General features: G+C 36.6%; 2 protein-coding genes across 2 annotated transcripts; both read right to left on the bottom strand.

Moving 5' to 3' along the window:
• Positions 1-74,591: 74,591 nt before the first annotated feature.
• LOC145672561 (sodium channel protein Nach-like) lies at positions 74,592-182,524 on the bottom strand. Its single transcript, XM_081741720.1, has 11 exons — positions 182,418-182,524; positions 156,060-156,242; positions 129,951-130,154; positions 118,491-118,662; positions 116,967-117,112; positions 105,777-105,894; positions 103,393-103,672; positions 92,531-92,581; positions 85,057-85,186; positions 81,419-81,528; positions 74,592-74,851 (listed from the first exon to the last, which is right to left on the bottom strand). Exons 2-11 carry the CDS (start codon positions 156,227-156,229, stop codon positions 74,592-74,594), a joined length of 1,641 nt encoding a protein of 546 aa, XP_081597846.1. The 5' UTR covers positions 156,230-156,242; positions 182,418-182,524.
• A 16,497-nt stretch (positions 182,525-199,021) lies between these two features.
• On the bottom strand, positions 199,022-226,983 carry LOC145672560 (uncharacterized). The gene is made up of 5 exons (XM_081741719.1): positions 226,962-226,983; positions 224,391-224,441; positions 216,996-217,125; positions 200,980-201,089; positions 199,022-200,007 (listed from the first exon to the last, which is right to left on the bottom strand). Exons 1-5 carry the CDS (start codon positions 226,981-226,983, stop codon positions 199,751-199,753), a joined length of 570 nt encoding a protein of 189 aa, XP_081597845.1. The 3' UTR covers positions 199,022-199,750.
• Positions 226,984-288,358: the final 61,375 nt, after the last annotated feature.

The following is a 288,358-nucleotide window of genomic DNA, read 5'->3' as shown; positions in this document are numbered from 1 at the left end:
CACTGATTACGGTTGAGAAGATATTCTTGGATATAAGGAATAACCAAGGGAAACAAGTTCACGGGGATTTTCTTTTCTGTTCCTGAGTTGGCATTTTTGTGGGACATATGCTAAACTATTAGAATGCGGTTCCTTTGTCCGTACCAGAAAGTACATAATTTTCTTTACAAATATCGATAATTCAAAGTAAGTACTGATACTGGTACCATCATTATAATATCAATATTTGTAGACTGCATGAAGTTTTGTGTAGAAAGTAAAATGTATAAATAGTGAAGGGAAAACATTACACAGAAACCATATGTTCGTATGTTGAACACACTTTTTTATGTGTTGTGCAAAGTATGGAGCTATGGAGCTACTTTGCACCAAAGTTTATATTTCAATAAATATGATCATACTGAATGTTTACTAATGAACTTATACTAATGTTTTCCTTATATATCTAGCTATTATATGTTTAAAATACAGCGTTCTAAGTCATTACGTTTGTAAGTTTCATGCGATTTTCTTTAAAATTGCATTATCCTGTGCAAAGTAACTCCGTCTTACGGTACTGTAGTTTGGGTCAAATAATGTGGGAGATAGTAACGCTGATTATGTGTATACACCACCTACCCTTGTTACTGGCGTATTAGGCGATAACTTATTGTAGTTAGGCAGGCTAGAACGAAGACATGTGTTGAACCCAGCAGGTGGTAGTGATGGGAAATATACCCAGTGTATTAGGTTTCTTGCGAAGAACAGTATCCAAAGTCATGACCACATACAAATTCATGGCCAAACAACACTAGCTAAGAGTAATAGTGCATAGAAGAGAAACCTCTTTGACATGGGCCATCATGAGTTGAAGAACATTATCATGAAGGACTGTAAAATCGAATTTTGTAGAAACAGCTCAACAACTCAACAAAGACATAGGTTGCAATTTCCAAACAGCTAAACACAATCAACGATGATTTTTAACTCGATGCAAATTGTTCCGAGAACACGCGAAGTGCACTACGTACCAAAATATGTATTATTCTAGATGAGTCCTCTTTCACCTTTCTTCCAATATCAGGCCTTGTTTATTATGTATCTCGGCCCCCAAAGAAGTATATGCTCCAAATTTTTTCTCTTCTATCGTGAATCATGGTGCCCGCTCTGTGATACTGTGGACAATAATTCCATGGCATTCCGTGGCCCTTTTGAATTACACTCAAAAGATCTAACTCTTTTAATGTCAGTAATTATGCAAGTGATGTGGGAATTTTAGCTGACCACGTGCACCCTGTGGACATAGTTTTCAACTAATGTCAAAGGCAATATTTCACAATGACAATGCGACACGTTACACTACTGAACATAGGTGTATCCATAACTTTTCATAAGGGTGTGCAGAAAGGTAATTAAATACCACAAACCTTTCACGAAAATATGCTTGCTAGCTCATTTATTGGGTTTTAAATGCATGAAAAATTATAAAATTATATAAAATGTTATTTCAACGAATTGAAGATTTACAGATAACATTTTAGAATGCAGGATATGAATCAAACTAGGAATCGCGGTGACTCAGTGGTAGAACGTTCACCACTAGATCCTTGGTTCAACCTTGGATGAGATCCTTGGTTCAACCCCAGCTCGCGCCACATGAATTTTGTGGAGAAGAAGAAACTCCGTGTGCATGAGTTTTCTCTGGCCCTCCCGTTTCCTCTTACTTTCTTCATTCCACCATTCCATTCATTTCTCATCATCACCGTCTCCTTTTAGCCTAGCCATGATAAACGTGGAAGGTAAAATTTAAAGATTTTATTTCATTTTCATGAATCAAACTACTTTTTTTCAGGGAATGCACATACATATCTCCTAGCTACGTCTATTAGCTGAAGCTGTTTAGGTATGGTTTCATGAAGATCCGGATGTATTATATCTCTTCCTCTGGCCTGCCCAAGTCCAAGATCTTCACATTATTGAATTTTTGTGATCAATTCTAGAACTCAGACTCCGGATAATATATCGCTGAAGGAATTAAGTGCTGCAATAGTGTATGACATAAGGTAGAATAGTCCTCTGGAAATCACCATGTGTTATAGGTCTCCTTCCACGATGAATGAGAGCTTCTATAGGCTTACAATGATCCGTCGCGATACGAATGAGCTAAGTAGTGTTTTCTTCAGGTGTTTCCATCATTTTGATCAAGATCTGTATCTGGAGCGTTGAGAGCACAATGGAATGAAGTCCAATTAGGAAAGTTGAGAGAAAGAAGCAAAGATTTTTACGGTACGCTGAAGTATATGGAAAGATTAATGTTGTTCTTTTTACATACTATAAGAATTACTTACAACATATGGAGATAAACCTTTTAACTCTCCTAAACCTGATTTTCTTTTGATTGTTAAAAGCAAATATTTTTGTATTTCAAAGAATCAAAAGGAACTCTTTAGATGGCAATTTATCCTATTAATCGTACGCTTTGGTACTCATCCGAGGCACAAAGGTTCTCAACTAAAAGAATTCAATTATAAGAATAACAAGTAACACGATCACCTACATGTCCAATTTGGAATGGACATAGAGACTGAAAGAACCTTCAGATAGAAAGATTAAAAATGAAATTTGTCCAAAACGACTAACTGTGGACTTGATCCCATTGTGCTCTGAACGCGCCATATGTTGTGACATGAGAAACTTTCGTTAGGAACGAGATAATCGTACATTGGTTAAAATGACTTTGTTTTGATCCAATGTAATTAACAATATTCTAAATTCTTACACGTACTGGGAAAAAGAAGTGACAAACTTAAGTAAAATTGCACCTATTCTCAAAACAAATCATTTAACACTTGAACTTGTCACAGGAAATTAACTGTTCATAAAATAACGAATTAGAAGAGATTTTGTGTCCATAAACTACCAGGAATACAACAATAGAAAACAGCTAAGAGGAAATACTATCCGAATAAGGAGCCGTAAGCTCAGCGGAATCGTGCTAGAAGGATATATATAATGGCGGATCCAGAATATCATTAAGGGAGGGGATAAACCATAGTTTGCCGCTTTATCCAGTGTAAAATAGGATTGAAGTCCAGTGTCCTACTGAGGGTCAAGGGGGGCTATAGCCCCTATAGCCCCCCTTGGATCCGCCCTTATGTATATATATAATATGTCTCAATTTCCAATTAAAAAAGGGCCGCGGTGGCTCAGTGATGAAACGGTGGCAATAGCCGAGTGCTCTCGGATATTCGACTTCGGATCATAAGATGTAATCCACTGGGGGTTTGAATCCCGCTGAAGAGCATGGTTGGATTTTTAACTGTCCTGGATTTTTCTGTGTTCGTGTCCCTGTTGTGTTTGGATTACGGATAAATTGCGCGAACTGCCCATAGCGAACAGTATCCTGGTTGGGACGAACTTTTAAAATATAAAAAAAACAGTAAAAAAAAGATGTAGAGTATTCACCTCTGGTACATGAGGTCCTTGGTTCGATCCCAGTTCGCGTCAAGTAAGCTTTGCGGTGGACAAACACCGTGTGCGTGGGTTTTCTTGGGGTTCTCCCATTTCCTCCCACTGTTTTCATTCCATCATTTCATTCATCTCATCATCACCATTTCCTTTAGCCTAACCGGCATAATCGTGTGACGTAACACTTAAAGATTTCATTTTTCATTTTCACTTTTCCAATTAAGAAAAATAAACAACGTAAAAGTCATTATGTTTTGAAACAACATTTTCCAGGTTTAGTGTGCACATTATAAATCACTATCCTCTCATCTTTTCCTTCATGGGATACGATGGCATAAAAAATGCTGCTTACATGTACACAATAATATTTTAAAAATTAAAAGTTAAATTAAGAGTATTGCTTTAAAAAAAAAGCGGTAAAAGCAAGAATATAATGATAAGATGACCGGAAATGTTTTAAGAGAACAAATTGTGCTGCAGAAATAATATAAGTATTCTTTCCAGTGGTTTTAATGAGTAAATACAAAAAATGAAACTTACTGTTAACATAAGTTTAGTTATGTTGACGTCAGGAACTCCATCGATATCTTTGTTTATCCTTGTACGATTCATTAAGATATATGGTATGTAAAAATATGGATAGACCATGTTGTTAAAATAATTCATTGTTTGCAGATAAACATCTATGTTTACTTTATCCCTAAGGTTTCTGGAAGAAAGTTTTATTTGGTTACATACAAATATAGCTAATAAGTTTTTAAAATTTGATCATAGTATATATAGAATTTCTGAAAAAGAAAGTCTATTTGGATTATGTAATGCAGAATTAAAATATTTTAAAGGTTACTGCAAACTTTTGTCCAAATTGTTGTATTGTATATAAAGTACTATGGTATTATCAACATAAGATTGAATGCAAATACAATCAGACTTGTTTTTGGATTGTGGATGACGTAAATCCTGAAAAATATCTGGAAAAAAGAATTTTGAGATTGAAATTGTAAAATTGTAAAATTATATTATGCACCTCACCGGTAGGATAAGTAAAAAGATAAGTAAAAAACAATCTGCTCCAGTATACTATTATTAATATCATCATTATTGTTATATTAATAATAATATTAATACTTGTAATAATGATGATACAAGGTAACTAAAATGTTTTTGACGTGTCATTAATGATGGGCTCACAGAGAGGAAACGAAATAACGCACGTACCTGTCAAGCGATCGAAAGTTAGTTTGACCATCGACTTTCAGTAATACACGCACGTTTTCATAAGTTGTCTAGTGTCGAAGAGAAGTGGAGGTATGGAAGCAGCTTTGATCGTTTTGTCACTGCTGATGAAAAGAGGACTCGGTAGACACTCCCAAGCGTACCAGACATTGATTGTCGCCACGTGACCCTATTCTCTGAGGTCTCAAGGCTACCTTTGGACCCTCGAAGGGTTATGATCTCTGTATGATGGAATTGTGTTGCATTACGAGCTCCTTCCATCTGGCCAGACCTCACTGGCAACCTTTTCTATCAGCAGTTGCAGAGGGTGCACTGTGCATTGCGACAGAACAAACCGGCATTGGGGAATCCCAAGAGTGTGCTGTTCCTGCACGACAATGCCAAGCCACATGTAGAAAAGAGGACTCGGTAAACCTTCAACAGCTTGGCCGGGAGATCTGTGCCTTGCACCATATTCAATTGATCTTGTGCCAACAGATTACCACCTGTTTCCTTCCCTCGACGTCCACTTTCGTGAGAAATTCTTTACAAATAAGTGAGACCTGCGGAATGCACTCATGGAGTTTTTTGCATCCACGACCGCCTAGTTTTAACACCAGGATATTGTGCAGTTTTCAGAAACGTTGGCGAAAGCTGTTGGATGCTGATTACTTCAAAAGCTAAAGGTATGTTCAGTCCACTGTATTGCTCTTTGTTTATCACCTCTGTAGAACGTCGAGAACTTTTTTGGTTACCTTGTAATAATAATAATAACTATTATTAGCTAAGGGCGAAGTTGTTTCAGCACCATAAAATTGCTTTTCTTCGAAAAGTACGCTTGAATTTACCTCAGGTATGTAATGTTTTAAAGTTCGATGTCATGTATTGGTTCACGTATGTCCTATCTTTCTACAATATTACAGTTGAACAAAGATCAATGATAAAGAGTTAATTATAATTTTCGATTATACCGCATTGACTATGCTGTGTATTGTCTTCTTGGTAATACCACAACAAAAAGACTTGATTAGTATATACTTTAGTATCAGTTACATACATATGTATTAGTGTGTGGCGTCGTTATCACTTTTAAATTTACGTAAATAAACTCATTTTTCAATCTTCTAGAAAACTATACATGAAAATAACATCCTGTAATGTAATTTTATTAAGCTCAATGAGAACTGTCAATTGGTTTATATCTCATCTTTGCAATTTATTCGTTATTAGCTAATGATATGATAGAACTTGAGAACTACCGGATTATTTATATTTCTATTGGTCTTTGTACATACTTTGCACAGAAACATCACGAATCACTCTCCACTGCGATTTTCTCCCAAATATACAGCTGATATGGTATTCGTAATCAGCATGTTCGAAAACCCCTATATACCGAGTTTTATACATATCGGTTGAAATTGTTATAAAAGGGCGTACCCCACATAAACTATAAAATAATATCTGCACTGTATCTTATCGTCATATAAGGCTGCAAAAACACCACCGCCAATGTCATACTCGTGCTGCTCCTGTATGTTATCGAAATCGGAACTGTAATGTTTCTGCGCATGCTTGTTATTTCTACTAAATTGGAACTAATTTTATTGGGCATGCTCTACCAAGTGCTCTGTGAACTATGTGGTTGTGTTTGTATGTATGTTTTAATCTCTGCTTCACTGTTTTCGTCGTAGAAGAGTGAACGAGTAAAACGGATGGACTTTGTATGTTATTTAGGCGCCGCTTCTGCATTTCTGCATGTGCTCAAAACCTTTCTACACTGTGAGTTAGATATGTGTTGCGTAGTCTGTTGCTGCTGTGCCGTAGCCTTTCTTGCGTAATGTAAAAAAGTCTGCTATGTTCGTAGTCGGGTGCAGCTTCTTTGGTGTTATGTATTGGGACCGGAACTTGTAATCCAACTTGTGTCGGAACAATTTGCTCATGCGTCACATAATGCTCCGTAAACCAGGTGTGTGTGTGTGTGTGTGTGTGTGAATAACCAGACTTATGCTATATTGTTAAATACTGTTGTTGCTTTTTAATCTCAACTCTACTCTGTTGCTATTGATAAAATTGTGCTCGTAAAAGAGAACAAATACATCTCTGATGTTATATAATGGTTGAAAAATCACTACCGGCAGTGTCATGGTCGTTCTGCTATGTTTATAGTGGTGCTGTTGTTTGTAATTCGAACTGTAATGTTTCTGCGCATGCATGGTCCGGTGGTGTTCATAGACGTAAAGGGCTACTCGTTGCACGTAGTTTGCTCCAGGGAACCGGAACAGGTACTACTGGAACATGAGTCGAAACAGGGGTCGGAACATGAATCGAAACCGGAACCTGAACTGGAACTGGAACAGAAACCGGAGCAGTTTGCGCATGCGCAATAGGTCATAAATGCTGCCAAGTGTCATCACTCTACTTTGAAAGGCACGTCTAGTGGCGTATCTACTGATAACAGGGCCTAGGGCAAGAGCTAAAATCTACCCTGTATCTCCTTCTATAGAGGTCCAAGGCACTATGTTCATAATATCAAATTTATATTTTTCTTTCTACTTCTTTGTTAAGCGTGATTCTAACTTAGCTGTGGGAAAAATAATTATTCAAGATATTATTCACTTTACCGCAATTGTTTCAGACGTTTTTAAAAGAAGTAAAGAAAATGATTGACGAAATTTTAACATAATTTCAATTTTTAGTATGATTCTCGTATATTTTTTCTCACAAATTACAATGCTATTTTTCTTACCTTAACTACTGTAAACTTGTCTAAAATGTTCCCACAAAGTTTACCTTTCCTACTTCTCAATATTTACTAAAGCGACAGAGTGTAATCTGCTTGGTTACTAGATGCTTTTAAGTCCAAAATAGTTGGTTTCAATTGCCTAATGATCTTTCACAATTGTGCATTATGAACATATCGCATTTAGTCCGATAGTAGTCTCAACTTATAGTTGCAAGCCAATCGTGCGCCAATAATGGCCCGACATTGTACACGGAAGAATAAAAAAAAAAAAAAGAAAGCTCGAGTTTGGCGATTTGCAGACTAGGGATCACACCTTCATCTACATAATTTATACAATGAATTCAAGACGCAGCACGTCTTAAAATTTTCACAGCGCGAACTATAGGTTACACTCTACAGTTTTCTATCATGTGATTGCTATGCATTAATATCACCACGGTAAGGTTCATCGACGTTCGTTTTCTTTTTCGTTAATGTTAGCACCATAACATAGTATGTTGATGTCCAGAAGGAAATCAGGATCTTGCAACGAAATGACCCTTCATCACTGTCCATGATAATATACAAAGTCATGCTTGGTTACAATTCCATCTACTGTTTGGTGAATAGTTTCTCTTTTCTCGACATCTTATTGGGTATAATTTTGTTTTTCTTTGATGTCTCTCAATTTCATCTTCTTACTTTTGACAGAAGTCAAATTCTTCAACCAGGGACTTATATACTTTTTTGTTTTGGACCTAAAATTATTATTGATATTTTAAATCCTGTATAATATCATTGAATTGTATCTTAGAGTCTAGGATCTTCTTTTGAATCTGACTGATCGACATTTCTAAAGTTCAACGAAACTAGAAGGAACACTGACTGGGATTCTATGGCGCCAGGAAGAATCCATGGCGTCAGGTCCGTAAATGCTCGATGTATTTCCCTTGGTTATTAACAATAACCAGACAGGGTAATTTCTACTGTAATAGTCTTCTCTGAAGAACTGGGAGGGGAGCTTTCCAAAGTCCTTCCACAGTTGTCACACGCCGTTTTCCCAAAGCCCGCTTCAGCAATCCAAGTCCACAATAGTCCATAGGACTTGCATCTGGAGATTTAACAGGTGCCTCATTGAAAGATATCACCTGTATACCACTTGCCTCCTCCTTCTCCCTGTAAAATGCGAGGGACGATTGTGAGGTATGTGATGAGACCTTGTCCATGTGAATGCGCACCAGATTGGCGTCATTTCCGTACTTGTTGGAATCTTATGCTCGTAGATCGGCCGCATGATCTGCTCCTGAAAATACTGCGAATTTATTTTTTCAGTTCTTCGCCACCCTACGAATCTTCAGTTTACCTCGGTAACAGTAGCCAGTAACGACCATGAACCCTTTTGGGAAGGATTCTTTACAGACACGGACCCACCTTCTGAAGTTCTTGGCGCCTTTCTCTTGGTACATGATGCCCCTCGGTTTGCCGCAGTCGGAAACGTAAATCCATGCTTCATCGAGTGTTACGACGTACATACACCTTTGTTTTGCCAGATGCCGTTAGTACAGCTTCCGGGCGTTACTTTCGTTCCTTCTGGTGGGCATCCGTGAGAAGGTGGCCGCGAGCTTTCATGACTTTTTCCAGCTTGAGTTGATGTTGTAACATCCGGCTCACAGTCCCCAAAGACACGTCAAGACGATTAGCCATACACCTTTGTATTGGCGGATTTTCTTGCATTGCCATTTTGCGAAGTTTCCTCTGCATGGTAGAGGTAGCCTTGGTGCATTCCTGCTTCCTAGGCAACTTCGTTGGTGATCCAAATGGTGGAGCTTCGTTGCCCTTGTACTTTTTAATAACATTTTTATTCCACTTAAACTGATGTTACGACCATTCTTCTTGCACTGTTTTCTAATGACAGAAACACTAACGTTGGTGTCATAAACTGCCGCAACATAGCTTTCCCGAAACCGGCTTAGTTTGGGCGGCATTTTGGTCACAGAGTGGAAACCCACCGGGAGACCCGGGTTCCATTCCCGGCGGGAGCTCAAGTGGTTCGGATTCCTTGTTAATCAGTAGGTCCACGTCTCATATAGCCTCGCTGCTGAACGGGACGTTAAACTCAAAATCAACAATCAAGTGGAAACCCACACACTTGGAAACAAATTTAACACAATACTCACAACAATGATCCAGTTTTGTGCGTTATTGTCGTCCGCGCGGAAAAACAACCCCGTTCCCAGGAAGCTACTGCACAACACTGCAGGACGCCACGAGCCAGGTCGGGTGAATCCATTCTGCCCGGGACGGGGAAAGAACGAAATTGACCAAACGTAGGCTGAACAACCTCTGTACTGCAACCGTTTCAATAGTTGCCATATTTTTGTCAAAAAGTAGAAAGAAACAGAGAATAAATAAAGACGTTCAAGAGAAATTAGAGAAGGGCAAATAATGACAAAGGAATAAATTATAACTTTTCAGGACTCTCTCAATGCAGTAAATAATATGTTGTAAAATGACCACAACATGTAGATTGATATTTCTGTGTATTCTTGGAGCGCAGTTATGTGCGATAGATAGTAATATTCCAGTTTACAGTAATGAACGCCGAAAAGTTTACATATAATACAAGACAAAATGGGATCAAACAAATGCGATCAGGTAAAGTATGTAGGAGAGCGTGATAGTTGTTGAATGTGCGACACCGAGCACATTGACAATCATAAAGCTATTGATGTGGAGCCTAGCTACTATTTCTTCCCGCGCGGCATGATATTGTTGCGCCCTTCTGGCAGCTGTGGCTCTGGATATATCTATTGCAACAAAAGTTGTAAACACATTTCTTTCTGTGATGTAAATTCATTCACCACTGCCTCTGGGTTACGTATAAATAATTACTTTCCTCTCTTTCAATAGCTATTACACCCAAATTATGTAATCTTTCTAAACTCATTGTATCACGAAAGAACGGTTTTAGTCTTTTCATTATTGAAAAACTTCTTACTGCTGAAACTGTGCTCACTGGCATAACCGAAAGAAAATGTTGTTAAAACATGGATTCACCTAGATTACAAAGATTACAATTACATTTAGAAACACACACTTTAGCTTTACCATCAAGTTTAGCAAAGGAAGACGTAACTTCGGATTTTTAGAAAAATAAGTTTCAGAATTTGGATCACTTCCTGATAAACTGGTTATACTTTGGTATGATTTGTTGAAAATTACATTTAGTATTGTCTATGATGCAGAAAAATGAAGTTTTGAACGTTATATTTGAACATCCGTTTTCAGTTTCTGCTGTTCTTCCGTCTCCTGGGGTCTCGACTACAAAATAATCTTTCAAGACGAAACGGTGGCCTCTGGTTTCTGCGCGAGCTGTCGTTAGTTTGAATGCCAAGGTAACGTCATCCTTATTAATAGTGGAAGTATGTTTTTAGTAATTCACCAAAATTGTCATCCGTTTTCATTTCGACTCGATTTCCTATAGTTGCTTTTATTAGCTTGCGATATTTGTCAGCCCTAATGGAAGGCGACTGCAACTCTTTTGATAGTTTGTTAAAATGATTCAAAATCTCATCCAGACTAACAAGAAGGAAAATGACTTAAAAAATCAAAGTCGAAAAAAAAAGGCCCTTCGCTTCAACTGCTTCTTTTCGTTTCCTACTTTCAGAATACATGTGAAACTGATTTAGTACAACTTCAAACTTTTTTCTCTTAATCTGCATATTCAAAATGTTTTCCTCTTGTTTGTCACCATTAACGTGCCAAGCAAATACTTTAACTTTTCTTGTTCATCTCTGGTACATGGGATACGTGGTTCGATCCCAGCTCGCGCCAAGTGAACTTTGTAGTGGACAAATATCGTGTGCATGTTTCATCGGGGTTCTCCTGTTTTCTCTCACTTTCTTCATTTCAGCATTTCATTCAATCTAATCATCACCGTCTTCTTTAGCCTACTCGGAATAACCGTAGGACATAAAACTGAAAGATTTCATTTCATTTCATTTTTTTAACTTTTCATTTCTTATGATTTTAATCGCAAATACCATTATCAGCTGTACACATGCATAAAGTTTGCAAAATAAATATCAAATAATATTCTTAATTGATAATCTAATTTCTTTCTCCCTATAGTGTCTCCCCGCAGAAGATTCTAGCCATCTAAGAATTTATCAAACTTTGAGCATACTTGAAAACAAAATCTGTATCTAGAAAATATTAGTATAAGAAAATTTAGATAACTGAATTTCCAAACACAAAAATGAAGAGAAAAAAGGAAGAAAGAATAAAAATACGAAGATAGAGAAAAAAGGAAGAAATATCTAGAGAAAAGATAGAAAGAAATAAGGATATATAGATTACATTTATTGGTTATACTGTCTCCTTCAAAGTAGTAGAGAAAATTGAATAGAAGATACCTGAAAGAAATAAATGATGGCATTTTCATAGCCCATGACATGTGTAAGTGACATGTCATTAGTCATGCTTCATATCACCTTTTATTTAGTGTCACCTGTATGATATATCTACCAAATGCTGTACTTGAATTCTGTAGTTTACCAGTATAATTGATTGTTCGAGTCTTCTATGATATTCTCTAACTCAATATTTACGTCTGAACATAGTAAGACATAAACCATTAAAATCATAGTTTTCTTTAAACATAAACTATTACAGCCGTAATTATCTCTGATTATACTCTCAAAAAGACGAGTACAGCTAATATGATTATCTTGTAATCAAAGCGATTGAACTATGTAATAATTATACTAATGTTTTAAAGCTAAGACTGCGCTCTTAACAGAGCGTGGAAGAGGAGCGAAGGTTATTTACACATTAGATCGTACAGGCTGAAGTAAATATGAGAAATAAGTATCCAATATATCATGACCTGAAATCGAACGCCAGATTGTATGCGCAAAGGCACACTAGGTACTACACTATAAGGGGGGCAGTATATCTCTTAATAGTCTCGTTTTGATGCAGCACAAGATCTGAGCGCTTTTGCTACTTTTGAAAGCCCGTAGTGATCCGTTATAAACATCTGCAATTTTTCTTTAAGGAATCTACAATGCTTCAGCTTAAGTATTATCCTTGGGAAGCGAAGGAAGTCCCATGTGATAATTTCAGCAACTGCGATAGGTAACAAAGAGATCATGTTGAGTAACGAAAATGATGACAAAGTTTCACACGGTAATCATTCTATTCAGCTAATAGAAAACTGGACACAAACTTGCATAATTGGTGTGAATGTTTATAACAAACTTCAGTAGTTTTTACACTATACGTTTATGCCACATAATATCTTAGCAAAATTTTGAACGGTTCACCGCTGATCCTTATGCACAAGTACACTACCTTAGTATGTCGAATGAATTTGTTCTATGAATATTGAGAGTTCCTTTACATTAGCTTCCGTGACAATGTACTGAATACATTTTGAATCTCTCCTGCAAGTTATAAAACATCATCCTATGTGTCCAGTTCGGCAAATCCGAAATATAAACCTCTCGAAAGATTTGGCAAGTTGTGGCATTAAATTAATTAGTAACTGGATAAAATACAGATAGAGATAATCCTCTGCACGAACTGAAATTAGGGTGACTTTACACGACCATAAACTCAGAAAATGTTACTATCTCAAAGAAGATATTGGTCGTTGAAGCTACAAGTGCATGCTAGTGTTTCTTACGTTTCTTGTTTATATCAAACTTGCAACGTTTTTTTATCGCTTTGTATAATGAAGCGGAACTATTGAAAACAAAATATCAAAATAAAATCTTTATACTACTAAAATTACATAGGTTCTCTTTCTTGTTAAGTTAAAAATATTTCTTCTCGTTTCTTAGAAATATTGGTTTTCAAATAAAATAATGGATTGGTACGATTAAAACATTCGATTCTATGTCCAGTAGGAAACCAAACTCTGCATTGCAACCAATCTGTGGACCAGATCATACATAACACGTGGGAAACTGAAAAGATGCTTAGAAAACAGGCTAGGGTGCTTAGCTAGTCAAGAGGCAATAAATTATTGAACAGGGACATTGCAAATTAGGCACCATAGCCTACAACTGACAGCGTGTTTTGATGCGATCCTTAGGATCACCGTTGAAGCAAACCATCAGAAAAGTTTTTGTGCAACTGAAGACGAGTTAGGAATATATCATTCTACTGTCGTAAGTCGGCTCCATGAAATTGGTTAGTGTGATAAAGTTAGACTCATGGGTCCACATGAATTGACACCGGTTAACAAATATCACCTGAAAATGTGCAATTCTCTGAGTTCAATGAATTAACGGGTAGGTTATCTGTGTTTGATTGACACTCCTGATGAAAATGGATTAGTTGTGACTATCACAAACGATAAATACAGTGCTGCTTTGGATAGTGATAACTGTAGAGGACGGTCTCCAAAACTAGCCCCTCTTTCACTAAAGTTATTTTGCTGGTATGATGGACTATGATGGAGATGAACACCTCTATGGAGGTGAAACAATCAGTACAGATACAGTATCTTTCTCTATGGAGGTGAAACAATGAGTACAGATACTAACCAGAGTGATATGCAACGCAAACTTATTCTCAAGCAACTAGCAATGTTCAGTAGGCATGACGTCTTCATATATCACGCTAATGCATGCCCAGATGCCTCTCAAAAGACGATACAAATTATTACCCACTGAAGCCTCCTGATGTATCTACCTTGGAATACCACCACTTTCGGCACCTTGGCCACTTACTGGCAGTGAAGATCCTCTGTAATGTCTGGGACACGCATCTGGGACTGGTTAAGTATTTTTTACATCGCAATCTTCAAATGTATTTCATCATGGAGTTCAATCGGTGGCTGTACGTTAGCAAAACAGTATGATCGCAACCGGAGACTACGTTGACTACTCATGTATTGTAGTTTTGATATTTTGGACTTAAAGAGTGACACACTTTAGCCATGCCTTTTTAAATTAACAGCCTAGTAAATTACAGATTTAACACGTTAGCGGCCAAGCCATATTTTGGGGGTATTTTGCACCCCACTATTTGTGCATCAGAATTATGCACATGGCGGCCAACAATTGTTGAGTGATATATTTAGGAACCTGCACAAAGTGTGGCAGATGGTATATTTCAGTTTGACCATCCATTTACTATATGAAAGGAGACATTAAGTTAGGAAGATTCTCAGATGATTGAGTAAAGTAAAATTGAGAACTTTAGATTATTTAATGAAAACATGAGAAGATTTAGCACTTCAAATTAAACAAAAAAAAAAAAAAAAAAAAAAAAAGGAATGAAATGTAGGAACTATACAAAAGATCCCAACGCACACAGCCTGTAACACAGTAAAATTAAATTTAGAATTAATTGATTCTAATTAATTTTATCAATTGTATTCAATTTTTAACTGCGAACGGGTAATGTATAGGTTGTCTACGACAATTCATTTTGACTATGTATTTCCTGTTCTATTTCAACTGTGTAACATTTGTCTGACTTTCATCTTGATGAGAAAAGGATCGTAAGTTTGGTCCCTCAAGTAGGAAGAAATGCAGGTAATAATAGATAAGCAAAAGATAATTACAGACTCATTCTCAAGTGAAATGCCCTGAAAAGTTAGAACCTGCTCCGATTAAACCTAAACCTGTAAAAATGCAAAAGTATACAAATTTCATTTGCCGTACAAAGCGAAAAGCATACAAAGATGATTAAACATGAGCAAAATATTAACTGTATAAACTCTATAACATGGTACTTCGAGGATTTAATCCGGCCAACTAGCGATGTAAAATTAACAAATATGTGTTCAGTACATCTCTGGTCCAAATCATCCTTTGATGGTTTGCTTGATCGTAGACATCTTGCATTCAAGTAATTGCCCAAATTTTCTTAAGATGATGGCCTTTTATTATAATTTTTTAACCCACTACTGATCTAAGGAGGGATTAGACAGTTCTAGTTGACTTAAGTGATTCCATTTGAACAGCGCACTTCGATTGTCTGCTTCCAAACAAAAGAATTCAAATATACTAACGAGGAAGGTCCATAAACCGTGAGAGTTGAATTTTGATTAAAATTAGTGACAAGATTCAGTTCGAGGTCCTAAGTAACGTAGTAATAGTCACTCGATGCACAAATGTTCGTTGAGCTGCTACTTCGACGCCATCTTGAAATCCAGTAGGCAGTGTAGAAGAATACCCTTCTAGCACAAAAATGAAAAAGCTTTTGGTAGATCTGACTTCACCACTGTAAACCGCTATACGACATCTATATGCGGGAATACTTCCAGTGCATGATCGCCATCTTGAAATGCTCCATATTGAATCGCATTCAATTAGGAAAAATTGTAAGGGGGTCTGTATCAAATAGCACTAGAATTTACTCCTGAATTCATTTTCGTAACCAAAGTTTACATATCTGTTTTGACTTCAGAGTCAAGAGCTCTCTCACCCACAGAAACATATAAAAACTGCGGAAGTTAAATTTGTGTTATGAAATGCAGTCGTGCGAGCAGTTGCAGGGTTTTAACTAATGCAGTAGTAGTCACTTGATCTGCAATAGCCAGTATACCAATCAGATCTTGAGCCTAGTGAGAGAAATCTTAATTAAATTGAAACGCCTGTAGTGCAAAATGGAATAGGAGCACTGTAACAAATTATACATATTTCGAAGCGCGCTATATATACTGTACAGGGTGTTTGAAAACGAACTTCCTAGTTTTAAGTATAAATTTAATTTGGAAAAGAATGAAACTTACATCAATGAGTACATATCATGAAGGAAAATTCCTTCAAATTTTGTTTAATGTTGATAGACTTCAACGGGGGATCCATTTGTGGCCCTGCACACGTCAAGACGGTATTCCACTTCTCGCCACGTGTTCATCAAAATTTCTCCGGGGCGATTCTTTACCAAAATGATTGATATCTCTTTCTTTTGGGGCCACATAAAAATGTTGTGTACAGTGAAAAGATCAAAGTCCAGTTGGGTTAAGTGCGGGCTTTGTGGTGGCCTAGGTATTGGGTCAGCCCTGCCTATCCACCTTCCTGGAAAGCGAGTGTCAAGAGCCGCGGCACATGGTTACTGGTGGGGCGCCATCTTGTTGGAAAAACACAAGCCCCTTTTCCGCCTCAATATCGTCCATTTGGGAAAAGACGTACTCTGCCAGCATGTCATAGTAAACGTCCTCGTTTATTGTTTTTGTACAAAAATGAAAGGACCAATCACACTATCTTCCAACAAACCGCACCAGACATTAAGTTTGGGAGAGTCACGTTGATGCTGAATAACTTCATATGGATGCTCTGCCCCCAAATTATGCAGTTATGACGGTTAACTGTTCCACTGACACGAAATGTAGCCTCATCAGAAGAGAGAATCTTTTTTTTTTTTTTTTTTTTTTTAATCGACATCATCATAAATTCTGTGTAGAAAGTCAGCAGCAAACTCATACCTTTCGATTTTATCAGTAGGTATAATTTTATGTAAAAGTTCCAATTTGTGGGCGCGCAACTTAAGTCTTTTATTTAATCACAACGCCATACACAGTACCTCTAGACACTCCTAATTCTAGACTACATCTGACCAATGACTTCTGCGGGCTCCGAAAACAAACACGGATATGTTCAACAACATCTTCAGAAGTTCTCGGTCTACCTGGTGATTTTGTTTTTAAAACAAAAGAATTTAGCCAATGACGGATAGTTTTTGCTGTAGGTAGTTCACCACCATACTGACGTCTAAAATTACGTTGCACTCTTATAACTGAGTCAGTTTTCACAAGCCAAACAACACACTGCGCTTTCTGTTGCGGAGTACACATTGTTACTGAGTTGCTCTGCACTACACACCTACCTGGACTGAACTGAGGAATCAGAGGAAAAAAAAAAAAAAACAGCACTGGTGCCGTCTCAAGGTCAAACAGACCTGCCAACTGCAGGGGAGCCAAACGTGGAGAGTTGATGAATCAAACACCACAAACTAGAATAGTGTATATCATTTTGTACATATCCTAGGACACATTAAAACTAGGGAGTTCTTTTTCACACACTCACACTATATATATAATATAATGAGTGTACGTGTTGAGATTATGCATAACTTTTAAATGCTGTAATATAAGGTGCAACGGCACATATGACATTACAAGGATATGTCTTGAAGTTATTAGAAAATTAATAGAAAAATATTAGTAAAATAATGTAAACTGGTGCACATAAGCAAATATTAACCTACTAACCTTTTGCTCTTCAGTTGTGATGATGGAGATCCATGACGAAGTGATTAGCTCACAGCATCGTGGAGCAGTACAAACACTTAATAAATGCACTTTCGTCACAATCTTTATGACCACTGACACTATTTTCTACCTGCAACATAGTCTCCAGAACATTTGTAAATGAACCAACTATTGCTCTTGTGACGTACCCACATTTATGCCATGCATATGCAAGCATTTCCTTCAGAACGGGCCTTCAAAATTAATGATACACAACAGAATTCATTTTCATTATGAAAATTCTGTCATATAAATTGTTCGGTGTACCACAAACAATGAATTTATGTCAAAAATAATCCTCAAGTCTCCGAATTACCAGTTTATACTGCCAAAATTGTATACATCAAGAGGCTGAATAAATTTGGTGGTCTTTGGGGGTATAACTTTAGCACGAATGTTGTCCCCATGTAGCAATTCTCGCAAGTCTTCACCCGTTTGTCCACTCCACGAGTCAAGCAACAGCAGAGAACCCTCTTCCACATTAGGATTAAACACGTCTTTTAGCCACTGTTTGACGTGTTCGCGAGTAAGTTTACCTGATTTGCTCGCCTCAATAACAACGTTGAAAGGTGCATGTTTAGCTAACCGTTGTTTTACTTTGGGTCCGAACACGCTTCTAGGCTCCTGGAAACATACATATATGTGTGTGCCTAGCCGTACTGGGGAAATGTGAATTTGGATGGTGTATGCGTGGGACCTGATTCCAAATACTGAACGACTGCTGTAGTATGTTTATCACCTTTTTCTGACAGAGTTCAACCAGAGGTTATTTCGTACTCAAACCTAGACTGACCAGTACTAAAAATGCATTCACTGTTCTACGGTTTCTCATGATTCATTTTATTAATTTTAATCACAAAATTTTGGGCATTATCAAGTAATTCACCTTCGTTTCCAACATATTTCTTCGTTTCAAATTGAGTAATTCTTCTTGAGCGAATCCAGTGCTCTTTTTAAAATTTGTTAATTGAAACCATGAGAAGCACGGAATGGATAGTTCAATTTCCTTGCTGTCAGCAACATCCACTCTTTCAAATGATAATCATGGACCGTAAGTCCTTTGGTGCGATAAATGTTAAATGTCTTTAGTACTTTGTATTTTAGTAGTGACATGATCTGAGAGCGAGGAGGTTTGTTATGGAACTTCAATGGCTTGTACACAAACGCCGTGTTGCATTTGAATTTCTTCGCTGCAGCTGCAACAGTGTTGCGTTTCCCATTCCTTTTCAATAATGCAACGTGCTCCTGAATTTGTTTGTATTTGTTGACGACAGCTTCTGTTACATGTACAGATTTTGTCTGGTTGTAGATGACATCTCATACTCGCTCTTAGATGGCTTAATGTCACTAATTGATGGACTAGTTATCTGTTCCAAATCAATTTCGTTTGTCGAATCTTCATGTTCACTTTCTGTGTCAGTGTCTACATCTAATGTGTCACTAACTCTTAGAGAAACGTCACCATCATATTTGCTTGCTATTATTGCAAGCAATGTATCTACAAATGTCTTCTTCCCCATTCTCACTCACGACACTATATTTTCCCACCATTACTTGATTTAAAATGTTGACTACGTTTATCAGACTAATTATTCCCATTTTATGCACAGAACAAATGTTTCACTGGTTCAACAAACTAGTTCGTACCGAACATCACACACCTGCCCGCACCAAAATTGCTGTACTGCTATCGTTTGTCATTCGAAGACAGACACCATACACCTCACTCCACACTCATGTTGCCTGTAGGAAAGAACTCTAAATTCTGCGTGCTATGTCTTAAAACCTTAAACAATAGTCTAAACTCAAGAGAAGGAATAATTCTACTTGGCCAGTTTTTAATAATACGGAATACAATATTGGGGAAATTCACCACATTCCCATAGAGTATTTCAAACAGAAGAAAGAGCCATATATCATTGTGAGTGTTAAAGCAAATGAATAAACAAGTCCCAAATGATTTCCTTGAGCTGTAAAGTACGTGATTTAAATAATAAATAAATCCTCGGACTTTAAGGAACACATGCTACAATTAGTTATTTATCACAGTTTTGATATGAAAACTAGTCATGCCATTATTATAAGCGAGATTTTATCGTTAAAGGTGGAAATATGCAGATACTTTATTTAATATTGAAGGGAAAAGCAAGAAAGAAGCTTGTTTTATGGATTGAAACTTGGTTTTGAATCTTGTAAGAATCTTTATTGCCATCTATTCTTAACAGTTGTGTATACATTCTCTTATCACTAATAGCAGAACAGACACAAACAAGTGCATTCTAAGTTTCCTGGTGTATCTTCTTCTAAGAATAGGCTGTGAACTGGTAATTTAAATCCCCTTCATTGTTAAATGCGTCAGCGATAATTGGATTTTATTAGGCAACCTGACAATAAATACATTAAAACATTTTAACTTCTTAATATGCACGTTAAATTATAGGTTGTCAAGTATGAGTATTGGAAAAGAACGCAATATTCTGCAACAATGAGGGTCTTTGCGTAAGGTTTCAAGATCGGAGAAGATATCTTAACACACTATAATGCACCATGTAAAATTACATAAAATAGATTTTTGTTTTGATTTAGTTTAACGTGATACGCTTTTGCCTGCTACGCTGAAGAAGACGTGGACTTGCAGATTATAATGGAATCCGAACCACCTTGGTCGTTCAACTAATAGACACCAGTTTATATCATTTTTCTTATTTATCTCCGAACAATCCCTTTGGTATTGCCTGCTCGTCAGTCAACTATTAGAAACGTGTTTCATCGACCACCAGTTTATTTCGTTGCTCTTCGAAATAGGTATAATTAGTAGCATGCTGCTATTCCATTTTTCTCTACAGGTATTTCAATTTAATTAACGATTTCTCTCACTAGGTTGAAGACCTGAAACGTATAGTGGCTATTGTAGATCAAGTGATTACCAGTTAAGTTAAGGTGAATACCTTAACTGCATTAGTTAAGGTGAATCACCACCCGGAAGTCAGTACATATTTTAGCTTATTTCCTTAACTACTGCGCAATGAAACGTTACATATAAATATTGCACTATAAGATAGTTATGTCTCAGCCACAACACAGGGCACTGATTTATTTGGTTGTATCTTGTGATATCGAAAAAGGTAACAAATACAAGAAAATATTAGATTCATTTCACAATGAGCACACAAGATGGTATTTGCTGTTAGATCTTACTAGAAGTGCTCATTTTTATGCAATGTTTCTTTGTATATGTAAAATATGTTAAAATAACAATCTTGTTATGAAATAGATATATTGTTTGACCGTTTCTCGTGTTATGTTTCATATTTGATTTAAATAACAATTTACATTTAAGGAAATAGATTTTGAGAAGAAACTTGCGCAGAACGCCATAATGCGTTGTTGCCAAATTTGTACGTTTAATTCCTGGATACTAGCGTTACAGTCCGAGAAGCAAAGCTTAGCTGTGAATGCCGGTAAGGGTCTAAAATTAATTTCTCCGGTAAGTATCCAAGCAGAATTCCATGATAACTTCCTTTATTATCTGGCACAAGTAAACACTGGACACTATCTGGCAATGCCACACTATACAAACAGCATTTAGCATAGCACCTGGTGATCCACCTTAAAACTTGCAGCTGCCCCCACGACCGCGTTTCATAACACATCTAACTCGCACAGTTTTTATAAGTTCCTGTGAGTGAGAGAGCTCTTAGCTCTGAAGTGAAAACAGTCACGGAAATACATTCAGGAGTAAATTCTAGTGCTATTTTATACATTACCCCTTATCATTTATCATAATAGAGTGTGATTCAATATGGCGCATTTCAAGATGGCGATCATGCACTGGAAGTATTCCCACATGTAGATGTCCTATAGCGGTTTATAATGGTGAAGTCAGATTTAGCAAAAGCTTTTTCATTATTGTGCTAGAAGGATATTCTTCTACATTGCCTACTGAATTTCAAAATGGTGGCTGTGTAACAGCTCAACGAAGCATTTTCGCATCAACTGACTATTACTACGTTACTTAGCAATTCGAACTGAATCTTGTTACTAATTTTCATCAAAATTCAACTCACACGATTTATGGACCTTCCTCGTAAGTGGTTTAAAGGCTAAAACTAAGTCGAATTATATTAAAATGTATTGAGAGTTTTGAACGTAATGCGACAGAAATGTAAACAGATAAAAAAAATCTTATATAAAAGAGACCAACGCAAATTCCCAACATTTAATAGTAAAAGTTCACCAAACGAGTTTTGAAAATTTTTATGTTCTTATGTACCATTCTTGTTAAACAGCTCAGTCTGACATGAAACTTGCCACAATGTGTCTAATTATCTATCGGTCCCCTCTCATGATATGAAATGCTATTATGTTTTAAGATTAAAAGTTCAAAATGATAACTCTACTTTTTCGCTCTTAACTTGCAAACCTCCTATATCTATATTTATGTGTGGCTTAGGTGCATTTCGCCAGCCCCCCCACCTTGGAGTTTCGAAAAAAAACCTATGCCAATCGTTTGTGCTACGTTTGTACCGGAATGTACCGCAAAAATTTTCGTTTGTACCACTTCCAGTACGAAGTTATAATAGTTTTAAAGTGGGGGGCTGGGGAAACGACAGCCCCCCCACCTTGGAATTTCGAGACGAAACCTATGGCAATCGTTTGTGCTACGTTTGTGCCGGAATGTACCGCAAAAATTTTCGTTTGTACCACTTCCGGTACAAAGTTATAAGGGTTTTAAAGTGGGGGGCTGGAGAAACGGCAGCCCCCCTACTTGGAATTTCGAAACAAAACCTATGGCAATCGTTTGTGCTACGTTTGTGCCGGAATGTACCGCAAAAATTTACGTTTGTACCACTTCTGGTACGAAGTTATAAGGGTTTCAAAGTGGGGGGGCTGGAGAAACGGAAGCCTCCAACCTTGGAATTTCGAAACGAAACCTATGGCAATCGTTTGTGTTACATTTGTGCCGGAATGTACCGCAAAAATTTTCGTTTGTACCACTTCCGGTACGAAGTTATAAGGGTTTTAAAGTAGGGGGGCTGGAGAAACGGCAGCTTCAAAACTTGGAATTTCGAAACAAAAACTATGGCATTCGTTTTTGCTACGTTTGTTCCGGAATGTACCGCAAAAATTTTCATTTGCACCACTTCCGGTACGAAGTTATAAGGGATTTAAAGTGGGGGGCTGGAGAAGCGGCAGCCTCCAAACTTGGAATTTCGAAACAAAACCTATGGCACTCGTTTGTGCTACGTTTCTGCCGGAATGTACCGCAAAAATTTTCGATTGTACCACTTCCGGTACGAAGTTATAAGGGTTTTGAAATGGGGGCTGGGGAAACGGCAGCCCCCCCACCTAAAAATTCAAAACAAAGCCTATGCCAATCGTTTGTGCTCCGTTTGTGCCGGAATGTACCGCAAAAATTTTCGTTTGTACCACTTCCGGTACGAAGTTATAAGGGTTTTGAAGTGGAGGGGCTGCAGAAACGGGAGCCTGCAACCTTGGAATTTCGAAACAAAAACTATGCTAGTCGATTGTGCTACGTTTGTGCCGGAATGTACCGCAAAAATTTTCGGTTGTACCACTTCCGGTACGAAATTGTAAGGGTTTTGAAGTGGCGGGCTGGGGAAAAGGCAGCCCCCCACCTAGGAATTTAAAAGAAAATTTATGTCAATCGTTTGTGCTAGGTTTGAGCCTAAATGTACCGCAAAAATTTTCGTTTGTACCACTTCCGGTATGAAGTTATAAGGTTTTAAAGTGGGGGGGGGGGCTGGAGAAACGGCAGCCTCCAAACTTGGAATTTCGAAACAAAAAATATGCCAATCGTTTGTGCTACGTTTGTGCCGGACAAAAAATTTCGTTTGTACCACTTCCGGTAAGAAGTTGTAAGGGTTTCAAAGTGGGGGACAGCAGAAACGGCAGCCTCCAACCTTCGAATTTCGAAACAAAACCTATGCCAATAGTGTGTGCTACGTTTGTGCCGGAATGTGCCGCAAAAATGTTCCTTTGTACCACTTCCGGTACGAAGTTATAATAGTTTTAAAGTGGAAGCTGGGGAAACGGCAGCCCCCCCACCTTGGAATTTCGAAACGAAACCTATGTCAATCGTTTGTGCAACGTTTGTGCCGGAATGTACCGTAAACATTTTCGTTTGTACCACTTCCGGTACGAAGTTATAAGGGTTTTAAAGTTTGGGGGTGGGCTGGAGAAAGGGCAGCCTTCAAATTTGGAATTTCGAAACAAAACCTATGCCAATCGTTTGTGTCACGTTTGTGCCGGAGTGTACCGCAAAAATTTACGTTTGTACCACTTCCGGTACGAAGTTATAAGGGTTTTAAAGTGGGGGGCTGGAGAAACGGCTGCCTCCAAACTTGGAATTTCGAAACAAATCCTATGCCAATCCTTTGTGCTACGCTTGTGCCGGAATGTACCGTAAACATTTTCGTTTGTACCACTTCCGGTACGAAGTTATAAGGGTTTTAAAGTGGGGGGCTGGAGAAGCGGCAGCCTCCAAACTTAAAATTTCGAAACAAAACCTATGGCAATCGTTTGTGCTACGTTTGTGCCGGAATGTACCGCAAAAATTTTCGTTTGTACCATTTCGGGTACGAAGTTATAAGGGTTTTGAAATGGGGGCTGGGGAAACGGCAGCCCACCCACCTAGGAATTTCAAAACAAAATCTATGCCAATCGTTTGTGCTACGTTTGTGCCAAAATGTACCGCAAAAATTTTCGTTTGTACCACTTCCGGTACGAAGTTATAATCGTTTTGAAGTGGAGGGGCTGCAGAAACGGAAGCCTCCAACCTTCGAATTTCGAAACAAAACCTATGCCAATAGTGTGTGCTAGGTTTGTGCCGGAATGTGCCGCAAAAATGTTCCTTTGTACCACTTCCGATACGAAGTTATAAAGGTTTCAAAGTGGGGGGGCTGGAGAAACGGAAGCCTCCAACCTTGGAATTTCGAAACGAAACGTACAGCAATCGTTTGTGCTACATTTGTGCCGGAATGTACCGCAAAAATTTTCGTTTGTACCACTTCCGGTACGAAGTTATAAGGGTCTTAAAGTGGGGGGGCTGGAGAAACGGCAGCTTCAAAACTTGAAATTTCGAAACAAAAACTATGGCATTCGCTTTTGCTACGTTTGTGCAAAAATTTTCATTTGCACCACTTCCGGTACGAAGTTATAAGGGTTTTAAAATGGGGGGGTGGAGAAGCGGCAGCCTCCAAACTTGGAATTTCGAAACAAAACCTATGATAATCGTTTGTGACACGTTTGTGCCGGGATGTACCGCAAAAATTTTCGTTTGTACCACTTCCGGTACGAAATTATAAGGGTTTTGAAATGGGGGCTGGGGAAACGGCAGCCCCTCCACCTAAAAATCCAAACAAAGCCTATGCCAATCGTTTGTGCTACGTCTGTGCCGGAATGTACCGCAAAAGTTTTCGTTTGTACCACCTCCGGTACGAAGTTATAAGGGTTTTAAAGTGTGGGGGGGCTGGAGAAAGGGCAGGCTTCAAATTTGGAATTTCGAAACAAAACCTATGCCAATCGTTTGTGTTACGTTTGTGCCGGAATGTACCGCAAAAATTTACGTTTGTACCACTTCCGGTACGAAGTTATTAGGTTCTTAAAGTGGGGGGCTGGAGAAAATGCTGACTCCAAGCTTAGAATTTCGAAAAAAACCTATGCCAATCCTTTGTGCTACGCTTGTGCCGGAATGTACCGTAAACATTTTCGTTTGTACCACTTCCGGTACGAAGTTATAAGGGTTTTAAAGTGGGGAGCTGGAGAAGCGGCAGCATCCAAACTTGGAATTTCGAAACAAAACCTATGGCAATCGTTTGTGGTACGTTTGTGCCGGAATGTACCGCAAAAAGTTTCGTTTTTACCACTTCCGGTACGGAGTTATAACGGTCTTAATGTGGGGGGCTGGGGAAACGGCAGCCCCCCACCTAGAAATTTCAAAACAAAACCTATGCCAATCGTTTGTGCTACGTTTGTGCCGGAATGTACCGCTAAAATTTTCGTTTGTACCACTTCCGGTACGAAGTTATTAGGGTCTTAAAGTGGGGGGCTGGAGAAACGGCTGACTCCAAGCTTAGAATTTCGAAACAAAACCTATGGCAATCGTTTCTGCTACGTTTGTGCCGGAATGTACCGCAAAAATTTTTGTTTGTACCACTTCGGGTACGAAGTTATAAGGGTTTTGAAATGGGGGCTGGGGAAACGGCAGCCCACCCACCTAGGAATTCCAAAACAAAATCTATGCCAATCGTTTGTGCCAAAATGTACCGCAAAAATTTTCGTTTGTACCACTTCCGGTACGAAGTTATAATCGTTTTGAAGTGGAGGGGCTGCAGAAACGGAAGCCTGCAACCTTGGAATTTCGAAACAAAACCTATGGCAATCGTTTGTGCTACGTTTGTGCCGGAATGTACCGCAAAAATTTACGTTTGTACCACTTCCGGTACGAAGTTATAAGGGTTTCAAAGTGGGGGGGGGCTGGAGAAACGGAAGCCTCCAAACTTGGAATTTCGAAAGAAAACTTATGGCAATCGTTTGTGCTACGTTTGTGCCGGAATGTACCGCAAAAATTTTCGTTTGTACCACTTCCGGTATGAAGTTATAAGGTTTTAAAGTGGGGGGCTGGAGAAACGGCAGCCTCCAAACTTGATATTTCGAAACAAAAAATATGCCAATCGTTTGTGCTACGTTTGTGCCGGACAAAAAATTTCGTTTGTACCACTTCCGGTAAGAAGTTTTAAGGGTTTCAAAGTGGGGGGCAGCAGAAACGGCAGCCTCCAACCTTCGAATTTCGAAACAAGACCTATGCCAATAGTGTGTGCTACGTTTGTGCCGGAATGTGCCGCAAAAATGTTCCTTTGTACCACTTCCGGTACGAAGTTATAATAGTTTTAAATTGTAAGCTGGGGAAACGGCAGCCCCCCCACCTTGGAATTTCGAAACGAAACCTATGCCAATCGTTTGTGCAACGTTTGTGCCGGAATGTACCGCAAAAATTTTCGTTTTTACCACTTCCGGTACGAAGTTATAACGGTCTTAATGTGGGGGGCTGGGGAAACGGCAGCCCCCCATAGAAATTTCAAAACAAAACCTATGCCAATCGTTTGTGCTACGTTTGTGCCGGAATGTACCGCTAAAATTTTCGTTTGTACCACTTCCGGTACGAAGTTATTAGGGTCTTAAAGTGGGGGGCTGGAGAAACGGCTGACTCCAAGCTTAGAATTTTGAAACAAAACCTGTGCCAATCCTTTGTGCTACGCTTGTGCCGGAATGTACCGTAAACATTTTCGTTTGAACCACTTCCGGTACGAAGTTATAAGGGTTTTAAAGTGGGGAGCTGGAGAAGCGGCAGCCTCCAAACTTGGAATTTCGAAACAAAACCTATGGCAATCGTTTGTGCCGGAATGTGCCGCAAAAATGTTCCTTTGTACCACTTCCGGTACGAAGTTATAATAGTTTTAAAGTGGAAGCTGGGGAAACGGCAGCCCCCCCAACTTGGAATTTCGAAACGAAACCTTTGCCAATCGTTTGTGCAACGTTTGTGCCGGAATGTACCGCAAAAATTTACGTTTGTACCACTTCCGGTACGAAGTTATAAGGGTTTTAAAGTGGGGGGCTGGAGAAACGGCTTCCTCCAAACTTGGAATTTCGAAACAAAACCTATGCCAATCCTTTGTGCTACGCTTGTGCCGGAATGTACCGTAAACATTTTCGTTTGTACCACTTCCGGTACGAAGTTATAAGGGTTTTAAAGTGGGGGGCTGGAGAAGCGGCAGCCTCCAAACTTAAAATTTCGAAACAAGACCTATGGCAATCGTTTGTGCTACGTTTGTGCCGGAATGTACCGCAAAAATTTTCGTTTGTACCACTTCGGGTACGAAGTTATAAGGGTTTTGAAATGGGGCTGGGGAAACGGCAGCCCACCCACCCAGGAATTTCAAAACAAAATCTATGCCAATCGTTTGTGCTACGTTTGTGCCAAAATGTACCGCAAAAATTTTCGTTTGTACCACTTCCGGTACGAAGTTATAATCGTTTTGAAGTGGAGGGGCTGCAGAAACGGAAGCCTGCAACCTTGGAATTTCGAAACAAAACCTATGGCAATCGTTTGTGCTACGTTTGTGCCGGAGTGTACCGCAAAAATTTTCGTTTGTACCACTTCCGATACGAAGTTATAAGGGTTTCAAAGTTGGGGGGCTGGAGAAACGGAAGCCTCCAACCTTGGAATTTCGAAACGAAACCTACAGCAATCGTTTGTGCTACATTTGTGCCGGAATGTACCGCAAAAATTTTCGTTTGTACCACTTCCGGTACGAAGTTATAAGGGTCTTAAAGTGGGGGGGCTGGAGAAACGGCAGCTTCAAAACTTGAAATTTCGAAACAAAAACTAAGGCATTCGTTTTTGCTACGTTTGTGCAAAAATTTTCATTTGAACCACTTCCGGTACGAAGTTATAAGGGTTTTAAAGTGGGGGGCTGGAGAAGCGGCAGCCTCCAAACTTGGAATTTCGAAACAAAACCTATGATAATCGTTTGTGACACGTTTGTGCCGGGATGTACCGCAAAAATTTTCGTTTGTACCACTTCCGGTACGAAATTGTAAGGGTTTTGAAATGGGGGCTGGGGAAACGGCAGCCCCTCCACCTAAAAATCCAAACAAAGCCTATGCCAATCGTTTGTGCTACGTTTGTGCCTGAATGTACCGCAAAAGTTTTCGTTTGTACCACCTCCGGTACGAAGTCATAAGGGTTTTAAAGTGTGGGGGGGCTGGAGAAAGGGCAGGCTTCAAATTTGGAATTTCGAAACAAAACCTATGCCAATCGTTTGTGTTACGTTTGTGCCGGAATGTACCGCAAAAATTTACGTTTGTACCACTTCCGGTACGAAGTTATTAGGTTCTTAAAGTGGGGGGCTGGAGAAAATGCTGACTCCAAGCTTAGAATTTCGAAACAAAACCTATGCCAATCCTTTGTGCTACGCTTCTGCCGGAATGTACCGTAAACATTTTCGTTTGTACCACTTCCGGTACGAAGTGATAAGGGTTTTAAAGTGGGGAGCTGGAGAAGCGGCAGCATCCAAACTTGGAATTTCGAAACAAAACCTATGGCAATCGTTTGTGGTACATTTGTGCCGGAATGTACCGCAAAAAGTTTCGTTTTTACCACTTCCGGTACGAAGTTATAACGGTCTTAATGTGGGGGGCTGGGGAAACGGCAGCCCCCCACCTAGAAATTTCAAAACAAAATCTATGCCAATCGTTTGTGCTACGTTTGTGCCAAAATGTACCGCAAGAATTTTCGTTTGTACCACTTCCGGTACGAAGTTATAATCGTTTTGAAGTGGAGGGGCTGCAGAAAGGGAAGCTTGCAACCTTGGAGTTTCGAAACAAAACCTATGGCAATCGTTTGTGGTACGTTTGTGCCGGAATGTACCGCAAAAATTTACGTTTGTACCACTTCCGGTACGAAGTTATAAGGGTTTCAAAGTGGGGGGGGGCTGGAGAAACGGAAGCCTCCAAACTAGGAATTTCGAAACAAAACCTATGGCAATCGTTTGTGCTACGTTTGTGCCGGAATGTACCGCAAAAATTTTCGTTTGTACCACTTCCGGTATGAAGTTATAAGGTTTTAAAGTGGGGGGCTGGAGAAACGGCAGCCTCCAAACTTGGAATTTCGAAACAAAAACTATGCCAATCGTTTGTGCTACGTTTGTGCCGGACAAAAAATTTCGTTTGTACCACTTCCGGTAAGAAGTTGTAAGGGTTTCAAAGTGGGGGGCAGCAGAAACGGCAGCCTCCAACCTTCGAATTTCGAAACAAAACCTATGCCAATAGTGTGTGCTACGTTTGTGCCGGAATGTGCCGCAAAAATGTTCCTTTGTACCACTTCCGGTACGAAGTTATAATAGTTTTAAAGTGGAAGCTGGAGAAACGGCAGTCCCCCCACCTTGGAATTTCGAAACGAAACCTATGCCAATCGTTTGTGCAACGTTTGTGCAGGAATGTACCGCAAAAATTTTCGTTTTTATCACTTCCGGTACGAAGTTATAACGGTCTTAATGTGGGGGGCTGGGGAATTTTCAGCCCCCCCATAGAAATTTCAAAACAAAACCTATGCCAATCGTTTGTGCTACGTTTGTGCCGGAATGTACCGCTAAAATTTTCGTTTGTACCACTTCCGGTACGAAGTTATTAGGGTCTTAAAGTGGGGGGCTGGAGAAACGGCTGACTCCAAGCTTAGAATTTCGAAACAAAACCTATGCCAATCCTTTGTGCTACGCTTGTGCCGGAATGTACCGTAAACATTTTCGTTTGTACCACTTCCGGTACGAAGTTATAAGGGTTTTAAAGTGGGGAGCTGGAGAAGCGGCAGCCTCCAAACTTGGAATTTCGAAACAAAACCTATGGCAATCGTTTCTGCTACGTTTGTGCCGGAATGTACCGCAAAAATTTTTGTTTGTACCACTTCGGGTACGAAGTTATAAGGGTTTTGAAATGGGGGCTGGGGAAACGGCAGCCCACCCACCTAGGAATTCCAAAACAAAATCTATGCCAATCGTTTGTGCCAAAATGTACCGCAAAAATTTTCGTTTGTACCACTTCCGGTACGAAGTTATAATCGTTTTGAAGTGGAGGGGCTGCAGAAACGGAAGCCTGCAACCTTGGAATTTCGAAACAAAACCTATGGCAATCGTTTGTGCTACGTTTGTGCCGGAATGTACCGCAAAAATTTACGTTTGTACCACTTCCGGTACGAAGTTATAGGGGTTTCAAAGTGGGGGGGGCTGGAGAAACGGAAGCCTCCAAACTTGGAATTTCGAAAGAAAACCTATGGCAATCGTTTGTGCTACGTTTGTGCCGGAACGTACCGCAAAAATTTTCGTTTGTACCACTTCCGGTATGAAGTTATAAGGTTTTAAAGTGGGGGGCTGGAGAAACGGCAGCCTCCAAACTTGATATTTCGAAACAAAAAATATGCCAATCGTTTGTGCTACGTTTGTGCCGGACAAAAAATTTCGTTTGTACCACTTCCGGTAAGAAGTTGTAAGGGTTTCAAAGTGGGGGGCAGCAGAAACGGCAGCCTCCAACCTTCGAATTTCGAAACAAAACCTATGCCAATAGTGTGTGCTACGTTTGTGCCGCAATGTGCCGCAAAAATGTTCCTTTGTACCACTTCCGGTACGAAGTTATAATAGTTTTAAATTGTAAGCTGGGGAAACGGCAGCCCCCCCACCTTGGAATTTCGAAACGAAACCTATGCCAATCGTTTGTGCAAGGTTTGTGCCGGAATGTACCGAAAAAATTTTCGTTTTTACCACTTCCGGTACGAAGTTATAACGGTCTTAATGTGGGGGGCTGGGGAAACGGCAGCCCCCCCATAGAAATTTCAAAACAAAACCTATGCCAATCGTTTGTGCTACGTTTGTGCCGGAATGTACCGCTAAAATTTTCGTTTGTACCACTTCCGGTACGAAGTTATTAGGGTCTTAAAGTGGGGGGCTGGAGAAACGGCTGACTCCAAGCTTAGAATTTTGAAACAAAACCTATGCCAATCCTTTGTGCTACGCTTGTGCCGGAATGTACCGTAAACATTTTCGTTTGAACCACTTCCGGTACGAAGTTATAAGGGTTCTAAAGTGGGGAGCTGGAGAAGCGGCAGCCTCCAAACTTGGAATTTCGAAACAAAACCTATGGCAATCGTTTGTGCCGGAATGTACCGCAAAAATTTTTGTTTGTACCACTTCGGGTACGAAGTTATAAAAGTTTTGAAATGGGGGCTGGGGAAACGGCAGCCCACCCACCTAGGAATTTCAAAACAAAATCTATGCCAATCGTTTGTGCCAAAATGTACCGCAAAAATTTTCGTTTGTACCACTTCCGGTACGAAGTTATAATCGCTTTGAAGTGGAGGGGCTGCAGAAACGGAAGCTTGCAACCTTGGAATTTCGAAACAAAACCTATGGCAATCGTTTGTGCTACGTTTGTGCAGGAATGTACCGCAAAAATTTACGTTTGTACCACTTCCGGTACGAAGTTATAAGGGTCTCAAAGTGGGGTGAGGGCTGAAGAAACGGAAGCCTCCAAACTTGGAATTTCGAAACAAAACCTATGGCAATCGTTTGTGCTACGTTTGTGCCGGAATGTACCGCAAAAATTTTCGTTTGTACCACTTCCGGTATGAAGTTATAAGGTTTTAAATTGGGGGGGCTGGAGAAACGGCAGCCTCCAAACTTGGAATTTCGAAACAAAAACTATGCCAATCGTTTGTGCTACGTTTGTGCCGGACAAAAAATTTCGTTTGTACCACTTCCGGTAAGAAGTTGTAAGTGTTTCAAAGTGGGGGGCAGCAGAAACGACAGCCTCCAACCTTCGAATTTCGAAACAAAACCTATGCCAATAGTGTGTGCTACGTTTGTGCCGGAATGTGCCGCAAAAATGTTCCTTTGTACCACTTCCGGTACGAAGTTATAATAGTTTTAAAGTGGAAGCTGGGGAAACGGCAGCCCCCCCAACTTGGAATTTCGAAACGAAACCTATGCCAATCGTTTGTGCAACGTTTGTGCCGGAATGTACCGCAAAAATTTTCGTTTTTACCACTTCCGGTACGAAGTTATAACGGTCTTAATGTGGGGGGGCTGGAGAAAGGGCAGCCATTAAATTTGGAATTTCGAAACAAAACCTATGCCAATCGTTTGTGTTACGTTTGTGCCGGAGTGTACCGCAAAAATTTACGTTTGTACCACTTCCAGTACGAAGTTATAAGGGTTTTAAAGTGGGGGCTGGAGAAACGGCTGCCTCCAAACTTGGAATTTCGAAACAAAACCTATGCCAATCCTTTGTGCTACGCTTGTGCCGGAATGTACCGTAAACATTTTCGTTTGTACCATTTCCGGTACGAAGTTATAAGGGTTTTAAAGTCGGGAGCTGGAGAAGCGGCAGCCTCCAACCTTGGAATTTCGAAACAAAACCTATGGCAATCGTTTGTGCTACGTTTGTGCCGGAATGCACCGCAAAAATTCTCGTTTGTACCATTTCGGGTACGAAGTTATAAGGGTTTTGAAATGGGGGCTGGGGAAACGGCAGCCCACGCACCTAGGAATTTCAAAACAATATCTATGTTAATCGTTTGTGCTACGTTTGTGCCAAAATATACAGCAAAAATTTTCGTTTGTACCACTTCCGGTACGAAGTTATAATCGTTTTGAAGTGGAGGGGCTGCAGAAACGGAAGCCTGCAACCTTGGAATTTCGAAAGAAAACCTATGGCAATCGTTTGTGCTACGTTTCTGCCGGAATGTACCGCAAAAATTTTCGTTTGTACCACTTCGGGTAGGAAGTTATAAGGTTTTGAAATGGGGGCTGGGGAAGTGACAGCCTCCAACCTTGGAATTTCGAAACAAAACCTATGGCAATCGTTTGTGCTACGTTTGTGCCGGAATGTACCGCAAAAATTTTCATTAGCACCACTTCCGGTACGAAGTTATAAGGGTTTTAAAGTAGGGGGCTGGAGAAGCGGCAGCCTCCAAACTTGGAATTTCGAAACAAAACCTATGGCACTCGTTTGTGCTACGTTTGTGCTGGGATGTACCGCAAAAATTTTCGTTTGTATCATTTCCGGTACGAAGTTATAAGGGTTTTGAATTGGGGGCTGGGGAAACTGCAGCCCCCCCACCTAAAAATTTAAAACAAAGCCTATGCCAATCGTCTGTGCTACGTTTGTGCCGGAATGTACCGCAAAAATTTTCGTTTGTACCACTTCCGGTACGAAGTTATAAGGGTTTTGAAGTGGAGGGGCTGCAGAAACTTAAGCCTGCAACCTTGGAATTTCGAAACAAAAACTATGCTAATCGATTGTGCTACGTTTGTGCCGGAATGTACCGCAAAAATTTTCGGTTGTACCACTTCCGGTAAGAAATTGTAAGGGTTTTGAAGTGGCGGGCTGGGGAAAAGGCAGCCCCCCCCCTAGTAATTTCAAAGAAAATTTATGTCAATCGTTTGTGCTAGGTTTGTGCCTAAATGTACCGCAAACATTTTCGTTTGTACCACTTCCGGTATGAAGTTATAAGGTTTTAAAGTGGGGGGGCTGGAGAAATGGCAGACTCCAAACTTGGAATTTCGAAACAAAAACTATGTCAATCGTTTGTGCGATGTTTGTGCCGGACCAAAAATTTCGTTTGTACCACTTCCGGTACGAAGTTATAAGGGTTTCAAAGTGGGGGGCAGCAGAAACGGCAGCCTCCAAACTTCGAATTTCGAAACAAAACCTATGCCAATAGTGTGTGCTACGTTTGTGCCGGAATGTGCCGCAAAAATGTTCCTTTGTACCACTTCCGGTACGAAGTTATAATAGTTCTAAAGTGGAAGCTGGGGAAACGGCAGACCCCCCCCACCATGGAATTTCGAAACGAAACCTATGCCAATCGTTTGTGCAACGTTTGTGCCGGAATGTACCGCAAAAATTTACGTTTGTACCACTTCCGGTACGAAGTTATAAGGGTTTTAAAGTGTGGGGCTGGAGAAACGGCTGCCTCCAAACTTGGAATTTCGAAACAAAACCTATGCCATACCTTTGAGCTACGCTTGTGCCGGAATGTTCCGCTAAAATTTTCGTTTGTACCACTTCCGGTACGAAGTTATAAGGGTATTAAAGTGTGGGGAAGCTGGAGAAAGGGCAGCCTTCAAATTTGGAATTTCGAAACAAAACCTATGCCAATCGTTTGTGTTACGTTTGTGCCGGAATGTACCGCAAAAATTTACGTTTGTACCACTTCCGGTACGAAGTTATAAGGGTTTTAAAGTGGGGGGCTGGAGAAACGGCTGCCTCCAAGCTTGGAATTTCGAAACAAAACCTATGCCAATCCTTTGAGCTACGCTTGTGCCGGAATGTACCGTAATCATTTTAGTTTGTACCACTTCCGGTACGAAGTTATAAAAGTTTTAAAGTGGGGGGCTGGAGAAGCGACAGCCTCCAAACTTGGAATTTTGAAACAAGACCTATGGCAATCGTTTGTGCTACGTTTGTGCCGGAATGTACCACAAAAATTTTCGTTTGTACCACTTCGGGTAGGAAGTTATAAGGTTTTGAAATGGGGGCTGGGGAAACGGCAGCCCACCCACCTAGGAATTTCGAAACAAAATCTATGCCAATCGTTTGTGCTACGTTTGTGCCAAAATGTACCGCAAAAATTTTCGTTTGTACCACTTCCGGTACGAAGTTATAAGGGTTTCAAAGTGGGGGGGCTGGAGAAACGGAAGCCTCCAAACTTGGAATTTCGAAACAAAACCTACGGCAATCGTTTGTGCTACGTTTGTGCCGGAATGTACTCCAAAAATTTACGTTTGTACCACTTCCGGTACGAAGTTATAAGGGTTTCAAAGTGGGGGGGGCTGGAGAAACGGAAGCCTCCAAACTTGGAATTTCGAAACAAAACCTATGGCAATCGTTTGTGCTACATTTGTTCCGGAATGTACCGCAAAAATTTTCATTTGCACCACTTCCGGTACGAAGTTATAAGGGTTTTAAGTGGGGGGCTGGAGAAACGGCAGCCTCCAAACTTGGAATTTCGAAACAAAACCTATGCCAATCCTTTGTGCTACGTTTGTGCCGGGATGTACCGCAAAAATTTTCGTTTGTACCACTTCCGGTACGAAGTTATAAGAGTTTTGAAGTGGAGGGGCTGCAGAAACGGAAGCCTGCAACCTTGGAATTTCGAAACAAAAACTATGCTAATCGATTGTGCTACGTTTGTGCCGGAATGTACCGCAAAAATTTTCGGTTGTACCACTTCCGGTAAGAAATTGTAAGGGTTTTGATGTGGCGGGCTGGGGAAAAGGCAGCCCCCCCACCTAGGAATTTCAAAGAAAATTTATGTCAATCGTTTGTGCTATGTTTGTGCCGGACAAAAAATTTCGTTTGTACCACTTCCGGTACGAAGTTATAAGGGTTTCAAAGTGGGGGGCAGCAGAAACGGCAGCCTCCAACCTTCGAATTTCGAAACGAAACCTATGCCAATCGTTTGTGCAACGTTTGTGCCGGAATGTACCGCAAAAATTTACGTTTGTACCACTTCCGGTACGAAGTTATAAGGGTTTTAAAGTGTAGGGCTGGAGAAACGGCTGCCTCCAAACTTGGAATTTCGAAACAAAACCTATGCCAATCCTTTGTGCTACGTTTGTGCCGGAATGTACCGTAAACATTTTCGTTTGTACCACTTCCGGTACGAAGTTATAAGGGTTTTAAAGTGGGGGGCTGGAGAAGCATCAACCTCCAAACTTGGAAGTTCGAAACAAAACCTATGGCAATCGTTTGTGCTACGTAGGTGCCGGAATGTACCGCAAAAATTTTCGTTTGTACCACTTCGGGTACGAAGTTATAAGGGTTTTGAAATGGGGGCTGGGGAAACGGCAGCCCACCCACCTAGGAATTTCAAAACAAAATCTATGCCAATCGTTTGTGCTATGTTTGTGCCAAAATGTACCGCAAAATTTTCGTTTGTACCACTTCGGGTACGAAGTTATAATCGTTTTGAAGTGGAGGGTCTGCAGAAACGGAAGCCTGCAACCTTGGAATTTCGAAACAAAACCTATAATAATCGTTTGTGCTACGTTTGTGCCGGAATGTACCGCAAAAATTTACGTTTGTACCACTTCCGGTACGAAGTTAAAAGGGTTTTAAAGTGGGGGGCTGGAGAAACGGCTGCCTCCAAACTTGGAATTTCGAAACAAAACCTATGCCAATCATTTGTGACACGTCTGTGCCGGAATGTACCGTAAACATTTTCGTTTGTACCACTTCCGGTACGAAGTTATAAGGGTTTTAAAGTGGGGGGGCTGGAGAAACTTGGAATTTCGAAACAAAAACTATGGCAACCGTTTGAGCTACGTTTATGCCGGAATGTACCGCAAAAAATTTCATTTGTACCACTTCCGGTACGAAGTTATAAAGGTTTTGAAGTGGGGGGCTGGAGAAGCGGCAGCCTCCAAACTTGGAATTTCGAAACAAAACCTATGGCAATCGTTTGTGCTACGTTTGTGCCAAAATGTATCGCAAAAAGTTTCGTTTGTACCAATTCCGGTACGAAATTATAATCGTTTTGAAGTGGAGGGGCTGCAGAAACGGAAGCCTCCAACCTTGGAATTTCGAAACAAAACCTATGCCAATCCTTTGTGCTACGTTTGTGCCGGAATGTACCGCAAAAATTTTCGTTTGTACCACTTCCGGTACAAAGTTTTAAGGGTTTTAAAGTGGGTGGCTGGGGAAACGGCAGCCCCCCCACCTAGGAATTTCAAAACAAAATCTATGGCAATCGTTTGTGCTACTTTTGTGCCAAAATGTACCGCAAGAAGTTTCGTTTGTACCAATTCCGGTACGAAATTATAATCGTTTTGAAGTGGAGGGGCTGCAGAAACGGAAGCCTGCAACCTTGGAATTTCGAAACAAAAATTATGCTAATGGTTTGTGCTACGTTTGTGCCGGAATGTACCGCAAAATTTTTCGGTTGTACCATTTCCGGTACGAAATTGTAAGGGTTTTGAAGTGGCGAGCTGTGGAAAAGGCAGCCCACCCACCTAAATATTTCAAAGCAAAATTTATGTCAATCGTTTGTGCTAGGTTTGTGCCTGAATATACCGCAAAAATTTTCGTTTGTACCACATCCGGTACGAAGTTATAAGGGCTTTAAAGTGGGGGGGCTGGAGAAACGGCAGCCTCCAAACTTGGAATTTCGAAACAAAACCTATGCCAATCGTTTGTGCTACGTTTGTGCCGGAATGTACCGTAAACATTTTCGTTTGTACATCTTCGTACGAAGTTATGAGGGTTTTAAAGTGGGGGGGTCTGGAGAAACGGCAGCCTCCAAACTTGGAATTTCGAAACAAAAACTATGGCAATCGTTTGTGCTACGTTTGTGCCAAAATGTACCGCAAAAATTTTCGTTTGTACCGCTTCGGGTACGAAGTTATAATCGTTTTGAAGTGGAGGGGCTGCAGATACGGAAGCCTGCCACCTTGGAATTTTGAAACAAAACCTATGATAATCGTTTGTGCTACGTTTGTGCCGGAATGTACCGCAAAAATTTACGTTTGTACCACTTCCGGTACGAAGTTATAAGGGTTTTAATGTGGGGGGCTGGAGAAACAGCTGCCTCCAAACTTGGAATTTCGAAACAAAACCTATGCCAATCATTTGTGATACGTCTGTGCCGGAATGTACCGTAAACATTTTCGTTTGTACCACTTCCGGTACGAAGTTATAAGGGTTTTAAAGTGGGGGGGCTGGAGAAACTTGGAATTTCGAAACAAAAACTATGGCAACCGTTTGAGCTACGTTTGTGCCGGAATGTACCGCAAAAATTTTCATTTGTACCACTTCCGGTACGAAGTTATAAAGGATTTGAAGTGGGAGGCTGGAGAAGCGGCAGCCTCCAAACGTGGAATTTCGAAACAAAAGCTATGGCAATCGTTTGTGCTACGTTTGTGCCAAAATGTACCGCAAAAAGTTTCGTTTGTACCAATTCCGGTACGAAATTATAATCGTTTTGAAGTGGAGGGGCTGCAGAAACGGAAGCCTGCAACCTTGGAATTTCGAAACAAAAACTATGCTAATGGTTTGTGCTACGTTTGTGCCGGAATGTACCGCAAAATTTTTCGGTTGTACCATTTCCGGTACGAAATTGTAAGGGTTTTGAAGTGGCGAGCTGGGGAAAAGGCAGCCCACCCACCTAAATATTTCAAAGCAAAATTTATGTCAATCGTTTGTGCTACGTTTGTGCCGGAATGTACCGTAAACATTTTCGTTTGTACATCTTCGTACGAAGTTATGAGGGTTTTAAAGTGGGGGGGGGTCTGGAGAAACGGCAGCCTCCAAACTTGGAATTTCGAAACAAAAACTATGTCAATCGTTTGTGCTAGGTTTGTGCCTAAATGTACCGCAAAAATTTTCGTTTGTACCACTTCCGGTACGAAGTTATAAGGGTTTAAAAGTGGGGGGCTGGAGAAGCGGCAGCCTGGAAACTTGGAATTTCGAAACAAAACCTATGGCAATCGTTTGTGCTACGTTTGTGCCGGAATGTACCGCATAAATTTTTGTTTGTACCACTTCCGGTACGCAGTTATATGGGTTTTGAAGTGGCGGGCTGGGGAAACGGCAGCCCCAGCCTGGAAACTTGGAATTTCGAAACAAAAACTATGCTAATTGTTTTTGCTACGTTTGTGCCGGAATGTACTGCAAAAATTTTCGTTTGTACCACTTCCGGTATGAAGTTGTAAGGTTTTAAAATGGGGGGGGGGGCTGGAGAAGCGGCAGCCTCCAAACTTCGAATTTCGAAACAAAACCTATGTCAATCGTTTGTGCTACGTTTGTGCCGGAATGTACCGCAAAAATTTTCGTTTGTACCACTTCCGGTACGAAGTTATAAGGGTTTAAAAGTGGGTTCTGGAGAAACGGCAGCCCCCCACCTAAAAATTTCAAAACAAAACCTATGCCAATCGTTTGTGCTACGTTTGTGCCGGAATGTACCGCAAAAATTTTCGTTTGTACCACTTCCGGTATGAAGGATTAAGGTTTTAAAATGGGGGGGCTGGAGAAACGGCAGCCTCCAAACTTGGAATTTCCAAACAAAAACTATGCCAGTCGTTTGTGCGACGTTTGTGCCGGAATGTACCGCAAAAATTTTCAGTTGTACCACTTCCGGTATGAAGTTATAAGGGTTTTAAAGTGGGGGGTGTGTTGGAGAAACGGCAGCCTCCAACCTTGGAATTTCGAATCAAAACCTATTCCAATCGTATGTGCTATGTTAGTGCCGGAATGTAGCGCAAGAATTTTCGTTTGTTCCACCTCCGGTACGAAGTTATATGAGTTTTCAAGAGGGGCTGTGGTAACGGCAGCCCCGCACCCAGTAATTTCGAAATGGAACCTATGCCCACTCTTTGCACTACTTTTGAACAGGAACGTTTCGCTAAACTCTTTTCTGTACCACTTCCGGTACAAAGATACGAGAGTTTCAAGCTACGGGGCTGCCGTTTTGATGCCCCCTCGGAATTTCGAAACGAGACCTATGCAAATCGTTTAACAACATTTGTGTCGGAATGTATCGCAAACATTTTTGTATGTATCACTTCCAGTACAAAAGTATGACACTTTTAACTAGGGGGCTGCCGTTTCCAGAACCCCCTATCTTGGAATTTCGAGATAAGACTATGTCAATCGTTTGTGGTACGTTTTTACCGGAATGTACCGCAAAAAAAATTACGTGCCTGAAGTTGGCCCCCCACCTCTCCCAAATCACACCAAACGTTGCACATCGTTAATGCATCGTTAGTGCACGTTAGTGCATTTAGAACTAAGGTTAGTGCTATCAGCGTTTACGAGATATTGAAGATTTTGGTTTGGGACCTACTTCATATGAAGTTAGCCCCCCACGCATCTTTATGCAGACAGATTTTCACTAAACTTAGCGCATCGTTAGTGCACTTAAACACACTAAGCACTACCGTAAGTGCTACCATATTTTGGGATTATTCAAGATTTTCGGTGGGGGGGCCAACTTCAGAAATATCAAATTCTATACAAAGAGAGGTAGAAACATGGGGTTAACGGTAATCGTTAGTGCATTGTTAGTGCACTTAAACGCAATAAGCACTAACATTAGTGCTACCATATTTTGGGATTTATTCAAGATCTTTGGTGGGGGGCCAACTTCAAAAATATCAAATTTTATACAAATAGAGGTAGAAACATGGAGTTAACGGCAATCGTTAGAGCGTGATTAGTGCACTTAAATGCACTAAGCACTAATGTTAGTGTTACCACATTTTGAAATTTATTCAAAATTTTTGGTGGGGGGCAACTTCAGAAATATCAAATTCCATACAAAGTGTCAGTATTTTCAGGAATCAGTAACGAATGCACTAATTACTTTGTTAGCGCTTGAAGAGGGCGCAAATTCACGCTGACCACCAGAGATATTTTACTTGTAGCACCTACACTAATTAAGCACTAACGTTAGGGGTTGGTGCACGAAGAAGCACTAACGATGCACTAAGGATTGTACTGGAAATTATCATTAGTGCTTTTTAATTTGGCAGAAATTTGACACAGTGAAAAACCCCTTAAATTTCTTATGTGAGTTTCCTGAGATGTAACTGGCCATAACTACACTAATAGTGAAGCACTAACGAAAACAGCTCTAATTTTTTCGTTATTGGTTGAAGTGGGGCGCCAAGTTCATGAAAGCTTCCAAAGGTTTTTTTACTTGTAGGACCTACATTAATGAAGAACTAACGTTAGGTGTTAATGCACTAAGAAACACTAACGATTTCAGTAGAAGAGGTCATTAGTGCTTTTGATTTTGGCGGAAATTTGACGCAATGAAAAATTCCACATGAATCTCTTATGGGATTTTTGTGGCATATAATTGGCCATATCTACATCAATAGTTAAGGATTAACGGAACTATGAGTGTTTTGCAGAAGCGCTAACGATACATTAACGAATGGACTTATTTTTCGTTACTGCTTGAAGTGGGAACGAAGTTCACGCTGGCCCGCAAAGGTATCTTACTTGTAGCACCTACACTAATGAAGCACGAAACTTAGGTGTTGGTGCACTAGGAAGCACTAATATTACAAGGAAAGAAAACTTTCGAATTTATCGTGAACTTAGCCCCCACTACAAGCACTAACGAAAAAATTGGTGAAACACTAACGAAACTACTTGTATCTTCTAGAAGTACTAACAATGCACTAACGTATAAAACTATTAGTGTAGAAATGGCCAATTATAAGTCTCAAAACTCCCATAAAAAACACATGGGGAATTATTCATTGTATCAAATTCCCATCTCATTCAAAAGCACTAATTACCTCTGTTAGTGCAATTGTTAGTGCATCGTAATTGCTTCTTAGAGCACAAACACCTAACGTTAGTGCTTCATTAGTGTAGGTGTTACAAGTAAAAAAACCTATGGAGAAGTCAGCGTGAATTTCGCACCGACACTTTAAGCACTAACGGAAAAAATAGTCCAGTTCGTTAGTGCTTCTATAAAGCACTAACAATTTCGTTAGTGCTTCACTATTAGTGTAGTTATGGCCAATTACATATCACGAGACTCACAAGAAATTTAGGCAAATTTTTTATTGAATCAAATTTCCGCCAAATTCAAAATCACTAATGATCTCTTCTAGAGCGATCGTTAGTGCATTGTTAGTGCTTCTTAGCGCATCTACACCTAAGGTTAGTGCTTCATTAGTAAATGTGCTACAATTAAAATACCTTTTGAGGCCAGAGTGAACTTAGCGCCCCCACTTCAAGCACTAACTAAAACTTAGTGCCATTCGTTAGTGCATTGGTAGTGCTTCTGGAAAACACTAACAATTTAGTTAGAACTTCAATATTAGTTTACTTATGGCCAATTACATGTAACGAAACACATAATAAATTTATGGGAAATTTTTCATTGCGTCAAATTTCCGTCAAATTCAAGAGTACTAATGATCTATTCTAGTGCAATCGTTAGTGCATCGTTAGTGCTTCTAGAAAACACTAACAGTTTCGTTTGTCTTTCAATATTAGTGTAGTTATGGACAATTACATGTCACTAAACTCCTATAAGACATTTATTGGGAATTTTTAATTGCATCAAATTTCCGCCATATTCAAAAGCACTAATGATATCTTCTAGTGCAATTCTTAATGGTTCTTAGTGCACCAAACCCTAACGTTAGTACTTCATTAGTGTAGGTGCTACAGGTACAATATCTTTGGAGGGCACGATGAACTTGCGTCAACTCCAAGCACTAACAAAAAATTAATGCCATTCATTAGTGTATCGTTAGTGCTTCTAGAAAGCACTAAATGTTTGTATGAAATTTGATATTTCTTAAGTTGGTCCCACCAGAAATCTTGAATAAATCCCAAAATATGGTAATGCTAACCTTAATGCTTAGTGCATTTAAGTGCACTAACGATGCAATAACGATTGTCTTTAACTGCATGTTTCTACCTCTATTTGTATAGAATTTGATATTTCTGAAATTGGCCCCCATCTAAAATCTTGAATAAATCCCAAAATATTGTAGCACTAACGTCAGTGTTTAGTATTTTAAGTGCACTAACGATGCACTAACGATTGCCGTTAACTCTATGTTCCTATCTCTATTTGTATAGAATTTGAAATTACTGAAGTTGCCCATCCCACCGAAAATCTTGAATGAATTCCAAAATATGGTAGCACCAACGATAGTGCTTAGTACGTTTAAGTGCACTAACGATGCACTAACGTTTGCCATTAACCCCATGTTTCTATCCCTATTTGTATAGAATTTGATATTTCTGAAGTTCGCCCCCCCCACCAAAAATCTTGAATAAATCCCAAAATATGATAGCACTAACGTTAGTGCTTAGTGCTTATAAGTGCACTAACGATTCCCGTTAACTCAATGTTTCTATCTCTATTTGTATTGAATTTGATGTTTCTGAAGTTTGCCCCCCACTTTAAAACTATTATAACTTCGTACCGGAAGTGGTACAAACGAAAATTTTTGCGGTACATTCCGGCACAAACGTAGCACAAACGATTGGCATTGGTTTTGTTTCGAAATTCCAAGGTTCGAGTCTGCCATTTCTCCAGTCCCCCACTTTAAAACCCTTATAACTTCGTACCGGAAGTGGGATAAACGAAAATTTTTGCGGTACATTCCTTCTCAAACGTAGCACAAACGATTACCATAGGTTTTGTTTTGAAATTTTTAGGTGGGGGGCTGCCCTTTCCCCAGCCCCCCATTTTAAACACATAACTTCGTACCGGAAGTGGTACAAACGAAAATTTTTGCGGTACATTCAGGCACAAATCTAGCACAAACGATTGACATAAATTTTGCTTTGAAATTCCTAGGTGGGGGGGCTGCCGTTTTCCCAGCCCGCCACTTCAAAACCCTTACAATTTCGTACCGGAAGTGGTACAACCGAAAATTTTTGCGGTACATTTCGGCTCAAACGTAGCACAAACGATTAGCATAGTTTTTGTTTCGAAATTCCAAGGTTGCAGGCTTCCGTTTCTGCAGCCCTTCCACTTCAAAACCCTTATAACTTCGTACCGGAAGTGGTACAAACGAAAATTTTTGCGGTACATTCCGGCACAAACGATTGCCATAGGTTTTGTTTCGAAATTCCAAGCTTGGAGGCTGCCGCTTCTCCAGCCCCACCATTTTAAAACCTTATAACTTCATACCGGAAGTGGTACAAACGAAAATTTTTGCGGTACATTCCGGCACAAACGATTGCCATAGGTTTTGTTTCGAAATTCCAAGTTTGGAGGCTGCCGCTTCTCCAGCCCCACCATTTTAAAACCTTATAACTTCATACCGGAAGTGGTACAAACGAAAATTTTTGCGGTACATACCGGCACAAACGTAGGACAAACGATTGCCATAGGTTTTGTTTCGAAATTCCTAGGTGGGGGCTGCCGTTTCCCCAGCCCCCACTTCATAACCCTTATAACTGCGTACCGGAAGTGGTACAAACGAAAATTTTTGCGGTACATTCCGGCACAAACGTAGCACAAACGATTGCCATAGGTTTTGTTTCGAAATTCCAAGGTTGGAGGCTGCCTCTTCTCCAGGCCCCCCACTTTAAAACCTTTATACCTTCGTACCGGAAGTGGTACAAACGAAAATTTTTGTGCTACATTCCGGCACAAACGTAGCACAAACGATTGGCATAGGTTTTGTTTTGAAATTCCTAGGTTGGAAGCTGCCGTTTCTCTAGCCCCCCACCTCAAAACCCTTATAACTTCGTACCGGAAGTGGTACAGACAAAAATTTTTGCGGTACATTCCGGCACAAACGTAGCACAAACGATTGGCATAGGTTTTGTTTCGAAATTCAAAGGTGGGGGGCTGCCGCTTTTCCAGCCCCCCACTTTAAAACCCTTATAACTTCGTACCGGAAGTGGTACAAACGAAAATTTTTGCAGTGCATTCCGGCACAAACGTAGCACAAACGAATGCCATTGGTTTCGGTTCGAAATTCCAAGTTTGGGAGCTGCCGTTTCTCCAGCCCCCCACTTTAAAACCTTTATAACTTCGTACCGGAAGTGGTACAAACGAAAATTTTTGCGGTACATTCCGGCACAAACGTAGCACAAACGATTGGCATACCTTTTTTTCGAAATTCCAAGTTTTGAGGCTTCCGTTTCTCCAGCCCCCCCACTTTGAAACCCTTATAACTTCGTACCGGAAGTGGTACAAACGAAAAATTTTGCGGTACATTCCGGCACAAACGTAGCACAAACGATTGGCATAGGTTTTGTTTCGAAATTCGAAGGTGGGGGGGCTGCCGCTTCTCCAGCCCCCCACTTTAAAACCCTTATAACTTCGTACCGGAAGTGGTACAAACGAAAATTTTTGCAGTACATTCCGGCACAAACGTAGCACAAACGAATGCCATAGGTTTTGTTTCGAAATTCCAAGTTTTGAGGCTGCCGTTTCTCCAGCCACCCACTTTAAAACCCTCATAACTTCGTACCGGAAGTGGTACAAACGAAAATGTTTACTGTACATTCCGGCACAAACGTAGCACAAACAATTGCCATAGGTTTTGGTTCGAAATTCCAAGTTTGGGGGCTGCCGTTTCTCCAGCCCCCCACTTTAAAACCTTTATAACTTCGTACCGGTAGTGGTACAAACGAAAATTTTTGCGGTACATTCCGGCACAAACGTAGCACAAACGATTGGCATAGGTTTTGTTTTGAAATTCCTAGGTGGGGGGGGCTGCCGTTTCCCCAGCCCACCCACTTTAAAACCCTTATAACTTCGTACCGGAAGTGGTACAAACGAAAATTTTTGCGGTACATTCCGGCACAAACGTAGCACAAACGATTGGCATAGGTTTTGTTTTGAAATTCCTAGGTGGGGTGGCTGCCGTTTCCCCAGCCCACCCACTTTAAAACCCTTATAACTTCGTACCGGAAGTGGTACAAACGAAAATTTTTGCGGTACATTCCGGCACAAACGTAGCACAAACGATTGGCATAGGTTTTGCTGAACTCAAACTCAACCAGTCAATCTTATTGCACATATGTAGCGGCTTTGTTCGATATTAACCAAATTTCCCGTGTCATCCAGTTAGGCCATCAATCAACTTTCAAACATTTAAGTTTAGAAAATGCCTAAGATTGTTTTGTATAAATCACTTCTCATTTTAAGGACGATCATCTGTCGTTTATCTGTTTCGGCTTATGGACTTCCACAAATTTGACTTCTGGAATTCACCAATACCTGACAAATTTAATAAGACCATTTAGGCAAATATTAGTGATCTCCGTTCCAATTTAGGTCCACCTTTGGTCTAGACATCCTAAGAAAAGTTCATGTCGACTTTGTTTTCGGGTGAACAATTTATAAATATAGAACTAAAGATTAGTTTGAAATTTGATCCGAAATTTTGGATTTTGCTAAGAAATTATGTTTTCAGAACTCATGCAAAATCTCTAAGATTATTTAATATTATCTGTCCTCTCCTGAAATAATTTTTGACCTATTTGTGTGCTTCTTTCTCGGACTTGATAAATATTTATCAAATTTGAAAGGACGTCAGTGTAGGAATTTCGGTGCAGATGTAGCGAATTACCTTGCAGAATAAAGTTTCCTTTATATTTAGTAGGACAGTTAGTTGGACCTAATTTTGGATTTAATTGGTCAAAATATTTCTGAAAATTAATAATTTACAAATACAAGACAGACTACACATATGGACAGACGAGAGGAAGCCATGTTATATTGGCTGTCAGAAGAAGATTGATGTACTTTATTTTATGCAAGGAAAACAAAATTATTAACATTAACCAGAAGTATTTAATTCTCATTAGCTTTTAAATAAACACTAAAGATACTTACTTGTAATAAAACTCAATCGCCTTTGACTTCATTACCCGACTGATGCTGCATATCGTAATGGCCGGATGAGGAATCTGATGCAATGGATAATTAGTATTATCTACAAAGATTACTGTAGGACTTGACTCATATCGCTCCCAGATAGATGTAATCATAAAACTGGCACCAATAATGCTCAAAACACAAACCATACTCCATAATAATCTGAAACAAAATTTGAACAAATATATATATATATATATACACGAAAATTGTGTGAATTAGAAAAGAAACTTAAAAGCAAATAGCCTCACAACCTTGTATTACAAGAAATTTTAACAAAAATACGATAATCGATTAAGACCTTGACATTTTGCAAAGATTATTGTGAATAAGTAAACTGTTAAAACTTATGAATCAACAACTAAGTTAGGTGTGCGCAATTTCGCCATGCTTGCAATTCTGCCAGATATATGTATTTCCGAACACGTCATAAGTTGGTAGGTGGGGCTAGTGTATAGATAGATAGTGCATGGTGAACGTGTTTTGTCCCATTTTGATGGGTAGGGGCTAGACGCGAAAGGCAGGCAGTCAGTGTATGTGATAGACATAGTACTGTTATAAGATCGAGAACAACGAAGTGGATCCATTGTTCCAGAATGAAGGTTCGAAGCTTTGTGCTAAGTATTGCATTGTGAAGGCGAATGCTTTATGTCTATAGTGATATGTGTAACGTTGTGTGTTGTACATTGGAAGTTATATTGTCACCCTATTAGTGTAGTCTTTGAAAGTACTTGCAATTTCACCATGCAAAAAAAGTGTTGCGAAATTGGAACCTATGCTAAAGTGCATGATGTAATGGAGCAACGACAGTCATATCTCCGTTTCTTCCATTATGATATATCATTTTCTTCGATTTAGCTGCAGATAATGGCAGACAGACGGAATAATGGGAAGTACTGCAAGTGGTCATCGATGGATTAAGAGAACGCTGTGATCAGCGTTACCCAGCATCAGGTATTTCTCAACAATGCTAGTAAACAATTCAACACACAACATCGAACATTAGGTGCCTCTGTACAAGCACGAAAACCACAACATACACCCTATGTAAGAAACTTGTTTTAAATGTAACAGAGGAAGAGGTGTTAGTCCAGAAGATTATGCGGCTATAAAAGCTACCAGGTTAAAGAAAGATGTTTTGTGGACACTCTGCATATTTCGTAAAGACAGTGATTATTATTTTCGATTTGTACTTTATTCTGCAACGCATATAAGTTCTTTCTTCGGTGGAAATTGCTTCTTTCCCACACAATTGGACAAAGAAGTCTCTCATTGTTTTTTCATATATATATTTAGAACATTGCTTTTGGTGAGAACATTTCAGTTAATGACAAACCATTTCAGTGCTTCTCCCTGACTTATTATATGCACAGTATATATTCCATAGTTATTTGGAACTGAATTAAGTGTTTTCTTTAATCGCTTATGAAAATATTGCAATAGATTAGAGAAATACGGGCTGACCAGATGTTCCAGTGACCAAAGTGGCACCAATTGCGTTGTTTCGTAGCTCGTTATCTGTACTTTCTCACGCCAGAGTTATCGCCGTGTCTAGTGCATTATGGGCAGTTGACTAAAATTAACATAAATTGTTTTCCGTATTCTGTTTGTATGTGCATACAGGTGAGTTAACTGAGTGATTTTTGGAATGAACTGCCAACACTTTTAGTTGACCATTGCAACCCGTACCTTGAGCTTTGGTGCTCAAGGAGTTTGACTCCGATACTGTACGTAGCCACCACGCACGTTGCGTTGGGAACCAAGTACGATTGTGTGTTAAGGGGCACAAGCTATTAGCCGGCGAAGGACGTTTTCTTACCTCTAGCCCCAACTAGTGAAGTCCCAGGTTCACAAACCTAGTGTGCTAAAAAGTTATATACGCGCCCTCCAACATCAGCATTATACTTTGGAGGATTTCTTGTTTAATTTGCTGAAGACTCATCTTTATGCTGCAGGGTTGTTGGCGCAGCAACTGGATTCATCGTGGGACGATGTATTTTACTGAATATTAAAGTGTTGATATTTCAGTTATGTATAGAAACATTTTTCTAAGTGCGTATGGTTGCAGGCCTTTTCACGTTTCTAGTTTTGCCTCGCATGTGTCGATGGCATATTTTGTGTGTAAGTACGCGTAGTATTACACATTTTTCCCCGCCTATGGTTTTGGTCAATTCATGGCGTAATGGCCATTTATTTTCAGGAATGTTTGGACTAGTGAGTCAACTTCCTTGATTCAGACCTTCGAAAAACTTGGATCAATACTGCATAGTTTTCAACGCTGCATTAATAAGTTCTTTTGCAGATAATACCCACATGTTCTGGTAACCCTACAATGTTTACGTTTTAGGAAGTGAACAACAACCATTATTCTAGGCCAACGCTAATAATAAATTTGTTTCAGAATAAAATCATTTGTTGTATGGAGCATCATCGAACTAAAGTTTCGATTTTTTCATGACGAGCAGTCATCTTGACCTTACAGCGTGCCGAATTTTCTTCATACATGTCAACGAAATCACGATTTTTTCCTTGATATTCAGAACCATGCTTATTTCTTGGAATCACTATGAACGTCATTTTTGACACAAGTTTATTTTTTATTTTTTGGAAAAACGATTTTTCGTTCTTTTTTGTCAAACAACACGAGGCACAGTTAAAAAAAGGACATACAGGTGAAAACCTTATTTTGTTTGTACATTGTCAGTTTATTATGTGTTTATATTTTCATTCATTTTACTTTTTCAATGCTTTTCATATTTTTTCGTATATATCACAGTAATATTGAAACTTTAACAATAATTCTAATATTTTAATACGTTTAACACGTTTGCTATTTGCATATTCATTCATATTCTAATATTTTAAATGCAGATTTTAAAAGAAGACATCAACTAACTTTTATTGCAATGTTTGATAATTCTTTAAGTCAATATGTTCATGAATAGTTATTAAGTGTCTACATTTATTTCATATTGTACCAAACTAAGTGATCAAAACGGAACGCTTAAAACATTTTACGAAAAGTATTTTTTAAAAAAAGTAAGAATTCAATAGCCTTATAAACGCTTTATGCGCCCTTTCAGGGAAAAAAAAATTATAACCGCCACCAGGTTATAGAAGTATTTTTGTGGACACTGTATATTTTGTAAATACAGTGATCATTATTTTCGATTTATACTTTATTCTGCAACGCATATAAGTTCTTTCTGTGATGGGAATTGCTTCTTTCCCACACAATTGGACAAAGAAGTCTTTCATCGTTTTCTCATATATATATATTTAAAACATTGCTTTTATTGAGAACATTTCAGTTAGTGACAAACCATTTCAATGTTTCTTCATGACTTCTTATATGCACAGTATATATTCTATAGTTATTGGGAATTGAATTAAGTGTTTTCTTTAATCGCTTATGGAACATTGCCATATATTAGAGAAATACGGGCTGACCAGATGTTCCAGTGACCAAAATGACACCAATTGCGTTGTTTCGTAGCTCGTTGTCTGTACTTTCTCACGCCAGAGTTATCGCCGTGTCTAGTGCATTATGGGCAGTTGACTAAAATTAACACAAATTATTTTCTGTATTCCATTTGAATGTGCATACAGGTGAGTTAACAGAGTGATTTTTGGAATGAACTGCCAACACTTTTAATTGACCATTGCAACCCGTACCTTGAGCTTTGGTGCTCAAGGAGTTTGACTCCGATACTGTACGTAGCCACCACGCACGTTGCGTTGGGAACCAAGTACGATTGTGTGTTAAGGGGCACAAGCTATTAGCCGGCGAAGGACGTTTTCTTACCTCTAGCCCCAACTAGTGAAGTCCCAGGTTCACAAACCTAGTGCGCTAAAAGGTTATATACGCGCCCTCCAACATCAGCATTCTACTTTGGAGGATTTCTTGTTTAATTTGCTGAAGACTCATCTTTATGCTGCAGGGTTGTTGGCGCAGCAACTGGATTCACCGTGGGACGATCCAGACAACTTTTCCCCAGTGCTAATCCCCCAAGTGCGTCAATGGTGTGAGAGAAGTATTTGCAGTGAAATCCGAATTATAATCTTATATATTTAAAGGGCTATCGTGTACTGAAAAGGGTAAAGTGTGATTTCAGTGACGAAAATTATTATACGTATTCAGTGTTGTGTTCATTCCTCTTCGCTATTTTTTTTATCATAGTGTTCTAATAAATAAGTATAGTGTTATTTTAATCCATTGTGTTTTCGTTGTTTGTATGAGTGATGTTTGTGTGCGTTATGGTCTGGATGACCGTCTGATCGTCCGTGAGGTTTTCGGGACGAGGCAGCCGAACCTCTCGGCTCCTAATGCTCATCTCATTATTGAGACCAACGAGCGATTGGGAACAGTTTGTAACTCACCTGGACAGGACGATGAAGGACCTCTCCAAGAAAAGTTCCAGTCTCAAGAGAATACTTATTGGTAGGACCACGAACCACGAACAGCGACCCGAACACTGGGCGATTACAAATAAATGTTCACCCAAGTAGAGACCTTGTATTGAATTGGTTACAAATAAATGGAAGCCCGAACAGTGACCCGACACCCGGACGGTTACAAATAAATGGCGCCCGAACAGTGACTCGAATTGAGACCGTTGTTGCTCGACTACTCATGAGATCAATGTTTTAATATACCATTTCTCTTTGAGCTCAGTACCAGGAATTTAAAAAAAATCTCTTTCAGGTGATTTTAATCATATTGTTTCGTAATAGTATATTTTATTCTAATCGTACGTTTTAAGTTTTATTCTTGTCCAAAGTGGAACACCAGGAAGTAGATATAATTACTAGGATGAATTCCCTTTTCGAAGAATTAAGGAGAGACAATAAAGAGAATATTGAAGATTTAAAAAAGGAAAACCATTAAAATTTTGATAGATTAGAAAAGGTATATGATAAGAGCTTTGCTAGGTTAGAACGAAAACTGGATAAAAATAGAGAGACTTTTGCTGAGGTAAAGAACGAATTAGGGCAAAAGATAGACAGTTTACGGAATGTGTTTCGTGAAAACAACCAAGGAACAGAAAGCGCCGAAAACGAAACACGGAATGTGAACTCCAGTTACAGTCAGATGTTCCTACTGCGTACGAAACACCGGAATTTCAGCTTCAGGCAGTGACTGATATTCCTAGTGTAAACAAAACATTGGAATTGGAACCTGAGCTAGAGACTAACACTGCTAATGAAAAGGAAACGCAGATATCTGAATTCCAACCAGAGACAGGTATTCTAAAGCAACCTCGTAACAAATCTGACAATGATTTTTTTATTCAGAATTTAATAACATCCCTAATGGTAGTAGTAGTGGCAATTGCGAACATATGATTGTAAACGACAGAAGTCGTAAGCGCACAAAAACAACTACTACAAACCACAGAGAGAAAAGGCGTAAACAAGATTACAGTTATAGCAATAGGCAAAGATACGCAGACCGGAGCGTAAACAATTCGAAATTTAAAGGGGATCAGAACCAAGACCGCACTCGAAAAGGCAGTAACAGAAATAGAAGGAGTCGTAAATCACGGCCACGTAACCTGAGTTATCACAAACGAGACAGGAACCGCAACTTGTGTGACAACATTAAGCATAGATTTGTACATGGAGGTAACCGCTGTAGGAATAGACGAACAAACCGTATTTATCAAAGCAGAAATAGTAATCATAGAAAAAAAGTAACCAAGAATGTATACTGATACAAATTTTTCCTTCCAGGAAAGCCATGCATTCCTTTTAATCTTTCTTTTAACTGTTCGGTGATAAACATTCATTCATTTTTCTTCCTTTTTGCTTTTAGTTTTTGATCAGAACACCTGGATACGGAAAGAAGAACTACGCATTTCTTTTAAAACTCGTTTTTGCTTCCAGCTTTTAACTGTTCAGCAAAGAGCAGATAACACATTTTTTTTTCTTTTCCTTGTTTCGATAAGGCAGTCGCCAGACTCTAGAACCAGTTGTGTTTATGGTTACGAATATCGGGTGATACACAGCCGATTGTTTTTTTTCTTTTTTCTGTTTTTGCTCACTGCCGTGTCTCATACATCCAACTATCCATTAATGTTGCAAACCTTATTAATAATTTACTTTCAGTTTAATGTCATTATTTTAGTTTTTATTTTTTTGATGTTTGAATTTAGGATTTTAGTAATTACGTCACATATGTAGGGAAATTGCATTTATCCAAAAGCAATTTTGAACTAGTGGCGCAGTTCCGTATTCTTAGCTAGTGGGAAGATGTTTTGGCGTTATAATACATTTTACAAGTATTTTAAATTTTAAATTCCTTTTTAGGATCCCTTCTCACTTTCGAAATTCTTAAATATGTTATTATATGTTATTTACAATCAATGCTTGGTTTTCTTTTTAGAATATTTTCCAAAAAATGTTCATATGCGCACGATCAGAAAATTTTAGCTGTTACTTATATATATAGTTGTATGTTTATAATTAAAATTTAGTATGTAATCACATACGTAGAGGAATTGCATTTTAAAAGCAATTTGAAATCTTAGCGAGATTTCCTTATTCCTAGATAGTGGGAAGATGTTTTGGCCTTATAATTATTTTATTGTGTTTTATATTTTAAATTCCTTTTTAGGATTCCTTCCCACTTCCCAAATTTCTAAACATGTTGCCATACGTATGACTTACAATTAATGTTTGATTTTCTTTTCAGAATTAAAAAAAATGTATCGAGACGCCCAGGATATTAAAATTTTTAGTTGTTAATTATGTGTATATTTGTAATTGAAACTTAGTACGTAATCTCATGCGTAGAATATGAAATGCTACATATATTATCAATTTCCGATCTCTTTTTTAGTGTTAATCTTAGATTTTCGTTTTCATTTTGAGGTGCTTACTGTAATTTTGTTAAACCTCATTTACGTCATTTACCCGATTTTGAGTTGTTTGAATTTCCAGGATGTGAAATGATATATTTTGTTCGAAGAGAAAAGTTTAGAACGGAAAGTAGGCTAAATCTTAAAGAGTGTAAACGGGCATTTCCTTGTCGGTTAATAGTCATGTCGGAATGTCATGTGAATAGTATATTCTCCGAACGAAAGCAGTGCTCTTTTTATTCAACAAGGAACTATATGAACAGATACTATGATGGTGAACGGTCGTTTTTCTCCCATATTAATATATATGCGGAAATATGATTAGCTTCTATATTTTCTTGTAATTTCTAATTAACAATCTTTTCGTCTTCTCTAGACCACTGAACGACCATAGGGAAACTTCTTCGGGTAGAATATTTTATGGGGATGAATATATTTTTTTACGGAGGCAATATTTCCTGGAAATGCAGATCTCTTGCAAAAATGGATGTGGCTAATCTATTGGATATTCCATAGCTAACTGTATTTTCGCCATCAATCGCAAAATATAGTTTGTCATTTCTTTCTTCCTTTATGGTAAACCGTAACTAAGCATGTGTATTCTTAGGTTAGACATTTTCAGTACATTTTGATGTCTAGTAACATTTCGGTGAATATTTTAACGTTTATGAATCGTAACTACATTGTGTACTTGTATGCTAATGTGTTGTAATGTTTATTTTATACATTAATTTTGAGAAAATTGTATTTTAGTTCTAGTATGTCCTAGAAACTATTCGAATTCGATATAGATCCCCAAAAATAAACTTTTTTCCAACAGCATGAAGCCATAATGATTTATGAAAATTATTTTATGATAATTGTTCTATATGTTCGATGACTTAATTTTAATGCGTTAATAATACCAGTTTAAATATTTTGTAGCGAAGATGCCTAAGAAAGTTTAACTGCCGTGGTATGACATAACTGTTTCGTAGGGAATTTAATTTGGATGTTTCAGGCCGACCAGAAAGTTGTAATGTCGTTGACTATATTTGTATTTCATGTTTTTCTTTTAATAGGTCTCATGTATTTTGTCTTGCAGAGACATTTTACCATGCTACGTGAGCATTTGTATTTTCTGTGTTTACACATCTTTTTTCTAGGTGGATGACGTACGTTATGTTCCAGGGAACATACGTGTATTTTACTGAATATTATTGTTTGTATTTCAGTTACATACAGAAACATTTTGTAAGTGCCTATGGTTGCAGGCCTTTTCACGTTTCTAGTCTTGCCTCGCAGGTGTCGATGGCATATTTTGTGTGTAAGTACGTGTAGTATTACACATTTTTCCCACCTATGGTTTTGGTCAATTCATGGCGTAATGACCATTTATTTTCAGGAATGTTTGGACTAGTGAGTCAACTTCCTTGATTCAGACCTTCGAAAAACTTGGATCAATACTGCATAGTTTTCAACCCTGCATTAATAAGTTCTTTTGCAGATAATACCCACATGTTCTGGTAACCCTACAATGTTTACGTTTTAGGAAGTGAACAACAACCATTATTCTAGGCCAACGCTAATAATAAATTTGTTTCAGAATAAAATCATTTGTTACATTGAGCATTATCGAACTAAAGTTTCGATTTTTTCATGACGATCAGAGTCACTTTGATCTTATGGCGTGCCGAATTTTCTTCATACATGTCAACGAAATCACGATTTTTTCTTTGATATTCAGGACCATGCTTATTTCTTGGAATCACTATGAACGTCATTTTTGACACAAGTTTATTTTTTATTTTTTGGAAAAACGATTTTTCGTTCTTTTCTGTCAAACAACACGAGGCACAGTTAAAAAAGGAGGACATACAGGTGAAAATCTTATTTTGTTTGTATATCATTAGTTTATCATGTGTTTACATTTTCATTCATTTTACTTTTTCAATGATTTTTATATGTTTCAAATATATTACAGTAATATTGAAACTTTCACAATAATTTTAATATTTTAGTACCTTTAACATGTTTGCAATTTGCATACTCATTCATATTTTAATATTTTAAATACAGATATCAGTATATTTTAAAGGAAGACATTTATTAACTTTTATTGCAATGTTTAATAATTCTTTAAGTCGATATTAAAAAAAACTATCTTTTACTGAGATGTTTCATACTTATTGAAGTCAATAATTTTATGAATAGTTATTGAGTGTGTAAATTTATTTCATATTATGCCAAATAATGTGATCGAAACGGAACACTTAAAACATTTTACGAAAAGTATTTACAAGTGTTTAAAAAGTATTTATTAGTTTTTTTTTAAAAAAAGTAAGAATTAAATAGCAATATAAACGCTTTCTGAGCACTTTCAGTAAAAAAAGGGTTATCATACAGGTGTTTAAACCATACCACGTTTCTCACACCAGTGTTAAAAAAACAAAAAAACTCCCCTTCGCCCCTCATCAACTCATCGTTGGAGAACCGTGGAGGATATTCAGCACAGGAAGACAGCATGGTTTCAACATGTGAAGAAACGGAAGATAAGGAAAACCGACTACAAACATTCAACTTATCACTTCATGATACATTTGGATTGGACATCGCTCATGCAGGAACCTCATCATGTTGTAGTGAGTGAACAAGTTATTTAACTATTTTAAATAGCCCTTTTTCAGGTGAAAAACCATTCATCGTTATACACGTGTCACACCATATGACAGTGTTGCCAACTAACTGATTTTAAATTTTTAGTGAAAAAAACTAATTTTATTCATATGTCAATAGATGACCAAGGGTTCTCAACCTGCCTACCTGTGCACTTAACAGGTCGTTCCCTTTCGGACCCCAAATCTATAACCGCCACCAGGTTATAGAAGTATTTTTGTGAACACTGTATATTTTGTAAAGACAGTGATTATTATTTTCGATTTATACTTTATTCTGCAACGCATATAAGTTCTTTCTTCGGTGGGAATTGCTTCTTTCCCACACAATTGGACAAAGAAGTCTCTCATTGTTTTTTCATATATATATTTAGAACATTGCTTTTGGTGAGAACATTTCAGTTAATGACAAACCATTTCAGTGTTTCTCCCTGACTTATTATATGCACAGTATATATTCCATAGTTATTTGGAACTGAATTAAGTGTTTTCTTTAATCGCTTATGAAAATATTGCAATAGATTAGAGAAATACGGGCTGACCAGATGTTCCAGTGACCAAAGTGGCACCAATTGCGTTGTTTCGTAGCTCGTTATCTGTACTTTCTCACGCCAGAGTTATCGCCGTGTCTAGTGCATTATGGGCAGTTGACTAAAATTAACATAAATTGTTTTCCGTATTCTGTTTGTATGTGCATACATGTGAGTTAACTGAGTGATTTTTGGAATGAACTACCAACACTTTTAGTTGACCATTGCAACCCGTACCTTGAGCTTTGGTGCTCAAGGAGTTTGACTCCGATACTGTACGTAGCCACCACGCACGTTGCGTTGGGAACCAAGTACGATTGTGTGTTAAGGGGCACAAGCTATTAGCCGGCGAAGGACGTTTTCTTACCTCTAGCCCCAACTAGTGAAGTCCCAGGTTCACAAACCTAGTGCGCTAAAAGGTTATATACGCGCCCTCCAACATCAGCATTCTACTTTGGAGGATTTCTTGTTTAATTTGCTGAAGACTCATCTTTACGCGGCAGGGTTGTTGGCGCAGCAACTGGATTCATCGTGGGACGATCCAGACAACTTTTCCCCAGTGCTAATTCCCCAAGTGCGTCAATGGTGTGGGAGACGCATTTACAGTGAAATCCGAATTATAATCTTATATATTTAAAGGGCTATCGTGCACTGAAAAGGGTAAAGTGTGATTTCAGTGACGAAAATTATTATACGTATTCAGTGTTCAGTGTTGTGTTCATTTCTCTTCGCTATTTTTTTTTATCGTAGTGTTCTAATAAATAAGTATAGTGTTATTTTAATCCATTGTGTTTTCGTTGTTTGTATGAGTGATGTTTGTGTGCGTTATGGTCTGGATGACCATCTGATCGTCCTTAGAGAGAGACATCCGAACCTCTCGGCGCCTAATGCTCATCTCATTATTGAGACCGACGAGCGATTTGGAAATAGTTTGTAATCTCTTCTTGGAGAGGTGCTTCATCGTCCTGTCCAGGTAAATTCCAGTCTCAGGAGAATACTTATTGGTAGGACCACGAACCACGAACAGCGACTAGATTACACGTAGTGGTTACAAATAAATGGAGCCCAAACAGCGACCCGAACACTGGGCCATTACGCGGTTAGCGGAAGTAGAATTTCCCCTTACACCCCAACTGTTGAAAAGATATGTCTGCAAGTTTTGTACACAAAGTGCTCTATACTTTCAGCAATATAGAAGGTGCAGCAAGTCGAACATGACTTCGTGGATTTTTGTTACGGCACACTGGAATGGCGAAAAGCTCAGTATTTAAATGAAGCCAGGGCCCAGAAGTGAAACAGAGAAATATTTACTAATGCTTATATAGTATATTTATCATAATATTCATGGAGTGAAAATATGTAGGCCTACTTCAGTATTTGTTCTCTCCAGCTGTTTGACGTTGTCACCTTTATTTACACTAGGGGTGGCAAAATTGTGGACAGGGTGTATGCAATTTCGCCAGTTGTACATTTTTTCTTTTGTATTTGGAAGTTCCATACTTTTAGCGTACGGATATTATTTTTGTCCCACGGATAACTAAAGCCGTAAACTATCAATTTCCAGTACGGACGTACTCGCCATACCTCTCAGGAATTTGCAACAGTCGTTCGAAGCTTAACGTGGCGAAATTCTGCACACCTACTATATTATATATAATTAATAGTTATTGACTCCTAGCTTTTAACAGTTTATATATACACATTGCTTAAATTAACTAAAATACTGAACTAAATTTTGCTTAGATCTCAATGCATTATTAACACACTACAGTTGGGTATAAGGCATCATTGCGAAGAATAACAATTAACAATATCAAAGAAGGAATGTGCCTTCATAACCTCATAAATTTCATAAACAAAAAATATTAATATAATCTATCCTGTAGTGTTCTTTATTAAAAATAATCATGAAGTTGAAAACTTACATTATACTGTACTAGGAAATAGCCAAGACTGGCTAGACGTCTTTACCTCTGTAAAAAAAATACTTGACACATATAAAATACTTGAGGTCACAAGATGAATGAATCTTTTTCAAAGTATCGTGAATACGAAGACCTAACTTAAGTGTTGTTTATAAAGCATGATGCCGCACGGGAATATGATGTGAATATAACTAAGGCAACACGTTTTGATAATAAAGTATCAACTCAATTGTCAAAATCAACTAGGATTGAACTTATTGAAACAAATGGTCTTCTTCGAGAGATTCACAATAATTATTACCCACTCAAGTAACTATGGAGAAAATTATGCAAGGTTCATAGTACGATAATCCTTTCTCAAAACCTTTTCCTTGTTGATCTACTGTATATGTTCATATTACTGAAACGCTATATCTTCCTAGTTTCTGAAATGATCTCTCTAAGCCAAAGAAAACTAGTCTAAACTAGACACTGTCTTTAGCCTGAGATATGATATTATTTCCCCACTGCGACAAAACTATGATATGAGCATGCTAAATATAACATAAAATGAATGGAAACACTGAACAGTTTTACATCAATAGTGACACGAAATTCTATCATTGAGTGAGTGTAATAATTTAATCAGTTCCCCTGTCAACCTAAGTGCAAGATTGCACAAGACTCATTTTCGTAACCAAGCAATGTGTAATATCTGTCTGTAAAGAAAGCCTGGGCATAAAAGAACGAAGGTACTTTAGTTTCGTGTTAATACTTTTCTTTACCTTCAATATTTTTTATTCATTTGCTATTTAAACTTCTTTCTTTCTGTAATTTAAACTAAAATTACAATTCTCTCTTTCATTACGACATCTATAATTCAACCCAAAACATAACAAATTGTAAATTTCATATATAGATTATGCTCTTAGAACTTACCGGCAACAAATTTTGTCGGAAGTGCTGGTGAACATAACGCCATACTTGACTCATTTATTTTATTCTTTTGTACTGATTCCTCTATTTTACTTATCTCAATTTTACATTTTTCGTAAGCAAGAGAGAGAATCAGAAGGAGCTGATTCAGTGTAAAGATCTTGACTTTAAACTATATAAAAAAAATTACTGTATTGGATTTACAATGTACCAAGTATTTCGCACTGCCAGATTGGAGTGTATTAGATTAACAGCACAGTACTGTATTATTTATCTTGTTTTTGTAGTGTAGTTCTACGTATTAGTTACTGCAGACGAACAAGCGGCAACGTCATTATTTGCCCCTTTCTGTCCGTTAAAACGAGGTCTGAGTAAACTTGAAATACCAAATCAAACTATGCTCTAAAATACTATCTGTGATACTTACTTGTAAATTGTTCCTAGATCTTCTGCGACTATGTATCGACAACCATGCAAAGATGTCTTGCTGAGGTACGTTATTAGCAACTGAATATAGCTGCAGACTGAGCAACTTGATTTTGGGCGACTGAAGTCTTCAGAGAATAACTTGTTTACAGATGAGGTCTTCTGCGATCTCATAATGTGATCATTTCAGTCTATACTGCAATAAGAAAAAAAAGTTATTATTCCTTTACTATACGGGAACAAATCGCGCTATCACTGAGTAAGTAAATTATTAAGTTTACATTAATTATTTATGGCAAGGTATAGCCACATGATATGATATGAATAGGTCTTTTATAAATAAAATCTTATAGTATGGCCGAACGAGTATTTTTAAGGATTTAAATTAACCTATGTTTATACTAGGTTTGAGGAATACGTAACTAGAATATACTCCTTCGGCTGAGATTCGGCTGAATTTTTAAGACACAGTTTCTTGCCATTACGCTCAATACACACTCATTCAATTACACGGTTTGTGAACTTAATGACGCGGAATTGGGACACAAACTTGAGAAAAAAAACTGCAAACAATTAGGCAACGAAATAAAAATTTATGATGTATAATATATATAACCTTTCAAGAAGTTACATGAAAGTAGTTTTCCATTGATGAACATATGTGTAAAAAAAAGGAATGTTGTCCATATAAATCAATTCCTTTAAGCTGAGACAGTAAGGAATTATACACATAGTATTTCGTAAGCTAATAAAGTTACGAAGTTCATGTATATCTGTAACGATGACCACAATTTCTGTTTATGAGATATTATTTTCCAGAAGTACGAAACAAAACCACCACAGTCAAGATTACAACTACGTGAAAGTTTTTTTTTTCGGTTACCGAATATGAACTTAAACACAGCATACCATGCCCTATTCTATTTCTCAGGAATCATTCGGAATTGTTTTCCTTGTAGAATGATCTTGACTATATCTTGAATCGTTGCACTTTATTGTATCGTTCTTTTGTTGCAGGTAACTAAGTAATTATAATTTTCACTGGAGATTACGAATTACAAATACTGTCACCTCCGTTAGTTGACGTGAAACTGTTGCAGTGTTTGTGTTGTTTTAATGCTCAGAATTAGACGAATCACCTTCTTATACCTCGAGTCTGGAGATTTGAATCACTCAACTTAATGACGGTATTTTTGAATGTGTCGTAGAACCTCTTTCGACGTCCGAACATTATTGAGTGGCTGAATGAGATCCCTTTTTAAAGGAATATTAGTTGGAATAAGTGTTTTTTAAACCTTCTAACTCGAGACAAAGCAACATATGATGTTCTATGAGACACTTATTTGTCACCACCGGAGACTCCAGAGGAGTTACGATGGGACGACCTTACCCCCAACTGTTTCACGGACGGCGGGGCGACACAAAAACACAACATAGTCTGTTTTAATTGTTTATATTTTATTATCATTGAACAAAATACTATTTATGTTGCTATGAAGACAATAGTTAAACACATTATTTACTAGAAAAGACACCCCGGAGCAAAATTTATTGCACAAACTTATCAATGGATAAAAGGAAAAGTGGAAAATTCTAAAATTGGAATTCAATATGGAGAATAATAGGTTATTGACTTACGAAAAATTAGTTTGCTTTTCTACTTGCTTTGTTATTACACTAAAGTGCACATTAGTCAAGTAATTTGGTAAATGTATTTTAATATATAAAAGATTATGTTGAATTGTGCAATCGATTTTTATTCTGAATAAATATAAAAGGACGCTAGTTTGCTTATCGTACACCTTCTTTACGATTCCTGTAATGCCCCTTGTTTGTCTCCGAGATCAGCATCAACGGTAACATCTTTCCTTACGGTTGAATGAATAGTCACAGTAACAAACATCTAACGTTGGAAGAAAACCATTTTGCTCCATGTTCTAGTTATTGGAGAGATCGGTATGGAGTTATTAGGAACAATAGATCCAATAAATGGGGAGTGTATATACAAGTAAAAAGATGAATATACAAATTGTTAATTAAGACAATACTCAGTTATTATACATTCGGTCATTTCTAATCTTCACATGCGCACCTCTCAATTAATAAGGCTAATTACGATCTCTATTAATATTGATATTAATTAATACTTTTCTTCAAACTTGCTGACAATTATTCTTCCCTTTTATATGTCACCATATACCTGAACATTAATAACTTACGTATATTTTGTTCAACTTAGTAAAAAACATAGAACATTTTTAAATATAATTCATATAAATGATGCTGCCTATGTATGACTTATACTCTTGTGATTTTCTAAACGCCTCCTAAACCAATATTGAGTGGCTTGATTTTAAACCTGGCATTCTTAGTGTCTATCTGTTTGCTAAATTTCAATTCGATCGGGTGACTACTTTCTGCTACAGCGAAGTGCAGTTGTAATATGCATCATTCTCTGGGAATTGTGTTATTGCCAATCGAATCAATGATTTTGGGCTGTTGTTGTTGTTGAAACATTTTCTTCTGAAATACACAAAAAGGAAAAAAAAATACTTTTTCAAACATATTTCCCTAAGGAAACTTACCCCAAAATTTTCCTACAACTTGTGGGTTTTTAATAACAAATAACTTATCTATATATTAGAGTTATTAATGAAAATATTCATATATGAAATACCAAAACGATCATATATGAAATATGAACAAATCATGTGTCATTTTTTTTTAAAAAAATTGTTCGAAAAGAAACTCACTCCCAGGAATTAAATAATCTTAGTAGATTTTTTTCAGGACAAATGAGTTATTGCTAGATTATATTTATTTATGAAACATGGATCAAATCGGTACGAAAAGAAACTCACCCTCAAGAATAAAGTACATCTCGCAGACTTTTCGAGAACAAACGAGTTATGCCGTAGTGCCAGATTCTTAATAAAATATTTATTTATGAAATATGAACAAAATTGGATGAATCGTTTTGGAGCAAAATGTCCGAAGAGAACTCAATAACATATATTTTATCCAGTTTTATCCAGTGTATAGGTTAATATAGGCATGAACCATACTAACCTATAAAGCGTTCAAGTCAATAAGAAAAGAGGAACATTTTGTATATCACACATGTAAGTGGCGCCACCAATGTATGAACTATAGATTTTGTTTGCAATTTATAACCACCCACTTAACTTGTATTTAGTAGCGTCCTTTCAGACCTGGCATTGTTTAGTCTCAATCTGTATACTAAAATTCAGACTGATCGGCTAAATACTTTTTGCTGCAGCAAAGTATTTGTTATTCCATGGAAAAATTCTCCAGCAGTCGAACCAATAATAGAATATGCATATTTAGTTTACCAGTTTATTTCTAAGTCAATACAGCCACGGTGGTGTAGTTAGTACGGTATCTATTTACCAATCGAACTACCCGTTTAGCTGATTCTAGCTTTGGCACTAACTTAAGTAAAAGATCAAATTGTGTTACTTACACTTTTGGTAACTTATTATTGCCTTTATCAGACATCTTAAGAAGACATAATCTAAGATAACAACATAAAAATCCTATAAAATGAGAAATGGCCAGTTCAAACAATAAGTCAGCTTCTTTCTTTCATTTTTACAAATCTTTATATTTTTAATGAGGTACAAGATTTCACTTTTACAACGTCGAATTTCAATTCAATCCTCATTTTTCAATCTCAACTTTTATAGACTTACATTTTCACTCTTTCATCTCTCAACTGTACATAATTATGTCAAGTTGAAAATTAGAAATGAGTACATAATTAAAAGTTATAGACGTAAAAACTGAAAGTAACTAATTTAAAAACTGAGAATGAAGATAAGAGGCTTGATTTAATGTCAAAAGTAATCTTTTCTCATTTTTAGGATTTATTTAAGTTGTTACTTTGGATCAATGATCGCCAACCGTCGATCACGAGCTAATAATAGCTCGCGCGGATATTTTCGGTAGATCGCGTTAACGCCCCGGTTGGCTAATCTTGATTCTTACAGTGAACTGACGCTAACAAAGGGGGCATGGACAACAACAACTGCTTGTTTCTCCCGCACAGCTGCCATGGCAGCTCACAGTAGGATTTAAAAACGGTACGGTATCTCAGCTTCGTAAGTTTGGCGACCACTGCTATAGATAATGCTTTTTACTTAAAGAGTTTTAAGGATGTGACTCATGAGAGTATTGCAAGTTTAGTGAAGGTATATCTTAGTAAAACAAGAAAAAGACAATATTAAATTGTAATCCTTCTTGAGTTCTTCGGAACTCATTTAGGTAAGAGGAGACTTTACTTCGCTACTTTCAATTTTACGACTTAAATATAATACTTTGATATCTATGCATGATGGATTAGAGCTAATACACTCTTTTCTGTTCAACAGCAACCCTGATAAGAAATGCAAAACCTTAAATCCTTAAAATTCGTATTGGCTCAAAAACTCTATTTTTCTAATTCAGTGCACAATTCCTATTTATTTAGTTTTCACTAGCACATTTCACATTTTTCTCCTCTGTCCTTCAATTTGATTTTGACCAGTATAGTTTTATCTACTCAAAACATATATTGGTTTAATCTATCAATAACTAGGTCATACTAATCTTACTTTACATGTGTTCTTACATCCAACACATTGTAACTGAATGTCACCGCAGTATTTATGGTATTTCTGTTGATTAATAAGACAGGAAAATAATATTGACAAACGACAATGAATGACGAATTTCTATAGTAACAAATAACAAATATAAGGGAAAACTCGTTAGTGACATCTAGTGGAATTTATCTGAATACTATAAATACTTTGTATAAGTTAGTACAGAAGTCGGTGCAATGATCAATCGCCGAAAGTAATATTTGGATCATAGGAAATTAATCTTAAATTATGTGAACTTTTACCTTAATGTCTCAGTAAATGTTTACTATAAATTATCTAATCTTGTGCTTTCAATAATAAGAAACTATCAAATAATAAGCATTGCCATTATTTATTTTCTACTAATGAACTCAGAGTTGTTATTGATAATTCCCAGCTTCCTTTGTCGACAATTAGCCCAACGTTCGTCATAATCAAGTTTTATTGATCTTCGAAACGAAAACAAGGGGTAATATTATAAGAAGAATAACATTTCTAATACGAAGAATATGTAATGACGAAATCCTAGCGACAAAAATACAGCTATAATACCTTAGTGAGCAACTGATGTTACTTTACCAGATCAGTCACATTATCGAATGGCACTTAGCTTATATTAGTCTTTTAGGGTTCCAAAGTACGAGAGCATTTCCAAAAGTTTCCAGCCTGAGCCTGAAATATCGAGTCACTGGTACTAAACAGTTCATGGCATATAGTGTCATGTACGGAAGAAATAATGTATCCGATTCAGTTGTCTAAATGCATCATTTGAAATTGAATTAGTTGTTGTGCGTTCAGGTCGGATATTGCATGACAATGCTTCAGTTCACAAGAGTGTTGTTGACAAGGCTGCAGTGCTAAACAACGACTGTGGCGTGGGTACTGGGTCTTTTTTCAAACCATAGTTTTTCACTACACCCTTCGTAACAACAATTGTGTGTATCGGAGCATTGTCATGCGTCTCTGAGTACAACAAACGGTGACTGAGTCAAATAATGACTACTTCTAAGGAAGTAATGGATCAGATTGAATTGTCTGGCTGCATTTTTTCTTACATAGATGATACTATACGCCATTAATGGCTTTAAAATACCAGTACCAGTTACACACATCAATTTAATTGTATTCGTGCAAAACATTCACAACGGGTACATTATTTTATTTTATTTTTTTTTTTTTTGTGGATTACAAATTATAATCTTGTTTATTGGCAACTTTCACCTTTCTCTTGCATTAAACATTTTCCGAAAATTAACTATAATTCATGATCAGACACACACTGTAATATAGGTGAATTTTTTAAAAAAGCACGTACATACTTTGTTGTTTATAAGAAGTGGTACTGCAAGTCATTGTTCACTATTACAGGTGTGTGTGTCATTGTCAGGAATTTCTGTCACTGTTAGAAGGTGACAAACTGCAAACAATTCAAACAACAGTGCAAACATTATATAAACAAGGACAGAATGTTTTCTAAGATTACAAAAACAATCAATAATAATATTATTGGTAACCAATGAGATACTTTTTAGTGCCAAAAATTCATTTTGGGGGGCGATTTTCTCGAAAATTACACATGAGAATTTAAATTAAAGTATATCGTTTTATTTAACTTGATGCGATGTAATAATACATATTACAATAGCAGTATGGGCGTTATTGTTAGAATTACGGCGTTCGGTTAGGAGTATATCACATACTATTAGGAGGATGGATGACACCGTTATGACTAGGCCTATTTGCGTTACTGTTAGAGTAAGTTAAAACAACAGATACAAATCTTGTATTTAATACTGTATACTTTTCATGGACTGTACAAAATAATTATAGGCTATAGGCTATATAAATAAATAATCTAATCCAACATATTAGATTGGTAACGAATGAAACTTTTAGCAGACACAAAAAGAAATCTTTTCTCTTTATATTCGTGAAAAATACACATTGCAATTTACCCTGAATCTTTTCAGTTTGTTCAGGGGGATATGACCTATCGTTTTTCTGTCTTACCTTTGGGAAATATTATAGTTGAACAAAAAATGAAGCTTAAAACCCCTTCTACTCCAGGATGAAATTGACTACTCTGACCGCATATACAGGCCCGTATCTAGGGGGATCTAGGGGGCCGGGCACCCTCTAAAAATTTTCTCGGTGGGCTTGCAAATGAACTATAATATGGCTGGGTCGCCCCCAACCCCTATATTTTTGGGTTGGCTACCGGCCTGCGCATATAACAGATTTTCAACATCATCAGAACAAAAATTCTGAATATAAATTTACACTCGCTTCGTGATTATCATAATAAATATGACGAAGTTTCATATCAAGATGATTAGTAATACAGTGGAGTTCCTAATACTCGGCATTCAATAAACCGGCAGTCCGGATAATTGGGCCATACTCTGGCAGGGCCAGTTTTCGCAAAGTCGGCTAGTTAATTTTCATTATAGACAGGTTTATGCCTTCATAAAGTATTTTTTCTGACATCTGTCTTATCAGGTAAATTGCTGTACACTATGTATTCATTAATTTTCATCTTCATTTATAGTGAAGGCTCTATGCCTCCATAAAGTACGCATTTTTCGTTTGTAAGAGTAATTGGGTAGTTTATTCTCTTTTGTATTCTTAAGCAACCAATACATACAAGTACAGTACGGTATTTTCTGAGGAAACACTTATATTTATTCTTTTTCTAACCCATTCCCAATAATCTGGCATTTTCACAAACTCGACCACCCTTCAGTCCCCATTAGGCCGTGTTTTCGCACTCTACTTTATCATGTGCCCTGAAAGACATACTTGCCTCGCAATACTAAGCAAGAACAAAAGTGATATCTTGACAGAACTCGTGACATACGTGGATACGTCACTGATATGGAAGGGGGTTACGAGTTAATCATTATTGGGGATTTCATTGATTAAAAGTGGGTAGAAGGTTCTTGTGGACGTCAGTATCGAGGCTATTTTCCCTTTTCCACGATCATATTATTTAGAAGCCACGATTATTTAGTGGCTTTATCTTATTAGTCATACAGTGTACTGTTTTCTTGCTCGTGTGGTAATGAAAAGCTTCATTAGTCTCTATTTCACTATCAGTTTTGTTTTAATAGATGGTATGATTATTGCACAGCACCGATTTTTATACTTACAAAAAAGTTTTTTTCTCAATTTTCCCCAAAATTATGCATTACTGATTACAGTCGCTCACATAATTTTTCAGTTAAACCAGATCTTTTTTCTTACCTTTGGGTATTTCCTTCAGTTACATGCTGATAAGTACTACGGTCTGATCTTACACATATTTTATAAGGAAGTAACATTTTGCTCTTGACTTACCACTAAGTCTAAGATATATATCTATGCGATTTTCTCCCACTAAGCATTAAAAACATAAGCAAAACAAGTAAGAATATTGAACAACTAACTGACTCTTTGAACTTCTCTGGAAGAAAGAAATAGGGACGTAATGCACACCAGAAAGACCTTGACACAGAAAATCGTGTAAGAAACGTCGCAGACATGTGTCTCGTTTAATAGGCAGAGACGCGCATGTTACTTTATTACTTGGGCATGACAGTTGGTACTTGGTGATTGATTACATTCTGTTTTCAATGCTTTTGTACTTATGTTGTCATAGTGTCAGTGCCAAGTTTTTGTCTTAATTTTATTACCATTCTGTAATCAATTTTTATGAAAAAAAAATACTCCATCAATCTTTATTATAAAGTTCTTTATGACGAATATTCAAAGCACCGTTAGGTATTTTAATATTTTATATTTTGTGTAGACCAAAGAAATGATGCATGCAACACTTTGACCCGTATTAATAAATTTTACTATGTGGTTACTGGTTCTGTGCTTTGTTCTTACTTTTGTGAATACAAAACAGAGTAGTATTTTACATTGTATGTATAAAGAACCTTTCCTCTTGCACTTTTCTCTATATTCAGAGCATTATATACAGAGTAACTCTATATGAAGAACACTAAGTGGAGACCGCAGTGGCTCAACGGTAAAGCGCTCACTACTTGTGCATATACGAGGTGTGACACAAAAGAAACGGGACTGGTTCAATAAATCATTGTACTTACAGAATCAGTTCTCTGTGACATTATCACTTTCAGAGTAGTCCCCTTCAGCATTCAATCACTTCTGTATTCGGGGCTGTCTTTGCTGGTAACAGTTCTGGAATGAGGTTTTTGGAAGGTCTTTCAGGATATTCTCCGGTTTTGCCTGAACCTCTTCAACTGAGGTAACATGGGTTCCCTTTAAGCAAGATTTAACTTTAGGAAATAAAAAAAAGTCACATAGAACCAAATCAGGTGAATAAAGAGGATGCCCCATCACAGAATATTTTTTGCTGGTCAGAAACTACTAGACAGATAGGGCCGTGTTGCATTGTCCTGGTGCAACAGCCATCCATCACTCCACAACTGTCGCCTTTTTTCCTAATTTTTCTACGAAGTCCTTTTATTACTTCAATGTAGTAGTTTTGATTAACAGTCTGACCACTGGGAACTCACTCAATCATTACAATTCCATTAATGTCGAAGAACAATTAACATTGCCTTGAATTTTGATTTTGACATGCGTGCTTTTTGGGTCTTGGGAATCCTGGAGACTTCCACGGCATTGACTGGCCCTTACTTTCTGGATCATAGGTAAAAATCCATGTCTCATTACGTGTTACAACAAATTCCAACAAATATCTTAGTTTCACAAGAAACTTGTTGATTCGTTGTCGCTGTCGGTTTTCACATTAGACATTTTTCCGGCAAAATGCAGCTGCACGTGTTCACTCAATGACGCAGTACTCCGTACTGGCGTGATCGGCTAAGACGAAACTGGCCGCATTGATGGAGGAGGTGTGTGGGATGACGTCAGCAAAACAGTTGTTGCCAACTCTACTCTGTTTTCAAGCTACACACTTAGTCTTGTTTTTTTTTTGTGTGTGTGTGTGTCACACCTCGTAGTCCCATGTTAGACCCCAGTTCTTACCAAGTGGACTATGTGGTGGACAGACAAGTTGTTTGTAGGTTTTCTGGGCTTCTTTCCGTTTCCTTCCACCTTAGTCATTCCAACATGCTATTTTTTACTATCACCATCTCTATTAGCGTTGGATGTTAAAAAAATCGCGTGGCATAATGCCGAAAGTTCTCTAGAAATGTCTACTGTAAGAGAAAACGAATAACTCAAATCCGACGTTACCTGTACTTAGACTTATGTAAATTAAACATGATTCTCATCGCTAACTTCAACTATTGTACTAAACTGTAAACACTGAAACAATAATCATGTAACATTTTGACTATATAACTATATGATCTTTATGTTACTGCTCTACTAGGATGAACACTTCCAAACAGAGTTTAACAAGATGATTCTATATAAAGCCATTAAACACACATGTTTTTAGTCCTATTCATCAGATGCAGTCATAGTGTATATTACTCTAAGCAGCCTATATTAAAATCTATACTGAGTCAAATCAAAATAAATTAATTGAAGGGGTGGTTTCCAAAAGAGCCTAAGTCATTTTTTGTCAATTTTGAGATATTGGTTCTATTAAGTTCCATTTCAGCAGATTCATATATTGAACAGAGTTTCATACCAAAACTACATAAATCAAATTTGTTATAGGCAAAAAAAAAAAAAAAAAAAGCTTTGTTTTCCAAAATGTCCTTCGTCAACTGTATTCTTTGAAGTTATTTTCTGACTCATGTCTACAACATTTATAAAACTCTTGTTACAGATGATAATTTCTCCGTTATCTTACGAAACGTGGGCAATTACAATTTTCTTTTACGTAAATTACGTAGATCTTCCAGGTACGTCTTAGGTGTCATACCGATGTTCGAAGGTGGTGGGTGAAAAATCGACAGAACTTTCTTGGTTACCGTTTCATTAAAAAATTGAAAAATATTCAAATTAAATTTGTGCGTTTTTTAACATAGGCCTATAAACAAACAGGGATGTATCCGTATGAAGATCTTCGAAGCAAATATTCATTACAATCACTTGAAAGCAAGATGACTCATTTCATTTTATCTTTCTTACATAACATAATTCATAGTACAGTAGATTCAGAGTATTTATTATCAGAAATCAAACTTCACGTCCCACATAGAACAACGAGACTCCATAATGGCATATTCCATCTCTCAGCACAAAGGACTAATGCATTGGATGTATTTCCTGTCAGAAAATGTGTTTATTGTATAATAAGATGTCACAAGAGCACCCAGAGATAGACGTTTTTAGTTATAGACGGAATTTTATTCTTAATAAATAAGGTGTATATCATGTTACATGTATTTTAAAGTATTTTGCTAACGTGTTATTATGTTACCATATTTATATTTTAAAGTATATTATCATGATGGAAAACTGTAATTAGGCATTTGTCTGTTGTTTCCTGAAATAAATAAATGAGCTACAAGTGTTTCCCTCGGAGCAAAAGATATTTTGAGAAAATCTTAAGAGAATTCATATCTCAAAACCTCCGTTACCTTTCGACAAGCCGTAAGGTGCCAATACTTGACAATTGAAATGGTTAGCTTTAACCTTGAGAATTTTTCAGAATTAAAAAACCTCCCCACTGATGAAAGGAGCCGACATAGCTAATGGTTTTACCAAAACAGACAGGGTAAATAAATACGTACAACCATTTCCTGAATTCCTGTACGTGCATTTTCTTATTCACATCTTCTTACAAAGCGCAGTGTTCAAATTGAGTGTTACACGCCAATATCCCGCGAACTATGCATCAAATAGGAAAAGTGTTAAGATTCAATGTATAATACAGAGAGCCTAAAATATGGGTTAAAAATGAGATTCCCCAGCCCCCCATTTTGGATGGAGGGGTGTACGGGGAATTTTCAAATGGCAACATAGGACGAGTGATACCTTCTTTGATAGATCGTGAAATACCAAGACAGCAAAGTTCAAAATTAGGACCTCGTGTCTTGGTCCTAATTTACCAAAACAGTGGAAATTTTATGATATAGGAACATTTTTGAGGGCCATCTTGAAAACGGTGCCCCGCACCAAAAATTGTTTCCTACAAAAATTGTTCAATTTTCCAAGCTCTTTCGAACGAGGTATAACTCGACCTATGTTTCTATTTCAAAATTTCGCGAACACTCTTGTTCCCCAACATGGAGCCTAGGGGAACCTCGTGTTTGACTCATTTTTAAGACCCTCTGTATTGTACATTGACTCTCAATATTTTTCTTATTTGATGTATAGTTCGCGAGATATTGGCTTGTAACACTTATTTTGGCTCACCCTGGTATATACCATCATAACAAGATCTTTTAAAAGATTCTTCCAATTTTCAGAACTGAGGGGTCATGCCCCACAGCAAAATATCCTAGTTACGTCAATTAGCATGATGTCCCTTCCTCATGCGGAAAGAATAAGGTTTAGAAAAATATTTCTTATATGAACAATTTTTTCTAAAATTTTGGAACGCTTTTAATAGAATTTTCATTTCACTGGGATTACGTAAATCTTCATACAAGCGTTACTTAATAACTTTTTACAACGTCAAGGCCGAATCGGGCCGTTTATCACACGAAAGGGTAACGGTAATTAGCAGTTCTTCACATGAAATAGTTATTCTTCATTCTATCAATTGGTACTGTTTGATGTCAGTTTTTGTGGGATATTTAGAGATTACTCTATTGTCTGTTTTATGTGTCAAAAACGACTGTTTGTAGTTTATTTGTAAGTAATTTAATTCGATTCTGTGTTGGGCCACTTATGGTAATTAGCATTCATTTACACAACAAAAGGTACTTTTATATATATATTTTGACTCCGTTTATTGTCCGTTTTCGAAGAAAGTTTACCGAAGCTCAACTTGTCCGTTTTACGTTTGAAAGATGATAGTATGTAGATAATTTGCTAGTAATTTGGTTCGATTCTGTGTTGGGCTGCTGATTGTAATTTCCATTCATTTGCACAAAAAGGTATTTTTTTATATATTGACTCGGTTTATTGTCCGTTTTCATAGAAAGTTTACCGACGCTCAACTTGTCCGTTTTACGTTTGAAAGATGATAGTATGTAAACAATTTGCTAGTAATTTGGTTCGATTCTGTTTTGGGCTACTGATTATAATTTCCGTTCATTTCCACAAAAAAAAAAAAAAAAGATTTTTTATGTATTGACTCGGTTTATTGTCCGTTTTCGTAGAAAGTTTACCGAAGCTCAACTTGTCCGTTTTACGTTTGAAAGATGATAGTATGTAGATAATTTGCTAGTAATTTGGTTCGATTCTGTGTTGGGCCGCTGATTGTAATTTCCATTCATTTGCACAAAAAGGTATTTTTTTTATATATTGACTCGGTTTATTGTCCGTTTTCGTAGAAAGTTTACCGAAGCTCAACATGTCCGTTTTACATTTGAAAGATGCTAGTATGTAGACAATTTGCTAGTAATTTGGTTCTATTCTGTGTTGGGCCACTGATGGTAATTTCCATTCATTTGCACAAAAAATGTATTTTTTAATATATTGACTCGGTTTATTGTCCATTTTCGTAGAAAGTTTACCGAAGCTCAACTTGTGCGTTTTACATTTGAAAGATGATAGTATGTAGATAATTTGCTAGTAATTTGGTTCGATTTTGTGTTGGGCCACCGATGGTAATTTCCATTCATTTGCCTAAAAAGGTATTTTTTTTCTAATATATTGACTCGGTTTATTGTCCATTTTCGTAGAAAGTTTACCGAAGCTCAACCTGTCCGATTTACATTTGAAAGATGATGGTATGTAGATAATTTGCTAGTAATTTGATTTGATTCTGTGTTGGGCCACTGATGGTAATTTCCATTCATTTGCACAAAAAGGTATTATATATATATATATATATATATATATATATATATATATATATATATATATATATATATATTGACTCAGTTTATTGTCCGTTTTCGTAGAAAGTTTACTGAAGCTCAACTTGTCCGTAGTAATTTGGTTCGATTCTGGGTTGGGCCACTAATGGTAATTCGTATTGTTTTACGTACAATAGATTTTTTTATTCCGTTTTGAATATCTATGTTCGTTGCCAGTTTTCTTGCAATCTTTAAGACATATTCAGTTTTCCGTTTTACGTGTCAAAGATAATTATATGCAGATTTTTTGGTTAATTTGGTTCGTTTCGGCATGAAAGTAATCTAATTATAGATTGTGATACCTAATTTAACGAACAAAGTTTTTGTATCACTGGCTACCCTGCTTTTGTGATGCTTTTGTGATGCTTTTGAGCTGGCAGAAGTCTGCCAAAATCACCGCGGTACCTATGTCTTATGAGAAAATGCAAGTTCAAGACGAACCAAGCCAAGATAAGCAGGTGTCCAACTTAGAGAGGTGGCCAAGTTTACAGGTAACTAAAGAAAACTCTCTGATTCGAAAGTGCCTTAGTATAGGAATATACAAAGTAGGCAATTCTTGTAGAACAATCATATGAATTTACAATATAGAAAATAACAAAATAAGCCTATAATTAGTACTTAATTCTAAATTTATCCAACTGTAGTTCATAACACACGTAATGCAAGCAGATATGCAGAGTTTAAACTTAATTCGTAATGTAAAAACTATAAAAACATGGTAGGTGGCATTCAGACCCCAGTGTGTACCTTCAATGTTAAATTAAAGAACAGGCTATGGAGTAAATATATGCATTCTTAAATTTGATTCAAGGCACTTCTGCGAACAGGAAGTCATAATTATAAACATTCTTCTATCTTGAATATCACGCAGTAATCGATTTTCAGTGGGTATGGGATTTTTTTTATTTCATTCTATCGCAGTTTAACTGCATCTCCGTGATTCATCAAGCGACCATGTGTCCAGTTGATGAAAGTGGAAAGTCCTACTTACAGTCTGTTGGATATACAGTATACTAGCCTACATTGAAGTTTATTTAGCAAAGCCGTATTAAAAATCTTAACCAGTTCTTCAATTCAATATTATTTAATGTTTTACATTCATTCCTACTGAACATCATGTTTTACTATTATCTAATGTTCATAACTGATATTCTTTCCTCAACTTTAGGAAACTGATGCATTTTTGAGGACTTTTTCCTGGAATATTTTCCACTAGAATTTTTATTAACATTCCTAACGTACATGATTGTATGTGTTTTTCGTTTACTTCTTGGTTGATACTTGCAAATACAATGTAAAATCGGACGTAGGATAATCCAGTACACAACTTCAATTCCACTAATCATGCTAAATCCAAGAAACAGACCAGCAATTCCTCCACATGAAACTGCAATGGAAAATACACTTTTATCAATTTTATCTACTCAAATTATAGTTAAGATGGGTAATTCAAAGATTAATGAGTTTTAACTTTTAACTAAATAAAGGAATCATTCATATATATATATATAATATGTGTGTGTGTATGTATTAGGGTGGTCCAAAACCAAATGCAAGAAATCAACTTGTTCAAAATAATCCTCCACAAGGCTTTATTTTTTTCCTCGAGTCATAAGCTATTTACCTGCAAAATTTCAGCAATATTGCTCAATATTTACAGGTCGCTTCATTTGAAACCTGTTTGTTCTTGTAGTATTACCAATGATCTATTGCTAGAGTTTTGGGGAGGTTTACGCTGGACCGTTTTGAAGATATAGCGTATGTCTACCTTCGTATATACTCGTTCATTCGTAAATTTAAGGTAAATGTATGCTGCACTATAAAACTGTTAGGTGGGTAATGGGTATACGCACCATTACATTCCTGTATACTACATTGTGACAAGACTACAATGTAATTTAACACAGCACCTGTGCTAATAACTGGATAGATATAAGTTCGTAGCGGTTTCATTATGATCATTAGATGGCGAGATAATCCTTTTTTTTTTTTTTCAAGAAATTTGTGAATTATTAAAACCAATGGCTGTGGTGATGATGTAACTGAAAGAAGTAAGTGCCATCCAAAAGTATAATGAAGCCTTGACAAAAGGGGAGGAACAGAAGCAGATTAGTCTTCTATTGATTGAAATCCATCGTAAAAATATTCCCACTCCAATGAAGAAAGCGTTTTTGTAACTTGAGAATACAAAATACTGACATATTGTTCTGAAAGGTTTGACAACAATTTAAAAAAAGTAAAATGGAGCGACCTGTAAATATGACTTAATTGTACTCCAATTTCATTAGTTATTTGTGTACATCAGAAGGAATAAAATAATTCTTGCGGACCAACGACCACTGTTAGTTTTGCTAGTGTATATGTACATATGCTATGAGAATAGCGTACATACTAATGTCATACTTTATTTTTTTTTTGAACAAGTACAAATATTAATATTTCTTCGGACGTTGTTTAATTTAGAACTCTTAAAGTGTTAAAGGAAACAGATGACAACAAATTTCCATATTTGCTCTTAGTCTACTTAAATAATAAACTGATGATGCATCCTGAATGAATATTTATTATGAATACTTATTTTGAATGATTATGAATAAAAAAACCCTTGTGAATAGAACTCTTGATTTTGACGGAGTGCTTTACATGTACAAATTAGCCTGCAAGTACAACACAACGGATTTTAGAACGAATTAATAGTTCGGAGCAGGTTTCAACAAAGTATGAAAATGTATCCAGAAAATTATTATACTAATAACATTAATGAGATCTTTTTTAAAGGAAAAAAAAACGTTTCAGAAAATATTTAATACATTATTGAGAACTCATAATTTAATCAAAAGCAACTTACATTTGGTCATGTATTCAGGAAAATGTTTATAAGTCAGATTATTTTCACCACTTAACAATACCTCACTTTTATATAAACTAAAAGTACCATACAATCTCTACCGAAGAAACCATGTAATCGACACATATTTTACTCTGTAAGTGATCTGACAAAAATGACTCCCAGTAGAATTTCTCATACAATGCCACTTTAATTATTTGCACAAACGCAGAGGAGAAAAAATGTGATGCGAATAATTTGAAACGGAATACTAAATATTGACGAGATTGATTATTATATAAGGGTTAATTAGTGAGATAATGACATATTACATATTAAAAGCCAAGACAAGAACAGCAAAAGATACCTTTAAGAATAATAAAAAATATTGATCGACTAAAAAGAATAACGCTGGAGCGAAGAAACTAATTTAGAAAAACACTAAAAATTAGTAATATTAGGGTGCTAAAAAACAGAAAATAATTGTAAAAGTGTAAAATGTTATCATCATCAATTAAATGTTTGAAAGAATTTAAGCTTGTCAAAACGATGTTTGAAATATTGTACACTGAGAAAGATGACTGTAGTTCTGGAGGGAAAATTGAAAGACAGAAATATAATTGAAATTTTTTACTGATAAAAAATTATATTATTGTAAAGATAAAGATATCATGTTTTTAGTATCAGGAAAAGTCAAAAATTGTAAGGAATTTTGCCAAACATTTCTTTGGATTATCCACACTGCCTTCTGCCCATGCATGTTATGATACTTTACTATTATGGTAATGTTATGAGAGTTTGTTTTATTATGATTAGATTTTTCTTTCTTTTGTTGCAGAAAATACAGAGTCGCTCGGCTCCCAGTTTGCACCAACTAAGAACAGAGAACAGTAATTATTCGTTTTTTCTTCACAATAAATTTCGCAGTTAGATGAGAATTGTCAGCTTCAGATTGTTACCAAGTCAATCACTATACTTTACAATGTTACCCTCGTGCCTCACCAGCGGAAGATTGAATCTTGAATATCTTTTCCATTAGTGATGCTGCATAAATCCACTTTATACTTTTTTCCTGGATTCTGACTCAGAACGAGTTGAGTTGATTTTAGTTTAGCGTTCCTTTCAGCAGCGAGGCTATATAGACGTGGACCTACTGATGAACGTGGAATCCGAACTACATGAGCTCCCGCCGGGAAGCAAACCCGGGTCTCCCACGCCAAAGGTGCGTACGCTAACCGCTTAGCCACGAAGGAGCTCTGACTCGAACGAGAGAACCATGTTTCAACTAATATGATTACTTCGCTCAAATATCCATTGCATTGATTGTTGTACCGGACGAGCAACTGGTAGAAGTTACACATATGTTACTCCTTCTTCGTGTGTCACTTTCGGTCAGGCAATTTAAATTTTTCTATTAAAGTGTATTTCTATTCTATTACATCTACAAAGTACCCTGTTTCTATATTGAGTTAAATGTTTCCGATAATTTTAGTCTCGGACACACACCTTGAGTTTAGAAAAATCGGGTGATTGTTTTCTGTTCTTGTTTGGTGCACATTATCTGCCAAACAACAAGCTTTCTGTAATAAAAGAATGAAAAATGAAACGACTAAGATCAAACTCTTATAGTATTACAGCAGTACAATCTCATAATGTAAGTGGGCAGAAGGCAGTATGCATAATCTGAATAACGATATGACAAAATTCCTTACAGTTTTGTCTTCCCGTTGTACTGACTAAAACATGGTCTCCTTATCTTTACATAATATAATATAATCTCTTCATCAGTAAAAGTCTCAATGGAATAATGTGTTAGGATGAGACTGACACAATGCAACACCATCATTTTCTTATTATTCTCGTGAGTAATAAAAAAAAGTAATACATTAGGCTGTAGCCCCTTATTCATTTTTATCCTCACGTGAAAAGAAATGAAGACATGAACCAGGTAGTATAGACTGACATAACATCTTCATTCGTTATTATTCTCATGTGAAATGAAATGAAATAGTTTATCAAGTGGTAGAGTCTGAAACAAACCTTCATTCATTGTTATATTACATAAAATATTGCTTTTGGTAGTAGAGTCTAGCACAACACATTCATTTATTATTATTCTCGTGTAAAATCAAAAGCAGCAATGTGCTAAATGGCATAGGCTGTCATGCTACATTCTATTGTTATTAATTCACGTGAAATGAATTGCAGTAATACGTCTCATGGTAAAGTCTGACATTAACACTTTTATTCGTTATTACTCTCATGTGAAGTAAAATTTAATAAGGCATGAAAATGTTCTGTGAACCACTATAACGAGAAGCATTACATATCTCATTTCAAATAAAATGAAACATTATATCATGTGATAGAGGCTCTCATAACACATTTATTAATTACCAAAAGGCGATTACATAAACTCTTAGTCCTTATAATATTCTCCAATTCATAACGTTCCCCACATTAAGTGATATTCAAGTAGATTATTCTAAGGTTTAAACGAAAATTTAGCAGGAAGAATTATTGTGTGAAAACTTCAAGCCGCCGCGAGTAATCTTCCACTGATAGGAAACTGCTTATAATGTCAACGATAATGGTATTTATCCGGGACTGTCTGATACGTCGAAGGTGTAGATCAATGTTTGTCACTCCAGGTAAGCAATGGCTTCTTAAAGGGTACGCAAATTTTAGAATAAGAGTAATGTGTACGTATATTTTTCCTTAAACGATAATGAAAAATATTTTTGCAAGAGAGAATTTGTATTTACGTCTTTGTCCCACAATACATATTGCTACTGATTGTACCGTCCAGTACCAACTTGAAATCTTGCAGCTGCGCTCATTCTTTCGTGTGATCCGTGTTTGTACAGTGTTTGAATTATTGGTTTGAAAATTCCAACGATGCGTAAATGGAGAAATGTCGCTGAGTGTACGTGATAATCACTTACTGGCGTGGATAATCACTTAACTCAATGGAATTCTGGTTCCGGATTTATAAAAAATCAATGTGTAGACAATAGTGAAAGCATTTCTGACTATATATATATATATATATATATATATATATATATATATATATATATATATATATATATATATATATCGGGTGTTTCCAAACAACACCAACAACGTTTGGGAGATGATTCGTGACACCAACATAAGACGAAAAGTATAGACCATCCTGGGTGCACAAATGCTTCCCTTCGGAGTTACAGGCTACAGAAAACATAAAAAAAAGAACTTTAAAGATCTATGGCTCCAAGACTATGGGACCTACCATAGTCGAGTCAAAACTTCACTTAGGAACTAATATCCAAAAATTCATGTTTCAGAATCCTAAGGTACTTACGCAACATTTTTTATAGAGGGAGTTCGGCTACGGGCATATAATTTGAAGTACTCACCAACTACCTCTATAAAAATTGTAAAGGAAGTACCGCAGGATTCTGAATCATGAATATTTGGACAGGGCATATACATACACACACACACACACACACACACACACACACACACACACATATATATATATATATATATATATATATATATATATATATATAAATTCTTACGAATTCTTTTATAAGAACTTGATTGCTTTATGTAAATTGACATGATCCCTTAGTTGTGAACTAGCTGATATTTCCAAAACTGTAGATAATTGTTTCGTTCTTATCACTTAGTAAATTAGATGTTACGGTACTACTACACAAGTTATCGACAAATGTCATCATAAATGACAATTTAGTACGGACTTATTTTGTTTTGAAATGGCGGTACACCATTACATTCAGATTCACTATATGTGCAAAGTATGCACGAGTTAAGAAGATGCGTTACTCTGTTATAGGTAAATAGATATCCAAAATGATGCTGTGGCCATTGGTAATTTCTAGTGAATAGCGGGAACCAATTTCAATGTTAGAGGTGCGCTTGATGAATCTTCTCTATGGGAGCATGTAAAGCTTCAGCCTTATGTGGCATGTAATCCAATAAGTCATCGATCGTACCTTGTAACATGAGATACTATTCGTCACACAATGCTTGAAGTAGCTACCACATAACATGGCATTGTACTGTCCATGAATTTCGTGGAATTCCGAGACAGTTTGTTTGTTCGAAAGAAGGATCGCAATCCATCTTGCAATATAAATATATATGAGTTTCGAAGCGCGCCTATTAAAAAGAAATAGGTGAATGCATCTATCTTTCCAAATTAAACATTTATGCCATCCTAGGAATAATGGTATTACGGTGCGTCGTGATCTGTCGATTACTTCCGCTGTTACTATCAACCACCGTCCGAGAATTGTAAGTGTCGACTACCGCAGGAGAATGCAACAAAGTTCAAAGGATGTTTTGATTTGTTGCACATGGTTCAATCGTATCTGCGTGTCGTATGTGACTTTTTACAGCAGAAGTATCTTTTTGACGAGTCATCGGTACATTCTTTCGGTATAAACACTACTGGAAAGCTTATGGTCTGTTAACCTTGACTCCTATGTAATTAGCCAACCTGGATGGCTGGACTTGCACTCATGACGACCGCACATTTCAGGCGTGGCGTTGATTCCGTTGCAGTCGATCTTAAATATACACATTCCTTTCTGTCCTCTGTAAACTGCATCATGTTCGTGTTAATAGTCGATAACTACCCACACAAGAAGCTGGTTGTGCCCTGAGTTCCACTATACTCCCGATATGCAAGCATATCTCAGGTCAACAGCTCATACAAATGTTCACTAGTCCTGGTGTCACTTGTTATATTGTATATTCACACCGCAACCTACGTTATGTCATTCTATAAGACTTTAATACTTACGCAGAGCAAAGCTTTTAAGTCTTAAACAAGAATGAAAACTATATATATATATCATAATCTGGATTCAAGATTCATAAATTTTGTTTATTCATAACTTCATACTTTTTGCTAGCAACGGTTTGTGGCTAGTAGTATCTACAAGTTTCCCCAATACCATACCAAGAAGCTACATACAAAATGCACATTTACATTTCCTTAAAATCTGTTTTACACTTGGAAACCAGCTGTTGTTAGTCTTTTATTTGAGACATTAGCTATAAGCTGTTGAAAAATAACCATTAATGGTTGACAAACATTCCAGAACTTACCTAGAAGATCCAACCAACCAAATTGAACATCATTTCGATAGCGAACTCCGCTGAACTCAGAAAAATGTATGTCAGCACATCCGGTATGATTTGTAGTAAATGCATGGGGTCTAAATAATAAATAATATTAATAATAGTAAATAGGATATAAAATTTATATAAGAGAATAATACAAATTGGTTAGAAGGTGCACCATATATATATATATATAATCTTGATATGCCCTTGTAACTTTTTAACAAATGGATAAAAACCACTGAAATTTTGCCCCATGTAAATATTCGCCAAGAGGACATGGTTTTGGGATACCCTGTGATACCACAAGATTACCAATGTTGCCAACTCAACATAAAGTTTTCTTTTTTCAAAGAGCATTACGTCAGATTTTTACATATTTCAAATCTACACGTAAAACGAAAACGTACGATAGCACACTTGTTATGCCATGTTGCAAACTAAGGACGCTATAGTATCAAAGACTGAAAAATAACCAAATTTTGCAGGGTTAAACAATAAAAAAAGCAAGTGAGACGGATATAGTTACTTTATGCCAAATACTACAGTGATCATACGGTATATTTCGGGCTAGTAGAAACAACGTTACAACCAGTAGAAAACGACTTTTTTCAAATAACTTTATTTCGAAAATGTGTTGAGATAAGTATTGGGTTCAATTACGCACACAACTTTCATTAGATATGAAGATTGTAATACTATTTATAGAGATTTGATATTTCAAACCATTCAGAAGATATACAAGTGTAAAAAGTTTATATATTGCTTAAATGGCGTATTTGTGGGTTTTTTAACTCTGGAACTATAGATAAAATTTTATACTTTTCAGTACCAATTGGGTCCAATGCAACCACGGTGATGTTTTTGCTTTTTTAGCCAGTAATGTACACTTATTAAGGAGAGAAACAATTACATAGTAAATAGGTAAAATTTTACTTTTTATTAACTAGAACATCAATGAAATACATTTCTAATGTTTTTCTCTTTTTTAAAAGAAAATAAAGCATTTAATTATGGAATAACAAATACCAAGATACACAATATTGAAATTAGAAATGAATTCCTATGAAACAAAAAATAAAATTATATATAACTACAGCTTGGTCCGGAAGTGGGCATACCCCTAATTGGTGTTTTCTGACGGTTTTAGGTTTTACCCACATTTGTTTGGTAATATTGCTTGGCATTGTCTGGTAACATTGCTTGGCATGGTCTGACAACATTACTATCCATGTTCATTTGTTTTCTGGCGTTTTCTGCTTGGTAGCAGTTATTTACATGCGGAATTACCTGAATCAGACATTTCCTGGCCGCTGGATTGGGAGAGGTTTCCATCTTCACCAGGTCCCTTTGCCTGGCCAAGAAAGAAATCCCGATCTGACGACACCAGAGAATGCTCTCTGGGGTTTCATAAAGCAGCAAGTAGGAAACACTCGATATCATACAACGCAGGAATTACGAGCAGCTGTGGAACACGCCTTCACCCTCGTGACTCCGGAGTATCTCCGCAAAACATCTACGAGAACTTGGCACAAAATTCAGCTGTGTTACGACATGGATGGTGATCATACGGATGATTATGACTCTTAAGACTTCAAGGTAACTGTGTATAGACGTTCTACCATAACTAACACTATTCTGTTGAAACTAAAGGTGGGGACGCCCAGTCCCGGACTACCCTATATATATATTAAATGATTGCAGGCAGTATGACACAATCATTGCATCTTGCTGGAACCTAAACAAACTACTGTTTACTTCTGTATTAGTATCTGCTTTGGTAATGCATAATGGGAGTTCAGGATTATTCTTACGAATAATTCCTACGTAGGTCGTTTGTCATTGTTTCGGTTTTCGTGCAAGGGAAAGACTCGTAAAGAAGTTGTCATTAGTGATATTTCTTCCACGGCCAGCAATTTGTTCTGTCAGTTGAAGAACTACTCGCTTACCTTGAATAACCTCTGTTATTTTTCTGGATTTTTTCCAGTACATATTTGCACATTCCAGACATAACTTATAGCACTATCGCAAATAATCCAGAACTTTATTCCATGCTTACCCGGCTTACTGAGAAGTATTGCTGGAAGGGCAACGTTCACGAAATATTACAAGCTACTAATCTACAGTCATATTCTCACCAGGGATAAAAGCGTCCTGTAGACTGTTTACCCAATCTTCAAAAAATTCACGAATTTGAGATAGTTTGTCCTCAGGTCTTCTATGGCACCGGAATTCTGCATCATCAAAACGTACGGCAGCACTGATTTGCTGAAATCGATTACTGCTCATACTGAATATTTGATGATCATTTTTTTACTCCACATCTGGCTCGTTTCTTCGTTGTTTGATTTACATACTCCAATCAGTATCAACACACTCACATATTTCTGAAGTTCAACAACACTTGCTAGTTTCCATTCAGTGTGAAATTTTATTCTGTCTTCTTTGTTTGGCCACTTACAAATGGTTTCCAGAATATTCTTTCGAAAAAAAATAACAAAAGAGGGGACGGACATTTCATTGAGCAACGGACAAGTCATAGCTATGCCTTGAGTGTAGTAATGTGAGTGAGCGAAGGTAGTTTGTGGCACTGAAAACGGAGGAGCAGATGCTAAACGAAGTAACTATGACAGATGAGTAAATATAAGAAAATAGTGTTTTATTTGTTTTCAACATTCTGCTTCTAGGAAGCGTGTGGTTGTCATTTCTCAGCGAACTCTCAATTCAGCCTCTCTGCTCTCATTTTTCGTAGGATACTTTGCGGTCGGTGACATCACGTGGAGGTATCGCCAAGGATGTTATAAAATAGAGGATCTGCCAATACCACAAAATCGTGAAGCCATACGTCACAACCATACTTATCCTATAATTGGTGATTTACCTGTAGCATGTAACCATTGTATAATATAAATCTGAAGCAAAAACCTAAATAAAAATAAACGACAGATACACTACATGTCTACATATCAAAATCGCAATGTTTTGAATCAACACATATGGCGGTCATTCAGTTACCTAATAGGATGAAGATACATATGAACAGATCCTCTATTTTATAACATTCTTGGGTATTGCGAGGTATTGTTTAGAACGAATGAAATACTGCATACGCAATTACGCTAGTTGGTATACTGTTTCATGGACAAAAGTTTCTGCATATGGCGTCACGGACAGAGAGCCAATCAGAATGCTAAACGCGAACAGGAGCTACTTGTTATTTTATATACCTTGAACATTTCTATGGGTTGGGTCGAAATAAAATTAATTCGAGTGTTGTTTTCATGCCAGATACATTTGAATGGAATTCTGCATGCGTTGATTTCAATGACGGTAGATCGCTTACAGGAAATAGGATGTAGGAAAGTAACTCTTACGTTTAATTCAGAAAGAATAGAGCAACTTTCTGGTAAAGGTTTCAATATGTTGTTTAAGGATTATACACCAAGGTCTCATTAAAAATCGGTTTGCGTCACCGAAACGCAAAGTTTAGGTTTCAATTAGATAAATTACCATAGCACTTTAATTGCTGGTTGTATCTTTTACGTAGCGCTCGTCACATTTTGCAAAGACTGATACGTAATGAGACCATTAAGGACTATTTAAATTAACAACGCAATACTTACGATCCAAAACTTGTGCTGTCTATAGTGTATATACGATCTTCACATGGTGGTAAACAATCACATGGCGTCATATCATCTAAGCCACTGATGCCTTGTATTTTCTCCGAAGGTCTCATACTTCTGAGAAAAGCTAAAAGTATACAAATACAAATAATTATCATAATAACAGAAACACCTCAATAAACTACAAGATTACAAATTAATATGATGTTGGGCCAACGATGTTATAAATTAAAGGATCTGCCTATGAAATAAAATCTTGAACCACACGTCACAGTTTTGCAACCTCCACTCTGCCCACTCCGCCCAATAAGATTGTAATATTTTGAGTCAACATACATGGTGGAAACGGAAGTTGCCAATCAGACGATGGCAGAAACAAGAGTAGCCAGTAGCGAAACAGATGTTCCGATAGTCGGTTGTTTTTTGACTTCATTGAGTTAATAGGAAGAAGATACATATGGGCAGATCCTCTATTTTATAACATCTTTGTGTTGGACTACTTTTCCCCCTCATAGCTGCTGTGATACGTCGTGGCACAATGACATAGACGACGTGAATGACAGCAAGTGGAATATTACACCATTCCGCGTGCATTTTATTACTCTACTCTGTGAGACAAAATGGATGGGGAAATTGCACCAGATTAGTGTCTCCAAAACGAATCATAAATGATCCAATAAAACAGATCTTGAGCTTGGGTAGGCCAGGGAAGATATTCAACTTCATCCTGATGTTTTTCAAACCATGCCTCAACAACTCCAAATGCTGAATGAACGAATTATTATCCTGGAATATGAGCTCATTACATGGAAATGACATCTGAAAGATATAATGCACATGGTCCCCTAAAACGGTGGCACAATGATGGGCAGTGACGTGACGAGTAGGCGTCAGCAGATGTTGCAGCCCACATCACAAAGTCGCAGTCTTATTTTACAGTTGAGCAGAGACATGTAGACTATACACTCTATTGAGTCTTCGTCACACATAGACATGGTCCTTGGTTTGAAATAAGTCAACCAATGTCTCATCTGACCTTATAATTGTTTCCAGTCATCAACGGTCCATGTTTCATATTCACGGCACCATTGCCATTGTGCATAGTGTTGTGAAGTGTCGGGAAAAGGAACGGATTTTTTTTCAAAAAAGACTTTTCCATGGCCAAGACAAAATGGAAAATTTGGGAAACAACGAAAAATTTTAGTTTTTCATTTTTTAGCAGTATAAGGTTGGGGATATTGATGGGATACATTTAAAATGCATTTGTGGATCATCTTTAGCACAATATTTATTACGAACTAATGTAGAACTGTTAAAGAACAGAAGTTTTGCACTTTATTTGAGGTTTCAAGATTACATGCCTTAGAGGGGCACTACCTAGACGAGAACATTCTTTGGCCCTAACTATCATGTTTAGCATAGTTTAGCACATGGTTTCTGCAAGGATGGTTGCTATATCCCTTCGGATGCTGTCTTTCATTTCACTGATGGTGGTAGGCTTTATGGGGAACACTTTCTCCTTTAGATAACCCCAGAGGAAATAATCCGATGGAATTAGACCGAAGGATTTGGGTGGTCAATGGATGAATCTGAAGATGAGGCGTCCTGGGAAGGGTCGTCGGAGCCTGTCACTCACGCTCCTGCAGTATGACTGGTGGCACAATCTGCTTAATGTTCACGTTCGAGGTTGCACGAAAGAATGGCCTTTCGGGATGGGGCTAACCTTTCGTAAAATGTTGTTTGAAAAATATTGTTGTTATGTGATGATGGAGCTCCCACTACTGAAGAACGCCTCCAAGACGTAAGAAAATTCAACGAGGGTCTCATCAAGACGACTCTCTGCTGCAACAATGGAAGAAACATGTATCAGTAATTCCCATCCTTACAATTCCTGTTAAGCTATACGAATAACGCGTAGGACTGTTATTGCTTCCAATATTCAAAATATAAATACGTTCCAGCAATGTGGCCCACCATATACTTTGTTAAACAGTCGCTGGAAAACTAACTTTAAAAGTAGCAAATATTATACAATATCCTGGCCTTCCTGTTATACACGATTGCGTATCTACATTTGTTGCTGTCGGAGATGGAATTCAATGTTAACCAGATCCCTATTCGAACATACAAGCAAACATTAAACAAAATAAGAATTTTATGCAACGATACGTACTGTATATTCATTAACTATGGGTTTAGTAGTTTCCTTTTCACATTAAAACTGATTAACTATATGACTTTAAGCTCATTTGATTTGCTAATGCACCATTAGAGTCCATTTATTTACGTACAATTTAGAATGTTTTAACATAATTCAATGATATAACATACGTAACTGACATACATGAAAATCATTCAATTTTGTTCAGACATTCGAAAGTTCTATTAGATAGTATGAGAACAGTACGACATTTTGAAAAAAAAATGCTAGACCTATATTCAATGAATGAACAACACAGTAGAATTAGTTAACTTTAGAAGTACAATCTTGTTTTAAAAATCTAGCCATCCACCTCTCCGTAAAATGCATTGTACTTTTTTCCTTATTAGAAACAAAACTACTATAATCTTCTGCGAGCATTAACGAAACTTCTACCATTCGACTCGGTAATTGGTGTGTCTGTGTGTCTGTTACATGATAACTCTCGTAAAACTTACTTGACTTGATTTTAACGAAACTTAGTATGTCTTTCATCAGCATAAAAATAATTCTATTGTTTGGCGTTGTGATCCACGATGATTAAGGGTTTCAAAAGAAGATAAAATCTACCCCGTGTTGCAAATTTGAACATTTGCACACACAACAATTTAGCAGGATAGGGTAGCAAAAATAATGTATTTCTTTCTCTGTCTCTCGCTTTTTTTATTTAAGAAAACGGGTTTTAAATTATCTTCAGAGCTTGCGGTTATAGTCTGTCAGTAATAAAACCGTGACTTCTCTCTCTCAACCTGATTTAATAAATATGTACCACGAAAATTTTATTTGAAATATATGTTTGACTTTCATGCATTATGTAGAATATTTTTTTCAGGCTTCCAAATCATCCCTTCTGGATGGAGTTAAGATCACGGAAGAGCAAAGGGTGGACTTTTCCTTTGTTTTTTTTATGAAAATGTTCCACGATAGCTTTTGTGAAAAAAAAATATCCGATTTTATTAGACTATGAGCGTTTCTTTTGAGGTTTTCCTAGAGTCCTACAAGCTTGAAATTAAAATCTGCTAGGAGTGAATGGTGAATTTCCATGTGAATCCCCTAGTTCTACTTTCTAGTATTAAGTTCCATGAAAATATATCGTTAAGAAGAATAACTTTTGATGGAATATAGCGCATACTTTTGACGCTTTAAAATCAACTCAATATTTGGAATTAAAATCAATCGAAAATAGGAGAATAAAGTCTCCTCCTCCGCTTCCTTCCCCTTCCCGCTTCCCGATGTAAAAAAAAATATGTTCCATGATTTTCTAAATAACGGTTTTTTTTTGTTACAATGTTGTGAATGTTAACTGAGGAAAAACGTTGACAAACTCAAATAGTATCCATGAAGAAATTAAATGCCGATCGAAAGCAGGGAATTCTTGTTAACAAAATGTACCTTAATGTAAAAGAAACATCGGGAAGTAATTTGTAACACCGAGATATGCAACATAGATCCTATGAGCATATATCATATTGGGCATATTGGCAGAATTAAGTTACCGAGGGCAGAAATCGTCCGAGCAGTAAGTTCGAAGCTCGATGTGCAGAGAAAGAGTAACGTACGTTCGTCAAACACATCACAGGATATGTTCAAAGTGTCCATCATGGACAACAATGCATGGATAGCAACGCCGGACCGTAGAATGCCAAACCCATTCGAAGATACCTGAGTCATGGCGAACAGTTGCACAGGAATTATGGATACGTTGTTCCAAATCGTTGACTACACTTTCCATGTGTTCCCACAGATAGAAGTCCAGTGGATACAGGTCTCGAGACCGGACAGGTCAATCCACTGGACCGCCACGCCAACCACCGGCCGACATTTACACTGAAGTACTACATGCTGATGCGAATTACTAGTGGAATATTTTCCAGTAATTCGGGCACTGTATTATGCAGGAAAGTAAAATGCTATGTTCCATACAGTCTTCGTGGTAGCATATATGGTCTGGTCAGTTGATCATGGACAATATTAACAACTGGTAGCATGTATGGGCTGATCAGTTGATCATGGACAATGTTAACAACATTGAGTCCAAATTGGTGTTGATGATGCTTGACAACCGTATCATGGAGATATGTATCTACTCACGTGTATTATGCATGTTGACGATACGTGATTTCATCAGTCAACAGTACTGATGCCTGGAACATCATGATAGTAGTGTTCTGTTGAATGAACCACTCGCAGAATGCTTCACGTACTTGGAAATCCGCTTCTGTCAGTCCTTGTACCCATTGCAGGTGATATGGGTACAAGACACTTTCTTATAACGCGCGCCACGCCACACAGTCGTGTGACTAACATGCATTTTACGGCTAAGTTCCCTCATACTCGTACTTCGCTTATTGTCCATAACTTCTAACACACGTTCGTCCGTAACAGACTGTTCGTATACGACGAGTCGACCTCCATCCACATGAGTAGATAGTACTGTTCCTATTTCACACACGCGCCAATAAATTGCTGCAAACATCCTGTGTGACGGTTGACGTCTGTTAGGAAAATTATTGCTAGAGACGTGCTGCTTCACGCCCACTGCTATCTGTACGACCTACATAAATAGCATGTTGGCCTGTTCGCGTTTTGAATAATGCACCATGTTTTAGTCTAGCACTGCTACTAGTTCTATTTAACACTCACAGAACAATGGCTGATCTCTTGTACTGTAGCGTCTTGAACACAAGCGCCATCTGTGTGTGTGTGAACCGAGCAACTACGTTTTGAACACCAGCGCTACCACTAGACTTTTGTGACCGCCAGCTTATTGGTTTTCAATATCTACCGCTTGGAACTTACTGTTCCAACTATTTTACCCGTTATGTGTGGTTGCATAAGCATCAAGTACTCATGGTGGTCAACAATGAATTTGTGAATGTGAAATATAGGTAATAAGCAGCCGAATGGTAGGAAGGCAACTAAGGTGTAGGTACAGTATAACACACGAAACAGGATGTTTCACAAGTATGGAGACACGTAATAAACACAGTCGATGTGAAAAACAGAGGCAAATTCACACATACATGTGATTGCAAAGGGAGAAAACCGCATAGGACATGTTAGCTACAGAGTGGTCAGGGTCAAATAAGTCAGGCTCAACTCAATGGAAGTTGTTGGAATATCGGATTGTAATGACATCGTAGGTAATCATATGTCCGGAAAGCAGGACGCACAGGATTATAAGTTACGCGAATAGTGTGTTGGAAAATTATGTACGATGAAGTTAAAGTGCATGGCGCCGACAGCCATTTAGTGTATTGTCATATTAGTCATTACTACATTTTTAAATATTCAAACGCAAACAAAACGATTATAATGACAAATGAAGAATCAATGTTCTGGATTCACCTCGATGAAATTCCTCTATTAATATCATGCGCTGTACACTACAACACTTGTTGGAGAATTGTAATTTGAAATGTCTCTTCAGTTTATGAAAATTTTCAGTTTACGCATTAATACTTAGTGTAGATTTTATCTTCGTCCAAAGGGATATTAAGGAGTCCTACCACTACTGCTTTCTGTTGAACCAAAATGGTAAACACTGCACTCCATGTCATTAACCGGAATAACTGAATACACATTTTTAAAAAATGAAACCGGTGTTATAATTTATTTTTGTCAGGTTTTCCAATATGAAAATTTCAACAGGTACGGGTCTTTAGGCACGAATTTCTTACTTACTCCAATTACGAAAAGTCACCCATTCTAGCCCAATTATTTTGCAAAGTTAGTCGGCATTTAATTTCTTCACGGATATGATTTACAGTAGGTTTGCCAATGTTCATCTTAGACGTCTGAAAATATCAACTTTGTCGAAAATATTGTTTGATATTTTAACGTGTTTATAATCTGTTGTATTATGATTACGGCGAATTTCAATTTATTTAGTTTCCTCGGGATCTGTAGCAGAGTAATAAAACATCTGCAATTGTCCTCTTACTATCTTCTATCAGATCATCATAATCAGCATAAACTGTAACCTGATGAGTGCCATTCAGCTTTAGACTCTGGCTGCTATCTAATTTTTCTTGTAGCGTATTCCACAACAAAATTAAATAATGATAACGACGAAGACATTTCATTGTTTAATGCCATTCTCTTTGTGCGAGGTTATATGCGCATATTTCCCTACTTGGACTTTACTTTGGGTTTCATTTAAAGACATCTTTAATGATCGAACTAGCCTCTTTGGTATGCCAAATTCGTTAGAATGCTGTACAATTTTTCTCTTCGCGAGTAATATGCTTTTCTGAAGCCTATAAGTAATTTACGTATCTATTTCATATACATTTCTTTCCGAGTATTTAGCACATGGTAAATATTAATCGATAGCTGATCGATCTCACGTAAATCCGCGATAATGATCTCCAATAACTTCATCTACATATGGGGTCAATGTTGCTACCAGAATATTTGAGATTATTTTATACTATGCTGACGAAATATAGATGCCTCGAAAGATACTACGATCAGTTTTGGCACGTTTCTTGTAAAATGGAACATAGATTCTTTCCACAGCTCTGACAATTTGCCTTTGCTCCAGATAAAAAGAATTAGTTTGTGTATCTCGTTCCACAACTTCTTTCCTGTGATTAGAATTATATTCGTACGATTTGTTACGCCCATTTTATTTTATGTACTATAAGCGCGATGTTGATAGCCTTTCTAAAATTCGTTGATGTCTTTATACATGACTGGAATATATTTGTTTTTACTGTTATCGTCAAGTTCAATAACTTTAGCTCTCAAAAACCACATTTCTTTGATCTAGAAATGTTGAAAGGTTCTTGCCTGTTCTCATTGAAATTTTATGCAATTCTGTCGTTTGAATTTGTAGCTAAGGTAGTTTGATTGTTTTCTCTGTTTTGCTAGTTTAGTGCATTCCCGGTCGAATTAAGGGTTATTCCTACGTCTTTCTGCGTAACCCAGTTTCTTTCGCTGAAATTCTAATCTAAGTATCATCAACGCTAATGTATTACAAACCTTGTAAAACCGAGAATTTATTCACCACTCTAATCTGATTTCCTCCTCTTGCATGTATTTCTAAATTCAGTAAATTAACTATATCCGTTATCAACTGTTATTTTCTTTTATGAACGGTAATTTCTCTCTTATAGCCACTAACATCAGGTAGTAATTAATATCACAATCAACTCCTGTAAGCGACTAAATATCAATTATGGTAGAGTGTCTTATTTTATGTAAAAAAAACGTGATCTATAAACATCATTGGTGTCCTTAGTATAAAAGATTGATAAGTTGACTTACTGCTAATGTTTGCTAAACACTCAAAATCTTTCTCATTACATTCTGGGGCACCTGAAAAGAAATAAAACTGTATAATTGGTATATATAGACAAATTTCTCTTTTTACATTTTAATTTTTGTGACTTACTTAATTTGAAGCGAATAATATAATATTATAACGTAAAATAAGTTTATGATATCTTAGTTACTGAGTTTTCTTCGATGGATTGGACGAAGAAGAATGAGTAATGAATTTACTGTGCACAAAATAGTTTAAAGTAATACCACATCTGGATTACTGACCTTCTTCGATGGAAGGGAGGAAGAAGTGTAAGTAATATATTTAATATGCATAAAACAATTTAAATATGCTTTACTATATTGTTGGAATCGTAACTTGCCTTAGGAAAGTGTATATTCATCCCATTTTAAGAAAATAAATGAAACCTTTACATGTATTTACTCTAACTCGAGATATAATCGATGAAATAAAAGTATTGGTACGTTCACAGGACAGAAGCCAATGATGGTGTAAAGCGTCGCACCACAATAATCGCATAATAGACAAGATCTGATGGGATTAGCACCAAAGTCCTGCGGCTTTGTATTGGACTTTTCAGGTTTCTTCAGGTACCTATTTGACAGAAGTAGGGTGAAGCCCAGTGGAGCATTTGACCAAGAGCACAATTAGGGAATATATTACACTGCATACGAAGATTGAAACAGATTCATCCAGAGGGTAGATAGATGCACTAGTTCTGTATATCTCTTGTCACAGCAGCTCTTAATCGAAAAATAAAAATGGAGAAATAATGAATATTGATAATACGGCAAATTTCGAGAGGAAGGGAAGTATAAAGGGAAAAATGAACAGATGTATGCTTGTGAGTAACATATTTCTTAGATTTGTTCGATTAGAAGAATTATTGTCTGTGGCAAATTGAAAATTTCTAGTTGAGTATGTTGGATATTTGAATGCTGTAGACGTGGACTAATGAGAGTCTGAGTTCCAACGAAATGAGGTGCCAATATTTACCCTCATTCTGTTACAATCCAATGTTATACATTTTATACCATATTATATAAAAAGAACGTTGAGATACGAATTCTAACTATCTTAAAGATTAAAGAAATTTCATTATTCAATAACAACGTAAAGGGCTACCTTGGATAAAAGAGCCAAATTAACTATTATATATGATTTAAATTTATCTTTATTTTTAATATGTGGCATTACTTCTAAATATGAATAGAATTTTCAGAACTACAGACAGATGGAGCAAAGTTGCGTCAGTGATTGTCGCTACCACCCAATTTTAGTTAATTCTACGTCGTAGTGTTATTTAAATATGCGACTATACACACTATCTTGGAGGGAGATAACCTACCAGGGTAACGTTTTTAGTTGCGATATAAATCATAGTTATAATTGTACAATTGCTATCTGATAGAGTTGTCAAATCAGTAATTTACTATTCACAAACAGTAGGCTGGCCTACAGTTAAAGTTACCTTGAATTCTCTTCAAATCATCTCGATACACCACCAGATCATGTATTGAGCGTCAGGGAAAGGTTATACTAGCAATCTACAGGGTAATCTCACTTGAATGTGCTTCAGTCCCTGGAAATCACCTTCATTGTTTTAGTTTATATATCTTCTCATAGATAATGTATACAAAACAAATAGTCAGCACTTATAAATGGAAAGTTAGAATATGGCAACAATTAGTTGACATTCGCTCGATTTACAGTACTTCAAGGGGTCTGCTTCAGTTGGATTGGTATTACAAGCAGGGATAAAAGTGGACCTGAAAAGGCAGGGGGACGATAGGTAGCGGCATGACGTGACGCCGTCCTCCTGCCTATCTTTGCCCATTGTAATTTTTTAGGAACTTGGGGGAACGCCGTACATATTTTTGGAGGTGGGGGACGGCGTTCCCCTCACTTTTACACATGATTGCAAGTATCTTTTACAAATTAAGCATCATATTGAAAATTCCATTTAAAATGCCATACGGCGTGCTTCATTGTGATGCTGTTAGTAACTAGTATCGTGTTACGTACTTTATATATTGTTATTACTTGTTTGTGATGTTTTCTTAGAAATCTCTGCAATTCTGACCTAATAAATGATTTGGTGTGCACAGGAGAGGGTTGGCTCCATGGAAAAGGAGTTGGCACAAATGATGATAGGGCGCCATTCCCATTGGCCAGAGACTGGGTGTGTTGAAAACTGCTTACAATCTTGAGATTTAATCTCTTGAGATTATTCAATCCGTGAATAAATTTATCGCACACCTAACATCAATAAAAAGAAACCATATTTAAGACCCAATATGTTAACTTTGAATGATATCAAAGTGCTGTTTTAATTTGATGTTTCATTACAGAAGAAATTTGTGGTAGTTCAGCAATCTAGGTGTGTTTCAGGTTAGGAAACCTATTCACCCGCCTTGAAAATTTACTAAGGTACGTTGCAAGATAATAATTATGCAACGTGACCCACCTTTACTAATACGATATAACACAATTAATACCTGATACGTGGAGATACACAGGAAAGGCACATTACCACAGTATGTGAAAAATATGTCGCGTATCCTGTAAAAGATGTTTTATCGGCAATATCTGCGTTTTCTTTATATATTCAAATTGTTTGGTGGTTTCAGTGGGAAGACAAGATACTGACACATTTATTTCTAGTATTTTGGATAAATATGGCAATAATATAAACTAATTAAATCAAAAAAACGATTTAAATATGGGCTAATTTTCTTCCACTGTCTTAACTGTTACAATGGACTTTAGTGGAAATTCGTGCTCCTGAAGGCTGTATCTTGAAACGTCACTCTAAAGAGAACAGCTATCGTCAATTTCAACCAGCGTACTAAATCAGATCTTATCAGATCTTATCCAGTATTTTTCTGTTATAACAGTATCACCAATATTATTAGCAGAAGGTTCCTAATATTATCTAAACATTGATATTAAAATGTACGCAGCGAACAGGATAAATTTCCAGTTGAAATACGCGAATAATAAACTTCTTTAACAATCTTCCTATATCAGCTAGCAAAATGAGCCCTAAGTAACCGGATGGATATTCTGGTGGCAAAATAATAGAAAACAAGAAACTGATAAGGCAAAAGATCGGAGTTTCGAATTCGCACTACGGAGAAGTATATTTTTTTAAAAGTAAAATTTATATAAGGAAAAATAGCAACGCATCAGACAAGTCAGAATAAAATAACATTGAAACGGCGATAAAGTGACATCATGTACACCAAGAAATATCTTCCTTTATGCAAAACTATTGCTTGTGTAAAACAATTGCCATGAGTGTTCGTCAGTAGTTGAAACGTAGAAATCTATATTTCTACGGTAAGAGCTCTAGACTCTTCAATTCGTTTCTGCTTCTACGGAAAATGTTTTTTCAGTGGCGCACTTTGTAAAATCCTTCGTTTGGAAGTAAGACTTGAGTCTACACAAGGCAATAAAATTTCAAACTAATAAATAATGAATTTGTGTATGAACAAGTGTTTATTTATATACATTTTTTTTGCAAAAACATTGTAATTAATTGAAATTAATAATGAGATTTAAATAATGAGGTAAAGGCTAGAAGGTATGGTGACAGAAAAAGGTGGGAGGTGACGAAAGGAAGTCGTTAATGATGACAAATCTTAAGATTAAAAAGTACTAACCAAGAATTGAAAGAATATCGAACATATTGCATTTTAGTGAAACTATCGATTATTGCGAATAGAAATATTCAACAAACAAAACTTTTATTGCATTATTCAAACAATATTGTTTTAAAATTTTACATGTGAAGATAAGACAAACAGCGTATTTTAAAGCTTTCTAGCCTGCACATAATTAGAAGTAGCCTAAAGAAGTAGTGTGTCGCTCAATTTCAAATTTTTGTAGTGATGGTAGTTAAAATATCGTCCAATTTTCTACTTTTAGCCCTACCTATCAACACTGTGGCTGTGTTCTGAACTCCTTCCCAGTTCTCTCAACTGCTCCCAGACCAGTTGCACTATCTCGCGGTCACTTTCGGAACTTACTTTCTCGTTTATTTGCGGTAAGTGAATAGTGGTTTTTGTCTTGGTTTACAATACCTCCGACTTCTGCGATTAAACTTCGTGGTACTTAACTTAATCCGAAATGTAAAAGAAATTCAATGTCACAAACCATATTATGTTTTGTTTTTCTAATTCATGAAAGCTTTATGAAAGTTTTTTATCTCTAAAATCAAGCGAAATTGTTGCCTGTGAAATGACGTGAGTTATTTTGATACTAAAATAATAATAAAAAAAAGTGTTTCCTCAAATTTGTGCTTAATTTGATTGCGTGTTATTTAAAGTTTTAATTAAAATGCAGGTATTTAAAAAATGCTTTATTGTCAGTAGGAAACCTGATTCAAGTCATTTGAACTCATGGTGTGCGTGGAAGTTTCCTTGTAATGTTTACACATTAAATCAAAACTAGATTCATGCTGCATTTGATTTGATGATAAATATACAGTATTTAAATAATATGTATTTTATTTAAGCAATAGTGTTAAATTAGTATCAAAGCAGTACAATAAAACTTAATAATGGAAAATCAACAAAGCTAAATAAATAAAGCAAATTAAAGTACACTTAATAAATGTAACTAAAAGTAATTTGTGTTTATAATAATGAGTGTGTTTCTTATGTCACAAACCCTTCAGGAAGAGAGAAGAAAAATGTTAGTTGTTCAAGTGACATAAAAACAATTTTTTTATATATAAAAGACGACTCTAATGATTCAAATAAGTTTGAGTTTACACCCTGGAGAAAACATTAAATTATAGTGAGTGAAAACTGGAAAGAAGTTGAACTAAACTAAAACTGGTGTGACAAATCATGATAACTCATCCTAACACCCAATCTTTGATAATTGACTATTAAAACAAAATTTAAAACTGTAAATAAGCTTAAGTGGAAGATAAACTTTGTAAATAAAAGAGGTGAGTGGAAGAAACGGGAATCATTCAAGCATGCATTCCTTCAACCAACCAGCAACCACAAATATCTTACTAAACGAACAATAGAACTGCAGCTACAGAAAAAGGACCATGGAACGGGATGTAGAGTTTACATTGTAAGTTGTCTCCCAATTCTCTTTTCACAGTATTCGCTGAGCTGTTGATTGCGTAACATAAACGGTATCTCGTAAGGGAATAATCTTTGCACCACTATATTCTTGATTTATAATCTGTAGTCGTTAATAAATCTTTGAATTAAGTGTATCAAAATTGTCTAATGCTATAATTTAATAGCAGATTTCTTCTGGCTTTAAATATCAAAACCATTTTTATAGTTAAAAGATTTTAAAACATTCAAAAGATTAGAACTTTTTAAAAAATTGAAACACTTAAAAGGTATTGAATCCTGTTCAATATTTACATTCTGAGATGTGGTTATTAAATAAATGTCCTTGATAGTAATAATTATGAAATTGGTGCTCGACACAGTGACTAAAGCATTACCGTTGAATAATGCGTGCTGGAGAATTGCTTAATATTAACCAGATTACTTCCAACAATCCACTTTTGAGTAAAGAAGAGGAGATTATAACACATTGGTTAAGTTGGGTCATTGCTTGGTATTAAGGTACGGATTTGCTGGTGATGTATATAGAATATTTGTAATTTAATTCCATTCTGTAATGGAGCTTTAATGTTTAGTGCAACATTCGCACAATTAAGGTTTTCTTCTCTATAGACTTGAGAAAATTAAATTCAATAATACTGCTATTTTCGAATAATAACTTCAATAATTCAAAATTCTGTAATAGCATTTTGTTTGTTAAAGTTGCTACATTCATGTTTAGAAGAAGGATTTATTTACGTATTTAAGTCTAGAGTGATTTGCGTTAAATTGTTTTTCGAGCAACGTTTCTTAGCTATTCAAATTTACTTTGTATTTCAATTCATTAAAAGTAATTATTAGAATTGTAATTGTTATAAAATTCCTGTTTTCTCACTTAGAAACACTAAAGGGTAACACTAAGTATATACACAAACTACATATACACTATGTATTATCTGTCAGGAAAATAAATGTACACCTATTTTTCGAGTCTGGCATTCCTGCGCTCCGTCCGTGGAGAGTATGAGAATTAAATCAATCAAATATTTACTGAGGGGCAAAAAGAAAAGTTTAATCTGAATAAGACATTACAGAGGGGCACAAACTCTGAATACGAATAGTGCATAGTGTAAATAAAGGACGACACCGAAAGAGAAAGCCAGAAACAGCTGTTAAACTTAGAAAAAAGAGTAAAAATTTTCGAAGTGGGAACATAAAACACAAATACAACAAATACGCCAACAACTCAACGTTCACCATGCCGTGATCTTGGTGTAGTGGTTAAGGTGCTGGCTCACAAAGGCAAAGGTCGCCAGTTCGAATCCCCGTGAAGAACATTTTTAAAAGTTTTGTTGATAATGCGTACAGCTCATGAGAGGGTAAAAGAGGTCGTATTTAGTTTTTCGTAGCAATTATTATTGGTAATGTTTAGTACTGATAATACTTTTTTTTTGTCTTTGCGTATTGCTTTTATTCTTTTCTTCATTTCGAAAGAGAAGAATATCCGAACAAATGCCACCAAAATTTCTCTTATTTTGAATGTAAACGCCATTTGCGATCAGTGAAGAATAAAAATTGAACGTTCCAAAGTAGCTGCAAAAATTAAAAAGAAAAACATGGAAATGGATCATATTCATGGTTACTAAAAATACAATTTCTACATGCCTTACACCTCCCGACTATATTTCTACGTTAGCAAGTAAGAGGCTTGTGTTTAGGTTAGGCTGGTCAATACGTTTTGCAAAGAGGCCTGGTTTAGCTCTGACGCACCACAGGTGCGAGAAGGGAGCAAAACACTTTTTCTCTCTCCCTTTGTGTGTCTATTTATCTATCTATCTGTATATATATAACGCTATTTGTGAATGCCATAACCACCTTAATTTTCAGCGGATTGAGACGAAACTTGGCACAAACATTAATTGTTGAAATATCTTGATGCGTTCGTTAACCACAATAATCAGATGAAAATGTTCAAAATGGCGGCCCTTCAAACTCTTAAAAAGTTCCAAGGGAACCAAATTTCGCCCATAAATAGGTATTCAGAAAGCTTGAATAACTTTTCCTCTTTTACTGAAATATTTGTGTGCAGGGACTTATCCTCTTTTATTGAAATATTGGACCCGATTAATCGCCTAAAGAAGGTTCACGCCCTTTCGCTACGGTCAGGCTTTTTTTTTTTCAGGAGGAGGTTATTTCCTATCGGAACAAGATGATTATTAGTGATGATATGGAATTACACACTGAAAGTGAAGTAACTTGTGAAACGTGGTATTTGAAATAATAATATAATAAATGTGCTTTCTTCTAACACAGAGAACTGTAAAGGGAGCGTGAATGGCGAGGAGTGTTATTTGATTTGCTTTTTAGTAACACTTTGCAATGCAAATAAAGGTAGGCAACATTAGTGGTAAGTAAATAATAATAATAATAATAATAATAATAATAATAATAATAATAATAATAATAATAATGAGTGTTGTTTGTGGCAAGGCAATATCTTCTTCAATTCTTCTTCAAACGTAATGATTGTAACGCCATATCTCCCTTACAAACAAAATATCGGCGGGAGAGAATCTATGATTTTTAACTGTTCTCGATGTTTCTGTGTTCATGTCCCTGTCGAAATAAGTTATTAGAAAAATCAAGTTAAATGAGTGAAGCAAGTATAATTAGCAATAAGTAAGTTACTGAAACACGTTCGGTGAGTCAGTTAAAAAAAAAAAGGTGGACAAAGCACTGGCTCTTCGCGCCGCCCATGCGAGTTCGAATCTATCTTGGCTTGATTTTTTATCCATTTGAGAGAACGTATTGTTCCTTTTCGCTAAGGTAGTCACTTTTTTCGTATTTTTTGCTGTCGCTCACAGTTAAAGTAACTGGCTATTCTTATTCTTTATACGAATGATGGATCTGCTCTTTGGTTTTATGTCAAACATGCTCACGTAATGAATAGACGCTGTCGATAATATTATTATTATTATTATTATTATTATTATTATTATTATTATTATTATTAATAATAATACTAATAATAATAATAATAATAATAATATGAAATATTAGTAGCTAACTCGTGTGTGTATTTCGACAATATAATTTTATATTATTATGTGGAAAGAAGTAAGGCTCGCTGGCGTCCGCCCCCCAAATTTTTTCGATGCGCCTTATAGGTCCACGGTGTCCAACGTTGGTCCCATTCCACCACCTCCTGTTCTCTCGATATAAGTTATCGACTTTTTGCCTAAACAGGGCTCTGCCGTGGCCCCACGACTCCCCATGACAATGACTCCTCGTTCATTTTGCATTGAAATCGCTTATTTTTCTGAGTACTATGAGTGCATACTGTCCAACGTTGCTCCCATCACTATATAATTTCCCGTTCTCTCGATATAAATTGCTAATATTTTGTTTGTAAGGGAGATATGGCGTTACAACCATTACGTTTGAAGAAGAATATAGGAAGATGTTGCCTTGCCACAAACACTTATTATTATTGTTGTTTTACTTACCACTAATGTTGCCTACCTTTATTTGCATTGCAATGTGTTACTATAAAGCAAATCAAATAACACTCCTCGCCATTCACGCTCCCGAACTCGAAATACATGAGGCCCGGATTCGATTCCCGGCGGGAGCTCATGTGGTTCGGATTCCACGTTAATCAGTAGGTCCACGTCTCATATAGCCTCGCTGCTGAAAAGGGATGTTAAACTCAAAATCAACTCAACTCAACTCGAAATACATGATTTACAGTTCTCTGTGTTAGAGGAAAGCACATTTATTATATTATTCTTTCAAATACGACGTTTCACAAGTTACTTCACTTTCAATGTGTAATTCCATATCATCACTAACAATCATCTTGTTCCGATACGAATATAACCCCCTCCTGCAAAAAGAAAAAAAAAGCCTGACCGTAGCGAAAGGGCGTGAACATTCTTTAGGCGATTAATCGGGTCCAATATTTCAATAAAAGAGGATAAGCCTTGCACACAAATATTTCAGTAAAAGAGGAAAAGTTAATCAAACTTTCTGAATACCTCTTTATGGGCGAAATTTGGATCCCTTGGAACTTTTTAAGAGTTTGAAGGGCCGCCATTTTGAACATTTTCATCTGATTATTGTGGTTAACGAACGCATCAAGATATTTCAACAATTAATGTTTGTGCCAAGTTTCGTCTCAATCCGCTGAAAATTAGGGTGGTTATGGCATTCACAAATAGCGTTATATATATATACAGATAGATAGATAAATAGACACACAAAGGGAGAGAGAAAAAGTGTTTTGCTCCCTTCTCGCACCTGTGGTGCGTCAGAGCTAAACCGGGCCCCTTTGCAAAACGTATTGACCAGCCTAACCTAAACACAAGCCTCTTACTTGCTAACGTAGAAACGTGGTCGGGAGGTGTAAGGCATGTAGAAATTGTATTTTTAGTAACCATGAGTATGGTTCATTTCCATGTTTTTCTTTTTAATTTTTGCAGCTACTTCGGAACGTTCAATTTTTATTCTTCACTGATCGCAAATGGCGTTTACATTCAAAATAAGAGAAATTTTGGTGGCATTTGTTCGGATATTCTTCTCTTTCGAAATGAAGAAAAGAATAAAAGCAATACGCAAAGACAAAAAGTATTATCAGTACAAGAAATTAACAATAATAATTGCTACGAAAAACTAAATACGACCTCTTTTACCCTCTCATGAGCTGTATGCATTATCAACAAAAATTTTAAAAATGTCCTTCACGGGGATTCGAACTAACGACCTTTGCATTTGTAAGTCAGCACCTTAACGACTACACCACGATCATGGCATGGTGAACGTTGGGTTGTTGGCGTATTTGTTGTATTTGTGTTTTATGTTCCCACTTCGAAAATTTTTACTCTTTTTTCTAAGTTTAACAGCTGTTTCTGGCTTTCTCTTTCGGTGTCGTCCTTTATTTACACTATGCACTATTCGTATTCAGAGTTTGTGCCCCTCTGCAATGTCTTATTCAGATTAAACTTTTCTTTTTGCCCCTCAGTAAATATTTGATTGATTTAATTCTCATACTCTCCACGGATGGAGCGCAGGAATGCCAGACTCGAAAAATAGGTGTACATTTACTATCCTGACAGATAATACACTAAGTATATATACACTTAGGGTATAAACACTAATTTTATACAAGCGTTTCATTATAGAAGTCATTTGTGCCCTAAATGTTGTACGTAGAGACGTGCGTAAGCATGTGAATATGTTCATTTTTATGTATTTTGCAAAATACTAAGTTAATGTCACACCCTTCCTGCATAGTCGGCACGACGTAATGGGCAGCGGGAATGAGAACAAAGTTTAATCACGATTGAAAATAAACGAAATATAAAGGTACGTATTCAATAAAGAAAGAAACATGATGTACTTTTTACACACTTCTTTTGAAATACAAAGTAGATGGGATGCTTTTCATTGATATTTCATAATCTAAATAGTACAGTAATACGTGAACTTGAAAATCACACACTGGATTTAAGATATACATTTCATTGTTAGAGGTTTGTTTAGGAAACTAAAGATAGCAACATTGCTACTCCTGTCTGCAATGTCTTCGTTCCTGACACTTATTATACACAACATAATCAAAATGTGACATAGTTAAATATTTGGCTTATAAACAGTACAAGTTTGCAATTGTAATTAAAACATGTCTCATCTACCTAAATAAAGAACATATACTGCTTACATTGTACTAGTTTTATCTCATGCAATTGCACACTACTTACCTAGCCTAGGATAAAAATATGGTGTACAGTGACAATGTCTTTGGATAAATCGAAGACGACATTCAGATATACAATTTTGTAGAGTGTAATCCTTAAAAATTGTTATATTTGACTCATCATGAAATATGCATCTTCTTGTTGATATATCCACATTCCTCACTTCTGGCGTACTATATAACTCAAATGCTGATATTTGTATATGTGTTCTTTTTCTAATCATGTTTGGAATGAAATATTCCTGGCTGATGTCCGGATAGCTGCTTGGTTGGTGTACAAAAATCTGACAAAGATAGGAAGATCTAATTAGTCATTTCTCGTTTTTGCAATTATTAAACATTATTTAATATTTAATTTTGTTTTAAGAATAAAGATTAATTTACATGAAAGTAGTTATCCAGTAATATGTATATTTGTTCATATAGTATATCAGGCATATTCCCAGGAAACACTACATTGAATTGATAACTTGAAGTAACGCGAAATCTAAATATGTGCATTAAATATAAGATTTTGTTATTTAATATTGTATTTGCTTATGAGTTAGATACGTTACTTGCTACAAAATAAATCTAATACGTAATAAATAACTATATCTTTTTACAATAATATAAAGAAATAGTAAGGTTTGAACACAATAAAATAATTATAATTGTGTAAAGTCAGCATATTAGCAATATATGAATCAAAACTTTTGATTTAATTATCATTAATTGTAGTCTTCTAAAATCTAGTTTTTAAATTGTAGTGCAACATAAAAACGTTTAACTCATTTTTCATGCACTATACAGGGTATAACAGAAAGGTACATCAAAATTTCAGAGGTAGATTCGCTATGGGTAAACAAGTAAAAAAAAATCGTATAACCATATATCAGGAAATACATCGTTACAGAGTTACAGCCATTGAGTCGCGTGACGATGTGAAATAATCAGTTTCTGGACGCCGCTTAATGTGACTTAATTTAAACCTCAATAGTTCAGCTCCTAATTAAGCTAGGAAGGTAATTTTGGTATCACTGTCTTTCCAAAGGATGAACTACGTGTAAACCTCATGCAGATATGGCGTGTATGTCGTCGAACGAGCCTGTATCCATATCACCTCCAGCGAGTGCAGTATTTGTAAGCAGCTGACTTTCTGCCGCGAGTATGCTATTGTCAGTAATACCTCAAGCAATGTGCCGTTAATCTCGTTTTTGCATCCTCAATAGTGTTTACAGATGAGGCTCAGTTCAGTTACCATCATATACATGTTTGAGCGGACTATAATGCTCATGTAATCAGTCCAAGGAGACGTAAACAATAGTTTGCTCTCAGTGTGTGGTGCGGTATTGTCAGTAACACTTCACTAGGCCCACACATACTCCCGCACAGGCTGACGGGAAACATCTATCGAGACTTCTTGGAAATCCACATTCCGGAAGTATTGGACAACTTGCTCTTGGCTCTGCGACCACCCGTGAAAATGCATAACAGTGGAAAGCTTCATTTCAGGAAGACATTGATACCAAAATTTTCTTCCTAACTTAATTATGAATTGAGTTATTGATGTTTAAATTGAGTCACATTAAAGGGCGTCCAGAGTGTGACAATTTCACATCGTCAGGTTAGCTCTGTAAAGATGCATTTCCCGACATATGGTAATATGATCGTTTTTACTTCTGTACCCATAAGGAATCCACCCCTGAAATTTTGTCGTAGCTTTTTGTTACACCCTCAACCTGCTGTTTTGCTATTGACACACATCTACTCGATCAATTACAACACAGTTACACATAATGTATAAAGAATTTAGTTCTCCATACAACAATGAAAATCTCATTGAGTCGACATTGTCCTAAATTATTTCACTAAGAACAAATGGTGTGTGCATGCCCACATTTGCTGTTGAGTATGTAATTTACTAGTTTCTTTAATCCATTGTAATGTGCTTGGAAACTAACAAAATAAATAAATGAATAAACCGTCGCATTCCAAGGTAGGAGAAAGAAGAAACTTAATCAATTTTAGAGATTGTGTTTGGTTTGTGAAGAACTTTTAAATATAAACATTTTATTAAAGAATCAATTATGTGCTTGATATATCTTGTGTATATGATTTTAATGAAATAGAAGTTAATGCACACTGTGAAACCAATATGACAACTTCACTAATATAACAACTACAGATTTTTTGTCAGAACCGATTACATGTCCGTATCTTCAAAAAACAGAACGTTCTTGAGTTTGATGAAGATACAGGTACCTTGTTGAAACAGCCATTTAACTGTAGGTTTTATAAGAGCAAAGTATCGTCTTTTCAGTGGGTATTTCATTTATGTTTGTATAAAAATACAGGTATAACACAACAACACATTTATAACTTACATTGTATTAGTCTAATACGTACGTCAAAACCTGGAATCCGGTCTTCTGAGTCCAGAACATCACCAGTTATATTTTTGAAAAATAACTCAACATCCGTTCTTTTACCAGCTGCATTATTTCGATTAAGGTCACTCTCCTTTCTAGAACATATATTTGAAAATTCATTAAAAAATTTTAATATAACCTTATATTTTATGTAACAAAGAATCAACTTTAAGGCAGTTAAAATTAGAGATGTAATTGCAAGGTTTAATATGGACTATAAGCTAATCAACAAAATATATACTAGAGTCCTCTTACGACATTAAAATTTCAGTTTTGAAAGAAAACGTACTTTTGTTAGCTATATGCGTTCATATCTAAATAAAGTAGTCTGTATTCTTAAAAGAGTAGAAAACTGTATTGTTTGATTGTCGTATCTTTTACTTTAGAAACTGAAAAGTATAATATTTACCTGTAATGTAGTAGTTTATGATCACAACTCACAATATTATTGAAACTCTTAATTTTTAATCTTGTAACTTTAAACACTACTTCATCATTTACAACACGTAATATGATAAGTGAAACTCCGATCAATGAATCCAATACTAAATTTTAAAACTATTACTCGGAAACTCATCCTAAATAATTTTATCGTTACAGTGAACCACTTTATCTGGATCTAGAGTTGTCGTATATTGGAGTTGAATCATTTTCGTAGCCAGAGGCGGCTCTATAATGTAGTCACAAAATCATTTGCTTTCTGAATTATTACGAAGAAAAATCTATAAAAAACAATTATGAACATTTATTCTTGTACGAGAAAAGGAGTGAATAAAAATTCAGCTATTTTAATATGGAGTCTGCAAACTTTATTGATGTTCGAGAGAGATATGTCAACATACCTTAAATCACAATGCTTCATGCTACCGTCTGTTCACGTATTTTGCCTTGGCTAGCATATATTACTATCACAATACAACCTTTAAAACATTTGGTTCCACGTACAATGTAATCACTATTTGGTGTAACAAACCTCTCTTTTCCTGCTTCGTTACAGCAGGGATGAAGGAAAAAATAGAACGGAGCCTCATTGTAAACTTTGTCGCTTGCTGGATGGAAGGAAAGAAGTAACTCTGAGAAAGAATTTATTTTGCTTCTTGAGGGGCACGGTGGCTCTGTCGTAGAACGATTACCTTTCCTATTCCTTACCTGTCGAGCTTAGTGATAGCAAGATGGTATGTGCTGTTAATATTTGATTTAAGATTTTACTTCGATCCCAGCCCCCGCCAAGTGAACTTTGTGGTGGACAAACACCGTGTGCGTGGGTTTTCTCGGGGTTCTCCCGTTTCCTCCCACTTTCTTCATTCCACCATTTCATTCATTACTCATCATCACCGTCTCCTTTAGCCTAACCGGCATAACCGTGGGACGTAAAACTCAAAGATTTCATTTCATTTTTAAGATTTTACTACTGTCTCCAGTTCAATATAGCTGTCTCCAGTTAGTTGTTCAGTTGTAATCAAATAAAAAGGTCATGTACTTGTCCAAAGTCGTCTCGAAGGTGGTAGATGGGTGTGACACTTCCAAATATGGCTATGTTGAAATTCTATGTAGGTCGGATTGTGGTAAGTGTAAAGAGCGTTCACAGATTCAGAAGGAATAGTGAAGTCCACATCGTTGTACAAGAGTATATCTAAAACATCCGGATACCCTCCTTCATGGTGAAAGTGCGTATGTTCCTCCGGTGCTTTATCCGTTGTAATGTAGATTCCACGATGTCCCAAGCACAGTTTCTACGAAAAGCATTCCAGAGGATATGTTTCGCGTTGAGCTCTCTGTGAATAATGGTTCTTAGACTTAAATTTCTGAAAAGAAGAAATCATTTGGTTGCAATGTTGTACTGTATGCAGAAATAATGTTGATTGTAGAGTGTGGTGCGTGGAGGGTGATTCCAAGTGTTTCTATTGATTGCAGTGACAGTAATTACAGAACGGAATAGGGTAGATGTAGTTTGATGAGTGTGGTAAGCCATCCAGTTGATTTGGGTATGTCCAGTTGGATCATGTCATAATACTTGATATTAGTGTCTGTTTAACTTTGGCTTCTTGAAGGAGAGTAATGTCCACTTCTCTATCATTGACAAATAAGCACAATATTTTTTTGGGTTGAGACACCATTAGCATTTCATGACAGTATCGTATGTGACGGTGGAGTATGCGATTAGTCGGAAATATCATCAAAGATTTGAGCGATGACTTCTGCGAAAATTTGAAATTTAGTGTACGCATCGATTATAGGTTTTAATAGTTGGAACCCTTTCCTTTTCTTTTGGATCCTGACCTTTTGATAGCTGAAAAAATCCTTAAAGACGCATAAAGTATAGTTGTGTTTTTGTTCATATTCTACGTTCGTTGTCTACTTTTAATGGAGTCTCTGCGCATACACATGCAAAGATTGAGTTGTCCTGTTATCGGCTGTGAGTGTAGCAATAGAAGTTGGACGGTTCTTCAACGATTGACATATATCAACATGGGTTTTTGAGGTGATATCCTTCTAGTAGAGGTACCCAATAACAGCTTGGTTTTCTTCTCCTGTTCCTTGATCATGCCTATTCACAAGTCCATTCTGCTTGCAGAGTTCGGTGCAAAATTAAATTTTGTAGATAGTGGGCGAATTACAAAGGGGATAAGGGGAAAATCCCTTCTGGTAATAATTAATGTATGCTATAACCAAAGGCGATTTCCCCCTTATTCCACTTGTAATTCGCACACTGTCTACACATAGAGACAAAGGGTCTGGAACATTCTTTTACAAACGACTGTGTTAACTGTAATATAACTCGTGATATCAATATATTTACGGAATAGGTTACATTTTATTGCTAGTTAAAATTGGAACATTGAAAGATTTTCAACTGATTTGAACATTTCTATTGTCTTATGCATTATAAACATATATTGAATTAATATTTTACTTGTAGTTACAAATGTCTACTTTATTAGTTCAAGAAAAAAATGTTGACTCAAACGGGAAGCGAACCCAGATCATTTGCACCTGAGTCGTAGTTGCTCCTCACTCTGCCACGACGTTATTTGGTAAACTGACGCGTCGTATGATATATGCGGCGAGTCGGAAATTTTAAGACGCTTTTCTTCCGCTATTTCTCGTTATTACGCTCCCCCAGCTTGCAATATTAACACTTTAAAGGTGCACTACTACCTCGCGAAAGATGATCCCGAAGTTCATTTATCAAAATCTGCTTTCACCTTGTAAGACGGAACATGTTCTTCACGCGCTGAATCCATCCGAAAGAGTTTCCTCGATCTATTAAATTTTTTCTCCAAGAGTATCACAATTGAAATCCGAAGTTATTTAAATTTATAAAGCTTCCAGTTTCCTACAAAAGTAAGTATGGAAATAGAACTTATTTCTACGATACTGAGTCCACATATCAAGTTTGTTTTAATTCGAATTGATCTGTTGCCATGTAAAAGGTAGCGATTGCTGTTTAACATATACTCAGTACTGTACTGTAATGTTGTGGTGTGGATATTATTATTATTATTGTCCCTTTGTAAAAGTAGCACAAAAATAATCATGATGGTTACAGAATTCTTAGCTACATCACTGACCCTACAATTTAATTTTGCTCCGTACCCCGCATACAGAATGGTCTTGTGAATAGGCATGACCAAGGAACAGGAGACGAAAACCGACCTGTTATTGGCTGCCTCTACTAGAAGGATATCACCTCAAAAATTCATCTTGATATGTGTCAATCGATGAGGAACCGTGCAACTTCTAATGCTACTGTGAGAATTCGAGTTGTATATTTCTGAAAGGTCAGACGTTCATTGCTAGTGAACTTCGCTGCGGTGCACCTTCAACCCTTTGTGGATCCGATGGTACAGTTTGCACCATATGGGTGTTTCATGGTACATTACGTTATAACTTTCCTATTTGAGCTTTTTCGTCCGGTTTTTTTTGTTTTCCAAGTCCAGAGGCATTGTAGAAGACCTTACGTATGGTTTCACACCTTTCTGCGTCGAGACATAGGAGGTGATGACGTAATAATTCTAAAATATATATTTTCTTTTATTAAGCCTGTTCATTATTTTTTGGCGGGCTTGTTTTTGCACATAGAAGATTGAAATTTTGCACAAACATTCAGTCTGCCGAGTAGTATTTACCAGATTTTTTCAGATTTCTGGGTTAAAACGGGGGGATCCAGAGGGGCAAAAAGTTGAAAAAAGGGATATTTTTACCAAAAAGTCCTTTCTTCGGGATTTTCCCGCCTTAGATACATGATGGAGACATGTGAATGGTACCGCCTGAAAGGCAGTTCTATTCTGAAGAAAATGATGTGCAAACCATGATCCTCGGGTAATCAGCGAAATCTCAGGGAATTTTTACAAAATATCCTTCTGTATACGGAAATATGGTACATTGTCGGTATATATATTTTTTGGCGGGCTTACTTTTGAACCTAGAAGATTGAAATTGTGCATAAACATTCAGCTCACCTAATAGTATTTATCAGATTTTTTCAGATCTCTGCGTTAAAACAGGGGGGTCCAGAGGGGCTAAAAGTTCAAAAAAGGGATATTTAGACCAAAAAATCCCTTTCTTCGGGATTTTTCCACCTTAGATACATGATTGAAACACATGAGTCATACCGTCTGAAAGGCAGTTCTATTCTGAAGAGAATGATGCGCGAAACATGAGCTTAGGGTAATTAGGGATGTGTCAATGAATTTTTATCAAAATATACTTCTGTAGGGGAATATGGATATTTTCGGTATTTTTTTGGCGGACTTATTTTTGCATCTAAAAGATTGAAATTGTGCACAAATATTCAGTCCACCGAGTAGTATTTAACAGATTTTTTAGATTTCTGCGTTAAAACAGGGGGGTCTAGAGGGGCTAAAAGTTGGAAAAAGGGATATTTAGACCAAAAAATCCCTTTTTCGGGATTTTCCCGCCTTAGATACATGATGGAGACATGTGAATGGTATCACCTGAAAGGCAGTTCTATTCTGAAGACAATGATTGGCAGATTATAGTCCTAGGGTAAATAGAGATGTCTCAGGATTTTTTTAAACCCGAGATCATTGTGTTTTGCGTTAATTTGGGGCATTGTGGGAATTCTTGATAAAATTTCTCCCGCCCTTATTATTCAAGATAGAAACGTGAAATTTGGCACACGCATTTAGTATACTAAGTACTATTTATCAAATTTTTTTGAGATCTCTACGTACACACAGGGCCGCTCCAGAGGGGCCCAAATTCTAAAAAAATCCCCCAAAATTTTCAGTTTGACATATTTCCCTCTCCTAGTATATGGTATGAGTATGCAAGTGGTACCATTTGAAAGCCAGCTCCATTCTGAAGAGAATGAGGTATGAACCATGATCCTAGGATAAATAGTGACGATGCAGTAGCTGCTTGACTGAAAGTCTAAAAAATACCCCAAAAACCCCTTATGCCGAAAGGGTTAATAATACTCACCCAGAAATCATTGATATTATCCATGACATAGTATTGCAGAATGAAAACTTTGGTGTGCTATAGAAATTATAGGCATTTTGTATCAGAAGTTACATTCTTTGAAGTCTTGAAAATATAAATATATGGCAGAGCACGAGGAAAATATTGACAAGACAAGTTCTCAAATCTGAATGCTGAACACAGTGCTGAATCTGAGTGCTGAATGCAACGAATTCAGTGTTCTGTCTAGATGTACTTTACCGGAGTTGAAACGTCCTCATGCGCATGATCTAAGTAAGATATATCAAATAGTTTCAAAGCATGGCCTCAGCTTATTTTGATTTCTCCTCAGACAAACTTTTCTATAGAAAACGTGAAAGAGTGCACACTTTTGAGCACATCATTTTTCTTTATAAAGAGGGTACAACCAAGTTCTAGAAAGAATCGTAATTCAATGTATGGTTACATCTACTACTTTGTAGTGTTGTCAACTGGCTTGACTCAAACTTTGAACCACCGGCTTAGCTAAAGCTCCAGCTTGGCTCAGATCGGTTTAAATGAGCCAACAGCTCAAGCGGACTCAATTGGAATGAGTCACTAGCTAGGTTCGACTTGATTGCGATGAGCTACCGCCTCGGTTGGGCTCGGGTCAGATGAATGATGGGCTCGAGTCGGCTTGGTTGCGATGAGCCATGGCTCGGTTGAGGTGTGCTATTTGTTCGATAGACATAATATATGGGAGGTATTTCTGAGCTCGGCTCTGTGGTGAAGAAATCGTAAGCTGGCCCATTTAAACCAATTGCACCATTAGAGTTGGCACATTTCATTCAACGCTTTTAAATGGATCGAGTTTGGTCGCTAGAGGTTAGATCGGATGTCGCTTTTATGGAAGTTACTGTATGTCCAGCTTAGTGAGTTTTCTTGTATCTGGAATCTCCTTAAAGAAATTCTTCGTTCGTTCTTTTTATTGCTTTTTTAAATGTCCAATCAAAACCATGGCCCTACTCATCTGAATCGCTGGAAACTACTAAACACTGCTTAAATCCATTAATTCTTCATATCGAAAGAAGAAATTTACACCTGACTTTACAAGAACTTTGTTTCGTAACAGTCCTCTTCACAGCCGATGTTTTTTTATTGACAATAAACCTTCACAGTTTTTGTTTACAACACCATGTTTTACACCCATACAGCACCACAGGATTTCTAACGAAGAAAAGATATTCAAGTGACAATTAAACCACATTTTCTTTACTGTTAATGCACTCTGCTGTTCTGTTGGAGATATAAGTAAAAGAGTTTAATGAGTATCAATTTGAGCAAGAACGACACACTGGGAGAACATTCATGAATTATCGGAAATGAATTTTCGATGAGGTAGTCCAAACTTTTGAATATGCATAGGGTAATTTTGAATAGGTCTAATATTGGCAAATTAAAAGCAAAATGATAACATTTTTTTAAATTAATATACAAATATAATTTGACAAAAACGTGAAATATCTTGTCTAGAGCTCAATCTATTAGTTAATTTTAAAATGTAAGGCATTACTTTGTCATCAACTTTTTCTTATATACAGTATATGATACAAGTTGTACTAGGTGATAGTTGTTACTAGTATAACTCATACTCGGTTCAGAAGTAGGGCGCTATTTGTAGCAAAGCTACAATAGCTAGTTCCAAATTTTGTAGCTCTAGCTGTAGCGGCGCTACAAGACTAAACCTCTACCTCGTAGCTGTAGCTGACCTACATGCTTTTTTTATATTTGTAGCGAATTTTGCACTACAGCTACAAATAAATCTTTACAGGACGCAAAAATGTTTTGTAACTTCAACATTTCCTCACAATTTTTCGTAAATTTTTATATGATGGTAAGGAGAATATATGATTTTTTTCTGATATCTGTCTCCAATTATTTTGCAACAATATTACAAGAAAGTTCTGAAATAAATTGCGTGTTTACGATTCGTCAAAAGGATAGTAATTACTCTTAAAATGGATCTACATGTTATTCTAGCAGGGAAAGCATGTACAATTTTTGGGTTATATATAGACAGACAAAAGTGCATACTTTACTGTGAAATGCAAATTGACAGACAAAGCTTTTATGTAATATTTTAACCAAACTAAATTCAGTTACGCATGTAGATGCCATGACATATATTATGATGCATGACGCCAAATCTACCCTATCTGTGACAAAGAGCTTAAGTAGCGAATAGCTGTAGAGAGAGCTGTTCATTTTAAAAGTAGCCGTAGCTCAGCTACGCTTCTGAAAAAGTAGGTAATAGCTGTAGAGAGCCACAATTTTTATCATGTAGCTGTAGTGTAGCTACTTTTGTAAAGTAGCTTTCCGATCACTGCTCGTACTAAAATAATATTGGAAAATGGCGAATATACAATATACTTGCCTTCTACGTGTGCGTCTTGGGTCTATTCTCGGCGAACTTGCTTGCCTCGATGTCAACAAGCGGCAGAAGGAAATTTAATATTTTTTCTGTTGGTTTTCTGTATGCTAAAAACAACTCTTTTAAGTTCAGTGTTGATTTACCGTACTCGACTTATAACCAAAGCAGGGGCAACAAAACCATAGCTCTACTCTCCTGAACCGATGAAAACTACGAAACACTGATTAAATCCATTAATTCTTCAAGATAGTTATGCGAAAATTTTATCAACCTGGAAATAGCTATGTCAGCTGGCTCGGCTCGAGCCTCGACCTCCGGTTCGGTTCAACTGAGCCAACAGGTCGAGTCGATTCGATTGGAATGACCCATTGGCTTTGTTTGGGTCGGCTCATGTGAGCTATCGGCTCGAGCCAGCTCGGTTGGGGTGAGATATCAGCTCGGTTCGGTTCAGCTCTGGTAAACCATTGTCTCGAAAAGGTTCGATTGGAATGAACCATCGGCTCGAGCCACGGTTTGGATGAACCATCGAGTCGTTCTGGTTTGGCCCAACGGAGTCGGCTTGGTCGGATGATGAGCTTTGGCTCGGCTCACTTTCCGTTCGATTCGGTGGTGACTGAGCCGTGAGCCGAGCTGCTCGAGCCGTTGACAACACCACTACTTTCAACCTGAGACAAAATCGATTTGAAAGCAGTAGAGAACACACCTCATTCTACACTCGCAAAATACTCATGTCAGATTGTTCGGGGTAAGGTGATGATGGCCAATGTTTCCTGAAACTGAGTGCATTCTTGTGAGATAGACTCTTGCAAACGGCGATACTATTGAGAGCTATTAAGACGTTTAAGTGAAAAATTGTAAGATTGGGTGATATCAATAAAAATAAGCAACTACTCCTGAGAATCTTGCTCGAGAATCGGAGTAACTACAGCTGGAGTAATCTCCTCCCTCAATTTCGTATCAATAAAACAAGCCATTACCAGGTCCAGAATGCTCCAGATTTATGAACGTTCACTCGCGTTTCCTCTGCTCGTAGGAGTGAGTCGTATCAATAAAAGAAGTGATTACTCATTTCTCCCATCCGTCCCACGGTCATTTCGTTGTTTTTAACCTATGGCGTAGTATCCTAAACAACATGGAACGGGCAAGTAGCAACGACAGCTTCAATCAAAGTGCATTTGTGGGTGTTATAAAAGAATTTTCAGTGGTACTTTCAAAGTCACAGTTACCAGAAAGTAAACAAAGGAAAGCCGAAGCTTGAAGGCAATTACAGTGAAATGCAACGAAATATCAAATACATCTACGACTGAGACACAAATCCAAGAGAGAATCTTTAATATTCGATAAAGAATAAAACAAAAAGAAAAAAACGGGAAACAAGAAAGTAACACTGAAACCATGGGAATGAACCTATTGGAGCTGATGGATGTTGATTCGAATACAGCAATATCAAGATTAACACGACAAGAACACATCACGTGTTGTCCAAGGTCTTTGTAGATTGTTTGGCTTTAAGAACGAAATCAGACACTTGGCCCCTTTGTTTCCTTTCTAAAAAAGTCCAGCCAGTCACGTCATAAAACACGTCCATCTGATTGCGTTTTCTACACCACACATATCCCCTTCCGCCTTGACATAAACAAAATACATTCTCATGTACACCCTTCCTATCAACGTTGAGTTGAGTTGATTTTGAGTTTAACGTCCTTTACAGTAGCGAGGCTATATGAGACTGGACCCACTGATTAACGTGAAATCCGAACTACATGAGCTCCTGCCGGGAATTTCCCATGCCAAAAGGATTTACGCTAACCGCTTAGCCACGAAGGAGCTCTTCCTATTAGTGTATTCGTCTCCAAAATACTAGGTTTCTTTATTGCCATGTGTGTATAGTCAAGTGCTCCGATACGACCCGGAAATGTATATTGTTCTTGCTACTCTGCCTTTGCTGTTTTCATATTACGCACACTTCCAGAAACAATCCATTTTCAAATTTCACAATAAACGCATCCATTACACTTGTAGTAGTCATAGACACAGTACCTTGAGCCACACCAGAATCCCCTGACATTCCAACCTGGAATCCCGGATCACTCACGTAACGCAAGAAAACCCACATCTTTTCCTCATTATGTAGTGCACCACCCCGAATTTCGGTTGATTCTCCTAAAAAGACGTTGTGCTAACCACTCTACATTTTCTTTCATGAACCTATAATTTTTTGTAACCTCCATTTGCAACATTTCTATGCAGTTTAAAGGTTTTCCACGTAGCAAAACAATCATATACTCTGCCATATTTCGAACGGAGTCACCTATTTAGCTTGCTCCACAAATTTGGAGAAGTTACTAGCATCACAGAGGAATCTTTGATTTTTATTGATATCAAACGCGAAGTAGTTACTTGGCTCGAGAATATAGGTGTGGTTACTTCAAAAGGGCGGGGCTTCTCCGAGGTCAGCCGAGACGAGTGATGCTCATTTCTCTTTTTATTGATACCAATGCGAGTAACTACTACAAAATTGGGAATAATGAGTAACTTCTCCGTTTTATTGATATCATCCATTGTTGTGAAAACCTATCTAAAATGGTTCTGATACACCAAGACAACATAAAGTCCATATGTGTAACAACAAACCGGGAGAAAATAAAATGTTGCCTCACTAAATTTGGTACCCTCAAACTTTTTTCTGTTCCCTATATAATAATAATAATAATAATAATAATCTGAACTGCGTAGTAATGGATATTTTAGAGCTGATAGTGACCTTCTGGATACAAGAACTCCGGATTTATTTTCAGGTTTACAAAAATCTTACGGACGGACGGAGGAAGTGATTTGCACTAAGGAGAAATGAGAAATCATATTGATATATATTTCCATAATGGACTGAGTTTACATTACATGCTATATTTTGTCTTCATCCACGTCCAAAATTGGAACATGTTTTGAAGTATTTTACAACAATTAACGTTCTTGTATCTTACTGATAAATCATACTGTATGTAGATATGTCGACAAGTGCAGAAAACAGGCAGTCCATGCTAGTTGGCCAATAAAACTAATATTGCATCTAATCCGGGACAGGTAGAAACGAAGCTAGGAGACCCACGCATAAAGAAAGACAGGAATGAGCATAAAACGTGATCTGCTTGGTCTAGTTTCATCGTTTCTTAATACTGTTTGTTCTGGTTTAAAGTAGTGCCATTATGAATGTCTGCATAAGGATACCAACTTTAACGGACATGTATTCTTGACCTCACATAAATACTATAAAATGTTGATAATTTTATTTGTAAAGGTTGAAATAGTTAGTTACGATTATGTTGTTACCTAAATTTGGAATTCTCCGCTGTCATGGAATTGAAAGATAAACAAAATCCGGCTTCAGATCTCTGAACTTGAAACATTTCACAACAATCCATTATGTCTCCTCGCCAGATACACTTATGAAAGATATCTTTGCAAGTTGGCATTACCTGTAAAATGATATAATTTAATGAAGACAGAGGAAACTAGTTCTCGGTTTTTAGTTCAAGTATTATTTTGTGCCATGGGGAAATATAATCGTATGTTACATTTTTTTGCTTTCGGGTAAACTCTGAAAGAAGGTTCATCGTTCCAATGAAATTCAATGCAGTGACATATACCAAGCAATCTTCTCCTGCCGTCTGCAGGAACATTTCCAACATTAAATTACCTACATGCTGGTCTATGGTTCAATACCAACATGTCCCAGCTAATAATTCGATTTCTTGTGAAGCAATGCTTACTATTATGTTTCCCCGAGCCGCTCATATATCTATATACAGCACTGTTAAAATAATTTCTTCAATTTGAGAAACCGTTTGTTATCTGTGCATCGAGACAATATTTTCTGAGAAATGAGATTTGGCATTTCTCATTCACAAGGAAAGTAACAGTACAATTTCTTGTTTCGCTTTATACAACTTCCTCTACTCTTCTTCATTTCTCATTAATGAGTGTTTCAAACTCTTGTTTCTAAGAAAAGATATTCTCGGTGCACAAATAAGAAACGATTTCTCAGTGTTTCATCACGGTCTTAAACTAATTAAATCACCGCTACACTGTCCGCGTAGTCAGGACACCCTCACCAAAGGCTTGGCATAGCTTCTGACCCGCTGCAGCGGCGTTTGACACAAGTTTGAACTAGTACAGCATACATTCCCTTAAAACGTTCTGTGGAAGTACCATGTTCACTCTGCCCTTATGCAAGTTCGCGGTGTATCTGAACTGCCACAACCGCCAACAACTGACCGTCGCCTTATCTCCATTTGTATTCAACTCACGGTGTGAGGGCCAATGAAACACATATTACCACAAAAAGTGCCAGAGCTTTCTTTGTTACCTTTATATATATATAATTATTTCTTGTGAAAAGGAATATAATAAAATGAAGTATTAAAATAAATATGTAAAATAAATGATGATAATGAATTTGTAATATAAGGGAAGTTCAAAAAGTAATGACAATATATTGCATGTATGTTATAGAAACTAATGTACGGTTCAGGATTCTTTAGACCAATTTTAACACCAGTTTACGTTCGCAGTAAGAACATAGCATTTGTAACCATGACGTATTGTAAAGTTATGCTTGCCTATATGCGTGTGAGTGCACTTATATAGATATTATTACCTGAACTATAATAGTCAGTTATTCCAAAAATCAACAATATTGTTGTAACTTTAAATTATATTAGAGTAACATTTAATTAAAGCTTAGCACTTTCACTTAAAATGTTCTTAAAATAACCTTAATCACTAAACCAGGAAAATGTTAAATACAATATTCTAAAAGGATCTTATTACTTAAAGAGCAAACACTTTTCTTACCGCTAACATCAGCTGTGTAATATTTACATCTGGAATTCTGTTCTCTTGACAACAATTTTCCATGGTTTTATTTAGTAAAGTGAAAGGTAATGAATAATGAGGATAAATCATATTGTTGAAGCCCATCATGATTTCCAGGAAGACTTTTAAACTTACATTGTTCTTCAGATGCCTGGAGTAGAATTTAAAAAAGTCAATCCTTCAATAAACGTAAGCAAGATTATCTAATAATGCTTCTAATCTGAAGCTTTATCCATTTCAGTTTCATGGTTAGGTCTAGAGAAACAAATACATACATAGAGTATATTACCCTTAATAGATAAATCAAACTAGTCATTCAGTGAAATTTTAGATCGGTCATGTATCAAAATGTTATATATGACGACTTTGATTTATCTATTGTATAACATTTTAATATACGGTTAAAGAAATTAATTTTAAAAATTATCAATATTAACTAAATTACAAACTCTGCATGGTCATTTTTGCCGAATTTTCCTCATTATACAATATTCTTTTTACACGTAAAATTCCTGTTTCTAAGTATTCGTAGGATACTTGAATTCAAATCTTACGGGTTAACACATAAAAAATGTAGGGAATGTGAAGAGCGTAACTTGTGATCAATAATCTAAATTTGATTCTGACGTACCTTCGTTTGCGAAGTAGTTCCAGGGTTGAAGAATTGTCTGAACTGAAATACGTAGTATTGGGTCGACACATAAGTTCGTGCGGTATTCTTTTGTGCTGGCAACAATGTGGCGTGAAGTAATTGTTTATTGTTTTTCCGTTGTTTTACCGTAGTTTGGAGTTTTTGTGTTGTGAAATACAGGTTTTCTTGATTGTGAACGTATTATTGTGTATATTTCAGACAAACTAATATGGAATGTCAAGTTGAGAAAAATGATCACTTCCGTCACATTTTACTCTTCGAGTTTAACCTTGCCCCCTCAGATTTCCATCTATTCCACTCTCTCTGTAACCACGTTCAGGGACAAATGTTTCCTGATGAAGCTCTTTTTGACCAATGGCTAACAGATTTCTTCCAGTCAAAACCAAAACAGTTCTACAGGCGAGGCTTTGAACTACTACTTGAATGTTGGCAGAAGGTCATAGATATTGGGGGTGAATACATCACTGTGAGTTAGTGTGAGTAACAGTAAAATGTATGCAATGTATTGTTACACTCGTAGAATATGTTAATGTTTTGTCTATGTTGTATTTGCATTTAAATTAACAGAACAGCAGAATAAAAATAAAATACCGCACGAACTTATGCATCGGACCATACTAAGAAAACCTATAAATTTTAACAACATAAGATGACACTTGGATTAAATTTAGTAAACTAGCAGTAACGAACAGCAACTTGTTGTAGCTTCCAGTTCATTTTCCTTTACTAACATACTAGAATTAAGGAGATCGAGTTAGAGTAGAATACAGTGGCGTCTCGTGACATAATTTTTTGGTAGTTCATAGTCGTTAAAAAATTATATTTTAGAATTCTTTCAGTATTCTAAATAAGAAAAAACTATAAATAATATATGAAAGTAACAATATATATATTTACACATAATGAAAAGTACCAATTTATAAACAAATGCTCCATTTCATTCATATATGAAATTACTTATGTTTTTCTTGGCAATAAACTTGTCATTAATTCTTCTGGAATTTAGTTTTCTCATTTTTTTCTGTGTTGATACTAAACCTAATGCACTGAGACTATTTTGAGCTACGGTACTCCCTTAAATGCTTTCATATTCTTTAATATGGTAACACAACTTTCAGTTTCTGAAGTCAACTTCGGATTATTTGCTATGATTTTCATGAATTTTGTTGTATGCCATTTTCTTTCTATAGACTCACCGTCAATTTCACAGTATACTAAATATAATCTCCATTAGTATCAAGGCTGCAAACATCTGCTATCTCGTATATTTGAAGAGCTCCTTCGTGGCTAAGCGGTTAGCGTACGTCTCTTTGGCGAGACAGACCCGGAATCGATTCCCGGAGGGAGCTCATGTTGTTCGGATTCCACGTTAACCAGCGGGCCCCGTCTGCTGAAAGTACGTTAAACTCAAAATCAACTCAACGCGTACATTTAGATTGCCATGAATGCTCTTTAGTAAACTGTTAACAGTATACACGAAACATGCAATGTATCAAATTATTATGAAAGTTGCAGAGGCGCCTTTTAATTAGGAAAGCTTTGTCCATGTACTTTTGCATTGTTATCTCAAGACACTTCATTACTGTTCCGTCCCCTTCAAAGAAAAATCCTTTTCGGTTACAGCTGAATGTATGTTACTGCAAATCTCAATACTCGTCTTTTTCTATTTTGCATGTGTTTAAGACGAATATTGAAAAAAATCAATTCCAAAATTTCCTTCAGGTTCCCACAATACGTAAGGTAAGAATTTACCATTATAGCAATATTACCAAGTACAGCATGTTTTGATAAGCTATTAGCTTTTCTTATAAACATTTAGTTTATTTAGGTGCAAAAAACCGTAGCCAAGAGAAAAATCAGAGATTATACATATTTTAAAAAAGTCTTGAAAATAAATTAAAATTTAATTTTATTCCGCACTAACTTAAAAATCTCTCGGAAAGGGTCTCAAACCTCCCATTCCCATTGGTACGACCTCGGAAAGCCGTAATTTTGTTTGTTCCATTAGTGTATTTCATTACGAGAAATTGAGATAAACAATGAACTGCGACTTAAGATATATATATTAGGGATGGCCAAAATTTTCCGGAATCCGGATTCCGGAAATTTTGTTTTCCGGAATCGGAAAATTTACTTTCCGGAATTCGGAAAAATTCCGGATTTCGGAAAAATTCAGGAATTCAGAAAACTTCCGACATTCGGAAAAAATCCGGAATTTAGAAAAAAATCGGAATTTTTCCGAAATCCGGAATTTTTTCGATTTTACTTTCCGGATTCCGGAAAGTAAAAATTCTGGAATTGGCCATCCCTAGCTAGTAGCTGTTAAAAGAAACACAATAATGAATATATATACTGTATTAATTTCTTGTAGTTGGATATGTCTTTATCACTTACGTAGACAATTGCTACTGCAGTTATTTACTGCTTTATGAGAAAGGTCTTATTTTCACACACAAAAAAGTCGCCGGTATGTCTCAAACATTATCGCGTTCCCACCTGCAGCTGCTCCAAAGCACTGCACACTACTTTTTAACCAGGCGAAATTCAGTGAAGGAAAAGAAATCTCAACAAATATTCTAATAACATTCGCTTATTGTCAACATACCTACAGTGAGCGCAGAAAGTGTTCGTACACCGTGCATACTTTATATTGAAAACAGCTAGCATGAGAACAGGAGGTGGAAAATATATATATAACCAGAATTAAGACTACACATTCATACATTTTATTTCTATATATTATACAAGAGAAAGGCCAAACAAACACAATCACTGTTTTGTTCAGAAGAAAAGAGAGAATTCCTTTTTTGTAAACGCAAAAAGTCACCGTACACTTATGCTTGAATTAATGTTTATAAAGTATATTACGTTATTTAATATTTTGTGGGATTACCCTGTGCGTTAATGATTGTCTGTAGTCTTCGTGGCATTGATTTCACTTGTAGTAGTTCGTAGTTCTGTAGCTTCGGGACTGATTATGTCCCATTCTTCTTGAATAGCTTTTCTCAGGCCTTCTTTAGTAGAGAAGCTGTGCCTTCTGATTCTTGTCTCCATGTTCTATGGGGTTCATGTCTGGGGATTGGGGAGGTGTGCGAAGCTGTTTCAAGGTATTATAGAGTAGCCACAATCGAGTATTTTCCGCTGTATGTTTGGAGTCGTTGTCTTACTGAATAATAAATTGTTTTCAAGAACCATCTTCTGCGCACTAGTATGGAGATTTTCCTTTAATATGTTAATATACACTTTGTGGATCATCACTCCATCGATAAGGTGGAGACGACCCACTCCTGAGGCACTCATACAACCCCAGACGAGCACGGACCCTCCTCCGTGTCTTACTTTAGGGACGAGATTTTGAGAATTCATCTCTGTATTCACCTTGCGCCATACCATACGCCTCGCATTGGACTCGATAAGATTAAATTTACTTTCGTCCGAAAATATGACCCTATTCCAGAAAGAAGCCTGATCCCTTATCTTTATTCTCTTCTTCAAACTTTAGTCTCTTTATACGATTTGTCTTGTTCACCCAGAACATTTTCCTGGCTATCCGACCATGATACCCTGAAAATATTCCGCACTGTCTTGTTCACTCAGCACTCTTGGTCTTCCAGTTCTTTTTTTTTCTTTTTTTGTTTGTTTCGCACAGTGATAGAAACATTATACATTGCAATTATTGTTTGTACTGTTGAACGAGGCCTGTCTGCAAGGTTTGCTATCTTTCTCAAAGACTTACCCTTCATATGCAATTTAATAATTAATTTTCTTGTCTCCTCATTGGTTTCTGTTCGGTTGCTTCCCATTTTGACAGCCCACCGTGAAGTTTTTTCACTCCTATTCACAACAAAACTCATTCTGGTACTCGTCATGCTATACAGAGGTGTATACTCAGGTGAATACTAGTGAACCCCAGTTGTGGTATCTTTGTTTCGTATTCGTACTTCAGGTGTACGATCACTTTTTGCGTCTACTCTATACACTTTCTACAGAATTTATTTACTTTCTGACCTTGAAACTTGTCTTTGTGGTTCTTTATTGATATATTCATAAAGCTTAGTTTTCATTATTCATATTGTGTGTGTTATTACACTTCTTAAATTTTCTGTTTCTTTTTCGCAGGCATTCTCGTTTCAATAGCATAGGTTTACGAACACTTTCTGCGCTCACTGTATGTACAGTAAATACAAATTTATAATTTTTGACTTTACGAAGTATACAATGTAATTGTTCAATAATTAACATAAGCAGGCATTCATTAATTTATATTAATATAATAATTAATAAAACTAATAAGCGGGTGATTGATGACTCAGTGGTAGAGTTTTCATCTATGGTATTCTAACCCAGGACATGTGGGTTTTCGATGGCTAATTTTGTGTTTGAAAATTTTCCCGGTGGTAGGCCTACTCTTGGTTCCCTTTCTTATATTTGTTCCATCATCACTCATTAACGAATTTATTTTATCAAAACTCTATAGCCATATATTCATTCTGTCCGTCAGTGAAACAAACAGTCTCAAGAACTATCTGATGGATTGCCATCAATTTTGGCCATGATGTACAGAGTCAATAGTTAAGAATCGAGTTCCCTGATGAATGTAATATTCAAACCGGAAGCGGTACAAATCAACCATTTCCGGTTTTAACGTTAATCATTATATAGTAAATATGGTAATAGATAGCGAGAAGCGGTTTCCAGTAATCGACATATATAACATTCATGTAGATAGAATGATACCCAATTTGTGCATCTGCTGAAAATAATGAGCTTAGGTATTTAGAGAGCATTTTCCGCTTTAGAAAATGTGTGCTTGGTAAAGAATGTAGAGAATTAGCTGAGTCAGGCACGTAGCTAGAATATGGTAATAGGAAGGGGGGGTCTGTCACGAAATACTGTAGTTATTTACCAGGGGCTCAATCATTTTAAACTATTTTATTGGCAACATATTGGTTCGTTTAGCCAAGATTTCTAATGGGGGGGATGATATGAAATACTGTGGTTACACACCAGAGGCTCGATCAATCTAAATATTTTACTGACAACATACACATATTGATTGGTTAGGACAATAAAATGAGGATATATTAGTATTTTAATAAGAAGCTATGAAGAAATCTCGAGTAAAAGAATATAAAAAAGTATTGAAAAAGATATAGTCTTCCGAGGTCATTCGAACGGTGTCGAGAATTTTGCGTCTGGGAAATTTGCGCCCTACCTCAAGAACAGGGAAAATTGCGCCTGCGATGTACCTCCACCGGGAAGTTTGAGCCCTGCGAAATAAAAGAACCTATTGGAGCTTACGCATTTGCTCAGAGGGGCTGACATTACAGCATAAACAATCTTCCCCCCACAACCATGCCATTTGTGATTTATTTTCATTGTGGCTATATAGGGGGGAGAATAAACTTCAATATAAGCCAAAGGAACACAACGGATCAACGCAATCACTGCTTCTTCCAGAGATGATTTTGGGGGAACACTGGCCTCGCCAGAGCTCTCAGAATGCCCCCCTCGGAGGAGACCAAAATAATACGTCTATAATAAAATAATAAATAGAATAGTACCAGCAGTGACCCGCCTGCGGAATACTAAGTGTGCCCCCAGGAACATTTTTTCTGAAAGAACGACTGAATGCAATTGTGTTTGAAGTGTAATTCCAGCAAGTAAACACACTGTACACAGTTTTCTTGATAATATTACTGAACTGATTTTACATTGATTTTACATTTTCTTTTCTATATTTTGTGTCCTGAAAAGCCAAACAACTCGCAAGGATTGTGAACAGAGATAGATATCTGGGTAGAGCCAAACAGCCTTTTGTAGATTAAATTATACTCTTTGATTATATTAATAAATAATTATATATCAGTCATTTATACTTTTATTGTAAATTTTGTAGTATAATGAAAAATTGTATTTGTATGGATTACCCTTTAGTGAACTAAAATTGTATTTTTTTCATTTGTTCGGAATATTGTAACGGATGGAGTAACTCACTGAGACGATGAGAGGCAAGCCTAGTTCAAGTGTGAGTGGAAGTTACTTTAGACAATACAAAAATAAGTTGAATTGTAGGGCGCTAACATCCCAGTGCAAATATATAGCCGGTGCATTTTCCCCTTTTTTTGCGGTAGGGCGCAAACATCCCAGTGCAAATATATTGCGAGCGCATTTTTTCCTATTTTTGTGGTAGGGCGCAAATTTCCCGGGCGCAAAATTCTCGCATTCAAGGAAAATATAATGTCCGTGAAGTTGACAAGCCACTTATGTCAGACTCCAATTTCGACTTTAAACGTCGCTAATGCTATGTTAGTGTTCGATAGTGACGCAAATCGTTAGTACTCCACAGATAACGTGTGCTTTTTAAATAATGGATATGTCTTCTAACTGCATGCCAACACGCCCACTTCTAAGAATCATATCAAAAATGAGGTTAACCGTTAGAGCAAGTAAGTGCTCATTAGTGCCATTAACATTAGCGTTAATGCCTCCATCGTACGGCCCTTTGAGTAATAATAACACAACGCTCTTTGCTAGTCTCAATGCGTCCCTATATTCTCGCGAACATTCTGACATGCCCAAGTTAGTTACTTTTTTGCAACTATTGTTTATCTGTTATTGTTTATTGTTTATTGCTAGTCTGCAGAGTAGTCCTTACATTAATATGCCATTGTCCTTGATAATCATTGCGTATTTACAAGCAGTTTGTTATTACTGTTAGAAGATATCAAAAAACAACAGATAAAATCTACTACTTAACGGTTCATATTTTTCTTTTACAGTACATAAACGATTAATAATAATAATAATATTAAATAATAATAATAATAATAATAATAATAAGACTATTCCAGCATAAAAGTTATCAATTGCATCACATTGGCAACAAGCGACGCATATTTTAACTTCATAAAAATTCGTTTCTCACGATTTTCTGGAAAACTACACGGTGTACGTATGATAACATCTTTATTATGTCAAGTTTTTTATCTGTGTGATATATGTCTTACCTCTGGACAATATCACAGTAAAACAAAAATTAAATATTAGGAGTACATCGTACTTTTGGACTACATCTCATTAACCATGGGAAGATTGAGTAGTGTATACTTTACGATGTAAGTTTCAGCTTAACTTGCAACATACATTCTTAGGATTACAAAAAGGAAATTTGTTCGTTTGCATTTGAACAAAATTCTTAGGATTACAAAAAGAAAAAAATAATTTTTCCGACTTCCGGAATTTTCCTGAATTCCGGATTTTTTCCGAATTCCGGAATTTTTCTGAATTCCGGATTTTTTCCGAATCCCGGATTTTTTCCGAAATCCGGATTTTTCTGAATTCCGGATTTTTTCCGAATTCCGGAATTTTTTCGAAATCCGGAATTTTTCTGAATTCTGGAATTTTTCCGAAATCCGGAATTTTTCCGAATTTACATTCTGGATTCCGGTAAGTAAAAATTCCGGAATTGGCCATCCCTAATATATATATATATATATAGTGGTGGATTCAGGATTGAAGTCCATTTTATCCAGTGTATACCTGAGCGTCAAGGGGGGAGCTATAGCCCCCTTGGATCCGCCCTTGTATATATATATATATAAAAGAATATAGTAGCACTCTTTTAAATAGTTATCTACATTTCTTTTTGATTTTGTTTAAAGCGCCACGTTACTGGAAATAAGCCAACAATAGTGCTGTCAACGCTGCTAGTGCAATCTTGATTTGAACGTCAGGAGACCGCATTTCCTCCTCCGAGCTGCCCGCGTTCCCCTTCTGTACTACACACAGAGCAGGCTATCACGCTCGCTGTTCTGTTGTGAACGTGATGTGATGATGGAATGCATATACACAAGGGGTAAATCAAGCTAAGAATAGAAACGAAACGACAATATAATAATATACTAAATATTATTAAATATCTTAAGCAGCACCAACATCCCACGATACTTTGTGGTTCTCGTGCTCTTGCGGGCTGCACAAAGTGACGCTACTGCTAGAATAGAATAGTAAGTTGGTCCTTAGCTTTGATTCCTTCATATCCATGTCTAGAATGAGAGATACGTCTGTATTCATAGAACTTACAATTTATGAGTTCTATACTTCAACAAATTTAACACATTTAAAAAATGTGGAAATTATTTTACCTTTTGCTTTTCTACACTTCAATTGGAAATCCTCAGAATCAACGTTCGATATGAGTGGGAAAGTACATAGGTGATAAATGTTTGTAATGAAAATCGTAATCAATTTTCATATTACTTCAAATAGACAGTGTTACAAATTAAATCCATGAACTACTTGTGCATAATCATGGAGAGAAAGCCATTAAGTCATCAACCTTTCAGTGATATGTAAAAGAAGAATGTTCAACAATTCATAATTTAATTCTTAAAATCGGGAAAAAATTTTCATGTTATGAACAAATATTTTCTTTTTCTTAAAAAAAAAATGAAAAATAAGATATTAAAAAAATTCGATATTTTATTTCGGTACCTTGTATACTATTTGGAAAAGAGGAAAGACAAAAATGTATTTAGTATGTTCAAGTTTTATTCTTACAAATAAAATATTACCGATTTAAAAAGAATGATAAAATTCAAACCTGTACAACTTGAAAAAAAAAAAAAAAAAAAAAAAAAAAAAAAAAAAATTGGAGATACAAATAGCTATCTAAATAACAGTTACAGATTTTAAATCTATATTGTAAAATTTTTTTGAATACTTATGGCGGTGTATAGTATGTTTAGAAAGCTGTTGTACTATTATTATAGTTCTAATAGTTTCGTTTAGTAATTATATATTTTCGAATATCATATGATTACAAACTATGTTTATTATTTGTCGTCAATAGGGACATGATTGTAAATAACTAGCCTTACAGTTTTACAACATGCCTTTACTTGACGATATTTATTGGTGAGTTGTGCTTTCATTTTCTTGTAGTCAAACTTGCTACTGGCATTCGTGTATAGTGTCTAATATATACAATGAGCACTAAACGTGATTCTTTTAAGAGATCCCTTGAAATTTTACTCAATACTGGAGTACCAGCATACATTTGGAAGAAGAGAAATGAAAATTGACAGTGACAATGCGACATCCAAAATAGAGTAAGTGAAACGTTGCAAGACAGTACGGAAATGTATCACGTAAGTTATACGTTCAAAAGCAATTTCGTGAGAAAAATGATTGAAAAAACCCTGGACAAAGCAGAGCATTAGCAAAGGACGTAAGCACGTCATATCGCGGAAAATAAATGACAAAACACTAAACACCACACAGGAACACTCAACTCAACTTTTCTACTGCAAAGTTTATTCAAGTGATGACCCAGAAGTGAAAGAATCGAAGATGAGAAAACAGAGAGGCCCTGTACTGCAAGCAAAAGTCGTATACACTATAAGGAGTATGAAACAAGGGAAGACAGCATAAGATGGGGATACGTTAGACACAGTAAGGGAAGCTGGTGAAAAAGCGGAGAAAATCCTAGTACAGCTTTTACTAAATGTATATGAAACGGTCGAATTTCCGGTAAGCGGAAAAATGCTTTGATCATTGTACTGCACAAGATAAGATACAAAGCAGATATATGCAATTTTTGACCTATTAATGTACCCCAGCAATTTACAAATTATTTACAAAAATATTCACGCTCAGATTAGAGAAACAATTAGACCTCGTCCAAGATTACATCTAAATTATATAGGTCATTTACAATAATTATTGCCTTTGAACGATGAAACAGATTATTTATTTATTTATTTATTTATTTATTTATTATTTATTTATTTATTACTATATATATTGTTATTTATCTATTAGCGATTACACTATCTACTTCTAAGAGCGAATCAGTAAGTCATGCATTTTTCTCTGTAACACACACATTTCTAAGTAATACACATACTCTTAACAGAGATAATCATGATGCTAACAGTGATACACATACGTATAACAGTGATACCATACTCTTAACAATGACATTCATACTCCTGACGGTAACACATATACTCCCAACAGTGATACACATACTCCTAATAGTAACACACATACTCCAAACAATGATACACATACTCTTAACAATGGCATTCATACTTATAATAGTGACACACATACTCCCAAAAGTGATACACATACTCTTAACAATGACATTCATACTCCTAAAAGTGACACACATACTTCCAATAGTGATACACATGCTCTTAACAATTATATTCATACTCCAAATAGTGACACACATACTTCCAACAGTGATACACCTACTCTTAACAGTGACACACCTATTCCTAACCATAACGCACATATTACATGTAAATATACGTATGAATAACAAACTCTGGCAAAGATAGTAAAGAGAATCACAGGAAAAGCAATATTCTCATGTGTAGTATGAGACATGGATACTCACCGTTAAGTCACCGTTACACTTGGAGATGTTAACGGATTGAATGCATTAACGAATTTTTCTGAGATAACCGTTCTAGCTATCTATTGCAAATAATAGAATTCAGATAATTTGCTTCCAATGGAGAGTAACGGGCGTAGATATATACTAATATTACAATGTTATAAGACCCACTTGTCTAATTCTAATAACCATGAGGATGTGAAGTTGTTCAAAAATGCTTCTGAATTACCAAAATTTACTAGACACAGTTTTAGAAACTTTCTGTTATAATATTCTGACGTCCTTTAATTGATTATTTCAATCAAAGTTTGGCTTAAGTAACTTTTAGAAAGATCAGAAACAATTATTTAATAATTTAAAAGGATATGATACTTACCTTTCATAGAAATCAATGGCTCTGGATTTTAAAACCCGACTGACAGCACACACTGTGATAGCAGGATGTGGAAGCTTATAGAGTGCGTAATTAGTATCGTCTACAACTGTCAAAGTAGGGCTTGATTTATACTCATTCCAAACGCGTTCAATCATGTGAGATGCTCCAATTACACCAAGCAAACAAACTATAAACCATAGCAATCTAAATGAAAAACAAAAGGAAACGTTTTACGTTCTGCATTTACAAAGTATGAAGTTCAGTTTCACAATCGTAAACCAAAATAAACCTATAAATAAGTTTGAAAGCAGTAAGGATAATTACTGTCAATTCGTAAGATTTCCTTCAAATTAGATCTGTTGATTTTTATTTGTATATTACAAAATATTTTATTTTATGAGGTGTATACGCTAACAGTATTATAATATAAATTCCGCATACCCTAGCACTTAATTAAGTTATTTATGTAAATATCACATATTATTATTATAATGATATTTTGTAACTAAAAGGTTAGTTTAGTTTCCTTGTGATTATACAGGGTGCTCAATATATAATGCAACCTGGAGTTGGGAATGGGGTAACTTTTGAATCAGAAATGATACATTTGTAACGCTCATACCGAAACAAATTCTTATTTATGTAGATATATTTAAACCGGGAGAAAATGATTAGATTTAATTGTAGGGTCTCCTTATAGGGTTTACTTTGCGTTTAAGTAACATAGAAACTGTGCGGAAAATTTGAACTGAAGACTTTGGCATACGCAACGTATGTGCTAAAATGGTATCAAAAATACCTCACCGATAAACAAAAGCAGAGGATAGTGGAAGTGTTTACAAACTTGTTGGAGAGGAACTACGAAATTTTAAGCCGAGGAACATGTGATGAGATCTTGGTCTTTCCCTATGACCCTGAAACAAAACGACGAAGTGCCCAATGAAAATTGCTGACCCCCCCTACCAATAAAGTTCCGGCATTGAAATGATAAATGATTTAGTATTCATTTTGTATCTAATCAAACTAAAAAAAAGTTTTGTATAAATGTTTAACTACATAGAGAAAAATCCGTTCTCCGGACAGCGGGATATTGTACAAATATACGTATCCTCTTGCTTACTATAGAAATCTGTACGAAACATACGTTATCCGTATGCTACATAGGCACTGCCATTTGATGTTACATCATGCCGTTGTAGGATGTCTGACATCTAACAGTTTTCCGTATATCACATCTATAAACTTATGTTACCTTCGTCAGCTATATGCTATATACGTCCATTTGTATGTGAGATCCTGACCGCCTACATTATTTCATACAGAAAGTACGTATAGATGGAACACATAGAGAAAGTATTATAAAACATGCGTTTTTAGTTATACGTCTGCTGTACGTTAAGTCCAAAAACTACAGGAATTACGCATGTAACCTATCTTTTTAAGTACGTCACCTACAATTCTTTTTTCAGTGTATGAGTATCGGTAAATTCATCTGCAGTCGTTTAGAGGTTGTTGCTCAAGCCATGGTCACCCACAGCGAGAGACATGGGACAGTTCCTCCCTCCGGTTTTCGAAGGATGTTCAGTCCGTCCGTCTTACATGCGATTTGGGTACAAAACCTCGCAGCCAGAACCTCGCGGCGACAACCTCGCGGACCAAAAGCTCGCCTGGGCAAAACCTCGCCTGACCAAATCCTCGCCTGCCAAAACCTCGTAGCCCAAAATCTGGCCGAGCCGAAACCTCGCCTGGCCAAAACCTCGCGTGACAAAATCTCGCTTGGCCAAAACCTCGCCACCCAAAACCTCGCGGGCCAAAATCTCGCCGGGCCAAAACCTCGCCTTGCCAAAACCTCGCGCCCCAAAATATCGCCATACCCAAAATCTCGCCTGACCAAAACCTCGTTGTAATGATCTCGCGACACAGAATCTCGGCTGGTCTAAATTAAGCGAGACGTAGTGTCGCCTGGGAAGAAATGTCGTCAGGATAAAACCTCTTCACAACGATTTATTCAACGTAGAATGTTCTATATGTATATATTTAGTAATAACACATAATTACATTAAGATAATGACAAGAAAAATTCTAATACATGCTTTGGTAATCTATATATATAAAAATTAAATGACTATGTTTGTTACATTATACCTCTTGAGCCATCCTACCGATCTCAATCAAATTTTCAACATAGATGAGGTTCGACCCTAGGATGTCTTTTATACTTTCACTTTGTCGGCACAACAAAAGGGAGGGGGAGTGGGATATATATAATATATATAGCCGTAGCTAAAGATTTCGGCGCCCGAGACGAAGTAGAATTCGGCGCCCCTACTCTCACCACACCAAGCTCTTCCTTCCTTTCTTTCTTTTTACTTATAAGAAAAGCAGCAGATATTGTTATACTACACTGAATTTTTATTAAGCTGCAGGCGACATTTTGGCCCACGAGGTTTTGGCGGCGAGGTTTTGGCCACGCGATGTTTTGGGTGGCGACGTTTTGGCACGGCGAGGTTTTGGCCCGGCGAGATTTTTGTCTCGCGAGGTTTTGGGCGGCAACGTTTTGGCCACGCGAGGTTTTGGGCGGCGAGGTTTTGGCCACGAGAGATTTTGGGCGGCGAGGTTTTGGCCAGCGAGATTTTAGGCGGCGATGTTTCGGCCGCGAGATTTTGTCCGTATCCCCTTACATGCGTTCACTACTGCAGTAGAGTTTACCACATGCTGGATATTTGGGATATTGCAGTGTCCTTAGTTTGTAACACTGAATAACAAATGTGATATTGTAAGTTCCTGTTTAAGATGTATGTCTGAAAGGTGTAATAACATGACGTAGTGTCATTTTTTAAAATATCATAACTTTATATGGGTTCGCAACACTGTTAACTTGGTGACATCGCAGAGTAGTCAAATATTGTCTGCTCTCGATTTTACATAGTACAAACCTATTTTTTTTTGTCTATTGGCTTAAAAGTTGCAAAGGCGTATAAAAGGTCCACCAATATATATTATCCTTGTAGACTCGCCTCCAACCACACTCGTGAGAAATTTGTGCCAACGCTTGCTGTACCCTAGTTGCGGTCCTGTTTCAGGTATCCTCGTCGCCAAAAGTGCCTTTACATCGCCGTGACGGGTATGTGACAGCGCAGTACTCTAAGGAAGGGATGGTTGTATAAGAAATTTTGATTAATTTTGAAGAGTTTTTATTTTGACTAGGGCAATAACGTAGGTATAGGGAGTAAGGGCATAGATTTAAAGCATCAGTGCACTGTCATCTCTGAAAAGATTTGTATTCTCAGTTTTTCAAATTATTGTCTTATATGTTAAGTTAAAAACTGCTAACAACTGCTACTAGCGCTGTTACTCTTCAGGAATTTACTACGACATGTTCGGGCTTGAATTATTTCATTCGCCTCACTGTAATTATTTGAGAATGGAAACTGATTAAGCTGAACATGAATATGTTTCGTTGTCTTAAAGCAAGGGCCGTAATAAATGTAGATAAGGTTCTTATTATTATATAAAACACATAAGTATTTATTCCGTGTAAAGAACAATATAATACAGTAACTAAGCAACATCATAATCACTAACGCCCGCAGGATTTTTTCCAACGGGAGGGGGAAGTCCGATATACAGTTTTCGTTTTATTCCCTATATATATTAACAGTCATAACATTTATCATTGATAGCGTATATCATCTTTCGCCACTGTAGCCTATTATTCAGAACATTCATCTCCAGACATGATGTCGAGAGAATAGAAAGAAATAGATATGAACAGTGGTGTAACTAATTTTACTGCGCCTTGGATCGATCGATCATCGATTTACTCATACTCCCCAGGCCCCCTGCCCCAGGTATTTCAGCTGCTGTGTTATATATATGGTTCCATGTCAGAAGGACCAGAAAAAGGGCAAAGACAGAAAGACCCAAGTCAAAAAGTGCCCTGCGTCAAACAGGCCCGAGTCAAAAGATCTTCGCAACAAAAAGGGCGGGTGTGAAGAGGCCCTGCGTCAAACGGGCTCGGGTCAAAAGAGCCCGAATCAAAACGCCCCTCATAAAAATGACCCGAGTCGAAAGGTCTCCGCAACAAAAGGGGCCAAGTCAAAGGGCCCCGAATCAAAACGACCCTCATAAAAAGGGCCCGAGTCAAAAGAGACTCCGCTACAAAAGAGCCAGAGTCAAACGGCCCAGCGCCAAAAAGGACCGAGTCAAAAGTGGCCGAATCAAAACGCCCCTCATAAAAAGAGCCATAGTCAAAAAGAGCCCACGAGAAAAGGATCCAAGTCAAATGACTCTGTGTCAAATAAGCCAGGGTCAAAAGGGGCTCCGCTACAAAAGGGTCCGAGTAAAAAGGGCCCGAATGAAAACTCCCTTCATAAAAAGGAGCAGAGTCAAAAGGGGCCTCGCTACAAAAGGGCCCGAGTCAGACGGCCGCACGTCAAAAGGTCGCGGATTAAAAAGGCCCTAGTCAAAAGGGGCCAAATCAAAACGCACCTTATAAAAAGAGCCCGGGTCAAAAGGGTTCCACGACAAAGTTACCTTAGTTAAAAGGCCCTGCGTCAAACGGACCCGGGTAAAATAAAGCCGGAGTCAAACGGCCTCGCGTCAAAAGGGCCCGAGTCGAAAGGTCTCCTCAACAAAACGGCCCGAGTCAGAAGGCCCGAATTAAAACGCCTCTCATCAAAATTGCCATAATCAAAAGAGTCCCACGGCAAATGGACCCGAGTCAAAAGGCCATGCATTAAAGGGGCCTGGGTCGAAATGGGCCCCGCTACAAAAGGCCCGAGTGAAGTCGGCCTCACATCAAAAGGGATCGGTTCAAGAGGTCTCCACAACAAAAGGGTTCGAATCATAATGACCCTCATAAAAAGGGGCCGAGTCCAAAGGGGTCCCCCTACAAAAGTGCCCGAGTCAAACGGCCGTGCGTCAAAAGGTCGCGGGTTTAAAGGGCTGGAGTCAAAAGGGGCCGAATCAAACCGCCCCTCATAAAAAGAACCCGTGTCAAAAGGGTTTCACGACAAAGGGACCCGAGTGAATAGGCCATGCGTCTAACGGACCCTGGTCAAATAAAGCCGGAGTCAAACGGGCCCGCGTCAAAAGGGCCCGGGTCGAAAGGTCTCCGCAACAAAAGGGCCCGAGAATCGTTTGTTAACACAACGCAAAAATTTGAGATTTTGATAGGGATAATAAACATAACAATTATAATGATGTCTGCAGAATTTTTGTGTAGACTGGTACGGAATGACAACCAACGTCAGTAACAGAGGCGACTCTTGAGGGAAGTGACATTGGTAAAAGTTAACATTTTACGAACGCAATCCACAAGAAGTTAACTGCGCAAATGTATGGTGGAATTTCATTTACGGTGGAAAACATTAAAAGTGTTTGCACACGATACCGACAAAATCGGAGGAAGCCCCGATAATATCGATGTCGGTGTACTTTGCACACGTCGCCGACAATATCGGAGGAAGCCCCGACAATATCGTTGCCGGTGATGAGCGAAGTAAGCGACACACAAAAAATCTTCTCCATATATGAAAACAAATAAAAAAAACAATTGGGAAAATTCTTTTTTAAAACAAGGACTACAAAAACTGTTCTGAAGAGTTGTGGAGGACGGTACAAAACTTAGAAAAAATAGTCCTATGCCTAAACATGTTTAGATTTAACAGTGCCGTTTTAAATAGATGCTGTAAACATATGGTTTTCGTTTCGATGAGAATTGATGCTGCTGTACATTGCAAACTATATTAGTTTTAATTTTTGTTGGAACACTGTTACATATTGTATGTATATTATTTTGTTTTCCATGCAATTAACATTAATGTCATATTAGATTAAATGATAAGATTCAAATTAGTAATTCTGTTTTACATTGCTCCATACATACACTAGCGCAAATCCCGGGGGTGATGAAGGGGACATGTCCCCTGCAATCTTGGAACTGGGGAGATTGCCTCCCCCCAATAATCCGATTTGAAATGTGTTTTTTGGGAGAGAAATTTGATTGTGTCCGATCGCCAGAAAGGAAAATGAGATGAAATTAATGTGCACTCAGAATAAGCCTCAAATCTGCCCGCCTCCCAATGTTGAAGACAACTCTGCTCCCCTGATCCTCCACAGCATTGTTTCTCGACTACAGAAATAGTTTGAACATTGCTATATATATAATATGGGAACGATCTTACTCCCCCCCCAATGTTGAAAACAGATTAGTGCTGTCGCATACATACCTGTCGTTTCTCGTTTCTTTTTGTCCATAAACTCAAAATCCTGGGCAAGCCTTGCATAAACTTTTCGCCATGCTTTTTGCTTTTCAATTCTGTCCTTAAAAGAGTCTGTTATATTATCGCATATGCAAGGTCTACATTCCACAAGTTCAATAAGGGTTAAAATATCAAATGGAAAAATTCCTGCCATCTCTAAAAATCTAAGCAAAACTAGAAAGATACGAATGCAATAATACACAACCTTTTCATTCAGTCACTGTAGCTAAACTGCAGAACTATCAAGGGGTTTGGAGTCCCGGGTTCGATCCCAGCTCCCGCCAAGTGAACTTTGTGGTGGACAAACACCGTGTGCGTGGGTTTTCTCGGGGTTCTCCCGTTTCCTCCCACTTTTTTCATTCCACCATTTCATTCATCACTCATCATCACCGTCTCCTTTAGCCTAACCGGCATAACCGTGGGACGTAAAACTCAAAGATTTCATTTCATTTCTATCAAGGGGTCGATCCCGGTTCAAAGGGGAGAGGGAAAACTTGGATACATAGTTTTGGTCTTTGTTTTCAATTGCCATTTCACAAATTATTTTTAAAAAAGGGGGGGTTGGGAAAGTTTTGGAAATGAGAGGAAAAGTCTACAACAAGTGAAGCATGAAGTCACATCCCTCCCTATTGTTGAGATCACAATCAAGAAAATGCCAAATGAGTAACTTGTCCTTGGAGCTTTGAAAAGAGTGTTTGATTGTGCTGGTTTCGTTTCAAAATAATAATAATAATTCTACTTTGACTTGTCAACAAATATTCTATTCAATCATTGCTTATTGAGTGGAACCGGGAAAAGTGATCTGCACACAATTCTGATTAAAATAAAAGAAAGTAATAATAATCAGGATTTTTTCCATATGCTTATGTTCACAGTGTATCAAACTTTGAAAATTACGCTTAAGTTAATTTCCAGAATGGGTTTGGGTACAAAACCTCGCGGCCAGAACCTCGCGGACCAAAACCTCGCCTGGCCAAAACCTCGCGACCCAAAATCTCGCCGGGCCGAAACCTCGCCGGCCAAAACCTCGCGGGACAAAATATCGCCATACCCAAAATCTCGCCTGACCAATGTTCCAACAGATGATAAGGATGACGGTATAAAAGACGCTGTTTCAGAAAAAGTATCACGGGTATTTGACCAAGTCCCGCGATACCATATGAAAATTCTATTTCTGTATTAGAGGATTTCAATGTGAAGATAGGGCGACAGGATGTTTTTAAACTGGTTATAGGAAATTAAAGTCTGCATAGGAAAAGTAATGACAACTAACGGGGTTAGTTTCGTGAACTTTGGAACATCCAAAAACTTAAAATTTCAGCAAAAATCTAATAATATTTATGAAAGTGTGAAATAATATATGAGTTTTTACGACGTCCCTTGATTATGTCCTGTAGGTTAAAGGAGACGTAAATGACCAGGATGAAGGAAATGATCGAATAAAGAAAGTGGGAGGAAACGGGAATAACCCGAGAAAGCCCACGCACACGATGATTTGTATCTTCTTCTTCTTCTTCTTCTTAGGTTATTATTATTATTATTATTATTATTATTTGTAATGTGGAATTGCATATTAAGAAACTCATTGGGTAAATTTTAAAGAAAAGTTCATTCGCGGCGAGGTTTTGGCCACGCGATGTTTTGGGTGGCGAGGTTTTGGCCCGGCGAGATTTTTGCCCGCGAGGTTTTGGCCATGCGAGGTTTTGGGCGGCGAGGTTTTGGCCACGCAAGGTTTTGGCCCGGCGAGATTTTGTCCCGCGAGCTTTTGGCCGGCGATGTTTCGGCCGCGAGATTTTGTCCGTATCCCCCAGAATGTATTATAATTTAAGAGCATTAATAGATTAAAAAAATATACCATCAAAGAGTGTGTGTGTGTGTGTGAGAGAGAAAGAACAAAAATAAAAAAAGAGTGGAAAATAATAAAGAAATTGGTTATCTAAATTTCCTATATTCTATTTGGTAATAGCTATTTAGAGGGAAACCAATACTCTTCAGACTTCCCACATTTTATATCTATTTAATAAAGGGAATTAGCTACTCCAAAACAGAGACTGTAAAAAAAGAGTAAGCTGTTCCGAAGTTGTTTATAGGACAAGATAATAATAATAATAATAATAATAATAATAATAATAATAATAATAATAATAATAATAATATACAATTGTAATAGAAAAAATGGAAACCACAAAATTCCAAAGACAAGAAACGAAACAAAAATACTCAGCGCCTTGCCACTCACTCTCTTCATCTAACCCGCTGGCCGGCCGACATTATCGGTGGCGTGTGCATCCAATCATAGGAAAACATTGCCCCCGACAAAATCGGTGTCGGCGATACCGCCGACAGTATCGGGGGCTTGGCCGACAGCATCTGCGTGTCGGAGGATCGGCCGATAATAACGGTGGCGTGTGCAAGCTACAATTTGAATACATTGAAGTAGATTTCACCGCCGACATTATTGGTGGTTCCACCGATATTATCGTTGCCGTGTGCAAACGCACTAACGGTCTCAAAACAAAAGATCAAACAAAACACATTAACCACTTTTCTTCATTGTTATGCATATTATTATTATTATTATTATTATTATTATTATTATTATTATTATTATATTACTTTTATTATTATTATTACCATTTTTATTAATAATAATAATATGCAAGGTCAGTCCTAGCCCATGCCTTCAAACCAGTATACGCCACTGTTTGAAACTATGAACTCTACATTAACATCGGCCGTCTTTCGATCATTTTATGTTCGAAGGTGTGCAAGGATGTCTTACCCTTTCCCTCAAAGCATGAAAAGCATACAATGTTTTCGCGAACACAGCCAGGGGCAGACAGGGAGTGACACATAACACACACAGCTCGCTGTGTAGCTGCAAAGAGACCTATGGGTAATTATAGTTGCCCTCTTGTTACAAGGTGTTCAGTCAAGTAGTAGGTATCAAGGTCAGTTCCTGCAGTTGAACACGAAGTTGACTATTAGGAAACAGAAGCATAAAACTAGTCTCTTTTGTTTACCTTTTACGAATATTTTTTACCTTCATGCGTACAGGTCACATCTGGCGTAGATTTAAAAGGCATGTTATGTCAAGTATATATTCCCCAAAAGATATGAGTACTCAAAAGGCAAACATCTGTAGCTACTTTTGTTTTCCTTTTTCTATTAGCCAGTGGAAGCGTTGTTTCAGCATCCTTCTTGTAGCTTGCTTAGCATTCACTTCCTCTTTTTAGTTGAGCTTTTGGCTATGAATACTAGGGATGGCCGTATTTTTTCGAAAACGAAAAATGGAAAACGAAAAATTTTTCGAAAATACGAAAAATTTTTCGAGAAACGAAAAACGAATTTTTTTAAAAAAAACTAAAAACTTTTTTTTTGAAAAACGGAAAACGAAAACTACCGAGAAACGGAAAACGGATAATTTTTGTAAAACAAACTGAATTTATTTCATTTGATAGTACTTCCAAACTATAGTATACTATGCATAAGTATAGGAAGTCTTATAGAACGGCTATGTTCATCTGTCTGCCTATCCATCCTTTCGTCTGTCAGCTGGTATCAGAGCAAGAGCGGTAAGAAATAGCGAGAAGCATAGGTTTGCAACACGAATAGATTCATCTAATGCATTTGACTTTTATTTAATCCAGAAGTGGTAGAGATCTATCGCTTTCTGCTACATTGTTGACCAACACAGAACACAAACGGTAACATATAGAAAGACGCGGTTTTCCAGAACCAATTCAGTGTCCCAAGAATATATTCAATGTTCGCCCTTATTACACATCTCAGCTTAAGCTATGCATAAGTGTCGGAAGTCTTTAGAATGGCTTTGTCCGTCTGTCTGTCGAGAGGTGTCAGAGCAAAATAGTAACAAATATTGAGACGTCGTTTCTTGCCCCTAAAATGAGAAGTCGATTTAGAGCCCCTAAAATAGGTTCGATCTCCTAAATTAACCCTCCATTTAAAACTGTAAGTGGTTCAAATACCATTTTTGGTTTCAATTTGTATCGCTATAGAACGAAAAGAGTAATAGATAGCGAGAAGCGATTTATTGCAAACAATTTAGCGTCTTAAGACAACAACTATCCACAACATTCAATCACAACCAGAAATTGTTTATATTTACTATTATTTCCGGTTTCAATACTGAATTACGAGATATCGAGATGTAGATTTTTGCAATCGATTCAACTACCTAGAAATAGCTCTATCTTTTCCATTAATCCTCTATTCTGATCGGAAGTTGTTTAAAATAATCATTTTCGGTTTAACATTGATCGATATAGAACAAAAATAGTAATAGATAGCCACAAGTGTGTATGTGTGTTTTTTAAACGAATCGATACAGCGTCTCAAGAGTATATAAGCTATATATCATCTCAACGCACAATACTATCGAAATTGAAAGTGGCTGAATTTACTAGTATATTCAATAGGGATTCAATACGGATTTTTATAAAGCAAAAGCTTGAAGAAATAGTGATGCGGTTTTTCGCGATCGACTAAGCGTTCTAAGAATAGGCTCTACCTTCTCCCTTGATCTCTATTTACACCAGAAGTGGTTCAAATTAACGATTACAAGTTTCAACATTAATCGCCACAGAACAAAATTGGTAATAGATAGCGACAAGTGGTTCACCTACAATCGATTCAGGTTCTCAAGAGCAAATACAATTACAATCCGCAACACTCCACAATTGCATAAATGGTTGAAGTTTATTACTATTTTTGATTTTATAGGTAATACTAATTTCCATAGAGCAAAATCGGTCAGAGATATCGAGATGCATTTTTTAAAATTAATCCAGCATCCCAAGAATAGATTCCACCTTCTTCGTTAACACTTTATTTGAACCGAAAGTGTTCAAATTAACCATTTCCGGTGTTAACACTTGTCGCGATAAAACAAAAAATGTAATAGATAGCGACAAGCAATTTTCTGGAATCAATTCAGGGTTTTAAGAGAACATATCGTCATAACCTGCTTCACTTTGTTGTAACCGGAAATGCTTGAAATTTACTACTACTTTCGGTTTCAATACTTATATTCATAGAACAAAAACTATAAAAGATATCGAGAAGTTTTCTAAAATCGATTTAGCATCCTAAAAATAGATTCCGTCTCCTCCCTTAACCCTCTATTCAAGCCGGAAGTGGTTCAAATTAGCCATTCCTGCTTTCAATCTTTATCGCCATAGAACAAAAACGATAAGTGATAGCTAATAATGGCTTTCTGATACGGATTCAGCATCCGAGGAACAGATTCTATCTTTGATCTTATTAATCTATTCCAACCAAGAGTTTTAGTTGTGCTACTTGTTGTACTGAAGTTTGAATATTCAATTCTCATGGATTGCAAGTCTTAGTTTTTCTTTAGTTTTTCACTGTGAAACGAAACTCATTTGTTTCTCTACAAAAACAGGAAGTAGAAAAAATGTATCACAATCAGGGGGGATCCAGGGGTCGATCGCCCCCCAGAAGAACACTCTTATTTTATATATAAATAAAACCCTCCCAGAGTTGGAGCTCGTAAAAATAGCTCTAAGTAGCAGTATTATAACCCCCGCCAGAAGTCCGTCCTGGATCCGCCCCTGATCACAACTCCCGGTTTCAGTATTGATCACCATAGAGCAAGCATGGTAATAGCGAGAAGCATGAATTCAGTACCTTCGCAATAGACTATCTCCAAGTTTTATCCTGTGGTAGAAATTTACTACCACTTCTAATTTCAATAGTGATCACCATAGAACAAAAATAATAAGAGATAATGAGATATGTTTATATATATGAATCCAGGATTCGAAGATTGTCATATCGATCGTTATCCCTCTATGTAAACCGGAAATAGTGAGAAACTACCATTTCCGATTTCATAGTAAAGAAAAGACGATAGCCGGAAGCAATTTTTGATATGGATTCTGTGCCACAATGGTAGTTTCCATCTCTAAGTTTAATGCAACCGAAAGTGATAAATACTTACTATATATCTGGTTACAATCTTTTTTCTCATAGAACGGGAAAAGTACTAGGAAGCGACAAACGTTTCTTTTAAATATATAATTTCATTATTCCAAGAAAAGATTTCAAGCCCTGCCATTGGTCTAGTGGCTAGCACGTATTCCTTTGATGGACAGGGTCCCGAGTGGGAAAACATTGAACGTGTTATGGTGGTTCGGATTCCACTTTAAAATGTAGGTCCACGTCTTGTATAGTCTTGCTCGATACTGAAAAGGGAGTCTGAACTTCAACAAAAAACCACATAAAAAATTTTCATCTTAGTAGTATTCTTCTACTGAAGTTAGTAGCAGTAAAAACTAATACGAAAACGAAGACCCACCTATTTAAACTTTGAATTCTCGTTTGATGAGATTATTATAGTCAGATACTTAGTTCTTTGTTCTACCGTATGTAAAACATCTTTAGAACAAATAAACCATTCAATAGTATTTTGTTAGTATTAAATTGCCTATTTTTGAAAGAATCAAATTGTTTTTAATACTGACTTAATTAGTTATAGAAAATAAGAGAAATGAATGGGGGATCTTAGTGAGAAGTCTTTAGTATCAGTACATATAATCACTTCATGTTTCATATTTTGTTAAAATCAATTGTTAAAAGTCAATTTATTACAGAGTTGCCTGACACTATCACGATCAGTTTATACAGGATCCTTCTATTTGGTAATTTGTTAGTCTTCTTTTTACATTATAAAATATACTGTCGGGCTAATTGCTGTATCGCCGGACAAATTTTAGGAAATTTACCGGGTCAATTGGAGAATTTATTTAAGTTTATGAGGAAGAGTGATTGAAAGTCAGGTAAGGGGAATAGCAAAAGCTCAGATAGTGATTGTATTTGCTGGTTGTTTTTGATGTTGTAAGCGGCACTGTATGTGGAGGCGGATGGACTATTTCGCGGAGCGGTACACTTGTTTTACTATACGGATCCATAGATTGTAAAATGTATAGATAAATTTGAGCACATCTTTAATTTGCCCATTTCATGTCGAGAACAGAAACCAACAAACCCCTGTGGGGCTTCTAACCCGTTCCTACTACTATCACTACCCCTACTCCCACTACTACTACTACTACTGCTACTCCTACTCCTACTTATACTGTGGATCCGTATAGTAAAACTGCGCATCTAATAACATAATCTAACGTAACTTAATGTAATCCAACCAAATATAACCAAATGCAATATATTTTGCTCCATTTTTTCGATTTTCAAATTGGTCCGGCGATTCAGCAGTAATGCCATATTGTCGATATCACATTAATAATCACTATTAGTAAATAATTATTTTTTAATATTCTGTAAAATATAAATTTTACTCTGTTTACCTTTGTGAATTATTATTTCTAATTTAATCCCTCAAGAACCGAGAACCAAGGGTCTGTGGATCACAATATTTCATGCTGAGCTCGCACGAATACCAGACTCGTTAAAGTCTATGACCATATCAACTTTGGCCAATATCGGATGAGGTTAACGCGTTTTAATGAAATTTATTGATTTAACTAAGTTCAAGTCCAATTTTTCTGAACAGTATTTTGAGAAAAAAATATACAGCTACAGGCTAGTCAGAGCTGTCAGCAGTTGAGCCGTGTTCAAGAAAAAACTCAAGACTCTGGAGCCAGCACTTCTGAATCGCAAAGGGGTCCTCCTGTTACAAGACAACGCTAAGCCCCACGTGCCTAAGATGACCCGGGACACCATTCTACACACTGGATGGGAAACACTATTGCATCCGCCATAATCTCCGGACATTGCACCGTCCGATTACCACCTGTTCCATTCCTTGGACAATCAGCTTAGAGGACGCCAGTTCAAATCCATAGTAGAGGTGCAAAATGCACTTGATACCTTCTTCGATTCACGGCCCACCAAGTTCTACCGCGATGGAATATATGGCCTTCCAAAACGTTGGCAGAAGGAGACTATTTTTGATCTTCCAGGCATGTCTTAGGTTAAATATCGATGTTTGAAGGTCTTGGGTGAAAAAGCGACAGATCTTTCTTGGTTACCTTTATAGTTACTAAGCTCGTCAAGATCTACCATCTTACCACGTTTGGTAAAAATTGGATGAGTTCCATCTTTCGTGCTTTAATGAAATTTCTTGATTTCACTGATTCCAAACCTAACATTGATAGCTAATAACTCAGGAACAAAAAGTCTGTACATCATAATATTTTACATGAGCTTCCATGCATACCAAGCTTGTCAATATTTACAATCCTACCAACTTTCGTCAAGATCATTTGAGTTTAATCAAATGCGACTTAGTGAAATTTCTTGATATCACTAACTTAAAACACAAATTTGATTAGCAATAACTCTGGGACCAAAGTCCAAACACCATAATATTTAACGTGTGTACTAAATACTTTGCAGTCCATAACCATACTAATTTTGGTCGTGATTGAATGAGTTTCATCAATAGTAGGCACTACACACTATCCTTTCATTAGATCCAAATTCAAGGAGCACGGTAGCTCAGTGTTAGAACGCTTTCCTCTTGTGCATTTGATACCAGGCCAAGTAAGTTCGTGGCAGACAACATCGTGTCCGTGTATTTTCCCGGGATACTCCCATTTCGTCCCACATTATCATTCCACGAATTCCGAAAACTTTTTCGAGAAACGAAAAATCATCGAAAAAGGGAAAACGATTTTTTTCGAAAAACGAAAAATCTTTCGAAAAAACGAAAAACAAATTTTTTTCGAAAAATGAAAGACGGAAAAATTTCCCAAAAAACGAAAAACATTTTTTTTCGAAAAACGAACGAAAAAAACGAGAAATGAAATTTCCGAAAATCGAAAAACAGATTTTTTGAAAAAGGCCATCCCTAATGAATACCACCGCGACAAATCGTGGTTCTTATGATAGTGACGTATTTTCGTCCGGAGAAATTATGGAAATAATAAATAATGTAGACTCCGATGCTTTTGAAACGGACGATGAATGTAGTTTGTACGATGATTCTAGCATAAATATATGTGACACACATACCTCTTTTCATATAGCATCACTGCTGAACGGGACGTTAAACTCTAAATCAAAACTCAACACATACCTCTTTCTATTTAAAAATATTGTGTGGTATACAATATTCGGAATTCAAGATGGCTGCCATGATATGCACTAAATCATTTAACGCAGTTTATACACCAATGCCAAATTTTAAAATTTGCTTTTCCTCCGTCTATGCTTCTCTTTGTTACAGCCCTGTCATAATACTTTCCCTATTTGATACATATGTAAAACATAGCACACCCTGTCTCAAACAGATGAAATGTCAAAAATGAATTCACATTCTCATTTGTGTGAATATTCAAGTCTAAGTTGAAGTGTAAAATCATAACCTTTTACATTTAAAACAATGTGTGATATGCAATATGGCGGAATTCAAGATGCCTTCCATGGTGACCACACTCCAAATCAATGCAATTGACATGTCGTTATTATTGTTCTGTCCCAATACTTTTCATTAACCCTGTATACAGATCCACATATGTCTTCTCACAGCAAAATTAAACTATGTTTTCCACAGAATATTTTTCATACTAATATGTATTTTTATACTTTGATCCAGGAGTAGAAATGGAATTTTAGAAGTAAGGAGAAAGTCAGCAATAGATAAAGTTTGATTGGGATATGTCACGAGAATACAAACTCCAAACTCAGAAAGACGGTAGTTAGGGGCGGACTGGCCAGGGCCCTTAAGTCGCAATCGCGGCCTAGGCTCTCTAAGAAAACAATGATGAAAGAATAAAGAAAGAAAGAGAAAGAAAAGCTAAAACAAAAGAGAGCTAAATAACTCGGTAGCTCAGTGTGATTATGCTACCAACACACACTCCTCTTCCATCTTTCCATCAATCAGTAAGTTATCTTTTTCAATAGGGTCCTTTTGTTACTAGATTTGTGGCTAGGTCCATATTTCACTATGGTCTTTTATTATCAGAAACTGTGATTTAGTTTGTACCTGGGGCCTTGAGACCATTCTTTCAATATATTGGACAGTTGGGGCCTTCTTTCATTACATTGAGAAGTTGGGGCCTTGGACCCTTTATTCATTACATTGGGCAGTTGGGGCCCTTATTTCATTTCATTGAGCAGTTGCGGTCCTAGGCATGTTTCTCATCATGTTAAGCTGTTGGGACCTGGGACCTCTTTTTCATAATGTTGGGTAGTTGCGGCCCTTTCAAGGTTGAAGACTGGTGCCTGGTTTGTAGCTGGGTTCATATTTAACCACAGGCTGATTGGTTCTTTATGGATGTTAATACATCTTGTAAGTCTATATTTGATAAGTTAAAAATGGAAAAACAAAGCATTTTTAAAAATTTATTTTCTATCAAAAAGTTTACAAAATAACAGGAGAAAACAGTGGAAGACGCCAAGAAAGCGGGCATTTTCAACATAATGGTTGATTCTATCCAAGATGTTTCATGGCTTAATCAGCTGGATATAGTAATTCTCTACGTTATAAACGGTCAAGTATTTGAGCGGCTGTTAGCACTTGTCGTAAACAGCTTGGGCGTCTCTGGCGGGGGGACGAGGGGGACGCGTCCCCCCAATATTTTGAGGTACAAAATATTCAATATTTTGTTCTAATTTAATTTATTTACTAACGACAGAATAACATATAAATAATAATAATTATATTTATTTGTCATATAATATTCAGGCTGTTAACAGAGTTAACAGAGATATGCCTCACGGGGTCCGTGAAAGTAAGCAGAAATGTAACAAATGGAATTAAAGATAATAAACAGGTTGGGCTAGATAATACCATTTAAATAACTTTCTTTGATGTCCTCCCCAAATTGTATATGCCAGAGACGCCAGTGGTACACAGTGACACTACAAGACAAGTAACTTATAATAAAATCAAAAGAGTACTTTGTGACAAAAATGTTTTGATGTCAGATATTGTAAGTTGCTCTTTTGATGGAGCTGCTAACTTCAATGGCTGCTATTAGGAAGTTAAAGCATTACTGGAGAAGGATAATTCTGAAATCATTTACACCAAATGCATGGCTTATGCTCTTAATTTGGTTATGACAAATTCGACTGAGTAGATCCCTGAAGCTGCAAATTTATTTGAAACCAGTGCCGTGTTCTGTCTGAATACTACAAAAAAAGGATGTTTGTAAGAAAATGATTGATGCAAGCCACGAGGGACATGACAGACTACGAAAAGTTCAACAAGTTGGTACGACACGATGATGGAGCAGAAACAAGGCACTGAATGCAGTAGTGGACACTAACGAGTTTCGCTACGAAACATGAAGCCAAGACGAGGACGATTGTCTATCATCAAGATTTCTTTCATTTTTATTGTTCCTCAATGATGATGTACAGGACAGGGGTTTTAATGCGAAATCAAAATTTTAAGTTAAACTTTGCTGAATAAATGGACAGAATTTAACACTGTAATGAGGACTTCTGTGTTTCAGGACTTATTTACGGAAACGGAGCCTGTTTCAAAATATCTGAAGTCTCACGGATTGGACTATCTTACAACCTGGAGGCTTCTAGACAATTTGCAGCAGCAGCTTCAGAAGAAAATAGAGGCAAAAGATGTCTGTTTAATGCTTTACGAAAATACAAAAATATTTTGTGTGAAAATAAATCAACAGCTTGCGCAATCTGGTGTAGAGATAGCAATGGAAAAAGACTTTCTGCACAGAATAATCTTAAAGAAGAAGAAAATGCTACGAGAGCAGATGAACTGGAAAAGAACTTAAATATAAGTGAAAATGATTTATTCAGAATAAAAAAACTTCAACGAAAATTCTGAATGCAGCTGTTACATGTGTCAGTGATAGATTTCAGCAGCCAAAAGAGCTCCAAATACTGGAACCCAAGCACTTTTCAGAAATCAAGAAGAATGATGTATCTGCAAGAGCTTTCAGAGTTCTTGCGAAAAAAATCTAAATATAAAACAGGAGAAAATATACAAAGAGCTCCAGCAGTTCTCTGTCGTGTATTTTACTGTCACAAAACGTTCTGGTTTTTGATGATCCTGAAGAGAATGATGCCCCTGGATCCGTAGAAGATGATGATGATTATGCATCTGAGCATGCTATGGGAGATGGAACATCTTTGGACGGGATCCACGGTAAGAGTGATAATGATGCTGCAAACACCTTGTATAAAAATTGTTTGTCATGTGCAGGGAAAATTTTGTACCAATTTCTGTCAGTCTAGTTGCTTTAATAATTTATACATTGTATACAAACATGCGATGTCTCTACCATGCACACAAGTGACATGTGGAAGGTGCTTCTCAAAGTTAAAGTTAGAGTAAACAAATCTCAGAGCTAGTTTGTGTGAAGATATTTTGGACACATTTTTGCTAATGAATATGGAAAGAGACATGTTAAATTTTGTGTCTGTGAACGAAGTTATTCAGGAACTCCGCAATTCATAAGCTGAACTGCAAAGAATTTTAACTTTTTAAAATTATTAGTTGTTTAGTGGTTTAGCAGTGTTTATCATTTTCAGTAAAACTATCGTGTTCATTCCACAGTCATAAGTTATTATTAGTTGTTTAGTGTTACAATTTTTATTAAGCTGTCCTGTTCATTCCATAGTAAAACTTATTCGCTATTATTTTTTTAGTGTTTCAGCTACTATACAGAGTGTCTCAAAAGTCCCATGAAATACGGTAACTCTTACTATCAGAGTTATAACAAAATATAGGCGGGAAAACGTTACCATTTACCCGGACTTACAACATAAATGAATGAAGTTACTGTCTATTAAAAACATTATATTTGTAGGCGATTTCTCTTCTTACATTTTGTTGTAACTCTGATAATAACAGAGTTATCCATGTCAGGGGACTTTTTAGACAACCCGTGTGGTAATACAATAATAATTATAAAATATTATCTTGATAGTTTATGTTTCTGGAAATTTTGTGCTTGCTGTGACATCAAATTTCCAATGGCCAATGATAAATTATAGCTTGCAACAACTATCAAGTAACAACGAATTTACAACTGCATAACGCGATGGCTCATCGCAGATGTTCATTGTACGCAGTGGCGCAACCAGGATTTTATTTCGGGAGGGGCTAAGAATATCCAGTACAGTAGTCTGCAAACGACGTGCTGCACCACTTGATGTGGACAAAATTGAAATTTTGAATTCTCCTCATTACAAGCAATTTAGTTATCCTTATTATTAACATGCTAAAAAAACTTAAAATGAAAATTCCAATTCACAAACTCCCTATTATTAACGGTTACAAGTTTTAAAATTTGCGCTATAATAATTATTTTGAACATCTTTATTTTTGCATAAAATGACGCATTCTTTACTAACATTTATTACTCTAAGAAATTAATGTAGGGGTTTTCACTGGGTATTTCTCCTTTCGTACAGTGCTTTCACTTAATTCAATATTCATTTATGCATTGATCTATTTTGAAATTTCACCAAAATTTGTCTGCAGCGCTGCTGTATAAGATAGATCAGGTTTGTTTCGGAGAGGGCATGGGCCCCCGAGTTCATAGCTGGTTGCGCCACTGATTGTACGTTACTTGAGAAATTGGTATTAAAGTCTGAGGGCCCTCCATGATAACCGCGGCCTAGGCCCTAATATACCCAGTCCGCCTATGACGGGAGTGCAAGCAAACTTTCATGGAGAACGACTTAAGCGATAGCAAGTGTTCCAAAACAATCAACAAACAAACAAAACTAATATTACCATTCAAATTTCCTATTTGTTACTAATAACTACAGATATATTTCCTTCATTTGCACAAACACTTCAACTTACTAAGGGGACAAAATCCTCTTGTGTATGCCTGATATCCACTCTTGCTTTGATCTCAAGCTTTTTGCCCGTGGAACCGTATTTACCGGGCCCTTTTGACGCGGGGTCTTTCTGACTTGGGCCTTTTTGACGCGGGGTCTTTCTGACTTGGGCCTTTTTGACGCGGGCCCTTTTGACTCGGGTCCAGTTGACGCCTGGCCGTTTTGACCCGTGCCCTATTGTAGTGGTGCCTCTTTCGATCAGGACCCGTTTGACGCAGTTTCTTGTTGACTCTGGCCCTTTTGCCACAGAATCCTTTAGACCCGGGCCTTTTTGACGCGGGGCTGTTTTGACTCGGGCATTTGTAGCGGGTCCCCTTTTGACTCGGGTCCGTTTGATGCAGGGCTCTTTTGACTCGGACCCTTTTGTCGTGGGACTCTTTTGAACCAGGCCCTTTTCATGAGAAGCGTTTTGATTCGTCCCCTTTTGACTCGGGCCCTTTTGTTGCGTAGACCTTTTGACCCAGGCCCTTTTGACAGGGGGCCATTTGACTCGGGTCCTTTTGTAGCGGGTCCCTTTTCACTCTGGCCCGTTTGATGCAGAGCCCTTGCGACTTGAGCCCCTTTGTAGTGGGAACCTTTTGATGTGGGGTATTTTGATTCGGGCCCGTTTGACGCGGGGCATTGTGACTAGGGTCATTTTGTCGTGGGGCCCTATAGACACGGGCCGTTTAAATGAGGGGCGTTTTGATTCGGGTCTTTTGACTCAAACCCTTTTGTTGCGGAGGTTTTGACCCGGGCAATTTTGACGAGGATCATTTTGACTCGGGCCCTCTTGTAGCGGGCATCTTTTGACCCGGGTTCGTTACAGGCAGGTCTCTTTTGACTTGGGCTTTTTTGTCGTGAGATTCTTTTGACGCGGCTTTTTTGATTCGGGCCCTTTTGACTCCTGCTCTTTTCTTTCGGTGAAGTTTGACCCAAGCCCTTTTTTCGCGGGTCCGTTTTGACTCGTGCCCTTTGTAGAGGGGCCACTTTTGACTTCTGCCCTTTTGTTGCGGAGAACTTTTGACCCGGGCCCTTTGACGTGGGAAAGTTTTGACTCGGGCTCTTTTGTAGCGGGACTCTTTTGGTCCTGGCCATTTTCATAAGGGGATTTCGTTTCGGCCCATTTTGACTCGGGCCCTTTTGTTGCGGAGACCTTTTGACGCGGGGCCATTTCACTCAGGTCCTTTCGTAGCGGGACCCATTTTGACCCTGGCCCATTTGACGCAGGTCTCTTGGGGCTCGAGCCCTTTTGTCGTGGGACCCTTTTGACTCGGGTCCTTTTGATGAATGGCGTTTTGACTCGTGCCCATTTTTGCAGAGATCTTCCGAACCGGGCCCTTTTGACGACGGGCCGTTTAACTCGGGCCATTATGCAGCGATGCCCTTTTTTGATCCAGGGTTTTTTGAGCCGGGCTCTTTTTATGAGCGTCGTTTGATTCGGCCCCTTTTGGATCGGGCCCATTTGTTACGGAGGCCTTTTAGCCCGGACCGTTTGACTAGGTCTGTTTTGTAGTAGGGCTCTTTTTCAGCCGGGCTCGTTTGAGGCAAGTCCCTTTTTTACTCGGACCCTTTTGCTATGGGACCCTTTTGACCTGGACCTTTTGATGAGGGTCGTTTTGATTCGGGCCCTTTTGACTCCTGCCCTTTTGTTGTGGAAACCTTTTGATTCGAGCACTTTTGTTGCGGGGCCATTGTAGTCTGGCTCTTTTGTAGCGTGGTCCCTTTTGACACGGGCTCGTTTGACTTGGACCCTTTTGTTGCGGAGACGTTTCAACCTGGGCCCATTTTACATTGGCCATTTTGACTCGGGCCCCTAACTAGCGGGGCCCCTCTCAACCCGCGTCCGTTTGAAGCAGGACCGTTTTGACTCGGGTCCTTTTGTCGCGGGCCATTTTGACTCTGGCCTTTCGGTCTTTGCCCTTTGTCGGGCCCTTCTGACATAGAACCATAATATAACGCAGCAGCTGAAATACCTGGGGCAGGGGGCCTGGGGGAGTACGAGTAAATCGAAGATAGATCGATCCAGGGTGCAGTAAAATTAATCACATCACTGTCATATCAATTAATTTTTTCTTTCGACATCATAACAGGAGATGAATGTTCTGACTAATAGGCTACAGCGGCGAAAGACGATATACGCTATCAATGATAAATGTTATGACTGTTAATACATATATGGAATAAAACAAAAAAAACTCTATAGCGGTCTCACCCCCCCCCCGTTGGAAAAAATCCTGCGGGCGTTAGTGATTATGATGTTGCCTAGTTACTGTATTATATTATTCTATACACGGAATAAATACTTATGTGTTTTATATAATAATAAGAACCTTATCTACATTTATTACGGCCCTTGCTTTAAGACAACAAAACATATTCATGTTCAGCTTAATCAGTTTCCATTCTCAAATAATTACAGTGAGGCGAATGAAATAATTCAAGCCCGAACATGTCGTAGTAAATTCCTGAAGAGTAACAGCGCTAGTAGCAGTTGTTAGCAGTTTTTAACTTAATATATAAGACAATAATTTGAAAAACTGAGAATACAAATCTTTTCAGAGATGACAGTGCACTGATGCTTTAAATCTATGCTTTACTCCCTATACCTACGTTATTTCCCTAGTCAAAATAAAAACTCTTCAAAATTAATCAAAATTTCTTATGCAACAATCCCTTCCTTAGAGTACTGTGTGGTCACATACCCTTCACGGCGATGTAAATGCACTTTTGGCGACGAGGATACAATTAAAGTGTGTCCCAACATTACTACCATGTTGCTAAATTTTCTGATCAATCACTAAAGTTTATAAAATTGAGAACATTGGAGAAGTGCATGTTTTTTGAGATTTTAACCCATTTGGCGCCAATGTCCTATATATAGGACAGTGACAAAATACGTCGGTTTGCAACACTGGTTAATCAACCGAATGTTGTTCGGTTCTGCGCATGCTCAGACAAGTACATACTTTCTTTGTTCGTCGTGTGTGGAAGATTGGTACATTTTGGAGGGAAATCAGGTATCGTTAAATATCTGGAATTTGGATTGTTGATGAACGTTTCTCTTGTCTTCGAAACAGAAAATGGAAAAGGCCAAGAAATCGAAGGTAAGCATTTGTTTTATATTCTTAAAATATAATTCTTTTTGATGCATTAGTTGTTTAAACTCAGAAAATAAAATAATGTGATAAAAATACCTTGTTTCTTTAGTGTCCTATATATAGGACATTGGCCATTTAGCCTACTGGTTTCAAGGAATTTCAATTTCCGGGTAAAATAGCAACGAAACTCTATGTATACATAAGTTTGAAACGGATTTGCCATTTATTTACGGTAAAGGTAATAGAACTAACGTACAATAGGAATCTGCATCATGTGGACCTTCAGATTGTAAACAGTACTGGAAGAATTTAGATAGCTTGTTTACTATATATTTTATCTATCTATCTGTCTATATATATATATATATATATATATATATATATATATATATATATATTTCTTGACGTTAGGTAAGGTAATATTAGATTTATGTGCTTCAGCTTTGACCCTTGAACTAAATAAAATGGTAGAATTTTTGACATTATACAAATATGTAGGGGTATTAGGGGTTAGGTGAGGTTAGGTTACGCACAGCGCCTCTTGAGCCACACTCGTTCCACAACACAGGCCATCTAGGCATGTCCTGGAGGTTTATACTTCCATGCCACGCCCACCAGCCCCCACTGGCTGTGGGTTTTGTGTGGTTCATCGCGGTAGCATTGTCGCGAGGGACCATCTGCTTTATTTAAATTTGTTGTTACATGTTAGGTTAGTTGAGGTTCTATCTACAGTGCAGATCTGCAGCTACATATCTTTTCTTCTTATTTCAGATCTTCACAACAACAGGGGAAATACTTCAATACTTAGAAAACTTACCGTCCGACTCGGAAGAAGATGATGTCAATATTGCAATACTTCCACCAGAGCCTGATTTGGTAAGTGACGAAGAAACTATTAATGATGAATTCCTTGAAAACGAAGATCGTCGAATTCAAGATATGGGGGAAGAGGGCATTCCTGAGGTGTGCGGGACCGTAACACTAATTGAAAGTAAAAATGATGATGCGTTGTTAGTTGAAGAAAGTGGGAAAGGACCAACATGGAGTAAAGGTAAGTGTGCATATTCAAAGACACCGGTGAAAATGGACAATTCTCACGTAGAAAATCTGAAAACAGAATTAACAAACCGAACGCCAATTCAGATATTCGAACTTTTCATTGAAAAGATTATTGCACACACCGTTACTGAGACAAACCGATATGCTGCTCAACATAATACAGACTTTTCCGTATGTGAAAATGACATCAGGCAATTTTTAGGAATTTTGTTGTATAGTGGTTACGTTTTTGTTCCACGTCAGTCGATGTATTGGGAGACATCAGCTGACTGCAATTTTCCACTAATTGTGCAAACTATGTCACGCAACAAATTCAGACAATTAAAAAAGTTCATTCACTTTAACAATAACGACGTTATAGACAAATCTGACCATTACTTCAAAGTCAGACCCTTGTATAATCTAATAAATGATGCTATTCAACAATTTGGGGTATTTGTTCATGAATTGACTATAGATGAGAGAATGGTACGATATTATGGTAGAAATAGTTTGAAAATGTATATGAAGGGTAAACCGGTGAAATTTGGGTACAAATTATGGATGTTAGCCACACACAATGGTTACCCACTGCATATAATTCCCTACCAACCTGGATCTCAAGGGGATAGCAGATTATCCGATTATGTTGTGGAATCTTTGCTTCCGTTGTGGAAAACCCAGACTGCCATTCGGTATATACGGACAACTTCTTTTCGTCATACAATCTTGCTTCTAATCTGAGACAAAGAAACATTTTCATGACTGGAACAGTCAGGGAAAATAGAACCGGAAAATGTCTTTTGATGTCCTCAAAAGAACTAACAAAAAAGGAAAGAGGATTTGTGGACACAAGATTTGATCGTAATTCAGAAGTCAGTATGGTTAAATGGAATGATAACAAGGCTGTTACTGTTGTAACAAATTTTGAATCCGTTGATTGTGTGGAAACAGTCACACGAAATAACAAAGGCCGTAAAGAAAACATCAAAGTGCCTTCATGTATTGTTTCATATAACAAATTCAAGAATGGCGTAGATTTATTTCACAAATTGATGAGCTTATACCCAGTCAAGATCAAGGGCAAGAAATGGTATTGGAACTTATTTACGAATGTTGTTGAAACTGCTTTAGTTGCTGGATGGAAACTTTATCAGATCTTGGACTTAGGTAATTTGGATCTTCTAGAATTTCACAGAAGTGTTACAATGGCATTGCTCTCACAGTCTGCATCGACAAGACTTTGTCTGGGGCCACAGGGACTGTACAGAAAGTGTTCAGAAGCACGAAAAGCTAGCAAACATACCCTTATACGAAATGAGAAAGGAAAGCAAAGAAGATGTCAAGGATGTCCAAAAAAGCCGATAACATCATGTCAGGAATGCCAGGTTGGCTTGTGTGCTGTTCCGTGCTTTGATAATTACCATCGTTAGTGTAACAGTGCTGTGTAATGGTGCTAAGACACATTGTACGGGAATGAAATCTTGCAAACGTTGTTTAATAAAACTTAGTAAAAATTAAATATAATTTTGTTTATTTTTTAGAATTGTCAACCGAAAAGGCCAATGTCCTATATATAGGACAGGCAATACCGGGCGTACCCCGGTACATACAATCAAAACCTATTTTTCTTTTGTATATGTGTCCTATGTAAGAGAAAATATGTAGCACTCAATCAAAAATATGCAGTAGAAAAATTATGGCACCAAATGGGTTAAATGAGGTTTATAGGTATAACAAAATATGAAATATGAATTAGTTGTTGAAAATATTTTATATGGAATCATATTTACCTCAATTCCTTAAAATTTCATTTAGTCACCAAAATAATTACGGAAACGATATATTTACACCTAATTAACCAAAAACAAAAATAAATAAATACATACCTATAAATTGGTCTTATGTCTTGTGCTGCAATATATCGAAAACCATGAAGAGACGTATTTTCAAGGTACATTTTAAAGACAAGTTTGCAACTACGCTGAATCGCTATTACGTTCTTCCATTTACATCCTAACCACGCCGATCCTGAGAGTTGTCTACCAATATTTTTCATCACAATACAGTACCTTTAAAAAAAAGAGAGAGAACAAGTCAAAATATCAGTATAAGGTAATTTCCTTAAGTTTCGTTTGTAAGAATGAAGTAAATTGTTTCGAAACATATTAGGTAAGCAAATAACCACATACTTGCTACATGTAAAATATATTTTGTATAGTTTGAACAATTTTTTGTTCTCTTGTGGTCGCTATCTCCGAGAGAGTAATTTCGCGTGTTGTGTAGCAGTCAAACTGACAAACAATGGCTAATTCTGATCGATAGGGTAGTGTGTCAACAAGATATTTTTTTGTTTCTATTTTTTTCTATTACAGATATTAGATATGGGAAAGCTGACAGTCAATAAAACGTGCTCTTGACCTCCAATATATATGACAATTATTTCATTCCATTAGTAGCCGAATATCAATAAACATTTAGCTTCTATGGACGTAATGCTATTTTATCGATAATATGATCAGATATGGAATTAATTTCTTTCCAACGTACAGTATTTCTTCATGTACCATATACAGGATTTCTCAGAAAATATACTCGAATTTCAACTGGCTACTATACACATACTTAACTTTGATTACGGTATTCATTTGACATATTTACAGCTCTAATAGAATAATATTAACAAAAGATAATGATAATATGGCGTAGTTTCTTTTTTCGCAAATCGTTTACACATTGTGTAACAAACCAAAAAGAATGCGAGTGATAGATCAATAAAGGTTGAGCATATTTCTATGGGATATCCTGTAGTAGAAGCAGCAATAATTATACCTTAATCAACGAATCAGGAACACAGGTGAACATAAAATAAACATGGTATGCTAGACTTCTTTCTTTATGGAGCTCTACACTTCAAACCATACTAATTTTTTCATACATTCTATTCCATTTAGTCTGTATGTTTTTAAACATTGCCTATTTTTAGGGAGTTTGGTATACCAAAATTCCTATACACATTTATCCTGCGCGTGTGCCCATCTGTCGGTCCGTCCGGGTGACGAACGAATCTAAAGAACTACTTGATAGATCAACTCCAATTTCAGTCAGGACGCAAAGAGTTTTAAAAAGTTAGGAACAGAGTTAGCGTTTTGGGAATATGTATCATTTTCAGTTTTAACCCAGAAGTGACAGATATCAATCACTTCTGGCTATAGTACAGAAACCGTAATAAATAGGGAGAATCTATTTCCTGTAATTAATTAATTCTTCGACCACTTCCAATTTCAATATTAATTGGAAAAAAAATATTACGCCACAATTCAAACCCCTTCATGAGATGCACAGTGACAATTGCTCTTATTATTGACAATAATAAAATGAAGAATAATGCTTATTTTTGTTCGGAGAAACAAATAATAAGTGAAACCTCCGTGCGGTAGAGACCTGCATGGGCCGGGCTCGGCCCGGCCCGCGGGCAGGGCTTGGGCGGGCCGACTCTGTTATTTCTTTGGGCCGGGCCGGGCTTGGGCGGGCCGACACTGATTTCTCTTCAGGTCGGGCCGGGCTGGGGCCGACCAATTGCAATTCTTTAATAATTATTGACTTCCGTTAAACGATAATTGGAATAAAGGCAAACGAAGAAGTGTGTCCGTGAAAAATGTTACAAAATGAAACTTTTAAAATTCATCGGGCCCGGGCCGGGCTTGGGCCAAGAATTTTAAAAAACTTATCGGACCCGGCCGGGCTCGGGCCGAAAATCTCCAAAATTTTTCGGGCCCGGGCTGGGTCAGGCCTAGGTACATTCGGGCTGGATTGGGCTCGGGCCGAAAAATTCGGCCCGTGCAGGTCTCTACCGTGCGGGTATCGCGGCCTGAAGAGGTAGCTGAGGCGATATCCAAAAGTGGATATAACGGCTCCACCCGTGACGTTCACTGAGACCCGTTTTCGGGTCTCATGGCAGCCAACGTGTTAAATTAATACCTAAAGGAATTTATCAAATTTTGTTCGAAAATGTTAATAAAATGTTATTAGTAATGCAATTAATCTTTGGCCTCAGAATGTTACACTGTATTTGTGGCCCGGGGCCAGAGACCACCACGTGCTGTCAACAATGGCCTGAAATTGTCCCTAGTATTGTTGTAATAAAAGAATTGTTTTCTTATTGTTTATAGTGAGTTCATTTTATTTTCAAAACAACTATTTATGCATTTGTATGGTAAGTTAGTAGATGTTGGTTGAATTTTAAGAAAGTTAAAAAAAAGAAGAAGACGAAAGTAAGGCATTATATTCTGTTTGAGACACCTTTTATGTACAATAATGTACTGTGGCCCCTCGATGTACTTCACACAATTTGGCCTTGGCAGCCAACTCCAATATTTGAACAAAATTCGTGCCATAAATAGCTATATATAATATGAATAAAGTTAATTTAAACATTGTATACTACAAGAGCTCTATTCCTAGTAGGATCATACATCATTTCATTCCTTTGACAGTTTTGCGATTGTTCAGATTATTCCTACCCTGCCAACTAGAGAAAATAATAATTAGTATTATGCACGAGATGGGACGAGACAAAAGCGGACAAGGTTTTCTCATCTCGTACCGAAAGTTTTCTCGTCTGATAGTGTAAATGATATACAACATTTTGGTTCCTGATTTATTTTATTTTTATTTTTGTTTTTTTGTAGAATTTATCAGAATCCCTCCGCTTCACGAGAGGTCAACGAATGGTGTGGTGTTACAACATTTAAACTATATTTAACATTGTAATATTTCGGATAATGATTTGCGTCTCTTCAAACATTCATAAATGCTTCTTATTATGTACGTACAATTACCTTCTCAGTTTATAGTTCGTATACTACGAATCAAGTAACACTAAAGTAGTGTCTGAAATGTGTAGACTTCGGAGAACTACTGTTGCACACGACAATTTCTCGTCTCGTCATGTGGGCAGCACTAATCATAACACTTTTCAATACACATAATGGTACAGAAATGTGATCACCTAAACTTTACTAATTTCTTTATAATAATAATAATAATAATAATAATAATAATAATAATAATATAAAATTGCTTTAATAACCTTTAGTTGGTTATTAATACAATTCATTTTCAAGAAAGCTTGGAAGACATTTTATTGAGTTTTTCTTATAACTTACTAAACGATTTCGAGAATTTCAAGGTAAAATTGTGTATTAAAATGCACATATTGAATATCAACGTAACATTAAAGAAAAGTGTCTTAGGAAGAAAGAAGAATGAAGGGAACTTTGTGCTCTTTTAATGGAAAGAATGATACTCAACATATATACGTTATTGTACGCTTTCTTATTGGCTGCGAAGGCAAGTGTCAAAATTGAACAAATAGAAGAAATTAGCATGTGTTGTCACTTATTGCTCGTATTATCATTTTAGTTCATATAATAAAATCATATCTTCAAATCGATTGACATATCTGATACATGAATACAAAATTAATAAAAGATGCTACACTCACACCGCACTAAAGTTTCTATCTAGAGTTTCTTAGACTAAATCACCTTGTAAAGCGGGTATTAATCAAACACTTTTCTTTTTCAAATACGATCACAATTATAAGGAGTTTTCGGAAAAGTTCGTCTAAAGATAACTGCTTGTAAACTTTTGCATAAGAAATTACCTATACCATATGCAAGAATTATTAATGAAATATTTGTTTATAAAATATCGACATGAGACATATTTCACAAAGTTGTAAAAAAAAAAAAAAAAAAAAAAAAAAACACCCTAATAGTAAACTACCCCTTATGTGTATTTTCATTTAAGTGATTTATGCAACATTAATTATATGAATATTAATGAAACTTTTATTTATGAAATATAAGCATAATCACCTAACTCGTTTCGGGAAAAATTGTCCGAAATACTAACCTCACTAATAAACAACCCTCGTATATTTTTCAGGACAAATGAGTTCTCGGATGATTAACTTACTAATGAAATTTATTTATGAAATGTTATATGAACAAAAAGTATGAGGTTATTAGTAGAAAATTGATAAGTGAAATATAAACAAAATCGTTATATCCCTCTTTGAGAAAATCGCAATTTTAATTTTACCCTTAGTAATATCCAGTAACTATCCTTAGTGTTAGGGTAGGCTAATAAGTCGGTTTCTATTAATGTTTGCATATTTGTAGAAATCTCCCTCCAATATTTTCAATTTTTATTTATACTAAATCACTTTTCGTTTTATTGCCAACGTAATATATATATATATATATATATATATATATATATATATATATATATATATATATATATATATATATATATATATTAACAAGTGCGTTTAGAACGGGACTGGCTATTTGCTTTCTCCTTGGGAGTTTGACAAACTCTCCAGCTTAACAGCTTCTGGGCCACTGCAGGGGTTGCACAGTGCGGGAATTATCACACCCTGTACTGCCTCATAAGGATCCATATGCTTGCAGATCTTTTGCAAGGAAGTCTACCAAACAAAAACAACTTTTCCAAAGCAAAACGTTTGGAACTTCGCCACCGTCCCTCCCCCTGCAGTATTGGTTGACACGGTTCTCGCCTGAACGGGAATGGTATGCTCCTTTATGACAATGTTACGTACCGTAAGCAAGTCGCTACACAGGAAAGAAACAAACCTTGCGCCTTGCCTAAATGCGAGATTGCCAACTGGTCATAACTATTGGCTCTGTCAACCAAGTAAGGTGAAGGCAGGTATGGAGACAGTAAAGGCAATCCTTTGAACAGTGAAAACAGACTGAGGGTGTCAATATTTAATACCCTCGTGCCTGAATGAATAGAAATTTGGCAGCGAAGATAGATTACACTGTTCAACAACGAAAATGTAAATTGAACAAAATCAGCTAATTCTTATTGATTTTGTGGTGCTGATCACGAATTTGAAAGTTATTTTCGAATATTAGCTCTACTTTTCGTTTTACAGGCATGTCTAATAATAACGCTTTAAAAATAAATATATTCGCTTCGTTTGGGGTAAAATGTTACACTGATCCGGCAACACTGGAGAAACTATATGGACGCTTGGTTTCTTTGTGTTCCTTATCTCAGTAGTGTTCTGCTATTGTTAGAAAAGACAGGTTTAGTGCAGTTATCAGCGTTTTGGGTGTGACGTTTGTGTAGTGCAGGACATAAAAATACAACTACAAGTACGCAATAATACTGGTATTTCGAATGTATATTTTTAAATAGTTGTCGGAACTATTTCAAGTGACATTTTGAGGATTTCAATAAACAAAAATGCTGCGAAATTGTGTAAACAGTGCGGATAGCTTCTGCTACGTGTGTGGGGAAGTGACATTTTCCTCACAAAAGCAGACTATAACACCACTAATAAGAAAAGCCTATCAATATTACTTTGATTGTAAAATTGGAGACCAAGATAAATCTTGGGCACTCCACATTGTGTGTAACACTTGTGCCAGCAATCTAAGAAATTGGATTAATGGGAAGGGGCGCTCAATGCCTTTTGCAGTGCCCATGATTTGGAGGGAGCCAAGCGACCACATCAGAGACTGTTATTTTTGTATGGTTCCTTCCGTCAAGAAAGGAATTTCCACGAAGAAGAAGTGGGCCTTGATCTATCCTAACATTCCTTCTGCAATGAACCCTGTTCCACATGGAGAAGGACTACCTGTTCCTGACCCACCTAAAGAATACGATCTTTTTTCTGATGATCAAGAAGTTGAAGCTCCTGAATCAAGTACTTCGAAGGACCCTACGTTTGTTGTAGAAGAACCTCCATGTGAACTACATAGACTTACTCAAGAGGAACTAAGTGATCTAACCAGAGACTTGGACCTCTCGAAAAGCAAAGCCGAAATTTTAGCGTCACGCTTAAAGCAATGGAATTTATTGCAGGAAAAAGTAAATATTTCAGTGTATCGGAATAGGGAGAAGATGTTCACTTCATTTTTTACTATGGAAGACACACTTATGGTATGTACAGATGTAAATGGTATCATGAGGACACTTAAAATTAATTACGAACCTACGGAGTGGAGGCTCTTTATAGATTCGCCCAAGGTGAGTTTAAAGGCAGTGCTCTTACATATTGGAAATGAACTTCCTTCAATTCCTGTAGGTTACGCAGTTCATATGAAGGAATCTTATGAAAACTTGAAACGTTTACTTCAAGCCATTAAATATTAAGATTTTCAGTGGCTCATTTGTGGTGACCTTAAAGTAATAGCACTGTTGCTAGGTATGCAGTTAGGGTATACAAAGTATTGTTGTGAATGGGACAGTAGAGATCGTGGATCTCATTACCGCAAAAGTGATTGGAGTACCAGAGAAACTCTTCAGCCGGGAGTGAAAAATGTGCAGCATGAACCACTGGTAGATCGTAACCGAATTTTGCTTCCCCCTCTACATATTAAATTAGGTCTTATTAAAAATTTTGTTAAGAGCATGAAGCAAGAGGATGAGGCCTATAAGTACCTAAGAGGACAATTCCCTCGATTAAGTGATGCCAAAGTTAAAGAGGGTGTTTTCATAGGACACAGATTAGGCAACTATTCAAAGATCACAAGTTCGACGAAATTCTCCAAGGTGAGGAGAAAGCTGCATGGGAAAGCTTGAAGAGTGTTTGTTCACAGTTCTTGGGAAGACACCGAGCAACAAATTACAAACAACTGGTAGCAAAGTTGTTATTGTGCTACGAAAATCTTGGTTGCAGTATGTCTCTGAAACTCCACTTTCTTCATTCACATCTAGACTTCTTTCCCGAAGATTGTGGAGCAGTAAGTGATGAACATGGTGAGCGTTTCCATCAAGATATTGCAGCCATGGAGAAGAGATATGAGGGAAAGTGGAGTTCTAACATATTGGCCGACTACTGTTGGACTATTGCAAAGGATGCTCCAGATGTAACCTACAAAAGGCAAGCCAAGCGAAGACGCTCAAAATAAAATAAACAATTCTGTACAAGGGATCACTTGAAACTTTTGTCTACATTGCAGTGTAGTTCTTGCACAAAAAGGTATTTGTACATATCTTTCATGTTTTGATGTTAATACTGATTTTTCTTACGGAATTGTTAATGTTTAACTTGACCACGGTTACTTTATTTTCTGTATCGCTGTGATACTGATATTTGCGCAATTTTGAAAAAGGAAGTGCAAGGGTATAGAAAGCTATAGATTAGGGTACTTCTTAACTCCCCAGCTTATCACATCACAGTGAAATAGATAAAAAAAAAGTGAAATGTAGGTTTTTACAAGGATTTTGCTTAAATGTTCTATAAATATTAATACATTTGTGTATATATACAGCTACTGTTGTACAAGGGCGTTTTTTTCCACAACCTGAGCTAAGAAAATTCTTCTATTATCATTTCCTTTCATATTATGCTTAAATGAATGTAAAAAATCGCAATTTCAAAGAATTTACATACTTTCGATCAAAATTTATTGAACAGTGTTATTTTCTTTTTTCCATGTGTGTATGGGTGGACGAGAAAATTGGAGAGCAGTTTTTAGAAAAAAGAGCGTTAATGGGGGAGGGGTGAGATTTTAAAGCGGACTTAGTGGTATTGTGTGTTCATTGCCTTTTGTTATTCGTTGGAATATTGATGCTATAATTGCATAATTATGTGTCTATCCCTAATATACGTGAAGTGGCAGTGAATTCTGTAACGTTTCTATTGAATGAGCCGTTTTGAGAAATAACTTCAGAAGCAAACCTACCTGTGGAAAAATATTGAAAAACCGATTCGGACTCTCAATATAACGCAAGTAATTAGAAGTCATAAGGTGTTGTGGATATCTAGTATTTGCACGACAAAATAGAAAAAGGAAAAAAATGAAGATTCGTTAGCTCATATAAAACACGTTAATATCACGGTGTTGGAAAATGTGAATATTGTTGCTCAACTAGATGCTGGTTACAAGGTGGTCCATTCAGAATCACAATCTAAAAGTGAGGCAAAACAGTACGTGCTCAACATAATCATGAATTACATTCGGTTTTGTGTCGCGCTTGAACGGATTTAAGAGTACATGATGAAACAGAGTCTTCTTCAAATCCAGGTGTATTTCGTGGATTTATTAATTTCACTGCTGAACTTGACAGCGCTCTCAAGAGTGATGTGATTTTAGTTTAGCATCCCGTTCAGCAGCGAGGCTGTATGAGACGTGGACCTACTGATTAACGTGGAATCCGAACCACATGAGCTCCCGCCGGAAATCGAACCCGGGTCTCCCACGCCAAAGGCGCGCACGCTAACCGCTTAGCCACGAATGAGCTCCAGCGCTCTCAAGAGTATTTTAGAAAGCGCAACAATTTCTAAAGGTAAGTAAAAAGTCATACAAAATAAGGTTCTCCAATGCATGCTTGAAGTATGAAATGAAGAAATCTTTAATATTTTATACTAGTTATTATTATTATTATTATTATTATTATTATTATTATTATCGTTAATATTAGTATTGTTATTTACAATTTTAATAATAATAATAATAATAATATAATAATAATAAAAATATTGAAAAGCACGCGGTCATCTATTGTGCACCACCTAAAATTCAAAGCACGAGCCGCCACTTCTGGCGAATTACTTTTTTTTCCCTTTACGATCACCATACTATCTTTTCTATTGTTGTTCGAAAATAACTAAAAGTGTGCGGGTAGCATGTATCGTTGCCTATCGCCAGAAAGAACGCTTGAATTAACTTTGGGTAGTATTTTTTTTTTTTTAAAGGAATGCCATTACATATCCCAACTATCTTGTTGTCAATTAAGAAAATAGAATTAATTTATCTTAAGTCATGTACAATAGAAGCGTTCTTTATGTGTATTTATCTCGCACGAAAACGCTTATACAAATATTTATTTATAATACTGAGCGTTTTCGTCATGCAATGGAAAAAGGTTTTCTTGTATACGAACGAGGAAGGAATTGTAGTAAGTTTGAATGTTTGCATTGCGTAGTAAGAGTAATCAAGGTCAAATTGTTCTACAATTGATCCTTTACTAATGCCCCCTCAATTTATTGATTTACTCTTCGTAATTTACGTTGCCACAGGCAATAAGGTTCAAGTGTGATGCTTTATAAATTCATACCAAAATCAAGATGAAGATCACTTGGCAAGTCTCTAATGAAGCCAAGTGCTTAGTTAGCGGAACTCTATATTATTTTTATAATAAAATTACTTTCATTTGCTCAGCGATTAATTTATTACTTAAATCTCTAAATGATAAGGTAATATAGATGATCACCAGTTTCTTCGATGATGTTTTTTGCTATTTATTAATTTTATTATTTCACGTATGAATAAAATAAGATATTTCTGATTATGTTTTTTACATGTTTCACATTTGTCAAAATTATCAATTACTTTATAGCAGTGTTGGGCAAATTTCAATTGAATTAACAATTAACAATTAATCTGTAAATTTAATTGTTAATTGCAATTAACAATTGAAATAAGTAATGGTTAATTGTTAATTGCAGTTGGCCATTAATAATGGAGAATCAATTGCAATTAATCAATTGATTGAAAATAATTGCACTGGAAAGTAATTGCAATTGAATTCAGTCATTCAATTGCAATTGAAATTAATTGGCAATTAATTCAATTGCAATTGATTTCCACAGCAATTACTTTCAATTGATTGATCAATTGCAATTGATTTTCACTTATTAATTTTCAACACTGTAGTTCAGAGAGGGCGTGGGACAATGAAAACTTTAGCCATGACCAATTGACTCACCACCCATCGTGAACTACGACCCACCGTGACCCATTCTGACCCACCACCCACCATGAACCACTCTCACTCACTGAGACCCACAGACCCACTAAAACCCATTGTCATCAACTCTGACCCATGATTCACGCCCCCTTCTCTACTGACTAAAGAGTTTAAACTTGCAATAAAACAAGCCTATGAAATTATCACTCATCGGAGTTTGAATTTCTACGATCAATCGCTCAAGCACCGCTCTATTACAATAACGGCGGATCTGACCTTTCTAATATAAATAAAATAAAGAGTTTGTTTGTGACTGTCTGTCTATCTTTGTGCGGCCTGTGGACCAGACAAGTGGACCGAAACTTTTCAAAATTTGGTCACGGGTAGCTTGGTCTAGGCCCCAGAAGAGTTTTTTTTTTCAAATTTCGAACTAAGGGTTTCTCAGGGGGACTTTTTCCGGGACTGGCCTAGGGACCAGACAAGTTGACCGAGAGTAACCAAATTTTGTTCACGGGTACCTTGGTCCAGGTCCCATAGCAAGGAAAAGCGTTTTTGACGAATTTCGAACCAGGGGTCTCAGGGGGCGTTTACCGAGACATGTAAAAGTAGTAGAAAATGATCGATATTAGTGTAGATTTCATAGTTTTCGCGGTCGCTGAGATCAATGGTGAAACTCCGATCGCATTAATTTCCAAATTCACCTATTTGGCTGCGGGACGGTGGTCAACGGGGAGGGGGAGGGATACCAAAACGTAAAAGAAACCCAAAATGACCGATATTAGTGTCAAATCCATAGTTTTCGCTTTCGCTGAGATCAATGGTGACACTACCATTAGCGATGACTTCCAAATTCATCCACCGTTGTATGCGGGCCTTAGGTTACCAGAGGGGGAATTCCGAGACATGTATTAGTGTCAAATCCGTAGTTTCCGCGGTCGCTGAGATCAATGGTGATACTTTCATTAGCGATGATTTTCAAATTTAGCCACCATTGTATGCGGGCCGGTAGTCACCGGGGGTGGAGAATTGCGAGACATGTATAAATAATGGAAAATGACCGATATTAGTGTCAAATCCATAGTTTTCGCTGTTGCTGAGATGAATGGTGATACTTCCACAGGCGTTGACTTCTAAATGCAGCCCCCATCGGCTGCGGGCCAAGCGTTGTTTTCTGAAAACTGGAACCAGAGGATCATAGGGGCTTTTACTGGGATATGTAAAAGGTGGTAGAAAATGGCATATGTTAGTGTCACATTCATAGTTTTCGCGGTATCGGCTGGGGGCCAGAGATTTTTTTCACAATTCGGACCAAGGGAGTCTGAGGGGGCGTTCACCGAGATATGTAAAAGTAGTAGAAAATGACGAATATTTGTGTCGAAGCCATATTTATCGGGGTTGCTCAGATGTATAGAAACACCTCCGATTGTGTTTACGTTCAAATTCAGCCCCCATCGGCCTTCCCAATGAAAACACATGTACGTTGTTGGATATATATTCACACAAAATATATCCAATTTTAGAAATGTTTCTTAATTGTTCTCCCGTTGTTCTGTTTGTTTACATTGATATTTTAACTGATCCGTGCGAAGAACGGGCATAAAAGGTAGTACGAAATGGTAAAGTGTTTGTCATGGACCAAATTACAGTGAATTCAAATATATAGATAATTATTATAATTATCATTGATAATTATTTCTTTGTTGAATTATAGATACTTCTCAGTTGAAAAAAGAATACAATTTGAAAGGCCCAAATCAACGTAAAGCAGACCAACGCAAAGGAAAAATGTATAAAATTTTCCATATAATTAAGCGTACCGTACAAACTTAAAATTTCCATGTAATTAAGCCAAAGTTCCATTTCTGTGTCGTTTTGTGAGCTTATTTCCACGTATGGTGCGTCACCGGAAATGGGTCAATGTTGTTTTACAAATATGACGGAACAAGTTAATACTGTTCCGTCAGGAACGATTTCGAGGTCGTTTCCTTCACATCGTCTTTTCGTGTTTTCTACCGTTTTCTAAGCCTATTTCTACGTTTTGTGAATCAATGGTAGTGGGTCAAAATGGGCATTCAATGTGGGAAGAAAAATGACCCACTCTTCCACTAGTATCGAATTTCGAGGTCGTTTTTTTCGCATTGTTTAGTGCATGTTTTGTACCGTTTCTGCGCATATTTTCACGTTTTGTGCGCCAACGAAAGTGGGTCAAAGAGAACCTACAAATATGTCAGAAAAAGACATATTCATCCCACATTCAAGGACCATTTAGACCCAATTCCACTGATGCACAAAGCGACACAAATCATGCATAAAAAATGTGAAGGAAACGACATCGACATTCGATGGTGACGGAACAGCATTAAGTTATTCCGCTACACTTGTAGGCCATTTTGACCCATTTTTGTTGTCGCACTAAAGTGGAAATAGAAGAACAAAACGGTACAAAATAGGCACTAAACGATACGAAAGAAAGGAACCCGAAATTCGATAGTGACGGAACAGTGAGCCATTTAACTCCCATTTTAAAGGTCCATTCAACTCACATCGGGTGATGCAGAAGACGAGAAATAGATGCAGAAAAATATTTTTTAAAAAAGGCACTAAACGATGCGAAAGAAACAACCTCGAAATTCGATAGTGGCGGAACTCTTGGTCGTTTTTGTCCCATCTTGGAAGCCCATTGTAACCCACTTCCGGTGACGTACAAAACATAGAAACAGGGGCACGAAACGGCACGAAAATTCACTAGTCGATGCGAAAGGAAGGATCTCGAAATTCGGTAGTAGCGGAGCAGTGGGTCATTTTCGTCCCACCTTTGAGGCTTATTTTGACCCTCTTCCAGTGACGCACAAAACGTCGAAATAGTCGCACAAAAGGGTAGGCGATGTAACGACCTCGAAATTCGATAGTGGCAGAACTCTTGGTCATTTTTGTCCCATGTTGGAAGCTCATTTTGACCCACTTTCAGTGACGCACAAAACGTGAAAATACGCGCTCAAAACGGCAAGAAATTGGCACTAAACGACGCGGAAGAAGCGACCTCAAAATTCGTTGCTGACGGAACAGTGATTCATTTTCGTCCCCTTGCGGACTCACTTTAACCCACTTCCCATGACTCACAAAACGTGGAAATAGACACATAAAACGGCACAAAACGATGTGAAGACAACGACCTCGAAATTCATTGGTGGCGGAACAGCAATAACTTGTACCACCATATTGGTAGGCCCATTTTGACCCACTTCCGGTAACGCACAAAATGTGGGAATAGGCTCACAAAGCGACACAAAAGATGCAAAACAAAGTACCTCAAAATTCGTTGGTGGCGGAACAAGTTAATGATGCCGTGAACACCAATATAAGTATATTTTGTAGTTCTTACCATCAAGGCTGAGAACTGCACGGTCTATTTTTTTTTTTTTTTTTAGCCAAAGTAGAAGCCCAACCGCGATAGTGATGTCAACCGGCTCGGCTCGGCTCGGTTCAACTGAGCGAATAGCTTGAGCTGGCTTGGTTGAGATGACCCGTCGACTGGGCTCAATTGAGCCGATGGCTTGAGTCGGCTCGATTGGAACCAATGGCTCGATCCAGCTCCGTTGAAACGAGTTCATAGGCCGGGTTCGAATCAGCTCAACTGAGCCGATGGCTCGAATCGGCTCGGTTGGGGTAAGCAATCAGCTCGGTTCGGTTCAGTTCGTATGAGCCATCGGCTCGAGCTGGTCGGTTGGATGAGCTGTTGGCTTGGTTCACTTCTCTGTTCGGCTCGATAAGTTAATGAGCTGTGGGAGAGCCGCTTGAGTCGTTAACAACCCTAAACCCGGGTCGAGCAGTTTTGAACATGTTTGGCTGGAGTCCTATGACTTTTAACAATTTTCGGCTCTAGTCCGAATACTTGCTCCTTTTCAACTCAAACCTAGAACCTCGTGACCGAGGTCCTTGCCTCCTGAATATTTCTTGACGACCGACATCGACAGTCAACTAATGTTTAGTATTCAGATACAAACCGCCTATATTCCATGTTTATACACGGTGTTATAATAATAATTAGTTATAGTAGTAGTATAGGAAAGGGGGGCAAGAGTACGCAAATTTTAATTAAAATTATATATTTTGGTTAAAAATAGTTACAACGGAAAACTTTTACATGGAACATAAAACTTGAACTCTCCTTTACGAAACGTAAACTCAACTTTTATATACCTCTATTCTTAGAGGAAGTAGAACTCATAAAATGAAAACATTCAAATTCGTACTCTTGCCCCTATATGTGGGGCAAGAGTACGAAATCAAAGGGGCAAGAGTACGCACCCAAAAGAGCATTAACAATTATCACAGATGAAGGTACTACTCATTTATATGATGTGCATTGTTCATGCCACCATTCATGGCATCTTGCGCACTTGATCCAGTCTTCTATTGGTGGATCACTGTAAATGATATTGCATAATGGACACTCGTACACTACTTCCTCACTGACCTGAGAAGTTGTAGCTTTCCTGGTGCAAGATGATGTTTGCCTTTGCTCTTTGGAGGGCGCCGTTTCGAAAGTAAGTTCTGCTTGAAAGGAGAGGATGTTAGAATCTCTGATTGACTTCGAGAAGATCAAGATCTACTGGTTGAGTGCTTGGTAGCAGTTGGAGGAGGACTGACAACCACCAAAGGAGTGCATGGTGTAAAAGGTCCACATGGGCCCCTGCTTACCTCCAGTTAAGATCTAGTTTTCTGGTTGAAAGTTTGATAACCGATGAACGAGCAGTCAGCAGAGAAGTGTTTGATGTGGATAATCCGCATGAGCTCCTGCTTGCTTCTAGTGAGAATCCAGTGTTACTGGTTGAAGGTTAGGTAACAGATGAATGAGAACGAGCAACCGGCAGAAGAGTATTTGAAGTGGACAGTCAGCATGAGCTCTTGCTTGCTTCTAGTGAGGATCTAGCGTTACTGTTTAAAGGTTTGGTAACAGATGGAGGAGGACGAGCAACTAGCAAAGAAGTGTTTGATCTGGATGCACCGCATGGATCCCTTTTTACTTCCAGTGAATCATCCGATGAACGATTTTGGGCTCTATTCAGGTCTGATGCTTGATTTTTTGCTTCAGGAATGCTTTCGTCTTCAGACCTGGCTTCTACATTTAAGTCTATCACATCCACAATAGAAGGAAGAAAATCTTCTTCAGTGAACACATCTGGATTCAGTAAGACAACTCCAGATTCTTGAAGGCTGGATACCAATGGTTGCAGCGTTGTAGTCATCATCATCATAGGTATTCTGCCTTTATTGGCAGGTCACTTGCCGCAGCTGAGAAGCTTCCATGCTCCACGGTCCTCCGCTAACTTCTTCGTCTTCGCGTATGATCTTTCTGTTTTTATATCATCCATTAATTGTAGTCTCCTTCGCCCCCTCCCTCTCTTTCCCGCCACCATACCCTCTAGGACGTCCCTCATGATACAATATCTTCTTAGGCAATGTCCCAACCAGTTTCTCTTCCTCTTCTTAATAATATCTAAAAGTGTTCTTTTCTCATCCACCATTTCTAACACTCTCTCATTCGTTTTCCGTTCGACCCAACTAATTCTTTCCATTCTTCTCCACATCCGCATTTCGAAGGCTTCCAGTCGATTTTCATCACCTTTACGTAATGTCCACGTTTCCGCCCCATACAGTATAACACTCCATACGAAGCATTTTATGAGTCTTTTTTGTAGTAAGCCTCAGTAAACAAACTCGCAACTTGGAATTATGTGGGATGGATGATTCCTCATCCATTTATCACACACAGTTGAATACCAGGATTTCATCGGGTCAAAAAATGAGCGATCTAATAGTTTCAAATTATGACTGGGATTTGGTGGTAAACTCAACATCACTATCCTATTTTGCCTGCAGAAATCAATCGCTTCGATTGAAATGTGAGAGATCTGATTGTCAACAAGTAAAAATACCTTTTTTCGTAACCGAATTTGATCGCACATGTTGGTGTAAATAATATAACCATACTACGAAAAGTTGTGAGTTGATGAACCAGAATTAGATATTCCCAGAGAACCTGGCGGCGAGCCATCGAATAATTCTTGTTTCATTTGTTTTGTGGGAAATATCTAGGGAATAAAGGAACCAGATGCACTCACCATGAAACAGCTGTTATATTAACTCCACAATCACTAGATACAGTTTTATTCACAACTGATTTTTAGTCGACTTTTGGAACTTGATGAGGGACCGTATTTATTCCAGTTTCGTACATGTTGTAGATATCCCGTGGAGAAAAGCCGTTTTGTCTTACAAGATCTTTTAGACAATTAAAAAAACATTGAATTTGTGGCTTGCTAAAACCACGAGCTCTCCCCAGACCAGTCATTGAAGGCTGTTGCAAAGCAATTGTTAAATGTCTACGACGGAAAGACTCTGTCCAATCTCTTTCTGCCATTCGATTCACACGACTAAAGGATATGGGGCACATAGTTACGTTCAGCAAAATTGTATGCCATTCTTCTTAGATCTTTTAAAGTTAATTCATAGAAGAATTGATCCAGTAATGTGATATATTACACAATTCGTTCTCCATTTCTTCGGTAAATAGGCCTACTGGCTTTATTGTACCTAAAGACGTTGCAGATTCTCATTCAAAAAAAGAAACGAAAAATCCTTAATTCTCCTTATATCAGTAATGGGAATGCATAGGATACAAAAAAAAATCATATAATATTTAGACCCTTTATAAAAATACATTTCCAGCTTATTCCATCAGTTACAGAATGCTTGTCACCTACAAGGGTAACTTGAAAACTTCTCGACCTATCCTTGATGAAGCTACATATTGTCAAATGTTAGGTTAGGTTAGCTTCATATATCTTTATAGAATCCCATACCAATCATTGGACTGATACCGCCTTATGCAGAGTCGTTTTAACGTATGATTACTAAAGGACTGACCACTACAGGAAACATACGGTAGTCGAACTTTTTAGTATGGCACTAATCACGCGTCAGAATGACTCTGCATAGGGCCCATTAAAATTTATTACTGAAGACTACTGACATTTAAGATAAAAGAGGACAAAGCGTAGTATTTCTGAAACCTGAATAAAATAAGCAAGCGTAACGTTATTCAATAACTGCATATGTCACTATCTCACACGTTTATCTGTTTCGAAAACTCAAACACCACCTTAGATACTGTTATGTAAGGAATGGTATTTAGAATAAAAATTTATTCCTCGTACATAAGAAAATATCAGGATTCTTCAGAATTCTTAACGTTAGAGGCTACATATGGGAACCAGTATTCGTAAAGTTTGCCGTCACTCTCTATTACAACGGAATCTACATTCTTTTTTGATTGTTAGTTCTAAATCAAATTGGATTCTTTTTCATAGAACAGAAGGGGCAAGAGTACGCACGCGTATCCTTGCCCCGTAGGTATCTGCGTACCCTTGCCCCCTCACTACACAATTGACTTTCCCGTGATGTTGTACAGCCAACTGTTGGAAGAAAGTCAATTTACTACATTCTGTCAAACAATGGATATGTTAGAAACTAACGCTTTATAGTACTTTGAAATCGTTATAAAATTGTGTAAGTTATTCATTAACTACTTATGTCCCAATATTATATCAAACTATTAGAAAAACATAAATAATTACCTAGATAGCTTGTAGTTTGCCGCAGCACACTCAAACTTGTTTAGATTCTAGACGCCATTAACATCAAGCTCCACGTGACGCATTATTGCCATACGCGAATATATTCACCTGATTTTAGGGAATCGTATCCTTACCCCCCACGTACTCTTGCCCCCCTCTACTCTAGTATCATAGATAATTATATTGTCTATGTAGGATACTTGAAGAGAGTAGTACTTGGAATTACACAAAGGATTTAGCTCGAATTGGCTCGTTTTGGCTCGACTCGACTGGAAACTCGATCCGAATTGAGTCGAGTTGGGAGAAATTTTTCGAGCCGAGTTCTCGAGTTGAGCTCAAAAATGTCTGCTTCGAGCCGAGTCGAGTTTTAAAGAAAACTCGCTCGGACTCGCTCGTGCCCATCCCTATTGTATCCATGACGGGCATATAGAGTTCTTTCGAGGAGGATAGAATCATAAACATGATACATTTAAAAAATGCTTAGTTTCATGCTTTCTTCCCAGGGGGGGGGGGCGAAGGGATGGTAGTTATCAAGCATTTCTTATAAGTACCTTTTTTGAAATATGTAAAGCAGTAACAAGTGGACAACACAATATACATATATCTTCTTATCTTTAGTTTTAATTGCTGATTCAATTGCAACTAACAATTACAATTAGCAATTACAAGTTTCAATTGACAATTGCAATTAACAATTAAATGTTTCAATTGCACTCTTTGCGATTGACAATTAACAATTAAAAGTTTCAATTGCCTGGTGACCAAGTAACAATTAACAATTGACGAAATATTAATTGCAAATTTTATGATTGAATTCAATTGCAATTAAAATTAATTGTCAATTACGAATTGAAATCAATTGCAATTGATTTCAATTGCAATTGATTTTCAGAGCAATTACTTTCAATTGAATGGTCAATTGCAATTGATTTCAATTGATTTTGCCCAACACAGCTTTATAGAAAACATTAACAGTTTCGTCAACCGTATAACTTCTAGCCATCGTTACCCAACTGGCAGATGTCATTTCCTATGTAACTATTCGTAAACTTATCATCTGACTTAAGTTAGTAGAATTGGCCTGACTTTGGCTCACTTTTGTGTACCTTGGTTCCTGGCTCAGGACTCATCGTCCCTGTCCCATGGTCAGTGGTAAGGACCACCCTTTCTTGAATTTGATAGAGGTATCTTGACTCACTCCTAATTTTTGGGACGAGTACAAAGTACAATCCCCTTAAATTTTGAAAATTTCCAGAACTAAAAGTGTGGTATGGCAGTATGCATGACTGATTAATGGGGTCATCGTAAAGGCTATTTGTCCCCGTTACGATAGACAAGACTACTCAAGCACGTACCCCAAAATAAAATACTGTGATGAACATAGTAAAATATAGGAAATAAAAAGGCGCTGCAAATTAAAAATAAAAATCATAGACAAGCGTTAAAATTAAAAAAAAAATATTACAGATAAACCATAGAACAGTACACATAGCAAAAACAATAAAAAGTTAAAATCGTAGCAACGATAAACAGAAGGAAAAAAGGACTAAAATGGTCAGAAAACGTAATCAAGATCTAAGGCGTGGATACTGGTATGGAAGTATAGGACTGGTGTATGTACCTCGATAAGTTTTGGGCGGTTCATATCGTTATCTTTTAGGAGTAAAATAATTGCCAAAAATTCAAATTTTGAAGGTGTTTGACCTATTTTATTATATTTAATGAAGTTATATCAAATTATGGTTATATGAGCGAGTACAAGAGTCCATTCTCTTTTATTATACGCGAGTACTTTGACACATTCTTCTTAAATTTTGGAATGGGCATTGACCCACACCTTAAATTTCAGAATTGTCAAAAAACATAATTTGGCAAATGTTCTCTAAGACTCGAACATATAACTTTGTTGAGTTGATTTTTAGTTTAACGTCCCCTTCAGCAGCGAGGCTATATGAGACGGGACCTATTGATTAACGTGGACTCCGAACCACATAAGCTCTCGCTGTGAATCGAACCTGGGTCTCTCACGCCAAAAGCGCGTACGCTAACCGCTTAGCCACGAATGAGTTCATATATAACTTTGTAAATTTAAGTTGTTTTTACCTATCCCTTTCTTATTTGTTATGAAATTGTCAAAATATTCGTGTTGCCATATTCTCACCACGTGGCCGGTTATTGACCTAATTTGTCTTTTTGCTGTTTTCTCATTGCATGAATGATTTATATGGTTGAGTACAGGGTGCGAATTACCGGGGAGATGAGGGGGATTTTCCCCCTCAATCACATTATGTTCCCTCCTAAAGATGTCAGCTGAAGTATCACCACCGGGGATGCTCGCTTTTCCCCTAAACTATGCTTATTATAACACCAAATTTAACTGATCTTCGTCATTTCTTGTCAATTTAATCTTTTAGCTGTATTTCGAAATGAGCATGTAAACTATTCACTTTTGGTCATTTCCAATTTCCTCACTATTTTTACCGTTGTTTAGTTGAAGTATATTATTATGATTACGGTTATTACTTGCAATCGTATCCTTATACCCTTCAATTCGTCGTCGTTCGTGAATTTGAATATACTAATTGAGCATAACAAACTCACATATTGGGTTTATAAGTGCTTTTAACGGTTGTCCAAAAAGAAGTAAACAAATAACTTCTTCCACCATACTTAGCGAAGGTCGGCCATATCATTCTTCCTATACATTTGTATTGATTATCATTCCGTTTTTATTTTGCCGTATTTTATTTTCCAGTATATTATTTGTTAGCGCATGGTTCTGATTCCCTAGTAGTTTGTGTGTATGCAACTCAAAAGTTGCGTTTAATTAGTTAAGTAGTATAGTAGTTACTGCCTTTTACAGTTTACGGAAATGAACTTTTGAAACTGTACTCAAAATCTGAGATATATATTCTCCCGTAGCTATATGTTAGCGTACACGCTGGGGATGCACCCCTAGTGAGCAGACATGTTAGTAAAGGTGAGTAGGTGCATAATTGAAGATTTGCTTCAACATTTGCTAGTACGACTGGTTCTCCATGTCATTGTCTGTTTTTGAATAAGCACTCAACTGGAGTGGGCTTTTAAAAGTTAATCTTTCATTTTTCCACCTTTCTTTTCGCTGTACAGTTTGCTGTCCACACCAATAATGTTGTTTGCAAAACTTCAATATAATGTTTATACTTTATTTGAATAACGTAGCACATAGTGAATCAACTCATATGTAACCTAACAGTAAAGTAATTTGTAAGTGTTGACTTCCTGAGCTCTGTCATGGGATCGACATAAAAAAAAAAAAAAGCATGAAGAGCGCAGCTTTCGCGGGGAGTAGAAGCACAAGCTCGAAATTTGAATTCAGAATTTTTAAATATTTGGGCTTAGATTTGACCTTGATGCCAGAAATCGGGACCAGCAACAAACCATTTCTCGTATGATAGGTTAATACGTAGATTTAGAAAAAAAATGAGTCCGGTTTAACTGATAATTTTAGTGGTTTTCATAATACTGAACTAGGTTGTCTTTTGCAAGGCTATGCGTAATAACGCAAAATGGAAGATTTCAATATGAGTGGAAGAATTAACATATGCTTGTGATCATAGCTATCGCTCGGGCCTAATTATTAAGTAATAAATCTTAGAGAGCTACGGACACAAGAGTGAGTACATTTAAATACGTTCAGAAAGATTAGGTATGATGTGTGCATGTCAGATAATATATACGTACATAGTTATTGTCTAGATTAATTGAATTAATAAATATCTTATTTATTACAGATGTCATATTTATGTGTGTTGGGGGGGGGGGAGGTAAGACATTATTGTCTCATTTTGAATTATTGCACCTTCAAACTTTACGTCCTGTTGGCCTAATTTTATCCCTCCCCAAATTAGATTACCTAATTCGCACACAGGTTGAGTACATCGGTCAATTATGTTACATAAGACACAGATACCATTTTGTCCTCTCTTAAATTTTGGAACGGGGTGTATTGACCCATCGTAAATTCGGGAATTATCAAAAAGTAAAAAACGTTAAATGTTCTCTAGGACGTAGGGACATGAAATTTGGTTGGTTCACCTTGTATCTTTCTATGAAAAAAAAAGTGCCAAAACTGTACGTAAGTGACACCTTATATTTTGGTGAGAAATTTGAATTAGCATGAGGTTGGATTTTGAATGTAGTGCTCCAAGATCTACTAACACGTAAGATGAAGATTTATTTCAAGATATGGTCATATGAATGAACATAGGTTCTCAGTTTTTTTTACTGGACATGAGTACCTTGAGACATACTTTTCAAATTTTGAGATTGGTATATTTGAGCCTGTCTTAAATTTAGGTAGTGTTAAACTTTAAAAAATGTTCTTTAAGACTTGGGTACATACTTTTGTAAGTTTGGATGATCATATTGATTTCTTGTATGTATAAAACATTGTCAATATTTAAATTGGGGCATTTAAGACAGCATGTAAGATGACATAATTTATTGCATTATGTAATCTTACAAATGGTTACAGAACACAGTCTAGAGTTATTCGTGAAAATGTTTCTTTGGTCAAATGTGGTCGGTTAATTTCTGCCTCTAACTCGAATTTTTAGGCCTCAAATACGATAGGTAATTATTGTAACCTATTGATATACATAAACAATTTCACACTTTGAATCTTATGGGTGTAATTATGACTTTTAGTAGGTCATTGTTGAATAACATCTTAAAACTTGATAACTGATATGTAATATCAAAACTAATTATTACACAGCAATAACAATTTCACACTTCGAACTTTAGTTATAATTAATAATGTAAAATCATTGGTGGAAATTATTCTTGGTGCAATCTGATTGGATGATCACTTCCAAATATTTAAACTTTTCATAAAAGTTTCAAAATATTTACTTAAATTTTTGAAAGCTGTTTGAAATTTTTGAACCTTAGGATTTTAGATACGACTATAGCCTAAACTGTCCTTGGTACAATCTGATTGACAGATTCCATTGAAATTTTAATTTCGAAAATTTCAAATGTATTAAAAACTAAAAAAGATCACTGTTTTAAAATTTCAGTTTTAAAATTTGTTAAACCTTAAGATTATGACTCACAGTGAAAGGTTATTACTGGAAAAAAATTAGGACTTGAGACGTGATATGTAATTAATAAAATTTTTGAAATGTAACTACAATTTCACAGTTTCAACTTTATTCAGAAATCTGAGCATTTTGAATAGTTTCTGAAATGTTTAGTTTAAACTTTTTGATCGAGTACTAGAGAAGTAACTGGATTCCGCGCTCGAAAACGTAAAGACGAAGATGGGAGCTGCTCTTTCCAATTCCTCGAAGTATTAAGGGAAACTCGTAAGAGAGGGAGATGAAGAGGTGTATCTCAAGATTGTATATCTTGTCTGATGGTCTGGAGTATAATGTTGCTTCGCATATCCAACACTCATTATAATCACGTAGTACATCAAACAAAACTTCCAGATGTGAAATATACACTATTTTAGAGTCGAATGTGCTGTAAAACATACAGGATATAAGATCTGTAAAAGAATCCATGACATATGGTATCATAATCAGAACTTGTCTTTAACTGCATCATGGGCATAATGTCCAAGAGCCACGGGCAGTCTCTAAATAATGGTGTTTGTCATACAATTAAAAGTCTAGATGCATGGAAGACCCTGCAGAGGCGTAGTGGTAATAGATATAGGTGACAAGATCTTTAGGTTTTGCACATCAAGAATTGAAGATGTAAAATTTAGGATTTATGAAGAAAAAAACTTTCAGAATTTCACCACTAATAGAAGAAGGATTTTCAAACACAAAATTTAATGATTTTATTCCACTATCTGTGGATTCCAAACAGGATCAGTTCATATGAATACTCTAGCGTTGTTTTCCATTTCTCTTGTGAACAGAAACCGTTATGTGGGATGCCATACATCACTACATACTCATACATCGCATAAGCTTATGATCTTCACTCTCTTTTCGGATTAGTGTTCTCTAAGCATATGGATAAATGTGATGTGAAGGTTAAATTCACGCATGCTTATGATCCTGCTCGATCGTTTCAAACAATTGCTGCTAGAAGAGAAAGAGAGTATCTGCTATTGCTGTATGTAGATAGCTCATGTCCCTAAATCTATTACAAAAGGATCTGGGATAACGTGCCGTACCAGTTCAGTACCAAAACGTTGATTTTGTACACTTTTGATCCAGGGGTAAAAGTGGATCTGAAAAGGTGGGGGGACGGTAGGTAGCGGCATGATACCATCTCGTTCCCCCTGCCTATCTTTGTCCATTGTATTTTTTTAGGAACTGGGGGACGCCATACATATTTTTAGAGGTAGGGGGATGGGGTCCCCCCGCACTTTTATCCCTGTTCTGATCACAAGATGTGGATCTGCCTTCCAGAGACTATCCAGGTAAGTCCAAAAAGTTAAATCTATATCCTTACGTTCCTCGGATCTCCTTACAAGGGAAATACATTTTCCCTCCATTCTGTTACAGAGCAATGTGAACATTCTCTAATAGAAATAGACCATCTGGACATTGCGTCCAAGTAAATATTCAGTGACAAGTAGGAAACAATCACAAAAAAATGACAAAAAAGAAGATAAAAGTATTACAGGCATGCCCAGACTTTGTTCTTGAGGCTTCTATCATTGGTTAAAACCTATGCTGACGTGGTTTTTCATGGTAACGACACTTTTAACCTCGGTGTAAACAGCGGTCCAACTTGTATGTATATCTCTGGCTATGCTTTGTCACAGCGGAGAGATGTACCATACACTCTTGCCGTTTGTATGATACAAAACACACTTAGAACTATTTCGGAAATTCGTTATTAAATAAACAAAAAGTTTAAGCATGAATTTATAATCGTGATTCTTCGAAGTATAAAATAAGAAATAAAAATTATTTAATTTCTTTTAACATAACAGTGCCCAAGCAGTGCTTGGTTTACTTAGGTGAAATGCACGACACTGATTTTTAGTATACTTTCTACATGCGTTAGGTTGATGAAATTGTTTGATTTATAAGCTATATGAATTGGTTGATATTTTGTAAAGGTTTGTAAAGCAAATAGGTTCCTTAGTCAATGAGCAATGGTCTTTTCCCTCCAATAGAAGCAGGAACACGCAAACAATGTTTACGAGTAACTTTTTTGAAACTTTGACAACCCATGTCTCCGAGACTGTACAGGTTAGAGAAGATTGGTTCTAACAACTGTACCAAATTCTATGAAAATCTAAATCGGTGAATGTCTTTTTCAGATTTTTCTGGGTAGTTTAATATGGAATGTCCCTTATCAAAAGCTTTCGCCAAGTAATTGCTATCCATTGAAGAAGAAAAACAATATATGATCGAAATTAAAAATACATTTTAAAGAATGTTACCCTTTTGTGTGAACTCAATGGATTATTACATCAGAGGGAGTTCAAGTAAGGAAACGCGACATATTATCCGCATTACTAGTGATATACGTAGAGGTAAAAGTGGATCTGAAAAGGTGGGGGGACGGTATGTAGCAGCATGACGCCACGCCGTTTTCCCTGCCTATCTTTGTTCATTGTAATTTTTTAGGAACTGGGGGTACGCCGTACATATTTTTTCGAGGTAGAGGCCGACGGTCCCCCACATTCCCTCGAACTTTTACCCCTGGCTATACGGTATATTCAATGTAAAACTTATGCTAAATTAATTGCAAATTTGATATAACATGTATTTAATATACAACATAATCAACCATTATCAATCTATTACTGGATGAAAGTATCTACTTTTCTCCACAAGCATCTATCTTCAGCGATTCTTCTCCACATGTTACTAAACAATGTTTCTTGATTTCGTCAAAGTAGCTTGTATGACAATGTGCACTAGTGCATTTTCTTGTCTCGGTATCCAGTCACCGATTGCTTTTGTGTACTGACCAACCGTTTCTTCTTGCATTCTTGTGACTCATTTTTATCTTTATAGGTAATCCCTAGTTCACATCCCTCCAGGCTTCATTGTGTAGTATATATATATATATATATATATATATATATATATATATATGATTTTGTTCTATGCATATTTATGTAGAAAGAAGGTCAAAAGAAGAAGACTGTCAGAGTCTATACTGAAAAATAATTCTAGAATCTAGATGTTGAATCTAAGGAAAATCCTGGAGTATATTATGCCGGAATAGCTGCCCGCCGCATTCGAATCAGAGACATTGTGATTGTGCAAAAAGGACGCTAACACGTTAGTTTAATAACACTCGATTAGAATTTCCAACCAAAATGTGGAGTTCTTAAATTAACACAAGTAATTTCGAAAATTTCGATGCACTTTACTTAAAAAAATAAACTGGTATCTTGTTTAAATCTTGACAGCTAATAATAAGGAAATCATTTTTCTTTTAACTAAAGAGGATGAAATACTAGCAAAAAATTTCTACTTCTACCTGCCTATGTAAGAAATAACACGAAATAAAAGTTCTAGCTAAGGTTCCACTATTATGCCCTGTGTAAGCTGAAGGAGGCGGGTGAAGAAAGAAAATGATAAACTCGAAATCAACTCAACCAATTTTTTTATAAACAACCTTTTCAGCAGCGAGGCTATATAAAACGGGGCCTACTGATTAACGTGGAATCTGAACTACGTGGAATGAGAATGTGGAAGGAAATTAGAGAAAACACTATGGAAACCATAATTATCAACCTAAACTCACAAGATCTGTTATCGATTCAGGGACCCCTAGCACGACATACGAGTACTTTACTGTTGAGCTACCGTGGCCCCCCTCCTGTCTGTGGAACAAAATAGAAAATGTATAGTAGACATCGAAACTACAATAATCTGCTGAAGAAAAAACACATACCTTTTTAAAACAAACAACTTAATTTCTTCTGTCGTCTTTATGGAACCGAATTCATTGTCCTTTTAACATACTGTACATAAATTTAGTTCAATAAAAATTGAGTTACTAATGATTTTTATTTCCATAGAATTGTTTCTATATCCTTTGTTGCGTGTTGTAGATAGTAAATTGTTGTCTGGAAAAACAATAAAAACATTGCCAAGGTTAACTTCGATTACACTATCCAACAAAATTTCTCCTTTTTTCTGTAACTGGCATGAAAACAGCTAATCTTTGTTTTCGTGTGTGCTGATAACGAAAATATCAATGAAAACGCAAGATTAGCCCTCGTTTTGAAGTTATGATAACTTTACTTTATTGCCTATATAAGCTTATGCACGTATTTAGGTTGTTATCCCTCGGACTAAGGTCACTGAAGGCGCAACCGCCATGCCTGGCGTTTGCAATTTTCTTTTGGCGTCTTTGATTAGTGTCCAGTTGTAATCGGCTAACATTAATCGGCACTTCACTTTCCTTGATATCTCATTTCCATGTCCGAAATTTGCTGGTGGAAACGTTCCTCGTGCTCGTCGCTTACAGCACCATAGTTGTCAGAAAAGAAGTCCAAGTGGGAATCTAAGAAATGTGACTTTGAGGAAATGTTGCACCCCAGTATTGCACCTCAATCCATCGTAGCAGTGCAGAAGATTTGCCCCAAGTTCCTTACAGTTTTCTGCCCTCTTATTTCCTAGAAAGTTTGTTGACACTTGAACAAAGCAGGTGGAACAGGAACAGGCAGTCCGTCTGCGTGAGGCACTGGTCACATGGCCGATAGTACGTTGGGATATGTCAAAGAAGACTTTTTCTTCTTGGAAATACCATATGTTAATGGAGTTGCCATAAAAAAGTAACAATCATTCATATGGTTTGATGGTTCTCGCCAGATCATGGGTATAGCAAAGCCCCTGGATGATCTTTTACGATACAACGACGAATGAAGACAGAAGATATAAAATTGCAACATACGTGAGGAACCCAGGGCATGTGTTCCCCGATTTCACAGCCAAAGTACGGTCTGTACGCCTCCCTTGGTATCCTTTGCAATTGCAATATAGACTCTCCGCAACTGTAGCAAAATTTGTCAGCGCTGTTTACGCATTTGTGAGTCATAATGAATCACATGGCCTGAATTAGTGACAGGAATTAGTGACCATACGCACTCACTACACTTAAGTAAAACCTTTTTCCAGAACACAACTTGTAACAGACTGAAACTACGCTTAAATGAAACATGCTCCGCTCCTGCCTTCTTCCCCTTCCCCTCCCCCTAGTTGCTAGGAGTCCGGGCTAAAAATAACGACAAAATACATACCGCTATTGTTGCCTGTAAAAAACGTAATCATTCTGTCTACCATCAACGAGATTTCGAAGCCTAATGGGAAAGGATTGACAATGAATGCTAATAGAGTATAATACTTGTAATTAAATGCACCCGCCTTTCACCTGGAAACGAGAGCTAATTCGAGTTTTTCATTGTCGTTTCCGTTATCAGCGTCGTCAATATAGTTAACAAATTTATTTCATTCCAGTTACATTTTCACTGTTGGCTAGTGTTACCGAAGTTCTCGCTGTAGGCACTGCGACAAGTCTTTCGTTCGGCACTTTCTTAAGGAAATACACAGCATAAAATTGCCACATAACATATATGATTGCCACATCTTTTCACAGCTAAATAGAGGACTGCAAATATCAAATAATTTTCTTTTCTGTGAGTACCAGTACACATGTCGTGACAATTTTATCATTGACAATCGTACAGATCTCCAGATTGATGGCATGTGGTTCAACAAAACATGAAAATAGTAGACTATAAAAAATACGCTATTGAGTTGACAACAATCGATATTTATTTTCCAATAACAATAATTCAATGTTGCCATTAATTATCACATTCTCCTTTGCTTCCTTCTCATCCATTTTACTCACAAAGTTGAGATTTTAATCTGACAACAATATTAAACATTATTTTTCAAATAAATAAAACCTAGATAATTCCATCAATATGACATGTCATGGTATATCAAGTTAAAAAAAAAAAGAAAAAGAATCATGTATGTGGAGCTTTTTATACAATAAAATAAACATGTTGTGCATTAATTTCAGGACCGTCATGTAGTAGCCATAGGAAATTATCCCTGAATTTAAGATCCACAGTATTACACAAGTATGAGGCGTGACACACACATACGTAAAATGTAGTGGACTCATAAGTTTTGGTACTTACCACATCACTGTTTACTGTTGTACTCACCTTCGAAATAACCTTCGGCTTTCACAAACTCGTGTATTCTTTATTGCTGCTGTTTATTGTTATTAGGAATAGGAACTACCTATATCTATAACCCTTTAAGCCTGTTACGTATGAAGGATGAGGTCCATCGGTGATCACAAAGCCCGCGAAAGTGGGAAACGAAGGCAATTGCGTATTTACATTAGGTACAATCCCAGCATTTGTCTGGTATGAATAAGGAAAAACGTCACTCAGAATAGCTGCTCTGAAAAGGTTTTCACACCTCTTTGAACGAGTTTCCGCAACGGAAAATGAATCAGGGGCCACTCGTACTGAAGATGTTAATGAATATGCTACTCGGAGTCAATGCTGTTATTGGTAACAAAATGAAAATAAAATCTTTCAGTTTAACGTCCCATAATTGCTGTTTCCTGGCAGGAGCTCATGTGGTTCGGATTCCACTTTTAATAAGTAGGTCCACGTCTCATACAACCTCGCTGCTGAACGGGACTTTAAACTCAAAATCAACTCAACGATTGCTGTTGGTAACAATACTGGAAATCATTTGCTGGAGTTCACGTAAGAGATTTCCTATTTCCACTTGAATTCTTTAAGTGAAACGTGTTCCCTTGAGGCTAGACTTTAGTTCTGGAAAAGGTATATATACCTATATATAGATTATATCGACAAACTATAAGAGGTGATTCCTCACACCAAAATAAGAGTAAAAGTCCGTATGGACCTCAGGGAAAAAATGCATAGTCCTGAAGCTAGGGCTTTCCAAAATCATTGAAAAGTTGAAGTTCAACACGAGCTATTTCTAATTCAAGAAAACGTGGAGTGGCGGTCCATATCAGTGTAAAGGAAATCGTGCATACGCAAATCCAGAAATATATATTTCATCAATGTGTAATGGGAATATACTTTGTAGCAAATGCCTTGTAATTCCCAGACATGCACCTAACAGAATTCTGTTATACTCTGACTTCCAGGAAGGTCAAAAGTAGACAAACGATAGGCCTTGGCAGCAGCGAACACGAAATGCCTGAGCTAGAAGTTGGAAGCCTGAATCAGTGACCAGCAGCATCAATTTTTTTTTTTTTTTGTTTTTTTGTTTTAGGAATAACGATTTGTAAGATGTTTTGTTTCACGCTTATACGTTAACAAGAATTTTAGGAAAACCAAAAATGGATCAAAAGATTGTGATTTTGACCAATAATTAGTTTTCTGATCAGGGTCCACAATTTTTTTAAATAGCCTCCTAAATTGAGTTTTCGTATTTTCTACGGAATAAGCACATCATATTGATTTAACTGATAGTTTGGGATAGGATATTAACTGATAGTACATTATATGCACTTCTCCAGATAAGACCTACAAGAAAATTCTTGATTGAAATATATTGAATCTTTTGATCCTAAAAAGAACCTAAAATATATTGTTGCAAAATCATGCCTGATCAAACAATTAGTATTGAAAAATTTAAAATCTTGTGCTACTGGGAGCTACGTGTAGTTAGCTCCTCTACTAAATATAGCTTATATTTATACTAGCAAAGCTAACCAAATGTTAGAAATTGTTGATCACTTGATCAAACAGTGATCAAACGATTGACATAATAAAGAGTCGAATCGGAGGTTTAGCCGGACTAGTCCATCCTTCTAACGTTTATAGCTCTGTTAGTAAAGTTGATCAAACGTTGGAAATTGATTAAACCTGATCAAACAAAGGTCAAACGATTAGCATCGACAAATTTCGAATTTGGCTTAAAAGGGGGCTAGGGTGCATCTATCCCCCCTAATAAATATAGCTCATACTTACGTTAGTAAACCTGATCAAACGTTACAAATTATTGATCATATCTGATGAAACGATTGACGTAATATAGACTCGAATCGGAGATGTAATCGATAGTCGGCTAACTCCCCCTTTGCTAATCTTTATAGTTCTGATAGTAAAGTTGGTCAAACATGGGAAATTGTTGATCACACCTGATCAAACGAAGATAATAGATTAGCATCGAGAAATTTCGAATTTGGCATAGAGGGAGGGCTAGCGTAGAGTCTAACCCCCTACTAAAAGTAGCCTAGGCCTATAAGTTATTTATGTTAGTAAAGTTGATCAAACATTACAAATTGTTGATCATATCTGATCAAATGATTGGCACGAAATCAATTTGAAATTTAACTACACGTAGGTGAACGGCAAAAATTGACACAAGGTCATTCAAAACTAGCTTATATAAAAAAATATTATTTAAAACTAGCATAAATTATCCACTTCGCTTGGCTAAATTAAGAAAAACTATTAATATTTTCCGTTAGTCAGTCACCTTTTACTATTACTAAAGCGCTCTTTGACATCGGTCATTTTTTATTTTTTTTTTATCCCCCTGCCCTCCTCATCTTGCAGAACACGGCATCAGAAGTGTCATTGTTAATCTCAGCGATATTGAAATTATGAATTCCACACTGGTATTGGTCATTTCCATCATTTTTATATATTTCCCCCTCCCCAAGTTTCGGGCCTGAATTTTTATTTAAATGGCATCAGAAGTGCAATTGTTCATCTCAGTGACCCGGAAAGCTATGGATTCGACACTGATTTCGATCATTTTTAAATGTTTCTCCCCTCCCCGCCTTACACAGTCAAAGTGATATTACAAAAACCATCTCAGGTTTAATCTTCATCTACGTTGTAAATTTGATCGAGATCAGTCCGGTGGTCTAAGAGTTATTAAATTTTATTTATTTTTATATATCTCCCCTCCTATCTCCCTCTTCTAAGTTCTACCGTCAAAGTGAAATGATAAAAAGACACCTCCGGCCCGAACCTCATCTATGTTAAAAATTTAATCTAGATTGATCGTTTGGTTCAAGACCTATTATTTTTAACTTCTCCCCCCCCCCCAACCCCAAGTTTTATCATCAAAGTGAATAGATAAATACTATCCTAGCCTCGAACCTCATCTATTTTGAAAATTTGATCGAGATCGGTTGAGTGGTTCAAGAGTTGTTTTTTTTTATTTTTATATATAATTCTCCCCTCCCTTCCCTTCCCCTAAGTTCTACCGTCAAAGTGAAAATGTAAAAGAAAAAGAAAAAAGAATTTTCCAGCCCATTTTATCTATGTTGAAAATTTGATCGAGATCCCTCGGATGGTTCAATAGTTATTAAGTTTTATTTATTTTTATAGATCTCTTCCTTCCCCTCCCCCACTAGGTTCTACAGTAAGAGTGATATGGTAGAAACCACCCCAGGTCCAAAACTCATCTATGTTGAATATTTGGTTAAGATCGGTCGGATGGTTTAAGCGTGATGAAGTCACAAAGACTGTCACTTTTATTTTTATTTTTTTAACGTATATCTCCCCTCCCCCTCCCCTACGTTGCACTGTAAAAGTGAAATGACGAAAAATCCCAGACCCGAACCTTATCTATGTTGAAAATTTGATTGAGATCGATCGGGTGGTTCAAGAGTTGTTAACTCACGAACATAGTCATATATATATATATATATAAAATGTATTGATTTTAGTATATTTCCCCCTTCCTCCCCCACCCTACGTTGCTCCGTCAAGCTGAAATGATAACAAACACCCCAGGCACGAACCTCATCTATGTTGAAAATTTGATCGAGATTGGTTGTTTGGGTCAAGCGTTATTAAGTTTTATTTATTGTTTTATAACTCCCCCTCGCCCCTAAGTCCTACCGTGAAAAGTGAATATCTAAAAACACTCCCAGATCAGAACCGCATCTACGTCAAAAATTTGATAGAGATCGGTCTGGCGGTTCAAGCGATTAGAGTCACAAACATAGTCACTTTCAATTTTATAATATAGATAAATATTTATCGCTGTAAGGAGACTTCACAATGATGTTACCTATCTTCCTTGTATTTGCGCACTACGGTTACAAAGCATGTTTGTGTCGAATTAGCGTAAAGGTCAAATATGCATTCAGGGCCGGCGGAATGGGGAAAATATCACCCGGGCAAAGAATCCATATGGCGCCCCCTACAACCCATTGGTATTACTGACAAGTAAACCTTACGTTTGGGTGAATCGAGTTGCTGACTGAGACACATATGAGAAAGTAGTACTAAATGTTTTCAGTATTTCAGTGAAGTTGTAGGTGCGAAGCTCCAGGGGTTTAGGAGATACAGCTACCAGAACATCACATGGAAGTACAGAATAGTCTTCATACAGTTGGAGGTAAAAGCCCTGTAGGACCTCTTGTAACGACAAAAGCTGAATAACAAATATATGGGTACATATTAGGACTAGGGGGAAGTCATATAGTAAGGGTATACCTGATGGCGGCCATCTTGAAATCCGCCATTTTGAATTAAGGTTAAGTTTTTAAAATAGGAATAGGGTCATGTGATACATGATTTAAGGCGAAAATTTAATTAGAAGAACAATGGTGACGTTAATTTTGATTTACGCGCAATTAGTAAAAAGATACAGGGAAATTAAATATTGTTGCACCATATGTATTAGTCCTTTACCCCACCTTGTAAATTTTGTGTTAATGATAATAATTAAATAAACAGCAGGTGGATAAATATTAGGTCTATGGTAAGAGTTGCCTTGATGGCGGCCATGTTGAACTCCGCCATTTTGAATCAGACAAAAGTTTTAAACAAAACGCATAACATTGACACCTTATTAATAGCAAATTTTACCATAAATCCAATGGTATAACCATTTTTGCTTTATCATTAACACAAAATTAAATGGGAATAGAGTAATGCAATAGATGACATCGGGCTAGAAGATCATCAGAAATGCAATGGTGGCGTTACAATGTTAGTTGCTTGATGCCTTTGTCAGGTGTGCTCACTGTGAGCAGAGCATTTGTGCAAGTCATGCACTCTTTCCTGAACTACATATTGATTGTACTAATTGAGGACTTTTCTGGAAGAAAGACTCAATTTCAATTATGACTCAATTCCACTTTGGTCATTATTGTTTAAATTAGCAACTTGTTTATGCGATAACAAATGCTGGTTAATGATAAAGCAAAAATGGTTATACCGTTGGATTTATGGTAAAATTTGCTATTAATAAGGTGTCAATGTTATGCGTTTTGTTTAAAACTTTTGTCTGATTCAAAATGGCGGAGTTGAACATGGCCGCCATCAAGGCAACTCTTACCATAGACCTAATATTTATCCACCTGCTTTTTATTTAATTATTATCATTAACACAAAATTTACAAGATGGGGCAAAGGACTAATACATATGCTGCAACAATATTTAATTTCCCTGTAACTTTTTACCAATTGCGCGTAAATCAAAATTAACGTCACCATTGTTCTTCTGATTAAATTTGCGCCTTAAATCATGTATCACATGACCCTATTCCTATTTTAAAAACTTAAACATAATTTAAAATGGCGGATTTCAAGATGGCTGCCGTCAGGTATATCCTTACTATATAACTTCCCCCTAGTTCTAATATGTACCCATATATTTGTTATTCACCTTTTGTCGTTACAAGAGGTCTTACAGGGCTTTTACCTCCAACTGTATGAAGACTATTCTGTACTTCCATGTGATGTTCTGGTAGCTGTATCTCCTAAACCCCTGGAGCTTCGCACCTACAGCTTCACTGAAATACTGACCACATTTAGTACTACTTTCTCATATGTGTCTCAGTCAGCAACTCGATTCACCCAAACGTAAGGTTTACTTGTGAGTTTAAATTTGCTATGCTACCTTACAGATAGCTGCTTTTAAAGGATAACTCCTTGAACTCTATAACTATAACTATAAGAGTCAATTATCAAACTGAGTAAGATCTTAACTTTTGTCAGTTAAATACACAGAGTAAGTTTTGGTAAACGATATACGAAACAATTATTTACACATGAGCATGCAAAATATTCTACGTCACTGATTAGAAATTTACAGAACGATTCAAGAAACAACGATTTATATAAAATTAAAATTGATGATGCGATACAGCATTTATTTACACATATATACAGAAACAACATTGTTAACTGCCAAAGAGAAGGCCAAGTGACCGTCATATCTGTATTTATGTGACTCCCCAGTTTTCCTGCCGTTGAAAAGCGGAAAGTCCGGGGATTGAACCCAGGAGCACGTAGACATCAGTCCAACGCTTTAACCTCTAGACTATTGAGGCCCTCTACTTAATTAATAGATGAATGCTTGAAATACAGCTAAAGTTGGTTAATACACGTCTAACGAGTAAAAGTCTTATCGCTTTGGTACATGTATCAAGCATCAGTGTTGGTATAGAATGTAATTATTGCTACTTATATCAATGGGGAAAGAACTTACTTTGAGCCTGAAGTTCGCCGCCTATCTGAGAGGCCGCCACCCTACCCACCCCAGCCTGCTAAGACGCTACGTGTGTAAACACCTCTTCTCTATTAAACGTAATAAAACGAAAATACGTTACGTAATGTAGGCCTACTTACCTGTACTGTGTTGTTATCTTCTGGAATATTTGTCGATTTCTTGCTGGTTTCCTCATTCTCTGGTTCTACGTTTTCACTTCCATTATTGTCTGTTTCAGGAGTACGAAACAATTTCTTTAATGCTGCTGCCCGTTTCTCATTTTCAGCCGCTAATTGTGCTCTTCTTTTTCTGTATACATTTCCAGAAGGCTTTTTTTTTTTCGACATGTTGATAAAGAACACATTAACGCCATGATTCTTCTACTAAGAGTCGAAATTCAGGAGACAAAAGAAGAACACGCACAGCATGAAGCCTGCACTACATGTACATGACTTCTGATTTATAATTTTCTTTCACGAGACATTTGACAGTACAAACAGGACTAATTTCTTTTTGGTTGCCGATAACTCAATATTGTTTGTGTGTATTGTTAGAGCGGCCGACATAGCTTTGTCGCAAGGAGTGCAATTGTCGGCACCGCGGCGGTTGTAAGTGTCAGAGTGTGTTATTGTTGCTCAAAACTCCCAACTCTCAACAATAGCCTTTAGCTTTGTCAGCGGAGATCTTTTTATAGACAAATAAGGTGAAGGGATGAAGGTATTTCCTTTATAGGAGATTCAAGAAGAAACCGGGGTTGTTATAAAGTGTGAGGCCTATGGCATGATGTAGTAACCAATGTTGCTACGAAATTTATGAAAAAGTTAATTTTTAGTACCTTATAATATAAATTTAGCAAGGATTTTGGCGCCCCCCAACTCCCCTAAAATTTGGCGCCCCGGGCGGTTGCCCGGATCGCCCGGCCCTTCCGCCGGTACTGTATGCATTAGAACAATTGGTTGGTTGTCGTCAAGTTCGCTTATAAGCAGGAACTCAACAGTAACGTTCTTCGTAACGAACACCTGTTCTATTTAGTTTTTATATTAAAAACAGTCTTGTTTATCATAAGCAAGTTTATTGTCATTCACGGTGGAAACGAGTTTTATTTATTGAAGGAAAGGGGAAGAAAGATGCTTGTTCCATTGATTGGAACTTCATATTGAATCATGTAATGAACATATAACATCTTTCTTTGTAGGTGAGTGTTTTGCCATATTACTAACATAATAACTAATATAATTTAAAAATGCAGAACAGGCACAATGCAACTGAATTCTTAGTGTCCATGTTTACGTTTTCGTAAGAACTGGCTTTGAACGCTCCCCCTACCCACAAACACATTTTGTAGTTAGTGGTGAATTAATGGCTAATTAATCAATTCGTTTTTGTGACAAACTGACAATCGTAATATGTTACGGAAATTTGCCGAGTGTTGGACAGAAAGTCCGACAAAGCATGTAAATAATATAGTTCTTTGCGATGGAAAGCAACCGAAAACGAGATCTTGGTAAATAGTTCTAATATCGCAATATCTGTATCACTAGCAATATCGAAATTACTATCAATGTGGGTACACATTTAAAAGCATCCGATCCTCAGAAATTACATGATGAGTATGAAACTCCTATTAATCTGGTGTGGTGGAATTATTCATTAGCTGATACCGAAGAAGTGACAACAGTACATGAAAGTCCTCCGGGGAGATCAGGGACTGATTTTATTTCACTACGCAATTTTAACAGTAGAAAATGTTTGACACCTCTACACACGTGAACTAAAAAATGGTAAATATATTAGCCCTTGGAATTCCAAGTTATTTGATTTTACAGGTCATCCCAAGGACGGTTCTTGACCACATTCAGTAATATTTTTTATATAATTAAAGGTAAAGGTGTTACTTTAAATTTTCTTAGCCCGTAAGGGTATATGTACCCTTGTACAGTCCGCACCAAAAAACCTGCAGCATGAGCATGTAAGTTTATTGTGAAACGACGAAGTCTTTTGCTCCAAAATAAGTGTGCAGTGGAGAACACCGAGATTCCTCCTGCGTGATTCGTGCCATTCAGACGTTATGTTGATTCCCTGGGCTCAGGCGTAGTTTCCCAATAAACTTACATACTTATGTTGCAGGGTTTTTTGCTGCGGACTGTACACAAAACACGCAAGATTTATTTCGTTTTTCCTACAAGAAGTTACAGTATTATTCGTTAACTAGTATCATTCATTAAAACAGACTCAGCTACCACCAATAGTAGAAAACTGTTGCCTGGTATGACAAATACAACCAGATACATATTTTATTTAATTCGGAGAAGTGGGAGGATAAAATTACTATTGATATTCTGACCAGATAAAAAGCCTTGTAATATTTAAATTACATTTGTTATGATACTCAAATGAAATGGATCCAGGCAATCCCAAGGAAAGGGTTCCAGTACCTTATTTTCTAAGCAACTTGTGATCTCATTTTTATATGACTGTAACAGCAACTAATTATAAAATGGACAACTGCTGATAACATCTTGTTGGATTTTTTAAAAACAAAACCAACAACCCTTTGTGGGTTTGAGGAATCTCCCCATAAAAATTTCCAGTGTTAATAGATCATAGTTGGTGCATTCTAAAGAGAGAAGACTCGGTTTTATGTTTTTGTTGGAAGTTGTTTTCCACTGATAATAGCTATTTCGCAAATCACTTTTTTTGGGTATAATGATTGGGGGCATGTAAATGTTTATCTTAATGAACATAAAAAGTCGAAGACAGTTGGTGTCTCATTAAGAAGTGGATTATGTCATCGTCTAATAGACTAAATTAGACCAGACAATGGATTGAAGAACAAAGATTGTTTGTTTTATATTTAAAAATAACTTTGGTACTAATGTCATAAAACCCTTATGTATTTATAGTACATATATTACTGTCAAGATAGGTAACAGTGGAAACTGACGAGCCTAAGTTTTGAAAACTAAAACCTATTAAACCTAATTCATCCTCTATAGTGAATGCAAATTGATTTGAAGAACTTTACGTCAATGTTGAACATAACATCGGACAGAAAATGGACTATGCTGGTCTTATATCCAATTCTGAGAGTATGAAAGCAAGAACAGCTTATTTTTCTTAAAGAAAAAGAAACAGAGCAATCATCTACGTTAAGAATGACAGTACTATTAAGCATGTGCAACTTTATGATTGTTTATCCCATTATACCTCCTCGAAAATACCTCTACCTTGTGGTGGGGGCTTGCGTGCTCTAATGATCCCAGCACTAATAGCGGAGAAAGAAGAGGACTTGCAGGAAACACTTTCAAACTTAAATTACCAACTGAAAAAAAAAATGCAAAACAAAGATAAATAAGAAGAAAACCAAAGTGATAAACTGCACAGGAGCAAAATTGGAAGAGTCAAATGTATGGCTAGAGGGAGAGCAAATCGAAGACGTTAAGACGTTCCCGGGCCGCGGTGGCTCAGTGGTAGAGCGTTCACCTATGGTGCATGGGGTCACTGGTTAGATTCCAGCTCGCGCCAAGTGAATTTTTTGGTTGACAAACACCTTATGCGTGGGTTTCCTCGAGGTTTCTCCCGTTTCCTTCCACTTTCTTCATTCCACTGTTTGATTCATTTCTCATCATCACCGTCTTTTTTAGCACATCCGGCATACCCGTGTAACGTAAAACTAAAAGATTTCATTTCATTATTTTAAGACGTTCTCCTATTTAGGAAGTCTAATATACTTGACCAGAAGAAGTGATAAAGACGTAAGTTTCAGAATAGCACAGGCTAACCAAGCATTCAATAGGAAAGGAGGACTGCCAACAACAAGAAATGTGTCGTTAGACGTTCTAAAACGATTTATTAAGTCTCTAGTATAAAGCGTGGCGTTTTACGGATTAGGGACGTGGATATTGAGAAAAGCTGAAATACCCAAGCTGGAAGCATTTGAAATGTGGTGTTGGTGCAGAATGCTACGCATGTCATGGACCGAAAGGAAAAGGAATGAAGACGTACTAAAGGAAGCTAGTCAAGGACGATAGATCATGAATATAATAGAAAAAAGAAGAAACAGGATGCTTGGCCTTCTTATTCGGCACTCCGATTGGATCACCGTGTTGATAGAGGGAAGGGCAGAAGGGAAACCAGGAATAGGAAGGCCAAGATAGAAATCTAGATGCAATTATGAAGAAGATACCTTATCAAAGTATAAAATAACTCTCCCAAGAGAGAGAAAAGTTTTAGTATCTCCATGTTGCCCAACAATCTATGGTTGAGGTGAGAAAGAAGAAGGAGCTCGGATAATATGAAAACTTAATATAAAGCAGTAACTTAATTTCTTTTTATTTCCTATTTGCAGTGTCGTCGAAAACTTGAGATATGATTCACTTGGCTTCTAATAATTTGGTTATTTCCCTTCGTATCGTAATGTATAAGGAAGTCCAGTCAAAATATGTGTCCTGCAATATAAATATATAACTGCATCTTGGTAGAACATTTCTCTGATATGTTTCTAAGATAATATTTGTTTAGACGTTAGGATGAAAAGGATCAAAGTGTATTTTAGCATTTCTTTTATTATGATACATGCACTTTGTAAATGACACAGTCTATGCCGGTATGTCTTGTAAGTTTAATACGGGGACTTCTGGAAACAAAAACATATCATACTTTAAATTTCAGGATTCTCAAATCTTACTATAACTGTAAATACGAAAGTAGTTTTGGTTGTTTGCATGAGTGGACTGTTTCCGGTTACAAGTGGAAATATTATTTCATTCTCTATTTGATAAAACTATGATCAGAACTTTAGTGCTCCACTTTATTACGTACAATATATACAGCTGGCCACGAACACGTAGTCAGTTCCACTTTCCCACATTTATTATTGTGCTACCTTGCAAATTATTTTATAGACTACTACTTTAGTTTGCAGGTATTTTACCCAGAGTACCAAATCATAACAGTCGAAGGGAGTAGGGGCAGAAGTGAAGAAAAGACTATTCGCACTGGAATGTTTCGACGTAGAGAGTTCTCATATTTGGACATCTATAATTGTTAAACAATGTAAGATTAAGGATACCGCGAACTACTTGTACAACCATAAATTACATGTGAAATAATGCTAACTGTATATGAATTACTGTAATTAATTTTCAAACTTATGACAATAGCGTCACTTTATTCACCCACAATATATTTTTAGTAGCGGAGAATTTTCTTCCAGAAATATTAAAAGTTGGGAATTCCCTCCCTTCCCCCCAAGATCTTTCAACCTGATTTTACCCTAAAACATTGTCACGATCTTCTTTCTTGTGGCATATCAGCCACACTTTCCAGAAAACAGTAAATATAAAAAAAAGAATTAATATTCAATTGTTTGCTTGGTAATAACTAAATAAACCCGCGAATTTTGCGATAAGATGTACAGCCACCTGGATGGTGCAAGTTCATTTGTCGTACCGGATAAACATGGCTCTAATCATTGGTCCATCTAGAGCACGCCTTTTAATGCATGTCAATCCGGGTTCGATTCTCCACATTGAAATTTCAACGTATTACAGTTCGGATTACACATTCAACTATAGTTCAACATCTGTTTTAGCCTCGGTGCTGAAAACAGACGCTAAGCCTCAACAAGCAAAAGGAAAAAAAGAAACTAGGTTGAAGTAGTTTGTAGAGAAAAAAACACTAGAAGAATGAAATTGAATACGCAAAGAAAAATGGCTAATATATATTGTGTTTTCCTAAACACAATTTGTCTCCATGGTACGATTTAGTTTACTCAAAGGCATTTTCTCCACTCATTAAAATATTGTAGCATTCATTAAGCTCTCTGGATTGTTAAAGGACTAAACTTTTAGTATCATAAGTGTGTTAATTCAATTTGTTACACAGTACAAGGCCAAGTCAAAAATTATCTACATTTTTCATTCTAAAGTTTATTTACATAAAGCTAGGGTTATACTATGCACATCATTTTTCTACGTAATCTCCCGCCTTATCAATGCACTCGGCACAACTGTCAACGAGCTTACGTATTCCTTCCAAATAAAAGGATTTCGGTTGGTCGTGAAGCTACTTTTATATCGCACTTTGCACGTCTAAATCTGAGGCAAATCGGCGACCACGCAAAGCATCCTTGAGTGGCCCAAACAAGTGAAAGTCAGATGAAGCTAGGTCGATAGTGATTTGCCTATTCGCCAGAACCATCTCTCGAGCTTGCTGAATGTTGTCATCTGTAGTGGAGGGTGATGGCCGTCCTGCTCTCTCTTCATGCGTTACACTTTTTCGACCACTTTTAAACTTCTCGAGCCACAAAAGTCAGTTTAACGTGATAGTGCACTTCTCCCATATTGCGATGATAGTCTGCGATGAATACCTGACCCTTTGACATCCTCCGACCAGAGGAATCGGATCACTGCTCGTTGTTCCTCTTTGGCGCAAATTTCTAATGGGGCAGCCATTATATATCTGCAACAAAAGGAAGAAAAATGGAGGAATTGAGATCACTTTCACAGTATAACAATAAAATATGCGAGGACAGAAGACAAAGTGCGCAATGTAAGAAAAGTTATGACAAAAGTGTAGATAATTTTTGACTCGCCCTCGTATATAATACATTCATAGATTATTGTCTAAAGAAATTGAGGCTGTGGATTTTCTCTGATTTGTCCCGATTCCTCTTATATCTCATTCGTCATAATTATTCATATTAACTTTCGTAATTATTTCCATTAACCCTACAATGCATACTGGGACAGATATTGGTCGTAGTGGTAAATAATGCGTTTTCCTACATAACAGTATGTAGTTGTTAATGGACGTTGAACCAGATTGGGAAAGTTCGAAGCTAGTTATAATTCCACAGTTTCCGCATTGATGACACTATTAAGCATATCGGTACTTCCGTTACTCATTTTTGTTTTCACTTGCAAAACTATTTTATTCACATAAAATAAAAACAACCATTGTAGGGTTAATGAAAACCTAATAATAGAAACACCCCAATTCACGTTCAAAAGTTTTGTACTATTTCACTACGTAGGTTAGGTAATAAAAGAAGGGTAAGAAGTTTTGTCTGTTTGTTTAGTATTTAAAACATGCAAATCTAAATTGCAATAAGACATTTATTAATTAAAATTCTATACTATTTAATTTTCATTTCAAGCAAGCGTCATTTAATTATGTCTTAAAAGCTATTATTTTGTATTAAATTTAAAGTATTGCTCAAGAAATTTTAAATGCGTTTCAGCTTTGAGCTATGTACACTCATGTCCAAAATGATTGTAGCATATCTATAACTGTTTTCTTGTAAGAATATAATTTGATAATGGTTTTGCAGGGTACTTTTAATACTATGCTATGTGTATAATCAGGAAATGTATATTTGTAGTAAATTTCATAGGAAAAGAATTATAAATACGAAAATTAGAATGAGTAAAACAAAATGTTGCTAAATGAACAAGGAAGATTTAATCTCGTTTTATGGTTCCAATTTACTGCTCTTTTGATATGAAATTTACCACATATATGTCTTTGCCAATTTTACACATACTAACAACATAAGAAATACCCGACGAATTCGTTATCAAATTATATTTCTACAACAACATTATTTATAGACATGCGACAATAATTTTGGACATGAGTGTACACGCAAATCTGCAACCTTGTCGGGTAGCAAAGAACAAAAATAACCAGTTCTCTCGAGCCTGACTCTCATAGGATAAATCAGCCTCAACTTCAAACTCATCGGCTATGTATCAAATATATATTTTAATTCCATTTTCTACCAGTCAATTTGGAGGAATTCAAACTTTATCATTGCAAGAATTTCTCTTGTGGTACACTAACACATCACACAACACATGTAATTCACCATTAAGAATGTTTCTTAAACTTGTAAATTGAATTACGTACTATGCAACTTATTCCCGTACTAATAGATATAAATTTATCTAAACGAATGTCACAAACTAATGAAGAAATATTTCAGTGTGTGTTATGGAAGACACATAATTTACTGGAGTTTGCAATTTTGTATTTTTACAATCAACAAATATACAGCTCGCTTTATCCATACCAAATCATATACACAGACACAATCTACAAAAGCAAATACACAATAAATGTTCTGTGATCTTATGAACTTGAGTAATTCCATGTCCATATAAAACAGGAAGAGTTTGCTACTTATTGACACGTGGTTAGCCTTATTCCTTACCCTCATTCAGACTTGTGGAATTGAACACGACTACTCGAAGTACGAGTTCTTTAATTATAACTCTAGTTGTTTTGCAATGATCAGTCTATGAAAAATCTTGCGTCTCCAGCGATAATTTCAGTCTAAACCTATGCCTTAAAAGGCAGAAAGGCATTTATGAAAATCTCGAATGTGTAAGGAGGGAATTCGTGCTTCCGTTTTGCCAAATTACTAAACTGGCTCTGTTGCTTGTAACTCCAGGTATACTTAGCAGTGGATAAAACTTAAGAGTTTGTTGATTGTTTAAGTATTGTGAAGTAATTAAGAAACTGAAATTAGGAATTAATAAATTCTGGTTTGCACAAACAGAGGTAGCAGATAGGAAAGTATTTGCACCAACCACACAATAAACATGTTGACTGGCCAGTTAGTTTTTGTAAGAACTAATGCCACACAATTTATAAGTTGTCAATGATTCTTCTGTATTATATTGTTTGGTATTTAATTATAGCGCATTTAATTGCACACTAGTCAATATTAGTAATGTCTGTCGTCATTCAATAATAAATATTTAACTTTCGATTTTGAACTGTAATTAAATGTCTTCTGTTAGTAGTAAATGCATTGGAAGAGCAATATTTTGACCCATTTTCGTCTTTTATGGATTGACAGTGTTGAGGCGTATCAGTCTTCTTTGGAGACTTAGAACTACATGAATATTGACTTGCAGGGCGGAGGATAATCCAATATATTATTTCCAAAGCACTAATCATACTAAATCCAAGGAACAGCCCAGCAATACCTCCAAATGACACTGGAAAGAGAACAGTAAGATTAAATTAACTTCTTATAAATAAATTCGTGTACAAATGATTGAATCCAAGGCTAATTTATCTAATTACATGTTATATTGCATTATTTTGTACTACTTTGGAAGATGTATTTATATTTTCAGACAATTCTTTGTCGTTTCCCGAAATTTCTTCTTCATCATCATAATCTTCATATTATTATTATTATTATTATTATTATTATTATTATTATTATTATTATTATTATTATTATTATTATTAGAGTTACAAAATGCCTACTAATAAAAGAAAGAAATAGCAAATACAAGGAAGAGAGATTCGACGTTGACACCTTATGAAAAATATGAAAAATTTATATTTCTGTGACGGCGGAAGCTAAAATCATAATTATATATACATATATATATATATATATATAATATTGTCTAATATTTTAGTGTTTATTAAAATCTTTTTAAAAAGGTACGAATGTGTAAAACTGAATAAAGACTAGTACACTTTTCAATTTTGTTATATTTTGGTCACCTTTAATTCAAGCGACCTTTATGTATAGCTCAGAAAGATATATTCCAGTTGCAACAATTAAGTCCTTGGTCAAAATAGAAGATGATCTTGTACAAATAAAAACATGTAGTAGTGTCACGTGTATACCACGTAAAGAAGTTTGATTTGTATGGCGTGATATTTTCTCGATATTGAAACCGGAAGTAGTAGTAGATTTATACCACTTCCGGTTTTTAGTAGAGAGATTAGAGTGGAGATGGAATATAATTTTTGGGATTTTAATTGGTTTTAGAAAACCACCTCTGTATACTACCTTTTTTACTCTATAGCAATCCTCATTAAAGCTTTAAGTGGTTGGTTTCCGCCACTTCCGTATTTAATCGAGAGACTAGAGTGAAGATGAAATATGTTCTTAGAACACTTAATTGTTTAGGGGAAGCACATAATCATTTGCTATTGCTACAACTTACCTACAAGTTCCCAAAACCCGAACTGGACATCATTTCTGTATCGCACTCCACTGAGCTCAGAGTAATAAATGTCAATATACCCTACGTGATTTCTGGCAAATGGATGCATTCTGGAAAAGAAGACAAAAATATGATACATTGGGATAATTGTCTGTTTACAAGTAAGCATTACAAGTAGACACAATCTCTGAAATTGAGAAAAAAAAATTGCTTAACCCCTACATATTCAAGATTAGTGACTGTAAGTTTCTCTGCATGGAGAAAAGATGCCCATTCATTTTTTAAACAGGTTTCTGAAGCCCAAATTCAAATTTTTATGGCTTATAACTTGAGAACCAAAAGTCTCCACTTGATCAAATTTGAAATGGTATTATGCTTTGCTTAGCTCAGTAGGCATGTAAAATATTAACTGCAGAAAAAAATCCCAATTTGTCATTTAAGCTAAATCAAAAAAATAAGTCAAAATCTCAGATATAAAGACCAATAACTAGAGAACGAAATATTCGCATACCGTAATGTTTCACATATGTACTAAGCTCGTCAGGATCTACTTTCATGATGTGAAATATGGTGAAGCAAGTTCCATCTTCCACGCGTAAATAGCAAATACTGACTTTCTTTTGCCGAAAACTGAAATAAGTATATATAAAAAAAAAAAAAAAAAAAAAACGATGACTAATACGTCGAGAACTAAGGGTCGTCACTTGATCGTGTTTGAAATAGTAGTAGAACTTGATCAGCTCGTTAAGCATATGAAAATTTCACATGTACATTAGATGTTTCGTTTCTGGGCTATTAACTGTTAAGTTTGAGGTATTGGACTGTCTATTAGGCAATAAGTCCAAATGCATACTTTGAAGGCAAATAGCTTGGGAACCAAATATTTTATACACTATAATATTTTATAGGATTACTTATCTCTTAAAAACCTACCAATACGCAAAATTTGGTCAAGGTCAAATGAGGCTCATCGGTCGCATACGGTATACACTATCCTTGCGATTCATTTTAAAAGGATGGAATTGAAGTCACACTGAATTAAAAATGGTGTCACACCAATAGAACCAGGGATAGACTATGACTTCGAAGGGACATTCGTTCTGGAATATAGTGGTTTATGCACGGGACGTCTCAGTTCCGCAAATGGACTTGCCGTGAATTTCGAATGGATTTCTGCTTACGTCCCGAACACGAGGATTCGTGTGGAATTCTTATGAGACATTTGTGTACGTTTTCGGAATAACGACAGGACAACATTTAAACATGAAGATATTATCTCGTGACAGGTACATCTTGAAATTCAGAAGAAATCCTGTGAATATTGCCATTATCTTTAAAATTATATCGTGAGCCAGAGTGTACAGGGACAAATATAAAACTTGTGTAACATTGAAATATGTTCCGTAGACATGTTGCACTATGAGGGCAGTGATTTTTATTATTTGAGAAGACTGTTATAACATTTGTCTCATGCATATTGTAAATACAACAGAGTGAAATGCATTTTCATAGATGAGACCAGGATCGTTTGTTCGGTCTCTGCTACTCTATCATCAATCTTTGTATCCTAGGGAACAGGTTGAAAACAAGGAAAAAAATCGAAAATGTGTGAAGTAAGTCAGATAATATTTGCAAGATTTTATTATGATAGGGATACTTATAAATAAATTCAGAATTGTTCCTAGGCGCTTTCCTGTAATGCAGAAATTTGAATGTTTGAAATTGATGACATCGAAATTCTACACTTAGGTTTTTGAGCTTAAAGAGAGTTCTGAAAATAGTGCATCACTATTAACCCTGCAACCCTCGCGCGGGGTAAATATGACCCCAGAAGGATATTTTTTGGTTGGCTCTCCTAGACAGTTGGCAATTCTGACCCGGCCACCCTATTAGCTGTCTGTTATATTGTCTACTTCAAGGCCAACAATTAGTTAGTTGTTTACTGCAACATTTTTCGTACACAAAAAATACGTTTAATAAAAAGTGGGGTCACTGTGACCGCACGCGAAGGTTGCTGATATCTAACACCGCGCGAGTGGTGCAGGGTTAAAAGAATATATGTCAGTGTTGCCAGAAATCAATGAACAACTGAAAAAAAATCTGCTATTTAACGGTATATAATTTTCATTTACCCATCCATCCATATATATATACTATACTGCCGTGCTCAGCAAGAGTATCGTATCTGAGAAAATTTCGAAAAATGATCTGGACATGAATCTATACTAATTCGAACCCACTCTTTCCATTGGTGTGGCGCGGAAAGCTGTAACTTAAACGGTAATGCATATATAGCCATAGGAATTCCCGTACCTTCTTAGAAAATGCATCATTTGCACAGGAAGAATGCAGTAATGATGCCTTCAAACTTAATTTCCATTTTGCTAACTTTAAAAGGTTTTAAATACCTTTTATATTAGAGTGCTACATGAATTTCTTAATAAGACTTGCAGAAGTGCCAAGAGCAAGAACTTTGAAGCTCGTTTTCTCAATTTCAGGTTTAGTATAGATACGGTACTCTTGCTTAGCACGGCAGTATATATATATATAATATCGGGTGTTCCCAAACAACACCAACAACGTTTAGGAAGGGATTCCTAACACCAAAATAAGACAAAAAAGTATAGACCAACCTGGGTGCACAAGTGCTTCCTTTCGGAGTTATAGGCTGCCGAAAGCATTAAAAAATGAACTTCATAGGTTCATAGCTCCAAAACTATGGGACCAACCGTAGTCGGATCAAGATTTCACTTTGGAACTAATATGTGCACTATCCAAAAATACATGTTTCAGAATCCTGCGGTATTCACGCAACAGTTACTGTAGAGGGAGTTTGGCTACGAGCATATACTTTGAAGTAGGGATGCGCACGAGACAAGATTTGTGGCTGTCTCGTCTCGCAAATGTGCTTAAAAGTGATGTCTCGACTCGAAAAATGTATATTTCTCTATTGGAAGAGCCGTGTCTCGACTCGAATTTTGTCAGGAAAATCCTGTCTCTACTCGCCTCGTGCGCATCCCTAGTTTGAAGTACTCTCCAACTACGTCTATAAAAATTGTTGCGGAAGTGCCACAGATTCTGAAACTTGGATATTTGGATATGGCACATACTAGTTCCTAAGTGAAGTCTTGACGTGTGTAACACATCCTGGCGGGTAGGAGGAATGATATTGTCCTTCTCACTTTCTTCTGATGACATTTCTTGCACCTTAGACACAACTGCTTGTACACCAGACTCCACTGGAGCACAAACGGCAACATCATCGTTTCCACTAACAAAGTCTTCAAAACTAAGTCCAGGGTTCGCAACATCTTTTAGAGTATTCCATTCGTCATTTAAAGTACTGTCGTTTTCACCCTCTAAATCGTCAACAGGATTAGCGTTTGTATGTCTCCAGGCTCTTGTACAACAGTTCTGTATGTTTTGCGATGACATGGATTCCCAAGATGCGACGATAGCTTTCACTGCATCAAGCACACTCCAAGTTGGCGTTTCCATATCCTTTTCAGCAGCGCGAATTGCAGCTCTCACAAGTCGCTTTCGATAGGACCTCTTCATAAGCGCAATGATGCCTTGATCCAAAGGCTGAAGATGACTCGTTGCATTTGGGGAGAAGAAGTGAACCTTGACATTGGTTAAGTTAAGATCATGTATGTTACGAGTTGTACACCTATCTAATGTCAAAAGAACATGCCTATTCTGAGCTACCATTCGATTGTTGAACGAAGAAGCCACTTACGTAATGATGAGCTGTCAATCCAAACTTTCTTATGGTGAGAATAGATGCAAGGTAAAGAATCAACATTTATGTTCTTAAAACAACGTGGTTTCTGGGACTTACCGATCACCCAAGGAAGGTGTTTGTCACTGCCGTCTGCATTACATACAAGGACAACAATCAAACCTTGTTTACTGCGCCCTCCACCATTGCACTTGTCACCTTTTATTCCAAGGTACGACTTGGAAAAGAATTGTAGAAAAGTCCGGTTTCGTCCATATTGTACACATCACACGAGGCATATTTTCCTCTCACTTGATCAAATTCACGCAACCAGTTATTTGCTACTTCTTCATCAACTTTATTTCCTTCACTGCAAAATACTAATGATGAAATTGAGTGTCTCTTTTGGAACCGGTAAAGCCAACCAGCGGAACAACTGAAATCGAGAATGTCTAAGCTTTTAACAATTTCGTTTGCTTTTGACTGAATTATAGGTCCACTTAAAGCCACATTGGAAGCGCGTATATGATTGAACCATTCTGGAAGTAAAGTTTCGACATCTTCATACTTAGCACTGCGAAATCGCTTAGATTTGTTCCCGGAACCCGATGTAGCAGCATTAAGAATTTTCTCACGATCCTTAAGTATTGTGGATAGGGTAGATTTGGGAAGTCCATACTTTTCAGCAATTGCACTTTTCTTCAACACATCACGGTCTACTTCCTCTAGGATTTTTAGTTTTGTTTGCAGATCTATACTTGTCTGCTTCCTCTTGGACATAACTTCTGTCGCACTTTTAAAGAATAGAAAAGCACATCTAAATACTGAACTGCCCTTGTTACCGTATTCGCTCGAAAAATGTCGGTACCCACGGGAAGAAATAGCGCCAATACTGCCCACTCCCGAAAGGTCAAGTGGTGGAAACGTAGCTAAGTACGTCACTGCATATAATCAAGTTAAGACAAAAAGTATCGACTAACCTGAGTGCACAAATGCTTCCTTTCAGAGTTACAGGCTGCCAGAAACATGAACAAATGAACTTTAAAGGCCCATAGCTCCAAAACTGTGGGAATTACCGTAGTCGGTACTTCCGCAATAATTTTTATAGAGATAGTTGGTGAATACTTCAAATTATGTGCCCGTAACCAAACACCCTGTATGAAAATTATTGCTTAAGTACCTTAGAATTCTGAAACATGCATTTTTGGATAGCGAACATATTAGTTTCTATGTGAAGTCTTAACCCGACTAAGGCAAGTTCTACGATTTTGGAGTTACGGGCCTGTAAAATTCATTTTTAACATGTTTTAGGCAGCCTATAACTCCGAAAAGAAGCATTTGTGCACCTGGGTTCATCTATACTTTTTGTCTTATCTTGATGTCAGGAATCACATCCCAAACGTTGTCTGTGTTGTTTTGAAACATTTTTATATATATAAGGGTAGCGATAAATCACTTTTTTTATATATCGAAAACGCAATAGTGCGGAAAAGTTGTCAATTTATGTTGATAAAATACTGTAAAAATTCTATAGCTGAAATCGAATATCTTCAGGTGGCGAATCGCCAAAAAAGATTTTGTGTCTTTATAGGATATACAAACCCGCCATTCACACCAATCTTTTGTGTTTCTGTGGTAAATGAACAAAAGTATTACCTACATTTCTTAACTTAAGTAATATATAAAATTTAAGAAATATTTTCTACACGATTTACGCACATTTGGAATCAGACAATAGCCAATTTGATCAAAATAACAATCTACTTAATACAAAATACATATTTTTTCTGCACCTCTCTGCTTGTCAGTGAAACGACACAGGACCCACGACGAGGACGTGGTGCAGATGGGATCCTTCCCAAGCTCACCCTACCATCCATTCACGTATGTTCAAAATTAGATCTTTGGTTCTTTGCATAGCATAGTTTGCCATTGTTTCTACTTTTGGGTTTACAAATGGGGATTTTAGTTTAAATCTTGTAAAACCATCTTTGCCACAAACTGCTGCATATGCTTCTGTTACAAGTTTCACGCAGCGTTCTGTACTCTTAATGTGACAGGAATATTTCAAAGCTCTTTTTATGCCTGGATGTTCACGGTTATTACTGTAGATTTCAAGTTCTTTGTTGTAAAACAAGACAGCGCTGGAAGATGCGCCACTTCAACTGATTCCCAATTAATAATGTCTCTGTAATCGTTTGCATTGAAATTGAGCTCTGGTAGCATTTTTTTACATGTGACTCATTGTCTACTTTAGCTGTCTTCTTCGTTTCGTCTTTCTACTGTTACTACTGTCATTATCTGTACTATTCTCGTTCCTAGGGTTTTCCCTTGCGTTGACTATCTTTCTGCATGCCTCTTTTCTGCAGAAAGATAGTCTTTCATTGTAAGTCTTTCATTGTCAACCATAGTATATTCTCCGAGTGTGCGAAATAACAGTTATTTTGAACTACTTCTTGAACTACTTCTTGAACCAATTACTTTTGTGGTATGTATCTTGAAGAAGTTCTCATTAGTCACACATATTTAGCTCCATCTTTACAAGTAAAGTATCTTTTCACTGAAAACCAGCGACCTCCAGTCTCTTTTCTGCATAGAGTATGATCTTTAAGACCATCAAAGTACAAGCTTCTAAGAACCTTTCCTTTGGCCATTAGCACTTCTTTCTGTCGTATCTCTTCCCTTTCTGGCCGGATTTTTAAGCGGTCTGTCATCTGGCCAGCATTCTTTGGATAAATTATTCCAAAAGTTAGCAATGTTACTGTTGCTATCAAAGCAGTTGCACGATCAGATGTTCCAAATCGGTCAGCCAGCATAATGAGAGGTCTAAGAACATGTTGCTGCTTGCTTCTTTTTCTCTAATATCCTGTTGTTTCGCAAAGTAATCATCAACACTTGACTCATCATGATGAGAAGATGATGTATGGAATTGATTAGAAGTACTCGTTTGTGATATCTAAGAAGACTGTTGGCGGGTGGTCTCTCGTGATTTCCTTTTAGTGCGTACGATTAGTTTTAAAGTCTCCTCGTAGTCAACTCTCTCTATTCTGCCTACTCGTGGTTTTCTCTGATCTTGCAGAAATGTCCACTCCTTCCTAGGTATTTTCTTTCTCAATTCACATGAGCACATGGAAAGTTCATGACATTTACAGAAACATATATCAAAGAACTTAGTGTAATCTTGTTTAAATATATTCATTTTTTCTGGAAACTAGCAGAAGTTTTTGTTTTCTTCTCAGATTTAACAAACTTCTTATATACCTTCCGTACTGAGCAAGTAGAAGATGAACTATACGTTCTAATGACACAGTACGGATGGAAGCCTTGTCCTGAACATACTTCACACACTGAGCAAGTCTCTTGTCATCTTCTTTACAGATGAATCATACCCTTTCTCACACTTTTCAAGCTCTACCAATCGAAAATAATGCTTCATTACATCTGATTTTATGAGCAACGGTACACATGAAATCTCAGCTGAACGTCTAGACACGGCGTAAGTCGTTCTTAATCTTATTCTTATTTTCGTCATGGTTAGTGTTTCAATATTGATATAAAATACAGATGTCACACACATTACATAAAGTTTAATTTACAGTACACAAACAAACTGTTTATACAGTAACTAACAACGTACAACGAAATAAACACTGAAACGCAATGTTAACACCGCAAAATTACCTTGAAATGATCGTCTTCCACACTCGAACAAAGTTATCGCATAACGTTGTTTCTTTTAAATACTGCTACTATCAATTGGACTAGTCCAAATTGAATTTTTACGCAGGGGAGGAAGGAAAGCTGTATAAAGCAGTACGATATTCTTTTTAAAGGAAGAAGAATGTTGAAGGAAAACATATAATGAACAATGAAAACATTTGTTGGCGTATTAATTCAATGCTAGAACCTTATATGAAACCACAAGTACATTACACGATATACATTACTTTGTTTTACTAAAATGGGCTATTTTATGGTTCCAAATCTGCCAGTCATCTAGGAATTATTTCTTTTATTTTATAAACTGTTTAAATTAAGAAATATAAGTAATACTTTTGTTCATTTACAGTAGAAACACAAAAGAGTGGTGTGTACGACGGGTTTGCATACCATATAAAGACACCACTTTTTTTCTTTTTTTCTTTTTCTTTTTTTTTTTTTTGGCGATTCGCCACCGGAAGATATTTGATTTCAGCAACGAAATTTTTACAGTATTTTATCATTATCAATTGACAACTTTTCATCACTATTGTGTTTTCGATATATAAAAAAGTGATTTTTCGCTCCGCCCTAATATATATATATATATATATATATATATATATATATATATATATATAACTAGAATAAAAGCTATTAAGTCTATCACACTAGCAACAAATGGCATTAAAGGTCGTTTTTGTCGAAAATTACCCACCAAAATTTATCTTGAAGTTTTCAGTTTGTTAGGGTCAATTGAAGAATTAACCGTAATGTTAGGCCATATTTCGTTAATCATCTTATACCGTCATAATGAAAATCTTGTTTAGTGTCTCTTCAAAATCGGTTTCGTGTTAATAGGTAGTGTGGTCGTGGTGTCGCATCAGTGTTTTTTACGGTTAAGGAAAATTCGATTCTTCTCAAAACTTACGCATCATGATTTATACCCGCTCATATCATTTTATTCAGCTCAGTGAGGTGCATCATCAGTGGCGGCTCAAGAGTTTACGAAGAGAAAGTCACGTTCGGCTGTAGTAGTGAAACAATTTTCGTCTCCTCCAGGCAACTTCCCAACTTTGGGCTTCTAGTGAAGTTTTTAGTTCCAATGTATTCTTTAAATTCTGATATGAGGTACATATATTACAGAAAAGTATAACAACGGATTTAGTACTGTATAATTATGTATCCAGTACATGTCTTATGCACAAAATTATTGAATTTAATATTAAATACATTGCTTAACACAAAATATTCAATCTATTCAGAAAGCGGAAAACAATTGATTTTGTTAAACACTGTTCAGTATATTTCTTCAATTTCAATTTCTTAATGAAATGAATTTTTAGTTTAACATCCCACGATTAGTCCCTTTAACCAAAGGAGAGAAAACGATTAATAAAAATAAACGATTGTAAAATTAAATTCTTGAGTTTACCCATCGGCAATTGAACCCGAGACCACGCAGACCATAGGTGCATTCGCTAGCCTCTTAACCAGCAGAGAGGGTTTTAAATTTCTTAATTGAGTCCGTAAAAATCGTTCGGTTACATGCCCATTAACTTACATACTTATTAACACTAGAAGTCGCCATTGAATATTGTAACATTAAGTAAGCATGGGGTCAAATTCGACCCCACACTTATCAGCAATTGCCTTTGGTTATTTATTTATTTCATTGATTTCGAGTTAATTAAAACATTTTAAATAATAGTAAGGCATACATGTGCATAACTCATATAATTATCAATATTTAATACAAGTAAAAGTGTAAGAAATGTCATATCATGATGGGGTCAAAAATGACCCTCAAGCAGCAGCAGCAAAAATGACCAAAAATGATTTCTAGCGTTAATATACATACTTATTAACAGTGCAATTGGAAAGGAGTACAGAAAACTAAGTAATGGTGAAACTATTTGGGAACAAGATCTTGAAACTAATATTCGGACCCAAGAGAAACGTGAATTGGGATAGGCGGAAACTTTACAACCAAGAACTGCATAGTTTATACCGTTTACCAAATATTGTCAGGGTCATAAAATCTAGGAGGCTGAGGTGGGCAGGTCACGCAGCCAAAATGGAAGAAAGCAGGAACGTTTCAAAGTCTTAACTGGAAGACCAATCCCATAACGACCATTAGAAAGACCGAGGTGCAGATAGGACATTAAGATGAATCTCGCAGAAATAGGAATACAACGTAGAAACTGGGTCCAGTTGGGGAACGACAGAAGTCAACAGAGAACTTTTTCAATATATTTAAAATTAAACATTTAACTTTATATTGTAATATATGTTAATTTAACGATGAAAATATTTTCTATTAAGTGACTCTGTTTACCATTAAGATTTATGTCTGTAACATTGTGCTTGGTTGTGGTTCGTTCTTTGTAACGTTTGGTGTGGTACCTTCAGATTTAATGTCTTGAAAAGAAAGGGATTGAAAAGCAAAGCACCAGAACAGAAAGAGAGTACTCAAAACGCAGTATTGGCAGTGACAATTACTGTTTCTTCGGAAGATGTATTTAAAAGCTAAATTTTTTAAAAGAAAATTTCTACAAGTGTACTAATAGGCATTATAATTATTATGTCCAGTGGATAAATTGTCACGAGCTCACTTTTTTCCCAAAATATTAACTATTTCTGAAATTTTGTCTGTTTTTCTACAATATTAGTTCGAATAAAGAAGTTGTTCGAATAAAGAGTCTACAGCCCAAACGGCTTGTCCGATTTAAAAAAAAATCCTTCATTTTAGATTGAAAACATTATAATATTTGGAGACGGTTTCCCCTCTTACATTTTGTTGTAACTCTGATAATAACAGAGTAATCCTTGTCAGGGAGCTTTCGAGACACCCTGTATATGGGAAAATCATTGATTACATCATGGGATGAGCTGTGAGGATCACCTCCATTGACTAACTTGATTCGTAACTTTTAACTTTATACATCATGGCAAAGTTATTTCTTGAAATTTTGAGTCTCCCAGACGAAGAGGCGGACAGAGTAATATTTTAAAAGAGTTTTTGGTAAACCATACTCCTTAAATTGTAATTTAAAATCCTATCCTAACTATATATAAAACTACATGAGCTGACATAAATTATTGAGCACTTTCTGTAGGGCTACAATGATTAAATTTAGCATGATTGTAGCTTTCCGAAACTAACCCACAGGAAAATCGTCAAAAGTGAATATTTTTAATTTTTAGGGGGTCTAAAGAGGGGATGAAAAATTTCCCAATGTTATTTAAGTGGACCTTCTTTGGACTTATAATCTCATGTTTTAGGTACTTAGAATTGGAATAGAAACTTGAAATTCGGTATGCTTACACATTTTCGTTAGCACTACCTAAGTAAATCAGTACAAGTAAAAAATTCCGACCTTAGAGTGATTTTATACGGAACTGAAAAATCTTTTCCGTGTTATTAATATGTGACACCTTTTACACCCTCAAATTATTGAGCACTTCCTGCAGCGCTACAATGATTAAATTTGACATGATTATAGCTTTTCGGGACAAACCCACAGGAAAATTGCCAAAAGTGAATATTTTTAATTTTTAGGGGGTCTAAAGAGGGGATGAAGAATTTCCCCATGTTATTTAAATGAGACTTTTTCTGGACCTATAATCTCATGTTTTAGGTACTTAGAATTGGAATAAAAACTTCAAATTCGGTATGCTTGTTTCAATATAGAATTGTAATATAAAATATAAAGAATCAAATAAAACATAGGCACTTCCTTGTGGTCTAAAATACACAAAGGAGAAAAGAAAGATCCAGTGAGTCAACAAGTTAGAAAATAGCGTTTTTTTTTATATAAAGCAGTGCAAACCTAAGACTACAAGTGAACTGAAAGGACTTTGTTGAAATGTTCATCTCATGTAGGGAACGAAGCTGGATTACTTCGATAGTGTGCTCATTTTATTTTGACGCCGCTCGAAACAAAAGGCCGAAATTACGTCTCGTATTAAAAATAATCTATTTGAGTTTAAGCGCTTGACTCTAGGTGAGATTAATATAATTTCTGGCAACGGAACTAGGTTAGTTAAGATAATAATTTCAACTCTCTCATAGCTTTATTACGATTGTGTTATGCGTATTAAAAGAATTGATCGTTGATAGAATCTACAACTAAATTCAGAATCGTATACCAAGCTATTATATAGTAACCTTTAGTTATTATTTATTCTGGATAAGCTGTTACAAATACAGGGGATAGACAAAAAAAAATCTAAAAACACTTTATACAGAACACGTAAGTCTGGCCCTCCACTGTACAACACGTATTGCGGTTGCCGATCGTTTTTTGTTTTCAATGTATCATGTGGACCTTTCTCTTCCGTCGGCAGGAACCAGTTCACCAGTGAGTGTCATGGTGTGAAAGTGGTGCGGTAAAATGGGCGACCTTATAGGCTTCCAAAGAAGCATGATCGTTGGTGCCCGTCTGGTTGGAGCTTCAGTGGCAACAGTGGCGAACATTGTGCGAATATCGAAAGGCACTGTGTCCAATGTCACGAGGGCATACACAATTAATGGGCAAACGACGTCTGCAAAGCACAACAGTGATCAAAAGACAGTCCTGTCAGATAGGGGCCGGAGGGCACTAAAACGGATTGTAGCAGCTAAAAAGAAGACTACTTCAATGAAAATTACGTCTGAACTCAATTCTGACCTACAGAACCCGGTTTCTTCGAAAACAGTGCGACGGGAACTTCATAAAATGAAAATTCATGGCAGGGCCGCTATCGCCAAACCCCTGGTCACAGCAGTAAATGCGAACAGGCGTATCCAGTGGTGCAAGGACTACAAGGCGTGGATTGATGAGCAGTAGAAACACATAATGTGGTCCGATGAATCGACCTTCACCTTGTTTCCAACAATCGGTCGTGTTTACGTATGGAGAACACCATCGCAGGCCTATGATACAGACTGTCTGCTCTTATCTGTAAAGCATGTTTTTTTTCTGTTACAGTATTGGCATTGATACTGTCGTTTTCTGCAGGTCCTATGATAGCCCTGCATGGAATGATGAATGCTAAGGCGTATGAGGCCATTTTGGGGGACCAGGATCTACCCATGGCCAAGATATTGTTCCCTGATGGTGATGGCATCTACCAAGATGATTTGGCACCCTGCCACGCTGCAAAAACGGTGAACTCATGGTTTGAGAAGCATGACCAGTAGTGCTCTCAACGGGTCGGGTTGAAAACCGACCCGACCCGACCCTCGACCCGAATTGACTGACGCGACCCGTGACCCGAATTGACTGACCCGACCCGATGACCCGACCCGACTGCCCCGAACCGTGATCCGACCTGATTGACCTGACCCGACAACCCGACCCGAGCAGACCCGGTTGACCCGACCCGACAACCCAACCTGAATAACCCGACCCGAGTTGACCCGACCCGTTTGAGAGCACAAATGACCAGGAGCTATCATATCTCCCCTGGGTCCCACAATCATCAGTTCTGAACATCATTGAGCCATTGTTGTCTGAGTTAGAAAGGCGTGTTCGGTCTCATTACCCTCCACCAGCATCCCTTACGGAACTGGAGCATGTTTTGGGGGTAATTTGATACAAAATGCCACACACCACGATGCAGAAGCTGTATGCGTCCATTCCACGTCGGATCCAAGCTGTTTTGGACGCAAAAGGATGCCTCACATTATAATAGGTATGATTTTCAAACTTTTGCAAACGTTTTAGATATTTTGTTCAACCCCTGTAGATGACAATGCAGTTTTTTTTTAGCTTGTTCTTTCCAGTTATTTCAGTGACTAATTCTTATACACGATATTGTATATACGTTGTTATGTCATGGGCATAAGCCCCTTATTGCTCCCCTCTCAGTGGTCCGTTCTTTATTGGAACTGCTTTTCTTGTTTCGTATACTCTTCAAAGTTTGCTAGAAAGGATAAAATGTCACTATTGTTCGCTGACAAGGAAAGACGAAATGATGACGTCACATTTAACTATCTTTCTCTGAGGTCAGCCCATGTTATTCACACGACTAAAATATTCGATAGTTTTGTTGTCAAGCAAGAATTAAAAGTAGGTTGTAGGAAAGCGTTACAGATATAAGTTTTGCAGTACATAAACATACATTACAAAATGACCCTTATCAGCTCTACCCCTTCAACCCTTAATATTTCAAAGCAATCAGAAAGCTTTCATCTTCGCAGTGCAGTTGTGTTGTAAGTAAGCGTTTGTAGCTAGCTTTTATAGACAGAAATGCTCGGTGATTGTTGTGTATGATTGTTCTTTTTGTGAATTTTTTGAAGCTTGTTTTTCGATTGGTTACTTATTTCTCAGCACGATGTTTTGTATGTAATTTAGTAGCTGGAACAAGGAAAATTATTGAAATTATTTTGATTTGAGTGTTTTTCGTGGTTATTTATGAAAAGGATAAGCGTTATTATTTTAGAAGGATTGGTGAACAGAACCCTGCTTGGAGTTCAATAGTATCTTAGTGAAAGTAATTGTAACGGACGAAGAGGGAATGAGAGAAGTATTTAGTTTTGATTCGGTTACCGAAAGTATCGGTGGGAAGCAGGGGAGGAGGATGGTAATGCCGGCAGTGAGGAAAATGTGCCTTATGATCTTGATGAAATTGCGGAAGCACATGTTTCTGGAAGTTGGGAGTGAGAATCGGGGAACCTGACAACAGTGCTCGAGAATCAACTAGTGTGCATGCCCCCCGCCTTACAAAATGGTTGAAGATTGGTCAAGGAAGTATACAGAACGTCGAGACCCTGAATATTTCCTATTTTCGGGGGAACTTTAGAATCAAAGACCGCACTCTCGGTCGGCCAGAGAGTGCTACCACTTGATATTTTCTTACATTTTTTGCCATTGACGTTCTGCGATTGGATGTGCTGCATAAAAACTTGTACCGCGATTGGTTCTCCAGAAAGATAATCGTTGTGCAAAAGAGCATAAGTCCCACTTATCCTTAGACAAAGTGTATTTACCTCAGAATATAATTGTTCATGTGCCTTAGCTTATGGATTACTAAAAAGAAAACAGGCATGGATCATGGTGAGTCAGGGGTTCTTCTTTGTTCTCAGTGAACTACATTTCGAAGATAACACTCTGAAACCTGTTCAAAATTCCTCAGGGTACGACTGCCTCCGGAAATTCATTTATGTATTTGATATAATAAGTAATTGGTTCATGAAAGAACACCATTCTACCAAATGTACATCGATGAGGAATGGTTGCATTCAAACAATATATTCCAAAAAGCATAAGCGATTTTGAATCAAGATTATACAAGTCACTGATACTCTTGGATATACTTTCACGAAGGAGGTCTATCTTAGGAAAATAGGTGGCATGACTCAAGTGGATAACTCAGTCACACCCATGACTTAGTTCTGACTTTGGCATGTGAGCTGAAACATGTTGGCCATAAACTCTTTATTGTCAACTTCTTTAGTTTACCTGCCCTGTATGATGATCTATACCAATGGAATATTTGTGCATGTGAAACAGTCGATTCTAAACGGAAAGGGAAGCCACCTAATTTCGGTCCCAAGCAATTGAGACAAGAAATTGTGTCCTTTCAGAGAGATGAACTGACCGGCATATGCTGGAAGAATAAATGGGAATCTTATATGCTTACAAACATGCATGATCCACCAGCTAGTGGAACGTTTCGTGATCAGCGAGAGAACTGCTTCAAACCGATTATAATTCTGGCGTATGACAGGCGCATGGGATGTGTTGACAAGGTTGATCATATGGCCACAACCTATGGTATAAAGAGGAAGGAAAGAAATCGACAATATACAAAATGACTATTCAAGATATTACAAGGTGATTTTCCAAGTAAGTTTCGAATAGACAGGATTACATTTGAAGATAGAGTTATTTTAGTATGTGCAGCTGGGGTCGGTGTTGGGGCGCAAGACGTCTTGAAGAGGATTTTTAATATGAAAAATTTCTGAATTAGGCCCTACCTCAAGGTTCGCTTTTCTTGTATGTCATATTCGCAAGTTTGGTTCCATTTGAAAGCGTTTTTTTTTTTTAAATAAAATGAGAATGAAACTTTTAAGTTTTATGCCTCACGGTTATGCCGACTAGGCTAATGGAAACGGTGTTGATGGGAAATGAATGAAATGGTGGAATGAAGAAAGTGGGAGGAAACGTGAGAACCCCGAGAAAATCCACGAACACGGTGTTTGTCCACCACAAAGCTCACTTGGTGTGAGCTGGAACCGAACCAAGGACCCCATGCACTAGAGGTGAATGCTCTGCAACTGAGCCAACACAACCCCCAAAGTTTCTTTTATTCTAAAACAAATGACCTTTGAATCATGATACTCCTATGAATGGTGCTGAATCAGTAGATATTAAACGGCAAGTCTACATTTTCTTTTAAAAATACAGCTGTTTCAAACTGCTAATACCTCTAGTCACTGTATGTGGGATACACCTATTTATCTTTTCAAGATAATGGAATTCAGTGTATTGCACAGTCAGTTTCTAGATAATTATGATTTCTTCTCCAAAGAGAACATTCTCTCTAACGAAAAGAGTCATATTAGAAATAAAATTCTGATTCGAGAATATACAAAATGTAAACTTACGTGTCAGTTATCTCGCTTTCAACACTGTATATTGTATCTTCACACGGAGGCAAACAATTGCAAGGAACCATCATATCTGATTTATTATAGCCAGGCACATCTGTTTGGGGCTTTACACTTCGTAGTCCATCTACAAAAATCAATAAAGAAAACAAGTACAGCAATTAAAAGAAATTGCAGTGGATATTAGAAATGATATACCAACATTGAAACCTTATACCAGATGCTTTATCATCGAAATTTAGTATTTTTATACGAAATTTAATTTTCTTGCATTTATGATAAAATTAAAATCTTTCAGTTTAACATCCCACAATTATGCTCTTTTAGGCTAAGGATAAGGTATGATTAAGGCAAGTAAATGATGGACGAATTGGTGAAACGAAAATGTGGGAGAAAACGGAAGTACTCCGATAAACCTCACGGACACGATGTTGTGTACCATAAACTTATTTTACCAGGGAATGAGGAACTCACGCACCAGAGGTAGACGTTCTACCACTGAGCTACCATGTTCTCTTCATTAATGATACTTCTAGTAATATGGATCAAGCCAACATACTAGAAAAACTCTTAAAATAACGTTTGATTATCTCTAAAATGTCTGACAGGAATAAAGCTAACTTAAACATCTACATAACAAAACTACATTCTTACTGATTTGTTTTTGTTTATTTTATATGATTTACAAAATGGCAAAGCTTACGAAATAACATGAAAATTAATTCTATCACAGAATGAGTTTTAGAGAACAGGTGAAAGATTTTTAGTACATTTAGATGGGAAATATAAAACCCTAATGCCACAATGATATTATGAAGATACAGAGCAAGAAATTACAGATATGAAAAAATATAAGCTATTTATGCGTTATGATCTTATGAATCCGTTAAGTAATGGATATTCTATACTTTAAATATTTTTCAAGAATGAGCCGCTAAAATTAATTATTTTTGAAAATTTATAAGGGAAAATTTATGTTTAATTAAGATAAAAGATTTCTTCTAACTTGTGTGAAGGGAAGGAGCTTAAGATACTAATCGCATTGCCTCTTTGTATAGCTAGGCTAATGAGTTGTACTAAAAATTGTTGGCTTCTGGCGTCGCCTGATTTAGTAATCAAATTGGAACCAGTTCTTTCAAAAATTTGTGAGCTTCTTTGCTGAAAACCCCATAGTTTCAGTTGCAAAAGCAACGAAAAGATGCTGTTCTTTCAGTTTAGAATATTTGGAGTGTTTTCTCTTGCCGGCCACTTCAGCTGCACTACCTGCTTCGTTTTGTGTTGATGGCAAATAAGATTATTTTTGAAAATTTATAAGGGAAAATTTATGTTTAATTAAGATACTTTTACTTACTTACTTACTTTTTTTTCGAAACTGGAACTGGAACCTTCATATAGTTCCTGCCACGTGAAGCTAGTTTTAGTAAAAGTATCTTATTTGTAAAAATCAGTTTTCTGAGGATGCAATTACGGACGCCCCTGACGGATTGAAATTTTTCAGCCAAATCGAATGGAGGAACACCCATTAATCACTTCAAGAGATTAAGTAGTCAAAAATCTGCAATATTACCCTCCTAAAAAACACGTATTGTTCTTGTGCGTAACGCACCAAATGATTCAAGGATGACATGATTCTCTGGCTTTTGTTCTTGTCTACCAGATCGTTGAGAATGCATTAAATACTGAATTTCAAGAGTCTAATTTGCCGTTTACATAATTATATTTACATTTATTGTACGAAATATTTGACTTCTGTTTTAAGATTTTGAGATGAATCTATCGGTTGTTCCAAATTGTGTCCCCAAGGCTGTTATGAAGGGCTACAGGAATTTGTAACTTTTATCCTACTATCACCAATGAATTTGCATCATCTCACTATACTGCAGCGATTCCTACATTCAACATCAGACACTCGGATTATTTCTTCGTGAAATTACGAGAGTTTTCCCTTTAAGCCGCAAAACTCTGATCACAGCTACACCTTTGAAGGCAATTCTGAAACATACAACATTCATTTGTGATGTCTGACTATACATTTCCTACGAACGTTTCGACACAAATGCCAAATACGCAGCACATTATTTCAGATTATGCTTAGGGATAGGGTGGATTGTGGGCAAGATTCTTCATCGATATAAAAATTTCAAGTTTTTTATTAGTATATTAATGAATTATTAATTGAAACATATACATTTACCAAATTTGCCCCACATTTACATTTACTGCAGTGCAAGCACATGTATCTTACATCCATCACAATCTCTAGCGTAAATTTTAAATTAGTTGAATGTCAACTTGCAACATGTTACTTGTACTCAGTCTGCAACATTAGTGACAAACCTTGACCAACCATGCCAGCAGTAGAAAGAAGCAAAGAGTGCTATTTCCCAGGCTGCTACTCGATTCTTCTGTGTAGAGATGTGGGCCGGGTAAATACCCAGTGGGTAGGTAAATAAAAAATGGGTATTTACCCGGGTATTTACCCCTTTTGAATTTACCTACGCAAAAAATGGGTATTTTGCGAAAGTTCAATTATTATGATGTTTTAAGAATTGTTAACCGTACCGGTGACGTTTTTCTGTATTTTGGGGTCTCTCGAGCGTGATGTCTCATTCATTCACTATAAATATACAAAATAATAACCAATTGTCCCCGTTCAGGTGCGGTGCGGGTTTGCAGGCAATTTTAACCATGGCGCACCAGAGGTACAATTTTGAATATTATATGTTATTCTAGGTTAAACCGATATCTAAAACCTATTTTTTTTTAAATAATTTTTTTCGAAGAACTTCATAGGTAAAGAGATCAAAATATTGAGTCGAATGTTTTGAAAGGAAGAAATGGTGGGGGTGAGTTGTTACATTCAGACGAAGCCCTCATGTATACCTATACCTACATCAAAGTTTGATCAACGTTGATCAAGCCAATCTTGAGAAATAATTCACACCACATTTTACGTCATCGCTCACGAACAAATCAGATGGAGAATCAGAATCAGAGTTGAAACTTGAGGGATTAATATCTCCTCGGGGTACCAACATTACCACCCACTTGTCGTCTCAAGATTTATCTGGGGCTATTTTACTATAGGTCTACTTATCCATCTATGCCCTTTCTTCACCAAGGTATGAACGGCTTTTAAACTTGGATTAGTTTTACACCAAGACTTTAAAAAAATCGTAATATGACTTCAAGCCTTAAGTTGTCCAAACATAGAAATCGTACATAAACCCCCTGTGTTGAATGTTTGGGAGACAGCCCTAGTGTTAAATGTAAAGTCTGCAAAACACCATCAATTTTCAAGAACCCCATCAAGATGTTGTGTATTTTCATTTGAGAACAGATGTTTTGAGAGTCCTTCAATCCAACAGTTTTTTCCTGAAACGTGAAATTTTGAAATTTTAAAACTCTCAGAAATGTTTCACAGAAAACAACTCAGACACCCGACACATAAATAAAAGATAAACGAAAGCTGGATCATGTATTTAAATCATTACATAACAGAGGCTATAACTAGTTGAATAAAGACAACCAGAATTATCAAAATCTTTCCGAGTCGAATATTATGGACTTCAAGTTAATCATGAAAAAAGTGTGCCCTATGTCTACTAGTTTCGAACTTAAAAAGACATTTTAGAGTAGTTTTGTCATGAAAGGAGAAAACGAGTTCGATATATTTGATGTAGTCGCACTTACAGGTATTATATGAAAATATGCTGAAGTGAAAAACATTACATCAATTTCCATCAAATGTACAGGCTTTCCTTAACTTTTTATGGCTTCTTAGGATCAACGTTACTATTTAGGATTTTTGATAGAATCTCAATATTGACGTTTCTTAAAACAAATACCGACGTATAGAAGGGTAACGAAGTCTTACAGGAAGTATATTACAGGAAGTGTTGAACGAAAGCCTTGCCAACGCGATCACATTAGTGGGTGTCCCCTGTCACTTCTTGGTCACCCTTTCTGGATTGAATTTTTTAAAGAAAATTCGTCCTTCGTATGCTCCCCATCAAGGTATCACCTGGTTACAAGTTACTTGGATGCTCAATACAGTGAAATGCAAGGGGAAGTTTAAAAGAAGTTAGAAAAATTCTCCAAATGTACATTTACAGTATGACGGTTGGAGTAACTTGAGAAATGAATCTATCATTTATTTCGTCATTTCAAAGTCTGGGCCTGTTTTTGGTGATTTCGCGTTGTCAAAAGATGCAAATTACTTGTCTGAAGAGATCATGAATGTTCTCTAAACAATAAAACCCTGACAAAATTTTAGTAATCATAGGAGACAAAGCGTATAACATGAGAGCAGCTTTTATATTAGTAAAACATAAGTATTGTAATGTAATATGTTTGGGTTGTCTTGCTCATCTCCATTTGCTTTGTTCTGACATCCTCGGATGTCCATCGGTAAAGACATTACTGGGAAGAGTAATTGATGTTGTTAATACAAACATAGACATCACTTGCAAGCACTATTTACACAAATATCAAAGGGAAAAAGGATTACAATTTCGTTAAAGTTGCTTGGAAAAACAAGATGAGGAAACCATTTACACTGCCTCCAAAGTTTGCTTGTCAATAACACTAGGCTTCAGATGCTCGCTGTGAGTCAAGAATCGTCATTACCTTCAGAAATCAAGAGATCGAGAAAAATGGAGAAAGCAATTTCATCAAACGCGAACCTAAGGAAGAACTTAAACTCCGTGTCATTAATACCAGGAGCTGCTGGCAGACAGAATACTTAATAATAGTGTATACTTAGTTCGGTGACAACTGACTTCACTTTCTTTGGTCATCGTTATGTTCTGTCATAAATTTTATATTTTCATGTTGGTTTGGTCCACTATCGAATTCTATACTGTGCAACTGGTTGGACGCCTCAGGGGCACACTAAAGTAAGACTTTACGGGGTAGATGAACAATTATTTTCTGCCAAGGATAATAGAAGGAAATCTAGTGTAAGTAGAAAGAAAAATAATGAAAAGTAGCTAGGAAATCCGTACTGTGTTACTTAATAAATATCAAATTCATTCTTTAATTACTAGAAAGAATGATTAATTTAGTGGTTATTTAGTGCTTCTGTTGCAGGTGATACAAATGACCATTATATGTTTCATTGACAACGATAAAATTCATTTATTGGTAATTGAAACATAAAATACCCACTAAAATACCCATTTTGGGTAAATACCCGGGTATTTACCCGCTGAAATAAATACCCAGGTATTTTACATCCCTACTTCTGTGATCATCTCCATGAAAAGGTGGAGGCCCGCATATAGTAAGAAAATCCAGACCTCGTACTTTTTTACTTGATAATCAGTATGTTTCATTTATGTATGTCATGTATAATCTATGTGTTTCTTTATTTAGAAGAACTATAGAACATCTATAAAGAAAATCTTTCCTCCTAAAACTATCCAGGTATTTTACAGCAAATAACAACATTGGTAGTCAATCGCTCTGTCAGCTGACAGTGCTTCAGAAGTAGAGAGAAGGGAGAAGTCACTTCGCTGCACGATGATTTTTTTTTGTCTTTTATTGACTGGAACTTCATATGTCACCGCTCCACCTCTACATAAGCGGAAGTGGTGTAGTTTCCGTCGTTCAATAGTTTGGGACCATTTGTCTAACATTCTATTAAATTACAACTTTTTCAGGTTCGTGACTGAGGAGTTTGGGTGACTGGATGAGGAAATGATAGGTTTCTATTTAGATAGATTGATGTTTTAGGAGGGAGGCAGTGTATGGCTTGTATTGTAAGATTAAGATTTTTCCCTCTGTATAGACTTTGGTTTGGAAAATGATTTTAGTGTAGACAAGCCTTATATGGCTTATGTAAGAATACTGGGCCTCTGTATGTTTTGCATAAGAGTCTGAGTGAGCTTTTGTTTGAATCTGGTTTCAAATAAGGACGAGTATTTTAACGCTTTTGCTGAAACCAACCGTACTGGGTTCGTTTTCCCTTATAACAAGAGGTTCGTTAGCAGCTAGTCCGATAGAGAAAAATCGGGTGCGACTTTGTAATGTAGGAGCATTCGAGGGCTTTATTAGTTAGTATTTTACCTATTCTATCATTAGTCTTGAGTGGAGGCTAAAAGGCATCTAACAAGAGGTCATTTTCTATCTAACCTTCCCTGATCCTTGTATAGAATCTAGCTACATTTTTCTTCTAATGTGATTTGGCTTTTCTAAACTAAGTTACTAGTAGGGACTTAGGCCAGGTTAGATATAAATGATGGTGTTAGCTTGCATAAGTTAAGAAGCTTACCATCTTTCTTGGTAGTGAACGAAAAAGGAGTAAACTTCAATAACCAAAATAATTACAGAATCTAGTAAATACGAGTATTAGAAAAATCGAAACTGTTAAGTTCCGAGAGTAAGCGTTTACAATTGGACTGCATTCTCATGTAAGCAAAATAACTTGTTATCGTAGAGAACTCCATTTCATTTCTGGTTAGTGCAACTGACATTAAGAAAGATTTAACACTAGAAATTTTAATATTTATTAACAAAATATTTTAGAGCGAAGGAAATCCTTATTTTAATTTAATTTTAAGTATCTAGTTTTGAATACCTCAATGTTATCGTAGACATCTTTTATTTTATTTTAGATTTCCGTTTCATTATAGAATATCTATATGTTTATTTGCGCGTGCTATGAGAGCCGTAATGTGTTTCATGATTACTTTAGTTTGCAGTATTAGCAGGGTTCCTCCTATAGGAAATACAAATAACTATTTTGCAGCCACTATTTTAACTGGTGGTCAATGTTTTCACTTATAGAAGCACCATTACAAAGAATGATGGAATAATATTGTTCTGCTGAAACTACACATTTTTCTGAGGTGTTGAAACTACAACAGATCGACTTTATGACGTTCTGGGTGAATGCTATGTTGAGCAACTTTCCTTGTATTATTATCAAAGATGAATGGCTTCTTACAGTATGATATTTACCATTGGTTGTTCTGTGTATTAGTCATGTATACGTCTTGGAAGCAGTCCAGTTGATGCTAGACTCACAGCTAGCTTTCATCACAAATCGTAACAACCCTCCCAAAATCGTTTGACACTTGATATAGAGTTGTACGGAGTCGGCGTGAGAAAAATTGTCATAACTACCTATGATCGTAGTAATGCGTCAAGCAATTGATTTGAAATTATTCTGGCTGATACGCATGGCGCAATATTTGTTGTAATCTATGATGCGGTCGACATGTGATTTGCAATGTCGGATCGTCTGATACAAATGTCCAGGAGTACTTAGAAAGTGAATGGAAATAATTTAAGAAATTAAGTGAATCAGTTTATACATATTTAATAAATTACATTTGCTTCTTCTTTCTAGTTTTCGTTAAAGCTTAGCTTACAATATTGAATACTTACTTGCAATATCTGATAAGCATTCATAGTCTGCTTCATTACACTCACGAACACCTACAATAACGTGGAAGAGTAATAAATTTATTAGATAAGGAAGTTATATTTATTAATAATATTAACAACAATAATGGTACATATATCATTAAACAAGAGAGATTGGAAATATTAAGAAATTGAGTGGCTAAGCTTTCAAATCGGGTTTGCATTTACTCTCGACGTCGCTCCACATCCGTGATGGCTTTTAACCACAGTTAACCTCGATCGTATATAACCTTAACTTGAAGTTGTCAGAGAACTTCTCAACGTCGCTGAACTTGAATCTCCCAGCCCTCATTAAATCTGTTTCAACGCTCGTGCACTGTTAAAAATACATACTTAAAAATGAGTAAAATTGACTCAAATTTGAGAACATTGTGTTCTCAGAATAGCTCCGAATACATTGTTCTCAAAAGTGAGAATGTGTGGGTGTTCAAAATATAAGAACAATATGTACTCAAATTTGAGTAAATTTTACTCACTTTTGAGTAAAAATTCTCTTAAAAGCGAGATAAAATATTCTTAAATAAAATGAGAAACTGCTATTTCTCAAAAATAACGAGAACATATTTTCTCAAAAATGAGAAAGTTAACCGTAAAATGAGATGAATGTAATCAACATTGAGAAACTCTTTGTTCAAATCTAGTAATGCTCTCCTCACAATTGAGAACATGTATACTCAAAAGTGAGTAGAAAAGTATTCGAAATGCTCAGATAGCCGCAAAAATGAGAAACACACGTTCTCAAAAATTGAGAATATTTCCTCTCAAATTTAAGAAAAACTCTACTCAAAAATGAGAAGGGTTTTTTTAAAAAAATGAGTAAAAAAGTACTCAAAAATGAGATTTTATTAGTATTCAAAAATGAGAAAAAAGTACTTATTCTGCTGCTTTGCTGGCACAGGGAAAGTTTCCTGGAACTAGAAAGGTAGATTACTCTTACACTGCACTGGGCAATTTATAGTAAGTACGCCTTCTGCACATTAATATTGAAGTTAAAACATTTTCCTCTTAAAAGTTGGAAAATAGAAATCAGTTTTTGAAAAAATACGAGTACTTCAAAAATTACTTCTATTTCCCAGCTTTGAAGATGAAAATGTCTAACATCAATATTAATGTGTAGAAGGCGTACTTACTATAATTTTTTTAGTGCAGTGTGAAATTCATCTACCTTTGTAATTTTGGGGAAGTTTCCCTGTGCCAACAAGGCAGCAGAATAAATACTCCCTTTCCTATTTTTGAATACTAATATAATCTAATTGTTAAAGTACTTTTTTACTCAATTTTGAATCTGCAAGGTTACATTTTTATGCTGATACCTGTTGTTTCCATAAATAGCATAGATGAGAATTTTAATTTAATCAACACACAAGCTTCTTGTAACTTAAACTGTTCGTGATGTTGGTTTGCGTAGTTTTAAACAAGTAAGCCTGATATGGTGGACAAATTTTATGTGCACTGGTTTTCTGGATGTATTCTCGTTTCCTCCTACTTTCTTCATTGCATCACTTCATTATCATTGCCTTCTCCTTTAGCCTTGAAACATAATCATGCGACGTTACACACACACACAAACACACACACACACATATATATATATATATATATATATATATATATATATATATATATATATATATATATATATATATATATATATATATTCACACACACATACACACACAAACTTAAATGTATATATATTAGTTTCATTTTGATTAAAGGAAAATATGTTTGTACATTGTATTTTTTATTTGTCAAATAATAAACTAAGTCTATACATGAGCACAATTTTTATAACAACTTAGATAAGACAATGAGGATACATGAACCCTCTGAATATGCCTACAAAGTACTATGATAGATGTATGCATTCGTTGGAAAATAGTCTGTGACGACTCCCAATGGACAAGATAAACAACAGCTATGTTCGAGATCCTCCCAGAAGTTTTTCATTTGCTATAAATGTGTCTATGCCTTCATCTCCCTGGAAACAAAGAGATTGTGTAATTAATGACAATAGAAATAAAAATAAAATGAAATACTTATAAATCTTATTCGTGTATGGCGATATCTCGAATAATATTAGTGTTGCTACGTTCTAATTTGAATTAGTATCAATTGAAATACGATAATATAGACTCTGGTAAAGACAGTAAAGAGAATTACCCAATATTTCTTCAATTAATATTGAAACCAGAAGTTGTAGTAGATCTACCATTTAGTGTTTTAGCAGAGTGATTAGAGTGGAAATGGAATATATTCTAGGGACGCTTAATCGATTAAAAAATATACAATGTGAGATTACTGTCTATGCTCTATAGTGATCAACGTTAACCGGAAATGGTTTATTTCTAGCACTACAAGTAGGTGGATCACATCCATTAACGAACTCCTCCGAGATAATTATCTAGCTGTTGATTGCAGAAAACAATTTTAAAATTATCTTTTGTTGAAGAGTTATTGAGCGGTGTAACGGACGTACTAAGCCAGAGGTGTTTACCCTTGCGAGGATGGCCCTCTCGAGGGCATCCTCACCCTCAAATTCTCTCTCAACCATAATGACGTGAGGGCGATGACAAGCTTGGACAGCGAGGGCGAGGGCCAACTGTCACTGTCAGGGCTAGAGCGAGGACAAATTCCCAACACGAAGGCGAGAGCGATGGTCAACTCTCTTCGAAGGTGAGGGCGAGGGCCAATTCACTGTGAGAATGAAGGTGAGTGAGGTCGGAGTAAAATGAACACCTATGGTACTAACATTACAATATTATATATATCCCACTTGCGTGATCCTAATAAACATCAAATGAATGACTCGTCTATGGCGATCTTTATAATAATAGTAGGGTTGTCACGTTCTGGAAGGATTAATATCAATTGAAATAAGATTATAAAAATAAGGAAATTGAAAGGTAACCAAAAACATTTCGATCTGTTTCATCTATGCAAGACAAGGAAACAATAAACCTGAAAATTAGTCATTTCTGCTTATGTGTGACGAAAAAAAAAAGAAAGAAACAATGAATCACACCACAAATTCTAAGTTATATAAAATTTCACCGTTATTCGATTTCTACTTTTTTAGCAATTGTTAAACAAATTACTAGAATGCTTTGAGAACAGTAGCGTAACTAAGAATGCATGCCCCCCTCCAACCGCGAAAATGTCAAAAGGGCTCTTCCTGTTTCTACGTTCATGGCACACGTACAATTTATACAGTAGTAGAGTTATTTTTCCATCTATTTAATAGTCAGACACTACTTGCTAATATACAAAAATTGCACATTATTATTATTATTATTATTATTATTATTATTATTATTATTATTATTATTAAGCAATTCCATGGGACTAAAAAGCTTCTTAAAAGAAATAATTTCTAGGAATTAGGAATTAGATTTCTGGGCTGTCGGCATCTAAGGCCACGTTAGCCCATCCCGTATAAAGGATGACGTCCCTCAACGAGCCCACTGTACGATGAAAGGGAAGGAAGAAAGGATTGGGAAAGGAAGGAAGCAGCCTGGGACCATTATATTAGGTACCTCCATCCCGGCATTTGAATGGTATGAATGAACGAAACCCAAGAAAGACTTCACTCAAGATGGCAGGTCTGAAAAAGCTATTACACTCTTTCGGCCGAGTGTCCCTACCAGGAGTCGAACCTGGGATCGCTCACCTCAAAGGCAAGAGCAGAAATAATTTTTTTCCTAACGTTCACATTACAACTAACATATGAAAACTCGTCAAAACTTGTGGAACTTGCTCACATATTTCTAAACCGGCGTATTTTTTTTTTTTTTTTTTTTTTTTTGTTTTCGGAGAGTAATTCGCTGATTACTTTCTCAATATCAACGTGGTGCCATTCTTCGCTTTCAGTGCTCAGGATTGGCAAAGGGCTCAACCACTGCCGTAACTTTTGCGGGGGAATGGGGAAACTGCCCCCCCCCCAATGAAGCTTCCAGTTGTTTGATAGGATTCATTTGAGTTAAAACTTTGTTGCTTTGTATGATGTGATATGAACAGGAACTTATAAATAAAGCTTGGAATAGGTTTACCACATAACAGGAAAAAAAAAATGAAACGAAAATGTGTTCCGAGCCTCATTCAGTAAAATGTGTCCTATTAGAGCCCCAGACAAAATATATATTTAGTAAGACTTTCAACATATTGTCTCATTTAGTTAACTTGTGAAGCACCGTACTATTTTCAAAAGCATTGCAAATAGTTTAAGATGTTTCTGCTGCCCCACTATCTGAACGAAATACATTCCTTTAAGATGTAGCATATATGTAATCTGGATCTTACTTTAGTAAACCATCAACTGGCGCCCCAAGAAGTATCGAACACGTTTAGTAAGGATTTCACTTCGAATGCCATCATTATTCTAGGGGGCCTCAACTTGACATATTTTAGGAGGTCTAATTAATGTTTGGTCTTCCAAGAAAAAGCCCAAGTTACGGGGCTGAGCTCAATTTCATCTTCGACCTTGTTCTACGAATATAAAGTTTGATGGCTTTTAATGTACCGGTACTGAATGATCGCTCAGGATTGGCTTCGTCAGAGGCACAGTGAGATACAGTTGTAAAGAAGTACACAAATCCAGAACACTACTAACATAGGAAGTTATCTACGACTAAATAATTGGCTAATTAATTCCAAGTTAAAATTTCACTAAATTGTTTCTTCACTACTCATCGGAAACTTGTTAGTTGTTGCAACAAAAGGCGATACATTTTCCGAGTAGAATTCACTAAATCTATTATAGCTGGTTCCGTGATTTCTTATTCCTCTAAGTAGAGTACTCTTGCAGTAATATGAAACCTGCAAAGTGCTTTTGAATGGAGTTGAATTTCAGTTTAGCGTCCCTTTCAGCAGCGAGGCTATGTGAGACGTGGACCTACTGATTAACGTGGAATCCGAACCACATGAGCTCCCGCCGGGAATCGAACCCGGGTCTCCCGCGCCAAGAGCGCGTACGCTAACCGCTTAGCCACGGAGGAACTCTGCAAAGTGCTTTTAACATCCAAACATTATAAAGTTATACTCCGAAACTTAAATACCGGGAGCCTGTTAGTTACGCCACTGCTTGAGAATACAGATTCTTTATTCATAGAAAGGAAACTTAATGACTACATATCAGGGTTGGCTGGTTTAAACCAATGTTTAAAGCAGCTGTTTTTTTTTTTTCAAAAAAACCAACTGGTTTAAACCAAATAACGAAAATGTTCGTAAAAGTGTAAGTGTTTGTAAAATCTTGATGAACACACATTTGTGGGTTATCACGTTTCACTCCCGTATATTATTCGTATTATATTCAGACCTAAATTCCCCATTCATTACTCAAAAAGATTATACTACAAAAGCAACTTTTTTTTTATGTAAGTTTATAAATGTTTGTTTTGTGATTATTTTTTTGTAGTTATTATTGTTATGTAATTGCAATCAAAGAAACATTCTAAAAATTGTTTTGTTTACTATTGATAAAATACATCGAAATGCCGTACTTTGTGTGTGTGTGTGGGGGGGGGAAGGAGGGTCATACAGACCTTACGAGAGGCATTTAGTGAAATGAGAAGTATCTTCGATATCTATTTATGTATAAATGAGTCTGAGCCAAAGTGGACTCAAATAATTCGTATCTTTGTGATATGCAAATTAAGTCGTTGTATTTCTTTAATTTGGACCAATAAAAGTCGTTGTTAACTAACTTGAATTAAATTAGTTCGTCTGTACTCCGTAGTACTTTGAAATTGTCCATATGTAATTCAGTATAATGGTTTCACTTGTGCACTGTTTATCTTTTTGTCCTTCTGAAATGACTCTTGAGAGCTATATTAAGAAGCATGTAAAGATCAGTACAACGTATTTTTATCAGGATTCCTTCGTGAGTGAGTCGGCAGACGTATCGCATTTGTGGCCAATTAGTCCTGGTTCCGAGTTCAAATGGAGGACAATTTTTCTCGGATGTAACTCGAGAAGCAGTTTTTATTCCGCTTTAAGCTTATGTGACCCCTTCCAGCATAACCCGGCTGTTGCATAATAACATCAAGGCGAAACAAACTTATTTCTGTCCATATATGATATGAATATATAGAGCAAATTATTTAAACCAAATAAAGCTGGTTTAAACCAAAAAACCCGTTTTTTTTGTTTTTTCAATAAAAGGCATGGTTTTTGCCAACCCTGCTACATATACAGATGACGTTAGAACCATCCATTAGTATGCAAATCAAATTATTTATAAAACCATCCTTCTATTTAGATATTTCCAAAACGTATAACCTGGAAAGTAAATGTATTAACTCTGTAAAGATGTGTAATTTTGAGTTCATGTACGTTTATTTAAAAGGTATTACGTGTTTCAAAATACTGACTTATTTTTACTTTTCAAAGTAAAGCATATAAAAGCTACTATTTGCTGCGATTGTATTATAACAATAAAACAATGTTTGTGAATAGACACTATAAAAAGATAATGTAAAGAAAGAAAGAAAAAAAACAAATGGGTGCTTTGCCAGAAGTAGGGTTGTGTTGATGACAAATAAGACTCGTGTGTACATATTTATACATGCAACCTGAAATATGATAAATATACACGAAAACTTGATCTTACTCACCAAGAACTTTCTCTAGCGAAACCTTAAAGAAAATTATCACTGCCAAACAGATGACATTGAAAACAGACTCTGTCGCGCCGAACAAATTTTTAAATTCGGCATCCATCTGAAATATAAAGATTTAATTGTCATACAAATATATTCTATTAAATAATATATTTTACCTTTTTCTAGTCATGAAGTTCCAAAGTAGTTCATTGTCATAATGTTTTACTGCAATGTTAGAAATGCGCATACATGAATAATGTGAAGTAGCAATTAGACTCTTGTTAACGAACATCACTACTTAAATTGTTCTTTGTTATTCAGAAATAAACCAATACAATTGCAATAGTTTGTGTGTGCTGCAAGTAGCATAATTTGCACCCATTGTTAGCTAGTGGGGTGCACGGTGGCTCAGTGGGGAGCGCTTACCTCAGGTGCATGGTTTCCTTGGTACGATTTTCACCCAAGCAAGCTTGTGATAAACAACATTGTGTTCGTGGATTTTGTCGAGGTACTCCCGTTTCCTCCCACTTTCTCATTCTTCCATCATCATTCACTCGCTTTAATCATCGTCTCCCTTACCCTAAAGGCATAGTCATGGGATGTTAAACTGAAAGATTTCACTATATTTCATTTTGTTGGCTGTGTGTATACTTTTGCAAAAAAAAAAAAAAAAAAAAAGTAAATGAATAAAACAAATGTGGTTGGTAGCAGAAGCGTCATTTCAGATTTTGCTTGTGAGAGGGCAAGACCCCTTGATATAAGAAAATTTTGCGTTTTTCACTGACTACTATTCTACTCAAAAAATCTATATAAATCTCAATCTCAGGGGGTGCAATTACCCCTCCCTGCCCCCTAAATGACGCCACTGGTGGTAGTTCCCTTAATATAGCTAAATTAAAATTATTACATAACTTCTGTCATAAGTATTGGACACTCAACAAACAACGGAAAATTTGATAAAGTGAAAAGTTTGTGTCACTCGAGGGAAATTTTCTTAAAGAAATCTACGAACAGTGCCACCAGGTTCGTCCTGCACTGACTCGGTTAGATAGCATTCATGCTTTTATTGCCACCTAGCACAAGTTTGTTCGTGTTTATGCCATACGTCCACACTGTATTTACATCGAGCCCTTCTGAAGTTAATCTGTATGTAGTACTGGAGCTTGTTATTTAGTGCTGCTAAAAAAAAAAAAAAAAACTTTAACCCAACCTGAGAATGTAAGAAATGTGTCAAAACTGATAAAACAGTCTGCTCGAGTAATGCCTGTGTTTTTTTTTTTTACATTGTAGCTTTTATGCAACAGATACGGAATCCGTATTTATATGGCAATCGTAAAGGAATTGCAATTTTTCAACTAATACTTCTGGTGGTCCCTTGAAACTTTATCTGTGCAAGTGAGCAGGCCGGTAGCCAGCCCAAAAATGTAGGGGGGGGGGGATCCAAACATATTATAGTTCATTTGCAAGCCTACCGTGAACATTTTAGGCAGGCAGTAAAAATTTAGGAGCCCGACCCCCTAGACCCCCCGCGTGGATACGGGCCTGCAAGTGAGGGCAAGGTTCTAGATTACTGGTCCCCCTTCCCATTGAGCAATAATAAAGACAGAAAACAACGTGCCCTGCGGGGCTCTAAACCGCCTTCACTCGCTAACGCTCGCTCGGCAATACTGTGTAGATTAAATGTATAAACTTTAGTAGAGAAAGAAACCAACCCAGCTACTAACCTACATGGGGGACCAGTAATCTAGAACCTTCCCGCAAGGGAGTTTTTTCATGTCACCCGCCACAAATCTTTTAGGGGACAATAAGAAGGAAATTATTAAAAGAATTGTATTTTAACAACAGTTATTTAGAGTGCAGCGCCAAAAGTAAACCTGCACGCCCCAATTCACCACAAAAAAAAAAAAAGAGAAGTAAACCATTTACTGAATATATTGGAAAGTCGCATATCATTAACACAACAACTTTGTCTAAGATATAGAATGCCCAGAAGCATAGAGTGAGGCTTCCGGGCATTCTATCTGGGAACCAGTACCTAGAAGCATTACTCATGATTTTCGAAGGAAAATAATGGATTGTCGTGATTAACCGTCAATCGATTACAATGATCGCACACAAGCAATGTTGCATTCACACTTAAAACTTCATGTTGCTAGCAGTACTTACCTGCGAAATCCTCTATGATTTGTAAACAAACAAGTCGTCCATGTTAACTTTCTCTTTATCCATCCGCTAAGTAGTTCCTCCATCAGCCAGAATGAGAACATATAGTTCAGGATTATAAAGGACTTTTGTGCTCTTATGTTAGCTTGTTCGTACTTGTTTTCCATAATCTTGCATTTGCAAATTGTCTTTTATATCTCACGATATTCCATGATATATCTATGTCATAAAACAATATTTTTTAAGACTACATTATTACTCGTTTTTGAGAACCAGTCTCTGACTCAAATATGCAACTAAATTTCCTCATTCTCATTTTTTGAGTTATTTTCTCCTCAAAATTGAGACTAATTTACTCAATTTTTTTTGAGTAGTAAAATGTATTCATTTTTGAATAAATCATTTTTAACAGTGTGACGGTTTTTTATTTCACTCAACTTCAAGCCGTTTAATTTCATTCTATACTCAACTTCACTCCATACTTACCTCGTGTCCTAATGCTCCTCAACATCATACGACCTTGATTTCTTAAACCTTATTTGTTCTATCGCTTTCAATTGAACTTCGATCGTTCAATTTTATTATACACAAATCTTATTTTACTTTGTGACCAATCAACATTAACCTTATGCCGTTTAGTTTCTTATATCTATTAGCATCATCCAACCTCACACGTTCATTATTCAAAAACTATCACCGAATCTTTGAATGATATCTTTTGTAGACACACACAATCTTGCCATAAACGAAACATCTCCAAATTATAATAATCTCTAAAACATCCACTGCTCTTAATCTCAAGTGTTATTTATGGATACAAGTATGACATGTATGATTTGCGCTAAAACACTGAATAATATAGAGTTAAATATACTGAATTGGTTTCGAGTTTAACGTCCCGTTCAGCAGCGAGGCTTTATGAGACGTAGACCTACTGATTAACGTGGAATCCGAACCACATGAGCTCCCACCAGGGGTTAAATATACTGAAATGAAATGACGTCTTTAGATCAACGTCCAGCAGTAATGTCTTGCAGATTAAAGAGACAAGTAATAAATGCGATTTATTGTGGAAGAATTGGTGGAATGAGAATGCTGGATAAAAGAGGATAACTCCGAAATAACGCTGGACTCAACGATTTTCAGAAGTTCAAATGACCTAAGATCGAATCACTAACCCTCAATACCATAGGTAAGAACTATATCTCTGTTATTTGAAACTCCTTTTTTAATAAATTATGGTGAAGCAACGTTTGGATGTTTGTAGAAAATAATGAACATTCATAAATTCTCATTAAGTGGAAAATACTGAAATATGCCATAATTAAATTTAGTCCTTATCTAGATACTTTTTATTTGTGTTATAAGATATGAAGGGGAATAATCTATCGTTGCATTTGATTCGATTACCTTTGTTCAGTAGACCCAATCACTTTTGCATATAGATAGGATTAAAGCACTTTAGCAGCATTATTCCTAACAGCATCATGTGTTTAAAATCTAGATGTGAATACATTTGTAGATGCCAATTGATATAATGTTGATTATACACGCAATGTAAATGATTGTTTTAACGGGGAAGAAGCATTGTCTCTTAGTATGTAAGTCAAGGAAAGTAAAAGACTAGTGGGATATATATATAGGAAGTCTGATTTGATTTGGCGTTTAGCGTCCCTTCTAGTAGCGAGGGTATATGAGACTTGAACCTACATCTTAAAGTGGGGTTCTAGTTACATGAGCTCCGGCCGGGAATTGAACCCGGGACTCCCACATCAAAGGCACGTACGCTATACAGGAAATATAAAACAAGAGTTAACGACTATACGCTCCTAAACATAGTATATGGAGATTCCACTCTCTGCATATTTCTACTGTCGAAAAACGGGATCGTACTAGAAATATACAACCCTCGAGAGAGTTGAAAATATATAATTTTTAAAAAATATATACTATTGTCAGGAGTTATGAGAAGAGTGAGAAATTTATGCTTTCCTTATCACAGTAAAACCATTCAGTAATTTAATATTGCCTGCGAACAAACTATAAATTCTTAATATTCTACCAAAACATGAGACAAGGTGTCTGACACAACCATTATTATTGTTAGGTCTATAGACGTTACGTTACAATACTCAAAATTATTTTCCACAATAATCTACAAGGTTTTCTGTAACTGAGAAATGCACTACACACACACACACAAAAATAATAATAATAATAATAATAATAATTTAAAGTTTGAAACGTATAGTAGATTAAAATAAAAACATGCTGATGGTTTATCGGGTTGATAGCCCCCTTTGTAATTTTCACATACTCAATATTATCTTCGTGGATTTTCATGAGGATCTCACAATTATCCCACTCAGTCCAGTAAAGATAGGATTGAGAAAGGAACAAATTAGTAACAAGCTGAAAATTGGTATCGAAGTAGGGAGATGTGTCAGGAATAACATACTAAAAGTCCCCTAAAATCCCACTGTAGCTTTTCCCGCAATTTTGAAAAATGTCCACCATCTTTAGATGACGACAAGCAATTTATGGAAATCGTCACCCTTTATGTTTATTCTTCTAGCCACCGTTCTAATTATCGCAAAGCCATGAATCATATATGGTTGGAAAGCTTGAAAGACAGATAATCTAAGTAAATAACATATATGCTCATCGTGCTAAATTTCTAGAAGAAGAGGAAGAAGAAAACAGCTTTTTTATTTAAAAAAGATATTTTCAGAAATCATGAGAAGTTTGCAACACTGACAGTTATTGCACACCAACGAAACACCATCAACAGATATTCTTGACATTTATCTCAATCATAGCTAACAATGACACAAATCGGTGCAATACAAGCTGAGAAAAAATATAACTTATGTTACTTTCTGATCTCTTTGTACAAAAGTGCATAAGGTGACATACACTTTCACGATTCTAGTCACCTTCTTTTATAACATAGGACCAAGAGTTATATATCATTGGAAATCTTAAGAAACATAAATTCAAACGAGGTAACACTCAGTGGCGTAACTAAAGGTTTCGAGGCCCCACCGCAGAGAGCGAGGAATGGGGCCCCGTCTCTACATCCCACTTTATGATTTGGGGTCCCCTGATTGCTTGGGTTCCCCGTAATGCTGAGTCTGCGGGGCTGTTATTTAAGCCCCTGATAACACTTATACTAATCAAGTCCAATTTGTGGAAGTAGCGCAAAACCCAAAATTTCGGGACAAAACGTGATTTTCGCATAAATTCTTTAAAACTTAAAACACTGACAATTATTATATGTTAACAAAACTTAGTCACCGTTTTCACTATCATCATTATTAATTTACTTTTAAAATGGCCAACGTTTTTCCCAATGGAGTAAGCTTTTATGATATATAATGTTACATCACTTATTTATATCACAACAATTATTTATTGACAGCATTAGAAAGTAGCAGAAATTGGTAGTCTCCTTTTTATAGGAAATCGTAATTCACATACTTAAAATCACTCGCAATACAATAGTTATTTGAGTGTATATTTTTTAAAATGTCTTGCTTATAACTAGAATGCAATTTTCCTCCTAGTATTCTTTAAATCAACTTAATATTTACATTAGACGTTAGTATGCACTTTAAGAACATTTTTGTAACTAGTCCATTCGGAGTTATATGAGGTTATCGTTATCTCGTTCATCTCCATGGTTTTCTTCATTTGAGTTTGCATTCACACATCCAATTCCTTGACAATGACATAAATTAGAGCACACAATTCCTGCTTTCTGGCAACTGTACATATGTTCACATTCCTTGTTAGTGTTACAGGATATTACACGGAGCGGGTTCCTTGGTCATTCTTTATGGTGTGAGAATACCTCCTAATGTTGTCCATTCATATTCAGTCGCTCGCATATCATTAAGCAATACCTGGGCTCAAAAAACGTACACTGTCAAAGAATGAATGGAATATACCACTTTTAACGTACACACACAAAGGTAATGGCCTTTCAGATTTAATCATTGAAGATAAAAGATACCTTCGTGTTCTGAATATCCAAACTGAAATCCACCTTCTGTACGATGTAACATGGATGATTCTCAAGTGGTTGAAGACACCAACTTGCCCGAATTGGAATGGATTTATGCAGCTGGTGACAAGCAACAACCATAAGTACCAAATATATCAAGTAATTCAACCTTTCATCAATCTTCAGCAAATAAGCATGGATGCTGTATACTCGGCGCTTATGTTTGCCAGCAAAGAATGTGCAGGAAATAAGCAAAAAAGCGTGCTTAATCACGTTGGATCAACATTTGTACTCTAAAGCATGTGACATTGTAGCAGCATGTAGAAATTCTGGTGAATTACCGTCAGTGGTTGTTAAACTTGATGGTTTTCCACACTATAATGTCATTTGTGGAAACAGTTGCATATATAATGAAAGGTAGTGGCATTGAAGAACTTTGGTCTTGTGTGTATGCTAGTAACTCCATGCCACAGATAAAGTCAGGCCATTCTTATTGCTCGTGCTTTGCGAGCTTATTTTTTTCAATATAGTTAGCGATTGCAATATATACTGTATATTTAATGAATCAGGCGCGAACTGAGGAGTTTGTACGTCAAATGCGTGATGTTTGTATTTCTCTGATGACTGAAGAAGATATCAATACTGATATAGTTGTTCAACATTCAAACATAGTCAATCAAGATTGAAAATGACCTGAAGTTATTCATTGTCGCTGCTGACGAAACAAGCCATATCTCTAAGTTATTCGCTCTGTACTTTCAGCTTCTAGAAATTATACGTCTTTTAATTCGAAAGAACTGGAGACTTGAATCTTCATCTTCACTGCATGTGAGAAATGTTACCATACTTCTATGCAGCTGGGCATCTTTTGTATGCCAAATACGCACATCTGTACTTACAAGAAATGTTACGGTTGGAGAATGAAATGGATCTTCATGAGTTCCAGCTATTTACAGGAGACGGTTACTTCACTATTCGTAGAAAAGATATATTTTGGAATGGTACATGATCTGATATGACGATTGAACAGGTTTTAGCGAGAGCAATGAAGAGCAGCGGTGGACTGACCCATGGGAGAGTCATGACTGAAAAGATACCTAAGTGTTTGTCAAGTATGCCAGCAGCGTGCCACTTACGAGAATGTCTTGAAAAATTATTAAACAAAGATAGGCATGAACTTCACACTGGTCGGCATGTGGACCTGTACCAAAGCAGTCAATCGCGTGATATATTACATCTGTTTTGCCAGCATTCTCTCCATTCCCTTCATATCCAGAGCTCGCGTCCCTAAGCACTGCCATGGTAGGTAATGAAATGGTCAACTGATAAATCTAAGGAAATCGGATTGGCTGCTATGGAAGGAATGTTTGGACAGACTTTTGGAAATGTGAAACTTAAACAAAAAGATAAAGTTATCCCACTATCCGTAATGCACAATGTAGTGCGTATCCGTGATGAGCTACTGGCTGTAAACACCATACTTCAACTGAATCATATGAGTAGAAGTCCGGAAAGGAACTCCAGCAGTGTTTTGCTTACGAGCTTGCACCGTATTCACTTTCTCTCTTCACAGAAATGTCCATGAGAAAAACGAAAAAGTCTGCTTTGTATGACATGTTTGAATATGGGATAAATTGTAAAACTCAAATTGAAAACACTGTGTACTTTATAGATGAAGTCTGGCTTCTACATCATGTTGTTTGGCCACAACATGGAACATACCTTGACGCGCACAACTTGTATGTGTCCTATGTACTCACGAAGTCAGGAACGAAAGCAATAATTCTTTTTATGGGTATTGCACTGAAAACTGTACAGAAGCTTCTGAACGGGAGCAACGTGAGTCAAAGGTTCAATCAGCTTTGCTGTTATTCACAAATGAAACCGCATTATTAACAAAAGATAAATTCTTAGATAATTTCAAAAATAAGGATTGTTTCGCCCGTGAGTTGATGGTTCATTTGACACAAGCTGGAATTCAAACCCAGCAAGCAAGAAGTGATGCTGACGCACTTATAGCTAAAACTGCTGTAGCCAAGTCTTTAAATCCTTGTAGGCACGTCGTAGTAATTGTCGAGGATGTTGACATTTTAATCACTTTGCTTGAACAAGGTAATAATCAGTACGACATCACATTTCAAAAGCATGGACGTGGAGAAGACATGAGTAAAGAATTTAGTACTAAGAACTTGTAAGATACACAGACAAATATACTAACTGTTTTGCTCAGTTACCATACTTCAACTGGATGCGACACATCATATGGTTTGTATCGACAGGGAAGGAAAAAGCCATTGAGATTACTTCAAAAACGGGAAGATTTATGCCGATCACTTGAAGTTTTGAACCATGATAATGCTAGTGTACAATCTATGAAGCTGGCACATCATTTCTACTAACATACTACGATTTTTCAAGAATTAATTCCAGTATCATTCATACATCCTTGCAGTAAGTCGCTCCCCATTCAGAACGAAATACAATTGCCAAAATTGCCACCCACCAGTGACCATATCATCAGTTTCAATTGTACCGTAGAAATGATTTGCGAGCGACTGAATATGAATGGACAACATTAGGAGGTATTCGAATGTGTGAATCCAAAACCAAATGATGAAGACCATACAGATGAACGAGATAATGATAACCTCATTGATTTCTAATAAAATAAGTCCGAATGGACTAGTTACAAAAATGTTCTTAAAGTGCATACTAACGTCTAATGTAATATTAAGTTGATTTAAAGAATACTAGGAGGAAAACTGCATTCTAGTTTAAACAAGATATTTTTTAAAAATTACATTCAAATGACTATTGTAGTTGAGAGTGATTTTAAGTGTGTGAATTACGATTTTCCTATGAATAGGAGACTACCAATTTCTGCTACTTTCTAATGCTGTCAATAAATAATTGTTGTGCTATATTTAACTGATGTAAAACTATGTTTCATAAGAGCTTACTCCATTGGGAAAAAACGTTGGCCATTTTAAAAGTAAATTAATAATGATGATAGTGAAAACGGTGGCTGAGTTTTGTTAACATACGATAATTGTCAGTGTTTTAAGTTTTAAAGAATTTACGCGAAAATCACGTTTTGTCCTTAAATTTTGGGTTTTACGCTTCTTCCACAAATTGGGCTTGATTAGTATAAATGTTACCTCATTCGAATTTACGTTTCTTAATATTTCCAATGATATATAACTCTTGGTTCTATGTTATAAAAGAAGGTGACTAGAATCGTGAAAGTGTATGTCACCTTATGCACTTTTGTATATACGAAGAGGTCAGAAAGTAACATTAGTTATATTTTTTTTCTCGGCTTGTATTGCACCGATTTGTGTCATTGTTGGCTATGATTCAGATAAATATCAAGGACATCTGTTGGTGTTGTTTCGTTGGTGTGCAATAACTGTCAGTGTTACAAACTTCTCATGATTTCTGAATATATATTGTTCTTCTTCCTCTTCTTCTAGAAATTTAGCATGATGGGCATATATGTTATTTACTTAGATTTTCTGTCTTTCAAGCTTTCCAAGCATATATGATTCATGGCTTTGTGATAATTAGAACGGTGGCTAGAGGAATAAACATGAAGGGTGACGATTTCCATAAATTCCTTGTCGTCGTCTAAAGATGGCGGACATTTTTCAAAATTGCGGGAAAAGCTACAATGTGATTTTAGGGGACTTTTAGTATGTTATTCCTGACACATCTCCCTACTTCGATACCAATTTTCAACTTGTTACTAATTTGTTCCTTTCTTGGCAGAAAAATGGGCTATCTTTTATGGACTAACTATCATATTCCATTATTTCTTTCCACTAGTAGCATACTAATAATATTGCACATCTGTCTTCTTTCTACGTCTAATGAAAATGTTAGTTCTTCCTCTTGTATCAGCGTTAAAAAAAATAAGTACAGTTCAAAATCCTGGTGAATTTGGTAACTCGAGCAAGATGTTTAAGCTTTCAACGCGAATAGCCCATAAAAATATACAAAGGGAACATCGTCCACGTAAAAGTCATATCGTATAGTATCAATGCTGTCATTAGAACAAATGTGCTAATTACCTAAAGGTCAATCCGTTTGACACTGCTCAAATTCTGATTAAAAGGTTGGTGAAAAAATATTATTTTTGTATACAAAATTGTATTATATTTAAAGAATTGTAAACAAGCATTCGATGCATACTTTGTTTTTGAGTGGCTATTTACATACGCGCCTAAAGTCACTTTACAAGGGTTTGCGGCAAATCTTTATGTAGCTCCGTTATTTTTGAATATACTGATTTAAAATTTAAACAATTTGAAAGAGAATTAAATGTATAACATTTTACGTTCTGTGCACATCTAAACTTAATACACTATAAAATACGTTTTAAAAATTCCAAAATTAAAAGTTTTGAAAACGCAGTTGGTCATTTTTGAAATTATAAACTTTAAAGAACAAAATAGCACTCATTGTTATTTGTTTTAGGTATAGTCTTCGTCGTATATTGCCTTCCAGAAAAAGACTTCAGATACCTGAGAGTCTGGCCTCTTTTTTGTTATGGATCCTCAAACATTAGGATGTTTTAAAAAGCTGTTATCTTCAACCCTGAAATATCTCAAAAGCGACACACTTGAAAAATCTTACATTTCACAAACGAATTGCTATTTGCTTAGTAGTAAATGGTTAAGTTTCGATCACTGATATTAGACTAGCGTTTGAGTTTCTAAATTACAAGAAGTAGTGCGCTGTGCAAATATGATTTAAAAAAATGTCGAAAATCAAAATAATATTAGTAACATTACGTTAGCTTTCAATATTTATACATTTCATATTTTAAGCAAAACAAACAACTGTTAACCTTATTTTGTCTTCTTAAAAGATTATTGCTGAAAAATGACTGCTTTCTGTGCATAGCTTCCTTTTTTACTGATATTGGAGCTTCGATATGTACAGTTATGAACTACATAGGTGATATTTTTCATAAGACCTTATTAACTGAGACCAACACTTTGTCATCTTTAGAGAGCTGCAATGTTTAAATGCCCATAACAAGAGCAAGATGAGACAGTCAAGTATCAAAAGTTTTTTTCTTGTTTTAGGAAGCAGTATACTACGATGCGTATACCTAAGATTAGATAACCGTGAGTATTACTTTATTGTTCAAAAAAATTAATTTTGAAATGATCATTTGCGTTTCTCAAAATTTAATATTCAACAATTTTTTATTCGTATTTTAAGTGTGATTGATTTAAACCCGCACTGCGCATACAATAGTATATATACATTTAACTTTCTTTGAAATTATGTCTGTTTGCAGCGATATCTTTAAAAATCCGGAAGTACAGCATTTACCACAAACTTTTGTAAAGAGGAAAATACTCTTACGTACGTATATAAAAGAGAATCTGAAAAACAAACTAAGCATCTAAAATTGAATGTTTGTATTCAACTCCGAAACATAGTACAAATTTATGTATATACAAAAATCAAATCAAAATATATTTGTTCAGCAACCATCAATGGTTATTCATCAAAATAGATCAAGCAATCGCACAGAAAGTAATCTTTGAGTTAATGAGCAACTATTACCACTATTAAATTAATTTGGAAAATTAAAGTATTAGTAGTTATTGATTATTATCATAAAAGTAAATATACAATTATTAATAATACTTTTTAACTGACAGTGGCAGTAGCACTTTACACTATCTGTAACAAACACATCTCCACTCGTCCAGATAAAACTCTGATGATGTAGCATATTGTATAGTAACCAACAATAAGAACATACTTCGCTCCGGTTCCACTTCATCTATTCCAATTCTACCTTCCGCTACAATACATTATAAATTCATTTTACAAGTGCTGATACAGGTAGTGGTATTATATTGCCTGTAGTAGTGGTATTATATTGCCTTTTGATACTCCATCCAATTTATATTTTATACTTCCCAAAACCTTAGGTTTCAGTTGTAATGATATGTTCCTGAAAGATTACTTATTAGGATGAATTTTACCTATTATTTTCCAGCGTTTTCTTTCTAGAAATTTCTACTTATGGCAGAAAGCTTGACGTTGCATATGAAACACCCTTCTGGGTGACGAAAGAAGCGGGTAATACAATTTGGAGTTAAAGAGAAAATGTATTAATATTAAAGTAGACTCTGTACCCAGAATTGAAAATTACTTCGAGATGATTACTTGAAAATTCTATATAAGTTGCAAATAAACTGTTAGTTGAACGTCTGATTAAAGGACATGAAGATTAATGATTATTGAAGAGTGATTACTGAATTACGGAGGAAATGGAAACTCCATGGTAAACCTCGCGAATACATTTAGTCCACGAGAAAACTATGTGACATCTAGAAATCGATCGAGGTACTGTTCGCAACAGAAGTGAGGAATGAGCGTTTGTCAATACTTTTATTGTTAAAAGATATAAACAATCTATGAAGGTAAACACGTAGAATAAAATGGTAAGTAGAAATGTTAAATAATTAATTGATTTAGATACAAAAAAAAATAAGATTTTACAATGGATTTGTTGGAAACACAAGAAAGAACCTTACTTTCTGTGACTTTGCCTTCTGGTGGTGACATATATCGTAACGATGTACTTGTTGACTTCTATTCACAAAATCATTAGAGCTAAGTTTTCGTTTTTCTTTCGTACATAGGTCTTACTTGTAGTGTATAGAAAGAAATTTAATTTCTTTGAATTAGAATAGTTACCGTTGTCATAAGACCTTGTTATATTGCGTTGTTCCGTAGTTGTTCATTTTGAGTCTCAAATCTTCAAGTAGCATTTGATAAAAATGCTTTCAAGTTTCCAAATTTTTATAATGTATAATAGCATTTGTACGTGTTTCACTAGTATCATGAAAGTAAATTATATTTGCTTAAGGGATAAAACTTTTACTACTGAGTAAAGTTGTGATATATTCTACTGAGTAAAGGTGTTCGTGTAGCCTGATCTGGAGGTGTTGGGCTTTAAACCATGTTTGTGTAATTCTTGTAAACAAAGGTGACAATATCATCATTATCACTTTAATTACATTAAAATACAAGTAAAACCATGTTTCTGTCGTTTACCTTTTGAGTATCATCAACCTATTAAACCTATTTGAAAATTCAGTTTATTATTCCAACCTTTCGTAATTCCAAAATTATTAATATACCTTCTTAGAAAATTTTTCACTTGTTTAAGAAGAAATGAGTCCATTTGTTACTTTTAAGTTTAATTTATATACAATATACTACTTCGTAAAATATAACGCAAACCTATCATATTTCAATATACGAGGCTCGTTTCGAAATTAATGCCTCCTATTTTTTGTGTTGACTTTGTGTGTCCGTGTCAGATGTTTTTGGTGTAGTGCTAATGCTTGACCTTCCTCTTTTATTTGCAGCTGGTCCTGTTGTTCTGTGGTAGTTGGAGCTAGCATAGGAGTATCCCAAAATGGAGCCTGATATTTACGTGCGTGTAAAACAACAATGTGTGATTGAATTCCTCACTGCTGAAGGAATTGAGCAGATTGAAAGCCATCTATTCTTGGTAAAGGTTTATGAACAGAATACAATAGACGTGAGCAATGTGGGGCGATGGGGACGGCATTTTCAAGGTGGCGAAAAAGGTGTTCATGACAAGCCACGGCCCGGTCGACCCTGCACAGCTGTCATCCCTCGCAATGAAGAGCGTCTTAATCAACTCGTCCGTGCTGATCGACGGTTAACGACCAGAGAATTGTGTACAAAGCTGAATGTCGACTGTAATTCCTTGGAAAAATGCTGAAACATCAGAGCTGTAAGGAAGTGGTTAGCCTCAGTTGGTTCCGATTTTTACAAGCGCGATATGCAGGCTCTGGTTCATTGTTAGCAAAAGTGCATAACGAATGGTGGGAACTATGTAGAAAAATGACAGTCTGTAGCTGAAATTTTGCTCTGTTTAGCTGTGTTGTTGTTATTTATGTATCTCCATTGGTTTTATAGGAAAAAATTAAGAGATATTACTTTCAGAACGATCCTCGTAACTTAATTTATGTAAGTACGATACTTACGTACCCATTCTCGGATAGAAGTATATTGTACAATCGCACTTTTGTTTCATAAATCGTGCTCTACATTCCAAGAAACAATTCGTAAGCGAAAAGTAATTTGAAATTGTAAAGTTAGATTCATCTCTAAACAAACATCTCCGTGTTGGTATATCTACTCTTTTGACTTCATTAGTGCTATACACTTGAAATGCAGATATATGGATAGTTGTTTTTAGACCCGTTGTTATTGGTACGAAGTGGCCTTCACTGACATCTGGAAAACTGTCCGATGGGTGAACGTATATCTGCAAACAGAAAGTGAATATTAAATTAATATTGATTTGTGTATTGTATGATACGCCTGTATGGTACACCCAGAGGCCCAAGAATAAATAAACAGTTGCAGTAATTGTCAGATTTAACTTCGAAAACATTTCTTCCACAATATTTTCAGAATTATTACGTCACACTTGGGACTTCGCAACTACAGTATTTAATATTATATCCTCTGTTTTCTCTTTAGAGAAGTATAGGAAGAAAAGAAACTAGTCTAACTCTGTCTGACTCGAACAGTAAGACATTTACAGAGTATATTGCTTTTGAGATGGAATATCTTTGTGTGAAGTAGTTGGACCAATATTTACATTCTAAACTAGCGGTTTATAGCCTATCTCAACAAGTTTAACGTTTAGTTTGAAATGACACGCCAGAAACATTGCAAATTATATTTTGGTGCAAATCCATTTTCCGTCCCAGGTCAAGTTTTGTAAGTGTTCAGTATCATGGTTTAGCTGGGTGGATTGGAATTTAGCGTTTCTTCCACCACTGATGATAAATATATAAGACATGGATTCACAGCTTAAGATGGAATCTAAACCTTGTAATCTCCCACCGGAAATCGAACCGTGGTCCCCGCACCCATGTTGCTTACGTTACTCATATAATCAAAAGGAAACTCATAAACATGGTTTATGGAGCATGGAACCCGAAGGATCAATGCGGCGTTCAAAAAAGCTCTCCATATCTGTCAAATTCTACTTTGTATTCCTATTTCTGCGTGATCCATTTTAATATTGCTCTCCTACTTGAGCCTGGGTCTTCCTAATGGTCCTTTTCCGATTGTGTTCCCAGTTGAAATTTTAAGAACGTTTCTACTTTCTTTCATTCTTGCTACATGGCCTTCCTGCCTAAGCCTGCTTAATGATCCTTAGGTAAACCGCATAAGTTATAAAGTTTTCGACGTTTCCCATTCCATTCTGTCTTGGGAACGAATATTTGCCATATGATTTTATTTTTAACCACTTTTAACCTGCGTTCTTCCCTTAACCCTTTGTTTCCCAAAGAATGAATTTATGAAGAGAAAGAAAACAACTAACTTTTAACGTCAATTGGCTGTACAGTTTGATCGCGAATGAAAATCCTGGAAATAATTTAAGCCCCTGTCCTTAGATGGCTTGCAAAGTTCATGCTGAGAGATGGTTTCCTTCTAAATCCACTAGGCTGCACGGAGAAAAGAGTTAAAACTGTGGTTTCACACTGAAACCACTGGGCCGGAAAGGGTTAAAGTGATCGACCATGTGCTGTACAGTACAGCAGGTATAACTATAAACATTCTTCTCTTTGCTGACGATTGTAAAATTTTCCATAACATATCTACCATAGAATATACCGTGTGACTTCAACAAATTCTCACTAAATTTACTGACTGGTGTGCGACTTGGAATTTAAGACGCAAATGTTTCACTCTCAGTATTACTTTGAAGAAAAAAAATATCACAGATATTGCGTTAATAACAGTCCTATCGAAAGACTTGCAACACATAAAGACTTCAGAGTATTATTCAATGAGAAATTTACTTTTGCTGATCGCATTACTCTTACTGAGAAGAGTGCTATGAGAATACTGGGTGTTCTTTCCAGATTTACTGAAAATTGTGATCTCAAATCACTCAGTATTTTCTATTTATTTAACAATCATCAGGTACACATCAGACGCCATTTTAAACTGGTTGAGTTGATTTTAGTTTAGCGTCCCTTTCAGCAGCGAGGCTATATGAGACGTGGACCTACTGATTAACGTGAATCCACGCCGGGAATCGAACCCGGGTCTCCCACGCCAAACCATTTTAAACTGGATCTCGAACAACAAGAACAACAGCATCAATGGAAAGGATTTGAGATGGTATCGTCCAGGGTCTGTTTTAGTAGGTACCATCCCGGCATTTGCCTGGTATGACTGAGGAAAATCCTGGAAAACCCCAGTCTGGATGGTCGGCAGCGGGAATCGAACCCGCGACCTTCCCAATGAGAAGCCAACGCTCTACCACTTCAGCTACTGCGCTACTAAATAAATAAATAAATAAACAGAGCTCCTAAAGAAACTGAATATTCAGACTTCACTTACTCGACGCATGGTTGGAGACTTGCTGTTTCTCCATAAAATCATCAAGGGAAAATTAACTCCGAATTACTGGTCTCAGTTCTCAATTTCTCCTTACCTTCTCGCCTTACTCGTAGTCATACGCTACTAACACCCAGACTATTAACTATACAACGTTCCTTATACTTCAGACTGACATCATTACATAATAGTTTATCGTCAGATGTTGATATTTTTGACTCTGAGAATCATTTAAAAACAAATTAAAGTCTTTGTAAATATGGTAATATTGTGTACATATATGAATATGTTTTGTTATTATTTTATTATTTATATTCTTTTTTATTATTTCTTTTTACGTTGTTACATTGTTTCAGTGTAAAATTGACATTGATCTGTATCTGAAACATTTATAAATAAATAAATATTGTTTTATATATTTTAAAGCTTCAAATTTTTTGACAGAAGCTGCAAAGACAATATATATATATATTTTTTTTTACTTAATAATAACATGAATTCACTGCTTTCAGTCGGTATTTTCCTCGTGGATTTGTTTCTGGTCTTTTAACGTTTAACTTACGAGGGAACCTATCCAAGTGCAACTCTGACTTCGAGTCGAGACTATGGTCGTTGGATACCTTGTAGCAAAATAACATAACACGAAAACGGATACATCCTCGATCGCAACCGTTGCGGAGATATAAGCGTGAAAAGTTAGAAATTGAGCTCCATACTATACATTACAAAGTCAGCTTCCGGGTCAGATTTTTCGGAAACGGTCAGGTAAGGAAACTCAGGGAATACATATCAAATTAGTGTTGGGAGCCCACCACCTTTTGAATGAAAAAATGTTGCCCCCGAGGCACTCGCAGTGTCCCAGACGGGGTCCAACTCAAAATTGGCAAATGGAACCGGGGGTCAAGTAGCATATTGTATGAAAGTTATTGTTAAATAAAAGAAGATAGAACAAATCTCAACTCTCTATGATGACCCTGTGCAAACGGGCAACTGGTCAAAATGTCAATACAACCTACATCAGAAAATATATGGCCACTCTTCTAAATCCGTTAAGTTGTGACAATAACAAAACAGAAAAACACGTTTAAAAGTGCAAGGTATTGCAGTTAAACAAATTGTTGCAGAGTCTCTCACAGAGTTACACAACGGACCTTATCCAAGTATAAGTGTGACTTCGAATGACCAATGGACCATAGAATGACCATGGCCATTGGATTGCGTGTCCTAGAAGAGAAAGGATACATTGTCAATCGCAACCGTCGTGGAGGGTGAAAAGTTCAAAAGGCAAAAGTTTCTGTTTTGTTATTGTCACAACTTAACGGATTTAGAAGAGTGGCCATATATTTTCTGATGTAGGTTGTATTGACATTTTGACCAGTTGCCCGTTTGCACAGGGTCATCATAGAGAGTTGAAATTTGTTCTATCTTCTTTTATTTAACAATAGCTTTCATACAATATGCTACTTGACTCCCGGTTCCATTTGCCAATTTTGAGTTGGACCCCGTCTGGGACACTGCGAGTGCCCCGGGGGCAACATTTTTTCATTCAAAAGGTGGTGAGCTTCCAACACTAATTTGATATGTATTCGCTGAGTTTCCTTACCTGACCGTTTCCGAAAAATCTGACCCGGAAGCTGACTTTGTAATGTATAGTATGGAGCTCAATTTCTAACTTTTCACGCTTATATCTCCGCAACGGTTGCGATCGAGGATGTATCACTTTTCGTGTTATGTTCTTTTGGGACAAGGTATCCAACGACTATAGTCTCGACTCGTAGTCAGAGTTGCACTTGGATAGGTTCTCTCGTTAGATATTTAAAAGTATCTAATTTGTCGAAAATATTATTTGATATTTCAAGGTATCTATAATTAGTTGTATTACAGTCACGCCGAACTTCCATATGTTTAGTTTTCTCTGCATTTATTTCTAAGAAAATATCCCTACAGGCGTTTAATAAAACCTCTGCATTTTTTTCTCTGTTGTCATCATATAATCTCCTATCAGATTCACATGATCAGCATAAGCTATAACCTGGTGAGTGACGTTCAGATTTGCACTCCGGTTCTATCTTTGACCTTCCTTATATTATGATTCCATAGTAGAACAAAATTGAAAATAACGAAGTATCGCCTCTTCTTGTTTCAGGCTCGTTGACAAGTATTCTCATATTTGGACTTTACTTTGGGATTTATTTAAAGACATTTTAAATAATTTGATTACCTTTTTCAATATTCGAAATCCGGCAAGAATATTATATAATATTTCTCTCCTGAGAAAGTCGTAAGCCTTTCTGAAATCAAGAAATAATTCATGTACCGGAGTATTTTATTCCTTTTCGAGTTTTTGTCAAATGTTAATATCTGACCGATAGTTGATCGATATAGACTAAATCCACATAATTGATATCTAATAATTTAATATGTTCAATCTTGCTAACAGCATGTTTGAGTGAATTTTATAGGATGTCCGCAAAAGGGAGATGCCTCAATAATCATTACGATGAGCTTTGTCTTCTTACTTGTAAATTGGGACAATGATTGATTCTTTCCATTGTTAGATGTGGGTAGGGGTAGGGTTAGGCGCGGTGGCTCAGTGGTAGAGCGTTCACCTCCGGTGGTTGGGGTTCCTGGTTCGATTCCAGCTCGCGCTGTATGGCCTTTGTGGTAGACAAGCACCGTGCTCGTGGGCTTTCTCGGGGTTCTTCCGTTTCCTCCCACTTTCTTCATTCCACCATTTCATTCATTTCCCATAATCACCGTCTCCTTTAGCCTATCCGGCATAAGCTGGGACGTAAAACTCAAAGATTTCATTCTTTTCTTTCCACTGTTATGACGATTCTTCCTTGTGTCGAATGAAGCGAATTAACCTATGTATCTCGTTCCCCTTCAGCTACAATTAACTCAGCAGGAATTTCGTCCACACTCGGAGATTTGTGTTCCTTTAATTCCTTTATTATATTTTCTATTTCTGTTAGGTTATTCTCTGGATGTATGCATTTCACTGTTTCCTCATACAGTACTTTAGGCTGCATATTGAGGAACTTCTAAACGAAATCTTTGTATCTATTCAAAGTACTATCCGTATCCGTTTCCTTCCATTTTTTTAATATATACTCGCGAAGTAGATAGCCTTTCTTAGATTCGTTGACGTCTTGATACATGTTCCGAGTAGTTCTACTATTACTATTATCTATTTTCATATTCAACAATTGTACTATTATCTTCATATACAATAATTATTGCATTCAAGAAGTCACGTGTCTTTGTTTTAAAAATTTTTAGTTTCCGACCTAATATGAACATAATTTTGTGCAGTGCTATCGTTCGGCATTTGTAGCCAATGTAGTTCTGCATGATTTCTCTTCTCTACTGTTTTAGTGCATTCCTGGTTTGTGCACAACGGTTTATTTCCAAATATTTTCACGCGCCCTAATTTTTTATTTGCTGAAATTTTAACGCTATCCCTCATTTCAACCCAAGTATCCTCACTCGATTCCCCGCGGGAGCTCATGTGGTTCGGATTCCACGTTACATTGTAGGTTCATGTCTCATATAGCCTCGCTGCTGAAAGGGACGCTAAACTAAACAATCAAATTAAAATCAAATCAACTGTCCTCAACACTACTGCATTGCGAACTTTCTAAAACCGATAGTATATTGGACAATTCAATCTGGTATTTCCTTCTCGCCTGACTCTCCTCTAATATCTTTGAGGTAAACCTATTCTTTTTCAGATGCTGAAGATTTCGTTTCTTCAATGATAATATCTGTTATTATTTCTGCTACCAGGTAGCGTTCAGTATCATCATCAGCTCCTCCAAACGAATCACGTGTCTTTCTATTTACAACCATTCCCATGGACATATTTTCATTAATTACAATGTGCAGTAGAAGCATGAGACAAACGACGTTGTATTTCTCTGCGTATGCTCTTCATGTTGAAAATTAAATGAAATCTTTGAGTTCTACGTTCCATGGAATAAAATAGTGGAATAAAGAGTGGAAGGAAATGGGAGAACCCCAAGGAAACCCACGCACACGGTGTTTGTCCACTACAAAGTTCACATGGCGGGAGCAGGGCTTTAACTCGGGAGCCCATATTTGTATTTATGTCTATTGTTCAATAACAAAACATTCACTTTGTTCCTGATACCCCATTTGTCGGCATTTTCCTATCACATTATACCTCCGTTTGCGAGAATCATTTGCTATTGCTTTTTGAACGCAAACCGTATATCCCTAGCATTTCTAGTTTCTTCGGTTTGGAGTGACACTTTTAGATACCTTTATATATATCTGAGACGTCTAGATGATTAACATGATTTTTCATATTTCTTCGGAGCAATAGTCCAAGTTCAAATTAGTTTTACTAGTATTGTCAATGTATGTATCTGATTAGGTTCACCTAAACACTATGATTTGTAGGAAGAAAATAACATTGCCGGATCCAATAGATCAAACTGTTACACTTATTTTTGGGATTTCCTATTATACACAAATCATATCACATGTTTGTAGCGATAAATTGTTGAACAAGAACTTACATCAAATCCTTGAATACGATAGTCCGAATCAAGAACATCGCCCGATATATTACTGAGAAACAGTTCTAATCCTGTTGTTGTTCCGGCAGCGTTATCTCTGAAGAGATCATCTGGGTTACTGAAAAAGAGAAAATGAAACATTTGAAAGTCAAGTACTGTATTTGAATAATTAGTTGGATTCTGTGATAAATATTTTCAGTATTTACTTGAATAATGTTTTTAATTTTTAAATACGTTTTCTACTGCTCCATATTTCTCTTTTATTTCAACCAATATGTTACCCATACTATTTCATCATTTTGTGATGTTAATAAAGTGTTGGACTCATATATATATATATATGGCCTTCGGTGTAACTCCCGCTTGACACTCCCAATGTTTGGTGTTTGCTCAGCGTCATGAGGCAAACCGGGTAGTCACATGAATAAAAGACGTGACGGCAACTACATAGCTCAGGAAAACTCCTGATGCGCCGATTATAGATATAGTGACAACACACTGACCACATGTTAGTCGCTACGCTGAACGTAGTTCAGCCGATCGATAACAGATGGCATTTGAGTGGCTCATACCACAAAACAATTGTCACACCATTTAGTTGGTTTAGGTATTAAAAATATAATCTCTTATAATGTTGAAAAAAATGTCAACCTTTCCATGTAGTTAATCCTTCCGTACAAACTTTTCTATTTTTCTCACAACTTTGATAAAGTGGACTTGATTTGATAGTGCTCTGAAAACTTCATATACAGGTATTCTAATTGTTGAGATTTCTTACTGGTTCGTAGTACAGTAAATACATTAGATTTGTAAACTTCTTTCAGATCAGAGAGACTTGTGTAGCAATACCATTTGAGATATGCTACAATAATTTTATAAACGATCAGACTAGATGTGCTATTAGTATGAGTAGATATATCTCCGTTATGATATCAAAACATGAACTAGAACTCCTTTTCAGTTTGAATTCTAAATTTAATAATAATACATGGATGCATGCGTCTGAATAATTTGATATAAATCAATGAACCAAATTACAGGTAAATGCTGAATTCGAACCAATGATAGAATAATTAACAATCAGATTTGTTTGTACGGTATATCAGAATATACTATCAAGACTTAGAAGATGGTAAAAATTCATACTGACACCATTAAAGTTGTGCTCTTTAATACAATACCAGCGAATAGGGTGACGCATCCTTTTAGTGTTTGACTCATAATTATATTGTATACCGATCAGGAAGTGTCAACAAGCTAGTTCTCAATAATAAATGGCGTGCTGTGTGCATTGAAGTGAGAATTTGTACCAGGGGTGGACTGGCTATGTAAAAAGGGCGCGGTCATATACTCTGGGAGGGTGCCGTCCATCCGAGGCTTTCGCTTGTATGGAATACACCCTCTTAATAAAAGGAAGTGCCGGGGGGTTCCTCCGGAAAATTAGTACACAAAAAACAACAAAAGATTAAGTAGCTCTTGCAGTTAATCACGATAGAATTATACAAATTCAATATTTTCATAAACAAACAAAGAGACTTTGAGTACTAAATATATTAGGCCTATTTAAATCTGCACACTTTAACTGAGACTACAAAAATCACACCAATTGTTTAAATTCTTTGGCTATATTTGTTAACAGCCTAATTACAACTGAAGATTTGAGTTAAGTTTGGGACTTATGCTATTTTTCATACTTCTGTCCTTTTAAAGCTATGTTCATCATAACATTAACTTATTTTTAATCTATTTTTAAAACCGTTGATAAAAAGTATACATGAAACATTTACTACAAATTAACGAAAGTAAATTTAGAATTATATACCTATCTAGCGGAAAAAGAAATTCAGAAACAAAACTGGAAAATGAAAGTAGTCACTGCTTTATGCTTGAAGGAGCCTTCGCATCTCCTTGCTTTTTTCACACATTTTGTCAATAATAAGATTGTTGTCTATTTTGGTCAGAATGTCTCTTTCTGAGTTCATCAAGAACAATGATTCCAGATGTTTATCTGTAAGTCTTGAACGGAGTCTTGTTTTTATGTATCTGAGCTTTTAAAATGCTCGCTCACAGGACACTTGTGTTGCCGGTAATGTAAGGAGATACTTATAAACTTTGAATAATTCTGTGTAGAGTCTTGAGTACATATTGTACTGCAGAATCACATCGAAGACGCACTTAAAGCAAGAATTGCACTTCACCCCATCACATTTTATAGACCTTAAATCCACAATATCGTCAGTCGGCCCCAAATATTCTTCCTCATCCTCCATGAAATCTTCAAAAAACTTGTCTTCTTCAATCAAATCTTCAATCGTACGAACCTCAACAGCTTCTTGATTCTTTTCTTGGTTCTCATAAGGGGATTTTGAAAACTCTTCCCACACTGATGAAAACGAAAGAACCTCTTCTTTAAGTTTTTCCTCTTTACACCTTAACACTCTAAATCTAAGCATAAGCTTTGGTTTTCAGTAAATCGTTCCTGCATGCTGTTAGAAATTTGGTCTAGAAGACAGTTGAAAACGGTTACTTCAAATCTGTATTTTCTGTCTTCAACTACTTCATCAGAAGCTGATTCCCCTGCCATTTTCTTTATTTTTCTGCATCTTACCTCAGACAATTCTGTTTCTATAATAACTTGTTCTAGACTAGGAACATCTGTAATGAGTCCTTCAATACTATTTGACATTTCTGTTGTAAAGTGTTCTGCTGCTTTGTAGACTTTGTCAAACTGGTCCCTAGCTTCTTTCAACGTATTTGTTTGCAAGTAGTCTGATAAAGGTGTGGTATGCTGAAAAATCAATAAAAACATGAGAGCCACAACGCTAGTCTAAAAGGAACACAACTTTTGAATGAGAGACATTGCATCATCTCTGACTTTGGAATTGAATTCTTGCGAGTTCCCAATCACACTTGAAGCTGCTACGAGTTCCACATATACTGGTTTTGAATTTGTTGGTCTGGCATCCTTTGAGTCGGGTGCCCAGTAATGAAAGTGTCCAAATATTTTTTACAGCAGCGTTGCTTTTACTTCTCCATCGAGTTATCCCAATAGCCTCAAGCCGGACGCTTGGGTTTTGTTCCAAGTACACCTCAAGTCGTTTCTGGGGTTCTTTCTAAAATATTTGAATTTCCTGGAGAAGCCCAAAGAAAGATATAAAAACACCTAAACCCTGGACGGTGTCAGCTATCACCAAGTTCAACACATGGAATAGCACCATATGTGAATGTGTTTCGGATTGATCTCTTTCAGCTTTGCTGTCACACCTTTATATAGTCCGCTCATATTTGACGCTCCATCAAAAGCGTCTGCCACACATTTTTCGATAGGTATTTTTACTTCAGCCAAAGACTGTTCGAGGGCTTGAAAGAGATTCTCTCCTGTTGTTGAAATCACATGTTTAAGGGCGATAACTCTTTCCTGAACAAATTCATTGTACACATACCGAAGCACTAAGGAGCACTGGTCTTATGAGAAGACATCTAGGGTCATGTACATCATGACAAGAAAACCTCCAGCTTGGTTAACTTCTTTGGCAATTGATGTTTTGATTTCAAGTGCAATTAAGTTAACAATGTTCATCACAGTTGTTTTACTTAAGAAAGTAGCAGTGCTTCCCCTTCCGAATTTCGTGTTACCACTTTCCTGCCTCTTCAACAGTAGTTCTTCGCTTTTCTCAGACTTCCTTTATGTGAGAATAAAGATTATCATTGTGCTGGGTTAATAATAACAGTATTACTACGAAATTTCCATGATTTAGTGTAGGATCATTCAAATTGTAAGCATCTTAAGTTTTGTTCCTTATTGCCAATCCTTGTTTCCCAATCAGTTCTATGACTTCAATTGACAAATGATCTCATCTTTAGTACTTCTGATTGTCTTTTACTCAATTGTGTTTGAAACAACAAGCATTCGACGGTCTTTTTCCTTTTGAATCTTTAAAATGAGTTTGCACAGTCACTATATTTTGAATTCTCGTTTTCAATAATTCTTTGTTTTAAATGTCTTTATTCATTAAAAACTGTACAAAAAACTGATTTTCCGTTACTGAAAGTTAGACAAACACTGATTTCCATGGTTGTACGATAACCATTGGTGACTGATATTTTTTCCTTCAACAACAACAACAAAATGTTTATTGAAAATGGAAAGTCTTTCTGAAGTAACTTGTCATCTGACGGGAGCACTGGATGATAAGAAAAAAATAAGCTTAAGTCACTTTTAATTGGAGGTCTGAAGAAGTCAAAGTCACCAATATTAGGCCTCCGTAAAGAATCTTGATTATTACTTTCTGCACACATTTTATCAGATCGAGATTCCTCAGACACAGGCTGTACCACAACGTTATCTAAAGAATCTTCATCCTGAATTTCGGTCAACACTTTTTTTTAGAACTATAGTCCGATAGTTCAGGAACCGCCTCCACGTGCAAGCAGTATTTAGAAACAGAAACTTCCTTTTTCCCATTGTCACCGTTTTCTAAATCAGCATCAGGTTGAGATTCACGTTTCTCGAATGTATGAAATTAAGGTTCCTTCTCCAACGTATTTTCAGATTTTGCCAAAAATGCAGTAATTTTAGTGCATGAAAGGGCACATTCTTCACGCTTTTTAGCTTCTTTCATCAAACAATATTCATGGCCTGATTTTCATTTCTTTGCTCCTGGTTTCTGAATTTCTTTTTGGCTTTTATCTTCCATTTTTTAACTATAAAAGGAGAGTAGATTGATTGTCATCATGCGATAATTTTGACATTTTCGAAAATTTTTATGGTAATAATTTTTCAACTGCTCCAGATTTTGAAATTTTGGAATGTGGAAAATGTTTTGATTTTAAAACCAACTTACAATAAATTTATAAGCTTTAAGTTATGTGATTTTACTCAAATACTCGTGTAAACCAATAAAACGAATAGTTTAACAAAAAAATCTGAAACATTTGGATAAAACACAATTTGAAAAATGTTTCAAATGGAGAATTTATTCTTAGCTTCTTCCATGACTAAAGCAGTTCAGAAGTATCACAATAGAAATCCACTGCCAATAAATTACTGAATAAAATTGCAAATAACTCAAAATAATATTAAGTTCGACAATTAATAATGCAAACAAATTTACTTTCTTATTTTTTATTTTTATGTGGGCCCGTTTAATTACTTTAGCTATGGTGCATTTATTGTGTGAAACTTATTTTATAACATTATAATAATTAATGTATTAAATAGATGTGCTTAACACTAGCATTAGCAAGGGTGTGGGTTGAGGGGGAAGCTCCGAGACCCAACAAATTTGTCTTTAAAAAAAAAAACTTTCCCAACAACCGACAAAAAATCTGAAAATTTTGGTATTGTCAGGCTTCAGCTCATTGATGATACAGCATACTTGGTTTATTTTTAATGTTTATCTTTTAATAATTATAAATTAAATAATGCTAAATGTGTGCCTTTTTAGTAGGCTATATACAGAAATATGTAAATGTTAGGGAGCTGAGCCCCACTTCCATCTTACCACAACTGAAATGTCGCAGGAAGGTGCCTTCGTGCATATAGTATACTATACTAAACTGCTTTTGACATGTTTAGTTATTTTTTAATAAAAAAGATAATAAAACAAATAAGTTATAGTCACTGACATTGATTTAAAAAAATCGTCTACAACTATATAAGTACATATAGCTGGTGACACTTTGGTGGAGGACACTAATGGAATAGAACAAAACTTTGTAATGTCTTAGACCCCCGAAGTAACTATAGAACAATATAAAATAGTTAAATAAAACACAATATGAAATGACTGTTAGAACACTGCATCTAATAATGTATACAATTTCGACTGGATACCAAGAGCAGTAAGTTTAAGTCGTATTGTAGGCTGAAAAGTTTGCTTAGAAAAATCAAGAAAAAATGAATTGATTACTCGGAACATGTGGAACTTGGTAATACTTGTTGTTAAGTAAAATAGGTGTAAATAATAACCCAAGTGTACCATTCCGCCAAATAATCACTTGTGCCGCTACATATAGTTCCCAAGTTCCATGAAACAACACTTAAAACCAACAATTACAATACATTTCTCCACTGAAATTATTTCATTTTCTAATTTCACTTCTTCTTTTCCACAAACCAATTATTTCTCCGGTCAAGGGTCAATTTTCTAAAGTTGATGAGCTCGTTCAGGACTTCATCCCTCTTAATCATTAACTAGCATGAACCTTTGCACTCCAAATTTGATAAGGTTGTGTAACCACTTATCAGCGAAAATAACAATACTACATTATACTTAACAATGTACTTACCAAGTCGTATCAAAATCTATTAATATAGTAGAAAGTTTCTTCATAAGTCACAACATATTATTTTCAAATCATTCTTTGATTCGTGACCGCCCTTCAAGCCATTTGATGTGCATGCTAATCACAAACACTATATAGTTTTTGCAGCATTCTCACTTGTCCAAAGTGACAGTACAGATTTTGCAAGTATATATACATTATGTATTTGAGCATCATATAATGTTGTATATGTATACTTTTTAAAGTGCATATATACATAAAATAATCTATCTACTATATTATAAATTCCATTGTATGTTTGTTTGTATGTATGTATGTATGTTTGTATGTATGTATGTTTGTTTGTATGTATGTATGAATATGTTCCACATCTCCTCCTAGACGGTTCAACCGATTTTGAGAAAACTTGGCATATATATTCTTTGGTACCAAGTAATCAACACTGTCGGGGTTATCAACCACCAACTCTCCCCTTTGCAGAGGAGAAGGGGTGGAAATTTGAACCCAATGCTATTTAAATGGGTGTTATAACAGTAGGAATGGTTTTAATGGTATAACGTGAGAACGAGAAAAATAATTTGAACGAAAAATTGGAAACATATAGGTTATAGTGTGACATAAAACAGCCTTGGTATATAACGCCACTAGCGCCCCTAACAGCGCTGGGGAGTGGGAGGGAAAGACATGTAAAAATGATCCAAAATGACCGAGATTAGAGTCAAATCAATATATTTCGAAGTCGCTGAGATCATTAAGCTGGATCGCTAGTTACCTTTAGGGTAAAACTTTCTCACTAGATGGCAGAGCACATTGCGATACATGCGATGTTGCCACATGAGTTACGGGTAGAAGAGTGTTTAGACACGGTCGCATTTTATACATGATTTACAACAAAGAGAAATGAGAGCTTATATTTCCATTTTACCCAATACTGCCTGCTTTAAAATATGAATTAATTATATTCTTTGATCAAAAGTGATTTTTTAACTCATGAAACGTTATGCGTATCTCTCAAACTAGATGTCTTTATGGTGCAGATTAAGAATGACTATACTAATACAAAATCATTACATAAATTTCATCTTTTGGAGAAAACAGACTCTCAGTACGCTCAAAAATAGTGTTTTATAAGCGTAGTTGTAATCGTAAAACTTATCTCTACTTTAGACATTTAATATATCATGGCTAAAATTCCAACGACCCGCTCGGGAGAGTAATACTTCCGGAAGTATGTTTCTTCGCGCGCTACTCTAGCCAGCTGCTTTACGCGCTATCCTAGTCAGTTGTTTTAAGTTGGTCACAAAATCTATATCATTTAGTACAAGGGGAACAAAACGAGCCCTTTATCATGGAGTACAAGGGCAACAAAACGAGCTCTGCGGGGCTTCTAACCCGTTCCTACTACTACTACTACTTATCTGCACAAAAGTAAGTAAATCACATTCTTGAGTATTATTTTAATTTAAAAAGTGTTATAAAATGTTAAAAAAATGTAGAAAAAACTTTCCTCGGGCCGGGTTTGAACTCACGCCAAAAGAGATTTTTGTTACTAGCATATAGCGCTAGCCACAAGGACCTACAACAACAATCGTCTAAATTCTGCTATTTTAATGCAACGTGGCAAGACATAGATAACGCCAACCAATCAGAACTGTGTTTTTCGTTCCTACTTCCGGGAGCATTACTCTCCTGAGCTAGTCCTAAATTCCATTGTTTTCTGGTCAAAGGTCAACTCAATTTGCATTTAGGGAAAAATTATATCATTTCTATGGTAATAGTTTCTTAGAAAACGGCAGTTAAACGTTATACATTTTCTTATAATTAGATGCCTCTACGGTGCAGATTAAGGATACGTGTACAAATACAAAATCATTACCTACTATCCATTTCATAAAGATAGGCCCCTGACTTCGCGGTGCTGCCGTGACGTCCAGTCAAAACTTATATTTCATTGTCGTACCTCGTTGGAATTGCTGGAATGTTGTCCTTTCAATACTTAAGACATAAAAATTTCTTTGTACTATGTAGTGAGAAAAAATAAAAATTAATGAAAAAATGCGTATTTTTTCGTACTTTTTTGGTAGATCAATGTTTATAGAGCTATATCTCAGAAAAGAGATCACGTTAAATAATTTCCTGTGTACAATATGTAGATGCATCCATTAACTGTAAGTTGTGAAAAGTTCAAGTTTCATCACTTGATATTTTTTGTGTAATTAAAACAAATGTACGACGCTCTGATGTCCTTTACCATGGTAGGTAGAGAAACGTACAAAACACTGTTCGAAAATTTGGAAGTCTAGTGTTCCAAATATTTGGAACTATTAATAAAAAAAGGTTTAGTTGGTAGAATATTTATTTTTTTAATAAAAATGTTTACTTCAACATATTCTCTGCGTTAAGCGGTGGGCCATGTTGCAGCCCAATCTTTAAATTCCCCGCGCTTATATGAAGAAACAGCATACAGTAAATGGGAGTGCGACAACGATGTCGTGCAGTGTTGTCGCGTTCAGGAAGCTTGTAGCGAAACCTACTTCATAAGAATGTAATAGGAAAGAGTATTTATTATAACCTTTCACAACATCATACAAATATTAATGCATGTACACTCATGTTCAAAATTATTGTCGCATGTCTATAAATATGTTATTGTAGGAATATAATTTGATAACGAATTCGCCTGGTATTTCTTATAATGTTAGTAAGTGTATAATCGGCAAAGACATGTAGGCTATGTGGCAAATTTCATGTCAAAAGAGCAGTAAATAAGAACAATAAAACGAAACTAAAATTTTCTTATCCGTTTAGCAACATTTTGTTTTACTCATGCTAATTTTCGTATTCTTTTACTATGAAATTTATTACAAATATACATTTCCCGACTCTACATATATTTGGTCTAGGAATTAATTCGTGCGGTTGGTACGCACACATTGAAGCTGTAGTACAAACACATAAATACCTTAAGAAAAATATTGTCCATCGCTAGCCACCACTTTCGCCCATCTGTCAGGCAATGTACGGATTCCGTGGCGAAAGAAGTCCTCATCCTTGGAAACGATCCAGTCAGAGACCCATGTTTCGATATCTTCTGAAGAAGTATACCGCTGTCCAATCAAATCGTTGTTCATGCAATCGAACAAGTAGTAGTCCGAAGGAGCAACGTCTGGTGAATACGGCGGGTGGGGTAAAACTTCCCATCCGACATTTTCTAAATAGGTTTTGACCGGTTTTGCGACATGTGGGCGAGCGTTATCATGTTGAACAATAAGTTTATCATGTCTGTTCTCCCATTCTGGCCGTGTTCTGGCCAGAGCTTGCTTCAAACGCATTAATTGTCGTCGATAACGTTCTCCATTCATAGTTTCACCCGGTTGCAGCAGCTCATAGTACACCACACCTTTCATATCCCACCATATGCACAGCATAACCTTTGCACAGTGAATATCTCGTTTTGGTTGTGATGGACCTGGTTCACCTGGTTTCACCCAGGCCTTTTTTCGTTTAGGGTTCTCGTAATGGATCCACTTCTCATCACCCGTAATAATTCGATGCAGAAACCCCTTTCTGCTCTGTCGTTGAAGCAGCAATTCGCAAATGGTTTTTCGTCTTTCAACGTCTCTGTCTTTCAATTCATGTGGAACCCAATGTGACATCTTTTGAATCATTCCCATGGCTTTCAAGCGTTTGGAGACTGTTGTTTGATCAACGCCTAATGCTGCTGCAAGTTGTTCCTGCGTTTGACACGAATCCTGCTCGAGCAATGCTGTCAATTCTTCGTCTTGAAATTTTTTTGGCTGTCCAGCTCGCTCTTGGTCTGCCAAGCCGAAATCACCACTTCTAAACCGTGCAAACCACTTCTGACACGTTCGTTCAGCTAGAGCATGGTCACCATACACTTCCACCAAAATACGATGACTTTCAGTCGCACTTTTCTGCATGTTAAAGTAATGCAGCAGGACACCCCGCAAAAACACTTTATCAGGCACAAATTGCGCCATGTTCACTTAACTACAAACTGGTGTTGTTGACGCTTTAATCCACTGCCCTATACTACGAACGATACACGATGACAGAGGTTTGCAACACATGTGTGGATACACGGAACTGTGGGACGCTCCGTTCGTTGCGCCATCTCTTGTCCACCCGCACGAATTAATTCCTAGACCAAATAGTATCAGTATTAAAAGTACCCTGCAAAATCATTATCAAATTATATTCTTACAAGAAGACAGTTATAGATATGCGACAACAATTTTGGACATGAGTGTACACATCTCAATGTAATCGAAATAAAACGTTGAAGTAACACATCCAAAAATTCATCTCTTAATCTATTTACTTCATTCACTTTCGTCATGGCTTTGTTGACTCATCGCTGCTCCTGCTATCTTCCCTAATATTTATAAACAATGGCTCCATTTCTACCTCAAGATCTATCAGTATACACACTCTCCAGCTTACGAACATGTTAAAGGTGAAAAAGAAATGCCTTGGCAATCATGTGTTCACCCAAGTTCTGCGATCAATTCCCCTGCCGAATGTAACACAGAATGAGTCCTTTGTTTTATTTCAACGAAAGAAACAATGCAATGAGTAGTGACGAGGGCTGTATTTGCGTCTAATCACGTTGCACTGATTAAGTCTTCAACACTTCCCTTCGGTTCGTAGGCGTCAAAAACTTACACACACACTCACATCATATGGGTTCATTGCAATGAGACGGACGAATGGGCATTTATATTTTCGTGAGTATATCTTGTGTTTTTTGATTGAAAAAAAAAATGGATATTCCTTCACGAGCGGCGGTATTACAAAAAGAAGAGGCAAAATGTTTAGTGATAATGAAATTGCAGAACTGATGAATGACTCCGACTCAGAAGGTTATGAGTTAGTAATTAATAGTAAGGACATTGATTGTGCTCAGTGGCGTATCCGGTTGTGAACAAGAAAGTAACACTGTTTAAAGTAAACATGAGGCTGCGCCGAAAAAAAAAAAACGCGTCATTCCTATTCAAAGGCAGATTCTAATATAGCTTGGAGCTCTTAGATCTGAAAACAGATTTTCTGTGAAGTGTAAACTCAATATTACATATCAACTAAGGTTGTATCATATAATAAACTTTGTGCGTGTTTTTGTTTCTGTGCAAGTGTATTTTGCACTGCGTGCAATAAGTGAAAAACTGATAAAAAGCAACAAATTTTCGAGGACCATCACATGCAAATCCAAACAAGATAAGAGTTCGTTTTTCTAATTTTGAACACTTGGTACATTTACTGTATATCGTGTTAATTTCTAAGAGATTGGTTTAAAATCTGTGGAGACATTACATTTTAAAAATATCTAAAAAGTGCCGAACAGTGTGCGTGACAAGTTTAAATACCCGTCCGGCTGAGAGTGTATACGCGCCAGGAAAATGTGGCAACGTAGCACTCCGTATAAACTGCGATAGCGAAGGGCGCAAAGCAGAGAAAATCATAATGTCATATTTGTGATTATCTTTTGAAGCAAGTCAAAACAGTTTGGTTGAAAAGCTACTTTTAGATCTTTCTAAAAGTTTTTTTCAGATTGTTAATACACCACAGCAATTCAGAGATAATGATGTCTCACTTTTTACTGAATAACAAGAAAATTACTACGTGTTGAGTAATAAAATTTTTAGAACTTACAGGTAATAGATGCGCCTACATATCGTGCACTGGAAATTATTTCATGTTATTTCCTTTCGGAGATATAGTCCTATAAACATTGATTTACCAAAAAAGTACGAAAAAATACGGATTTTTTCATTGATTTCTATTTTTTTCTCACTATACAGTACAAAGAAAATTTGTATGTGTTAAGTATTGAAAAGACAACATTCCAACAATTCCAACGAGGTACGACAATGCAGTATAAGTTTTGACTGGACGTCACAGCAGCACCGCGAAGTCAGGGGCCTATCTTTATGAAATGGATAGCCTAGTAGGTAGATAGGACAAAACAGATCCTTAGTGTGTTCGAAAATGTTATTTTATAGGTGAAGTTGCAATCCTTGGAGCAGCTTTACTTTAGGGGCTTAAATATCATGGCTAACATTCCAGCGTTTTCTGGACAAAATTCGACTCAAACTGCATTTAGGGGTAACGAAAACTACTTTTATAGTAAAATTTTATCTGCAAATTACAAAGATATGAGTTTATCTAGAACTAGATGTCTCAAAGGTGCAAATTAAGAATAAGTATACAAATACAAAACCATTACACAAATCCGATCTTTTCAACAAAACAAACTTAGTTCTTTCAAGCGTGGCATTTTGTCAGTTGTATTCCCGTGCAGGTATTTTGTAAGTTGTGTTCCCCAGTGCATATATTTTGTAAGTTGAATGTCTTAGTATAACTTTATTTTAGATGGCATAATCATCAGGCCCGTATCCAGGGCAGGGGCGTCATTTCAGACTTCGCTTGGAGGGGGGGCAAAAGCACCACCGACATAAGACTTTCACGTTTTGTACTAGTATATTAGTAGGTAATCTATTAAAGTATATGTATTCCTCAAACTCTTGGGGGGCAATTTCCCCCTCCTGCCCCCCTAAATGACGCCCCTGATCCAGGGGGCTCTATATGGCTCGGGCCCCACTAAATTTTGGCTGGCCCCCTAAAATTTTCACGGTAGGCTTGCAGATGAACTATAATATTGTTGGATCGAGCCCCCTCTAACTTCAGACGGACCCCACTACAATTTTGGAGTGGATACCGGGATGATAATCATTATGGCTAAAATTCCAACGTTTTCTGGACCAAACATGGCTACGTTAAATGAAAACTACCACTAACTTTTACTAGGTTGCTTACTTACATACACAGATTTGTTTCACAATCCAAGTGGAATGAGGAATCTGAGATAGGTCTTTATGCAGAGTCGTTTTGACGTATGGTTAGCGTCATACTAAAGGCCTGACTACTGCAGGAAACATATGTTAGTCGAACTCTTTAGTAATCACGCGTCAGAATGACTCTGCATATGTTCCCGCAGCGAGTAAAACTGGGTGTTAGGGTGCCGAAGGCGCTATTTGAAATTTTCTAGTTTAATATTCTACGATTATAATCCGAATCTAAAAGAAGCAGTGATGATGATTATAGAAATGGTGGACTGAAGGAAGTGGGAAAACACCGAGAAAATCCACGCACACTATGGATCCTACAGAAAGTCTTCCTCGCGAAAAGTGGGATCGAACCAGCGATCTCGTGCTCCAGAGGTGATCTATCTACCAAGCTATTTACAGCTAATTTTATTAAAATCTGCTAGTATATTTTACCTATTTCATTTCTCCAAGTGTTTTGGAAGTACTTGCTTTTGCACCTTGATTGCTGTATGTCATATATCACATGATCTTCAACAATAATAACAAGTATGAATTCTGTAATTCTTGTTTATAGTGGCATATATTCAAAACAATTTCACGCTATCTTTTAGTACTAGTTCATACTTGATATTATGCACACCTGAAGATAATAACAGTTCCGAATAAGAACACTTTTATCCAGAAACATCCGCAGGATTTTTCCAACGTCGGGGAGGGGGTAAAAGCCCGACATACATTGATGCACATAATGCATGATGCAAAAGAGTTATTATTGAGGCATATTGCAAAACTTTGTGGACTACATTAAATAGGTCTATATTAAATATTCTAGTAGGTGTAACCAAATATAATGTTCCTTCATGTGTGTTTCTGGGTAAAAGCGTTTTGAAACAACCAAGCACCTTTCGAAAATGCAGGGTAAAGTGATTGTCCTCTTGCCTCCTCTGCGGACGCTCATGGCCGCATACGGGTCTATTGCTTTACTCAATGGTGTCATTCACCTAGTTCGCCCGAACCGGTTATTAAAATTTCTCAGGTTCTTGGAACCGGTTGTTAAAATTGTATCTCCACTTCCATATCTGGTACTTACGGAAACAACAATTTTCTAGTGTCACGAGGTGTCAAAAAACCTTTAAAGGAAAATATTGAGTGAGTAAGGAACAAATGAATTTCATTTTTCTACACAATCCACTTTACGCTCAATATAAGTTTTCCATTACTTACAAAGTGTCCCAAAGCCTCTAAAGATTTTTTTTTAATTGGATACGCAATCTGTCATACACCATTCGTTGCACCTCTTCATCAGATTGCAACTTCTTTATCTTTATTGCCTTTCACCACTGAGGCGAGATTCATTATGAAAGGAGGATGAAATGAAGAAGATTTTCAATGATCGCAGCCATTGTACAGGCAGTAGTGTGAGGCGAGTATTGTTATGTTTTAGAGGAAATTTGTTTTCAGAAGTCCGTGTTACTTCGTATAGAAAGTTTAGGATCTTTTTGGAGATCGGAATACAATATATTATTGACTATGCGTTCCCTATGATGCACTCCAAAATGTCACCCTTTTGGTCCCAGAAGAAAGTACTAACTTCCCTGTAGATGGTTGTGCCCGATAATGGATACTGCCATTGCATGCTCGCTTTCTTACTTCCGGAATGTAATAGTGCACCCATGTTTCATACCCAGTAATGAATCTCTTCTGAAAGTCACTACCTTCTCGTTTACGGCGTGGCAAAATCTCGTGACACATCAACACCTCGCTGCTTCAGTTCGTCTATCAACTGGCGTGATACCATCCTGGCACGCACATTCCGAAATCTGAGCACATAGTGGATAATGTTACAGATTGAACAGTGACTTATACCAAGGATTGTAGCTACTTCATCCAGCCACTCTGCATTGCCCCTTATCACACTTTCAATTTACATTTCAATAGAGCAAAACGGTAAGCGATAACAAGAAATTATTTGTTGATATAGATTCAAAGTCCCAAGCATGGGTTCCATCTCCGCTCCTTATTCTTATGTTGAAACCGCAAGCGGTAAACGTATCACTTAAATTCGGAATTCACGGACAATATTCGTCAGAATATTGGATCAATAAGAGCTAGACATAGATCGCTCACTTCTGGTGGGTCAGGTTTTTGGCTGGATCAGGTTTTTGGCGCCAAGTGAGCTTTGTGGTGGACAGACCATAAGTGGAGCTTTCTCCGGGTCCCTCCCTTTCTTTCATTCAACCATGTCATTCGTTGTCATCATCACCTTCTATCTTTCCTTCAAAGCACAATGATAGGACGTTACAGAAAAACAAAACATTCATGTCTCTCGGTTATGCCATATAGGCTAAACGAGACGGTGATGATAAGAATGAATTAAATGGTAGAATGAGAAAGTAGGATTACAAAGAGAAACTGAGAAAATCCACACACACACATGGCGTGTGTCTACCAAAAAGCTCACCTCCACCTGGCTAAGCTGGGATCAAACCAGTGACTCCGCATGCAGGATATCAATGCTCCACTACGGAGTCATTGCACCTCCGGAGTAGAAAAAGGATTTGCATTTTTACATGAGTGGTTGCGTTTCTCCAGTGAAGCTATAGGGTCTGAATACTTTCTTTTCATTATAGGAAAAAAAATCAAGCTTTACGGTTTTATGAATTTTTCAATACTAAGTGCGTTTGCACACGGCAACGATAATATCGGTGGAACCACCGATAATGTCGGCGGTGAAATCGACTTCAATGTATTCAAACGCCACCGATATTATCGGCCGATCCTCCGACACGCAGATGTTGTCGGCCAAGCCCCCGATACTGTTGGCGGTATCGCCGGCCGACACCGATTTTGTCGGGGGCAATGTTTTCTTATGATTGGATGCACAGGCCACCGATAATGTCGGCCGGCCAGCGGGTTAGATGAAGAGAGAGAGTGACAAGGCGCTGTGTATTTTTGTTTCGTATCTTGTCTTCGGAATTTTGTTGTTTCCATTTTTCTATTACAATTGTATATTATTATTATTATTATTATTATTATTATTATTATTATTATTATTATTATTATTATTATTATTATTATTATTATTATTATCTTGTCCTCAGTGGCGTATTTACGATTTTGTTTCGGGAGGGGCTTTGCTAACTTTCGGGGGGGGCTTTGCCTGGAAATATGAAAATTCTGCAAGCTATTTAATTTACTTTACTATACTAAGTAAGATTTCGGGGGGGGCTTAAGCCCGGAAGCCACCCCCCTAAATACGCCACTGCTTGTCCTATAAACAACTTCGGAACAGCTTATTATTTTTTTACAGTCTCCGTTTTGGAGTAGCTAATTCCCTTTATTAAATAAATATAAAATGTGAGAAGTCTGAAGAGTACTGGTTTCCCTCTAAATAGCTATTACTAAATAGAATATAGGAAATTTAGATAATCAATTTCTTGATTATTTTCCACTCCTTTTTTTTATTTTTGTTCTTTCCCTCTCTCTCTCTCTCTCTCTCTCACACACACTCACTCACTCACACACACACACACACACACACACACACTCTCTTTGATGGTATATTTTTTAATCTATTAATGCCTTTAAATTTTAATACATTCTGGAAATTAATTTAAGCGTAATTTTCAAAGTTTGATACACTGTGAACATATTCTAAGCATATGGAAAAAAATCCTGATTATTATTACTTTCTTTTATTTTCATCAGAATTGTGTGTAGATCACTTTTCAAGGTTCCACTCAATAAGCAATGATTGAATAGAATATTTGTTGACAAGTCAAAGTAGAATTATTATTATTTTGAAACGAAACCAGTACAATCAAACACTCTTTCCAAAGCTCCAAGGACAAGTTACTCATTTGGCATATTCTTGATTGTGATCTCAACAATAGGGATGTGACTTAATGCTTCACTTGTTGCAGTTCTTTTTTTTGGGGGGGGGGGCGGGTAAGATCGTTCCCATATTATATATATAGTGATGTTCAAAATATTTCTGTAGTCGAGAAACAATGCTGTGGAGGATCAGGGGAGCGGAGTTGTCTTCAACATTGGGAGGCGGGCAGATTTGAGGCTTATTCTGAGTGGACATTAATTTTATCTCACTTTCCTTTCTGGCGATCGGACTCAATCAAATTTCTCTCCCAAAAAACACATTTCAAATCGGATTATTGGGGGGAACATGTCCCCTTCATCCCCCGGGATTTGCGCAAGTGTATGTATGGAGCAATGTAAAACAGAATTACTAATTCTAATCTTATCATTTAATCTACTATGACATTCATGTTAATTGCATTGAAAACAAAATAATATACATACAATATGTAACAGTGTTCGAACAAAAATTAAAACTAATATAGTTTGCAATGTAGAGCAGCATCAATTCTCATCGAAACGAAAATAATATGTTTACAGCATCTATTTAAAACGGCACTGTTAAATCTAAATATGTTTAGGCATAGGGCTATTTTTTGTAAGTTTTGTACCGTCCTCCACACCTCTTCAGAACAGTTTTTGTAATCCTTGTTTTAAAAAATAATTTTCCCAATTATTATTATTTTTATTTGTTTTCATATATGGAGATTTTTTTGTGTGTGTCGCTTACTTCGCTCATCACCGGCAACGATATTGTCAGGGCTTCCACCGATATTGTCGGCGACATGTGCAAAGTACGCGACACCGACACCGATATTATCGGGGCTTCTACTCCAGGGGTGTAGCCAGCAGGTTTATGTAGGAGGGGCCCGTCGTTTTTGAGGGGGGGCCAGCTACAAAGCCAAAAGAAATTATGTTGCAGCTAGTGTTTTTGAGGCATGAAAAAACCGACAAATTTTGGTTTCCAGCTTCTTCTTCTTCTTATTATTATTATTATTATTATTATTATTATTATTATTATTATTATTATTATTATTATTATTATTATTATTATTTGCTTTTTGTGCATAAATTATATTCTAGGTAGTTTTTATTATGTTTAACTAATAATCACTGTCCCGGACCAAATTCCTTACCGGACCCGGAATATACCTTTTGTATAACTAGTTTAAGCTCTTGTACACAGAACCTATCTACATAAGGCTGATTTTCTTTGAAATTTCACTTATTTTCTTTAAGATTTCCTGACCAAAATAATATTCGTGACTAAAAATAAACACAATTATTTTATTAACATCTATGTCTTATTTCCTGTTTTAGGGGCCGTCCACATATTACGTAACGCTATTTTTGACCAATTTTACCCCATCCTCCTGCTTGTCACACTTCGTAACACAAGTCCGAACCCAACCCCTTTGTTACGTAACACTTTTTGTTCTTTATTTTTTTTCATTATTTTGATTATTTTAGGGGTTATTACAAGAAAAAAAAACTATTTTTAATGGTAGAACTTTTTATTAGAAAATGCTTATATTATTGTGAATATATTTATAGCGTTTTTCGCCAACAAATCAAAGTATTAGAAAATGGTAGACTCGTAATAATCTTTTATCCCTATAAGGTTGTTTAATTAACCAAGGAGGTCGCACCCATCATTTTAGGTCACTGGTGATTGGCAAGGAGAAAGTACTGCGGAAGATACAGTTAAAACAGGATTTAAAGAAATAACATCGACCTCTTCTTCTGAGATACAGGGTGCTTCGTGCATTTGAAGTTCGCCAGTGTTAACGATGCAGAGTTCTGTTCCTCGTCGACCACAGATTCTCGAAGTGGCTGCACACGTGAAGGAGCAGAAACATCTCGTTTGTAAACAAGCTTTCGAGCATCTTCTTTGCACTTCGGACTTCAGTTTACCACTATACAAATTCTTTTTTAAAAAAATTAGTGCGAGAATGCGAATAAACTCGATTTCTTCAGAAATATTCAAATCCAAAAATAATAATAATAAAGTAGTACGACAATAATATCCGACGAATTAGGTTTTTAATATCTTTAGGTCTGCAAATCGTACATTGTTCCGTCAAAAAAGGTTTCAAGAAAAAAAAAGTTTCTTCTGTTTCACTTCTTCGAAGGAAAGACTGGGTAATGATTTGAATCAGAAGTTTTAAATAATATTCTCAGCAGAGCCCTGCACGGGCCGGGTGCGCCCGGTTCGGCCCGGTGCCCGGCCCGCCCCGTTTCAAATAATATCAAACTGGACCGGGCCCTAACCGGGCCGAGCAAATATCGGGCCGAACCGGGCCGAGCCGGGCCGGCCCGGCTCTGCCCGATGCTCTGGAAGACGGTTCGGAAACTAATGTTGTCAGCCTATTTGTTTTTTTAATGTCCTCCACTACCTCTATTTTTGCCGTGTTTGTACGGTCTTACTGTCAGCCTATGTTAATCGTAATGTGTTTGGGAAACTGACTCTTTATTCAAGACTGTGATGTAGTGGTAACACTATTACTACTTCTACTACTACTATTGCTACTTCTACTATTACTACTACGACCACTGCTAATACTACTACAAGTTCTACGACTTCGCGTCAGAGTTGACATGTCTGGTGGTACCGAATTTACCTTCTAAGTACAGAATAAAATTGAGAAATGCTAGTTATTATGGCCGGTCTGCGTAGAATGTGAACCGATGCTTGATCTACGAGGGAGAATAGTGGCTCAATAGAAAAAACACTCACATCTGGTGCTAGAGGTCGTCGGATCAATCCCTGCTCATGCTATGTGAGCTTTGTTGTGGACAAACGTCGTGTGCATGGGAGTTTCTGGGGTGGTCCCGCTTCCTCCCACTGTTTTCTTTCCACCAATTCATCCCATCATCATCCATTCAGCCTGAGCCGTAGTTATTCTCTATTCCATGAATACATGTGCAGTTTGTATATAAAGGATGCCGCCTTCTATGTGTGGGGGCTAGAGCCATAAATAAGTCATCGTCCGCGAGAACTTGTGGAAAACACCCCCGATAACTAAATGGCCAACCATAACCCTCATTTCCTGCATTTGACAACCCCTCGTCAGGTCCACGTGGAGTGCTTAGTTGCCACAGTTCCAACCGCTGTCCTTTCAGTCAGTGTTTAGAAGATTGCTGTTCAACATATATATTTACTCTATATTATATTCGATTGTAACAAGATGTGGAGACCCTGGGAGCAAAGTTCAGCGAATGAACTTGTAAATAACATGCAGCAAGGTGATCAGACATTGCAACCCCGCACATGTGGTCAAAAGAGGGTTGGAGGAAGGAAGGGATACTGTTGTAAAATCCAGCAGGGGAAGTTCAAACAATTTGCCGAACTGCACATCTATTGATGGAATACACTGTACCTAAAGAACGTATGGTAAAGTCAAGTACTTGACCTAGTAAGTAGAATTTGGTACGCTACCATTGGACCACGGAGGGCAAAACCATAAACTGGCGTGCTCATAAGATCAGTGCAATTTGTAGTAATGTTCAATTAGCAAGGCAAATATCGAATGGTGTTACATGTTCATGTATTGTTTATAGTATGATGCTACAAATATAACAAAATATAATGATCAAATAAATCACCAAATCGCCAGGGTCGATTAGGTGTTCCTGGAACGGTGGCTCAGTGGTTGAGCGTTCACCTCTGGTGTATGCGGTCCCTGGTTTGATCCGAGCTCTCGCCAAGTGAACTTTGTGGTGGACAAACACCGTGTGGGGGGTTCGCGGCGTTCTCCTGTTTCCTTCCACTTTATTTATTCCACTATTTCATTTATTTCTCACCATCGTCTCCTTTAGGCTAGTTGGCATAACTTGGAACCACCTACCAAGAAGAATAAACTAATCGATTGGGAAGATAGACATTCAGTCTCTGGTGAATTTGATGATGAAGTAGACATCTACCTCAACATGTCATCATGTGTAAGAGAACTAGATATACTGCAGTGGTGGAAGCAACAAGAACAAACATTACCAAAATTGTGTAAATTAACGCGTCAGTATCTCGTCATCCCTGCTTCTAGTGCGTCTACTGAAAGAGATTTTAGTACTCAGGAACGGAGAAATGCTCTAAAGCCTGAAACTGTTGAATCTGTTTCCGTGCTATTCGATGCGTACAAGGACATACATTAAAGCGATGTTCATTTTGCACTACTGGTTTCTCAGGAAACATTATATTTTCATTTTCTTAATATCAACTATCCCTTCTATTATATGTGATGTTAAGAGGCATTTTTGATAGCTGATATCTATACATTTTTCATTCAGGGGACTTTTGAGGTATTTTTTGATCAACAATGATATGTGTGAATTTTGTTTTGATTTACTGCCTCGCATTCCGTCATATAGCTCTGTTATTTACTTGTTACGCACCGTTCCAGGAACACTTCATCGATCCTGGGGTCTGGGTGATTTATTTGATCATTGTTTTTTGTTATTATTATTGTAGCATTATAAAGAATACAGGAACATGTAATATGATTTGGAATCTGCCGTGCTAATTGAACATTACTACAAATTGCGCCAATCTTATGAACACGCCAGTTCACGGTTTCGGTCTCCGTGGTCTAATGGTAGCGGAACAAATTCTAATTAGTAGGTCAAGGACTTGACTTTCTCATATGTTCTTTAGGCAATTACGGCTCAAGACGTATGGATGATGATGGATGAATTGGTGGAATGAAGACAGTGGACGAAAACGGGCTAATCCAAAAACTCCCACGCTCACGATGTTTGTCCACCACAAAGCTCACATAACACGAGGAGGGATCGATCCGACGACCTCTAGCACCAGATGTGAATGCATTCTACTGGCCAGACTACGCAGACTGGCCATAATAACTAGTATTTCTTCGATTTTTTCTGTACTTAGATTGTAAAGTATGTACCACCAGACATGTCAACTCTGACGCTCGTAGCAGTTGTAGTAGTTGAAGTAATAATAATAATAATAATAATAATAATAATAATAATAATAATAATAATAATAATAATAATAATAATAATGATAGCAGTAGCAGTAGTAGTAGTAATAAGAGTAGTAGAAGTACAGTACTTTACAGTCTTGAATAAAGAGTTAATTTCCCAAACACCAGTGGCGGCGGTTGGACGTTAAAAGTGAGGGGGCAAGACATGATCTGAATATTTATATATAAATTTTAGTTTTCCTGGTTGTTTCTAACATTTTGTTTGATGAAAGGTTGTATAACTAATAGGATACTATATTTTCAGTTAAAATACCGTATATCGTATATAATAGTTTATTAAGTAAATTGAGAAGAACAACGCAAGTAGATACTAGCCCTTTGTACTCTTAAACAACGAAAGTGTAAGAAGAGATTTGATTCCTTGCTCATGAACATCTTAAAATTCTGTCTGGAAAATTGTGTGATCAGATTATTTAATACATTTGCAAAACAAATAAATAGAAAGGATAATATTAATCATAGTAATGAATAATGATGCTTGTTTTGCAAAAGTTATATTGAAACTGAGGATTAATGAAAAACTTAATATTTAATTCCACACATGCTATTAAATGTATGTTATTACTCTTAGAAAATGAAAGGCAGTAAATACTACAAGCATATGCTACGACATTTAAAGAAATATTTGCTTTTGCAACTTCTTGAAATATGTTCGTTGCCATTAGGTGCAGTTTTTACTTTCTTGGAACACATCAAAACACAACAATACTTAGAATCAATCCACACTTCAGTTATACAAAATAAACTTAAAACCTAGAATTATGTTCAATTTACTAAATTGTATTGTATATACACTCGTACATCCTTAAACACAACACTTCACTCGTATATTACACTACAAAACAATGGAAAAGGTAGTTGTTTCTTATCACGCTCTTTTTAATCGATATTCCTTACTTTAGAAAGAAGAAAAGACATTTTAGGAACTGTCAATTTTTGTGCAATTAAAGAATTACTTGTGAAATAGGCCCTACTTTTTTGCATAATGTTCTTTCGATTAGCTTCAAAGCGGCTCACTAACATATCGAGCCCTTGTAAGAAGAAATGAAAGTATGCTGAAATTGTGCTCCAATAGGTTATTTTTTGGGGTTATTTTCTGTGGCGATTAAAACGCAATTACTGTAGCTTTCTTTACTCCACGGGAAGACAACCAATACGTATTCACGCAAAAGCAAATATTATATGGCAGCATTTTTTCCTATTAATCAGTAACACATACAAAATCGTTACATTTCCAAATGAAACTATATACATTAATTGGTTACTTCAAAAAAGTGCGGGGGCAACTGCTCCCCTTTGCCCCCCCTAATCGCCGCCCATGACAAACACATTACGATTAACACAGGCTGCCAACATTAGTTTCCGATCCGTCTTTCACAGTGTTCGGGCCGAGTCGGGCCGGCCCGGCTCGGCCCGATTTGTGCTCGGCCCGTTTCGGCCCGATTTGTGCCCGGCCCGGTTAGAGCCCGGCTCGAGATTCGCTCGAGGGCCTCGAGAGCCCGGCTCGAGGTTATGATCACTAACAACTAACTCCAGAAAATCGTGTGACGTAAATGCAATGCAGCGAAAGCCGCAAAACCGAGTTTTATTGTATTGTGATACACAGAGAGTTCTTCACCAGTCATGCTGGTGTCTAGTGCGTCTTCGAATAACTTCTGTATGATTCAATTTATATAGGCTATAGTTCGAAACTTTCCGAAATAATGTAATTACTTATTTATCTCTCTCTATATATATATATCTATATATACAGGATGAACGGTAACTACGTGGACGAACTTGGACGGGCGATAGTAAATCTTAGAAAAGCAAAAAAAAAAAAAAAAAAAAAATGTCCTAGTGATCATGGGGGAAATTCCGTCCCATTTAGCAATGACAGAGTGTTGAAAGCATGGGAACATGTACTTCAGAGGCCAACAGCTTAAAAACAATACATCGTGGAGAGTGCGGTTAAAAACGTCACTTAGGGCCAGTCCTACAATATCCTGATATTCTTTCTGATTACTATCAGTCAGAATTAGATATCAGGAAGTTGTCACTTACTTTAACCCGTGGTTCGTTATACAATATACTGTGCTTGATATATACTCTGTCAGATAGTTAACCCGAATCAAGGTTTAAACGGACCATTTGATTGGTTGGTTTTCTGTTGCTCATATTGAAAACAATTGAAACGTCAAGTGCGTTTTCAGTATGCTTGTTTAAATTATCCTATTGAAAACATGAGAAACAGAAATGAGTACCGGTATTTTTTGTTATGCACGTTATTGTCTAGGGGTACACTATCGCAAAGGCAAACACAAACTTAAGTAATAAACACTTTTTAGGCTACACTTACATATGCATTGGTACTATATACATAGAAATATTGCTGTTCGTCCTTACAACCTAAGAAGCATTACTAAAATTTATAACGTTAATTTCGTTATATATTACACTCCATTTTATAATGCTACACGTAATAACACAATCTGAGCTTTTAATTAATTCATTTATTTGATATTCCACCTCTAAAAATATGTAAATTAGATTAATAATTTAGATATGATTTTATATATCATTCAATTTCAATAATTAAACTCTATATTTTATATAGAATATATTTCTTCATCTTCTAACTACACAAATTACATGGCGCGTATGTGCGGGCACTTGTAGCCAACGGGTACTACTTATCGTTATAAATTGGCATATATTCGAGCTAAAATGGTCTTCTAGGCCTCGCTATATATCGAACAATCTCCTCATCGTCCTCGGACACCATCAACAATTCTTCGATTTCGTCCATGATTCACTACACGACAACTAACAAGTAGCTGATAGCTGTTAACAGGCAATTGAACTTCCTGTCAAAGTACCAACCAGCTGATAGGGTTTATCAGCCATCTGATTGTTATCAGGATATTGTAGAACACTTATCGGAAAAATGTAAGGAGGATATTTATATCAGAGAGATATCAGAAGATGGTAGGATTGGCCCTTAGAAAGTCATACCTACTCTATTGAAAAATCCATATTTGAAAACGCAGCTACGTGTGCGCACGGGATTAACAACGTGTGGCACTTCTTTCCTTTACAGCATATCCGGGAATCCCTCCGTTCCTTTGGGGAATTCCGTGCGCACGCATAGCTGTGTTTCCAAACATGCATTTTTCAACAGAGTAGGTATGACTTTCTAAGTGACATTTTTAACCGCACTCTCTATGATGTATTGCTTTCGACACTCTGTCAGTCCTAAACGGGACGGAATTTCCCATGTTCACTACGACTTTTTTTTTCTTGTTAGATGTACTATCACCCGCCCAAATTTGTCCACGTAGTTACCATTCACTCAGTAATATATATATATAATGAAATTACTACATTTGTAACAACTCTTGAGCCACCCGACTGATTTCGATTAAATTTTCAACGTAGATGAGTTTCGGGCCTGGAATGTTTATTATAGCTTTACTTTGAATGTGCACTTTGAAGAGAAGCGGAAGATATACAAAAATGATCGAAAATGACCAATATTAATGTTGAATCATAGTTTTCGGAGTGGCTGATACGAACAGTGTCACTTCCGATGCCGTTTAAATCCAAATTCAGTCCCCATTATTACTCCTAAGGGGAATGGTGACATGTAAAAATAATTGAAAATTACCGATTAATTGAAATCCATACTGAAAAACGTTGTTTTTCACCAAATTTTTCATCTGATATAATTTTTTTTTTAAATACTAGTTACAGCATATAAAAAATGTAATGCAGGCCTACTTACAAATCAGTTTAGTACCATTGTTTTATGGTAGTATTTTAGTAAATTGTTAAAACGTTTGTTTTCAAAGTGTCAAATATAAATCGCAGTAAACTTTGTGATCTGCTGTAAATAATAATAATAATAATAATAATAATAATAATAATAATAATAATAATAATAATGATAATAATAAACCATACTGTTTTCCGACTGGTATAAGGAGAAAATATCATACTATTTTTCGATTGGTATAGTAAAATAGTATTTTTCCATATTGTTTTACCGTAAATTATCAATTATATGTAAACTTTGTTATTTTCAAGCGACTGAAGCAAGGTAATCTTACAATGATGTTTTAAAAGCTGGTCATTTGGGGGGGGGGGAAGGAAGTGACATGGGCGGGCCGGGCTCCGATGGGCCCCCCCATGGCTACACCCCTGTATTACTCTGACTTCGTTTTGATATTATGCTCAGTCGACGCCTTTTTACATAAACAATTAGGCAACTGGAGAAATCCTCGATCGCAAGCGTGTTCGAATTATGAGCGTTAAAAGTTCAAATTTGAACAGATTTTGCAGAAAGTTTGAAGTACCATTTCTTGAGATAGACACTTCAGTTTTGATACCCAACACAGTAGTAACATCAAAACGTATGCATTTTGCAAGATAAGGGCAATTATTTGGAATGATGCGAAGGGTAATGGCGTCTTACACCTTGCAAATTGCTTCCCATTTAGCATACTGGGCCAACCAGTAGTAAAAGTGGATCTGAAAAGGTGACGGGACGGTAGGAAGCGTCATGACGCCACGCCGTTCCCCTGCCTATCTATACCCATTATAGTTTTTTCGGAACTGGGGGGACGCCTTAATTTTTTTCGAGGTGGGGGTGCGGCGTTCCCGCATTCTCCTTCACTTTTACCCCTGGGGCCAATAGGCTAATAAAATGTATTTGATACCCCTATTCGACTATATTGTTATTCAAATATCTCTTTCCTGTGTGGCCACCTTCAAATTGAACAATCACATTTGTCTTGGAAACGCTTTGCCAGGCGTGCAAAATTCAAGAAGATATAATATTTTACCTAAGCAAATCAAGTTTCAGAAAAAAATAAAGGAAAGAATAGAAGAAAAAGAAAGAACACATATTAGGCTACATATTTAACTTTCAAAATGATCGTCAAAATAAACTATCTTTGTATTATTATTTTTGTATTACGTGGAAACAAACAGTTAAAAATTGAAAAGTGCTTAGCTGTTTCTTCAATTTATTCTCCCTTTCTCTTTGCTTCCTTTGGCTCTTCGATCTTTTACTTAGAGTTGGATTTTTCTTTTATATATATATATGATTCCTTCCGTTTCCCCATTTTCCACTTTTATTAACTATAATAGTTTTGTCACAATTGACAGGTTTCGCCTCTGGAATTCAAACGCTAACAAGGAATTGCCCTACTACTGGGACTGCAACAGTACACATGTAAGTTTGGCAACGAAGCATTATGACGTCCTGCGTAAGCATGTGATTCAGCCGCTAAAACTATTTCCGTAAACATAGAATAATATTTGGATAAAATATAAAACATAACACGAAAAACGGTAATATAATATCCATATTCCGTAATGAGACATTTACTTGTAAAATAATTTATGCTTGTAAGTAAAAAATTGATAAAACTGAGCACAGGAGTAGCAAAATCTAACAGCAAGCGCCATCTTGTGTACTCATCTTAAAACTGATCAAGTTTTCCTCTTATATGCTACTTTTTTAGCTAACAGAATACATAAGCACAGAAAATAGTATCTCATGTTGTAACTGGCGCATAACTCTATTTTATAGTGTAATACTTATAATATGTGCCATTTCTTTACGCGTTGGTTAAGACAATGAACTAATGCATATACTGACTTCCGGGTAGTGATCCACCTTAATGGTACCAGCAAAGCCTAAAACAGAAAGGGCAAGAGTAAAGACTGGATCTGGGGGCGGAGCAGTGGGGGGTGGGAGGGTTGATATATAAAAAGCATCCAAAATGACGGATATTAGAGTTAAATCTATAAATTTCAGCGTCACTAAGATCATTGTAATGACATTCCCAAAGCCAAAACAGAAAGAGCGAGGCCTCAGGCCGAGCAAATACCAGGGCTGGCCAAAGGCTAGCGAATTTATAAAATAATTATGTAGCTTTGTTTTTTTTTATTATTTTTTTTTTTTAGTGTGTTCAGAGAGGAAACTGTGCACCTTTACGAGGCTAAGGCGGGTCTTAGCCCCTCCCGAGGAGGGCGCAGCGGCCATCGGGCCGGTACTTGATTATGGCCAGTCCACCCCTGATTTGTACTACATGAAGGATAAGTGTTGGAGTTCTGACCATACTAACGTGATTCATTCCCGTTCTGCCTAAATCCAGTAGTCTATCTCCGATATGCTAAGGCTCTCAATTCGTAAAAGATATAACCGTTTACATCCTCACTCTCAAGCTGATTTGTCTTCTGTACATGGTTTTATACTGTATGCAATAGTATCACATATATACCTAGGTATATTTCTATTTTCATATTCATATTGTCAATATAAATAGCAGTAATACAAAATATCAACAACACATAATAGAGATGTATTAATAAAATCAACCTGATTTAAATTAAGGATTTCAATTGTACTATACGCTGGGATGTATTTGACCAAGAAAGCAAGAATAACTTGAATAAGGTGCGAAACAAGGTTGAAACTTCAATTGCAAGAGCTTTAAGAAAATTTAGGAATCCAAGTGTGTATTCTTAAATTCAGCTAGAATCATGCGTACTAATTACCACACGTAATGCATGCAGCATGTTTGAAAATTCAATTTTGAATATGTATTTTGTTTAAATTTATTAAATTATGAATATAAGGTGAACTAAATGTTAATATTATGTACTGCAGATCTTTGGGACAACTGGAAACTTAGAGAAGTTTTCCACTACGAAGACTATTTGGACGTATAGTACCTTCAAAACAGCTCCAAGTATATTTCAGCAGCTTCACACCTTACATGGGACTTATTTGGAACAGATTCTTCCATTAGTATTTTGTTTATTTCCTAGCAAAAAAGAAGACATTCGTACGATCCTGCTTCTGATTAAAGATGTAGTTGCTGCACATGGTTTCAACTTTGACCCTACTACAGTGGTTGTGCACCTCGAAGGAGCGGTTATAAATGCCATTGTTAGTGTTTTTCCTGATGTAACCGTTTGTGAATATTTGTTTTATCATATCCAATGTTTGAGGAGAAAAGTCCAGTCGCTGGCATTGTGTACTTTTGACCAGGAAGACAAAGAGGTCAGGAAGTGGATACGACGACATGCTGCTGCACTAGCACTTTGGCTAATGGGACAAGTGAGGATATGCTCCTTACCTTTAAGAAAATTCCCCAGAAATATCAAATGCAAGAAGGTATCATGACTGTTTTGTGCAAACATGCCTACACAATGCAGACGTCAACTTCATGAAGTACAACACAGTAGTTACCTTATTTTCTACAGTATTTTACTATCAGTTTTTCATTTGAAATATTTTCGCCAAACGTAATGCGGTTTTCGTTTGGGGAGAAAAGTCTACGCTAGCAGTGATTAGTATTTCATTCTATACTCATACAGTCTTTTTAGTTCTTTTATTTATTATTAGCTACGTTTTTCCATTAGTATCGTTTGGCATTATTGTGTTGCTTAATGTGTGCTACAGTTGTGAGAAAATCATAGTTTGTGGATAGGAAATGATAGATACTGGAAAACTGAATAAAATTTTGTTGTCAAATGACTTGGTATTAGACCGAAGTATTTTTTTTTTTTTTTTTTTGTTTCAGTTATAATTTCAAACGGGTTTCTTACAACTGAGTCAATCGATTTTCCATTTCCGTACAGGTGTTTAAAAAAATCATCTTTACTAAAGTGGATGTGAATAACACTGCTAATAACAGATGTGGGTTGGTATGACTTTTGGTTATTTTCCAAGGTGCAAATGCCACTAAAAGGAACCCACTTTGAGTCAAGAGAAGACATCATACGGCACGGTTGCTCATCATTCCAAAAACTGCATTCAAGAAGTGTTTCCAACTATGACGGGAGCACTGTGAGAAGTGTGGGCATTACCAAGGAGACTACTTCAAAGAGGATCAGTGTTTCGGATTTCCAAATCAATAAATGTATTTTTTTGCCAACCAAAGGTTCAATACTTTTTGAACACACCTCGTACAGGGAACTTATGGGCTGCGAACTGAATCCATTCCGTACACTGTTTATAAACTGAAATTTCTATTTTACATTAAAATTACGTTATAGCCAGAGAAACAAAGTACTTTATGTTTGATTTTTTTTTTAATTTTTAAATGTTTTCTATGATGATGAATACAAAATAAAAATAAAATTGTGCTTTCTAAAGATAAATAAGGAACATTAAATCTAAAAAGACTAGTTTTAAATCACATTCTGATAGGTAATGTTTATAGTAAACTCACAAAAGCACTAATGTCTGTAAGCGCGTGGAATTGTGGTGAAATATTGTTCGCAAACCAAGTGAGAAATTCTTAAGAAAACTTGACCGTAAAACGATTTTCCCCCCCGAACTGAGAAGTTTATAACCCAATGGTTTACTAAGTTAGATTTGAATTTAGTGTCCCGTTCAGCAGCAAGGCTATAAGAGACGTGAACCCACAACTTAACGTGGAATCCGAACAACATGAGCTCCCGCCGGAATCGAATCCGGGTCTCCCACGCCGAGGGCATGTAATGTATTCACATAGCGACGAGGGATCTCCGGATGGTATACTATAATGCAAATTGAAATATGAAAGAACAAAGGTAATTTAACCAGTCTTGAAGAAGAAAATAATAAAATTACATAATCAAAGTTCTAGTGTACTTCAGAAAAGACAACAAAATAATTCTCAGATAATTCAATACGCTAAAATTAAGGATGACGTAAATATTTAACGCCTTTAAACATACATAATTAAACTACTATATTAAGTGACACTATCTACACAATCTTGCACGTTATATTTAAGGCAAATATTGTATTTAAATAATGATTGTTAACCATAATTATAATTTGCAGCTTTACCAGGAAGCAAAGTTGGGATCATGGATTCAAAATACAGTCATACTAGCAATTTAATCATTTGAAAGCGACTCTTTCGTCTTCAACATTGATATTTTCTACGTTACAGAAAAAGAATTTGAAAGTTTTGTTCAAATTATCATCATTATGTTTATTACCTGAATTTTGAATTTTCAGCTGTCATGGAATTGAACGACAAACAAAATCCCGCTTCAGTTCTTTGCACCTGAAACATTTTACAACAGTCTTGTCTAATACCTCTCCAAAAGCATAGGTGAAAAATATCATTGCAGGTAGGCATTACCTGTTGATATAAAAAGAATATTTTTTTTTATTATTACAGATTTTTCATAAGTATTCACTCAAAATCATACGTGACAAAGAAGGCAAATTATTACTTTATCCCTGATAAAATAAACTACCTCAAATAGTCAGCTCGTTTTACTACATTTTATTAATTAATTAATTTCTTAGGTTATTTTAGCACTTAGGCTATTTGACATGTGGATCTAAAGGTTTATTTGTGATCTGAAGCATATGGAATTGTAAAGCAGAATCCAAACCGGGCATCTTGAATTAAAGGTAAAAGTGGGAAACATTTAGGTACAAGAAAACTTCATTTCGTTCTTTCGTCAGCTCCTAATTTTACTTTCGACGTTGATTCCAAATATATTCTTTGTAAAATATGTAAAGAATATTCAGGGCCAGTGGCGTATTTAAGATTTGTTTCGGGTGGGGCTTTGATAACTTTCGAGGGGGGCTCTGCCTGGAACTGTGAAAATTCTGCAAGATGTTACATTTACTTTACTATAGTAAGTAAGATTTCGAGGAGGGGTTAAGCCCGGAAGCCCTCCTTAAATACGCCACTGTTCAGGGCGAATAGTAATCGCAGAGATGCACGGTGGCTGAGCAGTAAGGGATCTCACCTCTGATGCTAGGATTTCTCTGATTCAGTTCCCAGTCATGTGAGCTTGTGGTAGACAACATGAGGTCAATAGGTTTTCTGAAGGTTCTTTCGTTTCCTCCCACATTTTCATTCTATCTGTTCCTTTATAATAATTCATTTTAATCTTCATTAATCGTCTTCTTGAGCTTACATGTTATAACCGATGGATGTTAAATATTTCATTTCTATTCAAAGGACGCTATTATCCCCGGAATTGGAGCATTCCAGAACTCGAACAACTTGGAATACAAGAAAAAAAAAAGACAAATTTGTGTTTCCGAATAGAAATCGTTTTGGAATTCTAAGATTCTCCACGTATTTCGTGTGTGTAATTTTTTTGCATACCCTTTATAATGTGAGCTCATTTTAGAATGTGAGCTTGTAAAAAATCATTAAGTTCGTTTTGGGAATCTGGAATGAAAGCATCTCGTGGTTTTAATGCTATTGTTACGTATTTGTATCTGTTTTGTGTTTTCTTGTATAGTGTATATTTGCCATGGTCGTAAAAAGGTTCATTTTTTTAAAGTACGGTATTGTTTTTTTGTCAATATTTTTACCTTAAATATCCAATGTATTTAGTATTAAGACTGGGGCCTACGAATGGTTTAATTCAGTTTTTATCATTTTAAAAGGAAAAACTTGTCTTGAATCTCGAACGATTTGGAACTCGACCACGGTTCTGGACCGGATGAAGTTCGTACTCAAAGGCAGGGCCGGATTAACTCATCTGGAGGACCGGGGCTAGAAAAAATATGTGACCCTGCTGACTTCTCCTAATACATTTCTGGGAAAGTACGAAATTTAAGGGAATAGACATAGTTCTACGACATCGTATGTTATGATACAAAAAAAAAAAGAAAGAAAAAGAAAAGAAAAAAAGAAAAAGAAAAGAAAATAGAAAAAAGAAAGAACAGATCACAATTAAAGCAATCGAGGCATCCACCCCCAAAGTCATTCCAAAAGTAGACTATGGAGAATTCTGGACTGTAAGGTCACGAAAATTTAGGAAGGTAATGAGAGCCAAAAGGAAAAGCTATCAGGCTATAATAGTTCTTCAACTGAAAGAAAGAAAACTGTAAATTTACAGGAATGCTAAAGAGGAAGAAAGAAGAAATATTAAAGGCCAAGAAAAAAGTTGGGAAATATTTTTAGCTAAGAATACTGAGCTCGATCTCTGGGCACTCCGATACAAGTTGGTTATGCAGGTTAATCCTCTTACTTTATTTACAATTAAAAAGAACTACGGAACTTTCACAAAAACAAGAAAGGAAATATTGGAGTAGCTCACGCAAAATTTTTGCTCCCAAAAATGTAGCTGAAAACGAAACAGAGGACCAGAAAGGAACAATTTTGAGAAACCAATAGTACAAGTGGAGGCAATGGATCTGGTAACAAATGAAGAAATAGAAAATATCATCAAAAAATTAACATATGATAAATCACCTGGGCTGGGTGGGATACCAAATGACGTTTATAAGAAAAATAAGGATATATACATGGCCTCAGTATCTGACGAAGTTGTATAATATACTATTAGAAAGATTTCCCGGGCTCCTGAAAGATATCAAAACTGACAATCTTACTTAAAAGTGTGGACAGAGACCCAACGGATACGAGCTCGTACTGGGCAATTTTGTTTATTGAAAAATATAAGTAAAATTTATGAAAAAAAATAATAGTGAACAGAATAAATATGTAGAGAAACATAAGGGACGATCAATTACAATTTGGCTTTAGAGCAGGCAAATCGACCGAAGATGCCCTCAATGTATTTAAAGATCAAATAAGAATAAGTAGTACACAAAACAAATACGCTTTATCATTGTATGTAGACATCGAAGGCGCCTTCGACAATCTCTGGTTTCCGTATCTTGTCAATAACCTGACAAAAATAAACATACCGATTTACTTGATAAATATAATTGAAAACTACTTCCACAACAGACAAATAATGGTACAAGCAGAGCAAGGAGACTTCCTAGTCCAAAATGAAAAAGGTTACCAACAGGGTTCGATATGAGGGTCGTTAATGTGGGACATAATCTTACAACCGTGTGTAGAGGAATTAAATGAACACAGTCTAATGTATAGAATAATTACATTCGCCGACGACATAGCAATCATCTGCTAACTCCAGAAGAAATTTAGAAGAAAAAGAAACAAAACTAATAGTTGAAGAACTTCACAGTTGGTGTCAGGAAAACACAATTATCAGTTAAAAAAAACAAATATATGCTTTTTGGCAGAAAATTAAGCAGGGACCCTTAAATAAAAATTAGTAGTCAGAAAATTGACACAGTTAAAGAATTCAGGTACCTAAGAATAATAGTGGATGACAACCTAAATTTTGGAAAGCATATCCAAAGTGCAATATCAAAAGGAAATAAAGCAGCAAATAAATTACTAACATTGGGTTAAAACAGGTACAAATTACCGAACGAAATTTTAAAATTATATAATGAAACCCTGATATGTGCGACGATGATGTGTGGCTCAAACATATAGGCGCATAGATCATTGAAAAATAAAAAGAATAAAAATAGTTATAATAGACCCCAAGGAAATCTTTTATTGAGGCTCAGTGGGGCACTTACTACCACTCCTAACATTGCTCTTTGCATTATGCTAAATACTAAACCGATGAATCTCATCATTATACAAATAACTACTGGCTAAAGAAGAATAACAGGGAAGAAGTAAGGACACTACTAGGAAATGATATTGAAACGAGAATAACTGACATGTGAAACAAGGAGTGGATGAATACAAAGAATCAAGCAGACTTAGGAACTTCTTTCCTATAATAGGAAGCAAGGAACTACTAAAATATCTAGATCCCAGCCCTGGTCTCATACATTTCCTAACTGGACACGGCCTACAGTAAATAAGAGCTAAAGAAGATCCTCTTTGTGAATGTGGCGAGCAGGGAACACTGTAGCACCACATTTTCTGGCGTTTCTTACTAGAAGAACAATATCCGGAAAGGTTCGGTATAAGACAGAAAACAATCAGTCTCATAAATAATCAGTTCTCATAAATAATCTTGGGACGATTTGTTCATACAATATGACAAACTGAGAGAATTTTATAAACACAAATTGATTACAAAGAAAAATAATGCTGGTTTACAGTAAATCAATTGATTTTGATGAAGATATTTGGTAGACGTTACAGAAAACAAAGTTGAATGGGACATACACTAGATTAAACTCTTTAAGTAGGTTGGTAACCAGTATTCTTACTTTCTATATGTGTGGTGTAGAGTTCAATCTTTAGTGCGATGATACATGGTTTAGGTTCTGTAAAAGGTTAGTTCTGCATCTTACGCTGATGACAAGGGGAGTTGATTAAAAAGGATAAACAAACAAATGAGTATAGCAGTGACATTTTTAAGGTTGTTAGAAGAAACTTAAAAATACAGAAAATAAAGCACGGAAATAAACCATTTGCGTATCGAAACTTAAGTAAGCACAAAGGATTAGTGTCATATGACTGATGGTACAGTGATTATAAGCTTAAAATCAGCTGTTTAAAAAGAGCATTTCAGCAAAGGAATTTCTAGGAACATTCTTTTGACCTTTCTGATTCAAATTATATACATGTTCTCCAAATATAAAAGTTGTGCTTATCACGCCATCTTTTAAAATGGCTGACTTCCGAACGGTTTCTAAATAAACGACTGCTTGGAGTTTAAGCAGAAACAATAGGCATATATGATCAATTGGCACAAATTGTACCTCCATGAAATCACAATAAAATAGGTCTTTTATGTAGACCCTAGTACAGTAAAGAGAAGTAATGTTGGGAAACGTTCAAGATTTAATTCCCAAATTTCCCTTTCTTCGACTGCAGTTCTGCATGGAAATCAAACCCAAAAAACTATAAAATATGTTAATATTTACTGAAGATATTCTGTAAGTTACACACTATTCTAACGAAGACAAAGGGAATAATACTTTGCAGTTCTTAAGATGCTTATCGAAACTGCTTAAGCAACTTTACAAGAGCGTTCACAGAAAGGAAAATACCATGTCTCAAACAGGATTTGCATCCCCAAAAAGATATTATTGTGTGTCTAACTCCGAACATTCATCCACATCTAGCTATCCACCACCATCCACACGAACAATGCTAGACCTCATGTGGGGCACACGTCAATCATTGCCATTCAGTAGTTTCAATATGAGCTTCTTCATCCGGCATATTTCCCAGATGTGACTCCTACAGATTACCATCTTTCGGTTCTTGCCGAATGCTCTTCGTGGCATTTCCTTCGAAAACGATGATGAGTCCAAAATTTAATTGATAACTTCTACATATCCAACCAACTGACTTTTACTCTGTAAAGGCATTCAACGACTGCACCTGAATTTCTGCATCAGTGATCGATTGTCGAAT

This window comes from Thermobia domestica, chromosome 16, assembly GCF_964235325.1.
Source record: "Thermobia domestica chromosome 16, izTheDome1.hap1.1, whole genome shotgun sequence".
In the NCBI taxonomy this organism is placed as follows: domain Eukaryota; kingdom Metazoa; phylum Arthropoda; class Insecta; order Zygentoma; family Lepismatidae; genus Thermobia; species Thermobia domestica.
This window is presented reverse-complemented; position numbering and strand designations above follow the sequence as displayed.

Excerpts from the sequence above, each read along its gene's own strand:
- LOC145672560 (XM_081741719.1), bottom strand. The coding sequence starts at position 226,983 with ATGGTTGAGAGAGAATTTGAGG. Across the intron at positions 217,126-224,390 it reads ATGCTTATCAGATATTGCAA|ATGGACTACGAAGTGTAAAG; the intron begins GTAAGTATTCAA and ends TGATTTTTGTAG. Across the intron at positions 201,090-216,995 it reads GAAAGCGAGATAACTGACAC|AATGCATCCATTTGCCAGAA; the intron begins GTAAGTTTACAT and ends CTTCTTTTCCAG.
- LOC145672561 (XM_081741720.1), bottom strand. The coding sequence starts at position 156,229 with ATGAAAAATATTGGTAGACAACTCTCAGGATCGGCGTGGTTAGGATGT. Across the intron at positions 118,663-129,950 it reads GCCATTGATTTCTATGAAAG|GCATCTGAAGAACAATGTAA; the intron begins GTAAGTATCATA and ends ATTCTACTCCAG. Across the intron at positions 92,582-103,392 it reads ATATTTTTATCCTAGGCTAG|GTGCCCCAGAATGTAATGAG; the intron begins GTAAGTAGTGTG and ends ATTTCTTTTCAG.